Source organism: Macaca fascicularis, chromosome 3 (genome assembly GCF_037993035.2).
Source record: "Macaca fascicularis isolate 582-1 chromosome 3, T2T-MFA8v1.1".
NCBI lineage: Eukaryota > Metazoa > Chordata > Mammalia > Primates > Cercopithecidae > Macaca > Macaca fascicularis.
In genome coordinates, this window is record NC_088377.1 from 18,805,621 (window position 1) to 19,093,978 (window position 288,358).

Sequence of the window (288,358 nt, forward strand, 5' to 3'; positions counted from 1 at the left end):
AAGTGTTATATGGAATAAGAAAGATCTGGAAGTGATATTATAAAGCATTGAAAACTTCAATAATCTCAACCATAGTGATTCATGTTGAAGGATTCAAACAATATTTTTTCCTTTGTGTAAAACATCTCTGGGCTGTAGGGATTCTCATGGAATTATCTGGAAGGCTAATGTGGGGATACCATGATCAAAGGGTCAAAAATCTCTAAGGCAGTAATGAGCAGGGATGACAGCTTAATGATAAAGAAGTTTATTTTAAGCGTGCATCTATCTTGGATCAATAATCTACTAATTTATATGCTTCTTGAAGGCTGAGATGTTTTATTTTTCTTTGTGTTATGAATATATTGTCTGGCCTGTAACATCAGCACAATTAATATTTGTTGAATAGTTAAATGAGTAAAAATTAATGTTTGAATACAACTTTTCCCTTGATAAGGAATGCTTTCAATATCCTGACAAATGGTTATTCAAATTAAATTTAAATTTAGTGTCAGCATGGACATAAATATGGGACCAATAGGCACTGTGGACTACTAGAGGGTGTAGGGAGGGGGTGGGGGCTAAGAAATTATCTATTGGGTACTATGCTCACTGTCGTGGTGATGGATTCCATATTCCAAACTTCAGCATCACACAATGCTCCCATGTAACAAATACGCACATGTAGCTGCTGTATCTAAAAGAAAAGTTGAAAATGTAGAAAAAAAATTAGCGTTGTGAATTTTAACATTAAACAATGAGCCCATTTTTTCTTTGGACACTGGACCCCATTCCCTTCACTATTATCTGGAAGGCCTTGGGCAGGAAATTTAAATGTCTAGAGCATCAGTTTCATTGTCTGTATGTTTACTATCACATCGTAAATATTTACTTCAAGACTATTATGAGAATTAAATTATTTAACATGTAGAAAACATTCTAGTATTGTTTTGGGCTCACAATTTGTGCTAAGTTCATTCGATGGCAAATGAATTATTTTTTCTTTTTAATTCAGTTGCTCCGAACAAAATTTCTTCATATTTCTTTTTCAATTTTTAATTTTTGTGGGCACATAATAGGCATATATATTTATGGGATATGTGAGATATTTTGATACAGTTACGTAATACATAATTATTACATCGGGGTAAATTAGGTCTCCATCACTTCAAACGTTCATCTTTTGTGTTTCAAACAATCCAATTATGCTCTTTTAGTTATTTTAAAATGTATAATTACATTATTTTTTTACTGTAGTCACTCTGTTGTGCTAGCAAATACTAGGTCTTATTCATTTTTCCTATTTGTGTGTGTGTGTGTGCATATTAACCATCCCCACTTCTCCCTACCTTTCTGCTAACTTTCCCAGTCTCTGGTAACCATCCTTCTACTCTCTATCTCCATGAGTTCACTTGTTTAAATTTTAGCTTCAGTAAATAAGTGAGAACAGGTGAAGTTTGTTTTTCTGTGCCTGGATTATTTCACTTAACATAATGACCTTCAGTTCTGTCCATGTTGGTGCAAATTACAGGATCTCATTCTCTTTATGGCTGAATAGTACTTGATTGTGTATATGTACCACATTTTCTTTTTTTTTTTTTTTTTTTTTTTGAGATGGAGTCTCGCTCTGTCGCCGTGCTGGAGTGCAGTGGCATGACCTCAGCCCACTGCAAGCTCCGCCTCCCGGGTTCCCGCCATTCTCCTGCCTCAGCCTCCCGAGTAGCTGGGACCACAGGCGCCCGCCACCTCGCCCGGCTAGTTTTTTGTATTTTTAGTAGAGACGGGGTTTCACGGTATTAGCCAGGATGGTCTCGATCTCCTGACCTCGTGATCCGCCCCTCTCGGCCTCCCAGAGTGCTGGGATTACAGGCTTGAGCCACCGCGCCCGGCCCACATTTTCTTTATCCACTCATCTGTTGATGGACACTTAGGTTGCTTCCAAATCTTGGCTCTTGTGAATGGTGTTGCAATAAACATGAGTGCAGGTATCTCTTGGATATATTGATTTTCTTTATTTGACTACACACCTAGCAGTGGGATAGGTTTTTGGTGGATTCTTTAGGTGTTTTCATATATAAGATCACATCATCTGCAAACAGGGAAAATTTGACTTCTTCGTTTTCTGTTTGGATGCCCTTTATTTCCTTCTCTTGTCTGACTGCTCTAGCTACAATTTGCAGAACCATGTTGATAACAATAGTGACGTTAGGCATCCTTGTCTTGTTCCAGATCTTAGCTAAAGGCTTTCAGTTTTCCCCCCATTCTATATGATACTAGTTATCAGTCTGTTGTATATGGCATTTATTATGTGAGACATATTTTTTCTATACCCACTTTTTAAAGAGTTTTTATCATAAAAATGTGTAGAATTTTATCAAATGCTTTTTCAGCATCAATTGAAATGATTGTATGGCTTTTGTCGTTCATTCTGTCAGTGTGATGTATCACATAGATTGATTTGTGTATATTCAACCATCCTTGCATCCCAGGGATCTATCTCACTTGGTCATGATGAATGACCTTTTTAGTATGTTGTTGAATTTGCCTTGCTAGTATGTTCTTGAGGATATTTGCATCAATATTCACCAGAGATATTGGCCTGTAATTTTCTTTTTTTGATGTGTCTTTTCTGGTTTAGGTATCAGGAGAATCCTGGCTTCATATAATGTATTTGGAAGTATTCCTTCCTCCTATATTTTTCAGAATAATTTGAATAAAGTTTCTTTATATTTGGACTCTGCTATTCTTGAACAATTGATTTTTTTTTTACTTGGATCTTTTATTTGCCTTTATTGTTAAGAAGTTATGTATATGTATCTTTAAATTATCATTAAGAGGTGACTTAATCAAACAATTTAGGGAATGAGACCTATTTTCTTCCTGAAGAATTTTTGGTGCTATATTACCTACTGTTCAAATCACCTTGTGGTTTCTTTTCACATTACTCTTCACTTGGATCATTTTCTCATTGTCCAACTTCTTTTTTGTTTACCTAGATTATGTGTATGTGAATGTGTGTGTGTGTGTGTGTATATATATATGTGTGTGTGTGTGTGTGTATATATATATATATTCAGAAGATACTTGTGGACACTAGAGCTTTGCAGCCTAAAATATTTTCTTTTTAAGTTTTAAAAAATTTAATCTAGAATTCTAGATTAAATCTGTTTTTTGTTTTTCCTGACATGCAATGGTACTAATGAAAACTCTGATGTCAATCTGATTCTCTTTTCTCTGTGTTTTTTTTTTTCTCTTGCAATATATTTTATTATTTTCTTTTGGTGTTTGGAATTCTGAAACTTCAGAATTCTCTCTCTGGCTTTCATTTTTTCTCGTAATCCATGATGTCCTTCAGTTTAAATATTCTTCTTATAGACTTGTTTTCTATTATTTCTGTAATTATTTATACTCACCATTTGTCTCTTTTCTTTCTTCTGGTTCTCCAGTAGGTGTATGTTGTACTTTCTTATCATTGGCATTTAATTTCCTAATATTTTCAATATCTAAGTGTTTTAAATTTTCTATTCTGGAATATTTCCTTGTCTTTATCATCCAAATTATTAATCAAGGACCACCTATTTTATTAAGTGTTCTTTTTGATTCTTTTAAAATTAATGTTGGCACTCATACTTTTCATTTCTAATAGTTCTTTTACGTTCTTTTATTGTTCTTTTATATGTCAGCCTGTTTTTATTTTAGAGATGCAATACATGCTTTAAATCTGAGTTTACTACCATGGATTAAACACATTATTCCAATTTTTTCATTATCTCTGTTGACATTTTATAACTTGAAGCTCAATGTGTCACTCACATCTGTGAATTAGCTTCTATGCTGATTGATCCCTTTGCCAGCACGGTTTGCTTTGCAGTTTTGTAGGTCTGTTGCCCTAAAGGCCCCCTCCTGTGAGGTCAGAAGCCTGATTGTGAGCCGGTCCAGTTGTCAGGCAAGCTTCTCTTTAGATTATGAGGCTGTAGGGCATGCAGGCTAGAAATACCATAGGGTGGAGGACTTAGTTCAGGGTGGTGTACTTTGATTAATTTTGTTTCAGGTAGAGCTGCTTTTCCCTTTCTCTCCTCAATAACTAGCTCCATTAAGGAGATTCAGAGCCATCTTCTTCTGTTTTCTCCTCCTCTCACCGACTGCAGCTGCCACTGTAAGACATTCAGGAAAATCTTCCGCTCAGATTAAAGGTGAGCTCTTCAGCTGGAGAAGCATCTATGCTCAGCTGCCCTGCACATGCTGAGGAGGGGGTAGAGACTGAATGACTAAGAAGCTTTGTAAATGAACCTTTACTTAAGTTCTCTCACGGTTGTCTCAAGCTCTTTCCTGATCTCTGTAACTAAAAACTCCACATTTAAAACCATTATTTTATTTTATTATTTTATTTATTTTTATTTTTATCACTGAGAAAAGTTTCAATCACCTGCAACCCTCATCCATGCATATGTTAAGATGCGATTCCTTTGATCTAGGTTATCCTTCCGTACAACTACACCCTTACTATTTTCTAAAGTCAACATTTCTTACCTTTTCATGGCATAAACTCTTTTCAACTTTTAGCACTTCCATGAATCTATTTACTTTTTTTTTGTAATATGCCTTTCTACTCATTTTAATAGTATATTGAAAAAAGATTGTTTTGTATGATATATTATAAAAGGAAAAGAAATATTTGATACATGTAATTTAATTATGGACACAATTTGCAGATGTTGACATCTGTGTATCAGACAGGTTGTTTTTTTGGGTTTTTTTGTTTGTTTGTTTTGTTTTTTTTGTGGTGGAAAGAGATGGTAATTGAAGAAAGTTTAACACATGGTGATTACTTCCAAACCTTTGGACCAAGTACGGGGAAATCAATGTAAGATAGAGTAATCCCATTAGGCCTGGTAAAAATAGGGAGGTATTATGCCCCAAGGCCTTAAGAGGCATTAAAGTGATAAGAAAGAATGGTTATTAGAAACCAACAGATAATGGATGAAAAGTTTGTCTTGTAGGAGCTGTGGCCTTTGGTAGGTGCATGAAATCAAAGGAAGGAAAGGAAGGAAAAGGGGAAATAAATATTTATCCCACTCTTTTCCCTTCCTCGGATCTTCTGATGACTCCCATTAACTGAACCCCACTGGGAGCCAAAGGGCAAGAGAGCTCACTAATGTCTTTTACACTGGTCATCCTGTGGGAACACAGGGCAGGGTAGAGGAAAATGAAGAGCAGATCTGGAGGGTCAAATGGGAAGTATGAAGCAGAGCTCACCTTCTGTACTAACTCTTGTATTTTGTCCAGATGGAGTGATACGTGCCGAACATACATTCCCAGCAGCTGGGTTGCTAGCAATGCAATGATCTGTTCATCTGAAACTTAAAACAAAGGTAGCACCAGTGTTCTCAGATGAAACTTAAAACAGAAGCTAGCACCAGCGTTCTCAGATAAGGTCGGAAAGTGAGGGAAAGAGAAAGTAAAAAATACTTACAATAACATTGTCCCACTGCGGTCCCATTTCTGATGATAGTTATGAGGGCTACGTTTGATAATTATAGCTTCCTTTCTCCACTACTCAGTCTTTGTTCTTTTACCTCTGCCAGCAGCTCAGATGAATGGAACTCTTTACTTGCTGAGTGATCCTAAATGATCTGGTTCCATGGTAGTCCCTATCTTTACTGTATTTCTATAGCTGACCAGGACCCTTAGGCAAGAAAGTACTGAGAAGTACCCCAGTACATCTGGGCTCCAGGCATAGGCCTTTTTGTCCCAATTGTGTAGCAGAAACCCAAGTTCATCTTGGGAATTGGAATCAGTCACTTCAGCCAATGAGTGACTTCATTCTCTTTTTGTGGGTTCAATCATATGGGTAGCCCTGAATGGCCAAGAAGAAGTCTTAGCTTGAAAATAAACAGACTGACTGTGTTCTCTGATGGAAGTATTTCTTTCTTAAGGAATATGACGCCAAACCCATTCAACCAAATGTTTTGGGGACTGGAAGTAAATATTTTTTTTTTCAGTGAGTTATTTTGGTGATGGTAGAATGGCTCTCGGACTCTTATTTTGGTTCCTTTTCCTACAAATTCTGGTAATGGGAGTGACGGCTCCAAATACTAAGAGCTAGTTTAAGTCATATAACATCCTATAGGACAAAATTTCAACCAGATTGCTCTCCATTTCTTGAGAATTTTAGTTTAGTTCTTAGTTGGCCATAACATTGTTATATCAAGCCAGCACCTTTTGGGTTTTGGTGCAACCCAATTTAAGACCAGTAATATTTATGGCTATAAACCCATTGTTATTTCCTTCACTTTAGAATAAGTCTCCTTTTAGGGGATGTTATTTGAGTTGGTGATGGACAAACTTCATAATGGAGACCCTTTTGGGGACAGAGCAGAGCAAAGTAGAGACTGCATGTGTAAGGGTAAATGGAATGTATTCTAGCACACAAGGAAGCTTTACTGGTTAGAAAGAGAAAGAAGAACAAGGAGGAAGAAGAGGAGGGAAAAGAAGAGGAGGAAGAAATATATTGGATTAAGGGTTGATCAGAAAATATCATTTTGTTAGGGGAAAGAGCAGATAGGTTAGCAGTAAGACAAATTCTTTTGACTTATTTTTTTTTTTTAACAATTAGAAAAAAAGACAATATGGGTTCCAGTTAAGAAGCAAACCTTAATGGAAAAAAATAATAATAGGTCAACTCTCCTAAACTTCTAAGACAACATGATAGTAACGTATCTAACATGAGAGCAATATGGTTGTTGTCCTAAAAATAGTTCTGTCAGATTGTTGTTGTCCAAGAAAGTAGTCCAAGAAATTTCCTTCAACTGTTGAAAGAATCTTCCATTCAGTCAACTGAGTACCTATCACGTGGCATATACTGCCCAATGCTCCTGGTATACAGGAATGAAATGCCCTTGTCCTCAAGAAGCCAACAGTCTGGTAGGTAAACAGACATGCAAACCAACATACATAATACAAAGTGTTCATTACTATGTCCAAGTTGTGGTGTGACCAAAGAGGGAAAAAATTAGCTCAAGGTGCTGGGATGGAAAGGGAGAAAGGTCATGTGGTGAGTTCAGGACAAGTTGTATATAATATTTGACTATTGGGGGCAAAAAGGTATTATATAAACAATAAAGGGAGAAAAAAATTACAAGCCAAGATAAAAGCAACTGGAGTCAAGAGAGAGATGAAATATTCAGGCCAGCAGTTCAGTATGACCAACATAGATAATGAGAGAAAGAAAAAAAGGGAACAGGCTGTGGAGGAGGGAGAAGGCAGGAGGCTCATATAAATTGTCCTTGTTACTTCCTTCACTATTATGTACAAATGACTGGGATCTGAATGTTCTTAAAATCAATATCTATGACAATCAGAAAAGCCAGATATATATCTTCCCTCTCATTATGTGTTATAGTGAAAATAACATTCTGGTTCTTGCAATAGTTATTATGTTTATACTCAGGGACCTATTGTTTAAAATAATGTGTCGTAAGGCCCTTAAAAATTATTAGTTGAGTCATTTGGTTTGCTAAAAGCTCAATCATATTATATTCTTAAAAGCATAAATTTGTCTGTTATATTAATCACTGATAAAAGTTATTACGTTGTTTTTCAAATTGATTACAAATATTTCAGATATATAGCAAATATGAAATTACCTAATATTTGACTGGGCTATTTGTTAGTAATAGCATGAATCTAAAATAACATGTAGAATACCTAAAAGATTTGAGGCAGAGAAAATCTGGAAAATGGTGTGAGAGTTTGAATCTATTTCTAGATTTCTTTATCAAAGTCTTCAAGAACATGTAAGTATTGCTGTGAAATTATGAGGGTATTTCTATATTAGGAATGTTTAATGTAATTCACTTCTTACCATGATTTTAAATTTTTATTTCATGTAAGATTTTAAAAAGCAAAGCCAAAATGCTTTTGTGACTAGAATGTTACTGACTATGTGAAAAATAACTAAGCAGTTAATATTAAAAAGGTACTTGAAGTTCTTAGAATTTACATTTATCTCTGGCATATTTAACCTAGTCAATATGACTTGCCTATTGTGAATTTTAGCTTTGATTAATGCATTACTAAGTTTAGTGATGCTTTCTGGCTTCTATTTATAAAATTGCAATATATGGCAAAGATGAACACACAATTTACACAAAGCACTTTATTAAGTTTTGAAGAATTCCATTATATTGTTGCAAGATTTCCACCAACTACTATCTATCTTCTATGTCAAATACTTTGGATCACTGAAGACAAAACTAAGACGTGTCATTTTTGGAGAGACATGTGAAGACTGTTCATAATTTTTTCATGTTTTCATTATAAGAGTGTGAGCAGAGTCCCCAGGGCCTGAGGCTAGGATATTTGGCCATGCTTACATTCTCCAAGAGAGCTTGAGAACAAACAGTTCAAGTGCAGACATGACATATTCCTAAACTTTATTTGGCAAGGTTGCAGAAATGTTTTTAGCAACTGCCATATTATTTAGTTTTTATTTTTTTCTGACACCATTGTTGGCAAAATATGCCTACATAACTGTTCCTATTTTCCTGTTGTAATGTCTTACATGTGAAAATATATTTTGTACAGACACAGAGCATATTTTAATCTATAAGGAAAAGCTGTAAACATGACCCTAGACTAAAGTTGTGGATTGAGTTTTCTTTTCTTCTGACACTCTAGTGCCTGAACTAACAGAGTTCAAAACATTGTAACATATAGCATTTGTGTACATATTTATGCACACATACATACACACACTCTGTCTCTCTCTCACACACACATACACAGACAAGAATTCACATATTTGCATACACAGTTAATGAACTTCACTTTCAAATGTCTGCATCAAATCAAAAGAGGGAACAAAGCTTGACTGTGAAATTATGAACATCAGGGGTAATTCTCATGAAGTAGAATGCTTTTCTAAGCCAGTTGTCCATTCAGCACCTTCCAAATTTAGATATTCTGTATAAGCAGTTTATGTTTTCCTTTTCCTTGTAATGTCTGCTCTTCGTTTCCTTTAGTGATTTTAAAGACAGAGCCAATGTGACATTAGCTTCTTTTTATGAGTTTCTCCTCAGCCATTCCTTTTCACTCTGTACCATGCACGCCGCTTGATCTGGATGGGTTTTTTTTATTTTTTATTTTTTTTCTGGAAGAAGTTGAAGTATTTATTCTTTTTTTAAAAAGTAGAAATAAGAGTTTTCTCCAAAAATATTTGATCATCAGTTGTACCCTGGGAAAAGGCACTATATAACCATTTAGAACATCCTCATCTGATATATGAGCAACATAATCCTGGCAGAGGATTAATTCTCTATCCATAAAGTTTTGTCTAAGAATACTTGTGTATTCCAATAATATGCAAAATTATAACCCCTCAAATTGTACTAAAATATTATTTTAAATAAAATCTATGAATTGTATTCTTTTTCTGATTAAAATTTCAAGCTTTAGATCTACTTCTTTTCTAATTAAAAATATTATGACATATTATCAGTATAATGAAACCTCAAATAACCAATATTAAATAACCATACACATTAGCTGACACAAAAGTGATTTTTAGAAGTACATGTGGGAGAGTTACGTATAACAACAAATTAACACGTTTCTATTTAAAAGTATTTTAACATCTGGACACTACAGCAATGTCAAGGTAAAACTTCAATATATTTCAGTATCTTTAACAGCGCTGTAATATAATGGAGTACAAGTAATTTCAATGCTACTAATAGGAATTTAATATAATGACAGCCATGATTGGTGAAGAAAAGAGACCTAAGAAATGACATTTCTGGATTTCTTCTGGGACCACTAGAGTATTGACTCACAGGTCTGTCCATTTGCTGCCAGGGTGGAATTTGTGAATTCAATATCGGCTTTATAAATGCTTTCAACAGAGACACTAGTAGAGATGGGTGTGTGTGTGAGTGTCTGTGTGTGGTATCACCTCTTTGTAGGTGCCCCACATTAAAGCAAGAGCATAGTATAAGGAGAGCTACTCTCTCTGACTCCCATGTCGCTGCCTTCTGGCTGAGTTGGAGGGCTGGTGGCAATGAAGAGCATCTGGATGTGCTTCATTGACTTCTGGAATATTCAGCCTCAGTCCTCTCAGTGTCACAGTTCCAAGAGTGAAGCAAGGACTTTGAAGGATGTCTGGCAGGACTTTGGATAAGTTACATAATGCAGTATGGGTTGTTTTTGTCTTTCAAGCAAAAACGTTTAGTGAGATTTTTGTCAATTATTTGTTATCTGTGCAAACTTGAGCTTTTGCCCCACTCCTGGCTGCTGATTTGGTCCTATGAATTGTCCTAACCATGCCATGGGGCACTGAGCATTCATTTATGTTCAGTATCTGGACCTACTCTATAAAACTTTGTCTCTCTCAGGGGCCAGAGAAATATGTTTGCTCCTAGCCCAGCACCTAGGGAAGCCCTTTACTTAATTGGATATGTGCTGGAGTCTGGCTCCATCAGCGATCATTTGGGCATTTATTTTTAAGGGTCAACTTTTAAAACAGACACAAAGATTACATAAATGTGGAGTTTATGATAACTGAAAAGTAGTACTTCCACTAAAGAGTGATTAGATAATCATGTATGTTGTGTTCATACATTTTACATATTTCACATACTGTAATTAATTAAGAGACTGGACAAAGCCATTTTTTATTCTTTTTTTTTTTTTTTTTTTTTTTTGAGACAGGGTTTCATTCTGTTGCCCATGGGGTGATCATAGCTCACTGCAGCCTCAACCTCTTGGGCTAGGGAGGTAGTGATCTGGCAGTGATCCTCCCACCAGATTACCTCCTCGTTCCTGATTACCTGGGACTAAAGACGCACAACCACCATGCCCAGCTAATTTTTGTAGAGACTGGGCTTCCCTGTATTGATCAGGCTGGTCTCAAATTCCCTGGCTTAAGCTGTCTATCTACCTCAGCCTCCCAAAGTGCTGGGATTACAGGCATGAGCCACTATGCCTGGCCCATTCTCTATAGCAATCAATCCAACATTGGAAGAATGCTATTTCTTGCTTGAAACAATCCTGATTATCTATATCTATAATCTAGACAGATACATTTTTTGTATCTTAAAATTTTTGATATTGAAAAATTAACTTTTATAAATTATATTTAATATGTCTAAATATGACTTTAAATGTACAAATAAGACAAGTGATAACAACATATAAAACTTGCTATGTTTTATATGTATGTACTACTTACTTAAAATCTACTACTTACTAGATGTTTTTGAGTCAATTTTACTTATACTAATTTGTTTAATCCTCACAACAACCATATGACATAGGCACCATTGTTATCTATGCTTTACTATTGAGTATTTGAGGTATAGAAAGATTATGTGAACTTCCCAAATTGCACAATTAATGAGCTATAGAGCAAAAGTTCCGAACCAGGTTGTTTAGTACCAGTGTTGATGTTTTTAATGACTGTGCTACAATGTCTCACCACAGAATGAGCGCTAACATAAAACAGAAAATTCAGTACTTGGTAAAAAATAAATAAAATAGATAAAGTCATTAATATTGGTTCTGTCCAAGTTTGACCTTTGAATGATTTGAGCTATGTCACTGTCTCTCTCACACACACACAGATGTAATGTGGTTCTTAATTATGCAAACAACCTCAAGCATTGCTAATTATATAGGAAAATAAATTTAGAAAGTAAGACATACTTTGAAATATAAAGTACTTGATATTTGAAAAAGGTGATTGACAATGTTATAAAAGGTAAAAGTAAATAATATATTTTTTTACTTATTGGTTAATTAATGACTAAAGCAATCTAATTCCTATGCACATACTACTGTAGTTAGTTGAGTACTTTCAAAGTTGTTCAAACATAGTGGCAAGTGTCCAAAATGTTCATCATCTTTTAAACTTGATTCACATGTTGCTGCTTATAGAAGAATACATGTTTCTTAAGAAATCTGAAGTAAGTTGGTATTCTTTAATGTGTCAAGTTTAATTTTCTGCATCAAACATAGCTTGAAAATTTTAAAAGCACCTCATATTAGAAATTAAGACCTAAACACCAGAAGATATTAAATTCAATACTCTGTGGTGTTTCATTTATTTGTAATAGACATCAGGCCATTTTTATGACTTCAGAGTATCACCTTAGCCCAATGTTCCTTTTTAAAGAAGAAACTTCCCCTTTGTTATTGCAAGGATAAGCAGTTTCTGAGCTACGTTCTTGGCTGACATACATCTAGGAATAATAGAGGTACATTTCTGGAAACAAATACAGTACTCAGACTTTATGCTATTTTGATATTATTTTGCATTTCATAGATAAAAATTATTTTAAAAACTCATGAAATATATGTATACAAGATAATAAATATGTACATGAAATTAAGGAAGAATAATAAAATGAATTTTATTTCCAATTCAGAAATAAAATTGCAAATGTATTGTGTTAGTTTTTGTGTTGTCAACTTTACTTATACCCAGTATATTCTGTGATTTCTATCTTGGCTCAATATTCACCATTTTAAAATTCAGTCATTTTTGCATATGAATGAACTTCATTTACTTTTACTGGTAAGTGGTACTTGTGTGGTTATGCCACAGCTGATTTTGTTGAAATATAATGCAGTGTTTATAGTTACTGGATTTTATTAAATAAAATCTGTGACAAATGTTCTTATCATTACCTCTGAATACAAATGTATAAGAATTTGTTTTGGATATGTCTTTGTACCCATGAGTGAACTGCTTAGCATGGCAAATAACCCAATGTAGTAATACATATTACTTTTTCAAAATAGTGTTAATAATTTATATTTACATTAACTGTGGGCAAGAGTTCTTGTTGCTCCACACTCTGGTCAAAATTAGGTATTAGAAGATGTCTTTTAAAAAAATTTGTTAAACTGTAAACTAGTTTCTCTTTGAGATTACAACTTTGTTTACCTGATTAGTAGTGACATTATTATTTTTCATGTGCTTCTTGGTAAGATTTATTCACCTGTTCCAATCAAAGGTTTCCCATGAAAGATTGAGCCAGAGGTCAAAGGTTACTCCAGGGTACTGGGTTAGGTCCTGTGATATCTTCAACATGGAAGTCCCAAACCACCAATAAAATGTTCATAGCAGGCGCTATGAAGTTGCCCCTGCACAAAGGTGATCAGAGCCAGCATCATGTAGGCAGCTTCAATCCTGGAGAATAATGAAAGTTGAAGCCGAGGGTGTCTGAAGTGGTGAATAAAGGATGTCTAACTCTATGACATCTTTTCTGTGTGCCGGAGGAACAGATCTGTGATTAATGTCCCAACTGGGTCACATTAGAGGTTGCTTGAAGATCTCCCAATACATCCCTCCTCCCATGGCATCACATGGATTGCACTGGATTTTATTTCAACTGCTGCTGCCTTGGCATTAATGCCACTTCTGAATTGGAAATAAAAAATGTGTAACCACTGCTTCCTCCAAGCATTATGCATGTTCTGCCTTTTGTGTTTTTGCCAAATGCAAGCTCAGCACGGTTTCCTTATCACCCTACTCCAAATTAAAATCTCATATGGCTACATTTAACTAAAGGTGAGGATCCTCTGAGTTCTAGGGACAGGATGGCTGGGAACTTGTGTTTTCCATTCTTTACTGGGGAGGTGGAACTCCCCACATACAGAATGGTTATCCAAAAGTGATAGGCAAACACGGGTGTAAGACATGACAAGCACAAAGCTGCTGAGAGAATTCTTCTTCATTCCTGAGACTAAGACCCTGGAGGCCTCTGTCTTTCCTTCCAGACTTGAATATGGGACAGTGTAATCTCAATGGCTGTTGGTGGCCAGCTTGCAAATATGAGAAGAATGATTTTAGGTGAAACTGCCAGTTTGATCAACAGAAAGCAGCATGGATGTGATGATCTAGCCCTTGGGTTAACAAAATCTGAGGCCCACATTGACCTGGATATCCAGGCATGAGAACCAAGATATTTTCTCACTGTTTACAAAACTTTGAGTTGCTTTTCATCCTCTTCACTGATGAAATAATCCTAAATTATATAGCTCCCAGCTATTTTATTTATTTTTATGTGAAAAATTACCTCAGCCTTTAAGATTATAGGAAAAAAATCTTTAACTTAGGATTTAATTTAGCATTTAATTTAATTTAAAGTATTTTCATAAAATTTTATATTCTATCAATTATTTCTTTTTCTCAGTGTTTATTTGGATAATAATCTAACTGTAAAAACAGTATCAACAACTTCCTTAATTCTTTTTAAAGTTAATTCAGTTACTAATTGACGCTATGCCCATCACAACTGACTGATGTATTAAGTTATGTTTTACTTTACTCATTTTATTTATTTATTTTTAATTTTGTGGGTACATAGTAGATGTACTTATATATGGGGTACATGAGATATTTTGATACAGACATGCAATATGTAATCATCACATTATAGAGAATGGTTATCCATCCACTTAAGCACTTATCATTTGTGCTGCAAACAATCCAGTTACACTTTTAGTTATTTTAAAATGTGCAATTAATTTATTAACTTATTATTGACTCTAATAATCTTGTTGTGCTATCAAATAGTAGGTCTTATTCTCTTTTTTTGTGTGTACTTATTAGCAATCCCCACCTCCCCCACAAGCCTGGTTATCCTTGTCAGCCTCTGATAACCATCTGTCTATGCCATATGTCCATCAGTTCAATTGTTGTGATTTTTGGATCCCAAAAATAGGTGAGAACCTAAGATGTTTGTTTTTCTGTGCCTGGCTTATTTCCTTTAACATAATGATCTCCAGTTCCGTTCATGTATATGCAAATGACAAGATCTCATTCTTTTTCATGGCTGAATAGTACTCTATTGTGTATATGTACCCCATTGCTTCCAAATCTTAGCTGTTGTGAACAGTGCTGCAAAAAACATAGGAGAGCAGATATCTCTTCGATATGCTGATTTTCTTTCTTTTGGGTGTATACCCAGCAATGTGATTGCTGGATCATATGGTAGCTCTAGTCTCAGTTTTTTTGAGGACACTCCAAGCTGTTCTGTATAGTAGTCGTACTAATTTACATTGCCACCAACAGTGTACAAAGGTTCTTTTTTTCTCCACATCCTCGCCAGCATTTGTTATTGCATGTCTTTTGGATATAAGCTATTTTAACTGGGGTAAGTTGATATCTCATTGTAGTCTTATTTGCATTTCTCTGATGATCAATGATGTTGAGCATGTTTTCATATGCCTGTTTGCCACTTGCATGTCTTTTTTAGAGGAATGTCTAAGCAAATATTTTGCCTATTTTTTTGTTGGATAATTAGATTTTTTTAATATAGAGTTGTTTGAGTTCCTTATATATTGTTGTTATTAACCCATTGTCAGATAGGTGGTCTGCAAATATTTTCTCCCATTTTGTGGGTTGTCTCTTCACTTTGTTGATCTGTTGTACAGAAGCTTTTTAACTTGATGTGATCCCATCTGGCCATTTTGGCTTTGGTTCCCTGTGCTTGTGGGGTATTACTCAAGAAATTTTTGTCCAGACCAGTGTCCAGGAGAATTCCCCCCCCACCCCGCTTTTTTTTTTTGTAGGAGTTTCGCAGTTTGAGGTCTTAGATTTAAGTCTTTTATCTATTTTGATTTAATTTTTGTATATAATGAGACATAAGGGTCTACTTTCATTCTTCAGGGGATATCCAGTTTTCTCAGCACCATTTATTGAAGAGGCTGCTTTTCCCCAGTGTACATTCTTGGCACCTTTGTAAAATATAAGTTCACTGTAGGTATGTGGATTTGTTTCTAGGTTCTCAATTCTGTTCCATTGGTCTATGTGTCTGTTTTTATACCAGCACAGTGCTGTTTTGGTTATTATAGCTGTGGAGTAGGATTTGAAGTCCGATCATGTAATTTCTCCAGTTTGGTTCTTTTTTCTTAGAATAACTTTGGCTATTTTTGGTCTTTTGTGGTTCCATATAAATTTTAGAATTGTTTTTTTCTATTTTTTCAAGAATGTTCTTAGAATTTTGGTAGGGATTGCATTGAATTTGTGGATTGCTTAGGTAGCATGGACATTTTAACAATATTGATCCTTTCAATCTGTAAACATGAAATATTTTTCCATTTGTTGGTGTCCTCTTCAATTTCTTTCATCAGTGTTTTATAGTTTTTATTATAGAGATCTTTTACTTTCTTGGTTAAATTAATTCCTAGATATTACATTTGTGACTATTGTAAATGGAATTTTGAAAAAATACCTTCTTTAGGTTTTTTTGCTGTTGGCATATAGAAATGCTACTGATGTTGTATGTTGATTTTGTATCCTGCAAGTTTACTGAATATGTTTATCAGTTCTAGTAGTTCTTTGATGGAGTCTTTAGGTTTTGCCAAATATAAAATCATACAATCCGCTAACAGGCATAATTTAACTTCTTAAAATTATTCCTTGGTATCCATTTCGATTACCTTTCTTTCTTTTTCTTTTTGATTGCTCTAGCTAGAACTTCTAGTACTATGTTGAATAACAGTGGTGAACATGTGCACCTTTGTCTTGTTCCAGATCTCAGAGAAACGGCTTTCATCTTTTCCGCATCTGATGTAATACTAGCTGTGATTCTGTCATATACAGCTTTTATTATGTTAATATACCTTCCTTCTGTATCCATTTTTGAGGGTTTTTATCATCAATGGATGTTGAATTTTATCAAATGCTTTTCAGCATCAGTTGAAATAATCATACAATTTTTATCCTTCATTCTGTTGATATGATGTATCATCATACTGACTGACTTCTGTATGTTGAACCCTACTTACATCCCAGGGATAAACCCCACTTGGTCATGATAAAGGACCTTTCTAATGTATTGTTGAATTTGATTTGCTAGTAATTTGTTGAGTATTTTTGCATCAATAGTCATCAGAGATACTGGCCTGCAGTTTTTTTTATATACATGTTACTGTTTGATTTTGGTGTCAGAGAAATACTAACCTGATGGAATAAATTTTTAAGTATTCCCTCCTCATCTACCTTTTAGAATAGTTTGTGTAGGATTGGTATTAGTTTTCTTTAAATGTTTGGGAGAATTCAGCAGTGAAGACATTGGGTGTTGAATTTTCTGTACTAGGAGACATTTCATTATGTCTTAATTAGATCTCATTACTTTTTATTGGACTCTTCAGACTCTTCTGCTTAATGGCAATAAATATGGAAACTGGTTAGGAAAAAATGTATATTTTCAAATAACCTGTCTTTAAACTCAATAATTCTTTCTTCTGCTTTATCCATTCTGCTATTTAAAAACTCTGATGCATTTTTCAGTATGTCAATGGCATTTTTCAGCTCCAGAATTTCTGCTGACTCTTTTTGTTTCAATCTCTTTGTTAAATTCATCTGACAGAATTCTGAATTCCTTCTCTGTGTTATCGTGAATTTCTCTGAGTTACCTCAACACCGCTATTCTGAATTCTCTGTATGAAAGGTCACATAATTCTGTTTCTCCAGGATTTGTCCCTGGTGTCTTGTTTAGTTCGTCTGGTGAGGTCATGATTTTCTGGATGCTGTTGGTGTTAATAGATGTTCTTTGGTGTCTAGGCATTGAGGAGTTTGATATTTATTGTAGTCTTCACTGTCTGGGTATATCTGTAGCTGTCCTTCTTGGCAAGACTTTCCAGATACTTGAAAGGACTTGGGTGTTGTGATCTAGGCTGTATCTGCTTTAGAGGGCACCCCAAACCCAAGAATGCTGTGGTTCTTGCAGACTCATAGAGGTACTGCCTTGATGGACAAGATCTTGGGGAATCCTCTGGTTTACCAGGCAGAGACTCTTATCATATTTCCTTAGTTTCTCCCAAACAAATGTAGTCTCTCTCTAGGTTCTGAGTCACTTAAAGCTGGGAGTGGAGTAACACAAGCACCCCTGTGACTACCACCATTCTGACTGCACTGGATCATGCCTGAAGGCAGCATAGCACTGGGTCTCACCCAAGGCCTGCTGTAACAGTTTCCTGGCTAACGCCTATGTTCACTCAAGACCCTGGAGCTCTACAATCAGCACATGGCAAAGCCAGACAGGCCTGTGTTCTTCCCTTCAGGGCGGCAAGGTCTCCCAGGCCCTGGGTGGGTCTAGAAGTCCAGTCTAGGAGTCAGGGACTAGAGTAAAAAACCTTAGAAGTTTACCTTGTGGCTGAGCTGGCATTCATACCATGAAACACAGCCCTTCTCACTCTTCCTTCCCCTTTCCAAAGGCAGAGGAACCTCACCCCATAGCCACCATCCCCCAGGCCACAGAGAGTACTGACAGACTACCACCTATGTTCCCTTAAGGACCAAGGTTTTAAAAATCAGTTTATGGTGAATGCTGCCAGGCCTGGGACTCACCCTAGACGGCAGTGGACTCCCTTCTGGCCCAGGGCAGCTCCATAAATGCCATCCAAGAATCAAGTCCTGGAATCAGGGAACCCAAGTGGCTGCTTGGTGCTCTACATCCCTGTGGCCATCCTGGAACCTAAGGTGCAAGACAAAGTTCCCTTTACTTTTCCCTCTGCTTTTTGCAAGCAGAAGGAGTTTTGCCCCACAGCCACCACAGCTGTAATGTGCTGAGTCTCACCTGAAGCCAGCAACTGTCAGTGGCTCACCCAAGGTCTTTGATGTAGTACCTGGGTATCACTGCTGGTTATTAAGGACCCAAGGGCTCTTCAGTTAGAAGGTGATGAATGCTGCCAGGACTGTGTTTCTCCTCAAGATAGTAGGGTCCCTTTTGACCCAGGGCATGTCTAGAAATGTTGTCCAGGAGCTAGGGCCTGGAATGGGAGCCTCATAACTCTGACTAGTGCCCTATCCTTTTGTGGCTGAGCTGGTATCCAAAATGTAAGACAAAGTCCTCCCCATTCTTCTCTCCTTAAGTAGAAGGAAAGAGTCTCTTGGAGCTGCAAGCTGTGCGGCCTGGGGTTAGGGAAGGGGTGATGCCAACACTTCCTTAATGATCGCAGTTGGTGTCTCAGTATGTTACCTGCCTCCTCTACTCCAGTCCTCTGTCTTTGGGTCAGGTTCGGCACTAGGACTCACCTAAGAGTTGCAGTCCTTATAGCTTAGACTACCTTTCAAGTTTATTTGATCACAGAGCTCTTTAGCCCATGGTGATGAGGTTTGTGGGAATTCAAGTTTCAACACCTGGGATATGTGATTCCTCTCTGGCTAGGGCTGGTTTAAATGCTGCCTTGCTGGGCATGCATCAGCTGAGTTTGGTTCGGTTTTCTTTTCTACTCTAACAGGACAGTACTGAGTTCAATGTCTCACAATTGCTGTGTTCTCCCTCTTCCAGCACACAGAGATGCTCTGCACACCAAGCCATTGCTGCTTGGGGTTCAGGAGGGGTGATGGCAGGAATTCAGGACAATTTTTTCTATCTTCTCAGTGCCTCTTTCAGTGATTTGGATTTAAAACCAGGTACCATGAGGACTCACCTGATTTTTTTTTTTTTTTTTTTTTTTGGTTATTATAAAGGTGGTTGTTTTCTGTGTAGATAGTTGTTACATTGGTGTCATTCTGAGGGGGACGATTGATTGAGCTCTCTCTTCTGCCATCTTGCTCTGCCTCCAGTTCACTTTACTCACTTTAGACCTAGAAAACTGTAGCTTAGAAAAATTATTTTGTGTTTCTGAGCTAGTAGAGTTAACAAGTGAATGAATTGCTTTGAGAGGCTACATCTTCTGAGATCTAGTCAAGCAAGCAATTTATTGGAAAACATATATATATATATAAACTAATAAATTACATATTCATTAACAAACTACATTGAAGCTATTTAATGTTGTATACAAAGGAAATATAACTGGTTTGGGGAGATATGTGATACGTTTCTTGTGAATTGAGGAGGTCCATGCTTATGTTATATTATGGGCATTATATGACTCTTAAAATGCAAAATGACTTAGTTTGACTCCAACCTTTTGTCTTACATTCTATACTCTTATACTATGTATATCAATAAATGTCAATCATTTTATTGAAGACTTTATTTCTTGTAATTTCTAGATTCTAATTGCTCTTTTCCCTAGATACTATAGGAAAGAATCAGAAACATCAGCAACACAATTTTTATTTTTATGTTTTTATTTATTTTATTATTATACTTTAAGTTCTGGGATATGTGTGCAGAACATGCAGGTTTGTTACATAGGTATACATGTGCCATGGGGGTTTGCCGCACCCATCAACCTGTCATCTAGGTTTTAAGCCCCACATGCATTAGGTATTTGTCCTAATGTTATCCATCCCCCTTGCCCCCAACCCTCTGACAGGCCCTGGTGTGTGATGTTCCCCTCCCTGTGTCCAGGTGTTCGCATTATTCAGCTCCCACCTATGAGTGAGAACATGCAGTGTTTGGTTTTGTGTTCCTGTGTTAGTTTGCTGAGAATGATGGTTTCCAGCTTCATCCATGTCCCTGAAAAGGACATGAACTCATTCTTTTTAAAGGCTGCATAATATTCCATGGTGTATATGTGCCACATTTTCTTTATCCAGTCTATCACTGTTGGGCATTTGGGTTGGTTCCAAGTTTTTACTATTGTGAATAGTGCTGCAATAAACATACACATGCGTGTATCTTTGTAGTAGAATGATTTGCAATTTTTTGGATATGTACTCAGTAATCAGATTGCTGGGTCAAATGGTATTTCTGGTTCTAGATCCTAGAAGAATCGCCACACTGTCTTCCACAATGGTTGAACTAATTTACACTCCCACCAACAGTGTTAAAGTCTCCCACTATCATTGTGTGGGAGTCTAAGTCTCTTTGTAGGTCTCCAAGAACTTGCTTTATGAATCTGGGTGCTCCTGTATTGGGTGCATATATATTTAGGATAGTTAGCCCTTCTTGTTGCCCTGATTTCTTTAACATTATACAATGCCCTTCTTTCTTTTTTTTTTTTCTTTTCATTTGCTTGGTAAAGATTCCCCCATCCTTTTATTCTGAGCCTATGTGTGTCTTTGCACATTAGATGGGTCTCCTGACTACAGCACACCAATGGGTCTTTACCCATACATTTAAGGTTAGTATTGTTATGTGTGAATTTGATCCTGTCATCATGATGCTAACTGGTTATTTTGCACATTTGTTGATGCAGTTTTTTCATAGTGTCATTGGTCTTTATATTTTGGTATGTTTTGCAGTGACTGGTACCAGTTTTACTTTCCCATATTTAGTGCTTCCTTCAGGAGCTCTTGTAAGACAGGCCTGGTGGTGACGAAATCCCTCAGCATTTCCTTGTCTGTAAAGAATGTTATTTCTCCTTCACTTATGAAGCTTAGTTTGGCTGGGTATGAAATTCTGGGTTGAAAATTCTTTAAGAATGTTGAATGTTGGCCCTCACTCTCTTTTGGCTTGCAGGGTTTCTGCAGAGACATTCACTGTTAGTCTGATGGGCTTCCCTTTGGAGGTAACCTGACCTTCCTATCTGGCTGCCCTTAATATTTTTTCCTTTGTTTCAACCTCAGAGAATCTGATGATCATGTGTCTTGGGGTTGCTATTCTTGAGGAGTATCTTAGTGGTGTTCTCTTTATTTCCTAAATTTGAATGTTGATCTGTCTTGCTAGGTTGGAGAAGTTCTCCTGGATAATGTCTAGAAGTGTGTTTTCCAACTTGGTTCCATTTTCCCTGTCACTTTCAGGTACACCAATCAATCATAGATTTGGTCTTTTCACTTAGTCCAATATTTCTTGGAGGCCTTATTCATTCCTTTTCATTCTTCTTAGTCTAATCTTGTCTTCACACTTTATTTCATTAAGTTGATCTTTAATCTCTGACATTCTTTCTTCCACTGGATCAATTCTGCTATTGATACTTGTGTATGCTACACGAAGTTCTCATGCTGTGTTTTTCAGCTCCATCAGGTCATTTATGTTCTTCTCTAAATTGATTATTCTTGTTAGCAGTTCCTGTAACCTTTTATCAAGGTTCTTAGTTTCCTTGCACTGGATTAGAACATATTCCTTTAGCTCAGAGGAGTTTGTTATTACCCACCTTCTAAAGCCTACTTCTGTTAATTCATCAAACTCATTCTCCATCCAGTTTTGTGCCCTTGCTGGAGAGGAGTTACAGTCATTTGGAGGAGAAGAGGTGTTCCAGTTTTTGGAATTTTCAGCATTTTTGCACTGTTTTTTCATCATCTTCATGGATTTATATACCTTTGATTTTTGATGCTATTGACCTTTGGATGGGATTTTTGGGCGGGCGTCCTTTTTATTGATGTTGATGTTATTGTTTCTGTTTGTTAGTTTTCTTTCTAACAGTCAGGCCGCTCTTCTGCAGGTTTGCTGGAGTTTCCTGGAGGTCCACTCCAGACCTTGTTTGTTTGGGTATCACCAGTGGAGGCTGCAGAACAGCAAAGATTGCTTTCCTCTGGAAGCTTCATCCCAGAGGGGCTCGCACCTGATGACAGCAAGAGGTCTCCTATATGAGGTATCTGTCTACTTCTGTTGGGAGGTGTCTCCTAGTCAGGAAGCATGGCCATCAGGGACCCACTTGAGGCAGTCTGTCCCTTAGCAAAGCTTGAGCACTGTGCTGGGAGATCCGCTGTTCTCTTCAGAGCTGACAGGCAGGAACATTTAAGTCTGCTGAAGCTGCGCTCACAGCCGCTCCTTCCCCCAGGTGCTCTGTCCCAGGGAGATGGGAGTCTTATCTATAAGCCCCTGACTGGGGCTGCTCCCTTTCTTTCAGAGATGCCCTGCCCAGGGAGGAGAAACCTAGAGAGGCAGTCTGGCTATAGCAGCTTTGTCAAGCTGCAGTGAGCTCCACCCAGTTCAAACTTCCCAGTGGCTTTGTTTACACCATGAGGGGAAAACCACCTACTCAAGCCTCAGTAGTGGTGGATGCTCCTCCCCCCACTAAGCTCGGTCATCCCAGGTTGACTTCAGACTGCTGTGCTGGCAGCGAGAGTTTCAAGCTAGTGGATCTTAGCTTGCCGGGCTCTGTGGGAGTAGGACCTGCTCAGTGAGACCACTTGGCTACCTGACTTCGGCTCCCTTTCCAAGGGAGTGAATGATTCTGTCTCACTGGAGTTCTATACACCACTGGGGTATGAAAAAAAAAAAAACAACAACAAAAAACCAACTCCTGCAACTAGCTCCATGTCTGCCCAAACAGCTGCCCAGTTTTCCACTTGAAACCTAGGACCCTGGTGATATAGACACACGAGGGAATCTCCTGGTCTGTGGGTTGCAAAAACTGTGGGAAAAGTGTGATATCTGGGCCAGATAGCACAGTCCCTCACAGCTTCCCTTGGCTAGGGGAGGGAGTTCCCTGGTCCCTTGCACTTCCCAGGTGAGGTGACGCCCCACTCTGCTTCTGCTTGCCCTCTGTGGGCTGCACCCACTTTCTAACCATTCCCAATGAGATGAATCGGATACCACAGTTGAAAATGCAGAAATCACCCATCTTCTGTGTTGGTCTCACTGGAAACTGCAGACAGGAGCTGTTCTTATTCGGCCATCTTGCCAGATCCCAACACAATTTTTAAATTATGAAACATTTTCAAGCAAATCTACAAACATTACTTCTGACACTTTCTCATGCAAAAGGCTTATTCATTCATGATTTCAGTGAACCAATCAACACATTTATTTGTCATTTATTATATGCCATGTGTCAGACAATCTGGAGATTCTGGTGAATAAAATTGCTAAGCTTTGTGCCTTCATACAAAATTCTTTTGATGGATATAAACAACTAACTGTACAATTACAATACAGTCCATTAGGAATTGTGCTTTGTAACATGGGAACATACACACAGAGTCTAGACTGGCTGGGAGGAAGTGTGGGTAGAATTATCCTGTGAAGGAGGCTCTGGGAACAAGCAGAGTTTTCCAGACACTTTGAAGAATAGAGAAAGAAGGCATATTTGAAAATCCAAAGAGCAAGTCCCTTAATGCAATGGTGAGAATTAGGGTTTTGGATTTAGACTTGTCTGAGTTCAAATCTGAGCCTAATCATTTCCTAACTGATAATGGCATTGTGTGACATGACAAACATGGAAAAGGTTCCTTTTCTTTTCAAATGCTCAATTTGTGAAAAGAAAAGAAAATTCATTCTAGCTGGAACATCTTTAACAGGGATTAAAGGTGATTTGTTCCATAATGCATTAGGGACAGAATCTGTTACATACCAAGCTCTTGATGAGTTGTGGCTAAGCTGGAGAGAGCTGGTATGAAGAACTCAGAGAGGGCCGACTGGAGGGCTCGGCTGACAGTGGTCTTGTGAGTCATGTCCAGAATTTCGATGTAATCTTAAGAGTCATGTGAAGAATCCGAAGGACTTTAAGCCAAGATGTTACACAATCAGATTACTATTTTGGAAAAATTTGATATTCTGATGTAGTCACATGGCAACATAAAAATGAAAAATATTTTATTTTGTAAGAAATTATGAAGATAAAACTGAATAAAAACCAATAGGTAAATGTCAGCAAAAAGAATTAATACTGTTTAGAAATTTATACATTACATATTATTTTCCTATAAATAGAAAAGTCTTGGCAGCCAAATAGTATCTTTAGAGACCCACACATGTTAGAGGATGTCTTTGGACCACCAAACTATTACATAACTTGTTTGTAATTCTAAGAAAAGCATATTACGATTTCAGTTGTTGACATATCCACATATGCAGAAAAATAAAAGTCACATACCCAGAAGATGATCAGAAATCTTGCTTGCAGTATTGTAACATTTGCAATTTTTACATATTAATAGTTAGTTATTTTCTTACTTATATTCTGTGGTTGCTTAAACAAATATTTATGGAACCAAGGTTTACATGAAAAAAAATTTACTTTTATTTCTACTGTCACATCTTATTTATTTTATTTTTATGTGTTGTCTTACCACATAATATAAAAGTATATATTCCCTGTTGGATTGTTTGTTCTTTTCTGTTTCACTGTGTAGGATACATATTAAATATTGTTGACATTGCACTTCTGATGTGTCCACATCATAGTTCTCTGGGTTGAAATTAGTACATATTGTTTTCCTTCCATAATATATAACTTCCAGTGTTTTTCAAAAGTATGGTTCAAGGATCAATCATGTACAAAAAGCCTAGGGAAGTGGAGTCCCTATTGTAAATGGAGATTCATTATTAACCCCACAGGTTTACTGAATCAACATATTTTGGGCATGGAGTCCTGAGACCTGCATTTAGAAATTACATAAGAATCCACTAGAACTAGTTTACTGGATTTTCACCAGCTGTCTAAGGCTTGTTTAGTGGATTCTTATGCAAATTCAAGTTAGCAAACTACTTCAGAATATGTGTGCACCTCTTTTCTATTAAATAGACCTGGACTATCTCATTGTTGTTATGTCTGTAAGTCTTACTTAACTGGTAAAACAATAACCATGATAGAGTATCTTGGTTTCTAATAAGTTCATCAGAAATACAATCTCATAAATCACTGGTGGATAAGCTGATAATATATAGACTGATTAAATAATGTTTGCAAGGACAGAGAGATGAAAATTTCAACATTATCAGCTTGAAAAGCATCCTCAGATGGTACTATGGACTAAATGTTTATGTTCCCCCTAAATTCATATCCTGAAGCCCTAATCCATAATGTGATAATATTTTGAGGTGAGTCTTTTGGGAGTGATTAGGTCGTGAGGGTACAGCCCTCATAAATGGCATTAGTGCCTTCATAGGAAGAGAGAGGAGAAAGATAACCGGTTTGTCTACTACATGAGGATATAGCAAGAAGGTGGCTGTCTGCAAACCAAGAAGACAGTACTCACCAGAAACCAAATGTGGCAGCACCTGGATCTCCAGAAGTGTGAGAATAAGTCTATAATTTCATCCACTCAGTCTATGGTATTTTGGTATAGCAGTCTAAACTGGCTAAGACAGATGATATGCATTTGGCATCATCTAATTTATTTGTGTGCATGTGTGTTATTTTATTTAAATAAATCACATGTAGTATTTTCATATTGCCCAAAGCTAGAAGGGATAGCTATTTTGTTAGAATATTTAAAAGGATATCCATAGGCTGAAACAAAAATGACTATATGAAAATTAAACTTCAAATGTGAAATCCCATACTATTTTGAAGACATTAGCTATATAAATCCAGGACGTGTAAAGAGGTGGACTAAGGACAGTTTATTTGCAAAAGACAGATAGATGTCTTTTGATCGATTTCAAACTGCATATGAATTAATAATATGAAGTAGTTACCAGATGTAGAGAAATTGTTTTAACTTTAATTATAATGTTTGTGCAACAGTAGGGATAAAATTATCATAATGCCATCAACATTGCATAATTCTAATTGTTGCATATTCTCTTCCAAACCCTGGAAACACAAGTACATAAGTCAAATAGTTTAATCGTAATGTATACATCATTGTTTAAATGTAGCTATGTCCATTTAATATCATATAATTAATGTGATTTTAAGCTTCATTTTTTCTAATGTAATGCTCTAGGTAAGGAAAATCATAACAGACTCTTGTGTCATGAATGACCCTGGCATAAAGAAACTTCTGGAGATGAGCTATGCAATGGCATGGAGTTTGGAAAGAAAGGAAATAGACAACATCCTGCCAGGGCAAAAAGGTTCTTAGGGAATCGTGAAAGCTGTTTCTATTAATACCTATTTGAATGATCATTTTGTGAAGGAGAAATTACCAAGTCTTTCAAACTTTTTATTTCCCTGTTTCTAGAAAGCATAATAAGCATCAGTTGGTTTCGATTCAACAAATTCTCATTCATCCTCTATTAAATTCCAAGCATTGGGCTTGGTGTTTAGGGCTACCTACAGGAGAACACAGATCTGTCTGACTTCATAAATATTATAGACTGATAGAAAAACAAGCATTAAAATCCTTGTCAACTCCTTTTAAGACTCCTAAGGTGAATTTCCAAATATTTCCATTTTATAATAGTATCTTAATGTATGATTAATGTCTGTTATTTTATATATTTTTTATATATTTGTCATACGTATTTCTGTTTATATAATAAAATCCATTTGCTTAAACAGTAATAATGACTCTTCAGAAATGTTCACATAGGTTTATGGAGAAGATATGTTTTAGAAACAAAGGGAATTTACTACATAATTACTACAATTGGCATTAATATTAGGATGTGATAATAGTTCCAAAGGGGTTAGTAAAATTAAAATGTTAGTGCATTGATTGATATGCAGGAAAATTGAATTGGGCAATCTAGCCACTAATGACAAAACATGTTTGCATTAAGGATAATTCAGTAAAGAGTTCACTCCTACTTAGTAACAGTTGCAATTTTATCTTTTGAGATATAAATGTGCATATTTGCTTTATAACTATTGTATGACTCAGAGTTTAAAGTTATCTTTTATCCTTAGCTTTATAAGCAGTGTATCCAATAGCAACATATGAAAGACTTGCATTTTACATCGTATACATTTTACTTTGCATTAAAATTTCAGTATGATATCATTGCAACAAAACAGATGTTCAAGAATGTAGCATGATCCTATTTTAAATATAGACTTTTGGCAGTTTTAAAAATATTTAAAATCTGTAGTTTATTGTTTTAAGAAGTCCTCAAAATACCTTACTTAGTAAATCTTCATAACTATGTTCTATCACATCTTCTATTTAAGAAAGTTGTTTTTTCAGTTTGTAATCACTCTATACAATATGTTCATTTTATGAAGCTTTTGTTAGAAATGTAAGAATTTTATATATCATAATTTAATTGCATTATTCTCATAAAGCATTAAAGGTTGACATTTCATTATCTCACAATTTGTTTTATAAAATTTTAATCTTTAATCTTTAAATTGATATGCTGATGGGATTAAATAATATTAACAAACTTGTTATGGATATAAAATTCACTTAGATAAGACAATAAAATATATTTTTAAATCAACAAAGTAAAATTCCTAGAAAAATAAGCTTTGCTCTTTAAATATATTTCTGAATTGCATTCCTGTCTGATAACTTTATTTACTAGAGTTGTGGATCTATAAATGCATGATAAAATGCAAGCTAGTCAGCTTAAATTGCCACTATAAAAATGTAGAAGGGATACATGAAGCTACTTTTTAAAAGTCTTTATAATCATATTAAAGTATACGGCATTTACTGGATAACATTCTTCTCATGGTTCTTATATTCACTACCAACAAAAAAAGTAACAGCCAAAAGTAATTAATCAAAGAAACGCAATTTGAAATTATGTAGAGTGTATAAAAAGTCACCAGTATTTTACCTTCATTGATACTGTGCACTGTATAAACGTTACCTCATTTAATCCTCACAAGAGCCAAATGAGGTAGCACCCATTATTACTTTCATGTAACCAAGAATCTTAGGCTAAGTATTTAGCTGAATGTCAAGCAGTTAGGAAGTGGTATTAACAGATAGGTCTTTTAGACCCCAGAGAATAAATTCTCCGTGTTACTTTCACATGCTTCACAGCCCTCGGGCTACTGGGCACCAAGAGGCAGCATTTAAGGCATTCGACATTCAATAAGCCTTTAATGAAGTCTTCTTTGCATTAATACCAAACTAGGAGATACCTCTGTTTCTAGTTCTCCTCCCTCCCTCTGTCACCCCATCTAACGTAGGTCATCAGGATAGGTTGAAAGGGGAATTTGTAGTCATCTCTTCTAATCAGGAGATCCCTGAAAGCCAAACATTTAAATGTTATCTTCTTGAAATAAAAATACCATAGTTTTAGTTAGGAGTGTGCTATGTTGAAAATAACAGAAAAACTGACTTCTGTGGCTTAAACAAATAGGGAATTATTTTCTTCCCATAGCTGGAGGAAGGGAGGTACAGCTTTGGCTCAGCTCTTAACAGTGCAATGTCTAGTGCCTCTATGGTTCTCTTAGACACAGATGGCTGCTTTCAGAGAAGAAATAAGTGGAAAGTGATATGAGTTCTATGACGTCATCTTTCATTAGAAACAAATAGCTTTCCTAGAACTTCTTCACATTTCCTTTGAGGTTTCATTGATCGGACTGGGTACTGTGGCCATGTGTAAGCTGCTAGAAAGGATGGAAAACTGGGGATAGAGGGCAACTTTAGGCTCACACCACTGTTTCTCCATGGAAGCACTTTTGATGTTTTGAATGAATAATTCTTCAGTATGTTAGATTGTCTCATGTCATGTTCACCAAGCTAGTTTCTCTTTCCAATAATTGTGAAACGAAAAATACGTCCACAGTATTCAAATCACTCCTTAAGGGTGCAGAATTGTACCATTTGTGACTCACTAGATTACATTAATTGTCAACTATCACTTAGTTCTGGGCACTTTGCTAGCACAAATAAAATAAAATTTTGTAACAAAAGAAAAAGAAAAAAGTATATTCATAGGGGAGGCAACATTCCCTGCCTCATCTACTAGATTGTGTAGATTTCTTATTCAAGTAATAAAATGTAAAATTTTAGCGTTTTAAAGCATTTCATACCATTTAACATTATACTTAATAGATTCCCCTCTTTTCCTCCCTCCCTCCCTCCCTCCCTTTCCTTTCCTTTCCTTTCCTTTCCTTTCCTTTCCTTTCCTTTCCTTTCCTTTCCTTTCCTTTCCTTTCCTTTCCTTTCCTTCTCTTTCCTTTTCTCTTTCTCTTTTATTCTTTTCTTTCTTTTCCTCTTCTCCCCTCCCTCTTGGTTTTTTTCTTTCTCCTAACAAAGCAGGCTTATTACTATTCACACTTGGGGAAAAACAGTACAAAATGATTTACTTCTGCCCTTTTTCTTGCTGTTAGTAGAACTTTCCTATGTTTTTCATGATGATCTATTATCATGAAATGAGCACTTAGTGTTAAACTCTGCAATCTATCCTTACATATGTTTCAGAATTCTTTCTTTTTCCTTCCTCCCTCTCTTTCCCTCCCTGAACATTGGGTCCTAAAAATACTGGGTGAAACAGGACAAGCAGGACATAGACATCCACAAGGGAGTTGGGGAGAGATGTGGTGGCTCAAGGTGAGGTTTCAGAGTGAGAGGACAGCCTGTGACGGGTGGGTTGCCCTGGACTAGGTGGCGGAGCTGAGGAAGGGCCTGGCTAATTTCAGGCTGGCTGGGCATCACAGCCCAACTCAGTGCAGGGTGTCACAGCACAGCAAAGTGAGAAAGTGTGTCTCACAGAGGGTCAGCTTAGCTGGGGGAGCCAGAGCACTCAGCTGAAGGGAAGGGACATGTAAATGAAGTGAATACAAAGTCGGACCTATGCTAAGAGAAGCCTGACCTATAGTGTCAGAACACAAGACCCCCAGTTAAATTTAAACTTCAGATAAACAATGAAAGTATACTGATGCTTTTAAAGAAATAAGTTATACCTATAAGCAGTATAGCTTTTCTTGGGACACACCGATACTACAAAATAATTCGTTGTTGCTCTGAAATTCAAATTTAACTGAGCATCCTGTATGTTATCTGGCAACTGTTCTACAAGGGTATAAGGGACTTCCATGTGGCAGACAGCCCAGGCTTCCGGAGCTGGGTGAGCAGTAAACCTGCATGGATCAGGGGTCATGGCAGAGGCAGAAGTTTGGTTGTATACAGGGCATCTTATCAAATAGGTAAATATGTAAGCACAATGAGATCTGGGTTTCTCATAGTTGGAGAAGGAGTTTGCATTTATGGAAAGAAAGAAAGAGAACTAGTATAGGCCCTGTGAGGTTAGATTGGAATTAGTTATTGGTATGAACTCACAATTTTGAAGATTTATAGATCTAGAAATAAATATAGATGTAAAACCCTGTGTCTGTGTATGTGTGTGTGTCTGTATGTGCATGTGTGTATGTGTTTGTGTGTATATACGTATATTCACGAGGCTTCCTTCCTCTTGGAAGGACTGGCATAGCAATACTTCAATGACAGTAAGCACACACCATATACCCAGATCTTGGCTTCTCCAAGGGGTCTTGGAGAAATGACTGATTCCAGTGTTGGAGCCGAGCAAGTATTAGATGAACCTGGAATATCTTGTTGAGCCATGAATGTTGGAAATATGGCAAAAGAAAAAGCACCTTGAAAGAACTACTACTGTCCCAAAAAAGGTTCATTTGAAGATTAAAATAAAAATGTTGTTAAATAATTATAACCCATCTAATAAAAATTGGAAACTATCAACCAGTATAGGTATAAGTAAATGATATGGTTTGACTCTGTCCCCACCCAAATCTCATCTTGTAGCACCCATAATTCCCACGTGTTGTGGGAAGGACCTGGTGGGAGGTGACTGAATCACGGGGGCAGGTCTTTCCCATGCTGTTCTTGTGATACTGAATGGGTCTCATGAGATCTGATGTTTTTTAAAAACAGGAGTTTCTATGCTCCAGCTGCCTCTTTGCCTGCTGCCATCCATGTATGATGTGACTTGCTCCTCTTTGCCTTCTGCCATCATTGTGAGGCCCCCTGCCCCAGTCATGTGGAACTGTGAGTCCAATAAACCTCCTTCTTTTGTAAATTGCCCAGTCTCGGATATGTCTTTATCAGCAGCATGTAAATGAACTAATACACTAAGTAAATGAATAAGTTGAAATTTTGATGAGGAACAGGATGTTTACTTCCCACAAAATACTAATTACAAAGGGATAGAGAATACAATGGAGAGGCCTGGCAGACATCACTTTAGTCAAGTGATAAAGGTAATAGGATGTTGGTAACAAGACAAATCAAACCTGGGCACAATGTGATAGAGTGAAAGGATACCTCATCACTTCTCTCTTATGCCTACCAAAGATGCTAACCTGAATCTAATATTAAGAAAACAGCAGGTAAACCCACATTGAGATAAATTCTGTAAAAGCTAGTGCTTGTAATATTCAAAAGTTCAAGGTCATCGAAAGTCAGCAAAACTGAGGAGCTGTGTCAGAGTGAAGGGGACTAAAGGAAATATAGCAGCAAAACACAACATGTCATTCTGATTTGGACTTTTTGGTGTACTGGATATTATGGGGATAATTGGTAAAATTGGATGGGTCTGAGAATGAGATTGTAGTAAGGTATTAACATTAGTGTCCTGATATTGATGGTTATACTATGAGTATGTATTCTCCCTCCCTCTCTTTCTCCCTTCCTCCCTTTCCCTTCTTTTCTTTTGTCCTTTCCTTTCCTTCCCTCCCTCCCTCCTTTCTCTCTCTCTCTTTCTTTCTTTCTTTCTTTCTTTCTTTCTTTCTTTCTTTCTTTCTTTCTTTCTTTCTTTCTTTCTTTCTTTCTTTCTTTCTTTCTTTCTCTCTCTCTCTTTCTTTCTTTCCTTCTTTCTCTCATTTCCTTTCTTCCTTTCTTTTTTATTTGTTTGTAAAATCCCTTTTTCTGTAGAACATGCACACAAATTATCACAAATATCTGAGTATAATGAAACATCAGGATGGCAATTATTTTCAAATAATTCAGAAAAAAAGTGATTTCTACCACACTTGCAAGTTTTCTATAGGTTTGAGATTCTTGTTCACCTAAATGTTTTAGGTGTTGACTGCTATAATTGCAGTTAAATGCTTGAACACAGGAACAATTTGGTTAACTGGAATGCATGAGGTATGGTATTTTCATTAATTGAACTTAATGGTTAACCAACAGAGAAATGGAAATTCCCTTTTCATTTAATCTTTATCTGGCACATTTCCAGATATATCAATATGCATCACTGCCTCAGAAAGTAGAGTAGAATGCTCTTGCAATAAATGTACTTGACAATCCATCTGCCTTATGGCATGTCATCTATCAATGTCTTTTATAAAGTCATTCAGAGGTACTACTCAGGTGAAACAGAGGGTGACAAATCTGTGATCCTTCAAAAGATTCGGCTTCTAAAATAGCTTTCATGGGTAAATCCTTGATACTGGCTAAGGTAAGCAGGAAATCTGGTTATAGTTCAGTGATTCAAAAAGTATGGTTTTCTTATCAAAAGTGGTGTCCAAATTTTCCTCCCATCTCAATTTGATAAAAAGCTTCTGGCAATGTAGACATTGGGTCTTCCTCTAATTCCTGAAATGGAAAGTGTTATGTGCCTTATGTTACTGGGGTTCTGTGCCTCAGGGTCTTCATTGTCAAATGAAATATTGATAGTTTTTATTTCACAGAGTTCTTATTCAGATCATGAGAATAAAGTACTTGGATTGAAGGAGCTTAGTAAAAAGTGGCAAAACTAGACAAATAAGATTAGTTGATAGAAATCACTACAAGTACCTCCACTTATGGTTTTTATCCCATTGAGGATATCAGAATCTTGTTAGTCAAGAGTTTAAGAGTCAAGATATCAGATAGTCTGATACCTGAAAAGGGTCTGAGTGAACATGCTCCACAAAATAAGAACCAAATTTACTGAATTCAGAATAATAAATGAATGCTGATTATGTAGAATAAGGTGAGACAATATGTAACAGGTTTTTAAGTTAATTTCTTCCTTCTTCTTTTTGGTGAAAGCACTGCAGTTGCATCATTTGATTTTTACGTAACAAAGCCTATATTCATTAGGTTGCAGAGGAGCAGTTCACTCTGCCCACACCCTGACACTTGTCTCTGTTAGCCGGGAAAGCATCAGGCCCACTCTTTGCGTGGGTTGCCCTTCAGCTGTACAGTTCTTGTTAATCTGGAGGATCTGTGATACTGCAAGTCCTTACACTGTTTGGCATGGGCTTTTGCTATCATCTGACAATAGGAATAGTGTCTTCCCCATTAAGGGCAAGCACAGGTTTACATATATTGATCCTTATCACTAATTGTTCAAAATATTAAGGGAAATTTCATGGGTAAGATTGAACAGGGTAGGGAAGTATTTTCAATTTCTGCTCTGTAGTGTGGACATTCAAGTCATTATTACTGCTGAGTTGCTAGCATTTTTCAAGCTGTCTTTTAGCCCAGAACAAGTCATAGTTTTAATGTTTAAGTCACAAAGACCAGCCCATATAAAGAGAGAGTTTTGATTAAAAAATAATACTCTTCCTATCTCTGTGGTGCCTCCCTGAAATTTTTGCTTACCACTCAGCCTCTTTCATCATTGTAGTCATTACTCAGGGATCACTGGGTGAATGAATAAGTTTTATGCCATCCCTTTCCCCCCGATACTTCCCAAAAGGAAACATCATTAGGTACTTATGCCAGTGTTTATACATTGAATTAGAGAAGCAGAAGTTCTTTGTATAATTTATAGTCATCGTTACATATTTAATAGCATACAATCTTTTCTCAAATTGAAGTTTTAAAATAACTTAATTTGTTTCAGCTTGAATTAATTTCATTGGAATTATTACAATACCATATCTGCAAAATTTAAATGTTGGAAGATGGAATTAGAGAAAAGAATAGTAAGATTTTGTTTCAAAGTTCATATAAATGCTACTGATAAATCATAAATGAAAAAAATACTCTAAACAAACTAATATAAAGTTTTTCTGGTATGACTGCATTGAACGTGTGGTAATGGAAACTTGATAAGCAGAGGCTGAATTGGAAAGTGGTTTATTTTAGATATTAAAAAAGCCCGGAAGTGGGGTGTTCAAGGCTAACATGGCACATGATAGATGTTGTGAAATACCTCTGTTTCTTTCAGTTTCTCAATCAGCCACCCTTAGCATGTGGCCTTTAACCTCAGGCTTGTCTACTTCAGCCTGTCATGTCTGTGTTCCAAGGGGAGAGAGAAGGACAAAAGCTTAAAGGCTAAAGTGTAACCATCAACTGAGGCAACCTTTCTCACCAGCTTGAAGGGAAGTCACACTCAAAGATTTCTTAAATCCTGTTGGCAAGGAGTGTGGCATATGATTACTCCAGTGGCATTGAATTTTTCAAAGCTAAGTATTTTAAACTGGGAATATTTCTAACTCCAAGAAAAGTAGAATTCTCTGATTAAAAGAAAGAATAGACATCTGTCAGGGCACTAGTAGCGTTGGCCACGAATGTCTTAATTTAGATAGATCCTAATAAAAATAACAATCATCAAGTTTCAGAATCTTTCTTCAAATTTGATTAGTGAAATATGTATCCCTTCCTACTACTTACTGAATGAGAGAAATTTTCCATAGATAAGATAAAGTGTGACTTCATACAGGATCATATTTACTTGGTAATCAGAATAGTTTGTTTATAGTACTTATCATAATTCATTTCCTGATAAATGGAGAAGAAAGTACATCCAAAATGACCTCTGTTGTTTCTTTTGCATTCTTCTATTTTTTAAATATTCTGTGTTTCTGGGAATAATAGATAGGAGAAATTTATGTATTAAAATTATTTAATGGTAACTCAAGTATTTCCCTTTATATTATATATACTATTATTTAGATTTAGAAGGACAGCAAAATTTTAATTTTATTTGTTCCTTTATGTTGTACCAACAATACAAATTTAAATATACTTTAAAATAGATTTAAAGCTAATGTGATTCATTAGAAATACATGAAGTGTTGATTTTATAAGTGTTGCATCAATTAATATTTTTATGTGACTTACCTTTACTATCAACAGCTTTTATTCTGATTTACAAAGCAAAACAAAATAGCAAATTTGGGGTACATTTGAGCACTTATGTTGAGTTACTTCAGAAAATTATTAAATAAAGTTAGTTACTCATGTAGGAATTAATCAAATAATGTATCTCTTTTAGAAATTAATTATAAAATTAATGAACATTTTCCATTGTCTCATTTAAATATTTGTTCTAACTGACATTAAACTAAGACCTAATAAATAGAATACAGTCTAGTTTTCAGAAATAATCAATTGTTTATGTGTGTTAGTGTGTTTTGAGGAGAGGAGGTGATATGGAAATTTGTAGTTTGATAAAAGAAAAGATAGAAAAAGAAGCAACTCTAAAGTAACAATTTAAAGCTATGATGCTATCAAAGGTGCACATATTAACTATAATAAAAAGCCATTTAAATATGCAATGTGTGTTGGGGAGGAAATGAAGTCAACAGAAAATATTACATTACAAAAATAGGGGAAGTATAAAAAAATTACAATGCCCAAAGTTAAAGAAAAAAAGGAAATAAAGGTAGTAAGTATATTTTTGAAAAAGAAAATCCTAGTTAATGACAATTGCTGTCCCTGAGATACAATACCCAAGAAAAAATAGAAAATTAGGACTGAAAGACACAATAGATGAGACTTTCCCTTACATGAAGGAAGGACTGATTTTTTTTTAGGTCAAAGAGAAACAATCTTCCAGAAAATATGCATAAAACAAAGGACCTTACAAGACAACTTGCATGGATACTCTGAAGCAACTTTGAGGTCTCCTTGATGAGGAAAGTTGGCTCAACCTGCTGTAGAGGTGAATCATTTGGTTAAAGTATATTCATATTTTATGGCCTCTTTTCAGGTGTCTGACCCTCTCTCAAAAAAAAAAAAATCTTATTTGCTTACTTTATTGATATTCATCTGCAGTTTGAATACATTTCTTCCCACCATTTTGGCTCCCAAAATCTTTGAATCTGATACCATTTCCTATTCTGATAGTATAATACCACTCATACATGTTATATCTTTATTTCAGCATAGTGTTTGATGGGATCTTTTCTGGTATCTTTTTTTGCAATCTCTAACACTAAAACTTAGTGTGTCTTGCAATTTTTTACAAACATATTTTTCATTTATATCAAGAGGACGTTAATTTTTGTGGTAGTATAGTATAGATTAATTTCATCAGTTCCCCTGCTGCTCCGGGTACCATTTAGAACTATTCCTAAAGTCTGCACTGAACTACAATAAATGTTTAGTCTAGTTTTAGTAGTTACTCCTTTTAAGGACAAATACCATCATGTACTGGAGTTCACACAAAATGTTTTGAGTTCTGTAGATATCTTCCTGATAAAAATTTTAAATTCCAAGGTATAATTTGGGGAGATAATTAATTACACCAACATTTTGTCCCATTGGAGGAAAGACCATTTGCCATTTTTCCCCATGCATGTTCTACCTATGCTCACTCAATTCTTAGCAACCTCCTCTTGCTAGCTTCATTCCCAACCCAAGGAAAAAAGATTAACCTGCTTATTCAAATCCATAGAGATTGATTGCACATAATTAGTAGCGGGCATTGCCACTGCATGCACAATCACTGGTTATATCTTCAAAGAGAGGAGTCTAGGTCTGGAACTTCTTGTTGTCATTTTTTTTTTTTTTTTGTATTGTGTTGTAGAATTGGTAAGCAACGTCAGGGTGTCCTCTTAAATTTTGGTGGCCTTTCTCTGTCTTTCATGCTGTGTCTGAATGGGTAAAAAAAAAAAAAAAAACCCTTCAGCTATACGTTTTTCTCTCATGCAGGTATACCTGAGCCTTCTGTTCTCAATATCTAAAACGTGAATGTCTTAACATGAGAGAGGTGTTTAGGAGGTCCCTTTCTGACTTAAAGCCTAAGTCAGAGGCTTCAATTTACTTTTTAACCAGCAGGGTTAGTTACAGAGTCTTGCAACCAACAAAATGACCTTTATTCCTGTTCTGTTTTGTTTGTTGGTTGCCTTACTTAATAACCACTTGGGAGAGATTCTTGACAGTGACATAGGATTTAAGCTTTCCTAGCCACCTGAATGCAAAATGATTATAATACCATCAAATGCTATCTCTGACTTCTAACATTGCTTCAAACATTTGATGAGAAGGTCTGTAGTTATGTATAAGTCTATGTCTGTGTTAGCTGTTGATTCCTGAGGACAGACAGCATGCATTTTATTTCTTATCCCAGGCAGCAGGTATAGTGCTTGTACACAGAAGGTATTTTTCCAGTGAGCCAGAACATAATCCCAAGTATATAATTTTGAAATCATATTTTTCAGATATTTGAAGTTTCTTATAAGGAAACATTTAATTTATAATACCCCAAAAGGGATTATGCTAATTTTAAAGATGAAGAAATTGAGACCCCAAGAGATTAAAGGTTTAAGTTTCCATGAAGAGGAAGTGGCAGAGTTGAGATTCCAGTGGAGATATGCCCAACTCTAAAGCCAGCTCTTGGCAGAGCATCACTGTTTCTCAGCTAGCCCAAGGGTACAGGGAGTTTTCAAATTGTCATCCTTAGTCAGCCAACATTATCTCATGCGACTCCAAATCAGTTCTCCTGGTTCTGGGCAGCCACTTGGACGTTCTTGATGATGAAATCCTGGTTCTGGGCAGCCACTTGGATGTTCTTGATGATGAAATATTTTGGTCTTTTGGCTGTTATGCAAGCATAGTCAACTAAAAAATAGCCTTATGAGAAAGTGTCTTCTCCATTATGCTGTTTATTTACAAAAGTCTTGGAGTAAGATGAGAGAGGGAAAAGGGGTGACAGGAAGTCCAGGAGGCTCAATGAAGGCAAGGCAGGAACATTTGAGAGAAACTAAATTCCAGCATCCTATTAATATTTAAAAATTATTACATTATATTAGTAAGAAATCTCTATATTCTCAGGCTGGTCACTTTTGTATGGCAGATGTCAAAAGCTGAGTCTCCAGCTTCAGCAATTGCCTCCAGCTTGTGTAAAGTTTTCTCTCTACAAGTATTCATGACTGAAGGCTGACTAGAGAATGAGCGAGGAAGAAAATAAAAGCCAGTTCTATCTTGTGCCTTTAGTTATGTACAGTCTTAATTGCATATTAGACTTGGCTACTTTGAGATAATCTTCTCTATAGTTAAGATGAGCTAATGGAATGTAGAGGGTTGTCTTTTATTGTTAAATGAATGTTGCTAATTTTGATCATGTTTCCTTAGTCTAACCATTCTCTGAATCATTGTAAATAAGCAGAAAAGCAAGGGACTAGTAGCAAACCTTTTCTTATTGTGTATTTATTTCTTTGTTGGCTGTTATATGATTGAGTGTATTTGTTTTAATTCTACAAAAACAAGCAGTTTATTCAAATGCAAGCAGTAAATAAAAGAGGGGGAAAACATAATTCAGGATGTTAAAAAATAGAAATACAAAAAACACATCAGGAAAAAATTGTATAAAAATATGTATGTCATAATTTTTTTAATAGTTGCTAAAATTATGTCTACAGATTTAGCTCTAAGCACTCTGGCAGCAAAAGAAGAAATGAGAAAATATATTACTTTAAAAATTTGTATCATCTAGGAGAAGCATACAATCTTCTTTTAGTTGTTATTAGAGTGACAACCATATCTAAGGCCTATTGTTTATGTACATGGGTTCTTAATGTTTTCTCAATGAATGCTTATGATATGCAGGCTGAAGCCAGTTGAGCTCATGTTTTCTAGGGCTTTAGTCCCTTCTTCTATGAAGATTGCTCCAGACCAAATGTGCACACCTCTAGTTACTGTGCAACACAACACATGAGCCATGGCCACTAGGTTTCATTTGAGATCATGTTCCATTGAAACTCTTTAGTGATATGAGAACCAAGACTGCTTTTTGTCTTCTTTCTTCCTATTTCTGTCCCATTTCTTCTGAAATTCTAGATAATTAAGAGCTACCATTTGCCCTGTCCTTCTAGATTACAATGTGATGAAGTCCTGCTGATCAATTTATATCTCAAATGCATGGCATTGTGAATTGGTACTATTTCTGTTCATTTGAAGGAACACCCAATATTTGAAATCACTCTAGAGCTAGAAAAGATAGCAAAATTAAACAATCTGGTCCTGGGATATAGTAACTTTTTCCAGGGAACAGTAAGAGGGAAATATGCACCAAAGCAAAATTCTATTTGTTTTTAATTTTCATTATTATATACCTGAGGAAGATATTCTTATTTACAGGTGGGTAATTAACTTACAGCAATTCTAGGACATCAAGAAGCCCATCCTGCAAATTCCCTTGATTCAAAAATAATTCCAGTCAGTAGCTGAGGTTTCAATTCTTTCATTTAATTGATTGAATCTCATTGGCTTTTCTTTCCAGTCACTAACACGTTAGTATAAATCTGTTGAACAGATTCTCTCAAGGCAGAGAATTTGTTCAGAAAAATCTCTCTTATATAATGAGGGACACATGACAAATTAAATATATTTGGATGGGAAGAAGTTGGAAAAAGTGCATTTAGAATTGATTTAATGCATAACAGCTGAACCCTTAGCTATAGACCAGCTCAGCCAGGGTTCTGATTAGTATCTGATTCAATGTCAGATGCATGAATGATGAAAACTTTTGTACTTACTTCATATCTCTTGAAAGGCCTGACTTGTAAAAAGATTTGGAAATTTTGAATCATCCCAAAGCATTTCTAAATGCTCACATACAAAACTATTATTTTTTGTATTTTTAAATAGTGTAGAAGTCAAATGAAAAAATAAATGATAGAGAATATTACCTTAAGTGTGTTATGTTATTGACCTTCTTACATGAAAAGTCATTTTCTAAAAAAATACAATACAAATTGTTTCTTTAAAACAACAGGAAACTTTAAATTATTTAAATAATCGTACTTTAATATAACTAAGTGACTTACTCAAGCTTTCTTGTTAGGGATGTCTAACAACTCTACTGAGTTACATATAGACAGCTGTCTTTTATGAAGTCAAAATAAGAAAGATATTTCCATACTTCTTGTTTGTTTGCTTTATAACAACCTATATTATATAAAAATTTTATCTTTTTTTTTCTTCTTTTTTTCTGAGGCAGAGTTTTGCTCTTGTTGCCCAGGCTGGAGTGCAATGGTGCAATCATGGCTCACTACAACCTCCACCTCTCAGGTCCAAGCGATTCTGCTGCCTCAGCCTTCTGACTAGTTGGGATTACAGGTTCCCACCACCATGCCCAGCTAATTTTTGTATTTTTAGTAGAGATGGGGATTTCACCATGTTGGCCAGGCTGGTCTCGAACTCTTGACCTCGTGATCCACCTGCCTCGGCCTCCCAAAATGTTGGAATTACAAGTGTGAGCCACTGCGCCAGGCTGCAAAACCTTTATCTTTAACAGCACATGGATGGCTATTGACAGTTCATAAACAAACAAAAAATAAACATTTCACCCAAAGATGTGATCATCTGTAGGTTGCCTATGTAATATAGTCATAAAACATTATAACATTATATGAGCATTATAAATATAAATTAAACACAGTCTTTAATATGAATAATATTATCATCTGGCTTTTGTTAATAATTTTGATAACTACTGAATGGAAACAAAATGAGAATTCAAAAGTGCAAATCGTGTGCAATTTTTACAGAAGGTAAAAAACACAATTTCTTTTTTCCTTTAGTAGGCTCACAGCCAAGCCATTGAGAGAAAAGTCCATGGGAGACAAATTATCTCATGCAGCTGAGATGTCCTGGAGATTTTCCACAGCACCACTTGGCCAGTGCCTGGACAAGGTAATTTACCGTATCTCTAAATGTCCTACTCCCAAGAGCACATTCATCTTGCCTCCCCTTGAAGCAGATCCCTTGAAGAGTTTCATGTTTACGAACATGGAGTAGTATTGTTTGGCCAACAAAATGAGAAAATGAATTGTGTTTTCAGTAAACTCATCTATTACCTTACTTCAGTTCAGAGTGATTAAACTAATAGTAATTGATGAAAATAACCAACTTAAAATGAGGAATGAGCATAAAATGTGGTTATGCCATCAGAGTTCTACCTGCGACAAGAAATGAAAATCAAATCAACTGGGCATTATCAAGCAAAACGATGGTAAGTAAAATAGATATAATTTTAGAATCATCATAAAATAATGAAAGAGATGTATTTTTATTGAGGTTTGTTTAGATACCAACAGGAATCTTTTTTCAAAGTCTGAATTTCATTAGAAAAAGCATGAAAATATATTGAAAGGCATTTATAGATTTAAAAAGATGTTAGAAGGCTTGAGGAACTTATAGAAAACATTATTATTTTGAAAAGAAAATTGGCCAGAACCTTCTGAAATGTTAACCTCAAGGAGAGAAATGAATAACATTAGTTAAGAGTTTTGATTCTAATCAACCTAAATGCCCATCAATGATAGACTAAATTTAAAAAAAAGTTCTACATATAATGGAATACTATGTAGCCATAAAAGTAATGAGATGGTGTCCTTTGCAGGGACATAGATGGAGCAGGAGGTCATTATTCTTAGCTAACTAATGCAGGAACAGAAAACCAAATAACACATGTTCTCATTTATAAGTGGGAGCTAAATCATAACACATGGACACATAGATAGGAGCAACACACACTGGGTCCTATCAGAGGGCGGAGGGTAGGAGAAGGGAGAGAGGATCAAGAAAAATAGCTGTTGAGTACTAGGCTTAGTACCAACAGTTGAAATAATCTGTTCAACAACCCCCCGTGACACAAGTTTACATACATCAGAAGTTTATGTATATAACCAACCTGCACATGTACCCATGAACTTGAAATAAAAGTTAAAAAGGAATTTTGATTCTTAAGAAAGTGGGAGAAAAGTTAAATAGATTAAAAATATTGATGAAATACTTTGAAAAGATATTATATAAATATGTATTAAGTTTTTGTGTGTCTAAACTTCTTAAAACTAGAAATAGTTTAATATTAGAAATTTCATAAAATATTGATACACCACAACACTCTTTTGAGTATTATTTTGTTTCCAATTTATACCCAGTTTAAATAAATCATGGTTTCTACTTTGTACTTAGAAAACTACTTCTTTTTATCTAATCCATTGTATGTAGTCAAACTAAGTGTGTCAGATGCACATTTATAGAAATGTTAACCTTGTGGGCAAAATAAAGTATGGGAATGGTGTGTTTTTCTCCTGACACAAATAACTACTTCTTCATATAGACATAATCATTTCTTGTGTCTTATTTATCTCCTTTTCTTTCACCTGCATGATTTTATTTGTATTTCTGATAAAATTACATTTTTTAAATTATTGAAATGTTTATCAACATATGTGTTCTAATCCAGATCAAAGATATGGATACTCATAAGGTTCTCATAGCAGAGAAATTACAATGGTTTGTGGGGAGGGGGTTACTAATAGTAGCCGCTGGAACAACCACAAAGGCATTATAGGAGGTGGGTAAAACCAGGGTTAAGGCAGGCTCTAGATCTTTTATTTATGTATAGTTCTAGAGGTTCTGATTCATTGGGCAGAAAAGCAATGAAATAAAAACATTAAGAGAGAGATACAGAGGTGGGTGTGTGGTGGGTGTGAGGAGGAGAACCAGATGGATGATGGTTCAGTCAGAAATTTGAAAATGTATTTGAATTTCAAATCCAAATGCATTCCCCTAATATGAAGAAAAATCTATTTACATTAAAAAATATCCGTAAGAATATGCAACACATCTCTTTCTTTCCTTCCAAATCAAGTAGTAACTAAAGGACCAGCAAATAAGGAACAATGCGTCCATTTTTAGAAAAGTATATTTTCTGAGTTTGTTCTTTGCCAATCCAGTATTCCTTACTTTTCACTCTGACTTAAGGTATCTGCAACCACATTCTTCTTGTCATCCAGAAGATGGCATGGTGATATTTTCTCAAAGCCTTAGTTTAATTACTTGCATTAGTTGTTATTTACTCACACATTGGGCTTTTCTCACATTTTCTTTTGTTTCAGAAAATATATTTTAATGTAAAACATACCAGGCTATTCTTTGGTATGACACCTGATGGGAAGCTTGGATCATGTTGAGTATGTCACAAAGTGTCATGCATCATTCCTATGCCTAAGTGACAATCTCAGTTGAGACCTTCAGGTTTTCCCACCTTATCTATCTCAATGACTGGGTTCCTTTCCACTTTGCCATTCCTCATCTCTCCACTGACTGCCATATTGATTTTTCAAAATGTAAATATAATTATGTCACTCATCTTCTAAAAGTTCTTAAGTAATTGCTTATAACCCACAATATAGTAGAAAAACTGAGAGTGGTATAGAGGATCCTTTAGGCCTGGGGCCTGCCTACCTGCTCAGCATTATCTGATCCACCCTCATTAACCCCCTCAGCACTGGCTGTACTGAGAAATTTGGTATCCCCCAAAGTTATCATGACATGCTGCCCTTTAGGCTGGCCAGCTCTTTCTACCTGCTGCGAGAGAACAACTACTCTCCCTTCAAGTCCAAATGTTAGCTGTCCTGTTGATTGAGAAATATCATTAAACACATCTTTTTCCCTTCTCTGGCATCTTGTGTGTAATTCAGAACCCCAGTCATTATTGTTTTGATATTCTTCTAATCCAGCACTTTCACATAGGGGTCTTTCAATAATTCCTTGCTGAAATAAACAATCAATGAAAAAATAAATAGGTGCTTAGCAAATATTAAGAACATCAGAAGTTTTATTGCTATCTTGTACCAAGTTGCTGGAAATGTTTGAGATCACATATAATATAACCAACATCTGCATATGACTGGAAATTTTACTACCAGATCATCGTCCTACAATGAAACATTTTTTGAAAAAGATTGTCTGTGTCAGATACACCTTAGTTTGAAAACATTTTAAACTTAATTATTCTAACTTCTATATTATATTCATGGGAAAGTCAAGTCCAGGAAGGTGAAAGGAATTCACAGTAACGCAACTGAAATTAAAGGTGGGGCAGAACTAAACCAAGGTATACAGATACTCAGGCAATCATCATAATAAAAAAATGAGGTCTTTATTATGAAAACAAATAGATGAAAAAAATTACAAACGGGTTCTTATTTTTATTCACCTAACTCGTATAATCATTAAATGTCTATTGTCACTATGTTTAGGACACCATGCTATTATGAATGTTATGGTGTTATGGATACAAAACAAATAGCATATAGATTCTTCACTTAAAAAATTCATGTTTCATCTCTTGTCTCCTTTCTGTCTCCCTTCCACTATCCTTCCTCTCTACCTAAGAACACTTTATAGTGTCCTAAGTTGGGCCTTCAGCTAAATTATCTAAGTAAATTTAATGGTGGAAAAAATAAATAAGCACAGCACAGAGAATCCTTATAGTCAGGCTGTGGATCAGACTCTATCTCTAAGCTCTGAGGCCTTAATAAGTCAATCTATTTTTATGAGCTTTGGTTTATAACTTCGATGGGTCAGAGCGATCTCTGCTTGTCTCTGCCACAGGCTACTTTGAGAAGAAATGATGGAAATGCTTCATTTCAAAGCATTGGCTTTGGCATCAAAGAAGCTGGTTTTGAATCTCTGCTCTGTTATTTATTAGCTGTATGAGTGTCTCTTCATGTTGAAAATGGGTTATATTTTCCACCTTATCATTGTTAGGATTACCAATATCATAAGTAAGGATAAAGGTCTGACGTTTAGGACAGTCTCAATTAACATAAATCTTACTCATTTTAGGAACGTTTGGGAGAACTTTATCAGTCCTAAAGTTCTGTAGACACTTTAGAAATTATTTCTCCCCAGACACATACTATCTAAAGCCTGCCATTGATGAGATGGCTGGCTGAGTTGCCTTAGCCTGGATATTGGTGGTCTTCTGATTTCCTTCCAGAATCCACATCTTAACTGCAAAGATCAGCAATGATGCTGGGTCCACATAAATGGCCTAGGAGCCTGAGGCTATGTGAAATGAGGACTACTCTGGAGTAAATTGTCATGTTCAAAAAATAAATAATGAGTCAGACCATGCCTAATTCCACAGGAAAGAGATTAGTTGCAGCAAAAACATGTGGAGTTAATTTGGTTCGAAAAGAAAAAATTAACATCTTGAATTCCACACAAAGACTCATACTCCTTGGAGTTTGTGGGGTTATTTACAGAGCCCCATTGTAACCCTGCATAAACGTAGTAGGTACGTTATAAAGCAGCAAATCAAGGATGACTGTTGTTACAGTGAAGGGTTCTGTTTTATATACATTATAAACCTTATTCCACATATGTAGCCTTTACTGATATGGGACTTAGGGATTTTGAGGGAATTGAAACAAGAAATGAGATTTACATAATGCTCTCTCGAGTTCCATTTTGGCTAAATTTTAAAACATGATTTAAAAATAATGTATACTTGGAATGAGTCAGAAGAAAGCGCTTGTTTCTACAATGTGGACGTCAGCTGTAGCTTGCATAATATAAATCTTTTATTAATTCAGTGTCCCAATTGACTGCTAAATTTTGTCATTCAGAACTTGAAGTTGCTTTCAAGTTTGCTTTTTGGGATAGTTCCTACAATTACTATGAATTTTCATAGTTGTGTAGATCCTTGGCTTCATCACTTTTACTTTCTTTTGTATGTGATGCAGGAAGAATAGAATTTGCTTCTGGCTGATTCCATCTGTAGACTTGTCCCCAAGCCTCTGTTTTATTCTGCCATGTTCTTGGACTTTTCTTTCTCTCCAGCCTTAGACAAAAGGCATCTTTTCCAAAGCCCCATTTTCAGTGGGTTTTTTTTTTTGATAACTTTCTGCAAATGGCTGTCAAAGGATCTTCTATGACACGACACTGAATAGATAAAAGAAGCAGTACTTTAGAAATAACCAAATCATCACCATTATGCCCTAATTTAGCTCATCTAGAAAAAGAGTTACATAGGACTGGGTGCGGTGGCTCATGCCTGTAATCCCAGCACTTTGGGATCGTCTGAGGTCGGGAGTTCAAGACCAGCCTGACCAACATGGAGAAACCCCGTCTCTACTAAAAATACAAAATTAGCTGGGCGTGGTGGCACATGCCTGTAATCCCAGCTACTCAGGAGGCTGAGGCAGGAGAATCGCTTGAACTCGGGACGCAGAAGTTGCAGTGAGCCGAGATAGTGCCATTGCACTCCAGCCTGGCAATAAGAGTGAAACTCTGTCTCAAAATAGGAAAAAAAAAAGAAAAAGAAAAAAAAGAAAAAGCAAAAGAGTTACATAAAGAGATTGTCTAATTTATTATATTTCAGGGTTTTCCCCATAGCTGAAGACCTTCTCATTTTCTTACAATCCAAGGTAGTAAAATCCTTTATACTTGAACTATTTTGTTGTCCTTCAATAATACATTTGGCTTTTGTAAAATGCTTTTTTTTTTGCAATCACATTGAAATTATTATTATTATTATTATTATTATTTGAGACAGAGTCTCGCTCTGTTGCCCAGGCTGGAGTGCAGTGGCACGATCTCGGCTCACTGCAAGCTCCACCTCCCGGGTTCACGCCATTCTCCTGCCTCAGCATCCCGAGTACAGGCACCCACCACCACACCCGGCTAATTTTTTGTGTTTTTAGTAGAGACGGGGTTTCACCGTGTTAGCCAGGATGGTCTCAATCTACTGACCTTGTGATTCTCCCGCCTCAGCCTCCCAAAGTGCTGGGATTACAAGCCTGAGCCACTGCACCCGGCCTGAAATTAATTTTGTGTTAATCAAGAAATTTATATTTTAAGACATTAAAACTCTAGGTGCATATTATTTATTCTTAAATTCTTGAAGTTTAAAATGGAAATATTTTACAAAAATGTATTAAAATTTCATTATATAATGGTATATGTTTACATAAATATTTGTGGTCATATATGCACACACTATATACATGTACACATATACATTAATTAATGATTTAAAATCTCACAATCCAAAATAAATAGTTCTAGATTCACAATTATGTCAGTCACAATAATCTTTATGTTTTCTGTTTTCTCCAAATTCTCAAATAATACTTTAAAAATTACTATTTTTTTTCACTCTGTCGCCCAGGCTGGAGTGCAGTGGCGTGATCTCAGCTCACTGCAACCTCAGCCTCCTGGGTTCAATCGATTCTCCTGCTTCAGTCTCCTGAGGAGCTGGGATTACAGGCTCGTGCCACCACGCCTGGCTATTTTTTTTTTTTATTTTGTATTTTTAGTAGAGATGGGGTTTCACCATGTTAGCTAGGATGGTTTCAATCTCCTGATCTTTTGATCTGCCTGCCTTGGCCTCCGAAAGTGATGGTTTTACAGGCGTGAGCCACAGCACCCAGCCAAAAATTTCTACTTTTTTATTAGTGCCATGTAACAGATAATACATCATGTGCTTTCCACATATTCATTCATTCATTCTCCACAACAATTCTCAGTCATATGAACTATTATTCCTATTAATACCAAACTGAGAGACAAAGTAACTCAAGTTCCTACAGCTTTTGAGAGGCAGAGAGGAATTATATTCACTCCTTTATCTTAACCATTACATTGACCATTTTGTTTATCACATTGCCTTTTATTATAATCAAAGGGATGCAATGAAAAACACCTTTAGAAACTCAACTACCATACAATCGTATTAAGCACGTAGAGTATACATCAGTAATACAGAAGGAATAAAGAACAGTAAAATATAGCTGTTTTTTATTCTAAACAAATGATGGAAAAACACTGTTTCATGAAACAGAAACATTGGGTTGAGATTAATAGTTTGAAATATGGAAAGCTTATTGGTATATTTTCAAATAGCAATTAAGATCTAGGCAGAAAAATAAAACCACTTCAGGTTTTTCAAACTGAGGTTATTTGATACAGGAATTGGGTAAAAGACTTGAGAGCGGGGCCAACCAGAAATTAGCAACAACAAGGAAGCTGTTACCATCACACCTGAAGGGCAGTGAGAGCAGGTGTTGTTACCATTGGAACCCAGAAATCATGGCTGCCTCCCAGCTGCTTGTAAATAGGAAGGATGGGCTGGAGAAAAGAGCTAGAGGCCCAGAGGAAGCAGCTACAACCAGAGACATCACAGGAAAGCGAGGGAAAGGGAAAAGCCCTATCTCCTGCCTCTAGAATTCCAATCATTGCATCCAGCCTTCTATTTCAGATCCAAGGCAGAAAAATAAAACCACTTCAGGTTTTTCAAACTGAGGTTATTTGATACAGGAATTGGGTAAAAGACTTGAGAGTGGGGCCAACAAGAAATTAGGAACAACAAGGAAGCTGTTACCATCACACCTGAAGGGCAGTGAGAGCAGGTGTTGTTACCATTGGAACCCAGAAATCATGGCTGCCTCCCAGCTGCTTGTAAATAGGAAGGATGGGCTGGAGAAAAGAGCTAGAGGCCCAGAGGAAGCAGCTACAACCAGAGACATCACAGGAAAGAGAGGGAAAGGGAAAAGCCCTATCTCCTGCCTCTAGAATTCCAATCATTGCATCCAGCCTTCTATTTCAGATCCAACCTGGAAACCTAAGGCCAAGGGCTTCTTAAGGTAAGTTCCTGAAAAAATGCAGTAAAGCTAAAGATGGGCACAATGTAGACCTGAGAGAAGGCAGTTCAGTTATCCTCCCTCCTCCATAGTTCACCAAAATTTAACGGGGTGAATTTAGATAAATCATCAAACTACTGTGAAACTGCGTCTTTATGTAGAAAATAAAAAATATTACATGCTACTTCTGCCTCATAGGAATATTGAGTGAAGCAAATGAGATGATTGGTATGAATGCTTTGTCTATGTGGCAAGGCTCAATAAAAATATAAACTTTTACCATGTGGGTATTTAATAAAGTACAACAGTTCTTGTTCTATTGATTAAAGAACTCTAGCAACAATTGCAACTGGCGGGAACTTTTATTGATCATTTTATAACAATTGTTAAAGGTACAATTATCTTTTTTAACTTTTAAGTTCAGTGCTACATGTGTAGTTTTGTTACATAAGTCAACTTGTGTCATGAGGTTTTGTGGTACAGATTATTTATTACCCAGGTATTAAGCCTAGTACCCATTTGTTATTTTTCTTGATCCTCTCTCTCCTCCCATCCTCCACTCTCCAATAAGCCCAGTGTGTGTTGCTCCCCACTATTTGTCCATATGTTTTCATTACTTAGCTCCCACTTATAAGTGAGAACATTTGGTATTTAGTTTTCTGTTCCTGTGAGTTTCTGAGAATACTGACCTCCAGCTCCATCCATACCCCTGTAAAGGACATGATCTCATTCATTTTTATGGTTGTGTAGCATTCCATGGTGTATATGTATAAGTCAATAAGTTATAGATTTTAAAATAATTTCATGAGCTTATATACCTACAAAAAATATGATTATTTTTATTTTCAATTTTTGTGAGTACATAGTAGGTGTACGTATTTATAGGCTGAAATAAATGTTTTGATGAAAAACATGAAATGTTTTAATATATACATGCAATATGAAATAAGCACATTATGGAATATGGTGTATCCATCCCCTCAGGCATTAATCTTTTGAGTTGCAAGCAATGCAATCACATGCTTTAAGTTATATTAAAATCTACAATTATTATTGACTATAGTCACCCTATTGTGCTATCAAATAATAGGTCTTATTCATTCTTTCTCCCTATTTTCTTTGTACCCATTAACCATCCCAAACTTTCCTCCAACCCCTCACTACCCTTCCCAGCCTCTAGAAACCATCCATCTACTCTCTATGTCCGTGAGTTCAATTGTTTTGATTTTAAGATCCCACAAATAAGGGAGAACATGCATTGTTTGGCTTTTTGTGCATGGCTTATTTCACTTAATGACCTCCAGTTCTATCCATGTTGTTGCAAATGAATGGATCTCATTCTTTTTTATAGTTGAATAGTATTCCATTTTGTGTGTGTACCACATTTTGTTTATCCATTTGTCTCTTGATGGACACTTAGATTGCTTCCAAATATTAGATATTGGAAAGTGTGCTACAACAAACATACAAGTGCAAACATCTATTCAACATACTGACTTTCTTTGTTTTGCTTATTTACCCAACAGTGGGATTACTAGCTTACACAGTAGCTCAGTTTTTAATTTTTGAGGAATCTCCAAACTGTTCTCCATAGTAGTTGTACTAATTTACATTGCCACCAAGAGTGTACACAGGTTTCTTTCTCTCCATATCCTAGCCAGCATTTGTTATTGCCTGTCTTTTGCATATAAGTCATTTTAACTGGGGTGACATGATATCTTATTGTAATTTTGATTGGCATTTCTCTGATGATCAATGATGTTGGGCACCTTTTCGTATGCCTGTTTTCCATTTGTATGTCCTCTTTTGAGAAATGTCTATTCAAATCTTTTGCCCATTTTTGATCAGGTTATTAGATTTTTTCCTATGGAGTTGTTTGAGCTATTTACATATTCCAGTTATTAATCTCTTGTTCAGATTCGTGGTCTGCAAATCTTTCTTCCATTTTGTGAGTTGTCTCTACACTTTGTTGATTGTATCCTTTGCTGAGCACTACAGCACTACTGTTTATTCTCACAAGCAATATATGGTTGTTCCAGTTTCTCCATATTCCTGCTTTTACAGCTTTTTAAGCTTAAGATTTTTAACTTGATGTAATCTTATTTGTTCATATGTGCTTTGGTTGCCTGTGCTTCTGGAGTATGGCTCAATAAATCTTTGATCAGACCAATAACCTGGAGATTTCCCCAGTGTTTTGTTGTGGTAGTTTCATAGTTTGAGGTTTTAGATTTAATTGTTTAATCCATTTTGATTTGCTTTATGTATATGGTGAGAGAGAGGAATTAACTTAGCCAAAGAAGTGAACAATTTGTATAATGGAAACTATGACACACTGAAGAAAGAAATCAAAGAGAACACTGAAAAATGGGAAAATAGTCTATGCTCATGGATTGGAAGAATCATATTGTTAAAATGTCCAACAATGTTCCAAATCAAACTACAAATTCAATGTAATCCTTATGCAAAATTATTCAATGTTTCATTGGTATTTTGTTTCATTCTTTCGCATGTGTATATCCAGTTTTCCCAGCACCATTTGTTGAAGAGGCTATCTTTTCCCCAGTGTATGTTCTTGCACCTTTGTTTAAAATGAGTTCACTGTAGGTGTGAACTCATTTTTAACCACATTGACTATTCTGGGTATTTTCTGCTTCTATATAAATTTTCGGATTTTTTTTTCTATTTCTGTGAAGAATGTCTTTGATATTTTGATAAGGATTGCATTGAATTTATAGATTGCTTTGGAACATTGTTGTACACTATATTGATTCTTCCAATCCACAAACATAGACTATTTTCCAATTTTTTTCAGTGTTTTCTTTAATTTCTTTCTTCAGGGTCTTATAGTTTCCATTATTCAAATCGTTAACTTGTTTGGCTAAGTTAATTCCTAGGTATTTTATTTTCTGTGTGGCTATAGTAAATGGGATTACTTTTTAAATTTCCATTCCACATTGTTCACTTTGGTATATAGAAATGCAACTAATTTTTGTATGTTGATTTTGTATCCTTCAACTTTACTCAATTTATCAGTTCTAGTAGTTTTCTTTTGGAGCCTTTAGGTTTTTCCAAATATAAGATCATATCATCTGCAAACAAAGGTAATTTGATTTCTTCCTTTCCAGTGTGGATTCCCTTTATATCTTGATCTTGTCTGACTGCTCTGGCTAGGACTTTCAGTATACTATGTCGAATAACAGTGGAGACAGTGTGAATCCCTATTGTGTTCCAGATCTTAGCAGAAAGGCTTTCTGTAATTATCTTTAATGCTAGAACTAAAGGATATATAGATATATATGTTTCTATATTTATATAAACACATTAAAGTTTGAGATCTAACATGATATTATAGTTTTATTGAATATAATATACTGATTTAATATTTGTATTTTGGAGGAAATTAGACTACTTTGTAAATAACATGAATTTTGATGTCTCTACATGATTAAGTTAGACTATCTGATAACTTACATTAATAATTTTAGAAACACTTTCTGGAAAATTTGTACTGGCAATATACAGGCAATATAAATTGCATTAAAAGTTGTATTCTGTAAGTTAATGATGTCAGTTTAAGATGTATGGAGAACTTGAAATGCATTTTTGCATTAAAAAATCTTAAGACATTCTAGTAATCACAAATTTTATCCACAATGAATTATAAGTACTGTTTGAACCTAATGTAAAATCAAATGTCATTAAGTAACTTGTCTTTTAAACATAAATATGTTTAAACACACAAAAACACTACTCAACCAAAGAAACAGATGGTAACTAAGATTAGCATTTTGAGGAACTGCCAAACTTTTCCCAAAGTGACTGCATTATTGTATATTCTCACAAGCAATATATGGTTGTTCTAGTTTTTCTACATTCCTGCTAACACTTGTGATTGTCTTGTGTTTATTATAGCCACCCCACTTGGTCATGATGTATAAATATTTTTATATATTGTGAAATTCAGTTTGCTAGGATTTTTTTGAGGATTTTTGAATCTATATTGGCAAGAGTTATTTTCTTTAGGTTTGTTCTAATGTCTTCATCTGGTTTTAATATCAGTGTAATATTTGATACATAGAATAAATTGGGAAGTTAGTTTATATATTATTTACATATTTTGAATTATATATAATTTGAAAATATTTTATCCCATTCATTTTGTAGTTGTTCTTTTCATTTTCTTTTTTTAAATAAATAATTCTTTTTTAAAAATTTTAGCTTTAGGGGATACATGTACAGGTTTGTTACATGAATATATTGTGTAATGGTGAAGTTTGGGCTTCTATAGTACCCACCACCAAAATAGTGAACACTGTGCCAATAGGTAATTTTTTAACCCTCATCCCATCTCCCATTCTGCCCCATTTTAGAGTCCCCAATGTATATTACTTTCATCTTTATGTCCATTTGTACCCATTGTTCAGATCCAAATTCTAAGAATATATAATATTTAAATTTATGTTTTTGAGTTATTTCACTTAGGATAATGGCTTCCAGTTCCACCTATGTTGCTACAAATTACATGATTTTATTCTTCTTAATGGCTGTATATTATTGCATGGTATGTGTACATTCCATGGTGTGAGACATTTTCTTTGTCCAACCAACCATTGAGAGACATTTAGGTTCATTTCATGACTTTGCTATTGAGAATAGCACTGCAATAAACATACTAATACAGGTGTCTTTTTGATATAATGATTTATTTCACTTTGGGTAGAACCCAATAGTGGGATTGCTGGATTGATTAGTAGTTCTATTTTTAATTCTTTGAAAAGTCTCCATACTGTTTTCCATTGAGGTTTTACTAATTTACATTCCCATAACTGTGTATAAGCATTACCTTTTCTCTGCATCCATGTAAATATTGTTTTTCTTTTCTTTTTAATAATAGCCATTCTTACTCATTCTTACTGCTGTAAGATGGTATCTTACTATGGTTTTAATTTGCATTTATCTGATGATTAATAATGTTGATCATATTTTCATGTTTGTTGACTGCCTGTATGTCTTCTTTTGAGAAATATCTGTTTGTTTCCTTTGTCCATATTTTAATGGGGTTATTTTTGTTGTTGTTGAGTTGTTATTGAGTTGTTGGATATTAGTCATTCATCATAGGCATAATTTGCAAATATTTTCTTGCATTCTGTAGGTTGCTCATTTATTTACTCTGTTAATTAGCAGTTTTGCTGTGTGGAATCCTTTTAGTTTAATTAAATTTCATTTGTTTATTTTTGTTGCATTTGCTTTTGAAGGCTTTGTTATAAACTCTTTGCCTAAGGCAATGTCCAGAGAAGTTTTTCTAGGTTTTCTTCTAGGAATTTTATAGTTTCTGATCTTCCATTAAAGTATTTAATCCACCTTGAATTAATTTTTGTATATGGAGAGAGATAAGGGGTCTAGTTTCATTCTTCTGCATATAGCTAACCAATTTTTCTAACACCATTTATTGAATAGGGTGTTCTTTCTACATTGTTTATTTTTGTCATCTCTGTTGAAGATCAGTTGGTTGTAGGTATGTGGCATCATTTCTGGATTTTCTGTTCTGTTTCATTTATCTGCGTGTCTATTTTTGCTTCAGTACCCTGCTGTTTTGGTTACTATATCTTTGTAGTATCATTTGAAGTCAGGTAATGTGATGCTGTCGGCTTAGTTCATTTTTGCTCAAGATTGCTTAAGGTATTTGGGCTCTTTTTTTTTTTGGTTCTACATGATTTTTAGGATTGTTTCTTCTAATTCTGTAAATAATGACATTGATAATGTAAAAGGAATAATATTGAATCTATATATTGTTTTGGGCAATAAGATGATTTTAATGATATTGATTCTTCCAACCCAAGAACATGGGATGTTTTCACATTTGTTTGTTCCAAGTATGATTACTGTCATCAGTGTTTTGCTGTTTGCTTTGTAGAACTCTTTCACCTCCTTGGTGAAATGTATGTCTAGGTATGTTTTTTTTGTGGCTAATGTAAATGGGATTGCATTCTGGATTTTGCTCTCAGCCTGAACATTATTGGTGTATATAAATACTACTGATTTTATGAATTGATTTTGTATCCTGAAACTTTACTAGTCATTTATCAATTCTAGGAGTCTTTTGAAGGAATCTTTGGGGTTTTCTAGCTATAAGATAATGTCATCAGCAAACAGAGATAACTTGACTCCTTCTTTTCCAATTTGAATACCTTTTATTTTTCTCTCTTCCATAATTACACTGGCTAGGACTTCCAATATCATGTTGAATAAGAGTGGTGTGAATGTACCTGCTTCTTTTGTCCCAGGTATTTATTTGGAATGTTTTCAACTTTTCCATATTTAGAACGATCTTGGCTGTGGATTTTGTTTTAAATGATCCTTATTATTTCAAGATAAGTTCCACTGATTTGTATGTGGTGTTTATATCTAAAGAGAAGTTGAATTTTATTGAATCCTTTTTCTGCATCTATTGAGATGATTATATGGTTTTTGTTTTAAATTCTGTTTATGTGGTGTATCACATTTATTGATTTGTGTATGTTGAACTATCCTTATACTCTAGAAAAAAACCTGCTTGATTGTGATGTATTACTTTTTCATGCAGTGTTGGATTTGGTTTGTGATATAGTTTAGTTCTGTGTCCCCACCCAAATCTCATCTTGAATTGTGCTCCCATAATTCTCATGTGTTGTGAGAGGGACCCGGTGACAGATAATTTGAATCATGGGAGCGGTTTCCCTTATATTATGAGAAATCTCATGAGAGCTGATGGTTTTATCAAGGGTTTCTGCTTTTGCATCCTTCTCATTTTCTCCTGCTGCTGCCATGTAAGAATTGCCTTTCACTTCCTGCGATGATTCTGAGGACTCCCCATGTGGGACCCTAAGTCCAATTAAACCACTTTTTCGTCTCAGTCTTGGGCATGTCATTATCAGCAGTATGAAAACAGACTAATACAGTAAATTGGTACCAGTAGAGTGGAGCGTTGCTGAAAAGATACCTGAAAATGCAGAAGCAACTTTGAAATTGGGAAGAGGCAGAGGCTGGAACAGTTTGGAGGGCTCAAAAGAACACAAGAAGATGTGGGAAAGTGTAAAACTTCCTAGAGACTTGTTAAGTGGCTTTGACTAAAAGCCTGATAGTGATATGAACAATAAGGTCCAGGCTGAGGTGGTCTCTCTCAGATGGAGATGAGAAAATTGTTGGGAATTGGAACAAAGGTGACTCTTGTTATGTTTTAGTAAAGAGACTGGCAGCATTTTACCCCTGCCCTAGAGATTTGTGAAACTTTGAACTTGAAAGAGATGATTTAGGGTATCTGGTGGAAGAAATTTCTGAGAGCAAAGCATTCAAGAGGTGACTTGGGTGCTATTAAAGGCATTCAATTTTAAAAGGGAAGCAGAACATAAAAGTTCAGAAAATTTGCAGCCTGACAATGTGATAGAAAAGAAAGTTCCATTTTCTGAGGAGAAATTCAAGCCAGCTGCAGATATTTGCATAAGCAACGAGGAGCCAGATGTTAATCCCCAAGGCAATGGAGAAAATATCTCCAGGGCACGTCAGAGACCTTTGCGGCAGCCTCTCCCATCACAGACCCAGACGTCTAGGAAGAAATAATGGTTTCATGGGCAAGGCCCAGAGTCCCTGTGCTATGTGCACTCTAGGGGCTTAGTGCCCTGCATCCCAGCTGCTCCAGGCATGGCTGAAAGGGGCCATTGTAGAGCTCAGGCTGTGGCTTCAGAGGGGGCAAGCCCCAAGCCTTGGCAGCTTCCACATGGTGTCAAGCCTGCGGGTGCGAAGAAGTCAAGAATTGGGGTTTGAGAACCTCTGCCTAGATTTTCGAAGATGTACGGAAATGCCTGAATGCCCAGGCAGAAGCTTGCTGCAGGGGTGGGGCTCTCATAGAGAACCTCTGCTAGGGCAGTGCAGAAGGGAAATGTGGAGTTGCAGCCCCCACACAGAGTTCCTACTAGGGCACTGCCTAGTGGAACTGTGAAAAGAGGACCACCATCCTCCAGACCCAAGAATGATAGATCCACCTACAGCTTGCACTGTGCACCTTGAAAAGCCACAGACATCAACTCCAGCACATGAAAACAGCTGGGAGGGAGGGTATACCCTGCAAAGCCACAGGGACAGAGCTGCCCAAGACCATGGGAACCCACCTCTTACATTATCATTACTTGGATGTGAGACCTGGAGTCAAAGGAGATCATTCTGGAGCGTTAAAATTTGACTGCCTCGCTGGATTTTGGACTTGCATGGGCCCTGTAGCCCATTTGTTTGGGCCAATTTCTCCCATTTGGAATGGTTGTATTTACCCAATACCTGTACCTCCATTGTATCTAGAAAGTAACTAGCTTGCTTTTGATTTTACAGGCTCATAGACTGAAGAGCCTTGCTTTGTCTCTGATGAGACACTGGACTGTCAACTTTTGGGTTAATGCTGAAACGAGTTAAGGCTTTGGGGGATTGTTGGAAAGGCATGATTGGTTTTGAAATGTGAGGACATGAGATTTGGAGGGGTCAGGGGTAAAACGATATGGTTTGGCTTTGTGTCCGCACCCAAATCTCATGTTGAGTTGTACTCCTACAATTACCACATGTTATGGGAAGGTTCCCTTTGGAGATAATCTGAATTATGGGGGCAGTTTCCTCAATACTGTTCTTGTGGTAGTGAATAAGTCTCACGAGATCTGATGGTTTTATCAGGGGTTTCTGCTTTTGCATCTTTCTCGTTTTCTCTTACCATCGCCATGTAAGAAGTGTCTTTCACCTCCCACCATGATCTGTTGTATCATGATTCTGAAGCCACCCCAGCCATGTGTAACTGTAAGCCCAGTTAAACCTCTTTTTCTTCCCAGTCTCAGGTGTGTCTTTATCAGCAGCATAAAAATGTACGAATACAGTTTGCTAAAATTTTGTTGAGAATATTTGCATGTATGTTCATCAGGGATATTGGCTTACTGTTATCTTTTCTGTTGTGTTCTTGAGCGATTTTGTTATCAGGGTGATATTGGTTTCGTAGAATGCATTAAGGAGGAGCCTTTCTCCTCAGTGTTGTGGAATAGGTTTCAGAAATATTGGTACCAGCTCCTCTTTGACATCTGGTAAAACTCAGCTATGAATCCATCTGGTCCTAGGCTTTTCTGTTGAGAGATTTTATATAACCAATTGAATTTAATTAATCATTATTAGTTTGTTCAGGATATTTATTTCTTTCTGATTCATTCTTGATGGTCGATGTATTTCCAGGAATTTATCCATTTACTCCAGCTTTTTGGGTTTGTGTGTGTAGAGATGGAGACATGTTCATTGTAGTCTCTGATGAGCTTTCGTATTTCTGTGGTATCAGTTTATCAGTTGTAATATTACCCTTATCATTTCTTACTGTGCTTATTTGAATCGTCTTTCTCTTTATCTTGGTTAATCTAGCTTGTGGTCTATCCATTTTTTTCATTCTCTAGAAGAACCAACTTTTTATTTTCTCGATTCTTTGTTTCATTTTTCTGGTCTCAATCTCATTTAGTTCTTCTCTGATCTTTGTTATTCCTTTCTTCTGTTAGCTTCGGATTTGGTTTGCTCTTGTTTTTCTGTTTCCTTAAGGTACAACATTACGATGTCAATTTGAAATCTTTCTATCTTTTTAAAATAGGCATTTAACACTATAAACTTCTTCTTAGTACTGCTTTGGCTGTATCCCAGAGGTTTTGGTCTGTTGTATCTCTGTTTTCATTTGTTTCAATTACTTTTTATTTCTGCTCTAATTCAGTTGTTTACTCAAAAGTCAATGAGGAGTAAGTGTTTTAGTTTTCATGTATTTGTGTAGTTTTGAAAGTTCCTCTTTGTATTGATCTCTTTTTTATTTGTTTGTTTGTTTGTTTTTTGTGAGACGGAATCTCACTCTGTTGCCCAGGCTGGAGTGCAGTGGCATGATCTCAGCTCACTATAGCCTCTGCCTCAGGATTCAAGCAATTCTCCTGCCTCAGCCTCCCAAGTAGCTGGGACTACAGGTGACACCACCACGCCCAGCTAATTGGTATTGATTTCTAATTGCACTGTGGTCTGAGATGATACTTGATGAGATTTTGATTTTTTAAATTTATTGAGACTTGCTTTATGACCAGGCATACAATGAATTTTATAGAATGTTCCATGCACAGATGGGAAAAATGTATATTCTGTGGTTGTTGGGTTGAGTGTTCTGCAAATGAATATTAGGTCCATATGGTCTAGAGTACAGTTTAAGTCCAGAGGTTTTTGTTGTTGATGATTTACTGTCTCTGTGATCTATCTAGTGCTATCGGTGAAATGTTGAAATTCTCCAGTATGATTGTGTTGCCTCTATCTCTTTTCTTAGATGTAATAGTATTTGTATTATCAATCCGTGTGCTCCAGTATTGGGTGCTTATATATTTCAGGTGGTTGAATCTGCTTGTTGTTTTTGATGTTTTATTATTATATAATGCCCTTCTCTCTTAGAAATGCCTATAAGTCATAGGTTTGGTCACTTTACATAATCCCATATTTCTCAAAATCTTTGTTCATTTAATTAAGTTCCTTTTTCTTTTGTCTGATTGGATTAATTCAAAAGACTAATCTTTAGGCTCTTTAATTCTTTCTTCTGCTTGTTCTAATCTGTTGTTAAAGTTTTTAATTGTATGTTCAAATTCCTTCACTAAATTTTTCATTTCTAGAAGTTCTGTTTTTTTTAAACTATATCTATCACATCTTTCATATCCTAAATTGCTTTTTTGGTTTATTTGTGTTGGTTTTCAACTTTCTCTTGAATCTATCTCACTGACCTTCCTTACAGTTCACATTTTGAATTCTTTATCTGCCATTTTAGAAGTTTCATTTTGATTAGGATCCATTGCCATAGAGCAGCATAATTCTCTGGCGGTGTTGAAATACTCTGTCTTTTTGTATTGTCAGAGTTTTTGTGCTGATTTCTTTTCATCTGAAGAAGCTGTCATTTCTTATTTTTGGAATTGCTATAATTCAATTTGGACTTTAAAAAAATTGTTTCTCCCTTGAGCGGCTGACTGTAGTGTATGTTGTGTATGATCATTTGGCTTTGTTTCTGGGTGCTTCCAGGGGACCAAGGCTCTGTGTGGGTTCATTTGTTAGAGATAGCTTTGCCTCATGGCTTCCTCAAATTCTACTTGTTGTAGCTATGTACTGGGTGGATGAGCTGACTCACTATCTTCTGTGGGGCTGGGAATGCAGGTGTCCCAGGAAGCTTCTTTTGTACCCTAGTACTGTGGCCTTCTGTCAGCAAGGTTTTTATTTGGTGTTACAGTTTTGTCTCCTGTCCAGTAGGTGGTGATTTAAGAGTAAGGGTTAGCTTGCCATCAGGTACACTGATGATGAGTGGAAGCACCCACCCTGATAGGATAGCAGAGGAAGTTCCTGGTGGGAGGCACTGAGGTCTGGGGTGAGAGAGAGGGGGCTGTCTCAGCTCCTTGTCCTGGGCAGGCAGAAGTATGATTTAGTTTACTATCAGGCCCCTGTTAGTGAATAGGGCTCATAAACTTCAGTTCAGATATACCCTGTCTTTCCCTCTGGGCCTCAGTGCATCTGAAGTCTGTGGGAAATGCCTCTCTTGTGGTTACCTCTGACATGGCCTCAGGGCAGAACATCTTTGCCCTGATCCAAAATAAAAAACTCTGCAGCTGCCCTCCATTGCAGGAATGCTGCTGCTTGGTGTAGGGAGCAGGAGATTATCCTACTCTTCCTGATACCCAGGACTACAAGCACACTTTCAACCTGGGTCCAGCAACCATGAATAGCACTGGAAAGGCTGTCTCTAAGCGCACTTGTGCCAGCTTCCAGCAGGAAAGGCCTCAGCTGTGTCTGCAGTAGTGTGAGGGGGTAAGAGGAGATACCCTCTCCATGTCTGCTCCCAGCCACTAGTGTTGCTTGTCTGCTGGTGATATGGTTTGCGTCTGTGTCCCCACCCAAATTTCACCTTGAATTGTAATAATCCCACGTGTCGTGGTAATTGAATCATGGGGGCGAGTTTTTCCCATGCTCTTCTTGTGATAGTGAATAAGTCTCATGAGATCTGATCGTTTCATAAAGGGGAGTTCCCCTGCACGTGTTCTCCTGCATACCTCCATGTAAGACGTGACTTTGTTCCTCATTCACCTTCCACCGTGATTGTAGGGCATCCCCCACCATGTGGAACTGTGTGCCAAAGTAATCCTCTTTCCTTTATAAATTACCCAGTCACAGGTATGTCTTTATTAGCAGTGTGAGAACAGCCTAGTACAGCTGGGACAGAACAATGCTTCCTCTCTCCGGACAGCTGCACTGCACTGTGTTTCCTTCATCCCAAGAGGGGTTTGGTGAGGTACGCTCCCCTCACCTAGGGGCTATCCATCCTAACGGCTAGATCTCCAGGGATTCACTGGTCCCCTGTGGCTGCCAAAGCCAGAGCAGATTCTGGGGAACATTTGTGGGGCATCTAGGGATAAGGCAACCTTGGTAGTTGCCCTTGATGGAGGCACAACCAATGCAGTGCCTGCTCCCTCAGTTTGGATATGAAGGAGTGCCTGTGCTCTTGCAGGAGCTAGTCACCTGTCGCTCTGACCCCAAGAAGCTCCTAAATTGTCAAGGACAGTGTTGCCTGGGCTCCAGAGGGCAGAGAGGCTCCTGGACAATTCAGTGGTCAGCAGTCTATTGCAGGGGCGAGGAGAGAAGAGAATACCCACACCTACCCTTTGCATGGGACTCCAGGTTCCTTGGAGTCCAATCTGCCAGATTCTTGCTGCCTTCCCTTTCTGCACTCCAGTTTCTTCCCATGGGTTTCCTGACAGGTTTCAGCACTCTTCCCTCAGCTTTCCGCTCCTGGAATGACCATTCACTTATAATTTTGATCTTTCTGAGGAAAGCTTACATCCTTTGTCTCTAGTTGGTCATCATTTCCCTGCTTCCACTACCACATTGTCTTGATTACTGTAGACTTGCCGTAAGATTTGAAATAAAAAAATACAAGTCCTCCAACTTTATTCTCCTCTTCCAAGATTGTTTTGGCTATGTGCTAGTCACAGAGTGGCAAGGCTGTGGTGGAGTTATCTTGATCTCCTGCAGCAGAGCACATGGAGCAGTGAAGAATGGACCACCGTTCATTTTCTTGATGATATTCTTTTGCAGCATAAAAGTTTTCAATTTTCATAAAGTTCAAATTATCATTTTTTCTTTTGTTTTTTTTTTTTAACTCAAATCATGAAGATGTATGCCTCTGCTTTCTTTCAAGAATTTTATAGCTTTTATATTTAGATTTCATCCACTTGAGATACAAGCAAGCTGACCAAATTCATTCTTTTTCATGTGGATATCCAGTTGTTTGGGAACTTTTTGCTGAAATGTCTATTATTTTCCCCATTGAATTGTGTTGGCATCATTGTTTGAAATAAATTAACCACAAATTATAAGGGTTTACATCTGGACTCTTAATTAAATTATATTAATGTATTTGTCTATTCTTATGCCACTACAAAACTTTTATTACTGTAGCTTTGAAATAAGTTTTGAAATGAAACAGTGAAACTCCTTTGACTTTGTTCTCCTTTTTCAAGATGGTTTTGGCTACGTTTAAATTTTTATGTAATTTTAGGATTAGTTTGTCAATTTCTGCCAAAAAAAAAAAAAAAGCCATATGTTACTTTGATCAACATTGTGCTGAATCTGTAGGTCAATTTGAAATGTATTGCCATTTTCACAATATTGTCTTCTGATCCATGAATATGAGTGTTTCTAATTATTTAGATATTTCTTAGTTTTCACCAACAGTGTTCAGTAGTTTTCACAATATTTATTTTGAACTTCTTCTTTACATTTATTCCTAAGTATTTTATTCTTTTTGATGGTATGGAAAATAAAATCATTATTGTAATTTCATTTTAGATTGCCCGTTTCTAGTGTGTAGAAACAGTTGATTTTTCTGTATTCATTTTGAATTTCTTTTATGAAATTCTTTCCTAAAGATTTTATTATTTTTATGTTATTTTCAATGGGATTATCTTAATTTTATATTACTTGTTCATCAATAGAAATAAATTGTATTTTGTTTATTGCTCTTATAATCTGCAAGCTTGTTGAGTTCATTTCTTAGTTCTAATAGTTTTTTTGGTGGCTTCCTAAATATACATATTTTTAAAGAAGAGTTATGGAGGCAGAGACTGCTAGTACACATCAGTGCCTATTTTGTCTTCTTTACTTGGTTCCGTGTCTAAACTGAATTTCTCAACTGAATTTCTTGTGTGGCCATAAGTCTGAGTTCTAGCCAATGGGTTGTGGGTTAAAGTGGTACACACTGCTTTCAGCTAGGATCTACATTTTTCTAGGCCATCCCATAGTGCTCCACATCCCTTTACTACAGACAATGATGAGGATGTAGTAAAGAATTCTGATGTCTGAGAAAATGGTCGATAGTACAAACATTAAGGAGCCAGAATTTAAACTCTAATGGAGTAGACCGTTTCACTCCACTGCAGACTAAATTTTGTCACTTACCCCTACCCCCATCAAATTTATGTGTTAAAGCCCAACTCCCATAGGGACTGTATTTGGAAATAGTTCTTTAGGTGGTAATTAAGATTAGAGTGAGGCCCTAATGTGATAGAATTGGTGACCTTATAAGAAAAAGAAGAAAAATAAACAATCTGACAATGCATCTTAAAGATCTAGAAAATCAAGAGCAAAACAAACCGAAAAGTAGTAGAAGAAAATAAATAATAAAGATCAGAGCAGAAATAAATAAAATTGAAATGGAAAAAAGAACAAAAAAGATCAATGAAACAAAAAGTTGTTTTCTTGAAACCCTAAGCAAAATTGACAAACCTGTAGTCAGATTAACTGAAAAAAAAGATAAGTTTCAAATAAAATCAGAAATGTAAAAGGAGACACAACAATTCATACTGCAGGAATTCAGTGGATCATTGATGGCTACTGTGAGCAAATATATATCAATAGATTGAAAAATATAGAAGGAATAAATTCCTAGACACATACAACCTATCAAGATTGAACCAACAGGAAATCCAAAACCTGAACAGACCAATAACAAGTAATGAGATTGAAGCTATAATAAAATGTCTCCCAGTAAAGAAAAGCCCGGTACCTGATGGCTTCACTGCTGAATTCTATCAAACATTTAAGCAAGAACTAATACCAATGTTACCCAAACTATTCTGAGAAATAGAGGAGGAAATGCTTCCAAACTCATTCCATGAGGCCCAGATTACCCTGATACCAAAACCAGACAAAGACACATCAAAAAAAGAAAACTACAGACCAATACATCTGATGAATATTGATGGAAAAATGCTCAACAAAATACTCGTGAACCAAATTCAACCATACATTAGAAAGACCGTTCACTATGAATGGGGATAGGAGAGACATACCTCATCATAATTAAAGCCATATACTACGGACTCACAGCTAGTATCTTAAAGAATAGGGAATAACTGAAAGCCTATCCTTTAAATCTGGAACTCTATAGTAAAAAAATCTAGTAATCTTATCAAAAAATGGGAAAGATATTTTCATAGGTATTTCTCAAAGAAGACATACAAAGGCAAACAGACATGAAAAGGTGCTCAATATCACTGATCATCAGAGAAATGCAAATCAAAGCTACAAATTACATATAACCTCACCCCAGTTAAAATGGCCTATCTCCAAAAGGCAGGCAATAACAAATGCTGGTGAGAATGTGGAGAAAAGGAATCCTTGTACACTGTTGGTAGTCATGTAAATTTGTACAGGCACTGTGGAGCACTCCTTGGAGATTGCTCAAAATAACTAAAAATTGAGCTACCATATGATCCAGCAATATCACTGCTGAGTATATACCCAAAAGAAAGGAAGTCAGTGTATCAAAGAGAATCTGCATTCCTGTTTGCTGCAGCACTGTTTACAAGAGAAGATTTGGAAGCAACCTAAGTGTCCATCAACAGATGAATAGATAAAGAAAACGTGGTACTTATAAACAATGGATCACGATTCAGCCATTTAAACAAAGAATGAGAACCTGTCATTTGCAACAACATGGGTGGAACTGAAGATCATAATGTTAAGTAAAATAAGCCAGGCACGGAAAGACAAACATCACATGTTCTCACTTATTTGTGGGATATAAAAATCAAAACAATTGAACTTATGAACACAGAGAGTAGAAGGATGGTTACCAGAGGCTGGGAAAGGTAGTGCGGGATTTAGGGGGAGATGGAGATGGTTAATGGGTACAAAAAATAGATAGAATGAATAAGACCTACTATTTGATAGCACAACAGCGTGACTATAGTCAATAATAACTTAATTATACATTTTCAAATAAACATTTTTTGGATTTTTTGTAACTGAAAAGATAAATGCTTGAGGGAATGGATATCCCATTCTTCATAAGTGCTTATTTCACATTGCATGCTTGTATTGAAACATCTCATGTACCACGTAAATGTATACACCTAGTATATAACCACAAAAATTAATAATAAGAATAACAAAAGAAAAGGAAAAAAAAAGGTCTGTCTCTTTCTCTCCACCATCGAGGACACATCAAGTAGTGAGAAGGCAACTGTCTATGAGCCAAGTAGAGAGCCCTCGTTAGAAATCAAATTGACCAGCATCTTGGTCTTGACTTTCTGATTCTCCAGAACTGTAAGAAAATAACGTTCTATTGTTTAAGCTCCCCCGCCTGTGGTACTTTTTATGGCTGGCTAAGCTCATTGGTACATGCTCCCATCGTGCCAATCTGCTTCAGACCATGACACGAACTAGCAGTAAAGCTAAATTGTCTGAAGCCAATAAGACTTGGAGTTGTTTGCTAAAGTAGTTAACGTGCTCTAACTAATATGGTAACAGAAGCAAATATGTGGAAAGATAATAATAAAAGAACATATGACAGCTGCCACAGATTTTAGTATTTTGACAATGGTCATAACTCAGTGAAGCAGGAAATTTACCATAGGATTTGAACATGCGGAATATTACCTCCAGGTTCTTCGACAAAGTAGATAGTCATTATGTTACTTCATAAAATGCTAAGAGGAAGAAGAATGATAATTGTAATTTTAGAAATTCTTCAAAAAGAATGTTATGTCAACCATTTGAAAGGCCAAATTCAATTTAGCAATTTTGAGTCTAGAACACGCCAGCTGTTTGATCTTTCATACTTGTCAAAATAAGAAAGTCAGGGAAAATTATGAACAGAGGAATATGCTCTAGTAAGTATATTCCTGGTCTGGGGACTGAAACAAAATCAGTAAAAGAAAAATTGGCTGAGGTATTGTACCCCAGTTCTTAAATTTGAGGTCCATATCTGATAAGTCCATTTAAACCATGGCTACAGTATTGAGTTGGAAATTTTTGTTATTTCTCAAATAAAAAAGTATGTTTTCAATTGTATATTTTTAAGAGGGGGCATAATCATAGCATATTTGAGCCATTGCATATCTACAAAGGTTTTCATGTTAACATTTTGGTGAATAAAACGTGATTAGTTTGTTGATCACAATAGAGTAGGCTTTGCTGAAACAGTTAATATGACCCCAAATCTTAATGATTACATAAATGTTTGGTAGGCAGAATAATGCCTACTCCTTGCCAAAGATGTCCATATCCTAATCCCAGAAACCTGTGACTATGTTACCATGGTAACAGGAAATTTGCAGATGTGATTAGGTTAAGAATCTTGAGATGATGAGATTATCCTGGCATACCTGGGTATCCCCAGTGTAATCACAAGGGCTCTCATAAGAGAGAGATGGGAAGGTCAAAGTCAAGAAGGGTATATGGTGATAGAAACAGAGGTTGGAGGAATGTGATCACGAATTAAGATGTAGGCAGCCCCTAGAAGCTGTAAAAATCAAGGAACATCTTGTCCTCTAAAGTCTTCAGAGAGAATGCAGATGGGCCATCATCTTGATTTTAGCTCTGTGAGAACTATTTGTACTTTTGGTCTCCTCCAGAACTGTTAGATTATAATGTGTTTTTTTTTTTTTTTTTTGTATTTTTAACTCACAATAAATTTATGATAATTTGTTATGGGAGCAACTGAAAACAAATACAGGAAGTTTATTCTTATTAATATCACAATGCAAATGCAGGTCTGATTGTTTTTCTTCCAGTAGTAATTTATGATTTTATTTATTTTATATATTTCAATTTAATTTAATTTTAGACAGGGCTTCACTGTGTTTCCCAGGCTGGAGTGCAGTGGCTCAATCCTAGCTCACTGCAGCCCCAAAGTTCTGGGCTCAATCGATCCACTTGCTTCACCCTCCTGTGTAGCTGGGACTACAGGTACACATCACCACACTTGACTTATTTTTCATTTTTTTATAAACAAAGGGTTTCACTAGATTGCCCAGGCTGGTCCTGAACTCGTGCCAAGTGATCTTCCCACCTCAGCCTCTGAAGCTGCTCAGATTACAGGCATGAGCCACCACGCCCAGCCACTTTTCTTAGAATTGATCTGCATTCCTTTGCCTTTTGTATTATCCTTTAGAATTTGATCTTTCTCATGTCTGTTCTCTACTTTCTGAAATATTTCATTTAGTTGATTTTCTCAGAATCATTTATTAGGTTGCTGCAAAAGTAATGGTGGTTTTTACCATTTACTTTTAATTTTACCTATTAAAATGTAACTATTTTTCCACAGTGTTCATTACGCTGATTTTTAAAATATAGATGTTAAATAAAGTATTAAAGTTCAATCTGAAGTGAATATGTAATATTCATGCTTACTTGTCATCATTATAAATAATTAGAAAAAACATTAAATATTTCATAGCATTTATATGAAGATACAATTAGGTAATATGTGTAAAGTGTTCAGCACCAAAACCTCAAGCTTAGAAATGGCTGTTGATTTACATTATTTGCAGTTGGGATTATGGCAGTTACTGAACTTTTTCTGGGAATAGACATACAAAGGTGAATAGAACACCAGTCCTTTCTTTGGAGTGCATAGTTGTGTAAGAATAAATGGACATTTAAATAGATAGTTACAGTACATAATATGTGTTAGGTGTTAGAGAAGGATTCTATGCTACATATATTTATTACTTTAAAAATTAATGTCTTAGTCATCTGGGTTTATAATAAGATGGTAAATGTGTCCCAGGTCTTTCAAAACTCTAAATACTTTATTTACTAAAAAATCAGTATCTAAAAGCGGCTGAAGAGTTTCCATTTGAGTAAAATCTGAACAATGTAATTCATAATTCATTGTTATAATTTGAGAACCATTTTCATGTTCAATCTCCAGTTGTGTTATTTCAACATTTGTGAGTCTTTGGATTTTGCCCAAACCTTAAAGCACTGTTATTTTTACTAATTATAATTTAGTATAATTGGCAAACTACAATGTCTAGTTCAGCATATCTGAAATTAGGTGACTCTATCCCACTGATTTTAATAAATGTGCCAAATTTTTCTCTAAAGCATATGGATAAATATTGAAGTATGATTTCAGAAGGGTGATCTAGCATTCACCTCTTGAGAAGATTTTTGTTTCTGACACATCCTGTTTTCCCATATGGTGTATATTATAGAACTTAAAGCTATTATTGCAATAATTATTACCTCTTGTGACCAAGGGAGTATTTATAAAACAAGTGTTAGGGTTTAAAGAAATAGAGTCCTGAAGCACTTTAAAAAAGCAGATTTTCAGTAATCTTTGCAACTTTACATTATACAGAATTATTTTCCAGGATGACTGGAATAAAGCCTAAGCAAACATTTTCAAAATTATACAAGTAATAGCTATTCCTCTGTTATTTCTACAGATTGAGCTATTTAGTCATTATGGTATCTATTACCTAATAATTAATAATGGCAAATGACCACAGTTAGATGTAATTATTTTAGACCTTTTAATATTCTTAATAATGATATAAATGAAATTGATAAAATTAATAGTTGTTTGAATACAATAGTTTGCATTTAATCAATGTTTTATAATAAAATTTTCAAACCACTTACATATCCAACATGTTATTTTACCTTTACAATTACTCTGTAAGATAAGAAATACGTTAAAATACGTATATTACACAAGAGTAAACTCATGCCAAAGAGTTAAGCAACCTAAAATAGATCCTAAACAAATTAGTTACACATTTGAGAATAGAACTACTTTTGTTTATTCCAAAATATAAAATAAATCCCAGTGGTCTTTGTAAAAAGTATACTCTAAAAATGTATATAAAAATACATACAGTAACTTTTGAAGCAAATGGTGGTTCTATCATATTGATCTACCCCAGAATCCTCAATTTATCTCATTATCCTTATTTCATAATTACATCCTTATTACAAAACAAAGCCATGCTCCAGTTGACCGAGCTCCTCACAACTATTATAATTTTTGTTTTTTATTGATACATAATAGATGTACATATTTTTGAGATACATGGAATAAGATAATTCCTGTAAACTTTTTACATTTGATAAACATCAATTCAGTGTAGTTGGGATACATTCATTGCCTTAAATATTTGTCGTTTCTTTATGCTAGGCACATTTGCATTATTCTCTATTAGTCACAATAGGATAGGCTTTGCTGAAACAGTTAATATGACCCCAAATCTTAATGGTTACATAAATGTTTGGTAGGCAGAATAATGCCTCCTCCTTGTCAAAGATGTCCATATCCTAATCCCAGAAACCTGCAGAATATGTTACCATGGTAATAGGAAATTTGCAGATGTAATTGGGATACATCCATTGACTTAATATTTATGCTAGGCACATTTGCATTATTTTCTGCAAGCAATTTTTATATATAAAATAATTATAAATGATAGTCACTGATTTATCAAACATTATATTAGTACCCATGAATCAACCACTCTTTAACTACCTCTTCTTCCTAATTCTTATGTGTAACTACTAGAAGTGTCATATTAGCTCCAATTGGCTTAGATGTTTCAATTACTGGCATAGTTAACTTTAAAAAAAACTACAATTTTTTTTTTCCCAAAGTGCTTGTATGTGTCCGTTTTCACACTGCTATAAATAACTTCTTGAATCTGGGTAATTTATAAAGAAAAGAGGGTTAATTGAATCACAGTTCTGCATGGCTGGGAAGGCCTCATGAAACTTACAATGATGGCCAAAGAGGAAGCAGGCATGTCATACATGATGGCAGGAGAAAGAGAGAGCAAGCGAAGGGGAAAAAGTTCCCTATAAAACCATCAGATTTCATGTGAATTTACTCACTATTATGAGAACAGTGTGGGGGAAACAGCCCCCATGATCCAATTACCTCCCCTGAAGTCCCTCCTCCAACATGTTAGAGATGAGATTTGGGTGGAGACACAGAGCCCAACCATATAACTCTGCCCCCAGCCCCTCCCAAATCTCATGTCATCACACTTCAAACACAATTGTACCTTCCAAACAGTCCCCCAAAGTCTTAACTCATTTCAGCATTAACTCAAAAGTCTAAGTCCAAAGCCTTTTCTGAGACAAGTCAAGTTCCTTCTGTCTATAAGCCTGTAAATAAAGAACAAGTTAGTTACTTCCAAGATACAAATACAAAACAGTTTAGTTACTTCCAAAAGAGTACAGGCATTGGATAAATTCTCCCATTCCAAATGGGAGAAATTGGCCAAAACAAAGGGGCTACAGGCCCCATGTAAGTCAGAAATCCTGTAGGGCCATCACTAAATCTTAAAGCTTTGAAGTAATCTATTTTGACTCCATGTTTCACATCGAGAGGATGCTGATGCAAGGAGTGGGCTCCCACATCCTTGGGCAGCTCTGCCCCTGTGGCTTTGCAGGGTACAGCTCCTGCAGCTGCTTTCTGGGCTAACATTAAGTGTCTGCAGCTTTTCCACACACATGGTCAAAATTGTTAGTGGATCTACCATTCAGGGGTCTGGAGGACAATGGCTCTCTTCTCACAGATCCATTAGGCATGATCATGGGGCCTCTTTGTGGGGGTTCCAATCCCACGTTTCCCTTTTGCGCTACCGTAGCAGAGGTTCTCCATGAGGGCTCTGCCCCTGCAGCAGACTTCTGTGTGGACATCCAGGCATTTCCATACATTCTCTGAAATCTATGTGGAGGTTCCCCAACTTCAATTCTTGAATTCTGTGCACTCCTAGGCCCAACACCACATGGAGACCAAGGCTTAGGGATAGCACCTTCTGAAGCAATGGCTCAAGTGGTAACTTGTCCCCTTTTAGCCATAGCTAGAGCTGGAGTGGGTGGGACACAGGACACCCAGTTGGGATACTGCACAAAGAAGTAGGCTTGGGTGTTGCCCACAAAACCAATTTTCCCTCGGTGGCTTCCAGGCATGTGATGTGAGGGTCTGCTGTGAAGGTCTCTTACAGGCCCTTAGGAGACATCTTCCCCATTGTCTTGGCTGTTAACATTCAGCTTCTTATTACTTATGCAAATTTCTCCAGCCAGGTTGAATTTCTCCACAGAAAATGGCTTTTTCTTTTCTAACATATGGTCAGGCTGCAAATTTTCCAAACTTTTATGCTCTGCTTCTCTTTTAAATATAAGTTCTAATTTCAGATCATCTTTCTCAGTTTCAAAGTTCTACAGATGTCTAGGGCAGGAGCAAAATGCTACAAGTGTTTTTGCTAAAGTATAGCAAGAGCAACCTTTGCTCCAGTTCCCAATGAGTTCCCTCAAATTGTTCCAACCCCTGCCTGTTACCCAGTTCTAAAGTCGCTTCCACATTTTCAGGTATCTTTGTAGCAGTGCCCCACTCCTGGTACCAATTTCTCTATATTAGTCTGTTTTTACACTGCTATAAAGAACTGCCTGGAACTACATAATTTATAAAGAAAAGAGAGTTACTTGACTCACAATTTTGCCTGGCTGGGGAGGCCTCAGGAAACTTAAAATCATGGAAGAAGGGGTATGAGGCACATCTTGTATGGTGGCAGGAGAGAGAGTGAGTGAAGGGGGAAGAGTCCCTTATAAAACCATCAGATCTCATGAGAACTCAATCACTATCATGAGAACAGCACGGCGGGAACTGTCACCATGATCCAAACACCTCCCACCAGGTCCTCCTTTGATACCTGGGGATTACAGTTCGAGATTTGGGTGAGGACACAGAGCTAAACAATGTCAGTGATTATACTGTTTCACATTCTCATTAGCAATGTATGAGAAATCTAGTGGTTTATATCCTTACTCACATGTGGTATTGTCAATCTTTTTAACTATCTTAATAAGTTGGTGGTATTATCTCCTTTAGGTTTTTATTTTCATTTATCAGATGGATGGATAATTTTGTTGAACTTATTTTCATGGGCTTGTTTATTTCTTATTTGTTATCTTTGTGAACTGTCTTTTACAATCTTTTGTCCATTTAAAAAAACTTGGTTTGTCTTCTTATTGAATTTTAAGGGCTCTTGATACATTATAGATACAAGTGCATTGTCAAATATATTTGAGATGTATTAAATATAGTTTATCCTAGTCTGAGGCTTGTCTTTTCATTTTTAACAGCATGTTACATAGAAGAAATCTTTAATTTTGATTAAGGCTAATGTCTTTTTTTGGTTTTTGTTTTATTCTTTTACAGTTTGTGCTTTTTGTGCCTTCTAAAAATTTCTTGCTCTTAAAGATTTGATCAAAAATAAAAACTCTCAAATATTGTATAATACTGAGCATTTGAGCCTGGGTTTCTTGATATAGATTAAAAGAAAAAAAAGACATGCACAGAATGTAGTTGTTGGGTGTCGGTGATATTTGATGAAGGCTTTCTTCATATCCTTGATAGGGTATGTATTTTATAGGCAATTATGTTGTTAGCAATTTTTCCAAAGTAATGATTCTTGTTAAGTGATGCAATCAGAATCATGTAATTTAAGGTTAGTCTGTATGTGTGATGTGATATACTGTTGTGTATGTATGATATGATATACTGTTATACCATTATAACAGAATATCACAGATAAGTGACTTGATAAGTTATTCGATGTGTAATGTGATGAAATTATTTGTATGATATGGTACACTGTTAACAGTATATCACATCACACATCGAATAGCTTATCAAGTCACTTATTGACCTGTTAAGTTATTTGATGTGTGATGTGATTAAGCTATTTGATGTATGGTGTGATACACTGTTAACATCACACATCAAATAACTGATCAAGTCACTTGTTAAGGAACTTACAAGTGCAACTAGTAACTTCATGTTCTTTTTTGTAAAGCATTTAAAATACTTGTTTACTATTCTTTTAAAATAATTAAAAGTTAATACATATTTGTTTCAAACTCTTAAACAGTCAGTGATGCATACAAAATATATTAACTATTTTCCACATCTTGAGAACAGAAATGTGGATATTCCCAAACACTACAGGTTTTTTGGCCCTATAGAACATTAAACAAATGTCTCATTTGACAAAAAGAAAAGTATATCAATAAAACAATATATCACATCACACATATTAATATACTGTTATATCACCATAAAAGTATGTATCACTGTTATAGAAATATAACAGTATATCACATCACACATACGGGTTAAATATGATGAAGATAATAAGAATTAAAAAAATAAAATAATGATCAAAGCCCGTTTCCATAGCTGAAAAGAGAAACAAGTTAATTCAGTGGTTTTTGTTATCTTCCACAACAAAACCCTATCAGAGAGGTCATCCTGAAAAAGTTAAGTCCCCTTTTTCTCAAAGTGGTAGGTATAAATTTTCTATGTAGACCTAAACTGGATGATTATCATGGAGGCTAGTAAGGACCTGACCTTTCCTGGAAGTATGGGAAGCCCGTAATATAATTTTTGGAGCAGTCATAAGTATACTTATCACCCAAATCAGTGTCGAAGACCAGCCCACTTTCTTTAAATAATTTTCTTTCCAAGGTTGAATAAACCATAAATTCTTGTATGAGGATCTGAAGAAGGGATTATATTATTGTATCTAATGATGATTCTGACTTAGCTACCGTTTAAATTGGATTTTGAAAGAGGGCTATATACAGAAACCTTCAGGGTGAAACAAAAAGGCATTAATTAGTAACATGAAAACATATGAAAGTAAGAAAGTCACCGGTAAAGTTAAGTATATATTCAAATTCAGATTACTCTAGTGCTAAATTCAGAACGCTCTAATACTTTAATAGTGGTTTATAAATCCATTTTAACTCTAATACAAATGTTAAATGTGAAAAATAACTATGTTTTGGGGAGATGTTGAACAAAAGATACAAATCTTCGGTTACAAGATGAATAAGTTATGGAGCCCCAGTGTACAGCATGGTGACGATAGTTAATAATAATGTATTATATACTTTGAACTTGCTGAGAGAGTAGACCTTGTGTCCTCACTGCCCCAACCCCCTCCACACAATGGTAACTATTTGAGATGATAAATATGTTAATCAGCTCACTGTGGCAATCATTTCAAAATGTATACATATGATATATATCAAAACATCACGTTGTGCACCTCAAATATATGCAATTTTTATTTGTCAATCATATCTCAATAATGCCAGAAAAAATGGCCTTGGATTGCTAAAAATAAAATAACATACTGAATAAAAATAAAAAGGGGACTAGATTGCTGGAAGATACTTCCTATGTGAATTTTATGGCTATACCTTGGAGATACCTAATTTGTAATAAAAGTGGTGATCAATAGATACATTCCAACACCTGTATTGCTTATTTTTCCCTATGTTTTCCATCAACAAGTAAAATCAATATATAATATTTCATCTGGAGTCTGATAGTCTCTTGGAGCTTTTACACTGATCCAATATGCTCTTTTTTTCCTATGTAGAAGGAAGAACTCAGAGAGAAAAAGCAGACTTTCAAATTCTGCTGTAACTTTTCACTGTCAAATATTGTCTTACTCACCAATCACAGATAAGCTACTGCTTTTATATTCATCCTCAGTTCCACGGGTGATTCTCCTCAGTTTCTTAGGCTTCGTTAATAATCTTAGTAGTTCTTAGATATAGTGCAAAGAAAATAATTACCTGACTTATCAAGTAACTAGTAACTTCATTTTCCTTTTTGTAAAGCATTTAAAATACTTGGTTATTATAATTTTACAATAATTTAATTACAAAGTTAATACACATTCATTTCAAACTCTTAAACAATCAATGATGCGTACAAAAATATTAGCTATTTTCCACATCTTGGGTATAGAATGTGAATATTCCCAAACACTATAGGTTTTTTTGTCCTATAGAACATTAAACAAATGTCTCATTTCTAATGAACTATGTAAATTTCTGTTCTTCAAATGCTCTTCGAGCCAGTATTATCAAATTACATTTCTGGCTGTCTCATTAATCTGTTAATTATTAAATCATTGGAAAGTTCATGTTTTACTTGTATGAAAGTGATGTTTTTAACTTTTTAAAATTATATTTGAATGGTAATAAATAAACACATGTATGTACCAAAGATTTGCATAAGAATCTTATAGCAGCATTATGTGTATTCTCCAACAGCTGGTAGAATTCTGTATCTTTCTGTGTAAGAAAATTACAGGAATAAGCTGCTTTTCAAAAAAATTTCTCTGTGCCCTATACATCCTTTCTACTTTAGATGAACATTTTGGGCCTTGTTTACAATAACTAATAGCTATAAAGTACCAAGAAGACAACCTCTGGGATTATTGTTTCTATTGATCATAAAGCAATTGTATGTCTCCTTAAAATATTTAGTTGCATTCCATTGCATAAGATTTGTAAAACAGCCTAATGGATGGTAAGGAAACACAGGTACATACGGAACCAAAGAGAATATGGCAGTATTTTTTAAATTACAATTTGAAAGTCACTGTTTTTAGTTTTAGAGAATGTAGCCTGTTCTCATTTTGTATTGTAAGTGAAATTGTTTTAGTCCTTTTATCTTTTGTGTGTTTATCATTTATTTTACTATGTTGTCAATTTTCTTTTTGTCTTATATAATCTTTGCTTGCTTAATTTAATTCCTTTTCTCATTTTTTAGCTTCTAACTACGCTTTTAAATGTTTGAATGATAACTTCTTCTATTCCAAAAAGTCAAATTAAACTTGTCCTCTATTGCTGATGAAAATTGAAGAAAAAAACAAACCCTCTCCAAAATGTTTTATTTTTCAACTGTTTTCACACCATTGGTATTAATTTTTTATAACCCCTTTACTTCTTTACTATCAGAATAAGACATTAGAAAGATTTTAGCATTTAATATATTCTTTCCATCAACTCCCAGATTTAATCAAGAGAGTTAAAAAAACAAAAAACAAAAAGCAAAACACATGCACACACAAAACCTGGCCCTACTCCCACACAAGGAGTTTCTTTCCCTGATTCAGACTCTGTGACTTGGACTCTGCCAGTCAAAATATTCTCTTTCATTCTCGCTCCATTCCATTTCCAGTTCCACTGGTATCAGCACAGTTGATTAGGTCTTCCAGTTCCAGACTTTATAAGTGGAAAGATGTTGCCTTCAGAAATGCAATGATTTGCAAGGGCGTCTTCGCTTCAGCTGCACATCCTTCTTGTGCCAGACACCAAAGGGAAAATATCTCCTACTAATAGTTTTATTTAGAGTTCTCAAAAACAATTCAGACTTGATGTGCTGAAACAAAAACTATCTTACCTGCCCTCATTTAAACCTGTTTCATTTCTAGTGTTCTTTTTCTCAGAAAAGTAAAACCATTAAATTATGCAAGCTAGAAAGTTTGAAAATATTTTCCTTTTTCTTCCTATGTTCAAACCACTGCCATGACTTATTGAATTATCACTCCTAAAGCATGTAGTCTCCATAAATTATATACTGCCCTCAGAGGACTACAATTGGTACTTTTTTGGAGGGGGATTAAAAAAAAGTTTTAGTATACAAAAAACAGCCATACACACACTGCTTAATTGGATACACCTTATACCTTTGTATTCAAATTTTCATAGAGGAGGGGCTATTAAAAATGTCTACGAAGTGGAGTGTTCCAATAGTTTGGATATTTGTTCTGCTCAAGTCTCATGATGAAATGTGGTCCCCAGTGTTGGAGGTGAGGCCTGCGGGGAGGTGTTTGGGTAACAGGAGCAAATCCCCCATGGCTTGGTGCTGCTCTTGCAACAGTGAGTGAGTTCTCCAAGGATCTGGTTGTTTAAAAGTGTGTAACACCTCCCTGCTCTCTCCCTTGCTCTCACTCTTGCCATGTGACTAGCCTGCTCCTGCTTAGCCTTTTCCATGAATTAAAGTTCCCTGAGGCCTCCCCAGAAGCCCTGCAGATGCCAGTGTCTTGCCTCCTGTGCAGCCTGCAGAACTGTAAGCCTGTTGAACCTCCTGTCTCTCTTTTTCTTTTCTTTTCTTTTCTTTTCTTTTCTTTTCTTTTCTTTCTTTCTTTCTTTCTTTCTCTTTTCTTTCTTTTCTTTCTTTCTCTTTCTTCTTTCTTTCTTTCTTTCTTTCTTTCTTTCTTTCTTTCTTTCTTTCTCTCTCTCTTTCTTTCTTTTCTTTCTTTCTCCTTCCCTCCTTCCCTCCCTCCCTCCCTCCCTCCCTCCCTCCCTCCCTCCCTCCTTCCTTCCTTCCTTCCTTCCTTCCTTCCTCTCTTTCCTTCCTCTCTTTCCTTCCTCTCTTTCCTTCCTCTCTCTCTTTCTCTTTTTGTATTAATTTTTCTTTTTTTTTGATGGAGTCTTGCCCTGTCACCCAGGCTGGAGTGCAGTGGCATGATCTTGGCTCACTGCAACCTCTGCCTCTCAGGTTCTAGCGATTCTCCTTCCTCAGCCTCCTGAGTAACTGGGACAACAGGCACCTGCCACTGTGCCCGGCTAATTTTTGTATTTTTAGTACAGACAGGGTTTCACCATATTGGCCAGGCTGGTCTCTAACACCTGACCTCAGGTGATCCGCCCACCTCAGCCTCCCAAGATGCTGGGTTTACAGGTGTGAGTCACTGCGCCTGGCCAAACCTCTGTTTACAAATTACTCAGTTTCAGTTATTTCTTTATTGCAATGCAAGAATGGACTAATAGTGATTAGAAATAAAGGTGGTAAATACCGTCCAAAACATAGGTAGAATTTGTCCACTTCGTTCATATTAACGGCTACCATCTTGAACAAGGTTACTATTATTTCCTGCCTTGAAACTGGTAATACTATCTCTATCATAGTCTCTCTTTATCCAATCTGGTTTCCTTTCAATCTCTTGGAAACATGCTGTTGCATTTTCACATCCAATGATCTCACTAACAGCTTAAAATCTTTCAATGGCTTCCCATTGCTCTGAGGCTATAAACCAAATTCTTACCTGCCTTATATGGCATATTATGATTTTTCTTGTATTTCTACAGCCTTGTCCCACATTACACTAACCCCTACATTCTGCAATTGGGCCATATTGACCTTCTTTTGGCATCTCGCACATGCTATGCTCCCTGTACAACAGTGGTGACAGCACGTTTCTCTTCACATCCTCCAGATCTCAGCTTCATGATTCTTTCCTCCAAGATGCATTTCCTGACTTCTTAATCTGTGTCAGATTCTAGATTATAATCCTTTTGAAACTATATTTCTTTCATTCAGAGCAAATATCAGTTTAGATTTACATACATATATTGGTTTAATATTCCAGTCCTCACCAAACTGTAAGTTTCATGAGAACAAAAATGCTGTTTTTGGTTTTTTACATCATAGCCACAGCACTTACACAGTGCTGGGCACATAGGCATGAGGCAAATTTCTTTGGAATAAACACATGAGTTAATACATGAATACATTTGCTACACTTTATTTTTTAGCCCCTTTAATGTCTTTCTGGTGCTACTGGAGTATAACCAAACATCCTTCATTTCAAGATTTTCATGATCTTGGCTCCTATATGCCCTCTCAACTTCTTATGGCACTCTTCATTTGTTCTCTTTTTGCTTTATTTTATTTTGTTGATTCTTTTTGGCTCAGATGCACCATATACACTCTTCCCCTGGGGATTTTGCTGGCATTCTTTATGTTGCTTCTAATTTTCCTATGGGTGTAAGCCATATGAGTAACATAATAGTGGCCCATGTTTAAGCGGGTCCCTCTCGGAGGGACATTTCTTTATCACTTTATTGTAAGATGTCTCACTCACTCTTATTTTTTTTCTATAATCTGTTCATTTTTACTGTTTTATTACTTTATTTTCAGCAAGTAACATTATCTAGTAGGGAGCAGACTAGTTGGATTTAAATACCAGGCAGAAGACCTGAAATAGGACTCAGTAGAGGAGAAAGAAGTTCGACATCCAAACGACACTCAGAGGGAGAATCACAAAGAAGACCAAGAGAGGGCAATTTAAGAGAAGTTACTTGGGAGGTTGGGGTGGGAGAATCCCTTGAGCCCAAGAGTTCTAGGCTGCAGGGAGCTATGACTGCACCACTGCCCTTTAGCCTGGAATATAGAGACCCTGTCAAAAGAAAGAGAAAGAAAAAGAAAGAAAAAGGAAGGGAAAGGAAAGGAAGGAAAGGAAGGAAGGGAGAAAGAGAGGGAGGGAGGAAAGAAGAAAGGAAGGGAGGGAGGGAGGGAAGGAAGGAAAGAAGGGAACGAAAAGAAAAAAAAGGAAAGGAAAAATAATAAAATCTTGTAAGATTCCTTTAGTAATGCATCTCAAAACATGATGATCGCACAAGGTACTACCAGCCCTCAGGTGAATTACACTTCGCACCTAGCCATTATTATTATATCCATTGGAATTATTCATGTAATTGTGTTTATCTGTTTACCTTTTCATTTTTTCATTCAATATTCTCTGAAACTGGAGATTTCTCCATGTGGACACAGTTTATGCAGACACCAGATTATTTTAGAAATGTACCTTGCACTATAGCCTTGAAAACAAAAATGTACATAAATATACAAGAAATTTTCTATTGTATTTTACTCTAGAGACAAATTTGAAAAGGATACAATATTCTATGTAAAAATTTTAACTTTCATAAGCAGTTATATAAACGGTTGTTCACATATTAAATTTCAACAATACTCGTTAATTGAAGTTTGACAGTAGATGAGTGTAATGTGAATTATTTGAGTCTAGTGGTATCGTTTTTCTTTTTATTTATATCCTCCAAAAGTCAGTGAGGATCAATTTCTTCTTTTATTTCACCAACTGGAATTTTGAAAATTTTGATCTTGAATAAAATGTTTACCACGATCAAGCTAACGGCAGAGACCATTTTCTGCAATCCTAGTTGAGCTGGTTTGGCTGTTGCTGTATTCATTGACACTTTTCCTTTCTTATTACACCATTAATACAGCAACACTGATAGCCCTGCATTTTAAAGGAAAGAAGTCAGTCTTAGACTCTTAAATGCAAGTTTCAGAAGTTACATTTCTTTCTTTGGGTACTGAAACAACTTGGTAAATTAAAGCTTAAATCCTGTTACTAAAGCTACTGTTGTACAGCTTCTCAGAAATACAATTGTCAAATTATTTTTGGCTTCATAAAGGTTTTGTGTGTGCATATTATTAAAAATAATACCATAGATGTAAAACTTTGAGTTTTGTTTTAAAATGAGAAATGAGATTTAAACATTAACACAGTATCTTTAGTAAACAAGCTAGAGAAATACAAGTGGACCATCACCATTAAATTAGTTTTAAAACTAGGTTTAAATTTACTTACTTGGTAAATCAAAACTCATGGAAATAATAACTGTGCCACAGTAAGCTGTGGCTGGTCTGTTTTTTCCCCACATAAACTGATAAAGTGTTTAGAGTTAAAAAAAATGTTAAACTAGTAAATATATATATATATATAAGAAAATTTTCATGTATTAATATTACAGTGGGATACTTGGCTGCTTTCAGCTCTTCTTAATATGTGCCTTTTAAATGTTCTTTATTTCCTGGAACCAGAATGTGGTCATAGCTTTTATACGTGCTTTGCCTTTCTTTACAGTTCTTCTTAGCACAGGTAATGAACATATCTAGAACACGTGCATTCTGGGAATATTAATTCTGAAATGAAGGTTAGCGAATCCTTCTAGCTCTGCTTCACGCTGAGACAAAGCAATTTGAAATGTTTCAACTGTTGTACCTTCTAGACTCCTCTTCTCCACACTTTTGAATGGGCTCCAGAAAGAAGGGCCAAGAATTTTTCTTCTATTTTACATATCAGGGTTATGAGCTTAAGCGATAAGCTCTCTGAAAATATTTGAAGAGTCATTTAAACCCACTGGATTTGCTAAGCCTCCTGGCTTGTGACTTTCTTGATTATGGTACATTTTGAATCCTGTGGATTTGTAGTGCTGGCCAGTTAAATCCATCATCATGTTTTCTCTCTCATTGTTGAAAGACTGAAATAAGATGCACAGTGAATGTCAGTGTTTCCTCTTTAAAGTGAGAATGTGTGTTAAGCAATGCTAAATTATTCACCCTCCAGGAAGAACTGTGTTTTCTCGAAGGGGAAATAATGGTTTATTAAGCCGCATTATCATGACATTTACTTAAACTCACAGGAATATTATTTAAGAATGATCTTCATACTTCGGAGAGCCAGTATCAATTTCATGGAGAAAAGGGAGGACTTTATTATTGATGCCTTTCAAAACCAAAACAATGTTTCTATAATCAAGCATAGCTAATTCTAAGAATAAATATCAGTTGAAATACCAATTGATTTTCTATGGAAGGGGTGTGTGTGTGTGTGTGAGAGAGAAACACTAAAAGTGTTTGAAATAAAAGAAAATTGGTTATATATGTTTTTCTGCTGTTCGCAAATAGAAACATGTCTTAGCATTTTGAGGACACCTTAAAATGCACCTGAAGTCTTCATTAGTTTTCTAGCATTCACTATGGCTTTTAGAAAATTATTTTTTTTTCTGCTCTCTCACATAATGTCTTCCAAAGCTGTGATAGCAGTTTTGTGTAATTGCACTCAAATTACCGTAAAGAACGCCACACTATTGATGAACTACCTGGAAGCTTTAACTTGTACCTAAACTAACACATTGAGTAAAATTTTTTAAATTTTATTTCAGAAGATACTTGGAAAGAGACATCATGTTATAATTATGCAAATTTTAATATTTAATCTGTAACATGCATTGACTTTTCCACTTTTAAAATTATACAGTCATATAGTGTTCACATTTTCAAATAGGAGAAGGTTCTCTCAACTGAATAGTACAATGTAGCACATATGATTTAGGAAAATCGTTTACTCCTTAAGTTATGAAAGTCATTTGTAGCTTCCAATTATACCTCTCGGATCATTAATGGAGAATAACACACAAACACATATTGTTTACTTTCCAACCACTCGAACCAGTTCATTTTTTCATTAGTACCATGCCAATGTGCTCCTATCTGCCAGTTCTCCCTCTCTGGAAAATATCTGTGTTAAGCCAACTTCACCTCACAAAACTTTAACAAGAAATTGCAGAACTTGCCTGTCTTAAAACACATCAGTACTTTCTTGTATCTTTGGTGGACTTTCTGCTTTTGATATTTTTCTTGAAGGCAGAAGACAGCTATTAGTAATTAAACTTTAAAAATATATGAAAAAGTTGTAGTATTACACTTGCAACTTTTAGAAAATAATCATATTTTACAGCCAAATTATGAACACCAAGACTTTAAATAAATTTAAAATTTCACCTTATTCTTCATAAGTGACACATACACTGGACAGGCAAGAGGTCTGACAATTTCAGACCATATTTAGATGCCTGAAATCAGAGTAGCTGCTATCATCACTAACACATGGCAGCTCAAGGAAGGTTTTTATCTGATGACAACAATGCAAAAAATTGTAACATCCTGTCCAGCTAAGATTCTTTTGTAGCAGGGTTATGAGTTTAACAATGTAATGAAGGTAATCTAATATTGACACTTTCAATACCATTTTTCCTTAAAAAGTTTACCGATACTAACACAATAGTACATTAGTTAATCCTCAGTTTCTTCTAAGGAATCAAAGTTGAATAGAATTGCCTATTTACATTATGAGGCACTGCTTTTATTTAAAATAAAATTTGCTTTGGAGAGGCAATAACTCACCTGTTCTAGTTCTGCTCTTTCTCATGGAGATGGGTACTCAGGAATAATATGATTCTTTTCATTTAATTCATGAAATATCTTTGTAAAAATAATCGCACTTGTCCCTCAAGCCCTTCAAGGGCTGCTGGGCTGCTTATTTTTGCTTATTAAAACTAGGACTCAGCACTCAGCATGCTGATTTTTTTTTTCTGGGAGGAGAGGTGATATAAAGTTTGCATAAGCATGAAGTCCTACTATGTTAAACTGCTGTTTGCTAAAATATTCTAACCCAGAAGTATAAAATTATACCTCCTTTACCCCTAGAAAAAGGTAAATATTCAGAACAGTCCGTGGTCCAAGCCTATGCTTTTAGAAACACCGTATTAGTGATTTTGTAGAAAGATGTGCTTATAATGCAAATGTGCTTATGCTGGGTGTATTAGTAATAGAACCACAAAGTATTAATCGAAACACTGGTTCACTCAGCTTAAGACTCTATCAGTCTTCCGGCCGGGCGCGGTGGCTCAAGCCTGTAATCCCAGCACTTTGGGAGGCCGAGACGGGCGGATCACAAGGTCAGGAGATCGAGACCATCCTGGCTAACATGGTGAAACCCCGTCTCTACTAAAAATACAAAAAAAACTAGCCGGGCGAGGTGGCGGGCGCCTGTAGTCCCAGCTACTCCGGAGGCTGAGGCAGGAGAATGGCGTGAACCCGGGAGGCGGAGCTTGCAGTGAGCTGAGACCCGGCCACTGCACTCCAGCCTGGGCGACAGAGCGAGACTCCGTCTCAAAAAAAAAAAAAAAAAAAAAAAAAAAAGACTCTATCAGCCTTCCTTGCATGTAAGTTTGATCATAGGACTAAGTTCTGGCTGCTGATTTATAAACAAAAAATGGTCTCTGCAACTGAAGTGTCATGTCTTTAAAAGCTTCTTATTACATCTTTTTATTTTCCCCTCCTTCTTGCTAGTTAGAGGCCATCTTTGAAGAAGTAAACAAGTACCATACACTAAAAGGATGACAGAAAAACCAAACAGAAGATATTCTGATCCTGGGTGATACCTAGGTCTTTTAGATCTATGTAAGATTAGTCTACATTCTATGGTACACAATATCAACCTTTGTAATAGTGAAACATTTTAAACACAAAGAAAAGCACATATAAAACATAATAAGCACCCATGTCTGAATCACCCAGAATTAGTAGAAGTTAACTTAGTACTAAACAAAATAAACCACTATAAGTAATTTTTCTTTCTTTTCTAAATAATGTGTTGTTTTGTATTTGCTGTGTATTTTTCCTACTGTGTTTTTGTACATGTACTCCAAATGCATGTATCCAACAAAAACATAGTATTTTTATTCCATTCAAAATATTTATATAAAGCATAACATATTATACTTTAGATCTTACAACTCTCCTTTTTTTTTCACCCACTCATGCATTTAATTAATTAATTAATTTTATTTATTTATTTTGTGTGTGTGTGAGAGACAGAGTTTCACTGTTGTCGCCCAGGCTGGAGTGCAATGGCGCAATCTCGGCACACTGCAGCCTCCACCTCCCAGGTTCAAGTGATTCTCCTGCCTCAGTCTCCTGAGTTGCTGGGATTACAGGCACCTGCCACCAAGCCCAGCTAATTTTTTTTTTTTGTATTTTTAGTAGAGATGGGCTTTCACCATGTTGCTCAGGCTTGTCTTGAACTCCTGACCTCGGGTGATCTGCCCACCTCAGCCTCCCAAAGTGATGGGATTACAGATGTAAGCCATCTCGCCCAGCTTAATTCAGTTATTTTTATCATGTTTATACAGGTATTTTGAATCTCTTTGTCATACTTTGTTTACTTACCTTGATTTCCTTTGTTTTTCATAAACACAAACTATTTTCTGTTCATCTAGTAATATAATTTAGTTTATTCTACTATGTAACTTTACTTATTTGTGTTACACTTTCTATATCCATACTTTTAAAGACTAACTTTAAAATACATACATTATTAATAAACTATAAGGTACATTTAAAAATCTCTATTTTACTCTTGAATGATGTGACAAAACAAGCATAGATTTTTTAGACCCACCTTATTTATATCATTTTGATGATTATTACTTATTTAGGTTTATCAAAAATCTTCTTTGATTTTTTTTCACCATTAATTCTTACAGACTACATCTTTGTGGGTTTAATTTACTTTTCGCCCAAGAACACGCTTTTGTACTTCCTTCAGTGGCCCAATGGTAATCAAAGTCCACCCACAGGAGAGAGCAAGTAATGTGTTCACTTTACAGTTCTTCCCCTGAAACACACACACACACACATACACACCCACATACACACCAATTAAAAAGTAAGATACGACCTGTAAGTTAATGACCTTTATCAGTGTTTAACAGGGTCCTTGAAACTAAACCTCTCCAAGAAAATATGAGTGGATGTTTTTGATAAAAATTTTGCTAAATAATCATAAGTCTCATAGAGATGGTTAATTTCAGAACATAGAAATCATATAAAGCAAATTTATAACATTAGATAGAAAGTAACAAAGTATGTTTATAATAACAGAAATATATCTCTTATAAGAGTTCACAAAGAATGCAGAAAGCTTGAATGAAAAGAGCAATTTTTCTCTTTCTCATTTGTCTAAAACATTAAGCATTTTCATAAAACATATAATTAAACGGCAGTATATACTTATATGTTCACACTGCATTTTTCTTTTGTTACTCTTTTATTTGATTATACAATCATTTTATTTTAATGTAAATTATTATCCTATAAGTGGTTCCCCATTCTAGCTATGTCTAGCTATTCTCTTCCCATCAAGGTGTACTTGTTTTAAGTAGGCTCTTACCAGTTAGAATGTGGATTTTCCTGGAGCCACTTTACTTCCTAAAAGGAAAAGGAAATATCTGACAAGCAATAATGGTACACATAAATATGATTTTCAGGAAGAAAATCATCAAATTTTAAATGACCCTTGAACTATGGAAGGCAAAAACTCTGACCTTAATGTTTTAGGAAGAAAACAAATGGTTTCTTAATATGCTGCTAAATATAAAATTATTTTTATTTTCTTGTTTTTCTGTTCTAATCTTTTTCTCCTTTTGCCCAAAAAGGTAACAAAGACAAACTATAAATCTTTGCACAAACAAAAGGCTATCAAATGAAGGAAAAAAAGATCTCATCATTTAAGTTTTCATAATTTATGAAATATTTCAAAGATTTGCAAATAACTGACGTTGTTATAATCCATAACATAGTGCAATGTTAAAACTATAAACCACAGAGTAATGCTGTCTGGGTGTGAATTCTGTATGTGCCACTTATTCATTGGTGACCTTTGACAATGTATAGTATCTCTCTAGACTCCATTTTACTCATCTGTAAAATGGATGGTATCTTTTACATAGAGTACTCATGAGAATTAAATGCATTATAGAACAATGAAGGAAACATAGTACATTCAATATAAGTGTTAAAAAAAACAGGTTCAGTGGTGTTCATGTACCTGCCACCTACCCTAATTTATCCTATTTGCACATATTTGCTTTAGATTTTCGGAGCATAAAACATTACAAATATTGTTTTAGTTAATGAATTGCTTCATAATAAATTGCTCCCAAATTAAGTGGTGTAGTTTCTTTTTGCAGTGCAGAAGCTCTTTAATTAGTTTAATTAGATCCCATTTGATAATTTTGGCTTTTGTTGCCATTAAGTGAACAGGCAACCTACAGAATGGGAGGAAATTTTTGCAATCTACTCATCTGACAAAGGGCTAATATCCAGAATCTACAAAGAACTCAAACAAATTTACAAGAAAAAACAAACAACCCCATCAAAAAGTGGGCAAAGGATATGAACAGACACTTCTCAAAAGAAGACATTTATGCAGCCAACAGACACATGAAAAAATGCTCATCATCACTGGCCATCAGAGAAATGCAAATCAAAACCACAATGAGATACCATCTCACACCAGTTAGAATGGCGATCATTAAAAAGGAAATAACAGGTGCTGGAGAGGATGTGGAGAAATAGGAACACTTGTACACTGTTGGCGGGACTGTAAACTGGTTCAAGCATTGTGGAAGACAGTGTGGTGATTCCTCAAGGATCTAGAACTAGAAATACCATTTGATCCAGCCATCCCATTACTAGGTATATATCCAAAGGATTATAAATCACGCTGCTATGAAGACACATGCACACGTGTGTTTATTGTGGTACTATTCATAATAGCAAAGACTTGGAACCAACCCAAATGTCCATCAATGATAGACTGGATTAAGAAAATGTGGCACATATACACCATGGAATGCTATACAGCCATTAAAAAGGATGAGTTCATGTCCTTTGTAGGGACATGGATGAAGCTGGAAACCATCATTCTCAGCAAACTATCGCAGGGACAAAAAAACCAAACACCGCATGTTCTCACTCATAGGTGTGAATTGAACGATGAGAACACTTGGACACAGGAAGGGGAACATCACACACCAGGGCCTGTCATGGAGTGGGGGGAGGCGGGAGGGATAGCATTAGGAGATATACCTAATGTAAATGATGAGTTAATGGGTGCAGCACACCAACGTGGCACATGTATACATATGTAACAAACCTGCACGTTGTGCACATGTACCCTAGAACTTAAAGTATAATAAATAAATAGATAGGTGGTGTAAAACCATAACATTTATTTTCTCACAGTTTCTGAGGCTCAGGAATTTAGGAGTTGCCTAGTGGGGTGGTTCTGGCTTGAAGTCTCTCACAAGTTTGCAGCCAGGGTTGCAGTTGTCTGAAACTTTCACTGGGGTTGGGAAATCGAGCTTCAGGTTTGCTCACTTACATGACTTTAATAGGAAGCCTCAGTTTCTCACCACATGGATCTCTCAATAGAGATGCCTGAGTGTCCTCACAAGTCAGTTGGCTTTCTCTCCAAGTGAGTGCTCTGAGAGACAAGATTAAAACTGCAATTATCTTGTATGTCTTATCTTTCTGTGTCACATCTATCATTTCAACTATATTTTATTCCTAAGGAGTCACTAAGGACCATCCAGATTCAAGGGGGGAAAATTAACTCTGTCATTTGATGAGAAAGCATCAAGTAATTTGTAAACATGTTTCAAACCACTGTAAATATAATTGAGCCTCCTATGCCATCCTGACCGTCCATTTCCTTTTCCTCCTTCTCTAGAGGTGAGTGCTATCCTGAAGTTGATATGAGTTGCATAGTCTCCCAAATCAAGCTGGGTGCAGGTGACATATATGCCCAAGATGCAAATTCCCTACTGTATCTGATTGTGAGTGACTTACACAGCCAGAGTTATTGCTGCAAGTTGAGAATAGCCTCTTCTATTAGCCTGGGTATGAGTACAATATCATTAAGGGATCATGAAATATTAAGGTTTATCATATGTGCTATGACATAAAAAACATTTTTAAAGAAATAAATAGTTCCAGTGATTCCTGAAGCCAGAAACATTGTATCTTTAGCCCTTAAGAGGGACAGAGAGCCAGGAAGAGTGGCAGCTTGGAGACTGTAAGGAGGAGGAAAAGGAATTGCCAATTAAGTAAACTTTGTCAATGCATCATTCTCCCACTTCAGACTTCCCAGGGCCACATCAAATTTCATGGCATTTAAAAATATGTTTTTTAAAACAAAAAAACGTTCTATCTTAGAACTTTATTGTCGTGGTGTTACAACTTAAAGAACCAGAGAACCAAGAACAAACAAACCCCAAAGATAGCAGAAAACAGGAAATAACCAAGATCAGAGTGGAGCTGAAGGAGGTAGACACGAAAATCCCTTCAAAGAATCAACTAATTCAAGAGCTGTCTTTTTTTTTTTCTTTTTTTTTTTTTTTTTTCCAAAAAAAACTAATAGGCCACTAGCTAGACTAATAAAGAATAAAAGAGAGAAGAATCAAATAGACAGTCTCAGAAATGATAAGGGAGATGTCACCATTGACCCACAGAAATACAAGCAACCACTAGAGAATACGAGAAACACATCTTTGCACATAAACTGTAAAATCTAGAAGAAATGGATTAACTCCTGGATGCATATATTGTCCTGAGACTGAACTGGGAGGAAACTGAATCTCTAAGTAGACCAAGCAAAAAAAGCCTAGGACCAGATGGATTCACAGCTGCATTCTACTAGAGGTAAAAGAAGAACTGGTACCATTTCTACTGAAACTATTCCAAACAGTTGAAAAAAAAGGAGCTCCTTCCTAACTCATTTTATGAGGCCCACATCATCCTGATACCAAAACCTGGTAGAGATACAACAACAACAACAACAAAAAAAAAACCTTCAGGCCAACATCTCTGATTAACATTGATGTGAAACTCATCAACAAAATACTGGAAAACCAAATCCAGAAGCGCATCAAAGAGCTGTTCCACCACTCTCAAGTTGGCTTCATCCCTGGGATTCAAGGTTGGCTCAACAGACACAAATCAATGAATGTCATTCATCACATTAATGTAACTAATGACAAAAACCACATGATTATCTCAATAGACTCAGGAAAAGCCTTTGATAAAATTAAACATCCCTTCATGTTAAAAAAAAATCTCAATAAACTAGGTATTGAAGGAACATACCTCAAAACAATAAAAGCCATATATGGCAAATCCACAGCTAACATCATATTGAAAGGGCAAAAACTGGAAGCATTTCCCTTGAAAACTGGCACAAGACAGGGATGCCCTCTCTCACCACTCCTATTCAAAATAGTATTGAAAGTCCTGGCCATGGCAATCAGACAAGAGAAAGAAAGAGTATTCAAATGGGAAAAGAGGAAGTCAAATTATCTTTGTTTGAAGATGACATGATCCTATATCTGGAAAACCCTATCATCTCAGCCCAAAAGCTTCTTAAGTTGATAAGCAACTTCAGCAAAATCTCAGGATACAAAATCAATATAAAAAATTGCCAGCATTTCTATACACCAACAACAAGCAAGTGAATCATGAATAAACTCCCATTCACAACTGCTACAAAGAGAATAAAATACCTAGGAATACAGACAACAGGGGAAGTAAAGGAACTCTTCAAGGAGAACTACAAACCACTGCTCAAGAAAAACAGGGGGGACACAAACAAATGAAAAAAACATTCCATGCTCATGGGTAGCAAGAATCAATATTATGACAATGGCCATACTGCCCAAAGAAATTTATAGATTCAATGCTATTCCCATTAAACTACTATTAACATTCTTTACAGAAGTAGAAAAAAAAGTATCTAAAAATTCATGTAGAAGCAAAATGAGCCCCAATAGCCAAGACAATCCTAAACAAAAAGAACAAAGCTGAAGCATCATGCTACCTGACTTCAAACTATACTACAAGGCTATAGTAACCAAAATAGCATGGCACTGGTACAAAAACAGACATATAGACCAATGGTACAGAATAGAGAACTCAGAAATAAGATGCACATCTACAGCCGTCTGATCTTCAACAAACCCGGCAAAGCCAATGGGGAAAGAATCCCCTATTTAATAAATGGTGCTGGGAGAACTGGATACCTATATGCAGAAAATTGAAACTGGACCCCTTCCTTACATCTTGAACAAAAATTAACTCATGATGGATGAAAGGCTAAAATGTAAAACCCAAAACTATAAAAACCCTAGAAGAAAATCTAGGCAATACCATTTAGGACATAAGCACAGGAAAGGCTTCATGACAAAAGTGCCAAAAGCAACAGCAACGAAAACAAAAATTGATAAATGGGATCTAATTAAACTGAAGAGTTTCTGTACAGCAAAAACAAAAACAAAAAAACAACTATCAAATTGAATAGACAACTTACACAATGGGAGAAAATTTTTGCAATCCATCTGACAAAAGTCTAATATCCAGAATCTACAAGAAACTTTAATAAATTTACAAGAAAAAAACAACCCCATTAAAAAGTGGGCAAAGCACATGAACAGAAGAAGAAGCCATTCTTCTTATGAATAAAAGAAGACATTCATGTGGTCAACAAACATATGAAAAAAAACCTCAAAACCACTGATCATTACAGAAATGCAAATCAAAATCACAATGAGATACCATCTCACCCCAGTCAGAATGGTGATTATTAAAAAGTCAAGAAACAACAGATGCTGACAAAGTTGCAGAGAAAAAGGAATGCTGTTACATTGCTGGTGGGAGTGTAAGTTAGGTTAGCCATTGTGGAAGACAGTGCGAGTATTACTCAAAGTTATGGAAGCAGAAATATCATTTGACCCAGCAATCCCATTACTGGGTATATACCCAAAGAAATATAAATCATTCTATTATAGAGATACATGCACGCATATGTTCATTGCAGCACTATTCACAATAGTAAAGACATGGGATCGACCCAAATGCCCATCAATGATAGAATGTATAAAGGAAATGTGGTATACATACACCATGAAATACTGCAAGCCATGAAAAGGAGTAAGATTATGTTCTTTGCAGGGACATGGATGGAGCTGTATGTCATTATCCTCAGCAAACTAAGGCAGGCACAGAAAACCAAACACCGCATATTCTCACTTAGAAGTAGGAGCTGAATGATGAGAATGCATGGACACATCAAGGGGAACAACACACACTAGGGCCTGTTTGGGGGAGTGTTAGGGAGGGAGAGCATCAGGAAGAAAAGCTAATGGAGAATGAGCTTAATGCCTAGGAGATGGGTTGATCTGTTCAGCAACCCACTATGGCACATGTCTACCTATGTAACAAACCTACACATCCTGCACGTGTACCCTGGAACTTACATAGAAGTTGAAGAAAGAGGGAAACAAAGAACTTTATAACCATAAAGTTACTGTTTTAAAGTGAAATTAAATGTAATAGAACAGCAGAGGAGCAGAATTCGGGTGGAGCAGAATTTCATGTTTTAACCTTCAAATATTAAATAAGATAAATAAAGGAACGGAGTTTTTTTGTTTGTTTGTTTACAAAATATTCTCAGTTATGTGGCATAGAGTGTACTCTGTGTTCGTCATTCCAGTTCCTCTTCCTGGGCACAGAAAGACTGCAGTTCCCAGGCTCTCTTGACTAAATGCTGATGTCATGAGACCAAGTTATGTTCAATGGTGTGTGGACAATGTTGAGGGTACTTTAGGGGTCCCCAACCCCTTTGCCATTTGCCTGGTACTGATCGGTGGCCTGTTAAAAACTGGGTAGCACAGCAGGAGGTGAGCAGCAGGCAGGCAAGCAAAGCTTCGTCTGTGTTTAAAACTGCTCCCCATCGCCCGCATTAGTGCCTGAGCTCTGCCCCCTGTCAGATCAGTGGTGGCGTTAGATTCTTATAGGACTGGAAGCTCTGTTGTGAACTGTGCATGCGAAGAATCTAGGTTGCACACTCCTGATGAGAATCTGGTGCCTGATGATCTGTCACTGTCTCCCATCATCCCCAGATGGTACCAGATAGTTGCAGGAAAACAATCTGAGGACTCCCACTGATTCTATATTATGCTGACTTGTATAATTATTTCATTATATATTACAATGTAATAATAGTAGAAATAAAGTTCACAACAAATGTAATACACTTGAATCATCCCGAAACCGTCCTGTATCCCTTCATCCCTGGTCTGTGGAAAATTGTCTTCCATGAAACCGGTCCATGGTGCCAAAAAGGTTAGGGACTGCTTCTTTAAGGCACAGCCCTTAAAAGTAACTCATGTGATGATTAAATTCTCTTTATCCATCCCACAGTGACCCTGGAGACCACTTACACTTGATAACATGGCTAGAAGGTGAAAAGAGTCTGGTGCCTAAATCTTTGCTTAGAGAAGAGGTACTGAGGAAAGCTCAGAGATGCATGCACACATATTGGGCTAGGATGTAAACAGGAAACACACTTTTATTGCATTAAACCAGTGAGATGGTGAAGTGTGTTTGTTATTACATCATAGTCTACCCTATCCTGATGAATTCAGAAAATATGAAACAAAAACTAAAATATGTGTCAATATTTAAGAGATCGGGGAAGGTGGTGAAAACTTGGGCACTGGACCCCAGAAAGATGGTCACTATTATTTACAGAAAGAAAACGATGAGGAATACTAGGATCTGCAGTTACTTTGTGGGAAGCCTATCAATCTAGGAATGGAGGAGGATAAAAGGAAGGCAGGAGTGTGTGTGTGGTTACTGCTGATCACACTTGACAAATTGTTACAAGAAAGTGAACAGAGAGAACACAGTTTTCCTCCCTTGCAGCATTGTATTTCAAACAATAAGCAATGGGATTATAAAGACTCTGAGTGAAAGAGTCATGTAATGTTCATCGTTTGATAACTCACATGGGGGAAAAACAGACTGAAGCTTTGGTGTTTAATGTAACTGTCAGCTGAATAAAGGAACCGGGGAAAAGATATTTTATGAATGTTGCTCTTCTACATGTTTTACTAGATCATCTTAAGGTAAACAACATTCTTTTGAGACAGACACATGCAGATGGGAACAAGGAACTAATTAATCTTGAGATTTAAATCAAGGAAAGAACAATGGGTATCGTTTCTGGCACAAGGAACTGACAGGAAGTACATAGATAAGAAGTCTACTACGTTTTTGACAGAAGTATATTGTGATTTTGTTGATAATTCCTGGTTGATAACTTCCATAGCCCCTTTTATACCCTTCTATTGTAATGCTGGGGCACTCTAGGCCTCAGGAGCAGACCTCATGGAACAGAAACTCTCTTTTTCTCTCTGAAATTCTCCTGTTCTTCTTCCCCAGGCAAGACTCTAATCTGTTTGTAGTTCAAAATATTCTCATTTTGTCAGGGCCTAGTGGCTCACATCTGTAATCTCAGCATTTTGGAAGGCCAAGGCGGGAGGATCACTTGAGGTCAAGAGATTGAGACCATCCTGGCCAACATGGTGAAACCCCATCTCTACTAAAAAAATACAAAAATTACCTGGGCATGGTGGCACGCGCCTGTAGTCTCTGCTACTTGGGAGGCTGAGGCAAGAGAATCGCTTGAACCCAGGAGGCAGAGGTTGCAGTGAGCCGAGATCATGCCACTGCGCTCCAGCCTGGCCAGCCTGGCAACAAAGAAAGACTCTGTCTCAAAGAAAAAAAAAAAAAAATCATTCCAAAGAAGATCCCTGCTCCTACCCTAGAAGAAAGAATGCTACACAAAGGGTCCAAGAAAAGTCTGAAGAGACAAGCCTCATTGGTTTTAGATTATGTGTTATTTGTCCAGTCACATTTCTACATGGCTGTCAATTGTATCTGTGTAATGAAGCCTCTATAAAACCACAAAAGGATGGGGTTCAGGGAGCCTCCAGATAGATGAACGTGTGGAGGTTGCTAGAGGGTGGCAAGGCCCAGGGAGGGCATGGAAGCTCTATAACCCTTCCCCCATACCTCACCCTATGCATCTCTTCATCTGTATCCTTTGTAATTTCCTCTATAATAAACTAGTAAAGATAAGTATTTTCCTAAGTTCTGTAAGCCACTCTAGCAAATTAATTGAGCCCAAAGAGGGGATTTTGGAAGGCCCCACTTGAAGCTGGTTGGTTGGAATTTCTGGAGGCTTAGACTTGTGAAGTCTGAAGTCAAGAGAAGTTTAGGGGACTGAGTCCTCAACCTGTGAGATCTGATAGGTAGATAGTGTTGGAGTTAATTGGAGGATACCCAGTTGGTATCCACTGAGGAGTTGCTTGCTCAGGGAAAAGCTCCCTCCCCTCACATTGAGTCACAGAAGCCTTCTTTTTTGATGTTTGCTGTGGGTAAGAGGAGATGAAAAATACAGTCTGAGAGTCGTTTCTAAACAATTGTCAAGGAAATCTGGCTGTTCAACATCTAAAGCAAGACCTCAGGTTTCCATTATCATGAGATGGTCGCCTTCTAAGGAATTCCCATTTCAGATGTGGACAGGCAGATTCATGGACAAGAGTACCTTTCCAGAACGTAGGGTCTAGATGGACATGTGTAAGGGAGATTTTTCCCCAGAGAAAGAGACAAAGGCCTAATCAATAATCTCTCAGAACCCTAAAGTAAAGTGTTTTCAAAATAGCTACTCAGCAAGTTTTCAGAATATCACCAACCAGTGACTGCTGTATGCCTTCTGACTTTCTCCTTCGGATTAGACATGTTTATTGTGGGCGTTCTCCCCCCTATGTCAGGTATGTGGTAGCAAACAACTTGCAATTTTAGTTGATAGGTCATTGGACCAACAGGGGCCATATCCAGATGCATGAGAAACTACTCTACATTCTTGATGACCCTGGTCCTCAGTCATATGCAATGATGAGATAGGACAGAATAGAAACGATTCCTTTGGGGAAGTGGAAAGTATGTTCAGAACCTGAAAGAATGAAACTGGTTTGGCGACCATAATAGTGGACTATTGAGGAGACAATGTCTTTGATTCAGCACAGCATACACCTGGGTCTGGCAAATAGGAGGTGGAGGGAAGTGATATAAGTGAATTTCAGGCCTAGATTTGAAAATATCTCACATGACCCTCCAATTTGACAATGGACTTGAACCTCCTGTGTTAGAGGTGGCAGAGGTACAAGATCACTAGAGCTTTGGTAGGTATTGTGCATAATGTTTGTTACATAGAGACACATGTATATACTTATACATACATATACTCACATTTGTAATAGGAACACTTCCCTATTAATTTTATATGTTCCTTATAGCCGATACTGTGGGGATGCTGAGAGAGTAGGAAATATTTCTGAAGACCATATTCCTAAAACAGTAATCACTGGGAAATTTTGGGAAGGGTGAGCCTGTTGAGTTTCTTCTCTGTAAAATGTTATTTAAAAGACATAATTTTCCTGCTATGTGGAGGATTAGCAATCATACATGCAAAACACCAAGGAGAAAGCCTGGTATGTGGAGTGTTGATAATTGCTAAGTATTAGTGGTAATGCTCTTGTATTTTCAGAATTGAGAGAAATTATGAAGAATGTATTATTTTTCAAATGGTGCAAACACTGTCTCATCAAATGACATTAGGTTCAATTACTATTTATTTCTGGCCTTCATAGAATGCATTATTTGACAATTGTATTTCTTGAATTTTCACATCTAAATGTTAGAAAATAAGTTGCATAGGGCTTACAGGACATGTGTTCAACAGTTTTGAACACAAAGTGAGATTTCATCTTATGTTTGTACTACTTGGGGATCTGACTCAGTTGGATCCAGCTGTGGGGTATAGATGTGTTACAGGATGGAGTGAAAGGAGAGGAGTAAAGATGCAGATTGCAGACCTGCTATGGTTTGTTCGAACAATTATTCAGAACTCTAGTATAGTTCATCCTTGAACAATGCATCAGTTATGGGCGCCAACTGCCAACAAAGTAAAAAACACCGCATACAACTTTTGACTCCTCAAAAACTGAATTACTAATAGCTTACTGTTGACTGGAAGCCTTACTGATAACATAAACAGTCGATGAACACTGATTTTTATGCTATATATGTAATATACTGCATTCTTACAACAAATAAGCCAGACAAAAAAAGTTAAATAAATCATAAGGAAAAGAAAATATATTTACATTGATTAAGTGAAAAAAGGTCTTAATTCTCATTGTCTTCAGGTAGAGTAGGCTGAGGAGGAGGAGGAAGAAAGGGGGTTGGCTTTACTGTCTTGGGTTGGCAGAAGGAAAGAAAGTCTGCATATAAGTGAACCTGCACAGTTCAAATCCCTGTAGTATGAGAGTCGACTGTACTTGCTCTCCATTGTGTGAATAGAAATTCTTCATATTCCACATCTGAAAATATAAAACCAATTTATATGCAAGGTTGTACAGCATGCATTATTTAGGAGAATTGTCTTTGAGCCTGGATCATTTGGCTGTTTCCTTTTATTGTATATTTTTTCCCATTTTTTCCCCTCTCTCGTTTAGATTGTTCTGTCTTCCTTTGATTACTTCTTTTTCTACTGTTACTCCTATTACTTTAACTGTTTAGCAGTTTTATAAAGAATATAAAAAACTGTAAACATTGATTAGTCTTCTAACAATATGCCACTTACATCTACAAAGAGTAAACAAATAAAAATATTTTTTCAACTTTCTATAGTTAAAAATAAATTATTTAATGATACTTTTGAAAATAACTGATATCAAACCCTTACAAAACATTGTCATCAGCTAATTGTAAATGAATGAGAAACATAAGGATGAAGTTTCCATAAAAAACACACACATTTAAAAATTTAAGCAACGTTGGCAAATGTCTTTTTGTATTTTGCCAATTTCAAAATATTTGAAAATAATTTGAATTTTTTTTCTGAACATAAAATGTCACAGGATGTTTATTTTTGTGAAAATTCAAGAAAAAATGCTGAAAAAAGTCATGACGTGATTTCTACAGGAATAATTATCAAACAAGTAGTGCTGTCATCTTGATAGCTTCATGGATTGTTTCAAATGTAGTTACCTGAAGGAAATGAACAGACTGTTTTGAAAACCAAGGGCAGGTTGAAAAACAGGAAACTATTATGAACCACAGATATAAAATTATGCTGCTTTTACTTTCAAATATAAAAGGAACAGAATCTTCCAACTTATTTAAAAATACATTCTATATTGCTAATAGCATTTACTAAACTTAATATAAGAAAATATACTGTATCATTGGCTTCAAATAATTGTTAACCAATTTGACTTTGCCTCTTGTAATATTAAACGAAATTCCATTGGAATGTGTGACCATATCAGTCAGGACCCTCATTTAGTGATAGAAGTCTTACTTCAGCAGTCTTAGACACAAATGTTCAATACATTTTTAAAAATAAAGGGAATATATGGGATAACACAATTAAGAACTCCTGGTCCTGGGCTGATATTTGTTATGGCAGCATCCAGAGTCTCACTTTCTGACCAATTTTTCCTCATTCATTGGCTCTTTCTTAAGACAGTATTTCACAAAATGGCATGAGAAGCTCCTGGCTCCTGTGTTCCCAACGTAATAACATCAGGGAAAAACAAACACCTCCTTTTGTACAGTTCTAGCAAAGAGCCTAAGATGAGCGTGGCCATGCTGTGTGATGTGTTCATCTGCTCTGCTTTGCCTCGGTCATCAGTAGATGAGGGACACACAGGGAGCAGGGGCGGTGCCAGCCAACCAGATGTCCTGGGGGTGAGGGGCATTGATTTCTCAATAGTTAGGACCAGTATTTCCAAAAGAAATAAGAAAGGATACTGGACAGGTAATAATCTCAGAGATTATTTAATATTGTTCTAATACTCTCTACTTACTACTTATGAAGTCTATAAAATTATTTGTTCTGATGCAGTGTGTTATAGCAGTTACTTTTCTAAACTGTGACATAAAGGAAAGATTTCATTTTCCCTGTCTGGTTAATTGTATTGTCTTTCAAAACATCCCGATGTATTTGAATTGAAAAGAGCTAGAAAAAGTTTACCTTTCATGGGTGGAACTTTTTTCTTAGTTCCTATTTCTTTTTCTTTGAGATTTCCTTTGTGATTCTCTTCCTCCTTTTCTTCCCTGCAATTCATCCACGAGGCTGGTGCAGGAAGCCTGGCCCTGAGGATTCATTCCAGTAAGTAAAGCTTCTGCCTCAAAAGGCTCGGGGTTGAGATAGACAGGCAGGATCTCAGAGAAGGGAGATGTGGATAGAGTGACTGAGGCTACTGTTTGGGCTTAAGAAGAAATTTCTTCTTGGATGTTTGGTTGTTTATTTGTTTTCCTGTACTCCTCACATCATCAGAGTGGTAAGATTAAAAGCCAAAGTCAACAAAATAGGAGAAAGTCCAGGGAAAAGCAGGTTGGAGAATAAGGTATTCAGCCTCCAGAATGTGTGAAAGGCATTGTGGAATCTTGTGCTATTAAGATTACAAAAACAGATTGCACAGCACTGGAGTCTTAGTCCATTAGAGCTGCTATAACAAAATACTATAAACTGGGTGGCTTATAAATAAGAGAAATTTATTTCTCTCAGTTTTGATGACTGAGAAGTCCAAGATCAAGGTACCGGCAAATTCAGTGTCTGGTGAGGGCTCATTTCTCTCATAGAAGCCTTCCAGCGTTTTTCTCATAGAAGCCTTCCAGCGTTTTTCTCATAGAAGCCTTCCAGCGTTTTTCTCATAGAAGCCTTCCAGCGGTGTCCAAGGAGCTCCCTAGGGTCTCTTTGTTAAGTGTACTAATCTCATTCATGAGGGTTCCATCCTCATAACATCATGACCCCGCAAAGGCCTCACTTCCTAATACTAACGCCTTGGAGGAGTAGGGTTTCAACATACGAATTTTGGAGGGGCACAAATATTGAGACAATAGCACCTGGATACTAATGAAGTCTGTCCTGTGTGTTTATCTCCTTTTACCACTTCTGTGATCAGAAGAAGACTGGTGGAGGATTCAGAGCTCATAGTTGAGATTGTCATATCCTCTTCGATGATGGAAATATCAGTCATATAAGTTGCTCTTTATGTAGTTTTACAAAATATCTCTTTGGAAAGAACTAGAATGCATGAAAAGGTAGTGAGACTTGGTTTCTGTGTCACTGTACTCCATGAATGTGATTATTGAAACAGGTATTCCTAAATTATTTTCCCTCTTGGAGCAGGCAGCTACCGAATCTCAAGACATATGTGTTTTATAGGTCTTGAGTATTTGCATACACGCCAAAAATTAGGTCACAGGGAAATGGCATGAAAAAAACAAAAGCACAGTTTAAATTTCCAATAACCAGACCAAGCTATCAAAACTATTTTTTTATTATAATCAGGTTAAGAGATTATATGTTTTAAAAGTTTAATATTTTTTAAAAACAAGTGATCAAAATTATGTATTAAAAATAAGAGACCACAGGTTATAAAAGGAGAATTATCCTTAAATATAAAGAACTTTTTAAAAAGTACAAATAAATCAGGGTGTATATTAAGTATTCAATTTGCTTTGTGGCTTCTTGAACAATTTAAAAGGGAACATTTTATGGAGAAAAGGAAATTAGTGGTGATTTTTAAAAAAATAAAATTTAAAACATATTTTCTGACATTTTTGTCATTTTGAAAGAATTCTATTTGTATAATATTAAGCATTTTAGTCCTCTTTGCTTATTTTACATTCCATTTTTAACAAACTAGGCAAACAATGTTTTTGTTAGTGGTCATTAATCTACACATCCTGTTTATGTTTTAATTTAAACTGTTCTCAGGGGGTTAAGCAGTATTTCTCTAATTCCTATTTTAGTTTATGAGTGAGTCAGAAAACATTTACTATGCCGAAATAGGTATAAGAATAACAATTGTTGTAGTCCTTAAATCATCAGTAATTGTCACCTACTGTATTAGCTCATTTTCACACTGCTATAAAGTATACCTGAGACTGGGTAATTTATAAAGTAAAGAGGTTTAATTGACTCACAGTTCTGCATACCTGGGGAAGGCTCAGGAAACTTACGATCCTGGTGGAAGGTGAAGGAGAAGCAAGTACGTTCTTCACGAGGTGGCAGGAGAGACAAACAGTGAGAGACTGAAGAAGTGCCACACTTTAAAACCATCAGATCTCTTGATAACTCTCTGGCTATCAGGAGAATGGCATGGGGGAATCCACCCCGTTGATTCAGTCACCTCTGTACTACAATTCGAGATGAGATTTGGGTGGGGGCACAGAGCCAAACCATGTCACCTACACTTCATGAAAATCTTGTTAGTAGAAATATATCAACACTTAAGCACACTTCGTTAGTAAAACATGTATTTTTTAGTAAAGTATGTAGACACATAATAAGGCAAATAATTGCTATACTAATACTAGCTAGCATTTCTCTAACACCTTTTTGTATGATAGACACTATGCTAAATGTTCTATATGTGAACCTATTTAATCCTCAAGGCAACTTAATGAAGTAGTTGTGACTGTTATCCAGATTTTATGATGAAGAAACTGAGCACAAAAAGTTTAAGCACGGGCTAAAAGTCATGCAACTATGTAAAATCCCACCATTTTATTTGCCATACTTTATTATTTTCTAAAGTTGTTTCGAGCACGCATTAGAAGGATGCTTAAAATTCAAGTGTTATTTTTATAACAATGTTTGTAATTAATATATATCAATTATATGACACAAAATATACTAAATTTGCTTTCTAAGAATAAGAGAACTTCCTAAAATTAAGAAAAATAAGGAAAAAAAAACAAGTACTGCCATGTGTCACTTAGTCATGAGGATACATTCTGAGAAATGTCTTGTTAGGCAACATAGTGTACAAACAACGTAGTGTGTACTTATGCAGACCTAGATGGTACAGCCTACTACACACTGAGGCTACATGTATATATTGTCCATTGCTCCCAGACTACAAACCTGTACCGCATGTTACTGTACTAAATGCTGTAGGCAATTGTATCACATTGTTATTTGTATATCTAAACATATGTAAACATAGAAAAGGTACATTAAGTATAAAGTATAAAGAATAAAAAATGTTACACCTCTAACAGGGCACCTACCATGAACAGACTTGGAGGAACGTAAGTTACTCTGGATAAGTCAGTGAATGACTAGCCAGTGAATATGAAGGCATAGGGTATTACTGTATAATACTGTAGACAACACTGTACATTTAGGCTACACTAAATTTATTAATATTTTTCTTTAATATTAAATTAACTTAGCTACTATAACATTTTTTGTTTATAATGTTTTTTTTAACTTTTAACTCTTGTAATAACAGCTTAATGCATGAACACATTGACAACTGTACAAAAATATTTTTTCTTTATGTCCTTATAAGCTTTTTTCCATTTTTAATTTTACTTTTAAAACTGTTTTTGCTAAAAACTAGAAAACAAAAACACACATTAGCCTGAGACTACACAGGGTCAGGATCATCAATACTACTGTCTTCTACCTCCATATCTTGTCCCACTGGAAAGTCTTCAGGGGCAATAACAGGCATGGAGCTGTCATCTCTTCTGATAACAATGCCTTCTTCTGGAAACCTCCTGAAGTTCCTGCCTGAGGCTGTCGTACAGTTAATGTTTTTCTTTTTAATTAGTAGAAGTACACTCTAAAATAACAATAAAAAGTATAGTAAATACATAAACCAGTAACATGGTCATTTATTATCAAGTATTATGTATTATACATACTAGTGTGTACCACTTATACCTGCCTGGCAGCCCAGTCGGTTTGTTTATACCAGCATCACCACAAACATGTGAGCAATGCATTGAACTATGTAGGACATTACCATGGCTACTGTGTCACTAAGTGATAGAAAATTTTCAGCTTTCTTATAATCTTATAGGACCATTGTATATGCAGTACATTGTTGACCAAAATGTCATTATATAATTCATGACTATGTTAAATATTTCCACAGATATACACATAAAGTGGTTTATCAAGCTTAGAGTTAAAATAATCTCATTTAATTAGGAACCTATAATCATGCAACAGACACTTGTTAGATATCTCTTCTATTCATGCTTATTTTTGGATAAAGCCCATATTTGAAGCCATGGTGTATTATTGCATTAGTTTGGTGCAAAAGTAATTGTCATTTTTGCCATTACTTTCAATGGCAAAAACCTTAATTAGTTTTGCACAAATTACTTTTGCACCAACCTAATGAATAGACAGATAATTCCTCCTAAGTAGATGGAACAATTATGCTTAATGGTTTTTTTTTTCTTTTTCTTCTTTGTTTCCCACTGTTCCTTTATATTGATGCAGTATATATTTTATATTTACACTCCTTTTCTGATATTACAACTCTTAGGTAATCAAAAGTTCTTTGGTTATAAAAATGCCCACTTCCATGTTACGGTTAAAACATTAGCTACTTTGAAGATAGGGTTCACCCATTCTCCTTGTTCAGACCTGCTGCAGAGGGGGAAGCTGGCAGTCAGAGTCAAGCGTGCAGCTGACACTACTCTTCCGCTACTTTGTAATTTTTTTTTTTTTTTTTAATCTGTGGGATTTATCAGGGAAAAGGGTGCGGGAATGTAGGTCAGGAGTTTGGGGAAAGAAGATGAAAAGGGAGTTTAAGATGTAAGATTCATTCTTTCAATAAAGTTTTATTGATTATATATCACAATATGTATTTTCACGAGACTCTAAACTGTCTGAGGGCAGAAACCACGGTTTTTTTTTAACCACTTACCCAGCTCCTAGCACAATACAGAGTCCGTGCTTATGTATGCTGAATAAACAAGTGAAAAAATACAAAACACAGTGCTTTACAGTATAGGAGATGCAGAGTTGAATTAGAAAATCTTAAGGGAACAAGAAACACTGGGGTCTACTTGAGGGTGGAGGGTGGGAGCATGGAGAGGAGCAGAAAAAATATGGGGTACTAGGCTTAATACGTGAGTGATGAAATAATCTTTACAACAAACCTTCATGTGTACCCCCAAACCTAAAATAAAAGTTTAAAAAGAAGAAAATCTTCTTAAAGAAGTTTATAGAGCAGGGGCCCCATCTCCTTAAAAAAAAAAAAAGAAAAAGCGAGTTTATAGGTCAGAAAGTAAGACAAGTCTTACACATAAGCAGCTAATGCAAGTTTTAAAGTAGTGCCATTTTAAAACAGAAAAGTACCATGGGATTCAGAAGGGAAAGATCTTTTTTTTTTTTCTATTGTATATCTGTTTCGTATTTTTTTTTATTTTTATTTTTTTAAATTATACTTTAAGTTCTAAGGTACATGTGCATAACGTGCAGGTTTGTTACATATGTATACTTGTGCCATGTTGGTGTGCTGCACCCATCAACTCGTCAGCACCCATCAACTCGTCATTTACATCAGATATAACTCCCAATGCAATCCCTCCCCCCTCCCCCCTCCCCATGATAGGCCCCGGTGTGTGATGTCCCCCTTCCCGAGTCCAAGTGATCTCATTGTTCAGTTCCCACCTATGAGTGAGAACATGCAGTGTTTGGTTTTCTGTTCTTGTGATAGTTTGCTGAGAATGATGGTTTCCAGCTGCAGCGGCACTATTCACAATAGCAAAGACTTGGAATCAACCCAAATGTCCATCAGTGACAGACTGGATTAAGAAAATGTGGCACATATACACCATGGAATACTAAGCAGCCATAAAAAAGGATGAGTTTGTGTCCTTTGTACTTTGTAATTATTTTACTTTCCTGCATAGCAATGAGGTTTCTTCCCCCATAAAGGCCAGCATCCAGGGAGCGAGGGGAGGGGCTTGTGTCCTACTCCTCTGGGCCTGAAAACAGTGTGAAGCTGACCACTTTTCTCCTGTGAATCCTTTCTTGTCTTTCTTCATTCCTTACCCTTGGAGTCAGAGATGCTCCCTTTTCTGGCCTCTCCCTTGCTGCTTTCTCAGGCCCTGCACATCTGACAGCGTTAGTAGTTTTTCTACTCAAGTCTGTTCGCCCTCTGGGCATTCCTCCTGAACACACAGATACATGCCCCTGCAGTAACTGAAGCTGGGAGTGTGGACCTCCCTTGATCAATCTCACTTTCTTTGGTTCATCCATCAACAGCTGTCTTGCCTTTTCCTCACCTGTTAGATATGACAGGCGGAGCCCAACATCAATTGACCTCATCTAGCAATTTCGGGAAACACTTCTCAAGCTCTCTTGAGTTGTCCCATTGACGATACTCTCATTAGGCTTGAGGCAAAAATGGCCACCTTTCACATCTCCTGCATTGGACAGAACTCTCTGAAGAAAATTTCTCAAAGTTCAACTCTCTCTTATAAAAGCGAGGACAAAAATTGTTACCAGGTTTGGCCAACTACTTTGTAAGCTCTATATAGAATCTAGGAAGTTCTTTGCAATGGGATATTGCTTCCTGGTATCTCAGCAAGGTATTTTAACATCATGCTATATTTACAGCATGATGTTCAGCATATGGGGCCACCAAAATGATATATATATATATCATTTGCCAGTGTTTAGGCTGAGCCCTAGACCAATCACATTGGTGCAAGTATGGCTTAGCAAGCCCCCGCCCCCGCCCCCACACCCCCCCTCCCACCCCCTAGCTTAGCTTTACATACTGGCCTCCAATTATTACCACTCTCCGGAGCATACAGCTTGACTGGGAGCAGCACTTAATCAGCATCTGCTCGCTAGGTAGTGCAGCATATGTAGCAATAGTATTGATTAACTTTAAAGTGAGTTCATCTTACATAGATAAGTAGGTGAGAAACAATGGAATTTTTAAAACCCAACCAAAAAAATGAGAGTAGCTTTCAGCTCTCATAGTATCTTCTGAAATGTGACCATGAAGACTAGTTATAGAAATTCAAACCAACCCAAACTAAGTCTTTCTTCCCAAAATAGCATTGCTAGTATGCATGTGTGTATGCATATGAGTGTATACCTAAGTGTAGGAGAAGGAAGACACTTAACCAATCACATGAAGTATTAGAACCAACAAGCACATTTTAATTAAAGGACTGAATCCCAGCTCAGACTCGCTTAATCTAAGGGCCAATAATACTTTATTGCTGAGTAATCCAAGTGTGGCTCTTCAACCTGGTTAGAAGAAGCAGCAGGACAGATAATACTGGGTTTCTTCTATTCTTCCTGACTTCTGTTCACCCTTCCTTATCTCTAATCTCCTTATCAGTTGTCCTCCCAGGATTTCTTTCTTGTGGGTGTCCTTTTTGCAGCATAAAAACCCCAGGGGAAGAGGTAGCAGTCACAAAATAAATCCTAGGGAGGAGTTATCAGCCTGCAGGCTCTGTTTGGCTAGGCAGGGGACATGTGCCAGCATTGTGCTGGAAATACCCCAAATACTCTAGAGTAGAGGAGGAGTGTGCTAGGGAAAGTGTATCAGTTTGCAACGGTTACCATGACAGAGTACCACAAACTGAGTGGCTTCAACAAAAATGTGTGAAATGTATGGTCTTAGAGTTCTGGAGGCTGGAAGTCCAAAATGAAGGTGTCAGCAGGCTTGGTTCCTTCTGAGGTCTGTGAGGGAGTGAGCTGTTTGAGGCCTCTCTTTTTGGCTTATAGATGACTATCTTCTCCCTGTGTTGCTTCATATTATCTTACCTCTGTGGGTGCCTCTTTGTCCAAAATTCCCCTTTTTATAAGATACAAAATTCCCCCTTTTATAAGTCATGTTCAATAAAAACCCACCCTAGTAATCTCATTTTAACTTGATTACCTCTGTAGAGATCCTACCTCCACATAAGATCACATTCTGAGATAGTGGGAGTTAGGTCTCCAGCATATCTTTTTAGGGGTACACATTTCAATCTACAACACACTGTAACTTAAAAAGGGGAGTCAGAATTGACCATATGAGGACAGATCTCAACTATCATACTCCACTCTACACACAATTACAGAGTGGCAAATGTGCAAATGAAAGCAACTAAGGAAGTGGTGATCATTCATTCTCTTTCTCCCTAAATATATACACAATCAGACTTTCCTCATTGTTGAACTTATAAAATGTAGATGGTTCCCAACTTAGGATGGTTCAATTTATAATATCTTGACTTTGTGATGAGTTTATTGCCATTAAATGCATTTTCAACATATCATCAGTTTATTGAAAGCAATTCCATCATAAGTAGAGGACCATACATATGTATACATATATATGTATACACGCATATATATAAAACATATACATATATTATATGTGTGTATGTATGTACAAACTTCTTTTATTTTCATATATTTTTTTTTTGTTTTTGAGACAGAGGCTCACTCTGTCTACCAGGTTGGAGTCCAGTGGCACAATCTTGGCTCACTGCAACCACCGCCTTCTGAGTTCAAGCGATTCTCCTGTCTCAGGCTCCAGAGAAGCTGAGACGGCAGGTGCCCACCACCACACCTGGCTAATTTTTGTATTTTTAGTAAAGATGGTGTTTCTTTTGTATTTTTAGTAGAGATGGTGTTTCACCTTGTTGGCCAGGCTGGTCTCGAACTCCTGACCTCAAGTGATCTGCCTGCCTCAGCCTCCCAAAGTGCTGGGATTACAGGCATAAGCCACTGCACCTGGCCCATTTTTATATGCCTTTTATGGTTTCTAGTCCTAAGAAAATATTTTATTTTTCAGTGTTCTATGTATATATCCTCTATAATTTTTGCCTCTGTTTATTTTAAATGTTCTTCTTCAGACTTTGAAAATTATTCAAAAGCAATAGTTTATTATAAGTATTTGTATAACAAAATAATCTTACAGCATTCGTTCTAATCAAATCAATTATTTATGAAGAAAATAGCAGTATGCATTTCTTCCCCATATCCATCTAAACATTTGTTCAACAGTTTCTAAATTAGGAAATAGCACCTCAACTGAAGCATGCAATTACATCAATAAAATTGAAGAAATTTATTTCAGGAAATCTTACAAAGCATATTGAATAGTGTAGTATATTTGTTAGTGTGTGTTACTTAATTCCTTAACTATGAAGTCTAGAACCTCTTTATCAGAGGCAAGGCATTGAACTGAACTTTGCCCTTAACAGCTCCCCAGGAAATATTTTCATGAATGAATGAAAGAAGTGACAAGTCATTCATCAAGTAAAATGAAACAGCATTCTTATCTTTATTTTTTCCTAAAAGAAAAGCAAGGTAATTAAGAGACAATTGAGAAATACACACATATGCACAGAGTTTAGAACTTATTTGCCATTAAGATAAATCACATCTTATTCTGAAGAAACTTCTGGGCATTTTTCTTGTTGTAGTTGCTGTTTGTTTCATTTTGTTTTTGAATAACGAACTCAAACAATATGTGTTGAATTGAAACTTAGCCATTTTCTGATACGTCTAAAATATAATTTAAACATAATGTATATGGAATGGCTTGCTTCAAATGTAATAGTTGTATGCCCACGGACTTAAAAAATTTATTATTGGAAATTGCCTTTCCAAATAAAACTGTTTCAAATAAAATTTCCTCTGGAGCTGATATGAATTATTAGGTGCCAGAAGATGTGCCCGCCCAGCATGTGGTGATGTTCATCTAATTTCCAGATGTTCATATCATCCTTCCTTACACAAAACAGCCCCAGGAAAAGGACCATGTCAAAGCTTGGAAAAGCAAATATCCAGGCATCCAGGCTCTAGCACTATCTACCAGTAGACTAAAACAAGTTGGAATGGGTGATCCCACGCTCCATTTTTTCCCTCTGAGATTCTATAATCCTCTTGATTTCAAAAGTCCACTGTTAAAGTCTGTGCTATGCACATGCTTTTGTTGTCCTGTAATTAACATTATTGTCATAATCTGGGATTAATGATGAGTTCCATCCTCAAAATGCCTTGCATTATGCTTTAGCAGTTTCAATGTATCTAAACTTTTATTTTCCGGAGTCAGTTTTATTATTTTAATCTAGAAGCCTATTACATTGTATGAAATATAGAGGAGCCATTACCCCCCTCTGTGGGAAGAACACGATGAAAGATAAGAGACTCAGCCTGCTTCTAAAACATTTCATCAGTTCACTAAAGGTGATATATTAAAAACACATGAGCCTAGTATTCACAGCGATCCGAGACCCAGATTGCAGTCACACTTTCTTCTGGTATATATCATTTTAGAGCCAAACAGCGAACATTTTGCAGGACAGAATTCCCCTTAGTAAAATAGAGATTAAAATAACTACTCACATTGTGATGAAAAGAATTATATACAATGGCAGAAAGGGGTCTGACTCATAATACTTTTCTAAATGTCCATCTTTTCATTTGCCTTACAAAACAAAAGAAAATTATCCTAGTAAGAGTAAGAAAACGTATTAGTGATGCTTACATAGACTTTCATTTACTCTGTCAACCTTTAAATGCTTTGATTTTTAATCACAACTATGAAGTCTTACACAATTGATACTATTATGGAAGAGTGAAGAATGAATAAAACAGAAAAAGTAATGAAGACCTTCAATTAAGTCCAATGCATGTTGAAAAAATTTGAATTGGGGAAAAATTTATGTATTGTAGTAAATTGTAAAACATAGTTTTGCTACGATTCTGTTAATATTAATTACTGATAGAGAATATGGCCTTAATCTGAGTGTCAATGCCATTCTTAATTTATTATAGAAAAATCAGCATAGATTATTAACAAATGATTTGATACATCTTATGTAGGTGTTGTTCGTCTTTGGATTTACAAATTTAGTACTCACCTATGAAATTATTCCTGGAAAAAATATAAAATTTGTCTATATATCTTCACAAACTAAACAACTTGTAGAAAATTTAAAGACAAATCTAATACATTAAAGAAATTCTGTTTTAATACTTTATAAAACATGGAACACCCAATGTCAAATAACACAACCTTAATGCAATAAATCGAATGTTTGTATGTCCTCAAAATTCATACACTAAAATAAAACTTGAGTCCACGTGTGATGGTATTTAGATGTGGGGACTTAGGGAGGTGATTAGGTGATAGGGGTGGAGCTCTCACGAATAGGACTACTTATAAAAGAGACCATAGAGGGTTCCCTTGTGCCTTACACTATATGGACACATAGTGAGAAGATAGGAACCAAAGGCACCAAATTTGACGGCACCTTGATTTGGACTTTTCAACCTCCCAAAATGTGAGAATAAATTTCTGTTGTTTATAATCTGATAGACTAAGAAAATTACTATAGTAAATATCTGTTGAGTCTGTATTACTAAATAAATACATTACTAAATTAATACATTAAATCATTTTAAACAAACAGTTTCAGCTGATTATACTTTAAAATTGTTTAAAAGAATACATATTTATTTTGAAAATTTTATTCCTCTACAGTACTTATTTTATGGGAAATGTTTTAAAAAGATATTATTGGAAAGTATATGCAAATTGTATCCCACAATATAAATTAAAATGTGAAGATATATCTTGGCAATTACAATATTCAAGGCCGAAAATGACTTGAGGCATTTATTTTAGCATTTAGTAAAGGAAGAGATACTGAGAGAAAAATCATCTTTTTTCTCCTCAGTAAGTCTATTTCATACCAAGCTTCTAGCCAAATCATTTTCCTTAATTTTTTGCTAATATTTCATTCTCTTAAAAATCCTGAAAACTGATAAAATTCCTAAAGAGTAGAAATCAATTTAATTATTGTAATATGGAGATATTCAAGATTATCAAATATGTGGTATCAGATTTAAGCAATAGCTTTTAAATACAAGTGCTATAATTGATGCATAATTAAGAATGATTAAAAGTAGGATTGTTAAGATGGTGCAGTCTGTTTCAGCTGCTATAATTCATAACCTTAATTTAAAAAGTACAATATCAGTGTGACTGAATTATTAAAAATTTACTTCTGCATACAGACATATCTTTAATAGTAGATTTTCTGGTAAGTACCTTAATCCCTCTGGTTGTAGCTAAAAAAAATTAATATTTCACATCATTGCTGTTTACAGCCCAACTTTTAGAAAGATTTCATAATAAATTGCCATATTGGGCCAACGAAATGGCTTGTCTAACCAAGTGTTCTGTTTCTGAATGACACCAAAGGACATTTAATTAAGATGGTATTAAAATTGGCCATATAATTTGTCCCTGGAGAATCCTACTGTTTATATTTTTTCATCCAAAAATAAATTTTCTCTTATGTTTACTTTTGCTTAAGCCAGTGTCTTAATCATGTCAAAATATTTTTCATAATCTTGTGATTTTGCTTTAAAAAACACTTGTGTGTGCACACAATACAGATACATACTTACTCTTCTTTTCTCACACATTTTGCCCATTTAAAAATACGCAGACAGACCAGCATGAGTTTTCCATGCATGTATGACCATGACTTATATTTGCTTTAGTATTTTTAAAAATCCCTAATTACGAGTCTCAATGCTACTGCTGGGAACAAGCTGAAGAACAGTCACCCCGTAGTTTCTACTGACTAGGAAAAGGCAGATGGGTAGAATGAGGCTGATGCCTTTTTAAATAGTTGGCAAGGATGGGGAAAAGGGCCCCTAAAGGCTGTCACTGGGAGCACATTCCTGAAGGACATGTTGAAAGATGATTAAGTGTTCACCCAGTAAATAAGCAATGCAAATTCCGATGGAGATTGCAACCTGAGCAATTTCATGAAACTCAAGGTATGTTCAGGGAAGTAGAAAATGTTTACAGTATGATTGGTGTATAAGGTGCATTTGAGATGTTGATATAATTTGCCTTTGTGTTCCCATCCCAGTCTCATCTTGAAACTGTAATCCTCAGTGTTAAAGAAGGTACTTTGTGGGGCGTGATTAGATCATGGGGGCAATTCCTCCATGCGGTTCTCATGACAGTGAGTGAGTTCTCAGGAGATCTGATGGTTTAAAAGTGTTTGGCAGATCCCCACCCCCCTCCCCTCTCTCTCTGTCTCTCTCTCTGTCTCCTGCCACCATGTGTGATGTGCCTTGCTTCCCCTTTGCCTTCAGCCATGACCATAAGTTTTTGGAGGCCTCCCGAGTCATGTGGAACTGTGAGTCAGTTAAACCTCTTTTGTTTATAAATTACTCAGTCTCATGTAGTTCTGCATAGCAGTGTGAAAATGAGCTAATACAGATGTGTAACTGGAAATGTAGGCTAGATAATAACATTATTCAGATGCCATCCTTACCAACATTTATCAAATTTTTAAAATTGAAAATTCTAGTAAAAAATGCATTTGACTTTGTAAACCGGGACTTATATACATAGAGCTCTCTCTACAGCCAGAAACTCCTTGCTTTCTATAGTTCTGATAGACACAGATTTCAAATATCAGGCCTTATTTAGTTAAATAATATCAGTTCCCTGGCAAGAAGGTTCAAATTTTAATTACCAGGGTATATTACCTGGAAGAAATTGCGTAAAGGACAAACTTTACTGCTAGCCCTACAGTGCGCAAATCACTGTACATCATTACCAGTGACCAATCATTGTGTCATTTCACAGAAATGTATTACACAGAAATGTAATAATTTTTACATGCATTTGTTTTCTATTGCTGCCATTGAAGTTACCAAAATATTAGTCATATAAAACTACAATTTATTACCTTATTGTTCTATAGGTCAGAAGTCTAACAAAAGTTTCACTGAGCTAAAATCCAGGTATTAGTCTGACTGCATTTCTTCAGAAGATCTAGGGGAAAATCTCTTCCCTGCCTTTTCCAGCTGCTCAAAACTAACCACATTTCCTGACTTGTGGCCCCTTCCATCTTTAAAGCAACCAACAGTGAATAGAGTTCTTCCCACACTGCGATCTTTCTGGTTCACTGACCACAGGAAAGGTTTTCTGCTTATTAGGACTCCTGTGATGAGATTCAGACCACCTTGACAATAATCTACTTATATCAAATTATTTAATCTTAATCATACCTGCCATATACGTCAACCTATGTATAGGTTCTGGGAACTAGGACACGGACATCATTGGGGATTATTACGCTGGGTAGCACATTCCACTTTCTAGACTCTTAAGATTTAAGTCTATCTCACCTACAAAATTCATTAACCTAAACCAAGTTCCCCAGAATTGCGGACTTACTACAGCACCAACTCAACATTCAAAATGTCACCTCACCCACTCAAAAGCCTCAAATCACATAACCTGAATTATTGAATTTATGCATGAGTAAAGCTCTGGGTATAATCCATTCTGAGGTACAATTTCTCTTTATTGTCGATCTTCAAAAATGAAAAAATAAGTTATCTGTTTCTGAAATATGATGGTAGGACAGGCATAGGATAATAGTTACAGACATTCCTGTTTTCAAGAGGGAGAAAGTTGCGGGTAAAAAAAAAAAAAACAATCATTTGTCCCAAGCCATTTCTAGATTCTGCTAGAGAAACTCCATTAGGTTCCTAGATCCAAGGCTAATATGATGTTGCTTTCAGCTTTTCCTTCTAAACCTGTGGTTTCCTCCTCTGAGTCTTTTCACGTGTATGAAAAGTGACAGATCTTTGCAACTGAGTAGTGGTTGTGTAAGCTTCTTTCCTGCCAGAAGTTTGGAGGTTTAATAGTCTTCTTTCATTTCATATTTTCCCTATTCCTTTCAGTACAAACTGACAGTATTTCTCCTGATATAAAATTCTCAAGAACCAAGTGGGTCTCCCATGTATGCCACAGGGGTTCACTCCATAAAATGAAACTCTTTCAGAGATCTTTCTTAGATAATCAGTCTTCTATTTTTGCCTTCTGCTGAGATATGTGAGGGACAGTAACCTTAAGCTTCCTAGATGCTCTTTGGTTTGATTGAGGAAATCTAATCTCTTCAAAGAACCTTTTATATTGAGTACTTTTGATCTTTTTGAGGCATTAGCAAATTGCTGAGGTATAAAAACAGAAGGTTATTACAGCCATGTCCTAGGCTTTTTCTTTAGATTTTCTATCCCTGTTACTGAATGTACTATTTTTAATATCTTTTGCAATCTGAATAAACTGAGAATTTCCAAAATCATTATGTCTTGGTTTCTTTTTCTTTAAACTGCTCTTCTCTCAATTTATCTCTTTCTCATTGCATTTTACTATGAGAAGAAACAAGAAGCCAGGCTTCTTCTTCAACCCTTTGCTTGGAAATATCCTTACTTACATATTCAGTTTCATCATTTACAGGTTCTATTTTTCACCTGAATGTAGGACAACTTTGCTAAGTTTCTACCACTATATAATATGGAGATTCTTTCCTCAAGTTTTTAATATGTGTTTTTTATTTCCTTCTAAACCTTCACCAACGGCACTTTTTATGTCCCTATTTTTACTAAGTCTGTTCATGATGAGTCACATATGCTCTAATGCAGTCTATGCCTTCTCTACTGTGCTCTTCTCTTCACTTTCTTCTAAGTCCTTTCTAGCAGAATCATTAACCACCACATTTCTACTAACAATGTGTTCAAAACAATGTAAGTTTTTCTAGGATGACCTTCAACATTCTCTTAGCCTCACTCACTGCCAAATTCCAAAGCCACTTTGACATTTTATAGATTCTTGTTACAGCAGTATATAACTCTCAGACGTCAAAATTTGTATGAGTTTCCTATTGTTGCCATAACAAATTACCACAGATGCATACAGTGACTTTAAAAACACAAATAGCTGGCAACACCCTCTTCTTAGCAATGCTCCCTAAACAGAATGGACACTATTCCCTCAAGTTTCAGCTGAAGTTCACCCGCTCCAAGGGACAGAAGCAACGGTGATTTTCTCTTCTGTCCACATTATGCTCATTAACTGCATGACAGATTGCTATTTGCCATGGGTTCTGCTGCGTCGTTAGTTATTTATCTTCATAATATGTGAAGTTATCTTAAGAATACAATTAGATGGTTGAGGACAGGAACTTCTGGCATTCCTAGAATTTATGAGTGTTCTTATATGGTAGCCACTCCGAATCCATTTGTGATGATCATGAAAAACACAACAGGTAGCTGGATAGTTAATGTAGGAAACTTTCTTTATGAAATAAAATTTTGAGAAAGCTAAATATATTTTCCTAACATTGGATCGCTTATGTATGTTTTATGTAACAACTTATTAATCTCTAATTTTTAATAAGTACAGCTATTATTTATAAAATATTTTAGCTTATAAATAATTTTAACACACAATATCATTTGATCTCAAACATGTAAAAATACTTATTACACAAAGGAGGAACACAGAGTTACCACTTGATTTCGGTTGTGTTTGCTGACTGACATACAGTCAAAGAATACATTAGCAGCACAACTGAAACATATAAATCTGTGGTATATGATTCTAAAACCTGCATTTTTCCCACTATGCTACATGTACATTATTATTACATGAATTTAGAATACATTTAATAACCAACACACGTACTATTTATTCAACAGCAGTTAAGTTCTTAAGAAATAAGGATGGCACAAAAATAAATGTTTAATCTTGCCTAATTCTTAATGTAATCAGTGAAAATACAATAATATTGTATTTGACAGAGAGGGCAATTCTTCAAATTTTAAAAGAAGTTCACATCATGAGTAGTTCAGATAAATAACTACACTGAAAAAACACTGACCATAATGATTTATTGTTAGCAAGCTTTATATTCTTTTGAATTTCTTCTAGAGGCAAACAATCAACCACAGGATTTTATCTAACAATAGCAAAAGTATTCCCAAAACATAAAAAGTAGTTGCTGTATTGAAAAGTATATTATAGGACAATAATAATTAAATGGATGAAAAGGAGATCTTGTTACGGGTGCTTCATACCACTTCAAAAACAGCAAAGGAAAAAAATCGATATTAACATGTACCAATTATAATGCATTGTTATGAAATATTTAAAATGGGGAATCCAAGAGGACATAGTTTTTAGCTCATCCACATACTAGAAGTTTAGAGAAACTCAGAATTTCTTATTTCTTTTTCTTTTTCCTCCATTGCATAAAAGCTTTGCTAATAAAAATAAATATATATATCAGAGTTTTAGTGTTTGGTCCTGTGATCAATTGTAACCGTGTCTCAAAAAACTCTCTTACAGATTCCATCTTTCCCAAATCTTCTGATCATAACACAAACTGCCACAAAGACTTCTCTTGTAAGAGAATATGCTGGTCATAAGGCAGCAAAGTGAACTTGCAGTTTTACTTCTTATAAATTAATGCTTTTGCATTGACTTCTATAAGATAATCTCTCTTGAATTTTTTCGCTTAGTCAACTTACTGCTTGCAAGCAACAGAAATTGTCTCTGGTTAACTTTTGCAGCACAATTAAAAATTGTATGAAGAAGCATACAAAATTTTTACGAGGCTGAACCAGCCTCATAAAATGGTCAATGATTAAGAGAATTTATGTAGGACACTTCTCTTGGATTCCTGCTGGCACCGCAAGACTGTCGATGGTGTCAGCACTGCTGTGCTGTGAATAATTCTTCGTTGCTCATGTTCTCTGTGTTCCCTATTCGAGATTCAAAGTCTTAGGCAGGAACATCTTATTGGCCAAGTCTGTCAGGAGGTAATGAGAGTAAATATCTCAGAAAGAGAAAGTTCGTTTGGATGCTGGGTGGCCAAAAAATGACAATTTTCCATGAAAGTAAGGTCGATCTAATGTAAAGTAGTAACAACCATCAAGTGTCTGGATTTAAAAGGTTGAGGACCAGACATTTTCTTTCATTTTTTATTTTCATCAAATGACAAGTTCCCAGTGATGGGAGGGATCTTAAATATCATATAGTCTGATACTTCTCCAAGCCTCAATTGAGCAAGAAAAGGGCAGTAACAACAAATAATTCCCCTTTGATAGTCTATTTTATCTATTTATTTATTTTAGGTGAGGGGATGATTCCATCTTGAAAAAAAATTTCTTATGTTAAACTTTTATTCTTTAATATTACTTTCACTTCTCAGAGCTACAGAGGAAATAGATCTAATTACTCTAAACCTAATCATCCTTTTGAATTAAACTTATGCATGGTTTTCATATCATTTGTGCAAGCTAATAAATCCCAATTTATGTAATGATTTTCCTATGACATGATTTTGACTCAATATTTCTGCTCCTGCCATTCCTGTATTGCCTTTTTCACACACACACACACACACACACACACCACCACCACCACCACCACCACCACACATTTACATGCACACCAACATTTGCAATATGAGGAAATGAAAATACCAACTAGAAAAGGTTTGACACGTACACAATATAGAAGGGCTCTCTCTCTCCCTCTCTCTCTCTCTCTCTCTCTCTCTCTCTCTCTCCCCCCCCTCCCTCCCTCCCTCCCTCTCTCCCTCTCCCCCCCCACTCCCTCTCCCCCCCCACTCCCTGACTCCCTCCCTCCTTTCTTCCTTTTCTTTCTCTGTCACCCAGGCTGGAGGGCAGTGGTTGGTCTCAGTTCACTGCAGCCTCTACCACCCAGGCTTAAGCAATCTTCCCGCCTCAACCTCCTGAGCAACTGGGACAACAGTCACATGCCACCATGCTTGGCTAATGTGTTAGGGTTTTCTAGAGGGATAGAACAAATACAATATATGTATATATGAAAGGGAGTTTATTAAGGAAATTTGACTCACACGATCATAAAGTCAAGTCTCATGAGAAGACGTCTGCCAGTTGAGGAGCAAGGAAGCCAGTGGTGGATCAGTCTGAGTCCCAAAACCTCAAAAGTAGAGAAGCCGACAGTGCAGCCTTCAGTCTGTAACCAAAGGTGCAAGAGGCCCTGGCAAACCACTGGTGTCAGTCCAAGAGTCCAAAAGCTGAAGAATGTAGAGTCTGATGTTTGAGGGCAGGAAGAATCCAGCACAGAGAAAGATGAGGACTGGAAGACTTAGCAGGTCTGCTCTTTCCAAACTTCTGCCTGCTTCATTCTAGCCACACTGGCAGCTGATTAGATGACGCCCACCCAGACTGAGGGTGTGTCTGCCTCTCCCAGTCCACTGACTCAAATGATAATCTCCTTTGGCAACACCCACACAGACACACCCAGGAACAAGACTTTGCATCCTTCAATCCAATCAAATTGGCACTCAATACTAACCATCACAGTTAACTTATTTAATTTGTTGCAGACACAAGTTCTCACTATATTGCCCAGGCTGTTCTCGAACTACTGGGCTCAAATGATCATCCCACCTGGGCCTCCCAAAATGCTGGGATTATAGGCATAAACCACCATGCCCAGCCTTAAATTCTATATGTCTATTAATACCTTAACATTATTTAGGTTTTCTTGAAGGCCATATGACATGATTCATTTCTTTTGGGCTTTTTACCACGTATTTTTTAAGCGTTCTCTTCTTGAGTCATGTCTCTCATTTCCTGTATTTTATTTTTTTAAATCTCCATTTATGGTGTGAACTGAACCTACAAACTACATCAGTGGTGTGGTTAACATTCTGGTCTTGGAAACTGAACCTGCAATCTAGCTTGGAGGCATTCTTTCCCCAAATACTGTCATCTAAAAATATGTTAAGCAAATCATCCATGTCTTTATTAGCTCTTGATTTAAAAAAAAATAATGAACAGGACAAGGTCAATCATAAAATCCTGGGACATGTCCTTCAAAGTCCGTATTGGTTGATATTATAAAAGAATCTCATGGGCATCTTTTGGAAACAAAGATCCATCATATTTCGTGTGGTGTTCTCAGCTGGTGGAGAGGTGTCAATATCCCTGCAGAGATTTAAAATATACACGTTTCTTTTACAACCTAAAGATCAGAGAGCCTTCCTCAGAACCTTCATGATTTATGCAGTGTGAGAAATGGGTTGGTATTCAATTATTTTCTTTTGTAACTCATTCATTCATTCATTTATTATATGCCAAGGCCTATCCCACAGTCAATATTATGTGGTTAAAGAAGGGTCATCTGGCCGGGCACAGAGGCTCATGCCTGTTATCCCAGCACTTTGGGAAGCCAAGGAGGGTGGATCATGAGGTCAAGAGTTCGAGAATAGCCTGGCCAACATGGTGAAACCCTATCTCTACTAAAAGTACAAAAAAAAAAAAAAAAAAAAAAACCCCAAAAACCAAAAAACTAGCCAGGCATGGTGGCACATACCTGTAATCCCAGCTACTTGGGAGGTTGAGGCAAGAGAACTGCTTGAACCTGGGAGGCGGAGGTTGCAGTGAGCCGAGATTGCACCATTGCACTCCAGCCTGGGCAACAGGACAAGACTCCGTCTCAAAGAAAAAAAAGAAAAAGTCATCTTTTCACGAAATTGATATTTCTTTATGAAACTTCAAGAAAGTGAGGATTTTCCCGTGATTCAGGGCTGGATTGATAATGCAAATTAAAAAGCATTAAATGTATATGATTGTTTCTCACCTAGATAAGGAAATACCTTTTTTCCACTTTAAGATCTCTTTATATTATCCTGATCTTGATTAAAACATAGTTTTCTACAAAAAAGAATGTATTTCTCTACAGTGTTAAAACTTCATGGTAAACATGGCGATACATAGCAAATGACCCTCAGATCCAGTATTGGAGAATATTAGGGAGTGGTGGGGACTATGTTAAACAAGAACACATTCTTTGCTTGTTGGAGAGAAACTACATAAATCCAGCCAATTGTTGTCATATGGGAATCCTAGCTCAGTATTGCCAGATCTTCTGGTTGTTGTTGTTTCCCCGCCCCCCCCCCCCCCCCCCCCCGCCCAACAGAATCCAGAAATCTGGGTTTTATGTAAAACTTCCCAGTTTTAAGTGTTGGTAATATTTTTTAAAACAGTATAAGAGCCAAATAAAACATATCTGTGGGCCAGGTTTAGCTTTCAAGTTGCTAGTATGTAACCTTTAGTCTAGAGGTATAGAGCTAGAGCCCAGCCACAGTATCAGTCTGCTCACTTGCTTCCTGAGGACCTGTGGCTCCTAGCAGAAACAGAACCTTAATACAACTTCCCTGCCACTCTGTCTTCCTCTATCCAGATGCCAGTGGTGGTAAGCCAATACACCCCTTGAGGATATCTCACTACACAGAATTTTCCCTTCTCCATCAGACCATAAATTCTTGAGGGAAGAGAAAATTTATTTGTTTTACAAGCAAAATACACAGCAACTGGGGGCACATCAGCTACAGTGAATGAGCTTCACTTTTTCAACAGTTTTTTTTTTTTTTTTTTCTGGTCAGCATTGCATCCATGGTAAAATTTACAGCATTTCTTCCCCCAGACTCTAAGACATGACCCTCCTGAAACATGATTTTTTGTTTTAATATAAGAAGTGAAAGATGATTTTTGGTATTTTGGCCATGCAGTTCTCATGACTCAGAGGAAGAATTAAGTCTTCACTATTACATGCATAGCATGGTGGCATGCAGAAAGGAATGAAGTGGCTTCAAGGTCAGTGATATAGTTTGAATATGTGTCGTCACCCAAATCTCATGTTGAAGTGTAATTCCCAACGTTGTGGAAGGTGATGGGATCGTGGGGGTGGATTTCTCATGAATGGTTTAGCATCATCCTCTTTGTACTGTCCTTGTGATAGTGAATGAGTTATCAGAAGATTATTTTGCTTAAAAGTAGTTGCCACCTCCCCAGTCTTGCTCTTGCTCTTGCTTTCACCATGTGATAGACACGCCTGCTCCCTTTTCACCTTCTGCCATGATTGGAAGCTTCCTGAGGCCTTTCCAGAAGTAGATGCTGCGATGTATTCTATAAAGTCTGAATAATCGTGAACCAATTGAACCTCTTTTCTTATAAATCACTCAGTCTCAGGTATTTCTTTATAGCAATGTTAGTAATGGTCTAAATACAGAAAATTGGTACTAAGTAGTGGGATATTGCTATAAAGATACCTGAAAATGTGGAAGCCACTTTGGAATTGGGTAACAGGTAGAGGCTGGAAGAGTTTGGAGAGCTCAGAAGACAGGAAGATGAAGAAAACTTTAGAACATCTTAGACATTGGTTAGTTGATTGTGACAGAAATAATGATAGTGATACAAACAGTGAAGTCCAGGCTACCAAGGTCTCAGATGGAAATAAAGAACTTACTGGAAACTAGAGCAGAGGTCACTTTTGTTATGCCTAAGTGAAGAACTTGGTTGCATTATGCCCCCACCCTAGGAATCTGTGGAACTTTGAACTTGAGAGTAATGATTTAGGACACCTGGCAGAAGAAATTTCTAAGCAGCAAAGCATTCAAGATGTAGTATGACTGCTTCTGACAGCCTGTACTCATATGTAGCAGCAAATAAATGGTTTAAAGCTGGAACTTATATTTAAAATGGAAGCAAAGTGTAAAGGTTTGGAAATTTTGAAGTCTGGTCATATAGTAGAAAAGAAAATATCATTTTCAGGAGAAAATTCAAGTAGGTTGCTGAGTGACCACTTGCTATAGAAATTTGCATTAGTGAAAAGAAAGCAAGAGCTGATAGCCAAGACAATGGGGAAAAAGGCCTGAAAGGTATTTCAGAGATCTAAGAGGCAGCTTCTTCCATCACAGGCCCTGAGGCCTAGGAGGAGACAATGGTTGTGTGGGCCATGCCCAGGACCCTGCATAACCTTGGGACGTGGCTCCTTTTATCCTGTCAGCTTCAGCTCCAACAGTGGCTCAAAGTGGTCCAGGAACAGCTTAGGCCACAGCTCCAGAGGGTGCAAGCCATAAGTGTTGGTGACTTCTATATGGTGTTTACTCTGTGGGCACACAGAGTGCAAGAGTGTTTGAGGCTTGGGAACCTCTGCATACATTTCCTAGGACGTATAGAAAAACGTAGGTGTCCAGGCAAAAGCCTGCTGAAGGGGCAGAGTCCTCATGGAAAACTTCTACTAGGGTAGTACAGAGGGAAAATGTGAGGTCAGATCCACCACACAGAGTGCTCATTGGGAAACTGCCTGGTAGAGCTCTGGAAGAAGGTCACCATCCTCCAGACCCTGTAGATCCACTGGCAGTTTGTGCCCTCACTGTGGAAAAGCTGCAGGCACATAACAACCTGTGAGAGCAACTCTGGGGCAGAATCCCACAAATCCAGAAGGGTAGTACTGCCCACAACCTTAGGAGTCCACCCCTTGTATCAGGGTACCCTGGATGTGGGACATGTAGTCCAAGGAAGCTTATAGTAGAAAGCTTAGTTTGAAGCTTTAAGATTTAATGACTACTGTGCTGGGTTTCAAATTTGCATAAGGCCTGTAGCCCCTTTCTTTTAGCTGATTTCTCCCTTTTGGAATAAGCGTGTTTACCCAATGCTTGTACCGTCATTGTGTCTTGGAAGTGACTAACTTGGTTTTTTTTATTATTATTTTTTTAATTTATATTTTATTTTTGTTTTACTGACTCATAGGTGGAAGGGACTTACCTTGTTTCAGATGAGACTTTGAACTTTGGTCTTTTGAGTTAATTCTGGAATGAGTTGAGACTTTGGGAGATGATTGGGAAGGCATGTTTGTATTCTGAAATGTAAGACAGACATGAGATTTGAGAGAGGCCATGGGAAGAATGATATAGTTTCAATCTGTGTTCACACCCACATCTCCTGTTGAAATGTAATCCCCAATTTTGGAGGTGGGACCTGGCGGGAGAATGATGAGATTATGGTGGTGGATTTCTCGCAAGTGGTTTAGTACCATCCCCTTGGTACTGTCTTTGTGATAGTGAATCAGTTCTTGAGAGAATTGGTTGTTTAAAAATGTTTGGCACTTTCCTGCTACTGCGCTTGCTCCTGCTTTCACCATGTGACAGGACTGTTCTCCCTTCGCCTTCTGGTATAATTGGAAGCTTCCGGAGGCCTCTCCTGAAGCAGATGCCACTGTTTTCTATGCATCCTGAAGAACCATGAGCAAATTAAACCTATTTTCTTATAAATTACTCGGTCTCATGTATTTCTTTATAGCAATGTGAGAATGGCCTAATACAGTCAATAACAGTTATTGAGCACCTATGAAATTCCCCAAAGCTATAGACACAGAAGCTAGCATATAGTTGTGGACAATACGTGTCTGAAAAAGTATCTCTCAAAAATGCCATCATGAATGAAGCAAGTGTCTGTCAAAATTGATACAGAGTTCTTCCCACATAGATCTCAGTTTCTGATCCTCTTGGGCAGAAGCAAGTCTTCTACTATATTATCTGAAGCCGTGTTGCCTCCTGGACCCAAGGCCACTGTGCCCAGCCTTTATGCTCCCTGAATCTCCTCCAGGAGCACCCTCACCCACTGTGCAAAAGGCTGTGCAAAGTAGGTAAGAGTGCCCAGAGATAGCTCTGTGTATGCCCACTCCTGACATTCCTAAATTCTCTTTTTTTTTTTTTTTTTTTTTTTTTTTTTTTTTTTTTTGAGACGGAGTCTCACGCTGTTGCCCAGGCTGGAGTGCAGTGGCGCGATCTCGGCTCACTGCAAGCTCCGCCTCCCGGGTTCCCGCCATTCTCCTGCCTCAGCCTCCTGAGTAGCTGGGACTACAGGCGCCCGCCACCGCGCCCGGCTAATTTTTTGTATTTTTAGTAGAGACGGGGTTTCACTGTGGTCTCGATCTCCTGACCTTGTGATCCGCCCGCCTCGGCCTCCCAAAGTGCTGGGATTACAGGCTTGAGCCACCGCGCCCGGCCTTAAATTCTCAAATCTTCCCACTTTTGCCTCTTCCATAAATCCCACTGGCTACCCTGGATCACATGTATGTACTTTTTAAATGAAATTGAAATATGAAAGATAATAAATGCAAGCCAGCTGTTTATACGATAGACTATTAGGTACTCAAATCTGGAAATATATTTTTAGACTTGTGTCACTCATAAATACAATTTTAAAATTAATACACTAGCAATAGCTACTATTTATAGAATGGAAACTATACATGTTAGATGCTATTTGTGTGTTACTTTTTTGAGTCCTCACAAAGAATTTTCAACAAACGATTATATGTGTTGGATGCATTACATATTACCTCCTTATTAGTCACCAGAAATTATAAAAATAAAAAAAAATAAGGAAAGTATTATTAGTTCTCTTAACAATTCAGGAAAACAAGACTAAAAGAGTCTTACATATTTTACTTAACTTTACCTTGCTGGCAAGTGACTTTGAACCCAACCTTCAGAAAAGATCATGTGTTTTCATCACACTAAAAAGTCTCTTTTGTGGCAGTCTGCCAGTTAGTTTTACCAGTCACCCAATTTGCTTGTATACTTATATGCAAGTTAGGAATAATTTTGGAATCCCAGCACTTTGGGAGGCCGAGGCAGGCGGATCACCTGAGGTTGGGAGTTTGAGACCAACCTGACCAACATGGAGAAACCCCATCTCTACTGAAAATACAAAATTAACCAGGTGTGGTAGTGGATGCCTATAATCCCAGCTGCTAGGGAGTCTGAGGCAGTAGAATAGCTTGAACCTGGGAGGCGGAGGTTACGGTGAGTCAAGATCATGCCATTGCACTGCAGCCTGGGCAACAAGAGCAAAACTCCATGTCAAATTGTAATAATAATAATAATTTTGGCCACAAATAACAGAAAACCTAAATTACATTATACAATATTATAATTTGCTTTCTGTCAGAAGCTGTGAGACAGAGACTAGTGTTACAAGTTTTCACAGGGAGTGTTCTCAGAAGCATCACCTTAGGGGAAATTAAGGAAGCAGAACTCTGGATAGAAGGAAAGTTGGAGTGAGTTTTATCTATAACAAGGACTCAGCTAAGCTTGAGGGATGCCTTACAGAAGAGAGGGCCCTTCAGAGTTATCCTGTTTTGAGGAGAGTTACTCAGATTGTTTATTTTCATACCAAATAGTCATTAGATGTGGGTTTCCCCAAGATGAAGACGTCTCCTTAGATGGGGAAGCATTCCTCAGCTGATACAATTCTGGAAGAGGTGGTCTTGACCTCTGAGAGACGTCAACACATAATCTTCATAGCAGATGGGAGAATAACTACCTTCCTGATGGGGATATCTAGGATGTCCAGCATTGCATCTACTACAAACAAATGTCTTGATTTTCTCTGATATGAAGAAAAGTTTAGATATTAATGGTTGTTGTAATTTTGGTTCAGCTATTCCGTGGTGTCAGGCCTTCTTTACATCTGTTTTTCTCTTGGCCTTTCTGTATGATCACAAGATGGTGACTACAACTCCAGGTATCAAAATGAGAAGGGAGAAGTCAGTGGGCTGTATATCAAGGTTCCCTTCATTAGGGAAGGTAAGGCCAGCCCCAAAGTTCTCCAGCAGACTTACCTGTTACTCTTATTGTCTATAACTAAGTCACAGAGCAGGAGAGATGGGCAAATTTCATAGTTTCTGGAAAAAGAAAGCATTCTCTTGACTGATTTAATTTTCTGAGATTGGAAATTTTTTTGTCTGATGAGGTTTACTGACAAAGGAGAAGGAGGGAATGGATATGTTGAAGGCAAAATGCAAAAGCAGGGTTAGCCATGGGTCATTTTATTCTTAACTTGTAACCATGTTGACTTCTAAGAAGCATATGTCTTATAACCATACATGGGGCATCAGAGCATTTGGGGTAGGGGAAAAGAGAAGATATGAGGTGTGGATAAGAACAAATGATTCTTTCCTTAAATCAGTGCTTATCTCAACTCATTTGAATCTACAGAATATGATAGATGATCAAAAGTAAAGTGGAGATGGAAAAGAGAACAGGGATAATGCACTGAACTTAGGTAGGAATTCCAACTTTATATGTAATGGGTAACAAAAAGAATGACTAAACAAATTCAATTCTATCTAGTGAGAACTAAACTGTACTTTCATTTATCTCAATCTCTGTTTGCACCATCAGAAACATTTAGCTTGTTATTAGCTGTTTCCCAATGCTATTGTTTATTGGCACTGAAAGTGGATAACAATACATCTGTGGTAGATTAGCTTAGTAAGGCTTGTAAATGGGGTCACAGAGTCCTAGAAATTTAGGACTGGAGGACTTTGGAAATCATTTAATGCAAACTCATCATTTTACACACGGGAAACTGAGGTCAAGAAGGGGCAAGTTGCCCAAAATAAATATAAGTGTGAACTTTTGAAAGATCTTTTTTGTTTGTTTGTTTTCCTTTGCCTTTTAAATTAAGTAATAGTTACGTGTTTTGCTAGTCTTGGACTTCTCTTTGAACAGAGTTGAGCAGAGTGTGATCCTGTTCATCACCAAAAACGTTGAAAAGACTCATTCATATTCAGGGAAAAGAAATGCAGATAGCTTAAGTAATTTTCTTAAGATTGAAGCCTACCTCATATGCCAAAAATAATCAAACATCAGAAGTCCCACCTTTTGACAAAGTAATTATTTTAAAATAATACTTGCTGATTGTTACTAAATTCACAGAACAATTAACATGTTTCTGAGTCAGCAAAAATAAAACATATTTCAGCAAGCATCTATTTAACTTTGTGATGTCCCAACGGACCAATCTAAACATAGATTTCAATGGCGAAAGTTTGTTTAACGGAAAACCTATCCAAAGAGAAACATTTGTTTCATCTGTAGTGGAGAAATATCCATCTGCTATTAGGTTGGCACAGAAAGCCAAGAATTTTGCAAAACTTTCCACTGGCTGGTTGTTGCTTGGGATCCAAGTGAAGAAAATATTTGAAAAAAAAAATCAATGGTCGATCACTTTTAAAAATGAAACTTTGACAAAAATTTATGTGGGGATTGGGTGGTTCAACAACTAAATGACATTTTGCTGTTATTGGATGAACGATGTTTGGGAGTATAAATAGAGTTCCAGCATGAGTGAACTGGCAAAGATGAATCGTGTATCTAAATAGCAAAATCATGGTTACCAGAGGCTGAGAAGAGTAGTGGAAAGTTGGGTGGAAAATGGAGATAGTTAATGGGTAGAAAATGCAGTTAGATACAATGAATTAGATCTAATATTTGAAAGCACAACCGGGTGACTGAAGATAGCAATAGTTTGTTGTATATTTTCTAATAGCTCAGGGACTACAATTGGAATGTTTGTAACTCAAAGAAATGATGAATGCTTGAGGTTATGGAAACCCTATTTACCTTGATGTGATTAATACACATTGCATGCCTGTAGCAAAATATCTCATGTCCTCCACTAATATATACACTTACTATGTACTCATAAAAATAATTTTCTTTTAAAAGAAGAAACTAAAAAACATACCAAAATTATTTGAAATAGTGACTATCATCAGATGAACTCTTAAGGTGGGAATGCTTTTTTATATTACCTTTTTTAGCTTACGTTAATTAGTAAACTATACAAATTATTGTTTTGCTTCTGCATTCATTTTAAAATATGTAAATTAATTCACTTTTTAACTCCCTCAAAGGAACAAAAGTATGTATTAATTCTGATTAACATTTATATCACTTCCAGACTTCACCACTATGCAATATATCCAAGTTACAAAAATGCACGTGTATCCCTTAAAACTATACAAATAAAAAAATGAAAAATAAAGTTTGATCATCAAATTTTATGTTGAAGAGGGTACTTTAGAGACATTATTGGTTAGAACTATTTATTTTACAATAAAAAACCAAAGCCATGTAGATTAAATAACTTTGTCTGTATCACAGAGCAAGTCAGTGATTTTCCAGGTTCTTTCATTACATTGCATTAGTCTATAAAGAAAGAAGGCTCCCTCAGTCTCTACAGTCTGAATATAATCTGTACATTAGAATTCATTGAGCCAACATGGCTTTCTTATTTCTTTTTCGAAAAAGGGCAGGGTATAAAAAACAGACCAATGGACACTTAAGAATTGACAGATAAAACAAAACAGATACACTACAAAACATGGAGATTTTGTGTAATTATTAGAGGAGCAAATAACTTTGCATATTGCAGTAGTCCTTGAGAACTTAGTGTACATTAAACACACTTTAATAGTTGAGATTCATAATGCCTATTTTGAATTATGAAGGCATTTCAGTATATGTATAGCACATTTTGTATATGCCTAAGTCATTAGGAAAAGAAAGACTACAGGGGAAATTTAAAATCTGGATAGGACAAATTTTGCAAACAACTTCTAGTACTTAGAAATAAAATGCAATTCAGTGATATGAATACATTTCTTAGGACTTCTGATACAAAAATATGTATTGATATAATTAAAATCAGTATGACAAATTGTTATGGCAATTCTAATATTTTGGCTTTTAGTAATTCAAGTTTCCCTTCTCCTTGACTGCAATTACAGATGGATTAATCATAATAGTAGTTAATTATTAATTCAAATAAAATATTTTTTTCTTTTGCAAATTATAACTAGGAATTTGTTTTAGGTTGTAAAGTCATTATATAAATCTTCTATTTCTTTGGTGTAGGCAGTTTCAATATAGTATGCTTGTGATGTTTGTTGCTTATTAATCATTATTTTATAATGAAATGCAAAATATACTCTAGCCAAATTTGAAAAGTGGGAGTAGTAACACCCAAACTATGTTAATATTTTAATGCAATATTTAATTATCTTTATTAAGTATTGACTTTATTAAATTGGTAAGTAGAACTCTAGGAAGTCATTGATTAAAACAACTCCTCCAATCAAAAGAGAACTAGAAAGTTTTATTCATATTCTCCTCACTGCTCCCTTTCCTTCTCCCAAAGACAAAGCTTGACATGACCCGTTTGTGTATGTGCGTGTGAGAGATAAAAATTTAAACTATTTTATTTCACACACACAAGTATGTGTGTAAGTACGAAAATACCCAAACTGTTCCTTGAAATTTTAAACAAAAACAAAATTTACAGAGTTAGAATATCAGTATTTGGAAGAAAGATTCTTAAGACTGATTATGAATTTCTGGCCAGATATAAGCAAATAATGTTATTGTTGTAGGTGTTTATATAAATTTTGTTTGTTCTTTTGTGCAAATCTGGAAATATGCAGTTCTACATTCGTTTATTTTTACTATAAAAAATTTAAATCAAAATACTCTAACATTATTCTATGCTGTTTATTCTGTTAAATCTCTTCCCTTGACTATCTTTTCTAGTGACAGGAAGGGTCATAGCAGAGGAGGGGGAAACTATTACTTGTCCCCTACATTCTTTATGATTGATCTCTACAATCAGTTGGAGATGACATAGAAACCTCGACCAATACCCACTCCTGAGATTACAATAAATCATTTTATTTTAAAATTCTTACAAGTTAATTCTCCAACATCATAGTTTAAACCATGAAATTATTTTAGTCAAAGCTCATTTATGGAAAACAATGTTGCAGAAAACTAGAGGGGCAGCTAAATAGTCCAATAGAAAAACATGAACATGTGACCAGCCCCGTGCCAACAGCAAATAAGCCAAGATATTTGATGCTGCCCCTTGGAAAATAGTTTCCAATTTCTATATATTAGCCATTCAAAGAAAGGTAGAGCAATAAAAACATGGAAAAGCAATGACAAAAAAGGATGAATTAATGTACTCTTTAATATAATAATTCACGTTCCTGAAACAATTTATTTAAAAAGGACACCTGGTGTAAATTTATTCCCACTGACAATTTTAAGATTCATTTGTCAAAGTTACGTGTGCTTGTTATAAGAATAACTTACATATGGTGTGTATTGATACTTTATTTTTGTAATATTCAGGTAACTTTCTCATCTTTACTTTTGCAGTAACTACCTTGATAATCACTATATATTTTCCTAGAGAAATAAAAGAATGTGGAAATGGCTCTGTACTGTGTACAATTCATGGAATAAAATTGATGGGAATGGTTTGTGCCTTGTAAACAGCTGATCTGAAAATTTCTAATTAAAATAACATTGGCTTAAACATGGATGGTTGGAATAATTTATTAAATACCCTGGAATATTTGTGCTCTATATTTTCTATCTTTGCAGTCTTAAGCTATTCTAATGCTATTGGATGTTGCTGATAAATTAACGTGGTTTTATTATGGTAAAACTACAATACAGCACCAAAATAAAACTAATAAAATATTTTGTTTTTAATAGAAATTTATAGTATATGTAGTTTCGTGGCTGTTTCTCACATTTTTCTCTCATTCATACATAACCCTTTGTTTAAAATACTCACAATTTGAAAAAAGATGAGGTTAGATATATAGAATGAAAAAAAAAGAAAAGTGGAGAAAAATGGGAGGAGTATAAATTTTTAAGGTAAGCTTTCACTATGAAATCAATAAAAAATGAAACATATGTAATAAACATAAGTCATACAAATCAGAGCAGTGAATGGTTAAGTAGCACCTTTCTTGCACCCCAGGTTGTTAGTAAAGCATTCACTGGGTAAAAGTCACAAGCCACACACTCGTTCCAGTGCTGCAGGAGGTCTGGCAGGGTAAGATGAAAGGCTCTGGGAGAAGAGCACGGCCCTCAAAGCTATGGAGCTTCTAAGCTTTAAGATTACAGAAGAACCTACCTTTTTCTCTAATAGCCATTTGATATGATAGAAACAAATCTGTCATATCTTGTTACCTTACCATCCCTTCCACTGGCATGATCAGGATTAGGGTCGAAGCCTTTCAGATGACCAGAATTGGTTGACTTTATTATTATGCTGAAGTTAGTTTATATGGTGTTTATGAGATGGTAATAACATGTTTTCCGACAGGCCAACAATAAGAGCCCAGGTAGCTTGTTACTTCTGCTTTGGTCACATTGGTGAACAATAGATACTGTATTGTATACTATGTTCAATTTCAGTCGGAAGAAACAACCACTTCTCATTATATCCTGTTTTTGGAGGAATAGTAGGCCAGATCGCAAATCTAGGTTTGATTGGTATAGGCAAGTTTTAGAACTGACAAACATGAAGTTAAACATTTCTAGAAGTGGTAACTTTTTTAAGTGGGTATTTTAAAGAAGAGCAGATATTTAAATCATGAAGCAGTAGAAAATACTTGAGAAATCAAAAGTGTAGCTTACTGTAAAAAGCTAATTTTAAAATTTCTTAATCACTACTACATATATTAATAAAATGGTAAAACTTTTATTCAGTATTATGATCAGAAAATCATAATTTTTGCTTTTCCTTCTAATACTAACAGGTTTATGACAAAAATTTAATTTGCAGCATGACGTTTATGAATACGATCCTTAATGATTCTGTGTAATAGAAATGAGTCAAGTGCATAAGAAGATGATGTACCTGATATTGACTTGTCATTTTTCCACTCATACAAGCCCTTTAAGTCCACATGCTTTAATAATCATCTGTCAAAGCCTTTATTTGGCATGTCAGCTATTATGCTTTGAGTATTTAATAATAAAAGCAGGTTAAAAATAGTGCCTGCCCCCCTTTTTCCTCTTATCAAAAAATTTTTAAAAATTGGTTTAAAGTTGATAGTATTTTTATTTTATAAGGTATAATTAATTCTTAGTCTAATGGATTTCACTGGAAGACGATATTAACACCCAGACTCTCTACTTAGAAATTTAAAATTCAAGGGAAATATCATTACACCAAATACTATTTTTCACAGAATTTTGCCTAACACTGGACTATGCTTCATCAGGTGAAAGTGTGGCCAGGGAATAGAAATCAAGAGAGGGAGGGAAACAACTAGGGTAAGAACCATTTTACTTTGAAATAAGCCAAAAAAATACATATAAATAAAGATAATAGAGGTGAGTGATGTCTGTTAAGTCATGGGATCCCACAGAAACAAGAAAATAATTTAAACCTAAGAATCATCCATGACTTAACTCCACATGCATCTACTACCAACTTATTGGTGTAAAGCAAAATACACCAATAATATGAATCACAGTTGGTATTAATTTATTCAAAAATTTAACTTTGTGGCTTAAAACAGTCTTTTCTAACCCCAAATTTCTAACCTATATAGGAAAATCTTGGTCCATTAAACACTTGAGTCCATCTCTTTTAAATTATATTGTCAAAATGTTTACTAGGAGAAAGTATAAATTATTTAAAAATCATTTTCATTAAAAGTTACTTTTATATGAAGTGCTCCATAGACCATAAAAACCATCCTAAAACTGAATTCACTGTGGATCAACATTTAGGCTGGACTCTGCTGGGGAAATCTTTTCCTCACATGTGAATGTGTTAACTGGCTGGGGGGATGATCTGCAAATAACTTATGTAGGATGGCTAGGAAAAGGTAGCTCTCTCAGTCCTGTCTCCCTTCTATGCAGAATTACAGCCTAATGAAGTTCTTTTGGTTGAATGCAGAGTCATCAGAATGAGTAAGTGCAGCCAAATAAGAGTACCAAGGCAGAAATATAATGCAAACATCAGCTGACATTACATTGACTATCTTAACATGGGTCAAATGAAGTGGACGAGCACTGCAAAGATGTGGCCCAAAGATCTCGTTCAAACTACAGTCAACAATAATTTGTTGTACATTTAAAAATAACTAACAGGGTATAATGGGATTGTTTGTAACACAAAGAAAGGATAAGTCCTTGAGGTGACAGATACCCCATTTAATTTGATGTGATTATTATGCATTGTATGCCTGTATTAAAATATTGCATGTCTTCCATAAATATATGCACCTACTGTGTACCCACAAAAGATGAAAATTTAAAAAAAGATGTAGCCCAGAGTGCATGCATAAGGGAGGGTCATTAATTGGGGATAAGAGTGCTGCCAATACCATGAACAGCTTGTGAACTTCATATTCTTGCTATTTCCAAATACATCTTTTTTTCCTAAGTCGACAATTGTCTACCTAATGCCCCCCTCTGCTAAAATATGCCTTTAAAATTATTTCTAATCAAGTTCATTGAAGTGTAATTAAAATTAATCCACTCTGAGTGTATGGTTGCATGAATTTTAAAAAATATATGCACTCATGTAACCACTACCTGATCACTTAGAACATTCCCATAATCCCAAAAGTGTCATTCATGACTCTGCAGAAAAGACTAATGCTTTCTGTCAGGCAACCTTAAAATGATTTTACCCTTTTAAATAGCCTTTTTAAAAAAAAAAAAAAAAAACAGTTTTAGTTTCACAATGAAATTGAGCAGTAAGTACAGGGAGTTCTCACATATCCCTGCCCCCAAATAAGAATAGCCTCTTCCCATTATCAGTATCCCCCACCACTGTGGTACGTTTATTATGATTGATGCACCTAACCTGACACATCATTATCATCCAAATTCAGGGTTTACATAAGGGTTCACTCTTGTATATATATTATATGGCTTTTGACAAATGTATAGTGAGATGTATCTACCATTGAAGTATCATTTAGAGTAGTTTAACTGCCATAAAACTCTGTGTTCTGCTTATTCATCTCTTGTTATTCATTTCTTCCATTGTTTATTTTTCTGTTCCTCCACTGAAGGAAATCTTGTTTGTCTCCAAGTTTTGACAATTAAAAATAAAACTGTGGCAGGGTGTGGTGACTCAACCTGTAATCCCAGCACTTTGGGAGGCCAAGGTGGGCAGATCACTTGAGCTCAGGAGTTCGAGAGCAGCCTGGCAAAACCCTGTGACTAAAAAAAAATATGAAAATTAGCCGGGCATGGTGGTGCACACCTGTAGTCCTAGCTACTTGGGAGGCTGAAGTGGGAGGATCTCTTGAGCTCAGGAGGTCGAGGCTGCAGTGAGCTGAGATTGCACCACCACACTTCAGTCTAGGTGACAGAGTGAGATCCTGTCTCAAAACATAAAATAAAATATAATAAAACTGGTATAAACAGTCATGTGTAGGTTTTTGTATGGATTTGGTATGATTTTTATTGTTAAAGATTAGTTTTTATGTTGTAGAGTTATATATATATATGAATCATTTAATTTGTGTGCTTATGTGTTTGGCTTCTTTTCCTCAGCATAATATTTTAAGATTCATCTATGCATCAGTTGCATATATCAGGAGGTTTTTTTTCTTACAGTTTAGTAATATTCCATTACATGAATGTAGTATAATTTCTTTATCTCTTCAGTTGTTAATGAACATTTAGGGTGTTCAGTTTGGGGATATTTGAAATGTTACAAAAATGTGGAACAGATCTTATGATAGATACATTTTTATTTTTGTTATCAGAATGATATTACTGAGTCATGTGATATTTTTATTTTTAACATTATATAAAACTGTTTTAAATAGAACAGTTGTTTTCCAAAGTAGCTGTGCTATTTTTTATACCTTCACTCAAAGTATATAAAAGTTTCCTGTTACTGTACATAATAACAGAAAGGACTTATGGTAAATCTTTAACAAATTTTAGTCACTCTACTCCCTGTTGGTGGTATCTTTTTATGGTGTTTTTGAAAGAAATTGACTTTTATCGAGGTATGATTTACATATAATTAAATGACCATATTAAGAGTACAATTTGATAAGTTTTGCTAACTGTACATATCAATGTTTAACCACCACAATTAAAAATTATATCATTTTTATCTTCTCAAAATGTTCCTTTATACTCTTCTGTAGGCAATCTTCCCCAGTCGTCAACACAGACACCAGTGGATCTGAATTCAGTCATTGTCGACTGGTGTTCTGCCTGTCCTAGATGTCATGTAAGTGGATTCAAATAACTGTGCTCTTGCGTCTGACACCTTTTGTTCAGCGTGGTGCTTTTGAGATTTATCTATGTCATTTGGGGTATCAGTAATTCATATCAGTAATTCATATCTTTTATTTCCAACTAGGGTGGTGTGATTATACCACAATGTCTTTTGCAAATTAGTTGTTTCATTTTATATATTTTATATGTATCAGCAGTTTATAAGTTATAAATAACTTTTCTTTATAAATTACCCAGTTTCAGGTAGTTCTTTGGTGGTGTTTTCCTGTCGCTCTATGTTCTAACACCTGATATTGTTGGTCTTATTTTTAGACATTGTAGTACTAGATGCTCCTCAACTCACGATGGGTTTATGCCCCAATAAGCCCATTGTTAAGTTGAAAATATCACAAGTTGAAAATACATTTTTAATACACCTTAACTATCAAACATCATAGTTTAGCCTAGCCTACCTTAAACAGGCTCACAACACTTACATTATTCTACAATTGAGCAAAATCATCTGGCAACATAGCAAACTGTAGAGTATCTCTTGTTTACCCTGGTGATCTTGTGGCTGACTGGAAGCCTTAGCTCCCTGCCACTGCCCAACACCGCAAGAGGGTATTCTACTGCTTTCTACTGAATGTGTATTGCTTTTGCACCATTTTAAAGTAAAAAAAAAAAGTTACATGTCAAGTCATCAAAAGTTGTTTTGATGGGATTTTCTGTTTGCGTAGTAATATTTCACTTTAGTTGTAATTTCTGTATACCTGCAGCTAATTATATTGTGAATGTTTACATTTATTTACTTGATGTTTCATACCTTCTTTTATGAAATTGTTGTTCACATTTTTTGTCCAGTTTCTAAACCACAGTTTACTTTATCATTATTAATATGTTTTTTCTTTTATAAAATTTGAATATATAAGTCCCATATAAGGTCAACTTTTTTTTTCTTGCATGGCTAGTGCTATACAAGATGATAAAGATATACGCCTACATTTTCTTTCATTAAGTTTATATTTCAGCTCATATGTTAAATCTATAATCCATTTTGAGTTAATTTTGTAGGTGGGGTGAGGTAAGAATAGATACACAACTTTTAGGTTGATAATTCAGTTGTCCTAGCACTAGTTTATTGAAGATAATTCTTTCCCCATTAAATGTCCTTGAACTTTTTCTAAAAAGCAATTGACTATATGTGTTTGCGTGTTGATATGGTTTGAGTCTGTGTCCCCACCCAAAGCATGTCAAATTGAAATCCCCAGTGTTGGAGGTGGGGCCTGGTGGGGAGTGATTGGTTCATGGGGACAAATTTTCCCTTTGGTATTGTTTTTATGACAGTGGGTGAGTTATGAGATCTGGTTGTTTAAAAGTGCGTAATACCTGCCCACTCTCTCTTACTCCTGCTTTGGCTATGTAAGACATGACTGCTTGCCCTTCACCTTCCATCATGATTGAAAGTTTCCTGAGGTCTCCCCAGTCATGCTTCCCGTACAGCTTGTGGAACTGTGAACAAATGAAATTTCCTTTCTTTATAAATTACCCAGTTTCAGGTAGTTCTTTATAGTAGTGAGGGAATGGACTAATACAGTTATATCCTGTTCCATCTTTTTCCTAATGCTTTGCTGCATTATCTTATAACACAGCTTTATAATCTTGAAATCATATCCTGTAAGCCCTCAAAATCTGCTATTGAAGGTCCTTTGTATTTCCATATAAATTTGACAATTATCTGGTTGATTTTCTTAAAAGTTCTTTTGGCTTCCAAAATTTGAAAGCTGCCTAAGTGTTATCAAGAGTTGAATGGATAAATAAAATGCAGTACAAATACACAATGGAGTACTATTTGGCAGTAGAAAGAATGAAATCCTGTCATTTGCAACAACGTGGATGGAACTGGAGGTCATTATGTTAAGTGAAATAAGCCATACATAGAAAGACGAACTTCATATATTCTCACTTATTTGTGAGAGTTAAAAATTAAAACAATTGAACTCATGGAGATGGAGAATAGAATGATGGTTACCAGACGCTTGGAAGGATAGTGGGAGTGAGGAATGTGAATGGTTAATGGGTACAAAAATACAGTTTGATAGGGTTAATACCTGTTGATACAACAACATGGTAACTACAGCCAACAATAATTTATTGTACATTTAAAAATAACCAAAATAGTATAATTGAAATATTTGTAACACAAGGAAAGGATAAGTACCTGAGGTGACAGGTACCCCATTTACCCTGATGTGATATTACACATTGTATGTCTGTATCAAAATATCTCAGGTACTGATAAATGCATATGCCTACTATGTACCCAAAAAATCAAAAACAACATAAAATTAAACAACATAAAATTTCTGCTGGCTTCTGTTGTTTCCTGGCAATCTTTGTCTTCCTTGGCTTGTCAACTCGTGCCTCCAATCTCATCCTCCTTTCTTCATGCGGTGTTCTTTCCTCTCTGTGCTGGTGTCTCTGCATTCAAATTTGTTTCTTTTTATCAGGTCGAACCCTACTCTAGCATGACCATATTTTAACTTGATTACATCTGCAAAAACCCTATTTCCGAATAAGATCACACTCACAAGTTTCAGGTAGACATGAATTTGGAGGAGAATATTTAACCCAGTACAGTACTATTTTAGCAGATGTGTCTTTATATCTCATTTTGTAATTGTTCATTATCATTATATTGAAATACATAAGACTGTCATATATTTACAACATACCTGTAATCTTATTACATTTACTTATGAGTTGTAAGATATATTTTGCGGATTATTTAAAATTGTGTATACAAATTATTATGCCATTTGCAAACACATATGTATTGTTTGACTTATTTTTTTCTTACCTTCTTCCACTGCCCAAGTCTTTTACTGCAGTGCTGAATAAAAGTGCTAAAAATGGACATTATTGCCTTGTTTCTGATCTTAAGTAGGATGAGTTTTTTCACCATAAAATATGTTAACCATAAGGTTGTGTTTTTTTTGTTTTGTTTTTGTTTTTGTTTTTGCAAATACATTTTATCAGGCTAAGAAAGTAATGCATTCAGCCTCCAATGATGGCTTGTTTCCTTTTTGTTGTTGTTGTTTGTTTGTTTGTTTTTCCCCTATTTTAACTTGTTTCTTTATTGCTAAGTCTTCGGTTCTTCTCAATGCACTTCATTTTTTTGCTTGTTTCGCCTGGGATTTCTCATGTAGTTGCATTGAGAAAGTGCCTGGACTGGCTGTCGTTACAAGCTCAACTGGAACATGGAAACAACTGTACCTTTCTCTTTGTTACATGGTGTGATGGTTAATATTGAGTGTCAACTTGATTGGATTGAAGGATGCAAAGTATTGTTCCTGGGTGTGTGTGTGAGGGTGTTGCCAAAGGAGATTAACATTTGAGTCAGTGGACTGGGTAAGACAGACCCACCCTCAATCTGGGTGGACACCATCTAATCAGCTGCCAGTAACGGCCTGAATAAAAGCAGGCAGAAGAATGCGAAAAGACTAGACTGGTTTAGTCTTTTGGCCTACATCTTTATCCTGCACTGGATGCTTCCTGCCCTCGAACATCAGACTGCAAGTTCTTCAGCTTTGGGATTCGGACTGGCTTCTTTGCTCCTCAGCTTCAGCCTATTGCGAGACCTCACCTTGTGATCGTGTGAGTCAATACTCCTTAATCAACTCATATATCTATATGTACATCTATCTTATTAGTTGTGTCCTTCTATTAAACCCTAATACACACGGTCTTAGGGTATCTCACACGGTCTCTCCAGCAGGTGTAACTGGACATCTTTCATGGCTGCTCAATACTCCCAAGATCTCAAAATTAAAAATCAACAGCATTTCTTAAAGTGTAGGTCCAGAATTACCTCACCATTCTTTGTGGGCAAAAACTACACAGGATCTGGAAGGCTGGCTCCTTTGGGGCCATCTTTGGAGACAAACTATCAGACTTCTTGCTGGTGTACATTAAGTTGGTAATACTTTATGTGCTTTTGTTAGCTAATTATAGAATATGGATTTCAGATAACACCCTTCAAGTGTGATCTAACAGCTCTAGGTTGTAGATTGCAATTAACTTTTCTACCTATACACATGCCACTGCTTACTTTGAACTATTTTAAAGTAAACTGCGGAAGATGTAACATCATAGATTTATACTTTCATTAATTTTCTTTTATATATTAGCATTAAATAGTAAAATAATAATGCTAAAACACTAAAAGAAAGATTTCTAAAGAATATTAAATTGGTTGCATTTATATAAAAAACGGTACATTTGAAAGTTATATACCAAGCCCCAAATAAAAAATAGAAGAAAAACTGAAGAATGAATTAAAAATATTAAAGTTAACACTAATAGAAAAAAACATGAATAAGAAAGAAAAATATGACTAATTTAAAAACAATGTTATTTATATAAAAGCAAAACAAACTGACAAAAATACAAGTAAACATTTCTGACTCAAAACTCTGGACCTAGCCTTGAACTATAGAGTGGTTTCTACTGGTGTTTGCCTTTAGAAAATCTGTGCAAAATAGATATAGTGAGTCATCAAAGATTCTTTTCCTATGGGCATAATTGATTTATATTGAAATAAGTATAAGAAAAATTGTATAGATAAACAAGATAACATAACTGATGAATATCACTTGCAGGAGTAAAATACGCTACAATATGTTGTAAAGTCATGTCTATATTATTTAGAGGCAATTATCCATTTGTGATGAAATCTTCCATAAATATGTCAGTCCATAATCAGCCCTTCCTTCTTCCTGTTATGGTAACTGCTATTTGTGAGCACTCACTTTGGATTATTAGCCATCTTTTAATGCTACTTCTTTATTATTTTTCTATGGAAAATTTTCATGAACATTCTAAATTCCCTTATGACTAGAAACTAAGCCTTCTATCTTTTGCGTCTCCCATATTTCAAACTGTGGAAACATATATTAAGGCTATAAATGTTTGTTAAATTAAGCAGAATTAAATATTTTTGTTACCCTGAATTTGATAGTATATTTTTCATTAGCTTTCAGTTAGAAGTCAGCAATAAAAAAAGATCTGTAAGATAATTTGAACATATAATGTTACGTCATGTTCTTCAGAGTCATCTGATAGTGTATACATACACAAGCACGTATGTGCAGACACACACATACACCCTCCGTATACAGAGCCTTTATATTGAAGAACAGTGAAATACTCTATGCATTACTTAACCAAATGACATATTGTGCTCTTTTTAAAATACTCTCTACAAAATGAACTGTGTTTTGGAACTCAATCCCAGCTCCAACAACTGTGTAAATGTAGAGGTTGAGCTGGAGAGAGCACGTAAGTCATCTAGGCATAGTAGTTAGCTTTGGAAGAGCAAAGATGCGTATCTAAGCATCACTGTATCCTTAGCAGTTACCAGGGACATTACTGAAAGAGGAGTCTAGCTGACTAGGAGCTAACCATCAATTGCATTCAAGGGGCTGTTTGGATGTTTGTAAACATTATTAAACTTTTTTATCCACAGTATTCATACAATTTTTGACTATCACTCTAAATTAACAAAGATATTTATTTAGTGGGAAAATCTACCTGGAAAAAAAATTCTTAATTCTTGTGACTTATGTAAAAGTTTTCTATAATAGGACTTCAAATACCTTTTTATCTCCGAATGAAAAAGGAAACAAAAACCCAGACATTCCTATTAATAATAAATCTTTTTTGTAAAAAATTTAAGCATGGGAGGCCAAGAAAGAAGTCTCCAAGTGAAGCAAAAAACACTTACAAGGCAAATGTAGAGTAACATTTTAACTTACAATTGTTTTAAACAAGAAGTTACATTTTACGAGGACCAAAGTCAAACCTACACAGTCATTAAAGAAGTGCCATGAGAGTTTCATGATTCCAGTAGCAACTGGAGAACTAAGGTCAAAAAGGAAACCTCTTGCAAACAGTGAAGTTTTAAAGTTCAGCATGAAATAGTTGCAATACCTTGCCCTGGGCCACATGAAGAGAAACACCTAGTAAAAGCCAAACTTAGTTCACATGAAGCCAGAACATTAGCATTATTGAATACGGCCTTACTCTTGCTGTAGAAAATTATCATTTGCTGTTGTACTGCTAGCTTCTATAGAGTACCTTCCATTTGCTCTTCACCAATAGCTTGAGCGTAAATTCATTTTTTGTCCTAGAAGTAAAAATCTGCATTGTTTACTAGCAGATCTCTTTGGTTGCTGAGGGCAGTTAAAAGTCCTTGATTGTGTATGTGCATGTGTGTGTGTGTGTGTGTGTGTGTACATGTGTGTGTGTGTATTTATGGTTTATGTTTTAACCAGACTGTCAAAATATTGCTGTTGGGGTGAGAATGCAGATTTTGAAGAAATATTATAGTTTTGTATTTATGTTTACTTATGTTTTAGATAAATGTGGAGAGGAAAGAATGGTCAAAATATTGGCCTCTCTGGTACTTTTCCCTCACTGTATTGTTCTGCAACTCTCAGGACATTTTAACCTTTCGATTTGATCTTATTTTGTTTTGAATGGATAGCATGGTACAGGTAAGCCATAAATTGCATTATTGCACACTAAATAATTTTTAAAAGCATGGTGGAAACTAACAATTGCAAGAACTATTATTTATCCTAATTGATCCCAGCTGAGCTTGGAAGGGAGTCTGGCCTGAGAGCCTTCAAAGGCTTGCCAAAAGGCTGTCAGGTTTGATAACTCACACCACGCTGAACTTGGCTCAGTGAGGTCAGTTACAGAGTGAACACTAAGCTGCCCCCGATATCCAAGCCTGCTTAAAAATGCAGAAACACTGCCAGCTGACTCGAAAGCCACTAGATTTTCAACTTTGTTTTAAGAAGCTCATGTTTTCTTGGAACTGGGGATGGGCCCGTAAGCAAAGAGAAGACGGTCCCATGTGGAGCTACAGAGCAGCTGTAGTTGTCCTGTGTGCTGGGAGGCATCTGTTTTTGTTAAAACATGGTTTACGCATTGGCCTAAAGTTTTAGGATGGACTAGAGATATTAAAAAAAAAAAAACACTTTAAATTATGCTTATTTGATTGAATAACTAAATGCATCCAGGAATTTGTATTTTATTGTTTTATATAATGATTTTCACATACAATTCATTTATAGATTATACAAAGAATTTTGTTGTTTTACATTATCAAAACTTCAGCTGAATAATCTTAAGCACTAGAGTAATTTGTAACATTAAGTTGTAAGCACAGTGAAGAAAAGAAAACAATATTTTTCTCTTCATTGTTACAGCCTCCTTGCCTAACAAAATCCCTGGGCTCACAATGGGATATCAAGAAATATTTGTTGGTGAATGAATAATGAAAAAATAATCGCATGAATGAAGAAACTGGCCAATCTATTTTAAGGCTGTTCTTTCCTCTTAGTTTAATAAACTTCCTCACTGTTGTCACTTTTTAAGACATTTTGGTAGGAATACACTGTTTAAACCATATACTTACAGCATTCTCTTCAAATTCTAACAGCAGCTTTCTGAAACTTTCGTATCATTGATAGACAATATTTTTAAAGGAGCCTAGAAATTGGCAAGAGAATTTTATAATGAAAGGTCTTTTTCCTCTCCATTTTCTAATTTATGAATATATGTAGTAGCTTCTTTATATGTTTAACTTCATATCAGAAACATGGCCTAAACAGCATAATGGATTAAAGATGGCCACAAATTATTTGCCCCTTTTCATTAAAAGAAGGGGTTTCTATTCCCCTTGAATGTGGACAGACCCAAAGACTGACTTTGACCAACATAATGGTCAGAAGTGACGTTGTGTACCTCTCAAGGTTTGGCCTAAAGATGCTTGCAGCTTCTTGTGTCACCTATGTTGTTGGTACGCTCCCTTTTGGAAGCCAGATGTCATGTAAGAAATCCAGGTGACCACCATTTTGTGAGGACACCCAATTTTCCCAGATGGCGAGGAAGAGAACACCTGAAGGAGTACATGGGCTCCAGACATGTGAGTGAACTTTTTGTACCTTCCAGTGCAGCAAAGAGAGAGAGTGAATGGTGCTAACACTGCAGGGCGCAGCTGTCCAGCTGATTCCTTCTTATGTTCCTGACACATTGGAACATTAGGAAATAGAGATGTTGTCTTAAGCCAGTAAGTTTTGAGGCACTTTGTATTCACAGCAGCATATATAGAAACATGCATTTTCTTTATTAAACATAACTTTGAAACATGCCAAATATGCTTATAACATATTTGGAAGAAAATAGTAAGTAATTCCATGTTACAGTAAAACTTCTTTTTTCAGTGTGAGTGTGATCCCCTGGGGATAAATAATTCATTCCAATATGAATTTATAATATTAAATTTTCACACCTACTTAAAAATCAAACTGATTGAAGCTTTATTATATCATGACAACACTTAATACTAAAAAATCTGGCTTTAGAAATACGGTTTTTAAATTTAGTTTTTTACTATAGTTTATTTCATAATGTATAAAAAACATGAATAGAGTCACATCAGATTTTAATTTATTACATTCTCTTTACCATAAACAGATATCATATGTCAAGGTCACATGTAGCTTTCTTTGGGATTTTACTTAGTAGACCCATTAAGCAAAATGCTTTCCTTTATTTGTTATAAAATTCATTAAGTGATGAATTTCTTCATTTATTATTTCAATAATACTTAACAGTTCAAGCTGGGTTTAGGTCTGAACTTTTTATCAATATAAACAATTTGCTTGAAAGAGCCGTGCTGACATACATTGATCATCTTAGGATCATCGCTTATCTAGTTTAAGAAAAGATAATCCTTTGATCAGTTCACTCACATTTAGCCATTTTGCAAACATTAGAGTTATGTAAGATGCTCAAGAAGATATGATGAATTTCACATATTGATGATTTAACTCTCCTTCAAATACACTATTGGATCAAACATGTGGACACATTTTTTAAGTACTAGTAAAACAAGTGAAGTGTTAGTAAGTGACATGCACCCCTGTCCACCTCTCCCCGCTGCCACACAACAATTGAAAACCACTTTTTTTCTGTGACTTGGTGTGAAATATTTCAATAGACTTAGCAGCTGTTCATGTGGATAGACTGGGCTGAAGCTATAAGAAATGTTATACTTCACCATGCTCTCTTCCTTTCTGTATTAGTTAGGCTAAGAGTTTAAGCATGAGACGATCCCAAATATGAGTGGAATTAACATGATAGAAGTTCATTTTTTCTCTCTTTTTAAAATGTCAAGCAGTCAATACAGCCCCACTCTGCAAAGTCAAAAGTTTTCTCTACTTGTCTATATGGTAACTCTGCTACTTCCCGAGATGCTGTACTGGCCCTTCAGGGTTCAATATGAACAAGTGAGGAGAGGAAGAGGAAAAAAGGATGGCACACCTTATCAAAGGGCATCTCCTGGAATGCATTTCCATACCCATTACCCACTTCCTAGTGCAAGTGGGAGTCACTTGGCCATGCCCAAGTGCAAAGAGGGTTTGGAAAGTATTTTTTATTTCCCTGTATCTGTGTGTAGAGCTAAAAATTTTTATTACTATGGAGGAAGGGGGTATGGAAATTTACAGACAGCTCACTGTCTCTCACTTCTTTTTTTTTTTTTTTAAATCACTTATTCAATTCTTTATGATCATTTAGTAGAAAACTAGCATTTCCTGCCTTCGTGGTTGTTTTAGTCAGTTTGGACTGCTATGACAAAATGCCATAGACTGGGTGACCTATAAATACTAGGAATTTATTTGTCACAGTTCTGGAGGATGGAAGTTCAAGATTAGAATGCCAGCATGGTTGGGTTTTGGTGAAGGCCTTCTTCTGGGTTGCAGACAGCCAGCTTGTTGCTATCTCCTGACAGAGTAGAAGGGAAGAACTCTGGTATCTTCAGCCCCATACAAAGGCACTCATTCCTTTCATGACAGTTGCTACCTTTATAACCCAATCACCTCCCTAAATCCCATCACATTTAGGAATTAGGTTTCAACATATACATTTGGGGGAGGACATAAACATTCTGACCATGATAATATAGGACACTAATAGTTTGTAGATAATGTTCCAAACTCTGTCTTCCTGCCTTCATTCTCATATAAATTAATATAAATAGATTTTTAAAATGCTTAACTTTTATCCTTAAACCAGCAAAGGATGCTGTAGTCTGTGAGATGATATTACAGAGAAACAGGTTAGTATGTGTTTTGAAAGATTATTTAGAACTACATAATGTTAAATAGAGAAGCCAATGGTGAAAGTACAGACACTGTATTATACAAGCGGTAGGTAGTTTCTCATTACAAACGATCTTTACCTTTTGTCAATTATGCCTTGTAGTAAATATGTAAAGAAGATCCTAATAAATAACCTCATCTAATATTATCAGGAATTAGTCACCTTTCTATTTTTCTTTGTGGTCTATATCGTTCCCCCCCTCCCACCCTTTCTCTTCTGTATCATCTGTCTCTAGTGAAAGTACCAGGAAAAAGGGTAACCCAGCATAGCAGAAATCTTTTAACCATACTTATCTTTCTTCAAGAGGAATACTATGAAAAAAAAATGTGTTCTATCTCCACCTCAATGAGTGCTATAACTGTGGGAGTAGGCATAGAACCCTGTCTTCCACCCTCTTCCTGGAGTAAGGAGGTAGCACCCCCCACCATGGAGGTCTTGGGTGGAACTCACATCCACCCACCTTCTGCAGGAATGAGATGACCTTCCTTCCCCATAGAGACTATGACCCCTCTGACTTTCTCCCTTCTTCTGCAGTAACTGGGATGTACCTCTCCCCAGTGGAGCTTATGTGCACAACTCAGACTTCCATCTCCCTCTTCCATGGTATTGAGGCAGTCTCACCACCTCTGCAGAGATATGGGCAGAAGCCCGTTATCCACCCCATACCAGTATCAGGAGGCACCGCTACCTACTGAAGCCTGTGGGTGCTACTCTGCCATTCATTTCTGACCAGCATTAATGTGTAAGTGCCATTTCCCTATGGACATGTGCCTAGAACTCTGAATTCCACCATCCTCTGTGGCACTGAAGTAATTTTCCTTTCTCTCCCCAGTCCATGATGAGAAGACTGCGGGGCAGAGTCCTGTCACCTGAGTCACATACAGCTGTGACTGGGGGATCTCGGACTCCAATGCAGGGGATTTAGAAACCAAATTGAAATTTGAACAATAGCTCACAAAAGTGAACTAGAAGATGTATTTTGAAACTAAACACGTTGAATACCCACTTAAATAAAAGATCAAAGTAATAACTTTAGTCTTATAATACATAATTGTATTTTTTCTTATTTTCTAATAAGGAATACTACCTTTATTTTTAATATTTTGGTTTCACTTTTTCTTGTTAATTTTGTTTCTTCAAATGTTATAAATACTTCTTTAATGTTTAAACCTCATGCAACACTCTGAATCCAATTGATGCACATATTTTAATGTTAGAGCTGTTTTCCTATATTTACACAAATAGGTAATTTTCTATAAAGTATAGATCACTTCTAAGGAATATGTTTTCCTTTTTCAAAAATACTTTAAATCACTGACAACAAAGATCTACAGACACTAAAAGTAATCATGCTTTCTGAAATAATTTTAAATCCTGGTATCAGAGAAACAAAAACCTTGAGATGTAATCAGTACTAATTTAGAAGTAAAAATAATTTATTTTGATAATAATTGTTATCAAAAATAACCACACTCTTTACAAAAGGATTAGATTTCTTATGCTCTATTTAAGGACTCTTTTTAATAGAATGTTTGTCTCCAGCTTAAGGAATCTCAGAGGTAACTTGAAACAAATAATGAACTTCATATTATCTGTTCTTTTTTATAGACATCTGGAATGAAAATTTCAACATATGCTTGCATGTTTGTGTGTATGAATGTCAGTATCCTGTTTTCATTTGGTAAATGTAGCAGCCCAAAATACACCTGTGATTTTGATAAGTGTTTTAGCAGAAGCATTTCTAGTTGTAAAACCTAGACAATTTTCACCTAGCCAATATTGGTTCATTACCTATAATCTGACTTTTTTTAGAAAAATATATTAATTTCAATTCAGTTATCAATATTATATATTTTGATTACACCTCCCAGGATCAATATGAATATTTACAGAGAATGTATATTAATATTATGTAATCAAATAGAAAAAATAAGTACTATTACTCCTTTTCTTGACCACATTTTGTGTGGAATATTTTCCATGTCTCATCCGCAACTGAAAGGGCATTGTCTCTGATAGATAAAATTCTCACTGCCATTTTGGTGGAGGCCCTTTTTCTACTTAAGTAAGGAAGAGGTGTTAAAGATTAATTACTCACAGCTGCCAATTTCAGGCAACTTGTCTTCCACCACCCACTTTTTAAATAATGTTTATCATAACGTGTATTCTCTCCATCCGTAAAGCCATCAACCTGTAACCTCCTAACATTCTCATTTTCTAAGTACTTGCTTCGTAATTTTTCTCCACTCCAATCTTACTATGAACTCCATCATTTAAGTAGATGGTCCTCTTAGCACTCTGGCTCAGAGTCCCTGAACTCCTATGATGCCAAGGACTCTTCATTTCATCTGTCACTCACTAGCATAAATATAACCCTGATCAAAATCATCACATTTGTTTTCTCATTCTCTGCAATTTGAATGCTGACATTTCCTCTCCTTGAAAATGAGGAATTACAAGAAGAGCAGTTCTTTTTAACTTGCATCGTCTCTCCCACTTCCATAACTCCAGCAAGCCTGTTTTTTTTCTGTCTAAATCCTAACATCTATTATTCTGTTATTCTCTAACTCGAAGCCTAATTCTGCTTTCATTTTTCTTCATTGCCAGCTAGGATGCCAGAGGCATCTATGTCTTCTGCTGCCCATAGCAACCGAGACACTGATACTCTGGCCACACCACTGTGACTGCATTGACATTTATTTATTACCTCTGCTGTCTGGTGTAATTACATCTGCTCTCCAAATAGAAGTTGTTGATTTAAAACATTTTCAAAAATACCCTGACTGCATCCACTTCAGGTTAATGTTATTCTGGTCATTCCTCACTTGTGTGTTTCTTTTTTTTTTTCCCCTGATAATGATTCAAACATTTGAATCAATTCAAATGTTTGAATCATTATCACATTTCTTTCAGCAGGTGTTCCAAAGGTATCTCAACTAACTATCAATTTCCCTATTCCGAGATGAGCCAATATACTCCAACTTCAGGAATCGTGATTCATATTACAAGAAGTATTGTACCTCCATAGATCCATATCATAATTAAGTATTGAGAGACCTGCCATAAGCCAGGTGCTGGAGATAGAAGGATATTAAGTCAAAGATGGTTTGTTACAAATTTCATTTCTGGAAGGAGGAACATATAAAACAATAATTTTGATTTAGGATGTTAAGGATTACACCTGTGATTCTTCTTTATCTCCCAATATTTTTTTCTTTACAAATTTCTACTTTTTGCTTCCTACCTAGGAGGAACAAATGTCTCTCTTCTTTCCAGTGCTGTCTCCTTATTGCATGTCATTGCCACAAAAATGCTCCACTATTTTAATCCCCTGCTAAGGTCTCTCATCCTCCACTGAATCTTTTCCTTCAGTCTGCAAACATTATTAAGCCTTAAAATGAAAATTGTCTTCCCTGGGTCTAGTTATTTCTTGACAAATTTTAAATAATTTTCTTTATTCAGCATAATTTGCTCATTTTATACTTAAAAATCAGCTTCTATCCTACCACTTACTGAAGCTTGGCTTATGAATTACCAATTCAATTGTCTTTATTCATTCTTCATCTTCTTTGAATATTTTGCTTCATGAAATTATTTTTAGCTCTCATTTTTATTGCTCCTGGCAGGAAAAATCTACTCGTGTCTCACATACGAGATTTAGTGCTTTGCTTTTTTTTTTTTTTTTTTTTTTTTTTTTTTTTTTTTTTTGATGGAATCTTGCTCTGTCACCCAAGCTAGGTGCAGTGGCACAATCTCGGCTCACTACAACCTCCACCTCCTGGGTTTAAGTGATTCTCCTGCCTCAGCTTCCTGAGTAGCTGGGATTACAGGTGTGTAATTTTTGTTTGTTTGTTTGTTTGTTTTGGTAGAGACAGGGTTTCACCATGTTGGTCTGGCTGATCTTGAACTCCTGACCTCGTGATCCTCCTGCCTCGGCCTCCCAAAGTTCTGGGATTACAGATGTGAACCACCGTGCCCGGCCTTAGTGCTTTTCTTCTGTGAAAATCCTGGCACCTCCTTCCTCTCAGAATTAATAGGTCTGATTTCACTTACTGTTTGTGCATACTGCTATCATAGTTAATTCACAATTATTTAGATTCCAGAAAAAAAATCAATAGTATAAGCAAACAAGTTGAGAAATAATTTTTTGAGTACAATACATTGTTGGAATTTATATTTAAGTTATAAGGTATAGCAAGGTGAATCTGGGAAACAGAGGTGCATGATAGGTTACTGCCTAATAGTAAGAGTCCTAGAAAGCCACACTAAGCCTTCTGGGGTCTAATCTTATTTGGAATTCTCTATATTGAAGGTACCAGCGCCATTTGTCCTTTGGCTTTTCGGCAGAGTATTTTTGAAAGAAGCAAAAATTGACTGAACAGAGTTTTTGATCAAATGTTAAAGAAGCAACTTCTGGGATATTTGGCATTTTTAGTAAGTTTACTGTTTATTTCACCAGATTCTGATCAAATTTTCTAGTAACATTGAGCTGGATTGTCGAACATATTTATCTCTACCGTGTGTGTGTGTGTGTGTGTGTGTGTGTGTGTGTGTGTGTGTGGTTGTGCATGTATCTTAGATAGCTGGAACCGATTTGAATAACCTTCTGAACTTTCTACATTTAAAACTTCCGTTAAATGAAACTAACTTGATGAGAAAAGTTTGTTATCAGATTGATAAGGCGTCTTCATCCTTAGGAAATCGGGGCTTCAGAGATTACTTCTCATTGGGCTCCTTCTCCATGGGTAGATGCCTAAAGAAAGGAAGAAAATTTCTTTTCAGCATCCTTTATTGTAGCACTTTTATAACGCTAACAGCAACACACGTAGAATACGCCTAGTGGAAATTTCAGGTAGATTGCTAATTATACACCAGCTTTATTGAATGAATGATAATCAATTCTTAATTTATTTTACTTTTGCTTAATAGGTTTTAGAGCAGAGTTTCTTCAGACTAGATTGAAAGTAATCTTTCCATTCCCTATAACACAAATGTGGTTATTCACCTAACTCGGGAGAGAGATTATAGAATTATAATTTGTTCTCTGACACCAAAGTTACACTGTTTACTAAAATGATCTTTTACGGTCTGGGGGAAGCTTTTATTTAATTTCATACAATCAGATGTTATAAAGATTTAAGTCATCCTTAACTGCAACCTATCTGGGCAACAGTCTATCCTATATTCTGAATTGCTGAAGACTACTGGGAAGCAAAATGAAAGTTTGCTCTGGCCAAATCAGTAAAATAATGCTATGAAATACTTTTAGATTAAGTCAATCTAAAGCTATTAAGTTCAAATCATCCTCATCCTCATCCTCATCATCATCATTATCATTTTAGCAAATATCCTTTGGGAGTGGAAAGTAATGGGGTCATAAAAATTTCTCTTAGGACGCTTTGGGCTGTAGTATGGGAACTTGAAATGAATACAGGTTTGCAACTATTATAAAGGATGCCATAGATTCTACAACACAATACATAGTCACATTTTTTTTTACACTGGTGACTGACAGTTTACTTGAACTTAAGGCTTGATGTGTTCCATCTACAGTTTATATATAAGAATCTAGATTTTATCTCATAAATCAATAAAAACTGAAGCCCTTCTACTACTAGAATTATTCTGCCTAATTTTATGAGCCTCAATTATTATTTTAAAATATTAAATATGTTGAAATATATTGTTTATCTAAATATATTATTTAAATAATAATATTATTTATTTTATTATTTATGCCCATTTGAATGCCTAAAATTAAAACAACTATCAATCCCAAGTGTTGGCTAGGAAGTGGAGCAACTGGAATGTTCTTACATTGCTTGTGGGAGTATAAAGTGGTACAATTACTTTGAAAGATTAATCCATTTCTTGAAAGGTTAAACATATGCTTGCTCTATAGCCATGTAATTCTACACAAGGACTTGAACAAGACACTGCATAGAAAGCTTTACACAATATAGTCAAAAACAGTAAATAACCCTAATGTTTATCAGCAGGAGAGTTAATAAGCAGATTGTGGAATAATGCTTTTTACTGAAAAAGAATGAACTACCAATGCATGTGACTGCATGGATGAATCTCATCAGCATTATGTGGACAGAGAGAAGACATTCACAAGACAGTACATATAGTGTGATTCCATTCATAGGATATTTAAGAGTAGATCTCTGGTTTGCTGGTGCTGGGATGACAGACTGGGGATTATATACAAAGGCTTAATGTGTAGTGGATATAAAAATCTATGCATTTGTCATAATGCATCCAACTCTACCCTCACTTTGTTTATTAATTATACCTGAATTTTTGCTTTAAATATTAAAAAATTAATTGCTACTATAACACCAATAATTTCTAAAGGAAAACCTATAAGATAATTTCAATGGATGTTGAAAGTAAAAAAAATACTCATTTCTATTAAAAAGCAAAGCAGAACATAAGAAAAAAATGGTTTAAGTAGGACTAGAAAGTTAGTTTTTGAAATATGGTTAAGAAAAACTATATGAAATCAATAGCTGTTGGTAAATATAATTATGTAATGGTTATAAAATATAACTATTATAGTTAATACTTAATTTTATTAAATATATTAATAACATTAATATTTTACATTATTATGAAATTTAATTATGTTTAAGTATTGGAAACAAATAACTATTTCAGGGCATTTTAATTAATATTAGAGAACTAACGATAGCTAACTAAAAACAAAAAGAATTACCAAAAGGTTTCAGATAGGAGTTAGGAGAGTAAGAAGAAAGAGAAAATGCTGAAGTGTTCTGTATAACTGATGAGTGAGAATAAAATATCTCTACACAAATCAAATGGAAAGTATAAGTAAATCTGTATAGGACACATAAAAGATGTGTAAAAACGTGATTATAAGAATTACGAATATATATATGTACTATATATATAATTTGGAATATATTGAATTTTGCTTAAGCTATTTAATGAAAGTCTAAATATTTTTAAAATGTCCTATTTTCTCCTAGATTAATTTATACCTATGGTAGGCAGCCAGCAAAAAAAATAAATAAATAAATAAAATAAGGCAGAGGATTTTAATGTGACAGCTGCAAGGAATTGATTCTGCCAAGAACAGAAATGAACTTGGAAAAGGATCCTCACACCAGATAGGAACACAGCCTGCTGTCACGTTGACTTCAGCCTGAACAGAGAGCCCGACCACACTATCCTGGACTTAGGACCTATGAGCTGCTAAGGTTGTAGTAATTAATTACATAGCAATAGGAAACTAACATGACGTTTAAATATGATATTAAAGCCATTGTAGTCTCAAGGAGACTTTTAACTTTTAACACAATATGGTTATTCATCTGAAAGAATGATCCTTTTTTATTTTAAAGTTATAAAGTAGATAAAGAAAAGTTGGAATTAAAAAAGTGTACCCCCAGGTATTTTAGACATGATTAAATGTGTTCTGTCATCGCAATGATTTATAGATGTATTGTGAAAGACATTAGAAAGTCCAGAGACAACTTCTGCTTTCCTAAATTTTTAATATATGGTTTAAGAATCATCAAAACTCATGAGGCAGATATTTCTTATTAAACAAAATGTGTTTGAAAATTTACCTTGGAAACAAAATCAAATGAGGTCCAAACTAAACATTAATAAGATCAATTACAGTTAGATTACACACTTAAAAAAATTTAAACCACAATAATCTAAGATAACATAACAAAAATCAGCTTTGAATTTGCAATGACTTTCTACATATAAAACACTGTGAAAATCAAAATTTTCTTCATGGTAAAAACATAAACAAATCCCGGAGCGGTGGTTCACGCCTGTAATCTCAGCACTTTGGGCCGAGGCGGGGGGATCACCTGAGATCAGGAGTTCAAGACCAGCCTGACCAACATGGAGAAACCCCGTCTCTACTGAAAATACAAAAGTGGCACATGCCTGTAATTGCTACTACTTGGGAGGCTGAAGCAGGAGAATTGCTTGAACCTGGGAGGCGGAGGTTGCTATGAGCTGAGATTGCACCATTGCACTCCAGCCTGAGCAACAAGAGTGAAACTCCGTCGCAATAAATAAATAAATAAATAAATAAATAAATAAATAAATAAATAAAAAGTTAAAAGACAAAAATGGAAAATATTTGCAAGGAATTTATGTTTAAAAGGAACTCTAACATGATTATTGGGTTAAAATAAACAATTTGGTAGACATAAATTGGTTCTCAGGACAGTAACCATTGAAATGGATAAAAGCATGTTAGTAATAAACTAAGTGAAAATACATTTATTAAATTGACAAGCATATTTTTAAAGCAATAATGCTGAGATAGACTTAGCATATGCAATATAATTCAAGAGTGTTAAACCATTCATATCTATCTTTGACAAAGTAATCCAACTCTTAGAGAACCTTTTATAAGAAAATAAACAAATTTAAAAATTATTTACCCACATATTATGTATATTAGTAAGACACAGGAAATAATCTAAATATTTCACAGGAGAGAAACTGGGCAAATAAGTTATAGTATAACTAAATGGCCAAATATTCTGTTGGCCTTAAGGTATTTTATGACAAAAAATTTACATGGGGAAAATACCCATGGTTTGCTAAGTAACAAAGTTAGATGTCAAAACAGGTAACTATTAGGTAACTATATACAAACAAAAATAATTGGAAGGAAACACCTCCATATGGGAATGGTTATTTCAGACTTTGAAGACTGTAGGAATTATTATTTTTTTCTTTAGAATGTTATTTCTTTCTTTTCTAGTATTCCTATAGAACACTCATTAACTTTTAAGTCATAAACAGATCTATGTAAATTTTTATTTTAAATGGTGCCTGTACTCTTGCCACTGAAATCATGACGTCATGCATCAGCAGTCCCATCGCCTGGGAGCCTGCTAGAAACTCAAAGCCTAGGCTGGGTAGCAGGGAGAAAATGCTATTTAAAAATCTGATGGTCCTCAGGGATCATGTTGAAGTTTTACTATTGTCAAGGAGGCAATTTTTCATTCCCTGCTTCCTAACATTTCACAGTGTTCATTCATATCTACCATGTGTTTTCCATTAATATTGTTCTGTCATAATTATTCCCATTTCTAAGCAGGGGAAAGTCCTGTTAAAAAAAAAAAAAAATTCACTCTAAGTTCCAGGATACATGTGCAGAATGTGAAAGTTTTTTACAAAGGTATACATGCGCCATGGGGGTTTACTGCACCTATCAACCAGTCATCTAGGTTTTAAACCCCACATGCATTGGGTATTTCTCCTAATGCTGTCCCTTCCGTTGCCCCCCATCCCCTGACAGGCCCTGGTGTGTGTTGTTCCCCTCCCTGTGTCCATGTGTTCTCATTGTTCAACTCCCACTTATAAGTGAGAACATTTGGTGTTTGGTTTTCTGTTCCTGTGTTGGTTTGCTGAGAATGATGGTTTCCAGCTTCATCCATGTCCCTGCAGAGGACATGAACTCATTCTTTTTTATGGCTGCATGGTATTCTATGATGTATATGTGCCACATTTTCTTTATCTAGTCTATCATTGATGGGTATTTGGGTTGGTTCCAAGTCTTTGCTATTGTAAATAGTGCTGCAATGAACATATGTGTGCATGTGTCTTTATAGGAGAATGATTTATAATCCTTTGGGCTTATACCCAGTAATGGAATTGTTGGGTCAAATGGTATTTCTGGTTCTAGATCCTTCAGGAATCACCACACTGTCTTCCACAATGGTTGAATTAATTTACACTCTCACCAACAGTGTAAAAGCATTCTTATTTCTTTTTTAAAGAAAATCATATTGGTAGTTGGGTCATGGCTTTTAGATGATAATGGTCTTTGCACAAGTCTCATATTTTGTTTAAAATAATAATGGTGATGATATTATTAGTAGGCTTAATATTTTATAAATAATTTTACTTTGAATGGAAACAGAATATTTTCCTTGTAGGCCCATATACAGTTAATTTAGCAAATCATTAAATAAAATGTCACATTTAAAAAAATTAATTTTCTTAATTAAAAAGCCTTATAATTGCCTGGTGGAGGTGGCTCACGCCTGTAATCCCAGCACTTTGGGAGGCTGAGGTGGGCAGATCACGAGGTTGGGAGATCGAGACCATCCTGGCTAACATGGTGAAACCCCGTCTCTATTAAAAATATAAAAAATTAGCCAGGCGTGGTTCAGGCTTCTGTAGTCCCAGATACTCTGGAGGCTGAGGCAGGAGAATGGCGGGAACCTGGGAGGCGGAGCTTGCAGTGAGCCGAGATCGCGCCACTGCACTCCAGCCTGGGCGGCAGAGCGAGATTCCGTCTCATAAAACAGAACAAAAAAAAAGCTTTATAATTTAAAAAACTCAAAGGAGTCTGTTAATTTATCATTACTTGAGAATCCATAATTTTAATCTATATATTAAAATGTATGATTTAAATTCCCCATGGACTCACTGCATCCTTGGCTTTTACAAAGTTGTTAAAAATGAATTAATCTTATGACATTCGCCATAGTGTTATTCAAGCCAGCATAAACAAAATTTCTCAAGAAAAATACCTTCCTGCTAGAAAAAGACGTCTCTGTTTCCTTTTATCAAAAAATGTGAGCCTTGTTAAATATAATACACGTTGTATATTGAAATGAACTTTATCATATAGTTTTGTTCATCTTGGACATCTTGTACACGTACTTTTTTCATTCATATTCCTTTTAACGTTTTTCTCTAATCTATGCAGAGTCCTCCTATGTAAAATGGAAGGAACAATGCTTAACATGTGTGAATGTGTGAAAATGTAATAATGCCACACATGTTCCCCGAGTTCAGCTCACTATCAGATACACAGTGATGTTCTGTAAACAGCAGCTACTGTTACTATAAAGTTCCTCTTTTCAAAGTATTCTGAAATATAAGCAAACGTGCAGTTTTGGAGGTGGATATAAACACAAATATTACTATTTTTATAAAAGTTGTTTTAGAAACTCTTCAAAGAATCTCCTAAATACTGTGATGCATTTAAAAATAGCTGTACTATTCTGAGGTTTAAAATACTTATTAAAAGAGGCATATTTGTATCTAGACTATTAATCTTAAAACAAATTATCTACAAGTTACAAATAAACCACAAACTGAATATTACAAATGTGTGAATTGGGGAGAAATAATAAACAAATACACACATTTTGATTCTAGTTATAAACTGGTAAGTAATTAGATCCGGGTTTTAGACCTGATTCATTAGCCATAAATTTTAGTATCTTTAAGGCTGAAGTTCCTCATCTGTACTGTAATAAAATGATACTAGTTTTTTGCTAAAGTTTTCCTGACTCAAAAATTTCAACTTAATTCATATCCCTCTCATCGGAAGTTAATTTCTAAAGAATGAGGATTTTTATTTCTATTGTATCATTCTAAACATACATTGAATGTTTTAAAATACATTTGTATTCTAAAATCTATTTACTGAGGAAGATTTTGGAAGAATATAGCTATCTGTAATCAACTCTTCTAAGTACATTCAATTTTCCAAATTTTGATCATTTTCCTTATGGGGCTACAGCTCATCTCTGCTCTTAGACCTGGTCTCTGATTCAACTATTTTGCCAGAAAGCTGGAAATTTTGAAATAATATATCTCTAGTTGAGGGATTTAGTCAAAAGTACGGAAACTCTTCAGTAGAGAGTTACATTAATATCATACAGGAAGTTAGATTAGGTTCACAACCGAAAGCCTGGCTGCCCTGGCTCCCCCACCCACCCTCCATGTATTATCTATCTGTCTGTCTGTCTGTCTGTCTATCTATCTATCTATCTTTTTATCATTTATCATCTATATGACTTAATAGAATGTCAAATTTGCTGCACGGAAAGCCAGCCAGTGCATTCTAAATAGTAGAATTATGGTCATGGCCATAGCATGTGCGTCTGTCTCTGGAAATGATAATATAGAAATTGATATGATGGCAATGAGACCAAAGCTGGCTGTCAGGAGTGTTTGCTGGAAATTAGGATAAACTTAAGCATAATCGTGAATCTAACTGCTACAATAATATTTTATTTTTGACTTAAATAAAAATTATCATATTGAATTGCTTTGTGAATGAATGTGTTTAATATCAGCTGTAGACCAGCCGGGCGCGGTGGCTCAAGCCTGTAATCCCAGCACTTTGGGAGGCCGAGACGGGCGGATCACGAGGTCAGGAGATCGAGACCATCCTGGCTAACACGGTGAAACCCCGTCTCTACTAAAGAATACAAGAAAACTAGCCGGGCGAGGTGGCGGGCGCCTGTAGTCCCAGCTACTCAGGAGGCTGAGGCAGGAGAATGGCGTGAACCCGGGGGGCGGAGCTTGCAGTGAGCCGAGATCGCGCCACTGCACTCCAGCCTGGGGGACAGAGCGAGACTCCGTCTCAAAAAAAAAAAAAAAAAAAAAAAAAAATATCAGCTGTAGACCATAGAATACATACTAGCAGGATCGCAATTCAATGTGGAGCAGATGGAGATTTTGGATGGTCTTCAAAGTGAAGCCCAGCATATGATCTATTGCAGCAAGGTAATTTGAGGGGGTTCATAAAAGCATGGATCAGTACTGCGTGGCTTGTATGATACTGAAAAATCCTCAGTATTTTTTGTAGTGATACCTAATATAAATATTATCATTTGTCATGCAAAAATCCTGGTTACAAGATCAGTTAATGGATTCCTTCAAAAATATTTTAAATTATGAATTTAGTCTAATCACATTTTAAAACTTGGACTAAAGTCAACTTAAATAAATATGAAAATTTAATTTCCAAATTCGGGGTAAGTTAGATGTTGTATGTCACACTCATTCTTAATTATGTAGGTAAAGGCAGTGAAATTGATGTAACACTTCTAAAATAGATTTGTTAAACACCCCCTCTTATTAATACAATTTTCATAAGATTATATAAGCAGAAATAAATATCATCATAGAAGATTTTTTAAATATGTATGAACTCACACCGTAATTTCTTAAAGAATGGCAGACTAAAGATGTTTCATCATTGTCAGTTTTGTGTATAGATACCATTTGTAAAAATGTTTTAAAACTGTGATAAAGAACATCTTACACACCTGGCACATTGGATTCTTTGATTAAATGCTCCTTTTAATTAGCATTTTAAAAAGACTTTCTTGACAAGAAGATCAGAAAGCTCTTCAAGTGCAGTTATAAACTTTTTTCAGTATTATATCCAACATATCTTCATTGCATAGAAATATAGCTAGTATTGTGCAGATAGAACTCTAGTTTTAACAATGCCATGTGCTGGAAATTGTACTATTATTGAGAAATACAACTGGTTCTTATGATCCCAAATTGTTAATATTTGCTCTTTTCACCAAACCATAGGATGTACCCTGAGGAGTCTCTCATATTAATGCAATTAATTGAGAAAACAATGACAACAACAGTAACAATCCATTTAATCAATGGTAATTTCCAATTTGGTATCTTTCCATAATTAATTTTCTTTTTTCTTTTCTTCTCTTTTTATTTTTTATAGAAGGGGGTCTCCCTGTGTTGCCCAGGCTGGTCTCAAACTCCTGGGCTCAAGTGATTTGCCCACCTCACCCTCCCAAAGTGCTGGGGTTACAGGTGTGAGCCACTGAACCCGACCCATAATCAATTTTCAAAGAAGTCTCAGGTTTCAGTCTGACCGTAAGCATATTTACTGGTAGTAGCATCTTTCCTTAATTTACCTGTCATTTATAAAGTTATAAAGTTATCTTTTCACATATAAAATAAATGGTAATATTAGTATATGTTTCTGTCAAATATTAGCTAGAACATAAATTTAAGAAGTGTTTTTGTATACTTTATACTATGACTGGCATAAAGGTAAGCCATCAGCTTTTGGCTATTTTATATCCTTCTTAATAATATTCTTTCTTTTAGAATTCTACAGCTTGTTCAAAATGTCCTGAACTGCAGGATTTGGAGAACCAATAATCAAGATTATAATCTTACCATTTTAAAATAGATCAAACTTTTAGAAATAACTTAATATTGGCTTTGCAGAAAAATATTTGAAATAATATAAACTATACTCCTAAAAATCTTAACCCAACACAAGATCGATAGTATTTTAACATCATAATGTCAATTTATATTTTCTGCAAAGGAATACACGTTTTACAAAATATGTTTCAAATATCTGTTAATACATTGCACTGCCAGCATTTTTATGCTGTAGAATACTTTTCATTGCATATTTTACTTCTTAAAACTATTATGCACAATGTATGCAAGTAGGATAAAGTAAGTAAGCTTTCAGGACCAAAAGTCATTTTATCATTACCAACTAATCTAGAATGTCTGATTCACGATGCCAAAAATGTTCTGCCCCACAGTTGCTACTAGATCAAGCAGAATTTAAGGAAAACTAATTAGCTCCAGAATGAATCTATGAAATGTTAAGTCAAGTTATCAAAATTCTCTCAGTCTTCATGCATTTGTGCTGCTTATTTTATATGCCATTAGTGTCAAGAAATGTAGTCCGTATGAATTAACTTTTGTACAGTAACTTTAGTAAGGCCTTTAAACAATTTAGATATTTTATATGAAACAGACCATTTAAGAAAACTCCCACTTAACGAAGTGAGTCTTAATATAAAGAACAGTATCAGATAGTTTGTCTTAAGCAAAAATAGAGCAATTTACCAGTTAAACCAAACTTATTTCACTCAGCTCATAGTAAATATTTTAGTAAAGCTTAAACTAAAAACATGTGAAAGGACATATGCACAAAAAGGTAATGATCTTTAACAATGGAATCATTCACTTTGAAGGAATTTTTAAAATTTTTTCTCTTAAACTTGATATAGACCTAAACTACTAACTTCGATTTTTGTAAGTAGATATGGATTTAATGTGTTTAGAAACAATATAATCAAGTAAACTTTTAATTTATTTATTCATAAATTAGTAAGATTGAAAGGATATGAAAAAATATTCATACTGAACTGTTTATGATAATAGGAGTGGCATTTGAAGGCAGAGGAATTGTTGGTTTCTACCTTGGTATTTATAATTACTATTTTAAATAAGGATATTATGTTTATATGTTATATAATTTAAGTACATGGTATTTAAAAACAAACATTAAATATAAAAATTAGATTTTTCATTGTTCCCCTGTTTATTAACCTGGGACACAGTGTGATGATAAGTAAAGGAAGGATCTGGGCAGCTGTCATAGATGTCCCAGGCCACTCCTTGCTTTTCTGGAAGTGGCTTGTGTTTACTTGTACGCTTGTACTTATGAGTAAAGTTTGTCATGGGATAACAGCACTAATCCATGTGAGTCTGCCTTGACAAATCGACCCTTTTTATGTTCTCAAAAATAACAGGTAATTCTCCAAAGAGTAAATTTAAATTAGCACAGGAAGAAAAATCAGTTCACTAATAAGAGAAAATTCAATAAGCACACATGATAAGCCATTTCCCTCAAAATTTAAAAAGGTAACTGTGCCAGGTGATACAGAAAAAGAAAAAAGAAATAAATCCCCATATCTGATGGGAATATAAATCAGTATCAACATAAGAGAAGGCCGTGGCCGGGCGCGGTGGCTCAAGCCTGTAATCCCAGCACTTTGGGAGGCCGAGACGGGCGGATCACTAGGTCAGGAGATCGAGACCATCCTGGCTAACACGGCGAAACCCCGTCTCTACTAAAAACACAAAAAATTAGCCGGGCGAGGTGGCGGTGCCTGTGGTCCCAGCTACTCGGGAGGCTGAGGCAGGAGAATGGCGGGAACCCGGGAGGCGGAGCTTGCAGTGAGCTGAGATCTGGCCACTGCACTCCAGCCTGGGTGACAGAGCGAGACTCCGTCTCAAAAAAAAAAAAAAAAAAAAAAAAAAAAAGAGAAGGCCGTTTGGCAACACAAATCTAGGGAAAAATCCACTAACCCAAAAAGTAAAAAATTATATGTGTATGTGTGTGTAGGTATGTAGCCTAGTGAATCCACTGCACTTGTATGTAAAGACAGAAGCAAATATTTTCACTGTAACACTTTTTGATATGAGGCAAAGTTAGAAATGACCATCAATCAAAAATAGACAAATTTTGGCGTTTTCATACAATAGAATACTGGAATTTAGCAGTTGTTTAACCATACCTGAGCAAAGCTTCATGAATCAACATGAATCAATTATTACAAGTAAAGATGAACCACAAGAAGTTTCTAAAAATATGTATATATTTTGTCAGTGCAATACAAGACAATGTTTTGTATTAGATATTTATGTAGTGTGTGAAATAACAAAAATGGTAGTACTGAACACCAAGTTTAGAAAATCAGTTAACTCTGGGGTATAAGGAAGAGTAATAACATTGGTGAAAATACATTTAACTCTACATAGGATCTTCCAAACTTCATGGAAAATATGTGTTATCAAAAAGACTATGTGTGCCGAGATTCAGGGGATCATGGTGGACAGGAGGCAGGACCAGATCCAAGCTCCAGGCACAGCAGCCTACAGAGGCTTGCATCTTGAATTTTAGCTCCAGATCAACGTCAAGAACAAAGTAGCAAACCTGAGAAGACCCACAGCCCCTCTGAAGGAAGCGGACTGCTCCTGCAGGACCCGGGAGACACCCCAAATACTATGAGTGTCCCAACTGTCGAAGTGGGAAAGGGATACCCTCGTCTCTCGCTCGAACACACACCCCCACTGGAGAAGCTGAAGGTCTGTTTGTGGGAGAAGTTTCCGACTTTACCTGGAGCTGAGTCAAGTCAGAGAGCTGAGCAAAATACAAGGGTACAGGAAGCAGCAGAAAGGCCCTTGGAGCTCACTGGGTCCCCAAGCAGGCCATTCCTGCCTGGCACCACAAGGATCCATTGGGAGGGTGGCCAGAGGAGCAGGGGATAAAACTCTACAGGGAGAAGTAATTCTCTAGCTGAACTTTGTAACAACTTGAACAGGGCAAGAAGCCTCCTGGCCAGAATGTGGGGGAGGGCACGAATCTGGTGTGCAGACTTCACAGGCAGGGGGAAGAACTGAAACCCTTTTCTCTCCTGGCTGGGAGATGGAGAGCATTCAGCAAATCTTTAAGCCATTCTAACCCTCCACCTGAAAACTGATTCTGGGTTGTTGGGGTTGGGGGGCTTGGTGAGAGTGAGACCAGCCCTTCCGTTTGTGTGGGAGCTGTGTAAGGTCAGTGACTGTCAGCTTTCCCGCACTTCCCTGACAACCTGCATGACTCAGCAGAGGCAGCCTTAATCCTCCTGGTACATAACTCCAGTGACCTGGGAATGTCACCCCCATCCCCAACAGCAGCTTCAGCAGGACCCATCTGAAAAGAGTCTGAGCTCAGACATGCCTAGCCCCACCCCCACCTGATGGTCCTTCTCTTTCCATCCTGGTAGCAGAAGATGAAGCACATATAATCTCAGAGATGTAGGCCCTGCCCACTGCCATTTCCTCTCCACACCACTACAGCTGATGCTCTCTGAAAAGCACCACCTCCTGGCAGGAACCCACCCAGTGCAAAAATAGAGCATTCAACCACCAAAGCTAAGGACCCTCATGGAGTCCATTGCACTCTCCACCACTTCCACCAGAAAAGGTCCTGCTATCTACGGCTGAGAGACCCACTGATGGTTCACATCACAGAACTCTGTGCAGACAACCCCCAGTACCAGCCCAGAGCCAGGAGACTCGCTGGGTGGCGGGGCCCAGAAGAGAGATAACAATCACTGCAGTTCAGCTCACAGGAAGCCACATCCACAGAAAAATGGGGAGAGCACTACATCAAGGGAACACCCAGTGGGACAAAAGAATCTGAACAACAGCCTTCAGCCCTAGACCTTCCCTCTGGCAGAGCCTACCCAAATGAGAAGAAACCAGAAAACCAACCCTGGTAATATGACAAAACAAGGGCCTTCAACACCCCCTCCCCCCACCAAATCATACTAGTTCAACAGCAAAGGATCCAAACCCAGAAGAAACCCCTGATTTACCTGAAAAAGAATTCAGGACGTTAGTTATTAAGCTAAACAGGGAGGGACCAGAGAAAGACGAAGCCCAATGCAAGGAAATCCAAAAAATGATACAGGAAGAAAGGGAGAAATATTCATGGAAATAGATAGCCTAAAGAAAAAAAAATCAAAAATTCAGGAAACTTGGGACACACTTTTAGAAATGTAAAATGCTCGGGAAAGTCTCAGCAATAGAATTGAACAAGTAGAAGAAAGAAGTTCAGAATTCGGCAACAAGGTCTTTGAATTAACACAATCCAACAAAGACAAAAAGTAAAGAATAATAAAATATGAAAAAAGTTTCTGAGAAGTCTGGGATTATGTTAAATGACCAAACCTAAGAATAATTAGTGTACCTGAGGAAGAAGAGAATTCTAAAAGCCTGGAAAACATATTTGGGGGAATAATCAAGGAATACTTATCTGGCCTTGCAGGAGACCTAGACAGCCAAATACAAGAATCACAAAGATGGACATTTGGGTTGGTTCTGTCGTGGGGTGGGGAGAGAGGGGAGGAATAGCATTAGGAGATATACCTAATGTAAATGATGAGTTAATGGGTGCAGCACACCAACATGGCACATGTATACATATGTAACAAACCTGCATGCTGTGCACATGTACCCTAGAACTTAAAGTATAATAATAAAAAAAAAAAGAAATCCAGGCCAAAAAAAAAAAAGAATCACAAAGAATACCTAGGAAATTCATCACACAAAGATCTTCACCTAGGCATATTGTCATAAGGTTATCCAAACTTAAGGTGAAGGAAAGAATCTTCAGGGCTGTGAGACAGAAGCATCAGGTAACCTAACAAGGAAAACCTATCAGATTAACAGCAGATTTCTCAGCAGAAACCCTACAAGCTAGAAGGGATTGGGACCCTATCTTCAGCTTCCTCAAACAAAATAATTACCAGCCAAGAATTTTATATCCAGTGAAACTAAACATTATATATGAAAGAAAGATACAGTTGTTTTCAGACAAACAAATGCTGAGAGAATTTGCCATTATCAAACCACCACTACAAGAACTGCTAAAAGGAACTCTAAATCTTGAACAAATACTGGAAACATCAAAACAGAACCTCTTTAAAGCATAAATCACACAGGACATATATAACAAAAATACAAGTTAAAAAGTAAAAACAAAAAGTAAAATCAAAGTACACAGGCAAGAAAGAGCATGACAAAAGCAATGGTACCTCACATTTCAATGCTAACATTGAATGTAAATACCCTAAATGCTCCACTTAAAAGATAAAGAACTGCAGAATGGGTAAGACCTCACCAACCAATTATCTGCTGTCTTCAGGAGACTCACCTAACACATAAGGACTCACATAAACTTAAAGTAAAGGGATGGAAAAGGATTATTTCATGCAAATGGACACCAAAAGTCAGCAGGAGTAGCTACTCTTGTATCAGACAAGAAAAACTTTAAAGCAACAGTGGTTAAAAGAGAAAAGAGGGACAGGATATAATGGTAGAAGGCCTTGTCCAACAGGAAAATAAAATGTCTAATTCTAAACATATATACATCTAACACTGGAGCTCCCAAATTTATAAAACAATTACTAATAGACTTAAGAAATGAGATAGACAGCAACACAATAATAGTAGGGGACTTCAATACCCCAGTGACAGCACTAGACAGGTCCTCAAGACAAAGTCAACAAAGAAACAATGGGTTTAAACTATACCTTGGAACAAATGGACTTAACAGATGAATACAGAACATTTCATCCAACAACCACAGAACACAAATTCTATCCAACAGTGCATGGAACTTTCTCCAAGATTGACCATATGATAGGCTATAAAAATGAGCCTCAGTAAATTTAAGACAATTGAAGTTATATCAAGCACTCTCTCAGACCACCGTGTAATAAAACTAGAAATCAACTGCAAAAGGAACCTTCAAAACAAACAAACAAACAAACAAACTGCATACCAATATCCTTAGTGAACATAGATGCTAAAATCCTTAACAAAATACTAGCTGACTGAATCCAATAACATACCAAAAAGAGAATACACCACGATCAAGTGGGTTTTATGCCAGGGGTTCAGGGATGGTTTAACATACACAAGTCAATAAATGTGATACACTGCATAAACAGAATATAAGACAAAAATCACATGATTATCTCAATAGATGCAGAAAAAGCATTCAACAAAATCCAACATCCCTTTATGATTAAAACTCTCAGCAAAACCTACATACAAAGAACATACCTTAATGTAATAAAAGCCATTTATGACAAACCCACAGCAAACATAATACTGAATAGGGAAAAGTTGAAAGCATTCCCTCTGAGAACAGGAACAAGACAAGTATGTCCACTCTCACCACTCCTCTTCAACATAGTACTTAAAGTCCTAGCCAGATCAGACAAGATAAAGAAATAAACGGTATCCAAATCAGTAAAGTGAAACTGTCACCTGTTTGCTGACGATATGATCATTTACCAGAAACCTCCTAGAACTGATAAAAAAAAAAAAAAATCCAGCAAAGTCCTGGATACAAGATTAATGTATATAAATCAGTAGCTCTTCTATAACACTAGCAGTGACCAAGCAGAGAATCAATTCAAGAACTCAACCCATTTTACAACAAAAGCTGCAAACAAAACAAAACAAAAGAAAAACATTAAATACTTAGGAATATACCCAAAAAAAGGAGTTAAAAGACCTCTACAAGGAAAACCACAAAACACTGCTGAAAAAAATAGATGACATGAACAAATGGAAACACATCTCATGCCCATGGATGGGTAGAATCAATATTGTGAAAATGACCATACCGCCAAAAGCAATCTACAAATTCAGTGCAATCCCCATCAGAATACCACCATCATACTTCAGAGAATTAGCAAAAAAAATCCAAAATTAATATAGAACCAAAAAAGAGCCCCCATAGTCAAAGCAAGAGTAAGCCAAAAGAACAAATCTGAAGGTATCACACTACCTAATTTCACACTATACTATAAGGCCACAGTCATCAAAATAGCATGGTACTGGTATAAAAATAGGATATAGACCAAGGGAACAGAATAGAGAACCCAGAAATAAACCCAAATACTTACAGTCAAGATCTTCGACAAAGCAAACAAAAACATAAAGTGGGGAAGGACACCCTTTTCAACAAATGGTGCCGGGATAATTTTCAAGCTACATGTAGGATAATAAAACTGTATCCTCATCTCTCACCTTATACAAAAATCAATTCATGATGGATTGAAGACTTAAATCTAAGGCCTGAAACTAAAAAAATTTCTAGAAGATAACATTGGAAAAACCCTTCTAGACATTGGCTTTGGCAAGGATTTCATGACCAAGAACCCCAAAGCAAATGCAATAATAATAAAAAAAAAAATAGCTGGGACCTAATTAAACCAAAGAGCTTTTGCATAGCAAAGGGAACAGTTAGCAGAGTAAAGAGACAACCCACCAAGTGGGAGAAAATCTTCACAATCTATACATCTGACAAAGTACTAATATCTGGAATCTACAACGAACTCAAATCAGTAAGAAAAAAAGAATCCCATCAAAAACTGGGCTAAGAACATGAATAGATGATTCTCAAAAGAAGATATACAAATGTCCAACAAACATGAAAAAAATGCTTAACATCAGTAATGATCAGGGAAATGGCATGGATGTGGTGAACAGGGAACACTTCTACACTGCTGGTGGGAATGTAAGCTAGTACAGCCACTGTGGAAAACAGTGTGGAGATTCCTTAAAGATCTAAAAGTAGAACTACCATTTAATCCAGCAATCCTACTACTGGGTGTCTACTTAGAGGAAAATAAGTCATTATTCGAAAAAGATACTTGCACATACATGTTTATAGCAGCACAATTCACAATTGCAAAATCGTGGAACCAACCCAAATACCCATCAATCAATGAGTGGGTAAAGAAACTGTGATATATATCACAGCCATAAAAAGGAATGAATTAACAACATTTGCAGTGACCTGGATGAGACTGGAGACTGTTATTCTAAGTGATGTAACGCAGAAATGGAAAACCAAACCTCATATGTTCTCACTGATATGTTGGAGCTAAGCTATGAGGATGTAAAGGCATAGGAATAATACAATGGGCTTTGGAGATTTAGGGGGAAGAATGGGAGGGGTCAAGGGATAAAAGACTACAAATATGGTGCAATGTATACATGGGCGATGGGTGCACCAAAATCTCACAAATCACCACTAAAGAACTTACTCATGTAACCAGATACCACATGTAACTCAATAATTTATGGAAAATAAAATTGCTATGCATGGATTTCAAAAGCTTTTTGCATCAAAATAAACTTGTACTAAGTTGTTATAACATATTTGAACAGGATCTAGTTGGATCTGGTTTGAAGCACAAGGAAGGATAAGACATTAGTTTGAAAAGAACCCCTCTCAGAGCAACAGGAATTCTGCTAAAGTTGAAGCAAGAGCAAACATCAAATTTATGGTAGATCTTGTGTAAAAGAATGGTAAAATGATTGATACATTAAGAAAAGTTTATGGGGACAATGTCTCAAATGATTCAGTGGTTTATAAATGGAAAACTAATTTTAAAATGGGACAAAACAATGTTGAGGATGAAGCCTGCGGGTGCAGACAATTCATGTCATTTCTTGAGAAAAAAATTCATCTTGTTTGTGTCCCAAATAAAGGGGACCGAAATTAACAGCAGAAGCAATAGCCAATAGCATAAACATCTCAGTTGGCTCAGCTTACACAATTCTGACTGAACAATTGAAGTTGAGCAAACTTTCCACTCAATGATTGCCAAAACTGTTGCACCCATATCAGCTGCAAAAAAGGAGCAGAGCTTTCAATGGAAATTTTAAACAGGTGGGACCAAGATTATGAGGAATTTCTTCAAAGGATTGTAGCAGGAGATGAAACATGGCTTTACCAATATGATCCTGAAGACAAAGCACAACTGAAGCAACTGCTACCACGAGGTAGAATTGGTCTGTTCAAAGCCAAAGTCGGCCGGTCAAGAGCAAAACTCATGGCAACAGTTTTTTTGAGATGCTTACAGCATTTTGCTTGTTGACTCTTTGGAGGGCCCAAAACCAATAACATCTGCTTATTATGGGAGTGTTTTTGAGAAAATTAGCCAAGACTTTAGCAGAAACCACAGCCACCCCCTCCACCCCACCCCAGGAACGCTTCACCAGAGAGCCCTCCTCCACCGTGACAATCCTCCTGCCTCATTCCTCTTATCGAACAAGGGCAATTTTATGAGTATTTTCATAGGAAATTTTTAAACATCTGCGTTACAGTTCTGATTGGTTCCTTCTTTTTATTTCCTAATATTTGAAAAACCTTAAGCGGCACCAATTTTTCTTCAGTTAATAATGGAGAAAAGACGGCATTGACATACTATGTTCTCAGGACTCACTTTCTTAGGAATGGACTAAATGGCTGGTATCATCACTGGTATCACGCATCACTTACTTACTTTGAATTTTTTGGAGCTTATGTAGAAAAATACTATTTATATTTTTTATTCTTTTAATTATATTTTTCCATGAACTTTTTGAGGTCTCATATATAGCTTTTTTTAATAAAATACAGTAATGAATATTTGTAAAATTTTTGTGGTGTATAAGAGGTGCTTAGTTATAATATTCTTATACCTTTATGTGTTAACTTTTTTTTTATTAAATGAATCAAAAGAATTTGAGCTTCTCTCAGAAGTCACCCAGGAGAACATCAATCAAATTGATGTGATTTTCTTCATTATCCTGGCAGAATATTGGACTTCTTCATCTGGGCTTAGAGTTCATTACAAATTTCCAGAAACTTCTTTCTTGGCTTTGATCCTTTGTCATAATGTGCTGGTGAACATTAAACAGTAGGCTCTCTGGAGTGTGTTTCGGGGGCGATATAGTAAGGGGAGTCCTGACAGGTTGCATTTGCTGATGTTTGTGGTGGGAATTTCTCTAATATGGTCACTTTCAAGCTGCCAACACGATGCCACTGAATGCAAAATTCTGAAAAGTCATCCTGTGGCACATGAATAAGATACTCATAACTTCAAGAAAATAGATAATAAAGTATAGTAAAATAATTAGAACAGGATGAGTTTGAGTCTTTCTTACCTTTTTAAAATGTAATTTATTTAATTCTAAGGTTATATAGTTTATGGCAGCCACCTTTCCTCCTTTAGAGCCACATATCAGTCATAATTAGCACCTTGGCCATGGAGTGAGGCAGAAAACCAAACCAAATCATACAAAAAGTATGGATCCAGGTAGAGGATTATTTGTTTTTCTGATCTAATTGCCATTTGTGGGATTCTTTTGATATTAAGAATACCAGAAGTATAAATGCTTCATGATGGGGCGATCATCTTTTTCAGATGAGGCAAAACAGAGCTATATACATTCATCTCATCTCATTTCATCTCATCTCATATCTCTTTCTCTCTCTCTCTCTCTCTCTCATCTATCTATCTACCTATCTTGTCTATCCATCTACCTATCTTTATCTATCTATCATCATCATCTATCTATTCATCCATCTATAACCTATCTCATCTATCTATCTATCTATCTATCTATCTATCTATCTATCTATCTATCTATCTCTGTATCTGTCTATCTAATCTATCATGTATAAATGTTTGCTGAGATTACTGCTCTTACTTTGTGTTGTCTTAACTTCTTTTGTATATTCTGATTCTATGTTGAGTCATGAACATTCAAGCTAAAGTTCAAAAAAATGATGGAAATGTTAGTGATACAGCTGAGCTTCAACATACTCTAGGTTTCTTTTAAAAGCTATGTGCAGAGTGCAGGGGCTTATGCAACTAATTGGGCTGTTTGGCAAGATAATAGACATAGCAGAGAGAGAAACTTGTATGTCCTACGTGAACGTTTGTGTGTTTATGAAAGTTGATGTATGACACATTCCAGAGTTCGTACTATGTCAGCTTATCTTCTGAATTTCTTTGGCCTACTATAGTCTACTTAGAATACACCCAAGTGTAAATACATTTCTTCTCTGTTTTGATTTTAAGTGACCATTGTCCTTATAGACATGCTGTGCAAGGGTTGGGTATAGGTACATCCTCTTGAAATGACTTAATTAATACAATGTCATATATAAACTTTAGAAGTATTTTACAACATCTAATTATGAGGATTCCTATCAGCATAGAAAAGTGTCAGCCGGGCACAGTGACTCACGCCTGTAATCCCAGCACTCTGGGAGGCCAAGGCGGGTGGATCACGAGGTCAGGAGTTCGAGCCCAACCTGGCCACCATGGTGAGACCCCGTCTCTGCCAAAAATACAAAAATTAGCTTTGCGTGGTGGTGGGCACCTGTAATCCAAGCTACTTGGGAGGCTGAGGCAGGAGAATCATTTGAACCCAGGAGGCAGAGGTTGGAAAAGTGTCAGCAATGTTACCAGTTGTCATTTATGTACATTTTCTTTTTATTTCAAAAGGATTTTTTATTCTATAATGAACTATAAAAGAATCATGGCAGGTGCTTTCCATTGATTCATATAATTCTCTGCCCTGAGAGAAAATGCAAAGCTTTAAAGGACAGAATCATAAAATATGATGCCTCCAAGCAAAATGCAGAGAATTTCATCCTCCTATGTATTTTTAATTTAAGAGGGACATGAAAACAGATGTGACCCGTGATAGAAAAGGTGAATTTGGGGCACTTCTGTCCTCTTTTTTTCTTTTATAAAATGGCCAGAAACTTGTTTGTGACAACATGTCTAGCATCTTGCTTGACTTCAAATACTTGCAAAATAAATAATAAAATTATTAAAAACAGAAATGAAATATTTCATTTTGTTTCACCAGTGAGAAAAGCTGGTCAAAGAGATTGTCCTGAGAAGTTCGTTTCCTCATCACTTAAGAAAGCTGTGATAGAACTGAACAAGTGACTTGTGTTTTTCATCATAATTATAAAGATTATGAGTTGAATGATCAAATTAGAAGACATTTTAAAATGCTTATTTGATGCACTACACCTGTAATCCTGGCACTTTGGGAGGCTGAGGCTGGTGGATCACGAGGTCAAGAGATTGAGACCATCCTGGCCAACATGGTGAAACCCCGCCTCTACCAAAATAAATAAATAATAAATAAATAAATACAAAAAAAATTAGTTGGGTGTGGTGGTGGGCGCCTGTGATCCTAGCTATTCGGGAGGCTGAGGTAGGAGAATTGCTTGAACCCAGGAGGCGGAAGTTGCAGTAAGCTGAGATTGCACCACTGCACTTCATCCTGGGTGACAGAGCGAGACTCCATCTCAGGAAAAAAAAAAAATGCCGTGAGGTTTATTCTTTTTAAAAATAAAGCAAGAAGGACATGGATCAATAGTTGTCACAAATCAGTGCTATTTCTGCTAGAACAGAGACTCTGATGTTACTTAGACTCAAAGTGTTGTTATAAACCAGGAGTTTCTGAACTTCAGCATGCATTGCAATCACACAGATGCTGAGCTCTAGCCCTGGAGTTGTTGATGTGGTACATCTGAGGTTGAGGCTAAAAATTTGTATTTCCAATGAGTTCCCAGGTAATGATGATTCTGCTGAATTATGAATCACTCATTGAGAACCAAAGCTATAAACAGTATCACATATTGAGGATAGATGTGATGATATAATACAAAATTACAAAGAAATCCATGAACACGAAAATTACCAGATTCACAATAGTGTGTGTTTATGTTGGAGAAAGTAATGTGGAAAGCTGACACAGAATGTTTAACTCTATTAGAAGACAATATTTTAAATAATCTAAGTAGGTAGATGAATGTTGCATCACTGTTTGTAGATTTTGCGTGTCTTGAACATTTCTTTTTTTTTTTTTTAATTTATTTATTATTATTATACTTTAAGTTGTAGGGTACATGTGCATAACGTGCAGGTTTGTTACATATGTATACTTGTGCCTTGTTGGTGTGCTGCACCCATCAACTCGTCATTTACATCAGGTATAACTCCCAATGCAATCCCTCCCCCCTCCCCCCTCCCCCCTCCCCATGATAGGCCCCGGTGTGAGATGTTCCCCTTCCCGAGTCCAAGTGATCTCATTGTTCAGTTCCCACCTATGAGTGAGAACATGCGGTGTTTGGTTTTCTGTTCTTGTGATAGTTTGCTAAGAATGATGGTTTCCAGCTGCATCCATGTCCCTACAAAGGACACAAACTCATCCTTTTTTATGGCTGCATAGTATTCCATGGTGTATATGTGCCACATTTTCTTAATCCAATCTGTCACTGATGGACATTTGGGTTGATTCCAAGACTTTGCTATTGTGAATAGTGCCGCAATAAACATACGTGTGCATGTGTCTTTATAGCAGCATAATTTATAATCCTTTGGGTATATACCCAGTAATGGGATGGCTGGGTCATATGGTACATCTAGTTGTAGATCCTTGAGGAATCGCCATACTGTTTTCCACAATGGTTGAACTAGTTTACAGTCCCACCAACAGTGTAAAAGTGTTCCTATTTCTCCACATCCTCTCCAGCACCTGTTGTTTCCTGACTTTTTAATGATCGCCATTCTAACTGGTGTGAGATGGTATCTCATTGTGGTTTTGATTTGCATTTCTCTGATGGCCAGTGATGATGAGCATTTTTTCATGTGTCTGTTGGCTGTATGAATGTCTTCTTTTGAGAAATGTCTGTTCATATCCTTTGCCCACTTTTTGATGGGGTTGTTTGTTTTTTTCTTGTAAATTTGTTTGAGTTCTTTGTAGGTTCTGGATATTAGCCGTTTGTCAGATGAGTAGATTGCAAAAATTTTCTACCATTCTGTAGGTTGCCTGTTCACTCTGATGGTAGTTTCTTTTGCTGTGCAGAAGCTCTTTAGTTTAATGAGATCCCATTTGTCAATTTTGGCTTTTGCTGCTGTTGCTTTTGGTGTTTTAGACATGAAGTCTTTGCCCATGCCTATGTCCTGAATGGTACTACCTAGGTTTTCCTCTAGGGTTTTTATGGTATTAGGTCTAACATTTAAGTCTCTAATCCATCTTGAATTAATTTTCGTATAAGGAGTAAGGAAAGGATCCAGTTTCAGCTTTCTACTTACGGCTAGCCAATTTTCCCAGCACCATTTATTAAATAGGGAATCCTTTCCCTATTTCTTGTTTCTCTCAGGTTTGTCAAAGATCAGATGGCTGTAGATGTGTGGTATTATTTCTGAGGACTCTGTTCTGTTCCCTTGGTCTATATCTCTGTTTTGGTACCAGTACCATGCTGTTTTGGTTACTGTAGCCTTATAGTATAGTTTGAAGTCAGGTAGCATGATGCCTCCAGCTTTGTTCTTTTGACTTAGGATTGTCTTGGAGATGCAGGCTCTTTTTTGGTTCCATATGAACTTTAAAGCAGTTTTTTCCAATTCTGTGAAGAAACTCGTTGGTAGCTTGATAGGGATGGCATTGAATCTATAAATTACCTTGGGCAGTATGGCCATTTTCACGATATTGATTCTTCCTATCCATGAGCATGGTATGTTCTTCCATTTGTTTGTGTCCTCTTAACCAGTCTTGAACATTTCATGATCTACTTTTTAAAAATAAAATAAAGTTGTTAATACTGAACTAAGGTTTGTATAAATTAAGTATGAATAATCAGGTACATTCTGTTAGCCAAAAGGTATGGAATTGCTAGCTTTTGAAATTGCTTTAATCAAATAGTTTAAATAATACAATCTAAAAAAGCTTAAAATGTCATTATATAAATGACATAATGGAAAAAATATTGTAGTGACTCTATTCGGCTTTAAATCTATTAGTTTATTCAACAAATATTTACTGAGTTCCTACTATGTTTCAGAAAATGTTCTAGGCACTAGAAATAGAATGATCAAAATGTACATAAATGTTGTCCTTATGGGACCTCCATTCTGTAAAAAGTCATTGTATATTCTGTTCAGTAACAAACATGATGTGATGTTAAGGTTGGTAAACGGACTGAAAAACCTGAAATATCAATCCAGTTTTGATATCTAAAAACAGTAGTGGACAAATACAGTGAATTCTAAGCTAAACAATTGTTCAGAATATGCTAATAAGAAATAGACTCACAGCAAATTATAAAATTAAAATTAAAACTACAAGTTTAATCTAATTTTCATGGGGAAGACTAGTAGGAAGACTGTTGGGAGAATTTCCACTCATTTCTCTTTCTTTTTTTCTGAATATCTAAACCAGTTATATGCAACATGGGTTTTCCCTGTATGAATGTCTCCTTTACACATACACCATATTTTCCATGGGAACCTGTCTAAATAGAGACAATGATTTGGGAGTAAAGTTGTACAGATGACTCCTCCCGCTACTCAGCAAACATCTTTCCCAAGAGTCATGCTCCCTTTTCATTTGAGAATTAATGAAATAAGTAAGTAATAAAACATGATTGTCCATATTTATTTAACTGCTTCACTAGTTTATTTACTTGTCAAGCATGTTCAAGATTTCTAATAAGTTACTAGCTCAGGACACAGCATTGAAGTTCAGATTAATCAGACCAGGTCTTGCTCTCAAATAACTCGGAGGATGAAGGAGATATGAAAAATGCAGTCAGAGAAGAGCCGTGGTAAAAGTACTTGCTGGAGAAGTCTTTGAGTCACGGCCAATGTATACTAGCAATACATGAAATAGGCAATGATTCCCATAGGATGTAATGATTTGAGCTGAGCCTTGAGAGGTGAATAGAGTTAGCTAAGTGAGGATGGTAAAGATTAATTGAGAGGTGAAGACAGCCAACATGGAAATTATTGCAGCATTTCCCTTCATCATGTGTGTGACCAAAAAACTCAGGGAAAAAAATGATTCAAACACTTGTGTGTATGTGCCTCTGTGCATGTGTGTGCATGTGTGTGTGTGTGTGTGTGCAGTGTTCTTTGTGGTGTCTGTTGAGTCTCAACAACCCCCCTTCTGGGGGTCAGACACTGCCATAGCTGTCAGGCATTCAAAGGTGAATGAGACATGGTCTTCCTTTCAATGGATTTATATTCACATAGGAGATTTGCAAATTACTCTTTGCTTTTGGGGCACTAAGTGATTCGATTTTACTGGCTAAAAACTGTAAAATAACCTTTAGCAAAGCTGTAAGTACTATTCTTGCTCTCAATTGTTATGTTTTAATGTCATGAAAACTCAGTTTAAAATATCACAGTAATTAATTCATTTTTTTCTGCAGGTGAAGCAGTTCTTATGTGCATACTGAGTGTATCTTTTACAAAATTTTATATAAAATTTTAGTAGACCTTTAGTACACATCCTTGGTTATATATTACCTGAAGGGAAATTCAAAACCAAACCAAACAAATAAACATACAGGCAAAACAGAACCTTTGATTTTTCTCCAACCAAAAAATCTGTCAGTGGTGTCTCCTTTCTCTCAAATATAAAATCATGTTTATCATAGATGTTAAAGGATATCTACCAGCTATTATTTGGGGTTATTTTTATATCCTACTATTACTAACACAGATAGTGGTATATGAGTAAAAGCATGTATTCTTTTCTGCTTTAATGTAATTAAATGTAGCTGAATTGGTGTCAATGAAAGGGCACTCATTCACCCACATACGTTATGAAATTGTTTATTTAAAAACAATCTATGGACATGGTTCATAACACAATTTCCCTCTCATAGTACATGGAGAAATTATGGGCCGCATTTTAAAGGGTTGTGTTCTAAATTAAATCATGTTGTGCTCTAAATTGAATCCCTTAAAACTCAAATGTATTTTTTTCTTTGTTAGCAATTTTAAAATGAACAGCTTGCATAATTTTTCTTAATTAGATTTTAAACCCAAAAAGGCCAGTAACTATATTTGGTATCCAAGACTGAGCTGTCTTGCAATTCTGGTTATCAGCATATGAAAAATAAGTAAACCTTTTTTTTTTTTTAATCCTAAAATGTGGGAGTATGTTTGATAGTACTTTATTTATAAAGCAAATTTCAGCATCATGATCAGAATTATGCTGATGCCAAATTCATGTGAATTGACTTTATGGGAAACACACTATTTAAAAATAAGTATCTTGGTAGACAAATGAACAGGAATAATAACACATGCTCCTTTAATTTTAAAAACACTTTTATTCTAACCAGGAATTAGAGATATGACAAATAAGTTTTTAAGTTATATGATTATTTATTTAGTACTAATATTTCTGGTATAGCCAGTTCATTAAAAAAAGAGCTACCCAGAGACCCTGACATAAAATACTCAAAAACAAAAATTACTATGCTTCATAACTCCTCAAGAATTTACTAGGAGCACCAACACTTATTACACCAAGGAAAATGCAAGTTTGTTAACACACTTCTTGATGTATTATTATGTTTATAGGGTAAACAGTCCACTTTTGGTTGTAAATCATTGATTTACACTTGTGTACAGCAAAATATCTGATTCATGTATGAATGACAGAAGGACTATATATCTCTCTCTCTCTATATATATAGATATTTTACTGGTATGACAGAAATCTACTGAAGAATCAGTTATAAACATCTACTAAAATGGATGGAAGTTAATATTGAAAAACAAATGTGTGACAAACATAGCTCAGGACCCTTCCTCCATTCTCATTCTTAAGTAAACAAGTTAGTAAGAAAACAAATTTGCTCTCAAGACTTTTCTATCCCATTTCTAGGTTGATACTGTTCTAGGGTACCTCCTGGTCTGTTGTGTTTAAAATAATGTTACCCATTACATAAATATTTAATGGAAGCAGATCCCCATTTGTCTGGCTTCTCCCTCCAACATAATTTTCTGTCATTTTAATCTGGTTTACATCAACTTTCTATTTAGATTATTATAAAGACACTGCTGAGTATTAGTTTTCTTTTCTCCTGGAAGATTTACCTCTAATTTTCTGATTTTCTTTTGTTTTTGTAGAGATGGGGTCTCACTATGTTGCCCAGACTGCTCTCAAACCCCTGGGTCCAACAAATCCTTCTGCCTCAGCCTCCCAAGATTTCTGTTTCTTACTAAAAGTAATGCATTGTATTCTTCTGGGAAAATGAGTCCACACTGGTGATCACATTAAATGGGACCTACTAGATGGCCAAAGAACCATCCCTCTCCCTTCTTGTTCCTAAATAGGATGACAGAGATTCTAAAATGAACCAATATATCAAAACTTTTGTCTCATTCGGGATCCAGTGCAAACTGAACATTTTTTGCCTCTTAGAACTAGCCCTTCAGCATGCTTTTATCTTCAAATCCTTAATCCATAAAATTGGGTGAAAATGCCCTGCTGTGTCCATTGATAGCCTAAATGAGAAGTTCACACCCTCTCAGTTCTGTCCCTAGTAGAGCTTGCTGCTTTCTGGAATGAGCTTAATTTCTCCATTCTCTGTACTATACCTATCATTTCTTGTTCTGCTACTTTAGCCAAAGCATGGAAATCAACTCATTCAAAACCAAATTCTTGCATATTTTGAAGATTTGCTTTTGAGAGTTGTTTTGGACTACAAATTTCACATAATGAACTTCCTTGGTGATCTGAAGACAAGATAGTGTTAAAGTCTATGCACATCTGATTCAAGTGCCCTGGTACAAGATTACATATGGAAATGGTAGGTTTTAGAGTAAACGACTAAACCAATAATATAATATTCTTTTGTATCTAATTCATCTTCTTTTTTTTCTCTCTTCTTTTTTAGTCTTTTTAATCATTATGAGGATTTTTCTGTCTATGATTCTGGCCAGATAGGCCTATTGATTAATTTGCCTAGAGCTAATACTTTAAATTTGTATTACTTACACGGAAGCAACCAACTAATCTTTGCAAGATTTGTAGGTAGCAAGTTAGTTGCTTGCATATTAGAGAAAAATGGTACAAGTATTTCTTTAAAAACTTAGAATCTGGATGTGAAAATAAAATTTGTATTCCTCTTATAGCCATATCGCATCATATTTCTTATATAACACTCATTTGACACAATGTAACTTTGATTTTTTAAAAGGAAAACATTAAAAACCCACAGAATACTTTGAGGTAATAATACACCGTCATTATACTTTGCCAAATTTCAGAAAGAAAAGTAATAATATAAGAAGTAGATTTATTTTCTCACTGACTCAGTGTTTTGTTTTCATTGTGGTGTAGGGCTAATGCAATTTTTAAGGATTTTAGATATTTATTTTGCATGATTTCCCTAGACCAAACTGTATCCTTTTTGAATTTTGGTACTTTATAACAGGAAGCAATTTTGCAGCAAATTGAAATGGTTGGATTTTACAGCTCTTCTTTAGAACATCTCCTTCCCCACCCCCAACTTTTCTTTCATCAAACAGCAATTACCCAGCATCCACACAACATATTACTTGATTTTTCTTTTGAGACCTTCTAGTCGCACAGAAAAAAATATTTTTCCTCCTAAATGTTCTATTATAGAATTTTCCTTTCATAAAGCATCTATCTATGTCCCCTATTACAGTGATTAAAATCAGTTTCATGCAGTGCCAACAAGAGGATCATTTCTCTCCCTCAAAGAACTATTGTAAACACTTAATCTCCTTTATTTATATTATTCCCACTGTAGAAGGCCTCTTTTATGATATCTTATTCTAGGGTCACATTGTCATGTCTGTGATCTTTCTAGGTGCACAAATTCTTTCATCTTGTTCCAATATTTGCTTTAGACAGGGATAAGATTTGATTTTGACTTGGGTAGTCCACACTACAGCAGCAACTGACTTATCAGGATCCAAACACTCTCCCTGCCATCTGTGGGGAGTTGACACATCCAAACTAGACAACAGATCAGATTATGAGGTCTTCTCTGACCACATGGATTCAAAATAAAATCTAATTTCTCTTTATAGCCTACATCATATTATGAAAATTCCAGAATACACTGCCTTCTAGTCCTCTTTTTTTTTCTACTCCCTACAACCAGTATTTAAGCAAATACTTTAAAAACGTTAAGAAACATATACTTTACTGAACTTCCTACCTTGGGCAGAATGTTACAAACAGTTCCCTTATGACATCAAGTTTGCCAGCTTTCCAGTAGGAAGTCTCAGGGAATACCATCTCATCCCCCAGCCTCCTCTAACTGCATGCATCCTTAAGAAGCTAATGCTCCTGTATCAGGTTGGTCTTCTAACTGGGTAGAGCCAGGTGCATGTTATCACATTTAATTCTCCTTTGAAAGGACAGGCTTACTCAAATAGAAGGTGATTCTCCTCCTCCACTAGTTAGGGATTCCAAGTGGTTACATGAAGAGGCCTTCATCTCAGAATACCAGAATTCAAATCTAGGTTTTATTGTATATTAACTATGTGACTTTGGACAATTTTGCCCCTTAAACTGTGAGTCTCAATTTCCTCATCTTTAAAATGAGGCTAATGATATGTTACTTATGTCAAGGAGTTGTTATAAGACATAAAGATATGGTATAACAGTACCTGGTGAAATACAGGCAATCAAGTATTACTAACTATTATTATCTTTTTAACATCAATAATTCTGAGTTGGCTAGGCATGATGGCTCATGTCTGTAATCCTGGCACTTTAGGAGGCCAAGGTGGGCGGATCAGTTGAGGTCAGGAGTTTGAGACCAGCCTGGCAACCATGGTGAAATCCCAACTCTGCTAAAAATACAAAAATTAGCTGGTCGTGATGGCAATGGCTGTAATCCCAGCTACTCAGGAGGCTAAGACAGGAGAATTGCTTCAACCTGGGAGAGGAAGGTTGCAGTGAGCTGAGATCATGTCATTGGACTCTAGCCTGGGTGACAGAGTGAGACTCCATCTCAAAACAAAAACAAGCAAACAAAAATTCTCTGAGTTACTCATTCTTTCTGGGGAAAAGAGGTTGAATAATGATAGAGCTTTCTGGAAAAATGATGGTTGAAATATACCTCAATAAGGGTCCAACCCAGACATATCTTTAACAGAGTATTCTATTTTTATTTGCATCTTGATATGTGTTTTTACAGCATGGAGGTAAGTATATCCAATATCCATTTTTCTATAGTATTTTTCTATCACACTGAAACATACCTGCTAATGAGTTCATTACATGTTAAATTATTAATTTATTGGCACTTAGTTACATTGGATTATAGACGTTTTTTGTTAGATTGTTTCTGGTGTTGAAGTATGTTTTGTGTTATTGGGAGTATGGATTAGAATGTTGTGTTATTTTTTCTCCAAATAAAAAAAAAAGGAATATGAGCTTGTGCTATATGAAAACTCACTATCCAACATAATTTTAGGAATGGAAATATTTAGGTAACAAGGATTGCATTTTCTATCTCATTCAGTCCTCCTTAAGCTATGAAAATCTCTGTTGAGTATCTTCCACTTTCAAACCCCAAGGAATAAATATTATTTGATATCGGGGGAACCAGCCTCCAATATTTCAACGTAGGTTCTTTTCTATTTTCCTTAAGTGACGGCCAGTCTGAGAAATAAAGGAAAAGAGTACAAAAGAGAGAAATTTTAAAGCTGGGTGTCTGGGGGAGATATCACATGTTGGCAGGTTCCATGATGCCCCCTGAGCCATAAAACCAGCAAGTTTTATTATGGATTTCTAAAGGGGAGGGAGTGTACGAATAGGAAGTGGGTCACAGAAATCACATGCTTCAAGGTCAATAAAATATCTCAAGGCAAATGGGGGCAGAGTGAGATTATAGGACCAGGGCAAAATTAGAATTGCTGATGAAGTTTCATGTCCCACTGGGCACGCATTATCATTGATAACGTCTTATCAGGAGACAGGGTTTGACAGCAGACAATCGGTCGGACCCAAATTTACTAGGCAGGAATTTCCTCATCCTAATAGGCCTGGGGGTGCTACAGGAGACCGGGGCTTATTTCATCCCTTATCTACAACCGTATAAGACAGACATTCCCAGAGCGGCCATTTTAGAGACCTACCCCTGGGAATGCATTCTCTTTCCTTGCTGAGAAAAAGAATTCAGCGATACTTCTCCTATTTGCTTTTGTAAGAAGAGAAGTATGACTCTGTTCTGTCTGGCCCCACAGGCAATCAGGCCCAATGGTTATCTCCCTTGTTCCCTGACAATTGCAGCCATCCTGCTCCTTTTGGATGCCCAGATTTCATATCGTTCAAACACACAGACTCTATAAACAATTTGTGCAGATAACGCAATCATCACAAGATCCTGAGGTGACATACATCCTTAGTTTACAAAGTTGACAGGATTAAGAGATTAAAGACAGGCATAGGAAATTATAAGAGTATTGTTTGGAGAAGTGATAAATGTCCATGAAATCTTCACAGTTTATGTTCAGAGACTGCAGTAAAGACAGGTGTAAGAAATTATAAAATTATTAATCTGGGAGACTAATAAATGTCCATGAAATCTTCACAATTTATGTTCTTCTGCCATGGCTTCAGCTGGTCCCTCTGTTCAGGGTCCCTGACTTCCTGCAACAATTCCTGACTTGCTCACTATTTTCATTCTCAAATCCAAGTGCTATGACTTCTTTTGCAGGTAGCTCTTTACAACTTGCTTTCTTAAAGTTGACCAATTTCCACTGAGTAGTGGTCTTCTATTAGTTATTTTTATTCCTGGACACCTGTCATATACAACAGGAGTCTCCAGTCCTAGGGCCATGGCCTGAACTGTTAGGAACCCAGCCGCTTCCTAATATTGAAGCTTCAACATATTTACAGCCACTCTCCATCACTCACATTACTGCCTGAGCTCCACCTCCTACCAGATCAGCAGCAGCATTAGAGTCTCATAGGAGCGTGAACCCTGTTGTGAGCTGTGCATGCAAGGGATGTAACTTGTGCGTTCTTTATGAGAATCCAATACCTGATAATTTGTCACTGTCTCCCATCACCCCCAGATGGGACTTTCTAGTTGCAGAAAAACAAGTACAGGGCTCCCACTGATTCTACATTATGGTGAGTTGTATAATTATTTAATTGTATATTATAATGTAATCATAATAGAAATAAACTGCACAACAAGTGTAATGCACTTGAATCATCTACAGACCACCCTCCACCCTGATCTGTGGAGAATTGTCTTCCATGAAACTGGTCCCTAGTGCCAAAAAGGTTGGGGACTGCTGGTAAATAACATTATTGAACTCTGTTGCTGTTGATACTCTTTTCCTAGTCTCTTTGATATAAGAAATTTGTTCTTTGGAGTCACTTGGTTGCTAGCTCCTCAACCTTTTCTTGTTCTCTACAGACAAATGTTTACCAATGTTTTTTCTCATTGGCCTCCAGAGTCTCTTAATTTCAAGCATTGCTTTCCAGAGTCTCTTAATTTCAAGCATTGCTTTCCAGCAGGATGCATCATGCACCATAAAGCTTAGTTATAGCCCAGCTCTAAAGTTCTCCTAATTTTTTTTTTGTATGGAGTTTAGCTCTGTCTCCCAGGCTGGACTGCAGTGGCACAATCTCTGCTCACTGCACCTCCATCTCCCAGGCTCAAGCAATTCTCCTGCCTTGGCCTCCTGAGTAGCTGGGGTTACAGGCACATGCCACCGTACCTGGATAATTTTTGTATTTTAGTAGAGACAGGGTTTCACCATCTTGTCCAGGCTGGTCTTGAACTCCTGACCTCAGGTGATCTGCCCACCTTGGCCTCCAAAAGTACTGGGATTACAGGTATGAGCGACTGTACCTGGCCTAAAGTTCTCCTAATTTTTATATGTTTTTATGATGTTTCCAGGATATCCCACAGACATCTTACATTTAAAGTAACTAAACGGATCACCTTTGTCTCACACAATGAACCCATATTTTTGACATCCCTATTTGTATTCATGGTATTACTCTTCTTCTAGTCACCCAGATTTGAAATCTTCATCATCACAAACACCTGATTTCCCTCATTGCTCATGGATAATTAATGTCCACCTCTTACATTTTTCAATATAGTAGAATCTATTGAATCTATTTCTTAATTTTTACCTCAGTTTTCATCACCCTAGATCAGACCCTAATTGCCACCGTGCTGACCACCTGCAATAAACTACCAGTGAGTTTTATCACATCTTGAAGACTGCAGAATTTTGGCAGTTAAAGATGGAGGGAGGTATTATACACAAAGGGCATATATTTCGCTGAAGATCTAGGATTCATTTTAGAACCTTTAAGCAGTTGTACTTGGAGAGGGTCATAGAGGTAGAAGAGTAATAAGATTTGAAATGCAACTTGGAATAAGATCTTGAATCCCAGACTATTGAGAAATATTCATGAATATGCTTTTCTTCCATTTTATTTTTTTCTTTAGTATCCATAGTACCTAGTAAAATGCTTTGCATATTTTAGATGTTCAAAACATTCTTATTTCAACAAACAAAGGAAAGTATTATAAGCATGTTAAATTACTAAAATGCACCTTGGTTTGTTTCTTTTAAAAGTATGTAGGACACATAAACTATCATTTTGCTTCTACAGTTCACCTTGTTAAGTATTTAAACACAATAAAATATAAATTTTAATTTTTTAATTATTCACTAAGTGTCATATATACATATCACTGAATATGTTACAAATATACATGTATTGTATATGTAATATATTAAAAGATAAGTTAAGGATTAATTGAAGGGGCCTATCTGGTGCCAGAGTTTTGCTTTGCTTTTGAATTCTTATTTTAGTCTGCTCTATTTACTGAATGTCCATCTCTGTGTAATATTTGAAAAGCCTCCTGAGTTAAAAATAGTTAATTCTGGGAAAGAGCTCAGCTCTTGGTACTTAGCCATATTATTCATCTTATATGGCTGATACATTTATAATGCATTGATTCAAATACATACAGCTTTTAACTTTTTGCAGAAACTATAAGGTCATATATCACAGATTAATATTCTTCTCATGCCCTCCCCCCACATTCATACACAAAGGTCTCTTGTGGTTAGTGATATTAATCCATTCCTGTGGTTTTGCAGTCAAGAGGAATATAGTGCAGCGTGCCTCCTCGTTTAAAACAAAAAGGCCTATGGTGTTCTTTGGCTTTATGCTGCCTTGGCTTTCTCCAGAGGACAGCATCCATGAGAGGGATTTGCTTTGTTTTTCTAATTATCAGCAGCTGGGTGAAACAGCGTCCAAAGGGGAAGAAAACAACACAGATAATTTTAAGCCATGCTAGTAACAGGTGTTCCCAGGGATCAAGTTCTTAAGCAACCCTAAGAGTAGGATGAGATGCACTTTGTTGAACTGTTGCTGATAGTAGAGGGAAAATAATCCGGAATTTGCATACAATAACTCATTAGGTCTCCTTCCCAGTATATTAAAGAGAATTAATTTTTCAAAATGCAATTTTGTATAAAGGTAGTGAATGGTGTGCTAATATGAAATGACTACACAGCATAATTTCATTTTGGCTTGGTTTGTTACTTCTCTTCTCCTAATCTCCTTGCCATATCTCCAATATAAGCCCCCCCACACACATACATCCACGCTCAGATGCACACACACTCATGTGAGTGCACACATATTGCATATTTCCTGATAACATTGTCCAAGATGCTCTGATAACATCTGGGGTCATTCACCTATAGTTTTATGCAATTATAAATAAAACAGAAATCAAAAAGAGCACATGAACACATTGTGAAATAGCTTCGTGGGCTAATCCTGAATGGGGAGACTCATCAAATTATTTAGATACTTATCTTGAATTTATAAAAGCTGGTATAAATCTCAGTATGACAGATTTAACCAAAGAGAAATGGGTACTGAGTAATATAACTGCATGAAAGTATTCTTAAATAAATATAAGCCTATCTCAAATTTATAGAAAAATAACAATCCCAAAGAGGTTATCCCTCACATAAAGGTTAGAGTTTTAGCAACCAGGGCATTCAACCAGAGCTTTCAGGAGGTGATTAAAGTAGCCTTTAAGCCTCAGTCACTCGCTGGGCTCTTTCACTAGAATGTGAAAATTTGCCACCTCATGGTGACCTGGAGTGTATCAAAGGCCAATCAGTGTTAGAGGGAGAAGCAATGGCAGTAAGAGAGAGGATCACAAGAACAGTTAAGCCGAGACACTCAGTCTGTAGGCTCACGTTTCTTCCAGTCCAGCACACTGGAGGAGCTACTCCCGGAAGAAGGCAAGGAAGAGACAGCTCTGAGCCAGACCTTGCTTCAGGCAACTTCAGCAGCCTCTGTGACCATTTGAGTTTCAGCTCAAATTCAGGCTGGTGTAAAAGGAGAAGTTGATTTTTACATTGAGTTTTGCATTAAATTTTAAAAAGTAATTAAAAGTTGCCAAAACATTTTGGAATCTGCTCAAATGGCACTAAAGGTTAAGAAAGGAAGACTGATGGAAGATAGTTAAAAGTAATGATTACAGAAAAATAAAATCACTGAGTGGGAATACTAGACCACGATTCTCTCAGGTGGATGACATTGAACTGGCTGTCTACTGATAAAACTTGATAGAATCTTTAAGAATTCCTGAAATAGGCCGGGTGCGGTGGCTCACGCGTGTAATCCCAGCATTTTGGGAGGCCGAGGTGGGCGGATCACGAGGTCAAGAGATCGAGACCATCCTGGCTAACACGGTGAAACCCCATCTCTACTAAAAATACAAAAAATTAGCCGGGCGTGGTGGCGGGCGCCTGTAGTCCCAGCTACTTGGGAGGCTGAGGCAGGAGAATGGTGTGAACCCGGGAGGCGGAGCTTGCAGTGAGCCGAGATCGCGCCACTGCACTGCAGCCTGGGCGACACAGCGAGACTCCGTCTCAAAAAAAAAAAAAAAAAAAAAAAAAATCCTGAAATAACCTTCCCCTACCCGCCGCCATTACCTCCTTAACATAAGTGGAAAAATAAAAAAGACTGCCTGCTTTTCTGGGCAATGGCAAAATCTGTATTTAAGAGTGTTAATTATGACTCAGTGACTAGATATGAGTTCCACACCATTCCCTTTTTAATATCATCAGCTGAGTCTTGGCACTCAAGTTTTCCATGAGTTTATATCATATGCAAATATATTTTTTATTTCAGTTTTGTCTTTTCCTGTTATTTTTATTTTCAATTAACAAACTATAAAGACAAAATATATTTTACTATCCCCAAAATGTATGCCCACTTCTGTTATTACTTTACCATTTTTTTCTCTTTAAAATTATTTTTTAGGGTGAAGAGTTGTTACTGGTGGTAGACACGGTATCATGGCACAGTTGCTAGTAAAAGCTATACTTTTGGCCTTTAACTAAAATCTATGCTTATACAAATACTATTTAAATAAAAAGATTAACTCTCTCAATAAATATGTTTTCTATACAATTTGAATACTTTTTTTGTGTATAGGTGTCATCGATAGGTAACATTTATATCAACAAATTATTATCATTTACTAGAATTTCCTGGGAATAAAAATAATTTTTAAAGACTTTAACTAACCTAACTCTGCATTACAAAACTAGCTGTTTATTAATATAAGAGTTCATGAAAAATATTTCTGAAGGAACTAAACATTATGTTGGTTGACATAGAGGTTCCCACCTACAGAGAGAACATGAGTTACCCTAAACTGGAGAAGGGTGACTTTCCCAAACTTTTCTTTCCTATGCAACATCTTTATTCTCTCTTCCAGTGGCAGATTTTCCCTAGCAGAAAACTAGGTCTCCTAGACTCTCTCAATTCAAATTATTCACTCCACCCAAAGCCTGAATATATCTGAATAAAAACATGTCTCTGCAAATGAATCATAAATAATCTTGCGTGCATCCATAAGTATTTTAAGACACCCTAACCTAAGCACGTTGCAGGTGCAATGAGTAGCATGGTTTCTACGATGTTGAAGTTGGCAGAGCCAACAACTCACATTTTTACTCATATTAACATGTGTGTCCACAATACGTCATTGAATATTCATATCTGCCCTGCTTTTCCTATCTCTAGAAGTTTTCCAACCCCTATGCCCTGCTGTATTTTGGCCATTTCTAGCCAACACTCAGAGTTTTCAGTCTTTGCAATTTTTATTTTTCTTTTGTCAGCATTTTCTTTTATCCCAGATCTTCCCCTTAGTACACAGATTTTTCCACTTATTTTCAGCTTTCCTTATCTTCTGAGCCCTAGCCCTTGCATGACTGTTTTTCTACCCTTTTGTTCAGTGGTTAGCTAACCGGGCCCACTACTCCTTTGGATTTTGGATCTTCTTGGTTAGTGAACTGAATGATTACCATGTTTTCTTTACCTCAACTCTAATGAACTTTATTTGAACTACAGTCTTTAGTTCTTCTGGCTGCCGCTTCTGCCCTGGGAAAGACAACCATTACTTGAGAATTCTGGTTAATCAAAATGTTACCGTCCTTGAAAAATGGTCTAACATTAATGAATCTGACACTCAAATAGACACATAATTATATCTGTAATCTGGGTTTTGTAGAATTTAAAAATATAAATAAAGGCTATGGTCATGATTTTTTAAAAATTTTAATTCAGTCAACCAAATCAAGGCTGCTTCCTTTTTCTTTTTCTTTTTTTTTCAAAAGACTTGAGCTCAATAAAATGCACATAATTTTTTGCCAAGCAATTCTTTTTTTTCCCCTTAATTTTTAAGCCCATGGGTATTTCAAGGGAAATTCAACCCACATGTTTCTGATTCATTTACACTTAATTCATTAAAATGTTGTTTTGTAAGAGTTATTTGATGTCCAAGGGCCTTATGAGTCTTTTTATATGACTTTTTATGCCATTCTTTTTCCTCAAAAACAGCAAGTAGTATTTTGCTAAGAACTGAAACTCCAAAAGGGCTGAATTTCGTATGAATCACATAAAGCACACTAAGATGATTGTATTTCTCCTGGGTCATCTTTGCTTTGGGGGAGCACTTGAATCTGTTATCTGCGTTGACTATATGTTGTTAATGAAATTCCTATTTCTCCAACACAATTCTAAAATCTCCTAAAAAGGAAGATTTCTAAAGTCAGTCTTTAGAAGAATACACAAAATGAATCAATTTAACTCAATATTCGTAGAATATAATGTTATTTATTAGGACAAAGTGTTATAGCAGAGGCATCCACCATGTGATAGCCTCAGGAAACCACTACAGTCTGTTTATTTAAATCAAAACCTTCCTTTATTCCCTCATCTCACTCCAAGAAAGGAACTTTGTGTAAAAAGGGGCAAAGAAAGAAATTGCAATGGATTAAGTAAACAGAACGTGTGTGTGTTCAATGACAATAAGAAACACTCTAATGTATATCTAAGTCATGCTTTCTTATATAGAAGCAACAACTTTTTTAGACAGAGACTATTTGAATAGCAGGTGTGCAATATTTTCTTTGTGACAGAAAAATTGGAATGCTTATGTAATGAGTCTGAACTTCCTCGGATACACAGTTTTTACTAGTAGAACACTGAAGTGTCTACTCGAGAACGCTTGACTTCAAGAGCAGCTCTGTGGTCCCTGAATGAAATCCAGAACCAAAGGCCCACCAAAGGGTTCTTCTGACTGGTTTAGTTTTCAGTGCAGACAAATTCAGTGAAGGAATCCAAATACCACTGAGAATAAGAGTACCATTTTGGATCAAATCTTTGGCAGCTGAAATCAAAACTAGAAAAAATTATTAGGAAAAAAATTATCTGGGGTATAAAGGAATGAGATTGGAAACAAAATTTCTTCGTAAAAGGACATAATGATGTGGATAATGAGCAGAGGATGACAATTCCTAGAAATAGAATGGATAAAGTACTTAAAGTAGAAGATGAAGTTTTAAAAGAGAGAAACACAGTAAACTGTCAGAGGAAATACAAAGACAACTACTAAAGCTGAAGTTGTCTTTCCTTAAATCCAAAATACTTGGCTTACTTATTGGAAATATTTGAACTTCTAAATGCAGCAAAGGCATGAAGTACAGTAATTAGAGCATCCACAGTGTTCCCCCCCACCCAATTATTCACTGTAGAGCTACTAGATGGATACCTATGCAACATCTTTGATGTAACATCATGTAACAGTACTGAAACTAATGTTTTACAAAGCATCCAAGCTTAACATTTATTTAGAAACCTACTAACTCTGATGTGTAGATTGCCTGAAAATAGAGAGGAACTGCACTTTAACACCAACTCTGTTGATTCTGACATCAACATAGTTCCCTCAACCCCCAAACCATAAATACGTGGAATAAACATCAATATTTATGTGTACTCTTTTTCTCCACAATATCTCATGATGTGTGCCTTTGACACTGGTTCACAATTCCGCTTTCTTCAGAGAAAGTAAGTCTTGAGTAAAGAGAGAAGATGCGTACCACATGATTGGTATAGCATCATAAAATTTTTATAATACCTTAGAAACACTGATTAATTTCCAACTATGGACAAGCTATTTTTCTAAAAACTTTAGTAAAATTAAATTTAAGACTAATTTCTTTAAGTGGATTGCAGTTTACTGGAGGTGAGAGGCACGAAAGAAATTACAATCCAACATACTATATTAAATGTTATACAAGGCATACAAACTATTTCTTTTTTTTTTTTGGTTTGAATTAGGGTCTTGCTCTTTTGGCCAGGCTGGAGTTCAGTTGTGTGACCTTGGCTCAATACAACCTCTGTCAACTTCAAGAAACCCTCTCACCTCAGCCTCCCGAGTAACTGGGACTACAGGTATGCCAGCATGCCTGGCTAATTTTTAACTTTTTTTTTTTTTTTTTTTTTTAGTAGAGATGAGATCTCACTATACTATGCAGGCCACAAACTTATTTTAATTGATACAAAAATTAATTAAGGTAGTATTTCAATTGGAGATGTTAGAAATGGTTTTATGTGAGAGTTAACCTGTGAGTTAGTAAGAATTTTAATAGGTATGAGTGAAAACGAAGGAAGAAAGGATGAATGAAAGCAGGCAAGTAAAATGAGGTAAACTGGGAGAGTTAGAATAACAGCTCTACTGGGAAATCATATTGGAAGTTTAATTGGAGCCATGCTGTTGGTGACCATGTGTGCCAGACTGAGTAATCTGAATCAGTACATAGTACATAGTTCATTAAACCCTGGGAAAATGGAAAATACTTTGAAAATGGGGAGTGCGAAGGAGGTGGCATGGCTACATTTGTGTTTTGGAGCTTGGCAGAAAAATATAGGAATTCTTAAAATCAGAATCTATTAGTGGGCTCAGTAGCTTAAAAACTTTTAGAAAATTGATTTGTTTTGTGGGACAAGTTTTATATCTTTTGTCAGTTTCTTTAAAAAACCATGATGATTCAACAGTTTAACAATTATTGGGACCTGTTGGGAGGCAATGTTCCATGAATAACTCATTGCATCTGCATATTCAGAGCTTTCTAAGCAAAGAGTGCTGCCACCTAAGTTAAAAGTTGATTGAATAGGGAATAATCCTTTGAAGTCAGAGACAGATACTTCCAGAGACATGTAGTGATGTGTATCTCCCTGTGTCCATTTGTTTATATCTCAGGGCAGTAAAGCAGTGGCATTTGTCTCCACTCTGAGAAACAACTTGTTTAGATTCTGGAGCAAAGGTTTCTTTCTCTCTCAGGGAGCATAGGCAGTTTTGCTAGTAGCTCCTGCAGAGGCGCTATTTTCATAACTTGGAGCCTCCTCTCCTGTGGTGTGAAGCTTGCTGCATGACATCTTGTAGCAGTATCATGGGGAACAAGTTCCTCTGTGAGAAAATAATCTTTTCCCCAACCAAAATACTTGTGATTAGGTATACATGTATGTACGTATATAGCTCTGGCATACTAATTTTTGAGCTAGCAAAGTAATATCTCAGACTCTTTATGGTTTTGAACTAAACAGAATCAAATAGAAATTAAATACCGGAATAATACTGAGTATCACAACTGAGTAAGATTACTTCCATTATACAAGTATGTCTCAACATTATTCAATCTATTGATATACTTCATTACATGAAAAGATTGAAAAAATAATGCAATCATATTATTAAAATTCAAAATAATTTGATAAAATGTTGCATTCATTACCAATAAAAAACCCCTTAAACTAAAAAATAAGAAATTTTAACTCTATTACTATAAGCCACAGGTAGAAACCTACTATAAACATATTTAAGAGAGACAAAAACAAACATTTTAATACACTTAGCAAAGAAGAAAGATTCACATCATTGGAGCCCTACTGCAATAATACATAATAAAATAGTAGAAAAATTTTTATTATAATGAGTAATAAAACATGGATACCTGCTATAATTCCTTTATATTTTTCTATAAAATACTATAATCCTAGCTAACTCTGAATATAATACTCAATATTTGTAGATTAAATAATTATTATATGAAAATATAGTTTTCAAAGTGTGTCCCTAAACCAGCAGCAGCTACATGTCCTAGACTTACTAGAAATGCATTGTCTCAGGCTCTGTCACAGACCTGCTGAGCCCAGTGATCTGTGCTGTAACAAACATCCTGGGTAATTCTGATGCATCCTAAAATACGAGAACTACTAATATAGAAAATTCAAGAAATTTTAATACACTTCAAGATAATTAAAGAGAATAAACTGAAATAATCTTAGAACAACATAAAATCCATAAAATACACCTGAAAAATAGCCTTACAAATACATGTATTAATATCTCACTAAATGTCAGAAAGATATACAGAGCTAAAAGTTTGTAAACTATGTGATATATATCAACATCACCAGTATATAAAAAATACTCAACGCAAAACAAAAAGAGATAAAATATATGAAGAAAACAAATGAATGACCTATCAAATATGTAAAAATATTCCAAATCAAACACTCTTGAAAATTAATGCAACATTGTAACATTTTTTTATTCATTAGATTGACAACACTAAAAGACCTAATACCCAGTATTGTCTAGGCCATAGGAAAATTCACACTCTGAAGTTATTGCGGAATTGTAGATTGTTAAAATTTCTCCTAGAAAAGGGATAATTTAGCATTACTCATTAAAATTAATGTCAGATTTGTTCTTTGCCCCAAAATTTATATTTCTAGGATGTTATTCTATAAGGATTCTTAAACATGTGTAAAAACATGAACTTATGTGTGTGAATCAAAGTATTATTCAGTGAGAGCAAAACATGGCAAGAACTGAAGTAAACTTTAAGAGGAAAATTATATAATAAATTTGTGTGTGTGTGCATGCAAATGTGTAGAAATGGAGCTAGCAGAAATGACCTCAGAAAAATGAATAATTCATTAATAGAAGGGGAAAAAAGAAACAGCATAACCAATTTGAGAAAGAGAATGTTTCTCATTCCAGTGTCATTGATCAATTTCAAGACCCCATCTTTGCTCATGGGCCTTTGGACTGGGTAGGGGCCTGTGCCCCAGAAATTGAGATTCATGGATCAGATGCAGCTTGTTCATCTTGTTTGCTGGTACAGGAAATGATGTGGAGCTCTTCCAATGGATTCAGAGTCACAAGTGGAGATTCAATTTAAGTGGAGTTTAGCTGTCACTGAAACGGAAGAAGAGCTCATGTAAATGAGTTTAAAATGATAGCACTTAAGAGCCTTCATAATGAAGGAATGTACTCCAACTTAGATAATAGGACCATTTTAATAGATGATTTGGTCACTTTTCTGATTTCTTACTATGTTCACCACATTCATGAATACATTTCTCTAAAGGCTTTACATATGCAGCTATTGGAACAAGACAAAAAGAAAGTCAACCACACAATAGCAATGAATACCTCTATCCTTATTATATCTGAAATAGTTTTAAGAATTATTATAACTAAATGTACTAATATTAAACATGTTCAAAATATATAGCTACTGGATTTTATGAATAAGTGTCGCAAATTACAAACGTAAGTGACTTTTGCTGATAGAAAAAGCACAGCAGAACTTTTGTTTTTAAAAATACTTACATTTTAGAATAATTTGTGTGTGTTAAGTTATTCTGAGGTGAGAATAGCAGCAACTGCCCAATTCTAGATCACAAAAGTTGTGCACCTATTTTCTCTTCTAATGCCATAGGATTAGCTGTTACATTTAAATCTTTGATCTGTATTGAGTTAATTTTTGTGTAGTATAAAACAGTTGTCCAATTTCATTCTTTTGCACATGGATTTTCAGTTGTCCCAGCCTTGCTGAAAACACTATTCTTTCCCTGGTTGAATTGTTGCAGCACCTATGTTGAAAATTAATTGACCATAAATGTGAAGTTTTGTATCTGGATTCTCAAATATAGGCCATTATATAAGTACAACATTGTCTAATTATTGTAGTGTTGTGGTAAGTTTTGAAGTCAGAAATAGTGATTCCACCAAATTTGTTCTTTCTCCAGATCATTTTGGCCATTCTGGATCCTTCAAATTTTCATATAAAATTAAGGATTAACTTGTCAATTTCTTTAAAGAAACCATCTGAGATTTTGACAGGGATTACTTCAAATACATAAATAAAATTGGAAAGTACTAATACATTCTAAATACTAACATTTTCTTGATGATGCAAATGCCTTAGTTCATGGGCATATTGATCTTGTGTCCTGCAATCTTATTGAACTAATTTCTTAGTTTTAATAACATTTGTGGATTCTTTAGTATGATCTATATATGTATTAGTCTGTTTTCATGCTGCTGATAAAGACATACCTACGACTGAGTAATTTACAAAGAAAAAGAGGTTCAATGGACTCCCAGTTCCACGTGGCTAGGAAGGCCTCATAATCATGGTGGAAGGTGAAGAGGGAATGAGAACCAAGTGGAAGGGGTTTCCCCTTATACAACCATCAGATCTCGTGAGACTTACTCACTACTGTGAGAACAATATGGAGGAAACTGCCCCCGTGATTCAATTATCTCCCACTGGGTCCCTTCCACAACACGTGTGAATTATGGGAGCTACAGTTCAAGATGAGATTTGGGTGGGGACACAGACAAACCATATCATTGTGCCCCGGCCCCTCCCAAATCTCATATCCTCACATTTTAAAACTAATCATGCCTTCCCAACGGTCCCCCGAAATCTTAACTCATTTCAGCAATAACTTAAAAGTCCACAGTTCAAAGTCTTATCTGAGACAAGACAAGTCCCTTCTGCCTAAGGGCCTGTAAAATCAAAACCAAATTAGTAACTTCCTAGATAAAATGGGGGTACAGGCATTGGATAAATACAACCATTCCAAATGGGAGAAACTGGCCAAAAAGAAGGGGATAAAGAACCCATGCAAGTCCAAAATCCAGCAGGGCAGTCAAATCTTAAAGCTCCAAAATGATCTCCTTTGACTCCGTGTCTCACATCCAGGTCATACTGATGCAAGAAGTAGGCTCTCCTGCCAGTCAATGCCCCAGTGAGGACCCTGTGTGGGGGCTCCAACCCCACATTTCCCTTCCACACTGCTGTAGCAGAGGTTCTCCATGAGGACACTGCCACTGCAGCAAACTTCTACTGGACATCCAGGCATTTCCATACATCTTCTGAAATTTAGGCAGAGCTTCCCAAACCTCAGTTCTTCATTTCTGTACACCTGCAGGCTCAACACTGCATGGAAGCTGCCAAGGGTTGGGGCTTGGACCCTCTGAAGCCATGGCCCAAGCTATATCTTGGCCCCTCTTAGCCATGACTAGAGCAGCTAGGATGCAGGGCACCAAGACCCTAGTTTGCACATAGCAAGGGGCCCCTGGGTCCAGCCTATGAAACCAGTTTTTTCTCCTAAGTCTCTGGGCCTGTGATGGGAGGGGCTGCTGCAAAGGTCTCTGATGTGCCCTGGATATATTTCCCCATTGTTTTGGCTATTAACATTTGGCTCTTTGTTATTTATGCAAATTTCTGCAGCCAGCTTGAATTTCTCCTCAGAAACTGGGTTTTTATTTTCTGTCACCTCAGGCTGCATATTTTCTGAACTTTTATCTGTTTTCCTTTTAAAACTGAATGCTTTTAACAGCACCCAGTCACCTCTTGAATGCTTTGCTGCTTAGAAATTTGTTCTGCTACATACCCTAAATCATCTCCCTCAAGTTCACAATTCCACAAATCTCTAGGGCAAGGGCAAAATGCCACCAGTCTCTTTGCTAAAACATGGCAAGAGTCACCTTTATTCCAGTTTCCAACAAGTTCCTCATCTCCATCTGAGACCAATTCTGCTTGGATTTCATTGTCCATATCATTGTCAGTATTTAGATCAAAGCCATTCAACAAGTCTCTAGGAAGTTCCAAACTTTCTCACACCTTCCTATCTTCTTCTGAGCCCTTCAAACTGTTTCAGCCTCTGCCTGTTACCCAGTTCCAAAGTCACCCCCACATTTTGGGGTATCTTTACAGCAGTGCCCCACTACCTTGGTACCAATTTACTGTATTAGTTTGTTTTCATGATGCTGATAAAAATATACCTGAGACTGGGTAATTTACAAAGAAAAAGCAATTCAGTGGAATCACAGTTCCACGTGGTTTGGAAGGCCTCACAATCATGGCAGAAGGTGAAAGGCACATCTCACACGGCAGCAGGCAAAGAGGAAATGAGAGCCAAGGGAAAGGGGTTTCTCTTATAGAACCACCAGATCTCATGCGACTTATTCAATACCATGAGAACAGTATGGAGGAAACTGCCCCCATGATTCGATTATCTCCCATTGGGGTCCCTCCCACAACACGTGGGAATTATGGGAGCTACAATTCAAGATGAGATTTTGGTGGAGACACAGGCAAACCATATCAATATATAAGATAATGTCTTCTGCAAATAGACAATAAGTTTGAGCATTTCTCCTCCTTGCTCTCTCTGCTGAGTTACCACTTATTCTCCACATCCATCCACTGAATGTTGCAGCCCCTGTCAAGCAGCTCTGACTATGGCTATTTTCTATGTGTGCTACTAATCAGTCTCTCTCTTTGTCCCTTTAGGCCCATGGGTGCCAATGACTTTTTGATTTTTTTAGCCCTAAGGGACCACATCAACTATTATACATTTCTTCTAACCTTGCCCATACAATTTTCCTACCTTAGAATATCTTTTAAATTATATGTTAATGTACTAATATGTATAAAGATCTAGGACATAGTATAAAATGATAAAAATAATTTGCATTGTTCAAAAATATATTACTTTTTTCAATGCAAAATATGGAAAAACTTAAATATCTAAGGTCCTAAATCCTATACTATTGCTAATTTGCCTTTTAAGGATTTAGAAATATTAATGCAAAGCACAGTGAAACAATATGTAACATTTATACTTAGAATCACTATTTTGAGAAATTTCTAACCTTAGTGTAGGTTGGGAATTCTCAATCTATTAAAACGTCATGAGTAATGCTGCATTTGTCTTTCAATAGTTATATATGTAAAGCAAATACAATAATTAGCTTTAGAGTCAGAACAAAATTTTTGTGAATTACATATTAGCTGCAATTTAAATTAATACACATGCCTTAATTTTGAGAGCAGAAAATGCCAGGCTTGAATAACTATCTATAAGTGACATGTCAAAATAATTCATATTAAAGTATTACATATACTTCAATATCCTCAAACATATCAGTCAATTTTACAATAGCTTCTGTTGAAATTCATCATAATTTTCAAAGAAAATCAGGCATAGAACAATTATTCTCTCCTTATCATTGTGTTTAGTGTCTTAGAAATAAGCCAGTTATTGAGTGAGACAGATTTTGAAAGAAAAAAGAAGGCATTGTAAAACAGCACCTTACGCGGAAGAATTACAGATTTTAATTTAAAAACATTATGCTTACATTTCAATAGCTGACATTTTTCACTTTTATATAAAATTTTAATAATTGGTGTTATGAAAAACACACTTGATAATAAGATTTTGCATTTAAAATCTATTAAATTTTTATTAGTTTCTCAAATCCAGGAAGAAGGTATTTTTCCATATAAGGTATTTTCCCTCCTGTTGTTGCTCCAGTGCTATTTCTTATAAGAAACTCAAGCTCTTTAGCATTTGTGTCTGCATTATGAAATTTACTACTTATTTATTTATTTATTTATTTTTACTATTATCATGTCAGTTTCATTTCGTTTTCTCCACCTCCTCTCGATAATTCAGCCTGTAGAGATGTTTTACTAAGCCTGCGGAACATTCTTTCTTTTTTTTTTTTTGAGACGGAGTCTCGCTCTGTCGCCCAGGCCGGATCTCAGCTTACTGCAAGCTCCGCCTCCCGGGTTCCCGCCATTCTCCAGCCTCCGAGTAGCTGGGACTGTGGGCGCCGCCACCTCGCCCCGCTAGTTTTTTGTATTTTTTAGTAGAGACGGGGTTTCACCGTGTTAGCCAGGATGGTCTCTATCTCGTGACCTCGTGATCCACCCGTCTCGGCCTCCCAAAGTGCTGGGATTACAGGCTTGAGCCACCGCGCCCAGTCAGGAACATTATCTTTCAAAACATGCAGCCAATTGTGCAGAGGTCCGTATCTTTGTTGCTTTGATATTTCCAAGCTAGAAGAATGCAAATGTCATTATTGAGGATCGCTTTGGAAAGATCTTAAATCAAGGTTAATTCCATCTTTTTGTATGAGGAATGATTGTCCATGGACACTAGGAAAGTGAAGACACATAGAATCCCTGGGCCCACGTGTGTTGATTATAAGACGGTTGCAGGACCTGAACAATGACGCTGTGTCTGTGGATAATAAATACAGATGACTTTATAGCTTCCAAAATATGTTTCAGAAACATAATTTTATTTTTATATCATAGCCCACATTTAATTAACAAACATATAGTGGCAAAACTTTCCCCAAAACTCACATATACCTAAATTCATAGCATTCTAAAAACAATTGCTAAACCATCCATGTGGTAGTTGCCAAATGATGGCCCCAAACTATTCTGCTGACATTAATGCATTACCCATTATATAAAAAAAGGGACGAGGATGAGAGGGGAGAGGGGAGTGAGAGAGTTTATTTTAAGGGAATAGTGTGAATGGCATTCCATTTATCCATCACCATCTGTGGCTGAAAGGAAGAGGACGTTTATATTTTAGCTTAAGTCAAGTGAGGAGGGGAATTTCAGGAGAATAAACACACACACACACACACTCTCTCTCTCTCTCTCACACACACACACACACGTACAATAAAACAAAACAAAGCCTTTGAGACCTTGATTTAAGCCCAGAATTTCAGGAGACAGGAGTATGTTGTAGCTTACTGAACAAGGATACAGCGATCTATGTCTTTTATAATGACAAAGCAAAAGCACAGATTTCCCAAGGACTAGATTTAAGAACATGCTAGGCTCGTGTTATTGTAAAAGGGATCTTGATCAAGACGACCATCAAGAGAGAAAACAACTCCAACAAGAGCAAGAGACAAGGTGAAGTCCAATGGCTCACTTTCAAAAATAGTGGCTAAAGGACCTCAGAAAGAATCTGAGTAACCTTCACTATCATCCTACTGGAAGACAATTCCACTTTCAACATTCATTCACCAAGTCCATAGAGTACCAACACTATCTCTGGTGTGCCATACGCATAAGCCTGTGTTCACTACTCCAAGTATCAGCTTACCTGGGCCCTGTATGTTAGGCAAGGTAGCAGAAGAGAAAGTAAGGCAAGGAGAAGGAAACAAAGCCATCACATTCCTCCCTCCACTACAGGCTCCTAACACTGGAGTAAGCCCAAATTAGGGGAGACAAGAAATGTTAAACAGATTCATGTTTGTCATTGGACGTTTTATAATGGATTGGACTATGTATTGGTACTGAATGAGTAGGACCATTTGAAATGTCAAAACATCAATTGCTGAGCATGTAATTATCAGGAGTGGTATATTCTGCTAGAGATTTTATTTAGTGAGACAGAGAAAAAAAAAAAGAATAAAGTTGCTTTCTCCTGCATACTAGTGAATCCAGGATGATTTTTTTTCTTATAGAAACAGTACTTTTCACATCCTGCTGTTTAGAGAAATTCACATCAATGCTTTTCCCACAATATAAAATACGTATGTGTTTTGGCACTTACAAACACTGAGGAGCAGCAATTTCCTTTTTTCCCCCATCATGTTTTTTGACAAATCAATGTATCCCTAATCAGTTGATCATTGCCAACATGCATTAGCACTAGCTCAGCCCAGATTTATTGCAATTAGGTTACTTCACAAGTTGAACACATCCCCTGGTGGATTTTAATAAAACGGGACGTTTCTATGAACCTCTAGTTGTGGTATGTTCAAAAAGAATATGTTATTAAAAAGGTTAGGGGCTTAAACTCTTATATACATATTATGTGTTAAAATTAACATTTCAATACAAATACAATAGAAAAAGGGGAGCAGATACAAAAAGAAACTGGCAATAAATAGATTTTTTACGTGTTATCAAGATATGAAAATATTTTAATAAAGTACTGAATCTGTTTGAAATATCAAGTTCTACTAATGTGTTAAAAGCTTGTTTTGAGTAGTTAGGACGCTCGAAATGCTGATAACATCTGCAACACAAGCCTGTGCTGAATGTTTACATATCTGGTCCTACTTATTTATGAGAAAAATAAGAAAAAAAGAAAGAAGTAGAAATTAAAAGGGTAAGGAAGCTAAAAAGACAGGCAATGAAGAGATAAACTCTATTATAGTATTATTATTTATTTCAGATGTAAAGTTGTATTACATATTCTTTTTAAGTCTATACATCCTCCAGCAGCAAATGTACTCCTACTTTTAGGATTATAAATCAAAACTATTTATTGAGAAACTGTCATAAGCCAGGCACTATATTTCAAGCTATAATTCTTTTACTATTTGAAAATAAGGTTTAACCAGAAGGTTTACATGGAGTTAAAAAGTGACCAAATATTTAAAGTGACTCAAACTGAATATGCTTTGTTTAGTTCAGGTCTGTTAAACATCAAGCGTGGACATGCCAACGTTGCTTGAGTTCAGCACTGAGCTCAGTCAGCTATCTCCTGCTGATAAATAACAAAGAGGCAAAGATGACATTGAAACAAATGATCCTGAGAAGGTGAAGGTTGAGCCCCGTCGAAGCACATCCATAAACTTATGTGCACACACACACACACACACACACACACACACACACACACAGGCCCCAAGTCACTCAGTCACTTCATAGGAAATAACTTCAACTACCAATGTGTATGTTTTGGGAAATAAACATGGAAGAAGATAGGTCAGAGTCAGTTTAGTGTCAAAAAATGCCTATACTACTTGGCTCTTCTTTAAATACGATACTTGGGTTAGGAACAAAGACTCTGCTGGAAAAGCAGTTTAATTATCACCAACCTTCTCAAAGCAAAGGACAAAACAACTACTGTGGGATTTCAAATCTGTCAGCAATCTCTCTTATACTTCACTCATCACAAGGCCCCTGGATTTCACAAGCACGAGGCCTCACCCACTTCAAAGACCATGGGGAAACCCACTTCAACAAAAGTCTCCTTTGAGTCTACGTGGAGTGATTTTACTTTTTTCTTACTCTTCATCCCAGAAGTTAATTCCAGAGTTGGTTGATGCAATAATCTCGAACAATAGACTGCAAACCTAAACACTTATGGGCTGACTTTATCCCATTTGAAATTCATAAAGTTACTGTGATTCAAGTTATGCCCTAGGTGTTGATTTTTTATGAGCCTATAACCCTGGAGATGTAACATTTGATTTGGTTCACATGGTGTCTGTAAGAGTACCTTGCAGTGATGGAAAATGAGAAACAACATTTATAAATAATTGCCAGGTTTCAAGGACTTCTCATCCATCCCCATGACATAAATCCTGGAATCTACAGCATGCATATTTGAAATACATTACCATAAAATATTTGTAATTACTTTTTAAATTCTCTCGGACATGTCTTGGTGTCAGAAATATAGTATTTATTTATTATTAGTTATTTTTCTCTCGGTTCATTTCTCTTTGTGCATTTTCAGAGAATAATACTTGACCTAAACATTTGCATTTTTAACGTGTTTATAGTAAAAAGAGCTGATAATTTGCCACACAAGACATTATACTGATCTTCACCACAAGAAATAGATGCTATGTATCTATGTACATGCGTACTGTGATGCAAACAAAGAAAGTAAAATGTGGAGCAACTAGTTTGTTTGTTCAAAGTCACACTGAAGGAAAGCCAACACGCAGGATTCTCACTCCATTGCCTGTTTGCTTAAAAATATCTTAAGCTGCCCATCTATCACCTGGAGCTCAGTTCAAATCCATCCTCCTTCTTGATCCCTTCTGTGACCTCTCGGACTCCAAATCCTTTGCGGCATCCCTAACACATTGGCTGTGTCATTTATTTAGAACTTATCATGTACCGTTTTCCATTGTCAGTTATCTAAGCTGACTAAAATTTCTGGTAGGCAGATCCTAAATCTTGGATTGTCAAGGACCTACACCCAATGTCATCCCTAAGACTCAAAGCTAAGCAGTTACCTGATTTTAAAACCTCTTTACAAGAAGCAAAACTGGAGTATATAAAAAGTTTTTCTAAATATAGTTTTGAATAATAGGGTCACAGATATAGTATGATTAATGTTTGTGTATAAAGAAAGAAAACCGAAGGGTTTATTTACTTTTGCATCTTATATCCAAGTCATATCCATCAAAAGTAGGTACTGATTACAGACCAATGTTTCACAAGCCCCAGTGAGCAGGGATTGCTTAACACAGACAGAAATTCTTCTTCCCTAATACATAGACTGAGAAACAGAAATGATTAAGAAAGGCCTACCCTCCAGCAGCCAAACTCTTTGGAAGTTTGGAAGTAAAGGATACCTATATCACGTTTCTTTTGATGTTAGGAATGAGGACTCCAGACTAACACAGATTGTATTTTCCCTGGTACTAATCATCATTTCCTCAAATTTTCCAATTCCAACCACTAGATGTCATGCAGAGACCACAAAGTAGAACATCTTAGTGTTTGTTTTGTTTTGTTTTGTTTTTTTCCCCCCACATCAAGCATTACCAATTTTATGAACTTCAACATTTAAGGTGGTTTTGAAAAATGTTAAGAGACAGGCATTAAAGACACAGGTCAGTGCAATTTATTTCACAGGCTGGGTGCACAGACATTAGGGCAAAAATATATAGAGTGAAAAGTACTACTTCATGCATTGCAAAGCATTATTTCCGGAATCTGAAAAATTCATGCAAGTGGATTCCAAAAAAAAAAAAAAAAAAAAAAAAAGATTCTAAAGCTTCCTATCTTTAGCAATCATGTACTTTATTTACCCTGGTAGACAAAACTGGAATTCAAGAAAATGGAAAGAAAGAGTATATAAGTATATAATTAAAAAAAAAAAAAAGTTTTTGGATTAAATACTAGCTTGGACATGTGCTAATTGAGTAAACCTGCTGTAATACTTAACTTCTGTAAGTAACTGTTTCCTGGTCTGTGAAATGAGAATATCTGACATGTAATAATTGGGAAGTTTCAATAAAACATTGTGTATATATATACTATATATATTGTGTTATATATAGAATATATATATATATATATATCTCAGGACCTCAGAAGAGAGAGTTAGAGATTCTGGAGTCAGCAAGTTATGAGTGAGAGGTGAAGCAGTTGAAAGAGGACTAAGTTGTCCAAAAAGACTACAGCAGATTGGAAAAAAAAAAAAAAAAAATAGAGCATCTGGCTTTAGGCATAGGAAGATTTCAGAAATGGGTAAGCAAAAGATAAGAAAGAATCTACAGATACCAGTTTGTGTGTATAAGTAAAAAGATTAATTTTAAAATCATTTCTTTATTGTTTATAATTAGATAAGCCTCCACTAGTGGGAAATGAGAATAAGAAGATAGAAAAAAAATTGGCCTATTGAGAATAAAAATTCTCAAGTAGGTGAAAGGAGATGGGATCCAGACCTGGAAAAGGCTGATTGGAAAGATAAAGGATCCCTTCAAACATACAATTAAAAATACAAACAATAATAAATCAAAATAAGTTTAAGGAAGGCCAACAGAGTTTGAAGAAATAATACAGCATCTCATCCACCACCACACAAAACTAGTTTTTTAATCAAGAGAAAACTTATAAAATAGGAATCATGGCCTTTATTCCTAAGAGCCATACTAGATGTAAAAATCTCTCTAAAGTATATGACACATATTGAAATATACACATATACATACACACATACACATATGCATGTATGTTTTTGAAAAACAAAATTATGAAACATTTTTCTTTTTTATGCATCTTTTGCTTGTATCAATAAATCCTACAGTCAGCTTACAATGAAGGCCAGTTTTTCTCAAACACCATAATGCTCTGCCTAAATCATTCATTTTAAAAATGATGGGTAAAACTTTATGAATAAAATAAAGTATACTTTATGTTAAATTATTTTGAATTCTCTATATTTAAAAATAATATTGAGATTATGACTCCAGTAAACAAAACTGAAATGCTAAAGATTACGTTTAAATAACACATTGTTTATTATTATTATTTTCTTATTTTAAATTTTATTTTAAGTTCTGGGATACATGTGCAGAAAATGCAGGTTTGTTACATAGGTATACATGTGCCATGGTGGTTTGCTGAACCTATCAAACTATCATGTAGGTTTTAAGCCTCACATGAATTAGGTATTTGTCCTAATGCTCTCCCTCTCTCCCCTTGCCCCCCACCCCCAAACATAGCACACTAAAACATCAATTATTGTAATTTGCAGTTTGTGATACACCATGTAGGCTAGAATAAGAAGCGTTTTAAGTATGAAATAGGAAGATATAGAGAAATTAATTAATTTGTAAATTTAATCTTAAAATTTCAATTCGTGTTTATATTTTAATAATGCTTATAGTTTAATATTAGCTATTGATGTTTTATCTATAAAGGTAGACTATGAAATTTACTTTTTAAATATTTAAACTTCCTTAGTTTTCAAGATTTTCCAAATCATGTACATATTTGATGATTTTTATTATTCATTTAGGTAACTAGGTAAATATTGTTCAAAATGACCACATTAATTATATGTTTTTAGTAATGATTTACTCCCCAGAAGGTATATGTTTCCACCTTAAATTCCTGTAAATAAAATTCTTGTGATACCTTCTTAAAAAGTAAGAGAAAAGAAAGACAGAGAAAACTGATTCATTTCTACTTGGAGGTGATTTCAAATACGTAAACCCCAACTACGTAATTCTGTACACACACAGGGATCGCATTATTTATTTTCATAGTTGCTGCTTTATTTAAAATTTTGTCTCTAAAGTTTATATTTGGCAAGACAAATAACAAAAATAAGCTGGTTTATAATTTTTCTTATTCTAGGGTGGGCATGTGTGTATGTGTAAGTATGTTTTAATTTCTAATGGCCTGTCCAGGTGAAGTTATCACTCTTGGAGACATGGCAACCCATATGAGAATGTTTATGTACACTGGGGTGCAGAAGATCAACCAAGCCCAAATCCTAATTTAAATCACCTTTACCTTTGAAATGTTAAAACTGTATGTCTTTTTCAGTTTCTCTCTGCTCCTCCTTTTCTCCTATGCTCTTGCTCAGAAAACATTTAATTTCAACTCAGGTGTATTTATTAAAAAGAATCCTTCTATTTTAATTTTCTGAAAGTCATTGGAAGCAGATCCTGTGTACTTATAAAATTCCACAATAAAACATTTACTTTTGTAAGCTATGTGTATCTAGATGGTGATATTATTGTTAGGAAATAAAATGAGAGCATTTGGCAACATGATATGTTTCAAAAGAAATATGAACTCTTTTTCCTTGAAGAAATTAGATATTTTCCTTGACTGGTACTTAGGGATCCAAGTCTAGAAGAGAAATAGGATTTTTTAAAGCTCACTATTTTAGTCCTTTTTTTTTTTTTTTTTTTTTTTTTTTTGGAAATTTTTCACTTAGCCACATCTGACAAAATAAAAGATTAGATTTGAGGCTGCAGAAACAAAATTGCCGTTGTAATTTGCCAGCACCTAGTCCATGTTAGGGTAAGCAAACACAGTCAATTCCCATTTATCTAAAGTTTAAGCAATAATAATTTTCAAAAATGGAATTTCTTTTTTGCCTTATTATTTTTTCTCTAAAACGCACAAAATGAGAATGTATTAGTCTAGTCTCATGCTGCTGATAAAGACACACTGAAGACTGGACAATATGCAAAGGAAAGAGGTATAATGGAGAACTCACAGTTCCACATGGCTGGGGAAGCCTCACAATTGTGGCAGAAGACAGGGAGGTGCAAGTCACATCTACGTGGAAGGCAGCAGGCAAAAAGATAGTTTGTGCAGTGAAAAGATTTTAAAACTATCAAATCTCATGAGACTTATTCACTGTCATGAGAACAGCGTAGGAAAGATCGACCCCCATAATGCAATCACCTCCCACCGGGTTCCTCCCAGGACATGTGGGAATTGTGGGAGTTACAATTCAAGATGAGATTTGGGTGGGGACACAGCCAAACCGTATCAGAGAATATTCCTTATATAGAGATATATTGAAAAATGTTATTTCTGGTTTCAGTCATTACACAATAATAGAGTCCAACTTCTAAGTCAATAGTTTTAAACAAACAATTGGTTTTCACCACAAAGATTCCAAAATACTATGTGACTGTGAATTATCGTCCTAATCAGATTAATTTCTTGGTATAATTTTAGGGTTAGTGTGTATTATTTGTGTATGGGTTCTGTGAAAATTATACAGTAAAATATGCCTGTAGCCATCAGCCTATAACAGGAGATCTCATTGTGAGCTCAAGGAAGAGGTAAACACACTGAAATTTCTATATTGGTGCAGGGTGATGGTAATTGCAAGAAAGGGCTTGAATAAAACAGTAGAATAAAACTCAATCTGATACAAAGAAGTCAGAGGCAAGACAAAGATAGTTTATAAATATAAAATAAGGAATCAAATCTAAGCTTGTGTGTGAATAAGATTAAAAAATTACGAAATTCATGTTCAGTCTGGTAGGAGTGATCTAGACAAAAGACGAAAAAAGAGTAACTGTCAGTAATTTTATGGGACTATTATGACTTTTAAAAATATTTGATCTTTTGAACATCTCACAGGATAAAATATTGAATTAATTAGAATATTTAGTTGACTGAAACACCCATTTTCATACTCATTTTAAAAAACTGACTTTTAATATATAAGTATAGATTAATGAATGTATACACAAACACAGAAAGAGAAAGAAAAAAACATTCTCTGCATATTGCTTCTTCTTGCAAGAATGTAAGAACAAAGGTTTTTCTTCATGTCTCTCTCCAATTAAGTTAAAGATGGTGGAACTGCATGCTCGTTGCTATCATAATAGCTTCTGCATAACATTTTGTTCACAGTTGGAAAAAACAAATGAGCAAATAAACATTGAGATGTAAAAGCAGTGTACCACTACCTTTAGTGGCCCAGCCTTTATTAGGTGAGAGAGTGTTTTGATGTGTATATTATCTTCTGCTTTATAAGGTAGTTTACTTTCACCTGCTTAGATGGGAATAGGTAGGTAGGTAGATAGATAGATAGATAGATAGATAAATAGATAGATAGATAGATAGATAGATAGATAGATAGATAGATAGATAGATAGATAGATAAACAGCCAGATAGATTAGATAGATAGATAGACATACAGGTAGATGGATAGATAGCATCATAGTCCATTTTGTGCTAATGTAGCATACCCTAGACTGGGTAATTTACAAAGAACAGAGACTTATTTCTTGCAGTTCTGGAGGCTGGGAAATCCAAGGTTGAGGAACCTATATGTAACAAGGACTTTCTTTCTGTGTCATCCCATGGTGGAAGGCCGAGGAGCAAGAGAGCATGTATGCATGTGACAGAGAAATAGGAAGAGTGCTGAACTCATCCTTTTATCAAGAACTCACTTCCTGGGTAGCTAACCTGCTCTCAAGATAATGGCATTAATCAATTCATTCAGCAGAGCACTTGTGACCTAATTACCTCTTAACAAAAACATTTTTGTCAACTAAAGTACAGTGTCCATGAGACAAATATAATTCATTTATATCATATATAAAGTAACTTAGATTAGCACATTTTCTTCCTCTACCGACTTCAGTGAGGTTGTGTCACACATGTGAAATACAGTTAGATTTTTTTTTTTTTTTTGCTTAGTTGGTGTCAGGGATTTCCAGACACACTATGTTTCTTTTAAAATTTGCATACATTAAGGTTTACGATTTCTTCTGTAAAGTTCTGTTGGTTTTGACAAATACATAATGCCATGTATCCACCATTACAGTATCATACAGAATAGTTTTATTAACAGAAGAATCCTTTGTGCATCAATTATTCTTCCATCCTCCTTCACTCCCCACAAACATTTGGCGACCCCTGATAGGTTTCCTTCTTGTGAAATGTCACATAATCAGAATCATTCATCCTTTTCAGATTGGCTTATTTCAGTTAGAAATTTCCATTTAAGATTCTTTCGTGTTTTGTTCGTGGTTTGACTGCTCATATCTTTTTATCATTGAATATTATCTCACCATATGGATGTATCACAGACTATCTGTTCACCTCTTGGGGAACGTCTTGATTGTTTCCAGTCTGGGGTAATTTTGAATAAAACATCTATAAAAATATAAATAGAATTTTTGTGGGCAAAAATTAACAAATCAGTTTCATAAAAATCTAGGAGCATGATAGCTGAATTATATGTTTAGCTTGATAAGAAATTGAGGTCGGGCATGGTGGCTCACGCCTGTAATCCCAGCACTTTGGGAGGCTGAGGCGGGCGGATCATGAGGTCAGGAGATCGAGACCATCCTGGCTAACACGGTGAAACCCCGACTGTACTAAAAATACAAAAAATTAGCCGGGAGTGTGGTGGGCGCCTGTAGTCCCATCTACTTGGGAGGCTGAGGCAGGAGAATGGCGTGAACCCAGGAAGCAGAGCTTGCAGTGAGCTGAGATCGTGCCACTGCACTCCAGCCTGGGCGACAGAGCAAGACTCTGTCTCAAACAGAAAAGAAAAAAAAAAAAAAAAAGAAATTGAAAAGCTCAGGAGGCTGAGGCAGGAGAATGTCGTGAACCCGGGAGGCAGAGCTTGTACTGAGCCAAGATTGTGCCACTGCACCCCAGATGGGGCAATAGAGCGAGACTCCTTCTAAAAGGAAAGAGGAAAGAAAAAAAGAAAGAAAGAGGGGGAGAGAGAGAGGGAGAAAGAAAGGAAGGAAGAGAAAGAAGGAAAGAAAGAGAAAGAGAGAAGAAAGAAAGAAGGAAGGAAGGAAGGAAGGAGGGAGGGAGGGAGGGAGGGAGGGAGGGAGGGAAGGAAGGAAGGAAGGAAGGAAGGAAGGAAGGAAGGAAGGAAGGAAGGAAGGAAGGAAGGAAGATTAAAAAGCTGTCTTCCAAGGAGTCTGTACAGTTTTTCATTTCCACCAGAAAAGAATGAGAGTTCCTGTGACTCTGCATTCTTCTCAGTATTACGTATTATCAGATTTTTAGATTTTAGCAATTTTAATAAGTAATGGCTCCTAATTGTTTTGATTTGCAATGTTCTAGTAACAAATGATGTTGACCATCTTTGTTTTCTATCTGTATATCTTCTTTGATGAGATGTCTATTTAAATCTTCTGCCAACTTTCAAATGTGGTTGTTTTCTTTTAGTTGAGTTTTCAATGTTTATTGTATATTTTGGATACAAACCTTTTATCATATGCATGTCTTGCAAATTTTCTCCCAGTCTATTACATTTTTTAAATTATCCTAGCAGTGACTTCCACAGAGCTGAAGTTTTTAATTTTGGTAACATCTAAGCTTTCACAGAATCTTTTTGTGGTTGTATCTGAAATCTTATGGTCAAATTCAAGGTCACCTAAATTTTCTCCTATATTTGTAGTTTTGCATTTAAAACTATGTTATATTTTAAGTTTATTTTTTGTGAAGCTCTGAAGTTCGCGTGTCCAGGTCATTTTTTTAATGTGTGTGCAGAAGGATATCCATTGTTGCAGCACCACTTATTGCATTTATTGCAAAGACTATTCCTTTGCTATTGAATTGCATTGTGCTCCTTTGTCAAAGATCAGTTGATTATATTTGTATGAGGCCTATTTCTGGACCCACTAGTTCCATTGAATTATGTGTGAATTATTTAGTCAATACCACACTGTCTTGACACTATGCCTTTATAGTAAGTCTTAAAATCGGGTAGTATGCATCCTCCAACTTTATGTTTTTTCAGTATGTATTGAGTATTTCAGGTTTTTTGACTTTTCATGTAAACTTTATAAATCTGTTTGTTGATATCTAAAAAGAGTATTTTTCTAAAAGATTGGGATTGCATTGAATATATTCATCAAATAGGAAAGAATTAACATCTTAACAATATTTAATGAAGTAATGTTGAACTTGATCACGTTTTATTTAGATCTCCTGTGATTTCTTTTATCAGAATTTTGTAGTTTTTCACATGTGGTAAAAGACATGTAGTTTATTTAAAAATTTTGTCAGATTTGTATCTCAGTATTTATTTTCATGTCTGTGCTATTGTAAATGGCATTTTTAGAAACTAATGTTTCTTACTGCTCACTGCAAAGGATGAATTTCATAGTAAATAGCTAACTTGTATATTGACCTTGTTTTCTGAGATCTTATACTTACTATTAGATTTTTAAAAACTTCTTGTTTGTGCAAATTCCTTGAGATTTGTTACATAGATAATAATATAAACTCGGCATGGATAGTTCTAATTCTTCCTTTTTTATCTTTTTATTTCTTTCCTTGTCTTACTGCACTAGTTAAGACTTTTAGTATGATGCTGAGTAGAAATGATGAGAGAAGTTATCTTTGCCTTGTTCCCAGTCTTAGGAGAAAAGCTTCCAGTCTCTCAACATTAAGTATGATTCCACCTGAGGATTTTTGTAGGTGTCTTCATCAAATACAGGGAGTTCCCATCCTCTCTACTTCTAATTTGCTAATACTTTTTATTATGAATAGGTTTCATGTTTTTTCAAATGCTTTTTCTATATCTATTGATATAATTATTTAATTTTCTTCTTTATTAGTCTTTAATGTGGTAGATAAAACTGACTTCTGGATGTAGAACAGCCTTGCATACCTGGAGTAATTCCTTCTTGATCATGGTGTAGAATTATTTTTATATGTTATTTTTTGATTTGTTAATATTTTATTGAAAAACTTTGAATCTGTGTTCATGTGAAATTTTCGTCTGTATTCATAATCTTTAGTTTTCTTTTCTGTAAGGACTTTAGGTAGATTTAAAATTAGAGTAACACTGTCTTCATGAAAAATGTTAGGAAACATTCTCGTTTTTTTCTACTTCCTGACAGAGATTGTGGAAAATTTGTACAATTTCTTCTTAAACATTTGATGTAATTCAGCAATGAAACCATTCAAATACTATGGTTTCTTCTTTGAAAACTTATTAGTTATTGATTGCCATATTTTGTTTTATGTGTTAACTTTCCTAGATAAACAGATCCAGATATCTGTTTAGACAATATTTCTGAGTGTCTCTGTCATGTATTTATGGGAGAAATTAGCATTTTTTATCAATAGACATAGTAAACTTGATTGCCCTTCTCTATGTGCGATATCAACTAATTCAGTGAGGGTCTGAATAGAACAAAAAGGTGAAGGACAGGAGAATTCACTCTTTCTCTGCCTGATTGATTGAGCTGGAATATCTATCCTTCTCCATTCTTTGAAACTCCAGGCCTCCAAACTGGGACTAAAATTACACCATTGACTCTTTGACTTTCAGGTCTTCAGACTACACCAACTGGGTCTCCAGGTTTCAGAGGATATATTTTATTGATTTTATATCTCTGAATAACCCTGATTAAAACATATATTGGTACTGGGGTGGTTTTATAGAAACAGAATTTTATAAATAAGTTTCCCAGATTGATGCTATAGATTTTGGAATAAACTGTCTAATCTGATTGGACATAAAGGTTTAGATGATTCTATTTCTAGTAGTAAAGAGAGCACCAAGGTCCATGACATAATCTGGTAATAGAGATACACAAACAATCTGCCTTGGATACCACTTATAAAAAGCAAGGAACTGAATGGCTGTGTAAATGATGCTTTTGAACAGTTTTGGAAAACTAACAAATATAATAAGGTTGGCTGTTTGCTCCTGATGTCACTGGACAAAGTGGTGAAGGAAAAGGATGAGCTTAAGATTTAAATTCCCAGAAGCATAAGTGACCTGCGGACTTATTGTCATCTGAAGATACTCTTATTTTTGGTATCCACTGAGTTGAGATTGCAGAAAGTGAAATGCAGAATCTCATCCTGTGAATGGCTGAATTATAACGGAAATTAAACTCCAAGCCTTTCAGAGTGTTCTTGTTAAAGCAAGATCATTTGTTGGGAGAGAATGGGGAAAGGGTTTCCAGAAGGCTGTGTATGTTCTGTATCAGCATCTGATATATGACAGTCAGCTTTCATGGGTCTAGGAATTACGGGGCGGAAATGGGAGTGAAAACCCTCACTACTACCACTAGTGACTCACTAGCAACATATTTATTTTCTTTTCCCAAACCTTGTGCTGTGCTGAGCTGGAGGTCTTAGTTGCAAAGGGAGGAGTCCTTCCGTTAGGAGACACAATAATGATTCCACTGAAATGGAAGATAAGACTCACCTGGCCACTTTGAACTCCTCATCCTTCTCAATCGATAGGCAAAGAAGGGAGTTAAAGTACTATCTGGGGTAATTGATCCTAATTACCAAGGGGAAATTGGACTGCTAGTCCATAATTGAAGGTAAGGTAAAATATGTCTAGAGTGTGGGTGATCCCTTGTAGTTTTGCTTAGTATTACCATGCCCTGTAATTAAGGTTAATAGGAAACAACAGCTCAATGAGGACAAGGTTGTTAATGATCATAGCCCTTCAGGAATAAAACATTGGGTAACCCCAAAAGACAAAAACCCACTACCAGCTGAGGTGCTTGCCGAAGACAAAGGGAATACAGAATGGATAGTTGAATAAAGTAGTTATAAATAGTAGCTATGACTGCATGACCAGTTACAGCAATGATAATTTTAATTGTCACAAATATGATCTCCCCATTTTGTTATAAATGCATTTTTGGTTGTGTATATAATACACTTGTTTTCTTTTCTCTCCTATTCTCTTATCATGTAACATAAGATATATTGGCTTTATATCATAGTATTTAAGTATGTAAGGAGATGAATATGTGCCACATTGACAATTAGTGGATTTGTGAAAGTCCCAGCTTTCATTTCTGATATTGGTAATTTTCTTCTTTGATTGCCATGCTAGCATGCAAGTCATGCAAGCATGAAAAATACTGCATTAAAAATAAAGACAGATGTAAAGCACAAAAAGAGCCTAAGTTATTCTTACACAACTGAGAAAAAAAAACAGAAGAATTTTTTCACAAAAGAAAAATGAAAGATAATGTAATTTTTAATTAAAGAAGACATCAAATATAAACAATGTGAATAAACTCAAACAATTGTAAAATTAATTGAACAGAGAATCAAAATGACAACATTACAGAGCTAATTAGATAGAAACCATAGGAAACAGATTAGACAGTGTGGATGATAAAATTAGTAACAGAAAAAGCCATGAGGTAGTCTCAGTGAAATAAAGGGGTAAAAAAATACTAGTCAGAAAGAAATTAATGTTAATGGTATACAGGAAATGTGGATCCAAAATAAAGGTAAATGATACACCTGCAATAAAAGTCCAACAAATGAAATTAAAAAGAATAATTATGTAGTAGAAGAAAATATTTCTAAAATGTAAAATAATACTCATAGATTTAAAGGCATACTGTTCTCAAGAAATTCATTAGAAGAACTGATTTTATGGCATTCTGGTAAAGTGATTGAATTTCAAGGATAAAGAAAGAATTCATCAGGTATCCAAGAACTTACAAAGGGGATAAATCTGGCTGGGCTCAAATGCCTCCATGGAAAAATAAAGTGCCAGAAGATAACAGAACAATATTTACAAAATTCTAATGGAACAAGTGTGTCTCAAGAATATTATAACCAGACAAGTTGTTATCCAAGTACAAAATGGCAGTACTGGCATACTTAATCATGCAAAAACTCACAGAATATGTCATTCCTTATTCTGTCTTAGAATGAAACTATGTAAGAGACAAATGAAGAAACCATTGTAAAAGAACTGAATGGAGCCTTGTTGCTGCTTCCTCAGAAGGGAAGGAACACCATGTCCTCACATGTAGAAGGTACAGAAGGGAAAAAACCCACACCCTCAAACACTTTTATAAGGGCCTGAATCCCTTCATCACCTTCTAAATACCCCATCTCTTAATATTATTACATTGTCTATTAAGTTTCAACAAAAAATTTGGGGTGTACCCAATTTGGTCATTGTTTGGATATTAGAACACAAAATTTAATGACTCAGTTTCTTACTATACGTAAGACATTATTATCACATTAATTTTGTTATTTTTATTACAATTGTAACAAAACCTAGGAACATTTGTATACAGAACTTAAACACAAAGACTTTCCAGATTTTGTCATTTAATCCCAAAATCTTACCACTTAAGGGAAGGTATCTTAATTACGGTTATCCCCAAACATATGCAAATGCAAAGATTGGAAGACCTAAGTAACGACTAAGTTGTGGAGCTGAGACTGAATTCTGGGTTTCAGACTATAACTTCCAAAACATTTCTGTTGCATAATGAGGTAAACAATATAGTTCCTAAACTGGAAGATTAAATGATTCCTTCATAGAGGAAATTAAAAAAAAAAAAAATATATATATATATATAGAAGAAAACAGTTCCTAGTTATTTTGGAAATTGTATTATGTGTTGCAAAACAATGACAATAAATGTACTTAAATAAATCACCAACTTAATAACTCATCTTCAGTTGAATCCTTAGTTTTCTCATGCAAAGTCTAGTATTCCTACAGAGCCAGAACAGTGTACAAAGAACAAGACAGGGAGATAAAATTAATGCTAGCTTAGTTTTATATGAAGCATCAATTAGGAATATTAACTGTTCTCATGTTTAAATATTTGCTCTTGGCAAAATCCAAACAAGCTCACTATGTGTTAGATTAGTAGGTATAGAGTCAGCATGGTGGTAGATCTGGAGTGGAGCACGTGCATTTTGTAGATTCAAAGATGTTGTCAATTTTAAAAAATATCAATTGTCTATTAAATGTGGAGAGAATACCACTTTATTGAATGCACACCAAAATTTTAAGATGTCTTCCATTTTCAGAGCAATTTTTAGAAAAAAGGATATGCTGAAGTTTATTCTACTACAGGCATGAAAGTTACCATGCAAACCAGAGATACATTTGTTCTTTGTGAAGAAGCTTCTGCCCATTTGTCCGTTTCAGTGTATCATTTAAACAGTACAGCCAGTGCTCAATAGCAGCGTCAGTTGAAGTCACCATCATGGCTACACAAATTGATTCCTTATGTGGGAAAAAAAAAAAAAGGCCTCAAATGGCTGATGGACAATTAAATATCTTGGTTCCCATGTTATTTCCCTGGAACCTCAAGTAGATTTAGTCAGACCCTTGTTAATTGATAAATATGATTGAGGACTTTGCTATATCTTTTTTTCATCAAATGAGTACATTCGTCAGAAACATAAATAACACATTGTAGTGATCATTGCCTACATGGGGAGATTTTTAGCTTCGAGTAATGGATACACAACCCAAATGAACATTTATTCTATGAGAGAACACAAAGTACAGACGGAGCGTGGTTCCATTATTGATTCAGTATCTCAGTGACACGATCCATGTGCTAGGTGTTTTTTCATCTTTGCACTCTCTCCGACTCAGCCTGTCAGCCAAGTGTAAGTCCACATTTCCAAAAAGGCTGCAGCCTTTCCAGGTCTTTGCAGGGAGAAATGATCATGACCACATTCTCTGAAGGAGGAGAAGGGAACTTCCTCCCCTGAGTCTCATTTTATTAAGGAAAAAAAAATTTTTTTTTACATGCTCAGCCCTCAACCTGAAGACATTCACAATTCTTATTTTTCAGTAGCAATTAATTTTATTAGTTTGACAATAATTTATGATCATAAAACAATGCAATTCAAGAAATGACTAAAATATGTTAAAGAAAACATCATAATTATTCCTGGCACTTAGATCTAATATTTCAAAACAGACTATTTCAGCAACTGATTTATAAAGTGCTAATATAAAAAAATCTCAAATATGTTTAATTTCACCCATAAACTATAAATTATGAATTACTATAAATTTTTGGTTAGCAAAAAAAGCCAAAATATTTTTCCTCATGCAACTTAGTTATAGTGATAATTAATTTGAAGAGCACTTATATAGACTGAATGTTGACGCAAGAAGTAGTTTTTGCATGAGCATTTTGAGCATTATCTTGGAATTAGAAGTAGTTTTAAGTCACTGTCTCCTGTGTATTGGTTTCCTGCTGCCTCTGTAACAAATTACTGGAAACTTGGTGGCTTAAACAACAGAAAATTTACTCTTTCACAGTTCTGGATGTCATAAATCTGAAATCAGTATCAAGGGGTTTGGAGGGTGTGGCCATCAGGAAACTTCTACACAGATAATTCCTTATCCTTTAGATAATATTTCTAGTGGCCACCAACATTCACTGGCTTATGGTACATCAGTCTCACCTCCGCCTGTGTGATCACATCCCCTCTCCTTTTCTGTCTGTGTGGTCAAATTTCTTTCTGCTTCCCTCTTACACAGATACATGTGATTGTATTTAGAGTCCATCTGGCTAATACTGGATAATCTTTTAGGTCAAGATCTTTAACTTAATCACATGCAATGATTGATTTTTGTCTGATTTTTCATATAAGGTAATATTCAGAGTTTCAAGAAATCTAGATATGAATTTTTTCTGAAACGTTTTGGACCTACCGCACACTCATTCACTCATTCATTTATGTATTTAACAAATATTAAATGAACACCTGCAATGGAACGGACACTGTTCTAATGCAGGGTATATAACAGCAAACTAAAGAGACAAAGATTTTACTTTCTTGGAGTTTACATTCTAGAACAAACATTGGCAAACTGTTTCTGTAAAGGACCGGATAGTAAATACTGTTTGTAGATCATACAGTTTCTCTGTTGCAACTACTGAACTCTCCTGTTATAGCATAGACACAGCTCCTCCTCTCTAAATATATAAATAAATAGCTGTGGCTATATTCCCATAAACAATTATATATGAAAACAAGAAGCAAGCTAGATTTGGCTCTTGAGTTATAGTTGGCCAGCACTTTCTCTGGACAGAAGATATAGGAGAAAAAGTGACAGGCAAATACAGAATATGTCAGATGGTGATAAGTGATGTGGTTTTAAATAAAGCACATTCAGAGAAATAGGACATTCAAATGTGAAGGCTATAACTAACCGCTATAACAGATAAATCAAAAAATTTTAGTGGCTTCCCGAAGAGCCATTTTCTCAGTGTTTATGTGAAGTCCGATACTAAGATTACTTATTAGTGGGAAACCTTCCATGTGGTCATTCAGGAACCCACCCTCTTGCTTTCTTGCATCTGCCCTCCTGAGAACTCTAGAATCGTGTGTTCAGTTGGTGGTTGAAGAAAGGGAGTAGAGAACAGCACACAGGCATTTTAAGGAAGCAGGATTACAAGGTTTGGTCAATTCCACTCAGTTTATATGCATTTTCTTGTCTAACAGCTCAATTGCCTGACTTCACCTAACTTTAAGAAAAGCAAACTATGCAGTTGAGCTTTGTGTCCAGGGGCATTTAAAAAACAGTGTTGGGCCAGGCGCAGTGGCTCACACCTGTAACCCAGAACTTTGGGAGGCCGAGGCGGGCAGATCACTTGAGGTCAGGAGCTTGAGACCAGCCTGGCCAACATGGTGAAACCCCGTCTCTACTAAAAATACAAAAATTAGCCGGGCATAGTGCTGGGCACATGTAATCCCAGCTACTCAGGAGGCTGAGGCAGGAGAATCACTTGAACCCATGAGGTAGAGCTTTCAGTGAGCTGAGACTGCACCACTTCACTCCAGCCTGGGTGACAGAGCGAGACTCTCTCATACAAACAAACAAGCAGGATTGGAGATCACTGAGCAACATTTAATTCAGGAAGTGTTACTCTTGTAAGCAGGATAGCCAGAAAAAGTTTTCCTGGCCTTCCTGGGGAAAGTAGGAGGATAATGTGGCAGAGATTTGGTAGGGGGGGTGTGTTCAAATATTTAGGCTAGCTTTGTTCTTCTGAATTTATCTCTTTGCAGATAGTTTAGTCATGAGACTGAGCAGTAGTTGTTGAAATGTGGGAAGGAAAAATACAGGCCATTTTCAGGTCAGACTCTTAAAACACACTGTACTCTTCTCCTTGCTTTCTCTCTCTCTTTTCTATGGGACCAAAATCAAGGACTTAATCTCTGCTTAGAAGACAGCTAACCAGAGGTCCTTCCATACACTCACTGGACTGTAATATTAGCAAAAAAAAAAAAAAAAAAAGACATTGTATTAAACTACTTAGGTTTGTAGTATATTTTGCAAACCAGTAAGTGTTATTTACCTTATATTCTAGTTCTATAGCTACCAGAGAGTAGAATGTTCCAGGCAGAGACCCTGAGTCTGGGTCAAGTTCAAGGATTCCAGGGTATAAGGAAAAGAGCTAGAGAAGGAGAGAGGTAAGAAATGAGGTCAGGAGATAAGATGGACAATTATGTAGTGTCATTGTTAGACCTGGCTTTTACTCTGAAAAAGAGGGTTTATACTGAGAGAGAGATAGGATCTAACTTTCATTTTAAAATAATCATTTTGGCTGCTGTTTTAAGAACTGATGTTGGAGGTGGTGAAAAAAAAAGAGCAGCTTCTCAGGAGGATATTGCAATAATGCAGGCGTAAAGTGAAGATGGCTTGAAGAGGTTTTCCACATCAGCATCTGGAAGAAAGTATTTGCCATTGTTAACGAGATCGCGCATGTTCATGATGATATGGCCGTAGAGAGTATTTACCATTACTGAGAAGGAGACTTCAAAATTTTATTAGAAGAGGGAAGTATGAGGGAGATCAAATGTGGACATGCTACATTTGAGATGCCTTTTAGATATCCAAGCAAATATTTGGAGTAGGCATTTAAACGTGGAAATATAAATTACAAAATCATCCGTGTGTAGACATGAGACCGGATGAGTTCAGTAGGGCAATGGGTATTTTTAAAAGGAAATATCAATGGACTGAGTTTTAGTGCATCCCAAATTTCAAAGGCTGGAGAGTTAAGAAAGATCAAACAAAAAAAAAACCTAACCAGAATCTCATGATAAGAATCAAGAAAACGGCATCCTGGAAATAAACTGGACAATGTGTTTCAAGAAGGAAAGCGATCAGCTAATTTAAGCACCACAGAGGTCAAGTAAGACAAGTACCAAGAATTGACCCGAACTTAGCAACTTTGAGATCAATGATGGTCTGGGTGGAGGATCTCATTTTGAAGTCGTAGGACTGAGAGCCTTTCAGGACTAGATCAAGGAGAGAATTGTGTGAGAGAAACTGGAAACAGTTGGAGAAACTTTAATGTAAAGAAAAAGAGATAAATGGAGCAGGAAATGGAAGGAGACCTTGGATCAAGAGAGGCTTTTTTCCTATTATCTATTATAGCTGTAAATTTATGGGAATTATCTTTTAAAAAGGGGAAAATTGGAAAGTCTCCTGATATGGGAGAAAATGAGGGCAAATGCTAGAATGATACAAGTGGGATCTAGTGAAGAGATGCCTTCCTTGGACAGAGGCCTGGAAAAAATCTTCAGCAGTACCGAGAACAAAATGCATGGAAACATTTCTCCACAGTGGTAGGAAGGATGGTCAAGAGTCAGGAGAGATACAGGTGGAGTGATGATTTTCGTGGTAGCAGTTTATACAAGTACTCTTCTGATTTTTACCATTGTCTTTGTATAATAAGAGCCAAAGTCATTAGGTGAGATGAGAATTGGGCAGGAGATACAGGAAGGAGATAGAGAAGAAATGGAAAACATTTTAGGAACGTGAAAGAGTCAAAGGCAACTATTAAAGCATTGGTGCTGATCACTAACAGACCACTTGAAGTTTATGGTTAGTAATTTACGGTAAAATCTGGCAAGCACAGTTGTGGGTTTTACCATGCGAGGGTGACAAATACGAAGCACAGAATTAGAGTCAATCGGATTGGGGATTTTGTAAGGCTTCTATGATGAAAGAAGTGCATGGCAAGGAAATTGAGATCGGATCTTGGGAAGTGAATATAAACCTGATGAGGATGAGGATCTCTTTTATTTTTTTCACTGATGTGACTTGTGCACCTGGGAGAGAGCCAAGCACATATAAGCATGTGATAAATATTTTTGGGGTGAATGAATTAAATCCAATGCCTTGACTCATCAGTTGGGCTTGGAGGTAAATGAAGACAGAATGCAGTTAAGAGAGGAAGTGAATACAGGTAGAATTCACGGCTTGTATATCTCAGAAGCTTAACAGACATTTAAATGTGGGTGGGTGAACTGCTTGCCATTTTTGAGGCTTGTTTTCTTCAAAGGTAAAATTGTAATACATAATTACATGGAATCATGGCAATAACTTATGGAATATGCTCAGCACAGTGGCTTGTATATAAAGAGCCCTCACCACCTCTTCTCAGTCATTGTTATACAGAGGTTGTTTCCATTTTGTTTCCTTAGCTTTAAACTAAAAACTTGCTGGCATCATACATGCCTGGATGTCACTATATATTATTACCAAGAGATTGATTTCATGACTCAAATAAAAGGCAACTTGTTGAATTGAGAGGTAAGATTAATTAAATGTACTGTCTGGGGACTTCCAGGAAAATTAGAGTTCTTTCAATACACGAAGACTAAACTAGCGTAAAACATTATCTAAAATATTAGCATCATATAGTATATAAAACCTTCTTAGAAGTTTCCCTTCTAGATTATGTATTTTCTCAAAATATGTCTACAAGCATAATGAACGAGAGCTAAGCATGGCAGCCTAAGGAATCAGCTTTAGTAGAACAGATTAGATTCCGTGTAACTAATACAGATCTCCCTGTAAGATGTGAAGACTGATTAGCATTGTGCAAATACATAAGGGAGCCGTGTTCCTCAGCTTCTCCTGCTCACTTGCCATCTCTCCGTCATTCACTTTTAATTAAAAGATTAGTGGGTAGTTTTGAAAAAGAAAAAAGAAACAAGGGAGGAAGTTCCTATCTCCTTCTATGGTTTCAAGTAGCAGGGTTATTGAAAGAAAGATTTGGATTGAAACACAGATCTCATCTTTTTATACATGTAGCTTTTTTCTTGACCCGTTATTTGAAGTTATAAATCAGGAAGAAACAGGATGACAGGAGCTCTATATTTAGTGCTTTAAGGTAGACAGCAGGTTAGTTTCTTCTGTTTATTTGGGTTCTTTACTTGTATGTTTGCATCTACTGTCAGGCTGTTGATTGCAACTGAGTTAAGTTCATGTTTTGAATCTCTAAGTTAAAGTGGATCAGGTTTGCTCATCCCACTTCTCAGCCATATCTAAATAATCTTCAATAATATTTTGATTTCCTTTATTCACATTTACCAACTACTGAATTTAATTGAATAGATAAGCAAAAGGTACCTTGGTTCTCAGGCCAGGAATGTAGAAAAATTTTACAGTGACTTAGAAAAACCACTGAACAATAAGACACGGGACTTGGGTCCTTATTGTGGTTCTGCAGCTGACACGTTGGGGTCTTGTTTTCTTATGCTTTAAATGAGAAGTCAGTCTTGAAGGTCTCCAATGGTCTTTATTCTGCAGGAGTTACACGAATGTGGATTGATTACTGGAGTTGACCTAAGAATGTTTACAGGTGTGCAATATGTTCTGATGAGAGTGGAATTAGAAAGGCTAAGGCCAAATGTGGGTACATGTGTGTGTGTTTATATTTGAGAAATAGGCAAACAAGTGGCATAAACTACATTGCAATCAGAAGGCATTGCTGGGAAATGTAAGAATCATGTTTATCATATGAGGCAACTCAGGAAAGTGAAAAAGAATATGTTTTCCCCTGGGGAATAAGGCTGAGATGATTCCACTAGTGGACCCTGCTCTTGCCTTTCTCTCCTGTACTTCACATTGGCAGAGCCTTTGAAGACAAAGGCAAGAAGGAGACATTTCTCAGCCACTCCACAAAGACAGTGATGTCAAGTCATACAAAAGGAAAATAATTTAGTGGGAATCACACACATTTTCAATTCCTCTTTGATTTGTGTAGTAAGCGGGAATGAGTTTTGAGTATACTTAATTGAAGAAGCCACTTCCAGAATCCCTTTTAAGAATAATGCCCACATTATTATTTTCCATAAATGGATATGAAAATAATTAGTATATGTTGAATTTGATGATTCCTATATTAGGTATTTATTTATTTGGATACAGGATCTCGCTCTGTCTCCTAGGCTGGGGTGCAGTGTCACTATCATAACTTTTTTTGTTTTGTTATTTTTAGTAGAGATGAGGTCTCACTATGTTGCCCAAGCTGGTCTCTAACTCCGGAGCTCAAGTGATCCCCCTGCCTGGGCCTCCCAAAATGTTTGTATTATAGGCATAAGTGCCATACCTGGCCCATAATTCTTATCTTACAGAAGGCAGAATAATAATGATTTACAAGGATCATTGTCAAGTATATTTTAATGTCATCAACATTATTAGATGTTAAATAACAGAACACATAGACCACATGTATGTAATGCTTTGCACAAAGGCAAAATGTGTCTCTTTTTTAGGGAGAGAGGGACATAACAGTGTGTGTGGCCAGGCAGCCTCCTTCCATACAGTCTTCCAGGCTGACTGAGGCACTGGCATCACTCAAATCTTCAACATTCCTCAGACATCTGGTTATCCTGGAACCTGTGAACTAGAAGTAGAAAGAGCATGAGGAACATTTGCAGGACTTTTTTGTCCTGCAAATTTTATATATTAAAGTGTGCAACATTAGTGTTTTGATATACATATACATAGTTAAAACTACTACTGTCAAGCCAGTTAACATATCGATCATCTCATATTGTTAACTCTTTTGTGGGTGGCTAGGAGCATTTAAACTTTACTCTCTTAGCATACACTATTACCAGGTAGAGTCCTCATGCTGTACATTAGATCCTAAATACAGTTATCCTAAGTAATTGCAATTTTATACCCTTTGCCCTGTATCTTCTTATCTCCAACCCTTTGTCTCTGGTCTGCTGTTCCTATTGTCTGTATCTGTTTATTGAACATATTTTTAGATTCCACACATGAGAGAGATCATGCAGTATTTTTTTGTGTGTGCCTAGTTTATTTCACATAACATAATGTTCTCCAGGTTATCCATGTTGTCTCAAATGGTAGGATCACCTTCTTTTTTTTAAAGGATGAATAATATTCCATTATATGATGTGCATATGTATATGTATCATGATATCTTTATCTGGCCATTCATATACAGATACTTAAGTTGTTTCTATATCTTGGCTATCAGGAATAATGCTACAGTGAACATACGAGTGCAGATATCTTTATGATGTACCGATTTCATGTCCTTTGGGTATATGCCCAGTAGAAGGATTGCTGGGTCATATAGTAGTTCTATTTTTAATTTTAAATATTAATTTCTTATTTTGAGATGGAGTCTTGCTCTCACCCAGGCTGGAGTACCCTAGCATGATCTTGGCTCACTACAACCCCAGCCTCCCGGGTTCAAGCGATTTTCATGCCTCAGCCTCCCAAGTAGCTGGGATTACAGGCAAGCACCACCATGCCTTGACAAATTTTGTATTTTTAGTAGAGATGGGGTTTCACCATGTTGGCCAGGTTGGTCTTGAATTCCTGGGCTCAAGTGATCCCCTCACCTTGGCCTCCCAGAGTGTGGGGATTACAGGCATGAGCCACCCGCGCCCGGCTCTCTATTTAAAGAAAAAAAAATTTTTTATTATACTTTACGTTCTAGGGTACATGTGCACAATGTGCAGGTTTGTTACATATGTATACATGTGCCATGTTGGTGTGCTGCACCCATTAACTCATCATTTACATTAGGTATATCTCCTAATGCTATTCCTCGCCCCTCCCCCGACCCCACAACAGGCCCCCGTGTGTAATATTCCCCTTCCTGTGTCCAAGTGATCTCATTGTTCAATTCCCACCTATGAGTGAGAACATGAGGTGTTTTGTTTTCTGTTCTTGTGATAGTTTGCTGGGAATGATGGTTTCCAGCTGCATCCATGTCCCTACAAAGGACATTAACTCATCCTTTTTTATGGCTACATAGTATACCATGGTGTATATGTGCCACGTTTTCTTAATCCAGTCTGTCATTGATGGTCATTTGGGTTGGTTCCAAGTCCTTGCTATTGTGAATAGTGCCACTATAAACATATGTGTGCATGTGTCTTTATAGCAGCATGATTTATAATCCTTTGGGTATATACCCAGTAATGGGATGGCTGGGTCAAATGGTATTTCTAGTTCTAGATCCTTGAGAAATCGCCACACTGTCTTCCACAATGGTTGAACTAGTTTACAGTCCTCCCAACAGTGTAAAAGTGTTCCTATTTCTCCACATGCTCTCCAGCACCTGTTGTTTCCTGACTTTTTTGAGAAACCTCCATCCTTCTTTCCATTATGGCTGTACCAATTTACATTCCCACCAACAATACACAAGGGTTTCCTGAGAAAACCTTTTTTTTAATAAAGATAATGGGCTTTACTTGAAAAGAATAGAAGGCTCTATTAGCAAGAAATTGTATAAAATCCAAATTCCTAAAACATCTACAGGTCATATATATAACTTTCTTTGTAATTAGTGATTAAAGACCCTAGAATTTCATTTCAATTTTACTAAGACACTAATCTGAGAAACTGTGATACTCTCGTAAGAGCTTCTGGGAATTGGCCGGGTGCGGTGGCTCAAGCCTGTAATCCCAGCACTTTGGGAGGCCGAGGCGGGCGGATCACAAGGTCAGGAGATCGAGACCACAGTGAAACCCCGTCTCTACTAAAAATACAAAAAATTAGCCGGGCGCGGTGGCGGGCGCCTGTAGTCCTAGCTACTCAGGAGGCTGAGGCAGGAGAATGGCGTGAACCCAGGAGGCGGAGCTTGCAGTGAGCCGAGATCGCGCCACTGCACTCCAGCCTGGGCAACAGCGTGAGACTCCGTCTCAAAAAAAAAAAAAAGAAAAAAAAAAAAAAAAAAAAGAGCTTCTGGGAATTAGCTCAAGGCCTATGCACACAATCCACCAAGCTTCTACATCTTCACCTGATTTTGTGGCACTTCGTTATGTCTTGTCCATATTTTAGGGAGAAAATTACATGCTTTGTGAATTTAAGATTTTATAGCATATTTTAGGGAGAAAATTACATGCTTTGTGAATTTAAGATTTTATAGAGGTCTCAGGATTCCTTCTGAATGCCCAAAACCTACAGTATTACAGGTTTTGATATTTGAGGTAGTTTTATGAATAGCAATATATTTAACCTTTTTGGAGGGGAGGTGGGGATAGAGTTTTGCTCCTATTGGCCAGGCTGGGGTGCAGTGGTGCGATCTTGGCTCACTGCAACCTCTGCCTAATGAGTTCGAGTGATTCTGCTGCCTCAGCCTCCCCAGTAGCTGGGATTACAGGCACCTGCCACCATGCCCAGCTAAGTTTTTGTGTTTTTAGTAGAGACCGGGTTTCATCACGTTGGCCAGGCTGGTCTTGAACACCTGACCTCAGGTGATCCATTCACTTTGGCCTCCCAAAGTGCAGAGATTACAGACGTGAGCCACTGTGCCTGACTGATATATTTAATCTTGAATGGAATTGAAACTATAGAAAAAATATGTCGCTGAGAGTATATTGCTAAACATTTTTACAAAGGGGTATGGGCAGTGAAAAAGAGGCACCATGAGAAAACAGCGTGTTAACTTGAGTCCCGGAGTCTGAAGCTGTAGTGCACTATGATTGCATCTGTGTGTGTGTGTGTGTGTGTGTGCGTGTGTGTGTGTGTTGTTTAGAACTATATATCTTACATAGCATCTGTAGTGTCAAATTATATCTTTATTAAGTAGACTTAGATGTGGTGGATACACAAGTCCCACTAAACTTTATAATAGTTTCTTAGGTTTGCAAAATATACTCACTGTTTTCTATTGTCTACGAAATACACTGTACTAACTGCACTCCTGTTTATGGTACCAAAATATCTAAAGGATTTAACTTAAGACACAAATCAAACATATCTGGGGAAGAAAACAAATTTCTATCCATATAAAATGCTCAGGATAGTGTTGTTTCATTTTTAAATACAGATTCCAGAAAGGATTTTAAAGAGGAAATTGAAGTCAACATTTTCTACAGTGACCTGCACAGTTACTGACCCACTTGACTGAGCTACTGGGCACTCGCCACCTAACTTAGGTCTTGGGCCCTCGTTTCCTACTGTCTTGTTTCTTCTCTCCTAGTTACTGGTTTATTTTACTCAGATCTTCAGGCTCAGCTGCTATCTTCTCAGGCATACAGTTTTTTCAATTCATACAATAGTTAAATCAAGATATAACAGTCTATCTTTGACCTTATGCCTCCATGTTTTTGTAATTTGGCTTCTGTCCCGTCTGAAACCACTTTAAGCACTGTGGCTTACTTTTACTTCCACCTGGTGCCTCGACGGTAGCAACCCTCCAGACAAGCTGCCACTGCCGTCACCCGGCTGGAGCAGGGAGATGCGGTGGGGGCTGTATGCTCTGTGGAGCCAGGGGACCGGGGACAAGCTGGAGCCCCGCCCCTTCTGAATTGGAGTGGGAGCACCCAGGGTGCTGCCGCAGCCACCCAAACCACGACTGCATACCCAGCCTTGCTCCGTGGAGCAGGCAGGAGTCCTGCCCCACTCCCAGGCACAGCTGCAGCTGCCCAAACAGCAGCTGCAGACTCAGGCATCCTTACACTCTTGGGGGCCTGGGAAGGCCTCCCTGTCCTCTTGCCAAGGAAGTCCCCTCTGTCCTCGTAGGCACCAGAGTGTCTGTTCTTGATGCCTGGCTTCTCCCTTTTTTCGTGCCAGCAGATAGGAGCAAAGTCAGGCAGCCTGGGTACCTTGAACAGCAGTAGGAGGATGACAGAAGGAGGCAGGCCCCCAGTGAAGCCCCGCCTTTAGGCCGGGGAAGGACTGAAGCCTGGGGGCCTGCTGCTAGTTCTGAGGGGGATCTCGTGGCGCTTTTACGTGGGCCTGCCCATGGCTGCGCATGCAACAATCAGCATACCTTTCCTCTCTCTGAGGCCCGCAGAATCCCAGGCCTCAGCCAGAACAGAGCAGAGAAGCAGATATCAGCTGCAGAGAGGAACGAGGAGCTACTCTCTGCTGATAACTGGAGAATGTTGGAACCACCAGCAGCAGAGAGGAGCTTCCACTCCAGGGAGACCTGTCTGCACAGGGGAGCGACCTAACCCAGGGCCTTCTACACTCTGCTGAGGGCTGAACACTTGTCCAAACACCCTGGCTACAGAAAAGAGCTATCCAAAGCAGGTCTCTGAGCTGTTCTACTGCTCAATAAAGCTCTTCTTCCTCTTGCTCATCCTCCACTTGTCTATGTGCCTCATTCTTTCTGGTTGCAGGACAAGAACTCGGGGCCTGCTGAATGGCAAGTCTAGAAGAGCTGTACCACAAACAGGACTGAAACATGCCCTTTGCTCACCTCGTTGTGGGTGAAGAGAGGCAGAGAAGAGCTGCAGCCCTTGTAGGAGCCCAGACACGGGAACTCCCTGAGCCAGGGCTGTTAGTCCCTCTTTGAGGCCCTGCGGTTCCTGGCATCTCAGAGCTTCTGGGTACCACCACATTCCCCAGTGCCAGCTGCTTGTGGGGTGCCTGTCCAGCTGCAGCCTTGCAGAGAGCTGGCACCTGTGCCAACACCTGGTGCTGCCTGCATTGCAGTAGCTGACGGGTCTGACTGCATAGAGGCTGGACCTCACACTTGCTGACACACCCCTCACCACTCCATGCCTAACTCACCCTTGGGAGGCATGGGATACAGGCTAGTAGCTTGAGCCAAGCACTGCCTGCCAGGCCGAGTGGGTGGAACAAGCCCAGCGGGCCGAGCAAAACTCAGTAAAAGGCACCACTGGACAGAGGTTTCAGGCCAGAAAAGCGACACTGCAAGGATCCCATAACATCACTGTGCCTGAAATCCTAACTTTGTTGTCTGACTTAGTTTTCCTTGGCCAATCCCCCTACTTGAGACTAGACACATGTCCCCCATCTGTAACAGTGCTGGACCTCAGCTCCAGCTAGGTGTACGTTTCCTGAAGACTTCTCTGTGTCCATATCTCTATTCTATCAGTCCTAGAGCCACTGAGGGGTTCGGATTGTTTTACAAACTGAAAAATTAAGCCAAACATAATATCTAAGAACTTCTCTCACTCTCTCACAGATTCCAGTATCCTCAAGATAAATTAAGTTTAGCATAGCTTTTACGTAAGCAAGCAAGCTATCGAGATCCCCATACAATAGTAACATGCTTCGAAAACACTTGTGTGTGTGTAGTTGTGTGTGTTTGTGTGTGAAAAAGTAAAAGAAGACCAGCATAAAATTGTGTAAGGTGATTGAAGAAAGAACACACTGATGTTCCTTTAAGTATCTTGTGTATATACACAAGATACAGAGAAAAGAGAGGGGTAGAAGCATTATGGCATTTTTCAAAGAACTAGATATTAGTTTCTTTGAAATTTGTATTATATTTTACTCTGGTCTCTTGTCTAGAATACATTCAAATGCACATGTTTGCTGCTGCTAGAAGTTTGCCTATGAAATTCAGATCTATAGATACCCTGGAAAAAATTATAATGCTGCTTTTCAAATCTCACACAAAAAAACCATGATTACATAATTGAGTTTCTGATCCTGCAGGCCCCTGAACTCTGTTTGTGAAATGTTATTATGAAATGTTATTTCTTTATACTACGGTTTTCTCATTAGTCCTGTCCTAGTAGTCTCATTTTATGTAAGTTGACTGATGAGATACGATAACACTCTGTAAGGATACATTGCCTTAATTTTAGTCTCAGATTATTTTGATTTGCATAATGAATTTTCTTTATGTATTACCAGGTATTATGGTTAATTTTATGTGTGCATTTGGTTAGGCATCAGTACCCACATATTTGGTCAAACATGATTCTGCATGTATTATGAAGATATTTTTTAGATAAGATTAACATTTAAAACAGCTGAGTTTGAGCAATTACATTCCATTACATTCCAAAGCAGATTATGTTCCATTATGTTGGTAGGCCTCATCCAATTAGTTGAAGGCCTTAATAGAAAACTGCCTTCAAATTCAAACTGCAGCATCTACTCTTACCTGGGCCTTCAGCCCGCTAGCCTATACTTCAGATTTTGGAATTGCCAGCTCCCACAATTTTGTAATCTAATTCCTTAAAATCTCTCTCTCTTTCTCTCCAAATTTATCAATAGGCTGTATGTGCCTATATATATACACATACACATATGTATATATGTATATATATATCTGTGTATATATAAACACATGTATATACATACACATCTGTGTGTGTGTATATGTGTGTGTGTGTGTGTGTGTGTTTACATGTTTCTGTTTCTCTGGATATTAATACACCAGTCAAAATTTTGTTAGCTGCATTATAAGTATAAATGGTACTAAATGCCTCTTCTAGGCAAAATTATTGTCACTCAATGACTGTACTTCCTTCAATTTTTTATAAGCACATTGAATTCTTATATATTTTTGGAGAATGAGGCTATATTTTCTTTGTATTCATTAGCAGGTTAGTGTGAATTAATTTGTCATATCACTTTGATTCAAATGTTGGCCAGGAGAATTGGTTAAATTACTACTAAGTGGTTAGAAGAAACTGGATATACAAAATGATTCCTTAGGAAAAAGAGGATCTCATATAAATGTTTTACTCAGGTAATGGATTAGGATCAGGTTCAGATTAGGGATGGGAAGAAAAGACAGATTCCCTGTGTGCTCAAGGAAGCCACAGTGGAGAATTAAACCAACAAGCAAATAAAACCTTGACCAAAACTTTAGGAGAAAGGGGGAGTGTTAGATAGGCTTGGTGTAGTAACCCACAATCTAGAATAGTGTCTCCTGAGAAAGTCATAAACATAATTAAACAAAAAAGTATTTCCATGGGAGGCAATTGTGGTATAGTAAAAGGTAGTATTGACCCCAAAGTCCAGATGTGAGTTATAATTCAGAAAACTTAGGCAAGTTTATTTATTTACTCCAAGTCATAGTTTACTCATGTTTCATGCTAATATTAAGACCCCAAGATTTTAAGAAAACATCATGTAAAATATTCATTAGTTCTAAAATCTTGCTGTGAAACAGGCTTTGAAAAAGTATGTGGAGTTCTTTAAAAGTGTAGTCTGCTGGACTCCACCTCAGAAATACTGGTTTAGGATCTCTGAGCACTGGTACCTCTAAACTATCTCTAGAAAACTGTCTTCAGCTAATACTGATCTAGTTGTTGAATGTATATGCCTTTGAAATTGACTGAGCACTGAAATGTCTTGTTCACTAAATGGCCTAGAGATGATTCTCCATGAAAAGATGATACTGAATGGGTGATATGAATGAATGGGTCTTCATGCCTTCCTGTTTCTCTTGCCATCATATGGCAAGTTTCCACTACATGAAGGATTCTATGTGTGACACTATGTGAGATACAAACCCAATATATAGCAAGAGACTGCTTTCAAAAGGGTACTCTTTTTTAGTAAGGCAATATAAATTCACAAATACCTATAAAACACGATGAAATACAGAAAATTGCATAATAGACACACATGGCTGATTTCTAAGTTACAGGGATAGATACCAAGGAATGAAAAAGAAATGTCAATTTCCATGAATTTTTAAAAATATGTGCAGCATGTAAACAGAGGATTCTGTCAGTTGAAGAAGGATGAGATTCATAAATTTGGAAAGGAGAGATTGGTTTCTTATAAAGGGTTGCAGCCTGCCTGGTGGCTATTCTTTTTCTTTTTTTCTTTTGACGCAGGGTCTCACTGTATTGTGCAGGCTGGAGTGTAGTTGCACCCTCATGGCTCACTGCAGCCTCAGTCTCCCAGGCCCAGGGAGTCCTCCCACTTCAGCCTCCTGAGTATCTGGGACAACAGGAATGCACCACCATGCCTGGTTACATTTTAAATTTGTGTAGAGATGGGGGGTCTCACTATGTTGTCCAGGCTGGTCTTGAACTCCTAGGCTCAAGTGATCCTCCTTTATCAGCCTCTCAAAAGGCTGGGCTGGAATTATAAGAAGATACATTCCTTCTTGTATCAGTAGGGAAAGAGTATTAAGAGCAACATTTCCAGAGAATACTTTCGTTTTAGGTAATAGGAAAAAGGTAATGATGAATGTGGAGATATTTTTATTTGTAGGTAAGATCGTGAAGAGCTTAGAGTTTTTTATAGAGAAGCTGTAGTCTATAGACTGTGAAGTGGAAGAAATTTTACATAGGGCAATATCACAAAGTTGATTATTTTTTCATAATTTAGTTTTGTTTTCTTAAATAACAATATGGGTATATCTCATACTTTAACAGTCTTTCATATATACAAAGTATAAGATTTGTAGTTTTCTTGGTAAATATATAAGTGATTGAAAGAAGTGATTGTATGGACTATTAAGAGAGGATTCATTCCTACCTTAGTAATAATTTCTATGTAAGATACAGAAGTAAACACTTTTTATTTATTTTATTGATTCATATTCTGAAAAAGTTTCCTGTAGAAAGAGTGAAAGTGAATCTACTATACCAACCTTCAAATTAATAAGATATTTTGCATTTTCTAAATTCCTTGTAGATAGTTAAAAAGATAAGTTTTTCAAAATCAACCTATCCATTATAAGTTGATAAAAACCTAGTCTCATTTGGGTGGTTTTTGCCAGAATATTCACAGCCCAAATAATATTTCAGTGAAGAAAATTCACATTTATTAATGCTGAATTCAATCAAGATAAAAGTTAGATGTAAATATCCTATGTTTTATGGAGTATGAAAATTTGCTGTAATAAATATTCAGTGGATGAACATCTAATACCTTTTACCCAAGTATAATTATATTTTGACCTCAGAATAAATTAAATAATACAGTCTTTTCCAGCCTCTCCACAGTTGCCAAAGTGTAGGAAAGGATAAGATTATGGCATGAAATAATTCACGTGAAGCAGTTCATTTGGAAATCCATACTGAGCTTCTATAATATATGTACTTCCAATAATTGAGAACAATTCTTAGAGCATGATAGCATTGTGTGGGCTTTTAGCCTTCATTTAACTTTTCTACTTCATTTAACTAGTATTGCTAGAAAATACTTTTACAATCTTTGGCTAATTAATAGTCTCAAAAAGATAATGATGGATTCCACTGGATATTCTAAATCATTTTCTGCTTATTCTCTGCCTATATCAAGTCCCCAGCAACAAAAACAGCCATGCAACACCCCCTGCATATTAAATTATCATTCATGTTAGGAATTGAATAGATCTAGTAAATGATTAATATGTGCTAACCAACTTACCATTTTAGGGCAATATTTGCACATGGCTAAACAAATAGATCTTTGCAGAAGATAATGAGATACGTGTCTGTTCTTTGCTTTCTTCATTGATTTGGATCACTGTACAATCATTAAGCCGAAGTCTATCTTAAAGAGGAGAGAGGGCTGCTGGCAGGAAGCCACTTTGGCAGGCTCTTCTATGTTGTGGTCTGTTTGGTTCATCCACAGAGACATGGATTAAGATAGAATTATAGGAAATCCTATTGAGTAAAGGCCTACTGGATGAGAAAAGGGAAAATTAATTTAAGCCTCTCTATTCCTTCAACATAACCTTTTAAAATACTAGGTTACAGCGTGTTCATTTCACTTGTAATTCTGATGTAAGATACTAATGGAAATGACATTTGAAAAGGGACTGATATGTGTATAAACTGTCACTGGCAGGTCCTAAAAGTACCTCTTCATGTGGGCATTCAGTTTGATGACATTTTCCAGGTTATGAGCATAGATTAGAAGTTATGAAATTCAAAGCTTATAAAGGTGTGTTCAATCTCTATCTCTTAGAGGGTAAAGAGTTCTGAAATCTTGATTTATGGAATAAAATATTAACCCAGGACATTGTTAGGGCTATCATCATTTTTTGTTTATTGTTTGAATCTGAGGATAGAGGCTTATAAACATCTTTGTTTTTTCTTAGCCTGTATAAAATCCATTGCAATGCAGCCTTGGAATTGGATTCCTTTAGCTCATGTACCCTGCATCTTGGTCAGTCATAGATGAGGGGCCATCTGACTTAATATTAATACTAATACAATGCATATGTGAGAGTGCAGAATTTCCAAAGCTCTTCCATCTATATCAACTATTTTCTCCTCTCACACAGTTCTATAACTGGTCTCATTTGGCAGTTAAGTTGACAGGGGATGAGAGATTTAAGCGACTTCTACAACACTATAGAGTCAGAGATGGAGCTAGGAGATGCATTAAGGCCTTTGAAATATACTCTTACACATATGTTTCCTAGTAGTGTCAGCTGTTGACAATCAAATGTGTGTGTAGTTTATATTGTTCTCAGAAATTCTTAAAAAAAGAAAAAGAGAAAAGAAAAAGGAGGAAAAAAAAGAGAAGAATAGAAAAGAAAGAAACAACTTTCGGAGTTTTGGCAGAAATATTTCTAGTGCCCTAAAATGAAGAGAAGGCCCCCGATTCCAAGGGCACAGATGTGTGGCAGGCAGTGAAGTGGCCACTAGCCAGACAGCCAAATCCCCATCCAGGGAATGCTCGGCGCTGGTGCTAGGGGAATAGAGTGGGGGAGGGGCAATAAATGACCAGTGTGCCCAATAAAACGAAAAGGCCAAAATGTTGCTTGGTCAGCTTAGCTTACTATTTTAACCAAACGTTTGGAAGCCATAGCTAATGAAGGTATCCCAAAAACGTTTGAATTGTTGCTGCATGCAATAGCCTGGAAAATGAGAATGGAAAGACAAACAGAAGGATTGATACTGTGGGTCTATGTGTCCTTCGTGCTGCAATGAGAATAACTCAACTCACTGGAAACTTCCAGGGAAGATGGTAACTTTTCAGGAGCAATTGTTTTGGGATTCTTTTCCCAAGTGTTTTCATATTTTAACAGGTCTAACAATTTTAGTCATGAATGAGAAATCAAGCAACAGAAATCTAGTGTAGAAAAATCACAATTCATATTTTTAAAGACTTAATATGTCCTCTATTGGCTTAGTAGTAGCTTGTGTCTAATTAACTCAAAATGACTTTAGACTTGGCCATGAAAAAAACTTGTTACCTTTTCCACCTACTGCACATTGCTAATTCATTTCTCTTTCTCTTTTCTTTATTGATGTTTATGGTTGGGGAGGTTAAGGGCAGGAGGGGAAGAAAGCCTGCAATGTAAACGTTATAGTCTGTAACATGAAAGGTACATTTCATGTGCTTTATTCATGATAAAAAGAACAAATGAAAAGAACAAGTTTTCATTTGTCATGAATAAAGCACATTTCATTTATCATGAATAAAGCACATAAAATGTAAAAAATTAAATCCATTTTTTGTAATGAAGCATTGTTAAATGCCATGAATAGTTGAGAATGTTCAAGTCATTAATAACAAAACATATCTTCAGTTGGTGTATTAGGCTGTTCTTGCATCGCTATAAATACATAACTGAGACTGAGTAATTTATAAGGAAAAGAGGTTGAATTGGCTCATGGTTCTGCAGGCTGTATAGGAAGCGCAGTGGCTTCTGCTTCTGGGGAAGCCTCAGGAAGCTTCTAATCACAATGGAAGGCAAATAGGGAGCAAGCACATTACATGGTGAGAACAGGAGCAAGAGAGAGAGGTAGTGGGGGTGGGGGTGGGGGAGAGGTGCCACATACTTCTAAACAACCGGATCTCACAAGAACTCGTTCACTATCACAAGGACACCACCAAGGGGATGGTGATAAAACATTTATGAGAAATCCATCCCCATGATCCAAACACCTCCAACCAGGCTCCACCTCCAACAATGGTGACTAAAATTAGACATGAGATTTGGGCAGATCCAAGTCATATCAGTTGGCAACAGTGTTTGCAATATATCTGTGTATATATGCCTGTCATCTATATATCTATATATCTATGTATCTATCTCTTTATTTATATGTGTAGATTGCTATATCTACCTATTTTTCTGTCTAATGGGTGGTTACAATGGATATTATCCATTATTCTCACTATCATGCAAAAACTAGATTTTTTGCATATATTTTATACAGAAATACTAGAATATCATCTGCTAGATTTGCTGAATTTGTAGGTACTGTTTTCCATGTATGCCTAACAGGAAGTGGAAAGAAGTGGATACTTTCTACTTCTTAATCCACCCCTGGTAGAAGGATGATGTGAGAGAATGCTTTGCGGACCACAGTGAGAGGATGCTTTGGAGAACTAACTGTGGGTCCCCGGGGCCCAGGAAGTAGAAACCAGTGTCTATCTATTCAAGTGTCGGAATAGAACTTACACTTCTGGCAGGACATAGGCTCGGGAGTACACAAAAGAAAAGGCAGAGCCTTCACTATGAACCCAACTCAAGGCGGCCACTAGGTGGGACTAAGCAAGTCCAAGTGGGGGGCTGCACGTTGATATGCACGTGGAGCAGAGGCTGAGTGGCAGGATGTTTGCTGCGGAGGGAATGCCTCAGAAAACTGCAGTACGGCAATGCTCAGAGGAGAGGTTGCCAAGGAGCCTGAAAGGCACCGCCAGGAGATAGTCAGCAAGAGGAACTGACCCCCAAGAGAAGTGACATTTGACGGCTCCTGTGTCAATGTACAAGTGAGGTAGGATGTGCCCCTTTCCCTCCCAACCCACCTCTCCTGCAGCTCATTGAGTGGGTAAGAAACAGAAAAGAAATGAGGGAAAAAAAAGTAACAAACATGCAAACACACACACACAACACACAACACACACACACACAAACAGCCCAGGCCTGCTGTCCCAAGTAGTGGCTAAGGCTGGAACTTGTAAGTGCATTTCTGCGTGTGTGTGTGTGTGTGTATGTGTGTGGGTTTGTATGTAGAATGTGTGTGTGTATGTAGAATCTTTGAAATGGATGTAAGATTAAAAGTTAGATTTGAAGTTTGACTTTGACTAACTTCAATGCCCATTTGAGAAAATTCGGCAAAAATTACCAAATATAAAATTTATGTTGTGACACATACATATCACTTGCTTATGAATAAGCCATCTAGATATCTATGCTTATTTGTGCTCTGAATATATATTATAAGAAATATTATAATGTGTGCATAAAACAAATTTTCATACAATAAAATTGTGCGGCTTTTTTTGTAACTTGTTGATATTTTTGATTAATACTTGCCCATAAATGTCTACATTTAAAATGTAGTGAGGATTTTCCAATTGCATTACTTTTTTTAAATTGCTAAAAACCCATTTTATGAAATTTGCTATGTAATTATCAAAGAATTTTTCTTCAAAATGAGATTTGGGCAGATCCAAGGCATATCAGTTGGCAACAGTGTTTGGAATATATCTGTGTATATGACTTTTAAACTGACTTTTAAACAATTTTTGCTGCTTGGCATTTGTACTTTCATAATAAATATAAGTTTTAAACAAATCTCTCATCTATGCCATTTCCAGTTTGAAATATTTCCCACTATATTAAATATGATTTTTATGTTTCTTAAATATAATGTTTAGTGGTTTTATCCTTCGATCATAATGGCTATTAGATTTTTTAAAGGTAGAATAATAATTTTTAAATCATTTTTCACTAAACTAAACTAATGAGCAACTAGGATGTGAGTTTTAGAGCTAGCTGGATAATGGACGTGACTAATCAGGGAAGACAAAAGAAAATGAAAGTCTTCAAAATATACACACAATCTCCTCACCATTATGCAACTATTCATCCAATGAATCATGAGGCAAGAGTTATTCCAGAAATGAGGGAAAAAATATATGTCAAGACCATTACCTACAGTCAAAGCTTTTATTTTTCTCATTAACCAAAGTTTGTTTGAATTCAAAGCTCACTCATTTATTAATCATTATTTCCTGGGGAGAAATATGGAATGAATTTGATTTTCATCTACATTTGATTGATGTTTCCTAGTAAAACCATATTTTGCTAAATTCAAAATGTATCATGTGAAACTTCTTTGTTTTCTTTGCTCCTCTTTATCTAACTCAATGATGTCATTAATGTATTTTACAACTTAATTTTTTATAGAGGTAAACATATGCCAAAGGAGCATGTATGCAAGTACCCGAGGTAAAGAGGATCTATATTATAACCGCTTGCACCTTATTTTCAGTCTGAGTGGTTCAGATTCCTTTGTCTACTGACAGGATGTGGACAGTACCTCCAAGATTTCATTTCAGGCAATGTGTCTACTCTCTGAGAAACAGGACAGCTTGAAGCGCTACACTAGAAGCAGGCAGAAGTGCTATTACACAGGCACTGGCTGCTGATTGCCAAGAATCGCCAGGGGTAGGGGATGAGACATGTGGAATTGATGGGTGGTGAGAGATTATTGCTGTTCTGCAAAGCAAGATGTCAAAAGATATTCCTAGCTGTTTGCCAGATGACAGGCCCGTTGGGGATATTTTGTGTGAAATGATTATTCTCAGTCACATTCAGACCTTTAAGCAATGATGTCAGCATTATCCTAGAGATTAAGGAAAAAAAAAAAGAAAGAAAGAAAGAAAAGAAAAGGGCATGCAGAAGCAGACACCCAGTCTGTCTTCTAGAGAGCCATAAAATGTTTTCTTATTTCCTGGCTACTTACAGTTCTCTTTAATGGTTTGCATTCAATGATCTGGAAAGTGTCAGCCCACATACATGGTGTCTGAATTGAAAACCCTGAGGCAGACTGCTAAAAGATGGACTTTGGAGTTCTACTTTGCTGGTTTCTCCAAACAAGCAAACAAATCATCATCATCAACAACAAAACCCTTCCTCTCAAAAACTACCTGCTTTAAAAATGACTATGCCATGGAATAAACTCGACCTGGCTTTTCCACATACTATTTTCTTTTCTTTCTTTCCTTCTTCTTTTTTAATCTTTAGGGTACTGCTGTCATCATTGCTTAAGAACTTGTGTGTAAATGCACAAAAAGAGACTTTCAAACAGACCGATGTTTGCAGCTCACCATAGGAATCAGCTGCATTAATTACAGTGGCTCTTTCTTATATAGCTGACTCCGCGAAAATCAACTGAAAACAATTAGGAATAGATTCCAAGTGTCTGCACAAAGGTTTGTGGTGTGACTAACAGGTAACTGAATGTGTCCTATAAGTAAACAGATAGAAAGTAAAGACTAACATAACCTAACATACTATATTAAAAGGCCAAGGAATTGTACAGAAAGTTAAGAAGACATTAGTATATGTGGGTGGAATCTTAATGGAAATGAAAATCACATATTGGATTAAAGAGTGATTTCTAAGTGCACCATAAGAACCTTCATTTAACAGTTTTCATAACTGCTGTCAAGATGTAATAATGTTCAAACTTCTCAATGTATATCATTCTTACATCTTGGTGTGCTTAGCAAATACGTGGCGCATACCTGCTATTTCACAGGAAACCAGAATGGGCTGCTCAGATACTTACCTCTACTCTAACTTACTATTAGGGTCCTGTACCCACAGGTCCCTAATAGTAATAGTTCCTTTCTCTATGATTACTACAGATAACCATCACTTATTGAATTAACTTGAATATATGATAACATCATAATTTTAGTAGCATTAGATATAGGTAATACTCTGGTAAACAAACCTAAGATACAAAGACTTCATTTAAGTGATATAGTTGTTTTTTCCATTTTTCCCCCCAACTCTAAGTCCTAGACTAAAGATTTGTGTTCCATTTGTTGATACAGAAGCTATATCTGGCTTGAAAAAATGGCACAATTTCTTTACGTAAAGCCCAAGTACGTCACTACTTACACACTGCTTCTTTCTAATATCTAGGAGAAGCCAAATCATAATGTTTACATAAACCTGTTCATTTACTTCAAAAGACCCACAAAAAGAAATGTGACAAAATTTGAACAGCAATACTACTATTTAGGTATTTTTTCCATGAAAATTGAACTGAGTTATTTTTCCCAAAAATATTCCCCAAAGAAAGCAGAGCTTTTTTTTATTATGGAAACTTGAGAATTTTCCATAAAAGATTTTAAAGTCCATGTAGAGTTTAAAAGGTATATTACAGTATATTACTTATCAAAAATTGCCATTAAACCTGTTTTAAAATTCCAGTGCTGCACCCAAAAGCCCTGTGTAACACCCTTAATTGCCTTACAACTCCTCTATAATTCTGGATTGGAAATAAAGGCAATGGTGTAACAGGAAAGTGAAAAATTCATTCCTTCATGTTATAATCCATAAGTTCACAATTAAATCAACACAATTTGTTGTTTGATTTCATTGGGGGAAAATTTGACTCCAACTGCTTTTATCATATGCTGTACCTTCAGTTTAGCAGTTTGTTATTCAGTAAAATGTCTCCATTTGGGGAAATTATGTGCTAAATGACACACTTGTAATTTCTGCATTAATATGATCCCAGGATTTAAATTCAAATACGGTGTAAGACCTAGTTTTCATGGAAAATACATCTTATTTGGATTTAATAGAAAATAAATAGAATCTATAGCACATTCAATTATCTTCTGTTCTGAAATATTAATAAATCACTGTTAATAAATATTTTTAAATATTTCCTGAAGTGTAACCAAGTACTAGTATACTTTTGTGCTCACAAATTATTTAAGGTCATGAGAAATTTGTAGATATTTGAGCTGCAATCCATTCTTATCATTGTTTTCTCTTTACTAAATTTAAGTGTATGAGTGTGTGTATTTGCATTTTGAGTTGGTGACAAAAAAAGAAAATAAAAACATAGTTTCTTTCATGGTTACAAATAAGGGATTTAATTCATCTTATGTGGCTATACTGTATACTCATAGTCTTAATCTTCCAACAGATCATCTATGTAATGTTTTCAAGTGCAAGTAATAATACTCAAAATAGGATAAGTTTCGGAATTTCAACAAAATAAATAAAAGAGAAAAAACAAAGCAGGAAAACTTTTTCCTTTTTCCTTGCTTTTTCCTTTGTTTATCCATTTATAACAGGTCTTTAAAAACATGATGCTGTTTTGTTTTCTTCTTTTCTACTGTCATCTGCTGTCTGGTCTCGCTCTACAAAGTAGACTGTGGAAATGGAATGCTGTTTCCCTGCTTCCTAGTTGCCCTAAAGGAAAACCACCTAGTCTCTTTTTACTGTAAAGCTTTACTGCTCAATACCATAGGGAAACACATAAAAATAAAAATATTTTAAATTAAAAGATTAAAAATGCTCGTAGTATATGCCTGAGAGCTAAGAGTCATGTGCTGAAGTCAGAAGGACAAGATTATGGTTTTGGTTCCACCATTTATTATTAGCTGTGTGACCTTAGTTAAGATATTTAACTGCTTCTTTTTCTCTTCACTATGAAGAGGATAATGGATCCTTACCTCACTTGACATTATAATGATTGAATGAAATACCTGTAGAATGCTTAATACAATGCCTGGCATGTAGTAGTGATTCAATGCTCATTAGCTCATTAGTTATCTATGTCCTTGAAATATCTACCCTTCCCCTCTTTTTTTCTCTTCCTAACTTCTATTGTGGACCTTTCATTTGTATTTCAGGAAAATAAATAAATAAATGAATTTCTTCTTATCCTTATTTACCACGCTTCATTATTTTCTTAGGTGAAGGCAAAGACAAGAACAACAATGAGTGTTCCCTTGCCTAATGGGAGCATGGTAATCTTTAAAAAATCCTCAGATTTCATGACACGTATTCCCCTAAAATTCAGATCCTGCAAAGAATTATTTCTGTAATGGATTATTACAAGTAAAATAATTAGATCAGTGGCATGTAGCAGTGCTAATTTAATGTCATCTATTACAGTTTGCTATCATTACTATATATTTTTGCTATTATTACTGATATTATTATTCTTTACAGGATGATATGGTTTGGTTGTGTTCTCACCCAAATCTCATCTTGACTTGTAACCCCCACAATTCCCACATGTCCTGGGAGGAACCCAGTGGGAGGTGATTGACTTATGGGGGAGGGTCTTTCCTGCACTGTTCTCCGGGTAGTGATTAAGTCTCATGAAATCTGATGGTTTTTTAAAATGGGAGTTACTCTGCATAAGCTCTCTTTTTTGCTTGCCGCCATCCATGTAAGATGTGACTTGCTCCTCCTTGCTTTGTGGGGAGATTGTGAGACCTCCCCAGGCACATGGAACTGCGAGTCCAGTTAAACCTTTTTCTTTTGTGAGTTGCCTAGTCTCAGGTTTGCCTTTATCAGCAGCGTAAAAATGGATGAATATGGGGGACATTACTTTACAACTGTTGACATTGCAGTGAACAGTTCAATTTTAAATTTTGCTTAGTACATATTGGATTCTCTTGAAGTAATTCATAGCTCTTGAGTATATGTAGCTCCACAGACACTCTGCTCTTTCTGTACATGGAAGGGTCCCTTGTCATCTCTGTCAACTCACGTTTTCACCTCCGAGGGTGCATGATGATAGGTTGCTAAAAATAATAGCAATACCAATAACTTCTCAATGTACAAACACTGTCCCCCTTATGCTGAGAACAGATGATGGTAGGGGAACTTTTCAGTGGCATACTCAATATATAATTAAGCCTAGATTGGGAAAAATAATTTTTACCCTTGACGAATTGTGTAATATGCTGAGCTATATGATACATCGGGGATATGAGGTAGTGGGCCATATAACTAAATCCATAATTATACTATAGTGATGCCTCAAAACAGGGTTTTACTGTGTTATCGTGTTATTCTATTTTTTAACATAATAAAATGAGATGAAAACTGTGTGTCATAGAATTACTGAGTTAGCAAGCGAGCTTTTTTAAAATAAATTGTCCATTGTTTAATTGTAATCAGTTGTCCGTTGTCTAATAATTGTCCATTGCATTTGTTTCTTCTTTTATTGTTAAAAAGAAAATAGTCACAGAGGCTGGTCATTTATTTCTACTCAAAGCAGACATACTCATAGAGAAGATGACTTTTTGAATATTCAGGAGCCTACAGGAGGATAAAGATTTCATTCAAAGGTAGTGTGATAGAAATATACTGTATTGCAGTGAAATTCTAGGATAGTAGAAAACACTAGTTGTCTGGAAAGATCTGTTTAACTTATTTTTGTGAGCCTTGCATTGGACAGCATTCAAGCAAGGAATTTTATTAGGAGGTAGCACAGGGAAGAGAAAAGCCAAAGAGGAGTGACAAAAAAGAAGGAGAAGCCAAGAAAAGGATTTTGTAAGGCAGTATGGAGTTCATGAATTCTTCTCTGGGGATTGTTACCAGTCTTGCTAAAGCTTTCTGGATGAGCCAAAGAAATTATCATTGCCTTATATATAGCAATACAATGAGTAATGGCGATTAGGCTTTCCTGACATTCATGCATTCATCTAACAAATACTCATTGAGTATCCTTTTTTGTTTTTTTGAGACGAAGTCTTGCTCTGTCACCAGCCTGGAGCATAGTGGAACGATCTCGGCTCACTGCAACCTCCAACTCCCAGGTTCAAGTGATTCTCCTGCCTCAGCCTCCCGAGTAGCTGAGACTATGCACGTGCCACCAAACCTGGCTAATTTTTGTATTTTTAGTAGAGACGGGGTTTCACCATGTTGGCCAGGATGGTCTCGATCTCTTGATCTTGTGATCTGCCCACCTCAGCCTCCCAAAGTGCGAGGATTACAGGCGTGAGCCACCGCATCCAGCCTCATTGAGTGTCTCTTATGTGTTAGACATTGTTCTAGGTTCTGGAGGTATAGTAGTAAACAAAATTAACAAACATACCTGTCTTCCTGTAGTTTTCTTTCTGTCATGGGTGAGGGGAGATGTATATTAAAATCCACTAGATGGTTGTAACTGCTATAGAAAAAAATAAAACAGGAAAAGAAGATCAGGAATGTTAGAAAATGGAAAACTTAAGTAGTAAGTCAAATAAGTCCTGAAGGAAACAAGGAAATGAGCCATGGTAATAATGATGGGAAGAATGGTTCCACGCAAAAGAAAACAGCAAGTATGGGTTGGAAGCATACCTGGCATGGTTAAGAAATGGTTCACAAGCCACTGTGTTTCTAGAAGAATAAGCAAAGGGAGGAGTAATAAGAGGTAGGCTGAGCAGAAGAAAAAAGGAAATCCAAGTTAACAGAATACAATTTTCTCAGTGTATTTCAATCAAAATCTAATTATATTGAGAGCAGTTGAGTTACAGAGTATCCTGCCTCTTTTCATTTCTCTCATCTTAACTTCGCTTGGTGGATATTTGATAATGTTACTTAGTCATGTAGCTCAAGAGTAAATCATCTATGGCACTGAAGGCCATTGTAAGGCAGCCAATGGAGGCTTAAAAGAGAGGAAAGCCATGATCTGAATTAGGTTTTTTGAGGAACACATTGGGTGGCTATGCCAAAAGTAGATGGCACAGGATGGAAGTAAAGGCCAGCCAAGAAGCTATGGAAATAATCTTAGTGAGAGGTGATGGAGACTTGGAACACAATGGTAACAGTGCAGGTGGTGAGAAGGAACTGGTTCTATAAATATCTATTTTGAAGGTAGAACCTGAGAAACAGAGAGGATAGAGATGTTTATGATTGAAATGGGAAAGTCGGCAGGAGGATAATATTATGGTTGAGAAAAAACGGAAATCAGTTTTGGACATGTGAAATTTGAAATACCTATTATTAGTCTATCGGCACTTAGGAAAGTGAATATGCTAGTGATTGATGTGTAATTACCACAGCATTGCAACTAATTTGTACCACTCAGTTACTCATTCAACAGACACTTGTTAAAGGTTTATTACATGAGTGACGCCCTGGTTGGCACGGGGTATGTCTCAAGAGCAATACAGATATTTTTATGCCCTCTCTAGTTCCATTCGTCAAAATCGATATTAAAGACATAATTAGAGGAGCAATGAAAAATATATTCACAGTGTCATTCATTGTAGCTTGATGTTTAGTAGGTTTGAATGACGTATATTATTCAACTTGATTAACATATATTGCAGTAGCTGAATAACATGTAGAAAGGGGTCACCGTCCACTCCTAGACCTGTTTTTGATATCTTGCATTTACATGTATCTTGCTCAGTTTGCAGGCTTTTCTGCATCTAGAATGGGAATTTCTTTGCCTCCTATAACCTTTGACCACAGTGATTCTCTAACACCTACGAGCAAGCTGTGTACAGCTTTTTCAAAATAAATTCCTACTGAAGACATAAGAAAAAAGAAAATAAAGCTGAATTAATGCAGTACAATGTTCTTATTACAGTTTAACCAAAATCGAATTATATTGAGAGCTGATGAGTTATAAGCATGCTGTCTCTTTTGACATCTCTCATCTTAAGTGTACCTGAGGAATGTTTGATAATGTCATTCCAGTAGGTTGCTTTGAGAGTGATTTAAAATGTACTTATTTGGGCCGGGCACGGTGGTTCATTCCTATAATCCCAGCATTTGGGGAGGCCAAGGCGGGCAGATCACCTGAGGTCAGGAGTTTGAGACCAGCTTGGCCAACAGTGAGAAATCCGGTCTCTACTAAAGATACAAAAATTAGCTGGGTGTGGTGGCAGGCGCCTGTAATCCCAGCTACTCAGAAGGCTGAGGCAGGAGAATCACTTGAACCTGGGAGGCAGAGGTTGCAGTGCGCTGAGACGATGCCATTGCACTCCAGCCTGGGTAACAGAGCAAAACTCTGTCTCAAAAAAAAAAAAAAAAAAAAGAAGAAAAGAAAAGAAAAAGAAAAAACAAATTTTTTAATAAAATTCACTTATTGGGATTGTAGAGAGATTTCTGTTTCTGCCACGTTCTGATTCTGTCTTCTCTCTAGATACAGACTAGCTCTTAGGAAAAGCATCTATTTATACCCATTTTAAAAAATTCAGAGTATTCTTTTTCATTTGTCAAGAACACATTCAATAGCCACATTTAAATGCAGTCATTAACTTTGGCGAAACTTGGCTTTGACACATAATCTTCTATGCTGATTTATATGCTTATTTTCATTTTGGGGGCCATTCATGAAGGTTGAGGCCTCCTTTTTTTTTTTTTTTTTTTTTTTTTTTTTTTTTTTTTTGAGACGGAGTCTCGCTCTGTAGCCCAGGCTGGAGTGCAGTGGCCGGATCTCAGCTCACTGCAAGCTTCGCCTGCCGGGTTCACGCCATTCTCCGGCCTCAGCCTCCCGAGTAGCTGGGACTACAGGCGCCCGCCACCTCGCCCGGCTAATTTTTTGCATTTCTTAGTAGAGACGGGGTTTCACCGTGTTAGCCAGGATGGTCTCGATCTCCTGACCTCGTGATCCGCCCGTCTCGGCCTCCCAAAGTGCTGGGATTACAGGCTTGAGCCACCGCGGAGGCCGCCTTCTGGAGTAAAGCTTTATTGCTCAAACCTTTGTCAACAGCTATGTCAGAAACTTGTGGTTTAGATGCTCTCCTTTTCCATCTTGATAGGATACCCTATCAATGTCCTGCTTTCTAACTGAGGAACATTGTGATACTCAGGTCATTTGCAGGTAGATGTGATTCAGCTTTTCCTGGTTCATGTTAGTACCTCTACTTGCTTTTCCATTTTCTCTCCCCATTTTCCTCCAGGCAATAGTTTCACTTAGCTCAATATCTCTTTTAGAAATCTAATATTTTAAATATGAGATGTGCTCAACAGACTACATTAAAAAATACATGCTATTTTAAGAAATAATAAATATTTTTTAAAAAATAAGCATTTTTTTGTTTTTAGAAATAAACCAATGGTTATGGTTGTATTAATCTAAAATTACAAAATAGATGCACCGTTTTATACAACTTATGAATTAATAGATTAAAAAAGTGTATTTCAGCAGGTATTGCTGTGTTTTGATAAGTTGTTTCTGATGGTAAGATAATTCAGTGAAATGTAAAAAATTTGGTAATAATCATAAACAATGACCTGCTTTATTGCCACTGACAAGAGTCACTTTACTGAAGCATATTTTAGATTACTATTTGAAGGAATTTCCCAATAGTCATCTAGGGCTCTATAAACTCTAGGAAAAACAAAAATCTTATTAATTTGTTAACAGCAATATATAATTCTTATACATTCCTTAAAGGGAAGCTGCTATACTACTACATAAACAAGTAATCTAGTTAGAGTGATATTTTACAGAAATGTTATAAAAACATGTGAGCCCATGGTAAAACTGGAAAATTTTTGTGTGCTTTTACCCAAAGAGAAAGAATTAGGAAGTAATCCTACAAAAATGCATTTTGAAATCTTTCAATTTAAGATTAAAAGTAGCTATAGTAATATTAACATAATAGTAATAGTTTTGATATTAAAATAGTATTTGTTGTATATTAAATACAGAGTTCAACATGAGCACACAAAAATAATCATTCACAAAAATAATCATTCGCTTATATGTTTATCCGTCTAACAGACTTGTTTCCTCTTCTATCCAGGTCACTAGAATTACAAAGGATTGTGAATAAGTCACTCTACTGGCACTTAGATATTTATGATACACTGAAAACCAAATAATAATATTAGGGATATTGTGGGGATATCTATCTTTTCCAAGGGATTAAGTAGAAAGGTTATATAATTAATATTAAGAGAGATGACTCCAGTAAGTCTTTATCACAATTGTTGTTTTGACTGAAGGACAGTGGGACAATTGGAAGTTTGAAGGGTATAAGAAAAGGCAGAGAGATTCAGTGAGTTCCATAGAGTGGAGAAACTCATGAAAGAAACATTTTCAGAGACCTGTAAATGACAGTGAACACATCAAGGGGCTATGAATGTTTCTTGGAATTAGAACTCCAGTTGAGTTTAGGGTAATGGTGAGAAAATAATAAGACTGAAGCAAAAACCAAAGACAAATTTTAAGGACTATGTACATTTTCTTTCTTTTTATTGAGACAGAGTCTTGCATTATTAACTAGGCTGGAGTACAGTGGTGCGATCTCAGCTCACTGCAACCTCCGCCTCCCAGGTTCAAGCAATTCTGCTGCCTCAGCCTCCCGAGTAGCTGGGATTACAGGCGCCCGCCACCACACGCAGCTAATTTTTTGTATTTTTAGTCGAGACGGGGTTTTACTGTGTTGGCCAGGCTGGTCTTGAATGCCTGACCTCATGATCCACCCGCCTTGGCCCCCCAAAGTGCTGGGATTACAGGCGTGAGCCACCGCACCCAGCCATGTGTAAAATATTTTAAAGAATTTAGTCTCTTTTCTAAAGAAGTATGTGTGTGTGCGCGCACGCGCATATGTGTATGTGTTATACATGACGTGTGAAGGGGAGGGTTACAAAGCAGTGTTATAGTGTTAATAGTTATATTTCAGGAACGACTCCTGGATGCAATGTAGAGAGTGGCCTGGGTGAATTTAGGATAAACAGATGTGATCTAGTAATTATCTATTTCAGAACTGATGTAGAGATAGTGAGAGGAGAAAATGATATTTGTAGAAGGAAGAAGTAATTCTAAAATAAACAACCAAGTAGGAATGATCAGTCACAACAAAAAATGGATAAAATTAGATATATTTAAAATTATACTTTCTAACAGGGTTTATTTGGAAAAAGCGGTGAGAAGCAGTCCTTGAGGAGCTTTGGGTCTCTGTTAAACTGCTCAGTTGGTAGGAAATGCCATAGGTGGAGAATACATATATATATATATATAGAGAGAGAGAGAGAGAGAGAGAGAGAGAGATTTGAAATAGAGGGCATAAAAGACAAGTTTTACCTGCTTCAAAATTCGGTCTCATGGTGGCTCCAACTATATTACTACATAGGAAAAATTTGATAATGAAACTCTCCAACAATTTTCATAATTTCAAAGTCATACAACCAATAATAATGGAAGATGTTCCAGTTAACTATTGCTGAGTAACACTTCTCCCCTGAGAAATAAAACCTTAATGGATTAAAATAACAACAATCATTGATTTTGCTTATGAATCTACAATTTGGGCAGAGCTCAGTAAAGATAACATGCACCCGATCCCAACATTTGGAAATCTCAGCTAGGATGACTCAAATCCTTAGGGCCTGAAACAGCTGAGGCTTGTTGGATAGCTGTGTCTCTCTCTCGCTTCAGGTCTTCTCAGGGTCTTCCTGTGGTTTCTTAGGATAGTCTGACTTCTTACATGGTATCTCAATGATCTGAGAACCAACATTCTAATAAATTTAGTGGAAGCTATGAGACTTCTTCTGAGCTAGCCTGAGAAGTCTAAGAATGTCATCCCCTCATACTTTCTATTGGACAAATCATTAAGGCCAGCACAAATTCAAGGAGAGGGGAATTAGACTTCACCTCTCAATATAAAACATAGGAAAATATTTGTGGCCATCTTTAATTTACCACAGAGGGCCACATTTTACTACGGCAGGGTGCTCGAAGTTTCTATTTCTAATTATTTCACCTTAAAGGGAGCTGTTTACCATTGCCAATCATGGAAAATAGTATCTATTGTAACACAACTACAAATTATTTATTTTAATCCCTGAACCAGTAACTGACCTGGCTGATTTTACTAAGGGAATGGGCAGATTTCTCTACAAACAATGACCAACTCCTTTTTTTAAAAAGCTAAATATTTGGCCAGGTGTGGTGGCTCATGCATGTAATCCTAGCACTTTGGGAGGCAGAAGTGGAAGAATAGCTTGAGCCAGGAGGTCTAGATGGCAGTAATCTATGATCGTGCCACTGCTCTCCAACTTGTGTGACAAGTGAGACAGTGCTTCTAAAAAGAAATAAGGTAAAATAAAATTAATTAATTAAAAACAACAACAAAAACCCAGGAACAAAAAGACAAAATGCCCATTAATAGTTGCTGTCCATAAGCTATCATTTACATTGAAGAAATTTAAACATTCTGTTGGTCACTTTAACGTGATTGGTAGAAATAGCCATCCTAGGCAGAGAGAGAAACATGCAGAAAGGTTAAAGACCCATGAGAGGGGCCGGGCGAGGTGGCTCAAGCCTGTAATAATCCCAGCACTTTGGGAGGACGAGATGGGCGGATCACGAGGTCAGGAGATCGAGACTATCCTGGCTAACATGGTGAAACCCCGTCTCTACTAAAAAAAAAAAAAAAAAAAAAACTGGCTGGGCGTGGTGGCGGCCGCCTGTAGTCCCAGCTACTCGGGAGGCTGAGGCAGGAGAATGGCGTAAACCCAGGAGGCGGAGCTTGCAGTGAGCTGAGATCCGGCCACTGCACTCCAGCCTGGGCGACAGAGCAAGACTCCGTCTCAAAAAAAAAAAAAAAAAAAGACCCATGAGAGGAAGGGCAAGAGTGGTGTTCATCTGGAATGGGCCTCTGACAAAAAGAGGAGCTAAAAAGACACAGGATCCCTGTTTTAAACAAATGGTGGTGAAAAGGCAAGGACTTCAGTGACTCATTATCTGGAGTCAGGGTTGTTCTTTAGCAGTGGAATGCAGTTAGTTAGGACTATGTTGTTTTAAAGAGCATAGCAGAAGCCAAGTTCCATAGGAGCACGTAAAGTTTTTGGGAGTCCTTGTCCAAGTAATTGGCAGGGAGATTAGACAATTGTGCAACCTGGATGTCTTTGCCATGCATGTATCAGGGTTGAACACTTCCTGCATTCAAGAGGAAAGAATTTTCCCAGTGGTAAGCAGTGTTCCATATAGTGGAATGTTCTACAACAGGACTTTAATTAAAAAATGTTAAGTGTCAGTTGTCATCCTGTTTGGAAACTAGAATGAGAGACACTTTATTTTTGTTCTAGAGTTTTGATTACAGAATACAATAGAGACATATCAAGGAATAAATATTCTTTTTTTTTATTATTATTATACTTTAAGTTCTAGGGTACATGTGCATAACGTGCAGGTTTGTTACATATGTATACTTGTGCCATGTTGCTGTGCTGCACCCATCAACTCATGAGCACCCATCAACTCGTCATTTACATCAGGTATAACTCCCAATGCAATCCCCCCCACTCCCCCCTCCCCATGATAGGCCCCGGTGTGTGATGTTCCCCTTCCAGAGTCCAAGTGATCTCATTGTTCAGTTCCCACCTATGAGTGAGAACATGCGGTGTTTGGTTTTCTGTTCTTGTGATAGTTTGCTAAGAATGATGGTTTCCAGCTGCATCCATGTCCCTACAAAGGACACAAACTCATCCTTTTTTATAGCTGCATAGTATTCCATGGTGTTTATGTGCCACATTTTCTTAATCCAGTCTGTCACTGACGGACATTTGGGTTGATTCCAAGTCTTTGCTATTGTGAATAGTGCCGCAATAAACATACGTGTGCATGTGTCTTTATAGCAGCATGATTTATAATCCTTTGGGTATATACCCAGTAATGGGATGGCTGGGTCATATGGTACATCTAGTTCTAGATCCTTGAGGAATCGCCATACTGTTTTCCATAATGGTTGAACTAGTTTACAATCCCACCAACAGTGTAAAAGTGTTCCTATTTCTCCACATCCTCTCCAGCACCTATTGTTTCCTGACTTTTTAATGATTGCCATTCTAACTGGTGTGAGATGGTATCTCATTGTGGTTTTGATTTGCATTTCTCTGATGGCCAGTGATGATGAGCATTTTTTCATGTGTCTGTTGGCTGTATGAATGTCTTCTTTTGAGAAATGTCTGTTCATATCCTTTGCCCACTTTTTGATGGGGTTGTTTGTTTTTTTCTTGTAAATTTGTTTGAGTTCTTTGTAGGTTCTGGATATTAGCTGTTTGTCAGATGAGTAGATTGCAAAAATTGTCTTCCATTCTGTAGGTTGCCTGTTCACTCTGATGGTAGTTTCTTTTGCTGTGCAGAAGCTCTTTAGTTTAGTGAGATCCCATTTGTCAATTTTGGCTTTTGCTGCCGTTGCTTTTGGTGTTTTAGACATGAAGTCTTTGCCTATGCCTATGTCCTGAATGGTACTACCTAGGTTTTCCTCTAGGGTTTTTATGGTATTAGGTCTAACATTTAAGTCTCTAATCCATCTTGAATTAATTTTCGTATAAGGAGTAAGGAAAGGATCCAGTTTCAGCTTTCTACTTATGGCTAGCCAATTTTCCCAGCACCATTTATTTAAACAGGGAATCCTTTCCCCATTTCTTGTTTCTCTCAGGTTTGTCAAAGATCAGATGGCTGTAGATGTGTGGTATTATTTCTGAGGACTCTGTTCTGTTCCATTGGTCTATATCTCTGTTTTGGTACCAGTACCATGCTGTTTTGGTTACTGTAGCCTTGTAGTATAGTTTGAAGTCAGGTAGCGTGATGCCTCCAGCTTTGTTCTTTTGACTTAGGATTGTCTTGGAGATGCGGGCTCTTTTTTGGTTCCATATGAACTTTAAAGCAGTTTTTTCCAATTCTGTGAAGAAACTCGTTGGTAGCTTGATGGGGATGGCATTGAATCTATAAATTACCTTGGGCAGTATGGCCATTTTCACGATATTGATTCTTCCTATCCATGAGCATGGTATGTTCTTCCATTTGTTTGTGTCCTCTTATTTCACTGAGCAGTGGTTTGTAGTTCTCCTTGAAGAGGTCCTTTACATCCCTTGTAAGTTGGATTCCTAGGTATTTTATTCTCTTTGAAGCAATTGTGAATGGAAGTTCATTCCTGATTTGGCTCTCTGTTTGTCTGTTACTGGTGTATAAGAATGCTTGTGATTTTTGCACATTAAGTTTGTATCCTGAGACTTTGCTGAAGTTGCTTATCAGCTTAAGGAGATTTTGGGCTGAGACAATGGGGTTTTCTAAATATACAATCATGTCATCTGCAAAGAGGGACAATTTGACTTCTTCTTTTCCTAACTGAATACCCTTGATTTCTTTCTCTTGCCTGATTGCCCTAGCCAGAACTTCCAACACTATGTTGAATAGGAGTGGTGAGAGAGGGCATCCCTGTCTTGTGCCAGTTTTCAAAGGGAATTTTTCCAGTTTTTGCCCATTCAGTATGATAATGGCTGTGGGTTTGTCATAAATAGCTCTTATTATTTTGAGGTACGTTCCATCAATACCGAATTTATTGAGCGTTTTTAGCATGAAGGGCTGTTGAATTTTGTCAAAAGCCTTTTCTGCATCTATTGAGATAATCATGTGGTTCTTGTCTTTGGTTCTGTTTATATGCTGGATTATGTTTATTGATTTGCGAATGTTGAACCAGCCTTGCATCCCAGGGATGAAGCCCACTTGATCATGGTGGATAAGCTTTTTGATGTGTTGCTGAATCCGGTTTGCCAGTATTTTATTGAGGATTTTTGCATCGATGTTCATCAGGGATATTGGTCTAAAATTCTCTTTTTTTGTTGTGTCTCTGCCAGGCTTTGGTATCAGGATGATGTTGGCCTCATAAAATGAGTTAGGGAGGATTCCCTCTTTTTCTGTTGATTGGAATAGTTTCAGAAGGAATGGTACCAACTCCTCCTTGTACCTCTGGTAGAATTCAGCTGTGAATCCATCTGGTCCTGGACTTTTTTTCGTTGGTAGGCTATGAATTATTGCCTCAATTTCAGAGCCTGCTGTTGGTCTATTCAGGGATTCAACTTCTTCCTGGTTTAGTCTTGGAAGAGTGTAAGTGTCCAGGAAATTATCCATTTCTTCTAGATTTTCCAGTTTATTTGCGTAGAGGTGTTTATAGTATTCTCTGATGGTAGTTTGTATTTCTGTGGGGTCGGTGGTGATATCCCCTTTATCATTTTTAATTGCGTCGATTTGATTCTTCTCTCTTTTCTTCTTTATTAGTCTTGCTAGCGGTCTGTCAATTTTGTTGATCTTTTCAAAAACCAACTCCTGGATTCATTGATTTTTTGGAGGGTTTTTTGTGTCTCTATCTCCTTCAGTTCTGCTGTGATCTTAGTTATTTCTTGCCTTCTGCTAGCTTTTGAATGCGTTTGCTCTTGCTTCTCTAGTTCTTTTAATTGCGATGTTAGAGTGTCAATTTTAGATCTTTCCTGCTTTCTCTTGTGGGCATTTAGTGCTATAAATTTCCCTCTACACACTGCTTTAAATGTGTCCCAGAGATTCTGGTATGTTGTATCTTTGTTCTCATTGGTTTCAAAGAACATCTTTATTTCTGCCTTCATTTCGTTATGTACCCAGTAGTCGTTCAGGAGCAGGTTGTTCAGTTTCCATGTAGTTGAGCGGTTTTGATTGAGTTTCTTAGTCCTGAGTTCTAGTTTGATTGCACTGTGGTCTGAGAGACAGTTTGTTATAATTTCTGTTCTTGTACATTTGCTGAGGAGTGCTTTACTTCCAATTATGTGGTCAATTTTGGAATAAGTGCGATGTGGTGCTGAGAAGAATGTATATTCTGTTGATTTGGGGTGGAGAGTTCTATAGATGTCTATTAGGTCTGCTTGCTGCAGAGATGAGTTCAATTCCTGGATATCCTTGTTAACTTTCTGTCTCGTTGATCTGTCTAATGTGGACAGTGGAGTGTTGAAGTCTCCCGTTATTATTGTATGGGAGTCTAAGTCTCTTTGTAAGTCTCTAAGGACTTGCTTTATGAATCTGGGTGCTCCTGTATTGGGTGCATATATATTTAGGATAGTTAGCTCTTCCTGTTGAATTGATCCTTTTACCATTATGTAATGGCCTTCTTTGTCTCTTTTGATCTTTGTTGGTTTAAAGTCTGTTTTATCAGAGACTAGTATTGCAACCCCTGCTTTTTTTTGTTCTCCATTTGCTTGGTAAATCTTCCTCCATCCCTTTATTTTGAGCCTATGTATGTCTCTGCGTGTGAGATGGGTCTCCTGAATACAGCAGACTGATGGGTCTTGACTCTTTATCCAGTTTGCCAATCTGTGTCTTTTAATTGGAGCATTTAGTCCATTTACATTTAAGGTTAAGATTGTTATGTGTGAACTTGATCCTGCCATTATGATATTAACTGGTTATTTTGCTCGTTAGTTGATGCAGTTTCTTCCTAGCCTAAATGGTCTTTACATTTTGGCATGTTTTTGCAATGGCTGGTACCGGTTGTTCCTTTCCATGTTGAGTGCTTCCTTCAGGGTCTCTTGTAAGGCAGGCCTAGTGGTGACAAAATCTCTAAGCATTTGCTTATCTGTAAAGGATTTTATTTCTCCTTCACTTATGAAACTTAGTTTGGCTGGATATGAAATTCTGGGTTGAAAATTCTTTTCTTTAAGAATGTTGAATATTGGCCCCCCTCTCTTCTGGCTTGTAGAGTTTCTGCCGAGAGATCTGCTGTTAGTCTGATGGGCTTCCCTTTGTGGGTAACCCGACCTTTCTCTCTGGCTGCCCTTAAGATTTTTTCCTTCATTTCAACTTTGGTGAATCTGGCAATTATGTGTCTTGGAGTTGCTCTTCTTGAGGAGTATCTTTGTGGCGTTCTCTGTATTTCCTGGATTTGAATGTTGGCCTGTCCTACTAGGTTGGGTAAGTTCTCCTGGATGATATCCTGAAGTGTTTTCCAACTTGGTTCCATTTTCCCCCTCACTTTCAGGCACCCCAATCAGACGTAGATTTGGTCTTTTTACATAATCCCATACTTCTTGCAGGCTTTGTTCATTTCTTTTTCTTCTTTTTTCTTTTGGTTTCTCTCCTCGCTTCATTTCGTTCATTAGATCCTCAATCGCTGATACTGTTTCTTCCAGTTGATCGAATCGGTTACTGAAGCTTGTGCATTTGTCACGTATTTCTCGTGTCATGGTTTTCATCTCTTTCATTTCGTTTATGACCTTCTCTGCATTAATTACTCTAGCCATCAATTCTTCCACTTTTTTTTCAAGATTTTTAGTTTCTTTGCGCTGGGTATGTAATTCCTCCTTTAGCTCTGAGAAGTTTGATGGACTGAAGCCTTCTTCTCTCATCTCGTCAAAGTCATTCTCCGTCCAGCTTTGATCCGTTGCTGGCGATGAGCTGTGCTCCTTTGCCGGGGCAGATGCGCTCTTATTTTTTGAATTTCCAGCTTTTCTGCCCTGCTTTTTCCCCATCTTTGTGGTTTTATCTGCCTCTGGTCATTGATGATGATGGTGACGTACTGATGGAGTTTTGGTGTAGGTGTCCTTCCTGTTTGATAGTTTTCCTTCTAACAGTCAGGACCCTCAGCTGTAGGTCTGTTGGAGATTGCTTGAGGTCCACTCCAGACCCTGTTTGCCTGGGTATCAGCAGCAGAGGCTGCAGAAGATAGAATATTGCTGAACAGCGAGTGTACCTGTCTGATTCTTGCTTTGGAGACTTCCTCTCAGGGGTGTACTCCACCCTGTGAGGTGTGGGGTGTCAGACTGCCCCTAGTGGGGGATGTCTCCCAGTTAGGCTACTCAGGGGTCAGGGACCCACTTGAGCAGGCAGTCTATCCCTTCTCAGATCTCAACCTCTGTGTTGGGAGATCCACTGCTCTCTTCAAAGCTGTCAGACAGAGTCGTTTGCGTCTGCAAAGTTTTCTGCTGTGTTTGTTATTGTTTACTGTGCCCTGTCCCCAGAGGTGGAGTCTACAGAGACAGGCAGGTTTCCTTGAGCTGCTGTGAGCTCCACCCAGTTCGAGCTTCCCAGCGGCTTTGTTTACCTACTTAAGCCTCAGCAATGGCGGGCGCCCCTCCCCCAGCCTCGCTGCTGCCTTGCCGGTAGATCACAGACTGCTGTGCTAGCAATGAGGGAAGCTCCGTGGGTGTGGGACCCTCCCGGCCAGATGTGGGATATGATCTCCTGGTGTGCCTGTTTGCTTAAAGCACAGTATTGGGGTGGGAGTTACCCGATTTTCCAGGTGTTGTGTGTCTCAGTTCCCCTGGCTAGGAAAAGGGATTCCCTTCCCCCTTGCGCTTCCCAGGTGAGGCAATGCCTCGCCCTGCTTCAGCTCTCGCTGGTCGGGCTGCAGCAGCTGACCAGCACCGATCGTCCGGCACTCCCCAGTGAGATGAACCCAGTACCTCAGTTGAAAATGCAGAAATCACCGGTCTTCTGTGTCGCTCGCACTGGGAGTTGGAGACTGGAGCTGTTCCTATTTGGCCATCTTGCTCCGCCCCCCTCGGAATAAATATTCTTAATCATAATTTTAATTTACCAAAATGAAAGCGTATTTAGATTTTACCATGTTGGTTTTGAAACTTCTAAGTTTCTTCACACAAAGAAAATGCTTTCAAGATGTTCGTTGAAGAGAAAATCAATTGCTCTAAACTAATTGTTATATGATTTTTGAAGACTCTTGTAATTAGATTCAAATATCTTATTTAGGGAATATTAATGATACGTATGTGTTTCTTTTTTTAACATTTTCAAGAAAGTAAAATGTAATGGAGTCTGTTTCCACTATCACTGCTGGAGTAAAAATGATAATGAATTTTTTCCATAAGGCAATTTTATTAAACCTATTATCAAGAGTGTTCTATACAAAAGGTCTTTAGAAAATTGTAAAAATTATGTTGGATATTAAAATGCTTGTTGCAAATATTCTGCAATATGGTAGGTATAGATTTAGAGAATTGTTTCAGCTCCTGTGTTAAATTACTTAAGTAGATAGAAAGTTTAACTGCCTTGGGTCATATTAAATCAGTTCACTAATTCAACATTTTATAAATCCTTGTTTATTCTTCACCTGATCCTTAAAGATTAAGCAAAGAACATACATCGGGCCTAGGCTTAATGTCAACACTAAAAAGTTGCAGGAAGACTGTACTGGAAAATAACAGGAAATGTTTAGAAGTAAGAGAGGTAACTGTATACGGAAGGGAAGGATGTCAAGAAAGAAAGCAAAATCCAAAATGGAAGCATTACATAAAACTTACATTTCCTGTCACTTCGGTGCAGATGTATTAACTACTCATTAAGCTCCAGTGAACCTGTGAGAATGTCCTTTTATGAATTTTAAAGTGTGAATATTCATGTGATGGCTCTGCTTGACAGAAAAGCAAAGACCAAGCTCTTTACCCAGACATCATAAATTAATGCAGTCTTATCCTTTTGAGTTGATGTATGTTGATAATTTAAGGAGTAGCACATGGATTAAATAAAAAGTAAATTTAAGTCAACATAAGTCTAAATTGGCTTCACAATAACAAATCCAGTTTTCTCTCATTCCTAGAACTACTGGGTGTAACTTCATTTGAAGCACCTAAATATTAAAGATATATTTTTATATAAATTTATAGCTATGTCATTATATTCAATCAGTTTCCTCATTATGATTAATTTCCTCATTGATTGCATACTTTTGCAATGAGAGCAGAAATGAAGTATACAATTGGAAGTGTTTTCAGCTCGCCAATTTAAAAAAATATCCTGTTGAATGATAGAAATCAAGTGCAGACAACGTCTAGTGCACAGAATTCGCAGCCCATGGAACATTTTAATCATCAAGGGGAAACACAGTCTGTGTCTTCTTACTTAACTAGACTGCAAGGGACTCGAGGCTAGAAACTGAATCTTATGTAGAAAGATTTGTATCCCCACATAACTATTTGACACACAGCAGATGCTGATTACTGTTTATTAAATTGAATGAAATCTTGCTAGAAAGTTTGGTTTTATGAAAGCAACATCATGTCATTAAATTCATAACCCAGAGGAAGATTTGCTTCTAAAGGAAAATACGTGAAATAGTATTTGTAAAATAGTAATCTTCCACTATCAGACACTAGCATTCAAGTACAGGAAATAAAAGGTTACAAATGATACAGACATTTGGAAGGACTGCTCTGGGTCTCCAAACAGCATGTTTAAGCTTCAGGATTGGTTAAAGAAGACATAGAGAACTTCAAAATTGATAGATTTTTCAAATGTTATTAGAATTAACCAAGTTTCATTAAAAGTTCTCAATTGAATTATGAGTATGACTGTTAGGTGATTTTAAGAAGTGTTATATGATGGAGTTTTTTTTTTTTTTTTTTGCTAGATTCTATGGAATAGAAGAGAAGGGGTGGGGTTGTAAATATGTTCTCTTTCCATGAATCTTCCAAAACCTGGCTAAAGAAAAATTTGTCTACCCAACTTCCTTTTATTTCTGGCAAAAACTTGTTTTTTGCTAATTATCCCCAGCTGTACGAGATTCTGTAGTTTTTATTTTTAACTTTTCTCTACATGGCCTTACATCTGTGTACTCTTTATATTGGAGTATTGGGTCTTAAAGTAGGAAATCTTTTAGGAGGGGTGAGTACAATGTGATTGTCTAAAGAGAAAAAATCATTTTAAACATTACTTGGATGCTATTGTATTGGTATCTGCCTTTAAGAACAGTGGAATGTACTTAATCAGATATCAGGAATTTTGATGGAATTTAATATTTAAAAACTCACATTTTCCTCCATCTTTGTTTACTTTTAAAAGAAGTCAATGTGTCACCCCACAATTTTAAAGGTACCTACTGCCCTCATTATGCATATTTTGTCTGATGTATGCAAGGCTGTTCAGAAGATTCTTCACTTTTCCTGGTGAAAAAATGGTCCATAAATTTTAATAAATAAGATCTGAGCTTATTATTTTACCCTGCTTATTTGATTGTGATGATAAAACACAAAAACAGGCACACTGGGAAATTAGAGTTAAACTGGGTAGAGATTCTTCTAGGAAAAAGCAAGCATTTCCATTACAGGTATAGAAACAAAGTAAACCATGAAGGGCTTTAACATATTATATACCTGCTCATTTTGTATTTGCCCTGGTTGACATTATCCTTTTCTTGCTTTTGCAGTGACTTCATCATTAATACTGAAGTAAAAATAGTGGAGATAAAACTAACAGTAATCCCTTTGACTTTTAGCTGGTGCATTTCCTAGTAATTTCCAAAACCTGAAAGTCACAGTTTGGGTAAATGTTAAAACAATATGTATTTCCATAAGCCGTAATACAATTCTTTGTAAATGGCAAAAGCACATTTGCCTTTTAATCAGAAAACAACTTGCTGAATCCAGACAACATGGCCTTCTCCAAGATGCTTGACATGAACAACAATAATAAAGTTCAGTGGTATTTGATATTTTCCAGATGTTCTTAGATTGAAAATGGTAGCTTCACACATATTTGCAAATGATCATTATAAAGCTATATTGGTCAATGTAGAAGAATAGAATATATTTAATGGGTTTTTAGGTTGATTTATAACTTTTAATTATTTAGACATATGGTATGTAGGCTTACATTTGATTTCCTATCCTGAGCCCCACAAATGTTAGGGACCTGCATTTCTGAATAAACTATTACTGTCGTTACAGACAAACGTGGTTCATCCTGTTAAAGGGAACTTTTTGCAAGCATCTAGATTTCTTACATCGGGGTAAAGAAATGGATGAAAGAGACATTTGATTGATGCCACTGTCACCCAGGTGTTTCAGATCTCACCAGGTCCCTTTTCTTATTTAAAAGAAACAGCCATTGCAGCCAATGAGGGAATTTTAAAAGCTAGTCATGTTTCATGAATTGTGTGTCTTGGTTTGAATGCTCATCAAAGATAATAAGTTTTGTTTACACTCATCATGAATGACTCCCCAAAGTTTGCAAATCCACCTGTAAGTCTTATTCTTATCAGAACACATCAATGAACTTTTCCCTGCCTTTGATTTGAACGCTGGTGTGAAGGACATGTTGATCGTATTTGACAGTTCATAGAATAGAATTGGTTTCTGCAAAGGATAGCTATTGTTAATTCTATTCATATTTTCTCACTTATTTTTAGTTGACACATAATAATTGTATTATGTTGGTGCAAACATAATTACGGCTTTTTCACTGTTGGAATTTGCCATTCAATATTGGAATACATTGTTAAATAAATGTGGTTATGTTATACAGTGTTTTAATGGGCATTTTTTTGCTTTACTAGACTAGTAATAAGTCTGGCTAATGACTTATTACTTGCTGTTTGTTTTATGTTTATTTTAGACTGTGGAAATGATGTTAGGCAAAAAGCAAATTCAAATAATTTTCTTCTTGAGTTCAAAGTGGGCCATAAAGCAGCAGAGACAACTTGCAAACTCAACAATGCATTTGGCCCAGAAACTTCTAACGAATGTACAGTGCAGTGGTGGTTCGAGACATTTTGCAAAGCAGACAAGAGCCTTGATGGGGAGCACAGTGTACAGTGGCTGGCCATCAGAAGTTGACAATGACCAGTTGAGAGCAATCATCGAAGCTGATCCTTTTACAACTACACGAGAAGTTGCCAAGGAACTCAATGTTCACCATTCTACAGTGGTTCAGTATTTGAAGCAAATAGGAAAGGCAAAAAAGTTCGATAAGTGGGTGCCTCATGAGCTGAGTGAAAATCCAAAATTTTGACTTTTGGTAGTGTCATCTTCTCTTATTCTATGCAACAACAACTAACCATTTCTCGATCAGATTGTGATGTCCGATGAAAAGTGGATTTTATACAACAACCGGTGATGACCATCTCAGTGGTTGGACTGAGAAGTTCCAAAGCACTTCCCATAGCCAAACTTGCACCAGAAAAAGGTCATGACCACTGTTTGGTTGTCTGCTGCTGGTCTTATCTACCACAGCTTTCTGAATCCCAGCAAAACCATTATGTCTGAGAAGTGTGCTCAGAAAATCGATGAGATGCACCGAAAACTGCATAACCTGCAGCTGGCAGTGGTCAGCATAAAGGGCCTGACACCATGACCACAACAATGCCTGACCACATGTTGCACAACCAACGCTTCAAAAGTTGAACGAATTGGGCTACAAAGCTTTGCCTTTTCCGCCATATTCACCTTATCTCCCTCCAACCAACTACCACTTCTTCAAGCATCTCGATAACTTTTTGCAGGGAAGATGCTTCCACAACCAGCAAGATACAGAAAATGCTTTCCAAGAGTTTGTCGAATCTTGAAGCACATATTTTTATGCTACAAGAATAAACAAACTTATTTCTTGTTGACAAAAATGTGTTGATTATAATGGCTCCTACTTTGATTAATAAAGATATGTTCAAGCCTAATTATAATGATTTTCAATTCATAGCCCCAGGTCGCAATTACTTTTGCACCAACCTAATACGTATTTGTGGCATCTAGTGATATTTCAATACATGTGTACAATGTGTAATAATCCAATTAAGGTAATCAAGATTAATAAAGATTATTAGCATATTCATAACAGTTTTTGGAACATTCAAACTTCTCTCTTCTGGCTTTTCAAAAAATATATAATAAACTACTTTTAACTATATTCTCCTTACAGTGCTATAGAGCACTAGAACTTATTCCTCATATCTAGCTGTAATTTTGTATCACTTAGCCAACTTCTCCCTATCCTCCCATACCCGCTACACTTCCAAGCCTCTAATAACCACAGTTCTCTCCACTTCTATAGGTTCAACCTCTTCTAGTTCTTACATATGAGTGAGAACATTCATTATATATCTTCCTGTGCCTGACTTACTTTACTCAACATAACTTCCTTCAGGCTTATCCCTGTTGCCATAAATGAAAGTATTTCATTCTTTTTTATGGCTGAATAGTATTCCATTGTGTATATATACCACATTTTCTTTATTCATTCATCTGTTGATAGACATTTAGTTTGATTCTGTATCTTGGTCATTGTGAATAGCACTTCAATAAACATGGGAGTTCAGATGTATCTCTGATATGCTGATTTTCTTTGTTTTGGATAAATATTCAGTAGTAAGATTGCTGGATAATATGGAAATTCTATTCTAAGTGTTTTGAGAAAACTCTACTGTTCTCCATTATGGCTGTATGAATTTATGTTCCCATCAACAGTATGTAAGACTTTGCTTTTCTCTGCACAATTTTTTTTGGGGGGGTCTTTTGGATAGTAGCCATTCTAACTGGAGTGAGATGTTATCTCATTGTGGCTTTAATCTTCATTTCCCTGATGATTTGTGACGAGTATTTTTTATATACTTGTTGGTCATTTGTAAGTCTTTTTTGAGAAATGTCTACTCAGAAATGCCTGTGTTTTAATGGATTGATTTTTTGTTGTTGCTGTTGTTGTTGTTGAGTTGTTTGAATTCCTCATATATTCTGGATCTTAGTCCCTTGTCAGATGCGTAGTTTGCAAATATTTTCTCCTAGTCTACAGATAGTTTCTTCATGCTGTTGATTGTTTCCTTTGTTATTTATGCAGGCAGTTTTAGTTTGATACATTCTTGTTTGTCTGTTTTAACTTTTGTTGTCTGTGCATTTGAGGTCTCATCAATGAAATCTTTTCCTAGACCAATGTCCTGATGAATTTTCTGCAACTTGTTTTCTATTATTTTTATAGTTTTGCATCTTACATTTAAGTCTTTAATAATTTTAAGTTAAATTTTGTTTAAAGGGCCCTGTTTAGCTGTTCTGTATATTGATATCCAAATATCCTGGCACCACTTATTGAATATACTGTCCTTTCCCCCGCGTATGTTCTTGATGTCTTTGTCAAAAATCAATTGGCTGTAAATCCGTGGATTTATTTCTGGGTTCTCTCTTCTGTTCCGTTCATCTATGTGTCTGGTTTTTATACCAATGCCATTTTATTTTGGTTACTATAGCTTTGTAGTATATTTTGAAATCAGGTGGTGTGATGTCTCCAGCTTTTTGTTTGTTTGTTTGTTTGTCGTTTTGCTTAAAATTTCTTTGACTACACGGGCCCTTTTGTAGTTCCACACAGAATTTATGATTTTTAAAAATATTTCTCTGACTAATGTCATTTGTATTTTGACAGGGATTGTGTTGAATGTGTAGATTCTTTTGGGTAGAGTGGACAATACTCACCTTACATTTCTTTAAAAGAAAAGAGTAACCTGAAAGAAAATGTAGTGGTTATTATGAGGTGCAGTTTATGTCATCCTTCAGGATGGGGGCTCTTATTTTCTTAGCTACCGGCAGTGTTGCCTGCATCCCTTGTCAGAAATTGTTCTCAACCTAAGGGAACTGTCCCATCTCTTTCCCTGTGTCCAGTGATTGGTGTCCAATAATTGGTCATTGCTGCATTCAAAGGCCTGACTCCCTGGTCTCAATTAGTGATATCTCTAAAGGGCTCTAGAATTCCTTTTGGGACTGGCTGACATTACTGTGGCAACTGCAATGCTGTTCATTTAATCTTTATACCTACCCTAGCTTTACTTGCTCTTTTCTAGATACTGTATCAGAGAGGACCCCATACATACAAATATCAAAAGTGTTTCCTCCCTGGGACCAGACTGAGAGAGGAGAATATCTTCTTAGCTTCCCCTGCTCCACCCCATTATCTTTGAGACTGAAAGGATAATGGGATGGAAAGGAAAACTCACAGAAGGAAAACTTGTTATTCTGGTGTGGTTGGTGTCAGCTCCTTACTACACTGATACATTAATGTTATTATGCTGTCTTAGTTTTACTCAGTATCCTTCAGCAACCTAGCCTCTTGCTTAGGATTTCCATAATGAATGAAAGGGCAATTATCCTCTTAAGTTAATATCAAGAGACAAGAATAGAGCTCCAAAGCTTTCCTCCAAACTTTCCTTCAATTGATATGACTGGAAGTCCCTTTCCACAGATGCTGATACTCCTCCCCTACTTCTAACTTCCATCACTCCACACTTACCCACACACATATACATCAGCTTTTGATTTCTCAGATTGAATTACTTACTTTTTGTTAGTTTGTTTTAATTCCAGGAATTTATACATCACTTTCACACACAAACACAAAGGTTATTATATTTTTTAGGAAAGGTGAAATTCAGGTATAAATCCATATGCAGGTTATTCAGATGTAAACCCATATCTTCTCTTAGCAACTTTCAGTGAATAATGAGGTTTTTTGTTTTGTTTTGATTTGTTTAGCTGCTCAACCAAGAAAGACTATTAGAATTTCAAAAATGCACACTAATTAATGTGAGCTCTCTATGTTCCCTGGTAATGGAGGCCAGCCTCCAACAAACTATTTTCAGCTTCATTCAACCTCTGGATTGAGGTTGAGGGTTTGCAATTACTCTCAGCACACTGTTACTCTGTATAATGTATTTATCCACACTACACAATAAGTATTTTCAACTTAATGATCCTCAGAGTCTACACCTGAAGTTCTCTCCCTCCACCAACTCCATGCAAATAACTTCAGTCCTTATCTCTGTTAGTAGAAAGCGGGAGAGCATTCCACTAACAGTGACTTTTTCATCAGCATCTATAGCATCAGAACATCCTGTCTGATCTCCAGCTTGATACACCCAATTTCTTTCACACATTCACTTTCATGTCTCAAAGACTGGTTCAGCTCAACCTAACCAATATTATAATCATGATCATCACTCTTATACCTGATTCTCCTGTATCCCTCAATGATCCCTGCTGTTATGCAGCACCACCACCTATCCAGCTGTTCAGACCAGAATTCTGGCTGTCCATAAATTATCCTCATTTGCATTCATCAATATATTCTGAGACATTTATCTGCCAATTCCTCTTGAATCTATTTGTCTCCTTCTCTGATGTCAGCATCCTAGTGCAAGCTAGACTTGTCCTCTCACTTGTACTGACATGACAACCTATTAATTAGCCTCCCCACTAACCTCTCTACTCTCTAGTTACTTCTCCATACTTCAATGAGATAGACTAATCTTTATGCTTGACACATTCTTTAGATGTTTAGAAAGACCATTCAGATGGAAATATTCTTTCAAATAAAACTTGTAATTCTTAATACGATCCATTAAGCTGTACATTATTTAGCCTTTGCTGACATTCAGCTCCTCCAAGGTAAGCATTAGTGTGCCTCAATTTTTATGAATGAAGACCAAGAATTATAGAAGTGAAAATCCTGCCTACACCTTGTTTGGGATGTTATGATATCTAGATTTTCTAAGTCCTATAATCTTCTTTCAAATATGACACTATATCTATTCAATACTTGGAAATGAAATGATAACTGTATTCCTACCACTCAGCTAAAACATGGGTCCACAAATACGAATACTGGAAAGCCTTTCCCACTGGACTCACCGAATTCTAGGTGGATGGTTACAGGGATATATGTGTTCCAAGACAGTGTTTTTTATTTTTTTTCAATTGTCTTTTACATAATTTTCAACAACTAGAAACACTTGTAAACGTTTAAATGTTTTGATTTAAATGTTTTCATTTTAATGAAACATACCCAAGACTGGGTAATTTATAAAGGAAAGAGGTTGAATGGACTCATAGTTCGATGTGGCTGGGGAGGCCTCACAATCATGGTGGGAGGCAAAATTCACATCTTACATGGTAGCAGGCAAAGAGAGAAAGAGAGCCATGCACAAGTGTTTCCCCTTATAAAACCATCAGATCTCATGAGACTTATTCGTTACCAAGAGAACTGTATGGGGGAACCCCCCCATGATTCAGTTGTCTTTCCCTGGGTTCCTCCCAAAACATGTGGGAATTGTGGGAGCTACAATTCAAGATGAGATTTGGGTGGGGACATAGCCGTACCATATCATTTCATCCCTGGCCACTTTCAAATCTCATTACTTGTCTCTTTATAAAAACATATATAATTTGGATATAAATTCCTTAAATATACTTTTAAACTCACAATTTGTAGATGTGATTATAATAATTTTTAGTTTTACTGTACACCTGTCATTAAGTAGTCTTCTATTGCATGACTTTTCATGGCTGCACACATTTTATTTCATAAATATTCCATGAAATGTTTCACCATTCCCCTACTACTAACAATTAAAATTATTGGAAGTTTTTGTTATTATAAATAAAATGGCACTAAACAGTATAGTAATAAATACTCATATTCGCTCTAATGATATCTTTAATATAAATTAGTAAGAATTGAAATAATGTATAAAATGATATGAATTTTAAGGCTTTTGAAACATGCTGTCAAAGTATCTTCTATTACAGTTAAGGTACTATTTCCTGTTCTTATCGCACACATCTATACATCCATTCATACACACACAACTTTTTAACATAGATAAATTGTTCCCAGTACCTGATTTTAGACATAATTCTAACTCTGGACCAGAAGTGGACATCTGGCTCAGACATGCCCGGGCAGGCAGGCCAGCTGTTTCAGATGGTTGCCTTGGCTCCCACCTTGACCCCTTCTTCAAATACTTCTCAAGGTCTAGTCATCCTCTGGTCATGAACTCCATGGAAGATTATTGCAAAGCTGTACAACTGAAAAATAATTCAGGTTAATTAGCTTTCATTTTCATTCTGCCCACTGTGTGATGCTTTAAAAGGTTTGCTGCTTTAATTTAAAACCGCTTACAAAAGCAACTGGGCATTTGCCATTTTTTTTATATCCTCCAACATTCTGATCCTTTAAACTCTGTCCAACAGCTTTACATAGCACATGATTCTAATTAAAAGCCTCCACTAATGCTTGATGGCATTACTTTCACCACTGATTATATCAAAATAAATTGGTTGCTTCATACACTTAAAAATGTATTAAAACTAAAACATTGGCTTATTTGTTCCTCCATAACTTTTCACCAGCATGAGTTATCTTTAAAAGTAACTCTGTGATTATTCACATACACCTTATAAATACTTAATAATGACAATACTTCATTATCAAAGAAAGTAATGTTTCCAAGATCAATTTAGCCTCTGATAGTGAAGTGAAATAATTCTACACTCTTTCAGACCTTTATCATTTCTTACTAGGATAATTTCAAATGCCAAAATACCTCTACCTTCCTTGTTGTGGGGATGTGTGTGTGTGTGTGTGTGTGTGTGTCTGATTGTAGCTTTTAGCTATTTTAAATGCTCAAATGACTTGCTACTTTTGTCTAAAAATTTATTTTCTTAATATATAGTAGATTGTTTTAGAAAAAACAAGGTTTAGATAAGTAAATTTCCCATTTTCTGACTTGTCAGTTACATAATCCTGGGAAAATTATCTTGATCACCTAAATTTAATTTCTTCATTTATCAATAAAGGTGATGATTGCCTTCTATAGTTCTGGTACTTACAATTCTCTGAAGTCTCATACTAACTTTTCAAGTTAATTTCTCATTCTGTTCCTCAGTGTATCTCTATTTTCACTTGAATATGATGCATCTCCTACTCCTATAATCCTACTCTCAATCTTAAACTAAATTTGATACTCCAAGACATACTGCCTTAGAGTGCCATTTGAAATCCATATGTCAACTATGATTATTAATTATTACTTTATTTCATACAAGATTTTTGAAGTTTGGCCCTCACTTTCAAAACCTAGCCTTTGCTTTTCTTGTCTCACATCCCATTTACAGTTCATGTGTCAGCTACATGAGAATGTTCAACACTCTAACCACTGTTTAGTCCTTTTATACTACTGTCCCTGCAGCCCTCTGCATGGCACACTGCACTTTACCACCTTGGGAAAATTCCTCCTCTGTGAAAGTTCTACTCTGTCCTCGAGTATTTTGGATAAACATATATAATAACATTTATTTAAACATTTATCTTTTAAAATTCAAATACCCTTGTGGCATAAAATACATCAGGTCAGCTTTTTACATCTCAGCATAAATTTAAATCTTAGCTCCTGCAAGATACTGAAGTTCAGATCTTTAACTCCTTTAGTCCTATTTTTAGTCTCAATAGGGTAATTTGGAATTGGTATTTCCACCTAATGTGGGTTCTGAGTCACAAAGAAAAAAATAACTGAGAGGATCTAACATTTACAAAGTGTGCTACCACATGAGATTCACACACTAAGGCAATGATATTCTTTCATATTCATCCTTTAACTCTTTATGAAGTCACAGATAAATATTATTAATTATCAATCAAAATTTACAGACATTAGCTTTAACTCTCAGAAGGATGAATTCACTTTATTTATTTATTTTATTTTACTTTTTTTTTTTTTTTGAGATGGAATCTCTGTTTCCCAGGCTGGAGTGCAATGGCGTGATCTGAGCTCACTGCAATCTCTGCCTCCCATGTTCAAGTGATCCTCCTGCCTCAGCCTCCCAAGTAGCTGGGATTACAGGCACATGCCACCGCACCCAACTAATTTTTGTATTTTTAATAGAGACAGGGTTTCACCATGTTGACCAGGTTGGTCTTGAACTCGTGACCTTAGGGGATCCACCCACCTGGGCTTCCTAAAGTGCTGGAATTACAGGCATGAGCCACCACACTCAGCCTGAATTCACATTTCCAGGGTCACATAAAGATTAGGATAAAAAAACTCTTGCATATTATTGTGGGAAGTCAAGGACCCCAAACAGAGGGACCTGCTGAAGCCATGGCAGAGTAATATAAATTGTGAAGATTTCATGGACATTTATTAGTTCCCCAAATTAATATTCTTATAATTTCTTATGCCTGTCTTTAATCTCTTAATCCCATCATCTTTGTAAACTGAGAATGTATGTCACTTCAGGACCCTGTGATGATTGCGTTAACTGTACAAATTGTTTGTAAAGCATGTGTGTTTGAACAATATAAAATCTGGGCACCTTGTAAAAAGAACAAGATAACAGCGATGTTCAGGGAACAAGGGGGATAACCATTGGGTCTGACTGCCTGGGAGCTGAGCAGGACAGAGCCATATTTCTCTTATTGCTGGAAACAGGTAAGAGAAATATCGCTGAATTCTTTCCCCAGTAAGGAATATTAATAATTAATAGCCCGGGGAAAAGAATGCATTCCCAGGAGGAGGCTTCTAAAATGGCCACTCTAGGAGTGTCTGCCTTATGCAGTTGCAGATAAGGGATGGAACATGCCCTGGCCTCCTGCAGCGTCCCCAGGCTTCCTAGGATTAGGAAATTCCAGCCTGGCGAATTGTAGCCAGACTGATTCTCTGCTCTTGAACCCTGTTAAGATGTTTATCAGTGACAATGCGTGCACAATGGGACATGGAACTTCATTAGTAATTCTAGTTTCGCCTTGACCTTGTGATGTCACCCTGACATTCTGCCTTGTGATCTTTTATTGCCCTATAAAGATGATCTCTGTGACCCACACCCTATTCATATGCTCCCTCCCTTTTGAAAATTGCTAATAAAAACTTGCTGGTTTTGTGGCTCAGGGGCATCACAGAACCTGCCAACATGGGATGTCTCCCCTGGACACCCAGCTTTAAAATTTCTCTCTTTTGTACTCTTTCCCTTTATTTCTCAGAACAGCTGACACTTAGGGAAAATAGAAAAGAACCTATGTTGAAATATCGGGGCTGGTTCCCCTGATAGAGTATCATAGAGTTAAAGTTACTCTGTTCTTCCACCTCTAATTAAAGTATGTATTCTGATTGTTCTTCCTTAAAGCCAGTCTCAGGTAGAATATAAAAAAGTGGTTAGGTGGCTGCCCATGAAGCTTTTCCCAGGACTTCTCGTATTTCAACTATAATCTATTCTTAATAACTCTAGAATACTAATAAAGATAAATAGAGAAGAATAACAGCAGCCAAAGGTACCAGACTGGATAGTTTTTCTTATTGGATCTAGCAACAATGACACTGCTAAGATTTTCATTTATTTGGTTGAGGTAAATCAAGCTTTAAGTATTCCTAAATCTATTTTGAAGAGGACACTATTCTTAAATGAAATATTATAGCCCATGAATCAATATATCTCATGTCATTATGTAATACATTCAGAGAAAGAATAAGCATGTAAAATTTATCAAATTATAAATTGTATAGATACACTTTTTACATTACATACCAGAAATTTGAATTTTTGTGCTTGATTTCACAAACATATTGATTATGTTGATATGGCCTGGAAATCTTTCTGGGTAGTGTTCTGCTAATATTGCCTAGAAAAATATAGGAGATGAAAAACGACATACAAATGTTTTCAATAGTTAGTTTAGTATTCTTATAAATTATAATACTTTTTTTCTGCACAAGATGATTATTAAGAAAATCAAAAAGACATGTTATGTAATTATTTCATTAAGATGGCTATTTACATTACTTAAACATAAAATCATATAATCTGCTGTTTCCTCGCTATAGTTTTTGCTGGAAGCAGTAGTGATAATGTATAGTAACTTTAGTGAGCAACACAATGTAATTTGAATGTTTTCAATAAGCCAAATACCTTGACTATATGTGACAATTATGATATTTATTAGCAGCTATGGGATGTGTTCTCTTTCACCAGAATGAATTGATATATATAAAGTACTTCTAAATATAGCTGGCACATTGTAGGCTCTTTATAAAGTCCAATAGCTTGATAGCTATTACTACATTAATAAAAATGCTTTTGCTAACACAGAAGACCCAATTGACAATTATTTAGTATTTTTTATTTGCCTAATAGAAATCCAGCTCTGGGGAGGTTACAGTGGCCCAGAAATCTCACCCAAACCTTTGTGGTTTTCCATGATTTACTTTGCTACCTACAGACTGTATTTTTTATTGCCACTTATGATGGCAATATGGCCTTAGTAATTTCTGTCAATGCATGCAGGCATAATGATGTTGTCGTGAAGAATATTTTCTGCTGTGCAGTTTTTTTTTATTAGGTGGAAAATGTGGACACATTTTCCCTGAAAAATTAAGAGGATTAAGTTTCTTGCTAACTTCTAAACTAACCACTGTGAAAGAAAACGCCATTTATATGACTGGCTAAAACCAATAATCATTCTAATAGTTAAAAGTGCACAGTGTAAAGGTAGACACTTTAATAATATCAGGCTAAATCAGCAAAGGGTAAGAGAGCTACAGGTGGTGGTGTCAGCGTTGGTGGTGGTTGTAGCAGTGGTGAATGGTTCTGGAGTGGTGAATGGCTGGGAATATCTGCAACAATATTATGAGCTATTTTTAATATTGCTAATTAAAATTCAACATGCTTCCTAGAGTAGACAATGTTGGTGCCTCATCTAAAAACCATGGATCCCCCATAGAAATTGTGTGACCATTCCTTAGGCTGTCTGTGCTTTGCTGCTAACGACTGGCAGGGAAAATTTAGAGGTCAGGTTGTCTTTTTAGAGCTGAGTGGTCTGTGGACAGCTTATGGCCCACAGCTAATGAATGGTTAGTGGAATACAACAGCTCAACACACTTGATTCCCCATAAGACCAACTATAAAATGCAATTTACCCTCCAGAGCTCCCCATTCAGTCAGTCTGAGGCTGGTACCTCACCTGAAATCATAGCCTTGCTTGACTTCTTTTTTCCAGTCACGTTTCCCACACTTCTGAGTGGTTTCTTTTGGCAGAACTTCTTTATTGCGTCACTTGCTCTCAAATTCTGGGTTCAGATTCTACTTCTGAGGGGCCATGAACTAAGAGGGCCTCAGAAAGTTTTATTAACACATTCAATATCTGTGATTTTAAAATAGTAAACAATTATATAAGAATCATGTTTAGAACAGTTGTGAGTTAATATCAGCACAAAGAAAGCTGTTGCAATGTAAAAAATAATTATGATTTCCTCAATTTCTTAATGTAAAGTTTCACAACTGTTATTTTTCATGAGTAGAATATCTTTTTTTTTTTTTTTTTTTTTTTTTTTTTTTTGAGACAGAGTTTTGCTCTTGTTGTCTAGGCTGGAGTGCATTGATGTGATCTTAGCTCATTGCAACCTCCACCTCCCAGGTTCAAGCGATTCTCCTGTCTCAGCCTCCTGAGTAGCTGGGATTACAGGCATCTGCCACCATGCCTGGGTAATTTTTGTATTTTTAGTAGAGATGGGGTTTCACCATGATGGCCAGGCTGGTCTTGAACTCCTGACCTCAGGTGATCCAACCGCCTTGGCCTCCCAAAGTGCTGGTATTATAGACATGAGTCACCATGCCCAGCCATGACTAGAAAATCATATACCATCATTTATTTATATTTTTTGCTGTTCTGAATGAGATAAATATAATTCACTAAATTCTCATCTTAAGTTGTGGACACCGTAAATCAGATACAAATTATTTTAAACAGTAAAATAATATAATAGAAATGTTAACACTGTAGCTACTTATATATGATCAGTACAAATTATTTTCTAAAATTTTCATATAAATTACAAACTTACATAGATTAATAGAAAATCATTGTCCTTTGAATAAGGTGAAACCATGTAGTCAATCAAATGGACATCTTTTATTTGAGAAAAGTTTATATTTTTTTCAGCTCAACATTTCTTCTGTTTTTTTTAATAGTGTAAGTTCCTATATCAGATATAGCCTTATCAATAAATGACAATCCTCAGTAGCTAAAGTATTATTTCATGATGTAGGCAATGTAAAATATATTGAAATGTTAGAATTTATATAGAGTCCAACTCTATACTTTCAGAACACGTACAAGTGCTTTGAAATTCATTGAAACGTTATTTCTTTGGCAAATAACTCTTGGTTACTCTTCCCCTTCAAGAGAACAAGATCTAACAAGGTCTATATTCTGAAACTGTTTAAGATCTCTAAAGTCTGCCGTTACTCTTGAAGTAAGACATTTCCTTTGGTGATGACCTCATTCAAAAGGTCAAGGAGTGAATAGGAAATTCTTAGAGATTGAGATGGCATTGCCAATAGAGGGGAGGAAATTACTTACTTCATTATTTTCAAAGGACTTTTTTGTTTGAAGGTCAGATTAGGGCTTTCCATCCTGTTTTTTCCTCCCATTAAGTCTTTCACAAGAACAAAATGTGTTTCTTGCTTGTTTCCCCTGTAATAGGGAGGAGAGATTCCTATGCCTCATGTGCATTTTCTTCAGATAAATGAGATAAAGAGTAATGATAACTGGTATCTAATTTAAAGAACCTGAAATAAAATTTTCTTGAAGTTATCCTGGCTTAATATATGTATCTGTAATATCAAATATGCTATTTTTTAAAAAATATAATTTTATTTGATAATATGCACATAAAATATCCATGTAATTGACTGTTTCTACTTTCTTATTCAGCTGTGAGTCAGTACAGAAAAAAAATTCCAATGAATATTTCATTGTGGGATGATTTTACAAGCCATTCATTCATGATTTACAAGCAATTCGGTTCCATTAACATAAATTTTGAAGGAAATGCGCATATCACAATGATTATAAGAGGGCAACCTTGGTGGTTCACACCTATAATCCCAGCACTTTGGGAGGTTGAGGCAGGCGGATCACCTGAGGTCAGGAATTTGAGACCAGCCTAGCCTACATGGCAAAACCCTGTCTCTCTGTTGGTACTAAAATATATATATATCAGGCCAGGAATGGTGGCATGCACCATAGTCCCCACTACTCGGGAGGCTGAGGCTAGGAGAATCATTTGAACCCAGGAGGTGGAGGTAGCAGTGAACCAAAGATCTTACCACTGCACTCCAGCTTGAGCAACAGAGTTAGACTCTGTCTCAGAAAAAAAAAAAAATGATTTTCACATATTGATGTAAATCAGAAATGTAAATATCTTCAAGGACAGAAACACACAAAGCAGTTGACAGAAAAAGGGAGTAACTGATGGAATCAGGAATATCTTGAAATTGGTGTGTCATTTGATCCAGATGTCAGTTTTCCTGGAGAATGCCATCACATCTTCTAATCTTGAGAGTCTCATATATTCAAGGTGGGCTTAAAAACAGATTAATAATAATAATAATCCAGTTAATCTATAGACTATAGATATGTGGTAAAATTGAGGGTTTTTTTCCAGATAGCAGTATGTCTTAAATGCCAACCTGTTGTGTGAGCTTAATTCAGAAAGTGGGAAAAGTGGGGATTTTTGGGAAGAGGGATTGCAGTTTCAAAGCCAAACCAAACCAAATGCTATCAATGATAGACTGGATAAAGAAATGTGGCACATATATAACATACATATATACCTCTTTTTATGCAGCCATAAGAAAGAATGAGTTCATGTTCTTTGCAGGGGCAGGAATGAAGCTGGAAACCATCATTCTCAGCAAACTATCACAGGGACAGAAAACCAAACACTGCATGTTCTTACTCATAAGTGGGAGGTGAACAATGAGAACACATGGACACAGGGAGGGGAACATCACACACCAAGGCCTGTCAGGGGTTGTGGGGCAAGAGGAGGGAGAGCATTAGGACAAATATCTAATACATGCAGGGCTTACAACCTAGATGACAGGGTAATGGGTGCAGCAAACTACTATGGCACATGCATACCTATGTAACAAACCTGCACGTTCTGGACATGTATCCCAGAACTTAAAGTATATAAAAAAAAAATCACCTGAGATCAGGAGTTCAAAACCAGACTGGCCAACATGGTGAAATCCCATCTCTACAAAATTACAAAAATTAGCTGGACACAATGGTGGGCCCCTGTAATCCCAGCTACTCAGGAGGCTGAGGTGGGAGAACCGCTTGAACCTAGGAGGTGGAGGTTGCAATGGACCGAGATTACATCTTAAAAAAAAAATCAAAAGACAGTATAAAGTTGTTCATCCATTTGTGCATAGTGACATATATTAAACACATTTCTATGGAATCTTAAAAATCTTTTTAAAATAGGTATTTGCTATTTTCTACAAATATGATGGTAGTAGGAAACATACAGAAAAGTTACGATTCTTAAATTACCATGTGTGATTATCTCAGTTTTCAGTGGAAACTCCTAGGTTCTAGATGTAAACTGTAGCAATGAATCAAATATGTAATTCCAAATGTGTTCTTATTGTATGAAAGCTTTAACAGTGCATTTCCATCTGGAAGATACACCAAGAAGGAGTTTGTCAAGATCTCAACTTTAGAGAGACCTTTAGGTGAGGATTAAATACTTAATAGGGAGAAATGGTGCAGTTCAGAAAGAACTTTTGATTTGGGATTTGACCACTCCTCTTATTTGACAATTTCAAATCATAATGGAGGAAAACGTTCTTAATAGGGAATATGTCGTTTTCATTCCTCGAACAAATATTGTAAATGGGAGAAGCTATCAGGAGATGACTTTATTTTGAATGTTTGCGTGTGTGTGTGTGTGTGTGTGTAAATTTAAATCACATCCTTTTTATTGCCAATAAACTTTCTTGCAAGTACCATTTTTTCCCCAAATGAGATGCAGATATATAAGTGTCATATGGTAATTTTGTTATAAATGAAGATTAAATGCAAATAAATGCTGTGTTCCTATCTGTGGAAATAATTTCATATGCATGAGGCATATATAGAGCACAGAAAGCCTTGAGTCAAAAGAAAGTTAGGGAAATAATCACTGCTAAGTAGACAAAGCAAGTGTATACTCTGCCCAGAGAATCTTTTTACTTCTACCACTCAGATAAATTGTTTTCAATTAAAATTAATTTTCCAAGTAATAATTCTATATAATAAAGCTATTACTATAGTAGGCAATTTGTCATTGCCAATCTTATTGCAAATAATCTTTATTAGTACCATACATAAGTGTAAACCTCTGCTCAGAGAATCTATTTTTTGGATGACTCACAAGAAAATCCTATTTAATTGGAGCTTTCAATGTAATTTCTACTAGAATTGGTTCATATTGCTTTGACCAATGGATAATAATGGAATTAAAGGAAGAAGAGACAGAAAATGGATTTGTTTATATTTACTTCAGAAAAATCTGAGAAGGTAAAAACCATTTTCTAAGGTCTGGGATATGTACTCCTAGCTACATTAGACTATCTCTAATTGTTTTCTTACTTTCTGAATGTTTCTTTTACTAGCTTCTCTTTCTTCTCTTCCCACTAGATTGGAGTAATTTCCTCAAGCATTAGTTTTTAGCTTTGTTTTTCTCTACATTTATTCCGCACAAATTTAATCAACGAATGGCTTCAATGTCCCCTTTATTTGCTGATATTTTCTCCCGACTCTCCTCAATTTTTTTACAAGGAATTTCCAGACTGAATTCTTAAAAGTTTCTTTAAACAATGTCCTCAGATTTCACACTGTCATTGAAAATACATTCTTGGCTCTAAACCCTTCTCCATCTCTATCAGTGACATAGTAGCTCTCACACTGACACAATCCAAAGAAAATTTTAGGGTCACAACCTGCATGTTTCCCATTGACTCCCTACACGGTCACCTCAAAACAAACTCAATTTCCTCCTTTGACTCTATCTTTATTGTTTCTGTACAATTTTTGGTGTGTTAAAAATATCTCAGACAGTGACAGTTTGTATTTCCTTTATACTTGTACCAAAACTATTTCATACTCAAAGCTTTCATATTTACCCCCCTTGATATAAGAGTTTTAATTCACTAAAATTCACAGCTGACAGCATCAATCAGTTGTTATAAAGTGACAGTAAAAATTACCTCTCCATCATATATAAACTGAGTATGATAGTCATAGTTCTCCAGTAAGGCAGAACTAATAGGGTGTGTGTTGGAAGGAAAAGAGATTGGGTCACAAACATGCAAAGAGATTTATAGTAAGGAACTGGTTCATGTCATGTGAAGGTTAGTAAGTCCAAAATCCGCAAGGTGAACTGACAGAGGAGACTCAGGAAAGCCAGTGGCATGGTTCCAGTCTGAAGGCAGTCTGCTAATAGAGTTCTCTCTTGCTTTGAAGAAACTAGTGATTTTGTTTCATTCAGGCCTTCAACTGATTGAATGAGGCCCACCTACATTAATGAGGGCAATCTACTTTACTCAAAGTCTACCAAATTAAATGTTAAACTTATTCAAAAACTCCCCCACACAAATGCTCAGAACAATATTTGACCAAATTTCTGGGCACCCCGTGGCCCAGTAAAATCGGCACAAAAATTAACCGTTGCTATAAGCTATGTAGATGGCTGCAGACAAACACTTCCTAAAAGGCTTCACCTCAGGCATAAGCTTCTGGTTATAAACTTAATGAAACAAATCATTGTATATATCAGGAATTTATGAATGAGAAAAAGGGAGAGAGGAGATAGTTCAAGATTCTAACACTATAGATATTTCAATGCCCAGTGTAAAGAACACGTGTTACATCTTCTTATAAAAGAGTACCAAGGCACAAAATGTACCTTTAAATTAAAAACCAGTTTACAAATGAGGTTTTGATGTGATAAAACCTTTTATTTTACCAGCAAAAGACTTCTCATTAATCTTATTGCAAAGAAGTTTATAAAATATGTGCTTTTGTTCCATTTTCATACTACTATGAAGTAATACCTGAGACTGGGCAATCTATAATGAAAAGAGATTCAATAGACTCATGGTTCCACATGGCTGAGGAGGCTTCTCAGTCATGGTGGAAGGTGAAGGAGGGGCAAAGTCATGTCTTACATGGTGGCAGGCAAGAGAGCATGTGCAGGGGGAACTGCCCTTTATAAAACCATCAGATCTCGTGAGACTTATTCACTACCATAAGAACAGCATGGGAAAAACTTGCCCTCATGATTAAGTTACCTTTCACTGGTTCCCACCCATGGAAATGTGGGATTTATGGGAGCTACAATTCAAGATGAGTTTTGGGTGGGGACACAGCCAAATCATATCAATTATATATAGGACACATAACTTACTTTAAATAAATAAATCATGAGCTATTTCTATTTTAAGCAGAAAGAAGGATACTAATGTGACACGAATCTGCAATCTTTCTATGTAGTGATAGCCATAATAACTTGTCAGGAAAAACTATGTATGTAAAAACATGAGATTTTATGATCTCTCTGTCTCTCTCTTTTTTTCTCTCTCTCTCCCCAACTCTCTCTCTCTCTCTCTCTCTCTCTCTCTCTCTCTGTAGTAATCTGTGAAGAAAAAATGTAGATGACAAGATCTTTATAAGGTTTCATCCAAACCTTAGGTTACGTAAGTCTAGCTAAGTTCATTTAATAAATGGTTACATTTAGTATTTGAAACATCAGATGGCTCATTCAAGTACATAGGAGTGCAAAGCAACAGTGTCACCAACTGTCATCAACTCATCTACTCTAATTCAACTTGCTCATTTGTGATAAGAAATGTGGAAATCACCAATGCAAAATCCAGCCAATTTACAACTACTTCAAAAGTAAACACCAAGTTCTCCTTGAACAGTGGTGCTGAAGGAAATCAGAGAGGACACAAACAAATGGAAAAACATTCCATGCTTATGAATAGGCAAAATTAATATCATAAAAATGGTCATTCTGCCCAAAGTAACTGACAGATTCAATGTTATTTCCATTAAACTACTGTTGACATTCTTCACAGAATTAGATAAAAATTATTTAAAAATTCATATGGAAACAAAAAAGAACGTGTATAGCCAAGACAATCCTAAGGAAAAATAACAAAGCTGGAGGCATCTCTCTACCTGACTTCAAACTATACTGCAAGGCTACAGTAACCAAAACAGCATAGTACAAAAACAGACACATAGACCAATGGAACAGAATAGAGAACTCAGAAATAAGACCGGCTATTAACAACCATCTCATCTTCAAAAAGTCTGACAAATGCAAGCAATGGGGAAAAGATTCCCTATTTAATAGACGGTACTGGGAGAACTGGCTAGCAATATGCAGAAAATTGAAACTGGACCCCTTGTTATACCATATACAGAAATGAATTCAAGATAGATTAAAGACTTAAATGTAAAACCCAAAACTGTAAAAACCCTGGAAGAAAACCTGGGCAATAGCATTCAGGACATATGGATGGGCAGCTTTCATGATGAAAAAATCAAAAGCAATTGCAACAAAAGCAAAAATGGACAAATGGTATCTAATTAAACTAAAGAGCTTCTACACAGCAAAAGAAACTATCATCAGAGTGAACAGACAACCTACAGAATGGGAGAAAATTTTTGAAATCTATTCATCTGACAAAGATCTAATATCCAAAGTCTACAAAGGAATTTAAACAAATTTACAACAACAAAAAAAATAGCATTAAGAAGTGGGCAAAGGAGGCTGGGTATGGTGGCTCATGCCTGTAATCCCAGCACTTTGGGAGGCCGAGGCAGGTGGATCACAAGGTCAGGAGTTTGAGACCAGCCTGGCTAACATGGTGAAACCCCATCTCTGCTAAAAATACAAAAATTAGCCAGGCATGGTGGTGGGCGCCTGGAATCCCAGCTACTGGGGAGGGTGAGGCAGGGAATTGCTTGAACCCAGGAGTCGGAGGTTGCAGTGAGCTGAGGTGGCACCACTGCGCTCCAGCCTGGGCAACAGAGTGAGACTCTGTCTCAAAAAAAAAAAAAATAGTGGGCAAAGGACATAAACAGACATTTCTCAAAAGAAGACATTTATGTGGCCAATAAACATATAAAAAAAAACCTCTCAATATCACTGATCATTAGAGAAGTGCAAATCAGAACCACAGTGAGATACCATCTTGCACCAGTCAGAATGACGACTATTAAAAAGTCAAGAAACAACAGATGCTGGTGGGGCTGCAGAGAGATACGAAAAATTTTATACTGTTGGTGGGAAAGTAAATTAGTTCAACCATTGTGGAAGACAGTGTGGTGATGCCTCAAAGACCTAGAACCAGAAATACCATATGACCCAGCAATCCCATTACTGGGTATATACCCAAAGGAATATAAATCATTTCTATTATAAAGATAAATGCATACATATGTTCATTGCAGCACTATTCACAATAGCAAAGACATGGACTCAAATGAAATGCCCATCAATGATAGACTGGGTAAAGAGAATGTGGTACATATATACCATGGAATACTATGCAGCCATAAAAAGGAATGAGATCATCTCCTTTACAAGGACATGGATGGAGCTGGAAGCCATTATCCTTGGCAAACTAACACAGGAACAGAAAATCAAATACCACATGTTCTCAATTATAAGTGGAGCTGGACAACATGAACACATGGACACAGGGAGGGGAACAACACCCAGGTGATGGTGGGGGAAGAGAGCACCAGGAAAAATAATGCATGTTGGGCTTAATACCTAGGTGATAGGTTGACAGGTGCAGCAAATCACCATGGCAGACGTTTATCTATGTAACAAACCTGCACATCCTGCACATGTACCCTGGATCTTAAAAAAAAAAAAAAAAAGTGTACACCAAAATGATACAGTCCTCAAAAGAGAAATATATATGATATTTTCATAAAATTTTATGTCAAAGTTTCCCTTTAGTTAGATTTTAAAAATTTTTCTTAAGTATTTATTTAAAATGGGAAACTTCATTTTTATTTTATCTAGAGCTTCTATGGACAGACAATATATTTCTAAAATTAAAACAAAAGCCAGTATAGCAAATATACAGCTCTCAGATCTCCTTATCTGGACTTGTTCCAGGTACTCGCCTTATGGTATGGCACTCTGAGGAGCAGATAACCATTGCTAATTAATCACCATTGACAGTCAAGATAAGACTAATTTGTCTTCCCTGATATATAATAATCCAGCCATTTTTATAAATATGTTATTAAAATAAAATGTTTTATTTCCTCAGGAAAAGCATTAAAAGAGATCTTTACTCATTTTGAAATCTAGACATGCCCCAAAGTATAATATCTTCTGTATGTTTAGTTCCTAGAAATTGATGGGGGTATACAAACCAATAGCCTAAATAATTAAATTATCTTTTAATAGGTTTACATCATTATTAATGTTGTTTTTATTGTATGTTGTCCTTAAATATGTTAATAAATATACTAAATATTATATTTCAGTTGGAAAAATAATCCAAAGTACAGATATTTTAATGATGTATTTTCTAATGCAGCTGCATATGGATGTGTTTGTGTATATACTGAGAGTTATTCCTTAGGCCTAAACTGTGCACATCAGTAATCAGACATCTCTCAACAAGTACAGGATAGGAGCTTGTCAGCTTGGTAGGACAGAAAATCCCTTTGGTAAGCTGTGACCACCATTAAATTTCTTTCCCAGATCTCACCATTTGGGTAGGTATTGTACAAATTAGGATAAATAGCCTATATTCATTAGTATTTACCATATGCTAAATAATTAACATGTATTATATAATTTAATATCTTCAACAACTCTATACAGTACATATTACAGAAAGACCTATATCACAGATGAGAAAATTTCAACTTGGAGCTGTTAAGTAGCTTGTCCAAGGTCAATGATCATGTTTTAATAGGGTAAAATTATATAAGGTATACAAGATTGATGTGGCTATTCAGCGTAGTCGGACTAGCGCGTGTAGGTATCCTCATATCTGTGCCCTCTGATTTTCGAGTATGAAATTGAGAGAACACGAGCCGGGCGCGGTGGCTCAAGCCTGTAATCCCAGCACTTTGGGAGGCCGAGACGGGCGGATCACGAGGTCAGGAGTTCGAGACCATCCTGGCTAACACGGTGAAACCCCGTCTCTACTAAAAAATACAAAAAACTAGCCGGGCGAGGTGGCGGGCGCCTGTAGTCCCGGCTACTCGGGAGGCTGAGGCCGGAGAATGGCGTAAAAACCCGGGAGGCAGAGCTTGCAGTGAGCTGAGATCCGGCCACTGCACTCCAGCCTGGGCGACACAGCGAGACTCCGTCTCAAAAAAAAAAAAAAAAAAAAAAAAAGAAATTGAGAGAACACGAGACAACGTTATTTTTTATACAAAACAGGGACAACACAAATAAGAATTAATATGTTCTTCCCAATTTATTTCAACATGAGTATAAGAGATGGCAGTTAGACTATTAAAAGAAATCTACCTTTTAAATTAGATAGAAGACTTTTCCAGGCATTTAGAGTTCCAATGATCAACCTTCTATCAGGAAGTTAGAAAAAGATGTATTTTATTCTTTTGTTTTATTTTTGTCACCTATTTTTCTAGACTGGTGGATAGGGAATGCCAGAGACAGGTAATAATTATGAATAGAATATTGTTTATTGAAATCTATAATATTATTTGTTCTCATCTTGCCATTTGTTCCTTCATGTTTAAAGGGAGGGAGATGACCAAATAAAGTACCTTTCATAGTACCTGGAATATGTTAATCGCTCAATAGATGATAGCTCCCTTTTCTTTTTTGCTTTCTCTTCATTGAAGCAGAACTGCTAAGTCAGATACTTGCATGTCATAGGACCACTTTTTTTCAAGATTGTGAGGTTTTGGAAAGTTTAGGCATATGTTATTATAGTTGCATGCTAACCGAAATGGTAACTTAATTGAGTTCCAGATGAAGGGGTTTTAGTATTGAATTTAGTGCTTAGTTTTAGTTTATTTTATCCATTTTCTGAGGCATCATGTGGCCTTCTAACTTTCCACAAAGCCAGGTGTTCTCTCTGTAGAAAGTGCACTTATGTTTATTTTATTTGGTGCATGTGTGTTCTATGCACATGTCAAAAGCCAAAACAACAACCGAAAACCCATCTGCATCTTATGATGTGATTATTTACCCATTGGAAAAGCAAATTGTTCAGGTATTTCATATTATCTTATTCTCATTTCCATCTGAAGGGCCTAGAACTTTTCATACTGCCCTTTTTCCCCATGATAGCTACATTTTAAAAGAAAGAACATTTAAATTTGTCTTCAAGGTTATTTTTATAAAGTGATGTCTCATTGCATTGACTCATTCGAAAGGGGGAAGTAACGTCTCTTGTTTGGGAATTGGTGAGGAGTGGAATATACAGAATGAATAGAAAAAAAATACCATTCACAGAAGGACCCACCAGCACACTTGCTCATTCATTTACTGAGTGTTAGAAGAGCCTTAGTTTCACGCCAGACCCTGTGATTGATGAAATTGAACTTAAAATAAATGAGATCTGATTTTTCTTTTCACAGAATTTATAGAAGTCCAGTGTGTAAAGTTGACCTTGAGGCTTTTTTCCAAGTAAACCAATAGCTACTTGTTCAATGTTGAATTAACAGCAGCAAACAGATGTTGTTGAATAAATAACTAGAAAAGTAAAGGGCCAGTATGGACAGAAACACTTTCCTTTTCTGTGAAATACCAAGATTGCAATGACCATTGGAGTTGGTCATGAATGTCTGAGTACAAAAGTATTGAACCATCTTGCCTTCCACCTGCTTGTAACTTTACAAATAGTGCTTTGCTTCAAATTCCAGAATTTTTTTTTGTGAAACATCTCATAAAAATCATATTTATGGAAGAAGTAAATAAAGGCAACAACTATGTTTATATATTTAACAATTTTGCAATCTTCAGTTTTTAAAAATAACTGTTTTGTAGATTTTCTTCAATAAATGACGCACTTTTTCTTGAAATAAGCTATAAGCTAGTAATAAGTACAAGATGCTAAATCAAGGCTTAGGATTTTAATGATTCAACTATTAATACTCTGATAAGTTCATAATAAGAGAGAATCAGAACATTGACATATTGATCATACATTTCCTAAAATTAAACTACATCAGATGGAGACTGTGGTATCATGCAGATCCCTTATTCTGGTGATCACATATTTCAGATTTCTCAATATATAAGAAAAGATATGCCTGTCTCTCCCCCAACTGTATCTAATAAATGAGGTTTCATTATATTTGACCAGTATATTCATATTGTAGATATTGAAAGGTAAAAGACCTGAAAGAGATTTTGATTCTCCTGCTATTTTTAGAAGAGTTGGAGCTAAGTTTGAATCCCAGCTGTGCCATCTGCATGCCTTATGACCTAGTTCAAATGTCTCATTCTTCTCTCCATTGAAATCCTCATTCATATAATGTGAATAATACTAATGATGCATTCTAGTATGTGTGATGAGAGGTTTTACTTATATAAGGTACCTAAAGTAATAAGTATCTCATGCATAATTTATTCTGTATCTATTAGTTCTTTCTCTTTGTTCTCTGCAAATGGTTCCTAAACCCATAAGCATCTTTGCATAAGCATCTGAACTACAAGTAGCATCAAGTAAATTTAGGCAGGAGAGAACAATCTTGGGCAGGCACCTGTTCATGATGTTTATACTATAATTCTCCCTTGAAGATATGTGATGTTTGTCCTACCCCAAATATGTCAAATTCAGAAAAGATCCTGAGGAAAAGTAATAGATAATTCCCTCCTTTCTATATCTTTGAAGGCAGTAGCTTCCAAACGTGACTCTACAAATTAATGATTCCTGAGCCCCAACACAGGAGATTCTGATTCAGTATGTCTGGGCTGATGCTCAGGAATCTGTATATTTAAAATTTCTCTCAAGTGATTTTAATATGAACAGCATTTGGTCATCACTGCATTGTGACACCGTGTTCAGTCTAAAGTCTATACTTCCTGTTTGTAGAGAAAGTAGGTAGCCCTCACTTTTGAAAATTAGCGATAATTAGAAAAACAGATTCCTGCTATGGTTTGAATGTCTCTCCCATAATTCATGTGTTAGAAACTTAACCCCTAATGCAACAGTGTTGGAAGGTAGGGTCTAGTAAGAAGTGATTAGGTCATGAGGGCAGAGACCTCATCAATGGATTAATGTTGGTCTCGCAGGAGTGGGTTAATTATTGCAAGAATGGCTTTGTTATAAAAGCAAGCTTGGCCCTCTTTTGCATTTTTGCTCTTACATCCCTTCTTTCCCTTCTGTCTTCTTCCATGGGATGATGCAGCAAGAAGGCCCCCACCAGATATGAGCCCCTGGACCTTTGACTTCTTTTTTTTTTAGAACTCTCAGAAATAAATTTCTCTTCTTTTTGAACTACCCAGTCTTATGTATTCTGTTACAGCAACAGCAAAGCAGACTAAAACGATTCCTCATTTTAAAGAAGATCTTGAATCCATTTTGCTGTCTTTAAGTGAACTGACCTTAAAATGTGTTTTGGTCGTAAGCACCCACTTTCTAACTTCTCTCTCCAATGCTGTGTTCATAAAATAACAAGAACAACAACAGCAACAACAATTTACTGGATGAACCTGGCAAAAAGAATCTGATTCATTAGCAGTTACAAATTATAAACTTCATGCTAGGAAAAAACCCATTATTATAATATAGGTAGTCTCTGCTGAGAGAGTTAAGACTATTTCCCTGGGAACTTTCCTGAAGACGTTATAGTTTATTACTCAGATATATTTTTGCTGCTTCTGGCAGAACATTCTGTTTCATTTGGTTGTTTACATTTAATTTAATTTATTATCATTAACCTTCCGGTTAAGACCATGTTGGTCAAACTTGTTCTTATATGACAGTATCCATCTGCCTCTTTTATTTTGTGTTAGGAAATAAGGGAATTGAAATGCACTTTTGGCTTTAAATTAAGTTCATCTATTGCAACAACAAGTACAACCAAGTTCATGTTTGATAGCAAATATTTCTTTCCTTTCTAAATTCTGTACAACTGTAGAACTGATATTGTCCCCATGGCATCTGGCTCAGCTGTGTGACAGTCATTTCAAGAATATAAACCTGTTATTAAAAATATACACACGAGTTTCTCGATTAAGGAATAGTTCTGACTGCAATAGAAAGACATTTAAGCAAAGCTCTGGCCTTCTGTGTGTTTGTGTGTGTGTGTGTCTGTGTGTGTAAACATTTACTAACACTGTTCCCAATTGGTTAACTGGTCTTATACAGGATTCTCGAAGTTTTTTTTTAGGAAAATGAGTATAATATATCAGAACATTGCATAAAACTGGTTAATTGAGATTCAACTTGTAAGATACTCTATATTTCCAAGGAAACAAAGTATACGGATTTACTGTTGTTATTAATAATATACATGTTTGGCCTCTTTTATGGGGGGGATTGGATACCCTTTTCTTGTGAATTTTGTGTTTTATGAACTACTTTGGGACAATATGCTCATAGTTCCTGGTTTGCTGACTCCAGAGCATATGTGCCAAACATGTTTTTTCTCAAAATTTTCACGTGTTCAAAGAAAATTTAATTCTTATTATGTTTTTATTTACATTTATACTTAAACTCATCAAAATATTGTTATGCATGAGTTTTGAATTCCAAGAAACATTATAGGGCCTAAAGTTCCCAAGAAAACACTCTTCTAAAATTAAAATATTTTATCATTATAATGTTCATTTAAAATTTTTAACATGTATTTGAAGAAACCAAAATAACAAACAGATGACGTTCCCCTTTCTGACTGCCATTCTCTATAACTCAAAACTAACAAATAGTGCATAAATATTGTGTATAGAATGCTAACATTTATTAAGTCCTTTCCTTTTAAGGAATTCAAAACAATGTGAATTGAGATTTGCCAATTTTGGACCCCGTTATCTTGGCTCCAGTATTCTCATGGCTGCAATTCAGAAAAGGCATACATAAAACCTATTGCACCAGACGACTGGCTATGCACACACAATCATCACGGAGCCCTGTGAAATAAAATGCAGAAGATGAGAAGAGAAATAAGAAATATCATCAATGTATGAAGGATTTTAAAAACATTCTAGAGGTGGGTGATGAGACCATGATCATAAATGAAGCTGAGCAGAAATGACTGAAGACTGAAGGAATGCAGGAGGAATGTTCCAAGCCGCTGATACCAGTCTTCTTCAAAGCACGTCTTAACTGCTCAAAAAGAATTATTTTTAGAACAAAAAAGGTCTAAAACTTGAAGATTAATTGAAGGACTTACACTATTCCTAGGCAATGAAAGCAAAAATAGACAAATAGGATCACATAAAAAAAAAGCTTTTGCATAGCCAAGGAAACAATCAGCAAAGTAAAGAGAAAACTTATGGAATGGCAGAAAATATCTGCAAACCACTGATCTGATAAGGAGCTACTATCCAAAATACATAAGGAACTCAAACAAGTCAATAGTAAACAAACAATTAAAAATGGGCAAAAGGCCGGGCACAGTGACTCACCTCTGAAATCCCAATACCTTGGGAGGCCAAGGCAGGTGGACCACCTGAAGTCAGGGGTTCAAAAGCATCCTGGCCAACATGATAAAACCCCATCTTTACTAAAAATACAAAATTAGCTGGGCATGGTATCACATGCCTACAATCCCAGCTACTTGGGAGGTTGAGGCAGGAGAATCGCTTGAACCTGGAAGGAGGAAGTTGCACTGAGCCGAAATCATGCCATTACACTCCAGCCTGGGTAACAAGAGTGAAACTCCATCTCAAATAAATAAATAAATAAATACATACATACATAAAATGGGTAAAATATCTGGACAGACATCACTCAAAAGGAGATATACAAATGGTTAACAGGTATGTGAATAAGTGTGTAACATCACTAATCATCAGAGAAATGCAAATTTCTAAGTCTGAGATATTAGGAAACAATTCATGATGAGAAATTACACCTGCTAAAATGGCTATTAACAAAAAGATGAATGATAACAATAGGTGCAAATGTGGAGAAAAGGTAATCTTTGCACATTGTTGGTAGGAATGTAAATTAGTGCACCCACTGTGAAAAACAATATAGAGGATCCTCAAAAAATAGAATTACTGTATGATGCAGCTATTTACTTACTAGGTGTATATCTAAAGGAAGTGAAATCAACATATCAGAAAGGTATCTTCACGTCGTTGTTCATTGCAGCATTATTCACAACAGCCAAGATAAGAAACCAATCTAAGTAAGTGTCCATCAACAGATGAATGGATAAAGAAATTGTGGCATATATACATAAGGGAATACTATTTTCCTATAAATGGAAAGGGAAATCTTTCATTTGCAACAATATAGATGAACCTGGATGACATCAGGCTAAGTGAAATAAGCCAAAGAAAGAAAGACAAATACTGCATAGTCTTATTTACATGTCAAATTTTTTAAAGTTGAACTCATAAAAGTAGAAACTAGAATGACGACTATCGAGGCTTGTGGAAAAGGGATTGGGGAGATATTAGTCAAAGGATACAAAATTTCAGTTACATATGAAGAATTCATTCAAGAGATCTATTGTACAACATGGTGACTATAGTATAGTTAATAAGAATGTATTGTATTATTGAAAAAAAAAACCTTTTACATTAAAAACAACACAAAATTGTTCCTAAGATTCATCTGTTTGACAGCATATAATGGCTTCATTAATATTTTGTTATATAGTGTTTCATTTTGTGAACTATGAGATTTTTTTCACATTTAAGTTGTTCTCATGTTATTATTATGAACAAGACTGTTGTGAACATTCTGTGGCTTAAAAATATCTATAAATTCCTTTACAATCTTCCACTAAAAGATTTTAACTATTTCTCTTCTTGAACTAGACTGACCTGTGATGCCTTTAATCAGTTGAATGTAGAGAAAATGATGTTATGCCAGTTTCAGATCTAGCTTCAAAGAGGATTTGCAGCTTCTGCTTTGGTATATTGAAGACCTAAGCTGCAATGCAATCTGTGTACACTCAGAGGGTAGTCTGACTCCTCTGCTGAGGGGACTTTATGGAAAGGTTCTGAGACTACATTTAGAGAGACAGAAGCCCATTCATCAGAGGTCCCATTAAGGGACCCAGGCATGTGAGTGAAGTCTTAATGAAAATTCCTGATAAAGGACACATACACCCTCCCAAGACTGAATCAGGAAGAAACTAAATTCCTGAACACACCTATAATGATCTCTAAAACTGAATCAGTAATAGATAGCTTACCAACCAAATAAAAGCCCAGGACCAGACAGATTCATAGCCAAATTCTACCAACAGTACAAAGAAGAGCTGGTAACATTTCTACTTAAACTATTTGAAAAAAATGAGAAGGAAGAACACCTCCCCAACTTATTATTTGAGGCCAGCATCATCCTGATATTAAAGTCTAACAGAGATACAACAGTAAAAGAAAACTTCAGGCCAATATCCTTGATGGACATTGATGAAAAAAATCCTCAACAAAAAAACACTAGCGAACCACATCCAGCAGCACAACAAAATGCTAATCCATCATGATCAAGTCGGCTTTATCTCTGAGATGCAAAGTTGGTTCAACATATGCAAAATAATAAATGTGATTAGGCTGAGCATGGTGGCTCACGCCTGTAATCCCAACACTTTGGGAGGCCAAGGCGGGCAGATCACAAGGTCAGGAGATCGAGACCATCTTGTCCAACATGGTGAAACCCCATGTCTACTAAAATACAAAAAATTAGCCAGGTGTGGTGATGCGTGCCTGTAGTCCCAGCTACTTGGGAGGCTGAGGCAGAGAAATCACTTGAACTTGGGAGGTGGAGATTGCAGTGAGTTGAGATTGTGCCACTGCACTCCAGCATGGTGACAGAGCAAGACTCCATCTCAAAAAATATAAATAAATAAAAATAAAAATAAATGTGGTTCATCACATAAACAGAACTAAATACAAAAGTTACACGATTATCTCAATAGATGCAGAGAAAAGCCTTTGACAAAACTCAACATTCATTCATGTTAAAAACTCTCAATAAACTAGCTATTGAAGGAACATACCTTAAAATAGTAAGATTCATCTATGACAAATCCATAGCTGACATCTTACTGCATGGGCAACAGCTTGAAGCATTTCTCAGGAAAACCAGCACAAGACAAAAACACCCTCTGTCATCACTCCTATTCAACAAAGTATTGGAAGTCCTGGCCAGAGTAATCAGGCAAGAGAAAGAAATAAATGACATCCAAATAGGAAGAAAGGAAGTCAAACTATCCCTGTTTGCGGACGATATGATTCTGTATCTAGAAAACCCCATAGCCCAAAAGCTCCTTCAGCTGATAAACAACTTCAGCAAAGTTTCAGGATACATCAGTGTACAAAAGTCACTAGCATTCCAGACAGGTATAGTGTCTCATGCCTGTAATCCTAGCACTTTGGGAGGCTGAGGTGGATGGATGGCTTGAGCCCAGTAGCCCAAGACCAACCTGAAAAACATGGTGAAACCCTGTCTCTACAAAAAATAAAAACTTAGGTGGGTGTAGTGGCATGCATCTGTGGTACCACCTACTGGGGAGGCTGAGGTGGGAGGATTGCTTGAGCTTGGGAGGCAGAGGCTGTAGTGAGCCATGTGCTTGCCACTGTACTCCAGCCTGGGTAACAGAGCAAGATCTTGTCTCAAGAAAAACAAAACAAAACAAACAAACAAACAAAAACACAAGCATTTCTATACACCAAAAACAGTCAAGCTGAGAGCAGAGTCAAAAATGCAATTCCATTCACAATACCCACAAAAATAATAAAATACTTAGGCACAGCTAACCAGGGAATTGAAAGATCAGTACAGTTACAGTGAGAATTATCAGACATTGCTTAAGAGATCAGAGATGAAACAAACAAATTGAAAAACATTTCATGATCATGGATAGGAAGAAATTAATATGGTTAAAATGGTCATATTGTCCAAAGCAATTTACATATTCAATGCTATTCCTATCCAACTACCAATGATATTTTTTACAGAACTCAAAAAAAAAAAACTTTTAAAATCTATAAGGAACCAGAAAAGAAGTTGAATATCCAAGGCAATCCTAAATAAAATCAACAAAGCAGGAGGCATCACGTTCCCTGACTTCAAACTATACTACAGGGCTGTAGTAAATAAAACAGTTTGGTCCTGTTGGTACAACATGGACCTTGTGGTACAAAAACAGACACATAGATCAATGGAACAGATTATAGAGCACAGAAATAAGCCATATACCTATAACTGTCTATCTGATTTTCAAGAAAGTTGACAAAAATGAGCAATGGGGAATGAAGTCCCTATTTAATAAACTGTACTAGGGTAACTGGCTAACCATATGTAGATTAAGACTGGACCCCTTATGTGTACAATATACAAAAATCAACTCAAGATGGCTTAAACACTTAAATGCAGACCTCAAAACTATAAAAACCTTGTAAGACAACTTAGGAAATACCATTCTGGACATAGGAATTGGCTAAAATTTCACAATGAAGATGCCAAAAGCATCCACAACAGAAACAAAACTTGACAAATAGAATCTAATTAAATTAAG

General features: G+C 36.3%; 1 long non-coding RNA gene across 3 annotated transcripts; it reads left to right on the forward strand.

Annotated features, from left to right (window-relative positions):
• Positions 1-22,267: 22,267 nt before the first annotated feature.
• LOC102143357 (uncharacterized) lies at positions 22,268-188,455 on the forward strand. 3 transcript variants are annotated; one of them, XR_010585409.2, is made up of 6 exons: positions 22,268-22,419; positions 31,292-31,405; positions 36,112-36,239; positions 41,104-41,215; positions 133,573-133,658; positions 188,342-188,455. It is a non-coding gene; the product is annotated as an uncharacterized lncRNA (long non-coding RNA). The 3 variants fall into 3 exon arrangements; XR_012432078.1 differs by lacking the exon at positions 188,342-188,455 and having other exon boundaries at positions 133,573-136,564; XR_012432079.1 differs by lacking the exons at positions 31,292-31,405; positions 36,112-36,239; positions 188,342-188,455 and having other exon boundaries at positions 22,270-22,419; positions 133,573-136,564.
• Positions 188,456-288,358: the final 99,903 nt, after the last annotated feature.